The 288,358-nt window shown below is 38.0% G+C and overlaps 8 protein-coding genes and 1 long non-coding RNA gene across 25 annotated transcripts in view; 6 read left to right on the forward strand and 3 right to left on the reverse strand.

The window, feature by feature from the left end:
* The first annotated feature begins 27,731 nt into the window (after positions 1–27,731).
* c9orf72 (C9orf72-SMCR8 complex subunit) lies at positions 27,732–43,119 on the forward strand. Its single transcript, XM_078796197.1, has 10 exons — positions 27,732–27,888; positions 28,933–29,416; positions 30,691–30,786; positions 31,931–31,995; positions 33,810–33,882; positions 34,967–35,083; positions 38,950–39,185; positions 39,275–39,332; positions 40,961–41,070; positions 41,568–43,119. Exons 2-10 carry the CDS (start codon positions 28,970–28,972, stop codon positions 41,752–41,754), a joined length of 1,389 nt encoding a protein of 462 aa, XP_078652323.1. The 5' UTR covers positions 27,732–27,888; positions 28,933–28,969; the 3' UTR covers positions 41,755–43,119.
* Positions 43,120–43,552: 433 nt separating this feature from the next.
* kiaa1109 (KIAA1109 ortholog) lies at positions 43,553–152,325 on the forward strand. Of its 13 annotated transcripts, none has more exons than XM_078796276.1 (90): positions 43,553–43,706; positions 46,186–46,321; positions 46,405–46,521; positions 49,153–49,231; positions 49,316–49,380; positions 49,847–50,021; positions 53,783–53,864; positions 53,963–54,156; positions 56,278–56,357; positions 58,113–58,263; positions 58,430–58,586; positions 59,716–59,794; positions 60,197–60,288; positions 61,077–61,194; positions 61,628–61,783; positions 63,136–63,233; positions 63,416–63,600; positions 65,171–65,277; positions 65,351–65,580; positions 65,669–65,884; positions 67,004–67,141; positions 69,872–70,054; positions 70,212–70,340; positions 70,418–70,537; positions 71,999–72,348; positions 72,429–72,679; positions 74,245–74,485; positions 75,841–76,332; positions 80,129–80,402; positions 80,499–80,636; positions 80,706–80,776; positions 82,632–82,805; positions 83,494–83,614; positions 83,769–83,918; positions 85,284–85,411; positions 85,698–85,900; positions 87,212–87,412; positions 87,501–87,712; positions 89,089–89,240; positions 90,155–90,305; positions 90,384–90,536; positions 91,053–91,293; positions 91,471–91,619; positions 92,867–93,098; positions 94,404–94,553; positions 95,659–95,843; positions 95,928–96,103; positions 97,586–98,159; positions 99,329–99,527; positions 101,052–101,315; positions 101,390–101,483; positions 103,091–103,141; positions 104,915–105,121; positions 105,787–106,022; positions 107,534–107,778; positions 107,877–107,982; positions 109,627–109,724; positions 109,795–109,983; positions 112,846–113,014; positions 115,771–115,982; positions 120,535–120,733; positions 120,812–120,871; positions 120,963–121,189; positions 123,010–123,186; positions 123,620–123,750; positions 124,920–125,043; positions 125,159–125,271; positions 125,561–125,651; positions 127,879–127,926; positions 129,630–129,901; positions 131,709–131,924; positions 133,249–133,429; positions 133,534–133,630; positions 133,904–134,065; positions 134,152–134,291; positions 135,334–135,529; positions 136,852–137,052; positions 137,146–137,322; positions 138,902–139,039; positions 139,723–139,965; positions 140,045–140,198; positions 142,016–142,173; positions 143,633–143,822; positions 143,923–144,140; positions 145,103–145,354; positions 146,936–147,139; positions 147,440–147,634; positions 148,704–148,838; positions 148,985–149,150; positions 151,510–152,325. In XM_078796276.1, the coding sequence occupies exons 2-90, from the start codon at positions 46,216–46,218 to the stop codon at positions 151,730–151,732; spliced, it is 15,384 nt and encodes a 5,127-aa protein (XP_078652402.1). In that variant the 5' UTR covers positions 43,553–43,706; positions 46,186–46,215; the 3' UTR covers positions 151,733–152,325. The 13 variants fall into 13 exon arrangements, with proteins under 13 accessions (XP_078652402.1, XP_078652403.1, XP_078652405.1 ...); XM_078796277.1 differs by having other exon boundaries at positions 101,055–101,315; XM_078796279.1 differs by having other exon boundaries at positions 91,477–91,619.
* Positions 152,326–156,675: 4,350 nt separating this feature from the next.
* sntg2 (syntrophin, gamma 2) lies at positions 156,676–191,612 on the forward strand. The gene is made up of 17 exons (XM_078796316.1): positions 156,676–156,989; positions 168,959–169,096; positions 169,195–169,251; positions 169,359–169,416; positions 171,902–171,945; positions 172,845–172,886; positions 173,545–173,638; positions 174,039–174,118; positions 175,533–175,657; positions 177,912–178,041; positions 179,200–179,238; positions 179,530–179,646; positions 179,764–179,835; positions 181,201–181,410; positions 189,119–189,211; positions 190,993–191,103; positions 191,247–191,612. The coding sequence occupies exons 1-17, from the start codon at positions 156,921–156,923 to the stop codon at positions 191,361–191,363; spliced, it is 1,596 nt and encodes a 531-aa protein (XP_078652442.1). The 5' UTR covers positions 156,676–156,920; the 3' UTR covers positions 191,364–191,612.
* On the reverse strand, positions 174,289–194,667 carry LOC131140161 (uncharacterized). Of its 2 annotated transcripts, XR_013629786.1 has the most exons (5): positions 194,502–194,667; positions 187,630–187,799; positions 187,400–187,514; positions 187,252–187,305; positions 174,289–174,414 (listed from the first exon to the last, which is right to left on the reverse strand). It is a non-coding gene; the product is annotated as an uncharacterized LOC131140161 (long non-coding RNA). The 2 variants fall into 2 exon arrangements; XR_009132366.2 differs by lacking the exon at positions 174,289–174,414 and having other exon boundaries at positions 187,195–187,305.
* A 1,649-nt stretch (positions 194,668–196,316) lies between these two features.
* On the forward strand, positions 196,317–211,979 carry tpo (thyroid peroxidase). 4 transcript variants are annotated; one of them, XM_078796299.1, is made up of 13 exons: positions 196,323–197,105; positions 198,500–198,584; positions 198,665–198,825; positions 200,674–200,803; positions 201,223–201,352; positions 202,040–202,240; positions 204,889–205,380; positions 205,471–205,729; positions 206,447–206,617; positions 208,578–208,815; positions 210,102–210,310; positions 210,407–210,580; positions 211,388–211,979. In XM_078796299.1, exons 1-13 carry the CDS (start codon positions 197,021–197,023, stop codon positions 211,399–211,401), a joined length of 2,349 nt encoding a protein of 782 aa, XP_078652425.1. In that variant the 5' UTR covers positions 196,323–197,020; the 3' UTR covers positions 211,402–211,979. The 4 variants fall into 4 exon arrangements, with proteins under 4 accessions (XP_078652424.1, XP_078652425.1, XP_078652426.1 ...); XM_078796298.1 differs by having other exon boundaries at positions 196,317–197,105; positions 210,407–211,979; XM_078796300.1 differs by lacking the exons at positions 196,323–197,105; positions 198,500–198,584 and having other exon boundaries at positions 198,685–198,825; positions 200,674–200,844; positions 210,407–211,979.
* On the reverse strand, positions 211,516–270,800 carry LOC131140248 (calpain-1 catalytic subunit-like). Its single transcript, XM_078796302.1, has 24 exons — positions 270,777–270,800; positions 232,878–233,002; positions 228,536–228,595; positions 226,010–226,264; positions 224,916–224,985; positions 224,668–224,786; positions 224,305–224,438; positions 224,033–224,207; positions 222,574–222,648; positions 221,776–221,861; positions 221,343–221,417; positions 221,051–221,211; positions 219,331–219,497; positions 219,199–219,210; positions 218,889–219,097; positions 218,205–218,256; positions 218,082–218,132; positions 217,705–217,762; positions 217,564–217,625; positions 216,490–216,558; positions 216,194–216,272; positions 214,193–214,309; positions 213,945–213,997; positions 211,516–212,426 (listed from the first exon to the last, which is right to left on the reverse strand). Exons 4-24 carry the CDS (start codon positions 226,244–226,246, stop codon positions 212,400–212,402), a joined length of 2,088 nt encoding a protein of 695 aa, XP_078652428.1. The 5' UTR covers positions 226,247–226,264; positions 228,536–228,595; positions 232,878–233,002; positions 270,777–270,800; the 3' UTR covers positions 211,516–212,399.
* Positions 236,156–238,083, forward strand: cd93 (CD93 molecule). The gene has a single exon (XM_058090822.2). It carries the CDS (start codon positions 236,218–236,220, stop codon positions 237,799–237,801), a length of 1,584 nt encoding a protein of 527 aa, XP_057946805.2. The 5' UTR covers positions 236,156–236,217; the 3' UTR covers positions 237,802–238,083.
* Positions 246,199–257,370, forward strand: gnmt (glycine N-methyltransferase). The gene is made up of 6 exons (XM_058090844.2): positions 246,199–246,513; positions 249,660–249,787; positions 251,584–251,697; positions 251,966–252,108; positions 253,555–253,676; positions 254,598–257,370. The coding sequence occupies exons 1-6, from the start codon at positions 246,305–246,307 to the stop codon at positions 254,767–254,769; spliced, it is 888 nt and encodes a 295-aa protein (XP_057946827.1). The 5' UTR covers positions 246,199–246,304; the 3' UTR covers positions 254,770–257,370.
* The window catches only part of sertad4 (SERTA domain containing 4), a 25,609-nt gene continuing 3,918 nt past the window's right edge, over positions 266,668–288,358 (reverse strand). The window contains exons 2-4 of the mRNA XM_058090074.2: positions 277,230–277,401; positions 273,030–273,145; positions 266,668–271,723 (exon numbers count right to left, since the gene is read on the reverse strand). Coding sequence (XP_057946057.2) covers positions 270,905–271,723; positions 273,030–273,145; positions 277,230–277,383 — 1,089 coding nt within the window. The 5' untranslated portion in view covers positions 277,384–277,401 and the 3' untranslated portion in view covers positions 266,668–270,904. The remainder of the gene's footprint in view (positions 271,724–273,029; positions 273,146–277,229; positions 277,402–288,358) is intronic.

Raw genomic sequence — 288,358 nt, forward strand, 5'->3', positions numbered from 1 at the left:
AATCCTTATGTGAAACAAAAACACGTATTTATCTCCCTTTTCTGTGCATTCTAGCACAATAAAACAAGTTAATATGAGTTAGCTAACAACGGCTAGCTAATAATAACATTACTCACTAAATACGGCAAGATACTGCATCGATTACATCACTGTACGTGAATACTAAATATACTAAAGCTATAGTTTACATAGTTTTCATAATCGATATAGGTATGAAAACAAGTTAATATGAGTTAGCTAATAACTGACATCATGGGAAATACAAAACATGAAATTGGGGAATTGAACTTTTTTGGGGAAATTTTGCCCCATGATTCATAATCCTTATGTGAAACAAAAACACGTATTTATCTCCCTTTTCTGTGCATTCTAGCACAATAAAACAAGTTAATATGAGTTAGCTAACAACGGTTAGCTAATAATAATATTACTCACTAAATACGGCAAGATACTGCATCGATTACATCACTGTACGTGAATACTAAATATACTAAAGCTATAGTTTACATAGTTTTCATAATCGATATAGGTATGAAAACAAGTTAATATGAGTTAGCTAATAACTGACATCATGGGAAATACATATTTTGACGATACAGCACTCACAATGCTGCTGTTGACAGAACTAGCATAAGTATTTGTACTAATTACTCACTAAATACGGCCAGATACATATAAACACATAAATATACTAAACCATAGTTTTTATAGTCGATATAAGCGTATCCCAATGACGTCCATTGTTAGCTAGCTCATATTGACTAGTTTTCTTGTGTGAGAATGTACAAAAAAGCGAAACAATATGTTTATGTTTCACATAAGCATCACATAAGAATAAAATTTAAATTTAAACAAGCATTAACAAAATAGCACAACATAAATATTAATAATCATACAGTAATAATATAGTACAATTTCATTTTGAGCATTGAGCATTTTTCGGAAGTGCAACAGTAATTTCATAATTACTTGAATTATTATGAATCATTAATACTTCCAAATTCGATGTTTGACTTCCTCGTTGTACTAAAACCTATCCTTCATTGGTACGCCAAAAACAAACAAACAAAAAAAACATATTACTAACACATGTACCGTTACACTCCTAACAAGAAATGCTGCATATGTTTAAAAGCAGTCCAATATATAGGAATTGAACAGAAATCGGCGGAATAATACTCTATACTTCCATGTGAGGCGTGAGCTCTGTCTTCACCAAAAAGAGTTCACTTTGCAAAGCAGCACAAATAAAATAACCCGGTCAGTGAAGGTATCACGGGAGAAAAGCTTGCAGCAACAGCGATGGCGTGTTAAAGCTTTAATAACACGATAAATCACAGAAAAAAAAAAATCCTTTGACACTATAGTCGGAGATTTTACTGGATTGTGCCCTCTTTGGGACAAGACGTAGCTAAGCCTCACAGATTTATAGCTTAAATTTCCCAGCATTTTTTTGATTGATTTATTATCACACTTCCAATTTACCCCCCCTTGGGGTGCAACAGGGGGGGCGCTATGGATATTTAAATAGGTGTCAATTTCAGTGGAATCTTGTATTGTTTATTTGTTTGGAAATATTTTCAATGTCAAGGGTTGGGGTGGGTGATTTGTATGTGGGGGTTTATTTGCGTGATTCTGTTGTGATAAAAAAAAAAAATATTCAAGGTTGTATAATTGTTTTTCCTATTGACAAATTTATGGGTATATTTTCAAAAAGAAAAATAAATATCAAACATACCCTTCAAATAAATGGTGGGAAAGATGTTCTATTTGCAACACAGCGTTCATTTCAAGCTATTACTAAATAGCTACTATTAGCATTAATGCTATATTTACTAAGAGTGGTGGCAAGTAACGCAAAAGTTAATAAAAATCGATGTTACAAACTACAAAAGTACTCGCAGGGCATCGTAGTGCTCCCATATTTTGATTTACAATAATTTATTTACATATTTACATTGCTAATGCTAGCAATGCTAGAATATTAAGGTTAGCATGCTAACACCTAGCATGTCAGTCATGGAAAAAAAAAATATTAGACCACATTGTTTCTTCGGTTTCTTGTTTATTTTTACAATTGTTTGGACAAATTTGACAAATTTGGACAAAAAAAAAAAAATGGACAAAATAATGACGACAAAAATATCTCATAAGAGTTACAGCTTTTTTAACGTACAATTTTATTCATGTAAAAATATATGTGATTTTGGAAAAAAAATCAAGAAAACCATACAAGCTGCTAGATATCATTTTTTAAATTCAACTCTTATGACCGATTTATGTAATTATCGTAATATCGGACCAAACAAATGTTCCTTTGGTCGTAACAGGAGTTAAAGTAAACAAATAAAGTAGTCTAATTATTTTTTTCTATGACTGTATATGTCTACTTATGAAAATAGCTAAGAATGCTAACATTAGCATGCTAACTCCTAGCATGACAAGGCGATGCACCAGGAAGACTAAATGTTTTTAACTCTGAAACTGCGAACTTTGGAAGTAGAAACAAACACTTTAGATCAAAGGCATTTTGCATTCCGAAAAATGGGAATGTCAAAAAAAGTGGGAATTATTGGAATGTGAAAAATGACTTGAATGTCGTCTTATTATTAGTTGAATATTTTGATGTTGGAGTAGAATCGGTTCGGAAATGTCGCCAGAACAAATTAGATCAAAGGCATTTTGTGTTTCGGATTCCCAAAATTTAATCAGGTTAAAATAAAATAAAACAAATTTAAGCGGTACAAAATGATTGAATGAATGACTGAATGAATGAAAAATAAAATAAAATAAAATAAAATAAAATAAAATAAAATAAAATAAAATAAAATAAAATAAAATAAAATAAAATAAAATAAAATAAAATAAAATAAAATAAATGAAAAATAAAATAAAATAAATGTAACCGGTAAAAATTATTGAATGAATGAATGAATGAAAAATAAAATTAAATAAAATAGTAGAAAATGAATAAATGAATGAATGAAAAATAAAATAAAATTAAATAAATTTAAGCGGTAAAAAACGAGAATACAACATTCGAACGACATTTATTGGTCAGAACAGTGGAAAAAGTATAATAGATCCCCTTTAAAAGTTTTTACAAAAGATTTTTTCAATAAATATTTTACTTTTCTGTATTCAACCCTTGGTGGAAAGAGTTTGGACACCCCTGTTGTCGATGAATGATGAATAAAATGAAATAAAATAGTAAAAAATGAATGAATGAATGAAAAATTAAATAATTGTAAAATAAAATAAAATAAATTTTAGCGGTAATAAATGATTAAATGATTAAATGAATGAATGAAAGAAAAATAAAATAAAATAAAATAAAATAAAATAAAATAAAATAAAATAAAATAAAATAAAATAAAATAAAATAAAATAAAATAAAATAAAATAAAATAAATTTTAGTGGTAAAAATGATTTAATGAAAGAATGAAAGAATGAAAGAATGAAAGAATGAAAGAATGAAAGAATGAAAGAATGAAAGAATGAAAGAATGAAAGAATGAAAGAAAAATAAATAAATAAATAAAATAAAATAAAATAAAATAAATTAAATTAAATTAAATTAAATTAAATTAAAATAAAATAAAATAAAATAAAATAAAATAAAATAAAATAAAATAAAATAAAATAAAATAAAATAAAATAAAATAAAATAAAATAAAATAAAATAAAATAAAGCAGTAGAAAATGAATGAATGAATGAATGAATGCATGCATGAATGAATGAATGAATGAATGAAAATAAAATAAAATAGTAGAAAATTAATGAATGTAAAATAAAATAAAATAAAGTGGTAAAATATGATTGAATGAATGAATGAATGAAAAATAAAATAAAATAATAAAATAAAATAAATTTAAGCAGTAGAAAATGAATGAATGCATGCATGCATGCATGAATGAATGAATGGAAAATAAAATAAAATAGTAGAAAATGAATGAATGAATGAAAAATAAAATAAAATAAATTTAAGCAGTAGAAAATGAATGAATGAATGAATGAATGAATGAATGAATGAATGAATGAATGAATGAATGAATGAATGAATGAATGAATGAATGAATGAATGAATGAATGAAGTACCTACCCACCTACCTTAGTGGACATGGAGTGCTGCCTTTTATTTTCAGTAAGAGGCAGCACAGTATATTTCTTATTTGAATCGATCCGCCATCCCCCGAAAAGAAACCCAGCAAAGGATGGTTCAGTACAAGATTGCCAATAGATGAAAAATGACATTTGGGCTGGTGCCACCCGGTCACATGATACGGTCTGAAACCCATGAAGGTAACGACCAACATGTCAGCACGTTCTTGCACTTTGTGAGCGAGTGCTCCCGTGGAAGAGGAGAAAAAAAGGGGATCAACAGCTGCTTCTTCATCACCTGACACTGACAAGTCAGATGAAGCAAAATATATGGATTTGGCATCCTCCGCCGTTTTGATGTTATCATCCTGATGGCCAAACCAATATTAGTATTCAGGGCTTGCTGGGATATTAAAGCTGTTGATGTGACAAGCAGAAGACCAGATTGAAGTTCCTCAAATGAGCTTTTAGTCTTTTCTTTGTAGGTTCCCTTTTTACTGAGCTGCTGCTGTAGACAGGAAATGAAATGCAGTGAATGTGTTAAATTGTTTGTACGGCTTCCTTTCCAGCTTGGAATGATCCAAGCTCATGGAAATATAACGTATAATAACGTATATGTAACGTATAATTACTTTTTCAATACAAAACGTTTTTTCCCACCATGGGGACATCGGTTTTACTTTGTAAATGTGCTGTACAATAAAATCAATTTAAGCGGTACAAAATGATTGAATGAATGATTGAATGAATGAAACATAAAATAAAATAAAATAAAATAGTAGAAAATGAAGGATGAATGAATTAAAAATAAAATAAAATAAAATAAAATAAAATAAAATAAAATAAAATAAAATAAAATAAAATAAAATAAAATAAAATAAAATAAAATAAAATAAAATAAAATGAAGGAATGAATGAATTTAAAATAAAATAAAATAAAATAAAATAAAATAAAATAAAATAAAATAAAATAAAATAAAATAAAATAAAATAAAATAAAATAAAATAAAATAAAATAAAATAAAATAAAGCGGTAAAAAATTATTTAATTAAACTTTGCTTTGGTTCCGATTTTCTACAATAAAAGCTCAATAAAACATTCCACTGTTCTCAATATCTTAATTTTTATTTTTCTACACAAAATAAGATGAAAAATAAATAAACAAATCAAGACTAAAGAAAATCAATCATTAATAAATAAATATAATAATAATAATAAAATGGAAAATAATAAAAACTTAAGAAGTCACATTTATACTTTTTTTTATTTACAACATATTGCGCAACTGCAGGGTCTTGAGACACATGCTAACTCGCAAACTAGAGAGCTAGCGACCTAAACGGTAGCCTTCAAGTTATTTCCTTTAAACTTAAATAGCCAAAAACTTACCACTTCCACACGGATAGGGAGGATAACTATTAACAGTTATTTAACCTTTAACATGAACATGAATCAAACGTAATAATTTTTTTCTGGGTACATGATACCATACAGCATCCATATCAAACTAACATTAAACTTTCATATCAAGGCGGGGGTCTCAAACTAGCGTCCTGCGGGCCACATTTGGCCACATTTAGTGGCTACAATGGACCACTGCAAAATACTAATATGCATCCTAAAATACAGAAATGCATCACTTTCATAAAATACAAATTGAATTAACTGAAACAAAAGTCGAATGTTATCCTCCATAAAGCCCTGAATGCCTCACCTTGTGTTACGTTTAATGACTCCTGCTACATTTCACTGTCTGCTTGTTCCAGACGTGTTTGCTATTGGGACGCCATGCTTCACGGCGACACAAATCAATAAAAAGATATTGCAGTTACGTAGCTACAATGGCCACTCTCGGTATTCTGCGTCTCGCTGGTAATGAAAGGTCAGCTGCTAATCGAGCGTGCCTTGCGGAGACGGCAAGTTTGAGTCACATGACCCCTCAAAGCGGACCTCGATAAATGAAATACTCGCACATGATTGCTTTTGTATTGTAGTAATGGCAGCTACTGATATTGGAAATATTTTTTTTAATTATTATTTTCATGTACACAGTCATAGCGTTACTCTTCACAATGTTATATTATATTTTTTGGATAATCTGCGTGAAATAAATATTCCTCTCATTAATAATCATGTCATTGTTCAAAAGGATTCAAACTGAAAGAACAACAACCAGGCAGGTTATTCATTTTCTCAGACCTCGGCGGACATATTATTGACGGAAAATAAATTAGAGTGCAACCCACAACTCGTCTAGGTTGACCGACTCATTAAGTCCTGGTCCACCGGGTTCTTCTTATGACTAAAAAACATGAGCTGGAAACCTCATATTCCAAAAACATGCTAGGTTAATTAGCGACTCCAAATTGTCCATAGGTATGAATGTGAGTGTGAATGGTTGTTTGACTATATGTGCCCTGTGATTGGCTGGCCACCAGTCCAGGGTGTACCCCGCCGCTCGCCCCGAAGACAGCTGGGATAGGCTCCAGCACCCCCCGCGACCCTCATGAGGAAAAAGTGGTAGCAAATGAATGAATGAATGAATTAAATTAAATTAAATTAAATTAAATTAAATTAAATTAAATTAAATTAAATTAAATTAAATTAAATTAAATTAAATTAAATTAAATTAAATTAAATTAAATTAAATTAAATTAAATTAAATTAAATTCTGTGTAGATGAGTGGTTTCCTCCCACATTCCAAAAACATGCCAGGTTAATTAGCCACTCCAAATTGTCCATAGGTATGAATGTGAGTGTGAATGGTTGTTTGTCTATATGTGCCCTGTGATTGGCTGGCCACCAGTCCAGGGTGTAGCCCGCCTCTCGTCCCAAGAAGACAGCTGGGATAGGCTCCAGCACCCCCCGCGACCCTCATGAGGAAAAAGTGGTAGAAAATGATTAAATTAAATTAAATTAAATTAAATTAAATTAAATTAAATTAAATTAAATTAAATTAAATTAAATTAAATTAAATTAAATTAAATTAAATTAAATTAAATTAAATTAAATTAAATTAAATTAAATTAAATTAAATTAAATTAAATTAAGACAGCTGGGATAGGCTGCAGCCTTCCACCCTCGTGAGGATAAGCGGTAGAAAATGAATGAATGAATAAATCCGACTCGTTGTGGGACGCCTTTACATTATTAACCACAAATCCTTTATTATCGGCCATTTTCCTGATGTCTCTGGTTAAAAAGTCCAAAGTAAATGTCCAAGTCACCATGTAATGGCCATTTTTGGTTTCAGTTATGTCGACAACCACTTATGTTGATGTGAGTCAGCCATTCCCAGGGGCTTCGACATAAACGCCTTCCCCTTCCAAAGCGCCTAATAATGAAGTGTCCAATCACATTGCTCTAATGTCATCACTGTGTTGCTCACAGAACCCATGGGGCATATTTGTAGATTATGCACTTAGTCACTGAAACTCAGACTTTAATTTATATGTTCTGGTTTCCATGCAATTGTATTTGTTAGTTCTAAAAATACAACAATATTAAGTCAAGGCTGGTTGACGAGAAAAAATAAAGAAAACTCGATTTTTGATATGATGTTAGGAATTTGTTGTCTTCCGCTCATCCCAGACTTACCCGTTGGCCATTAGTGCTCCTTTTAAGCACTGGCCTGCAACATCAACTCATAAATCATAAACCTTGCTATTCATCAGGTACCTGTATGTACATTTTTAATATGGACAATGAGGAATAATCATACTTTCCCAGAGAGTAAACATCCCAGATAATAAATAAAGTTTTATTTTATTTTATTTTATTTTATTTTATTTTATTTTATTTTATTTTATTTTATTTTATTTTATTTTATTTTATTTTATTTTATTTTATTTTATTTTATTTTATTTTATTTTATTTTTATCATTTTCTACCGCTTATCCTCACGAGGGTTGCGGGGGGTGCTGGAGCCTATCCCAGCTGTCTTGGGGTACACCCTGGACTGGTGGCCAGCCAATCACAGGGCACATATCGACAAACAACCATTCACACTCACATTCATACCTATAGACAATTTGGAGTGGCTAATTAACCTAGCATGTTTTTGGAATGTGGGAGGAAACCGGAGTACCCGGAGAAAACCTACGCATGCACGGGGAGAGCATGCAAACTCCACATCGAGTTGTGTTTTATTTTATTTTATTTTATTTTATTTTATTTTATTTTATTTTATTTTATTTTATTTTATTTTATTTTATTTTATTTTATTTTATTTTATTTTATTTTATTTTATTTTATTTTATTTTATTTTATTTTTGACTTGGCTTGACTTGAATGGCTTTGACTTGAATGGACTTGACTTGAATTGACGTGACTTGAATGGACTTGAATTGAATTGACTTGACTTGAATTGAATTGAATTGAATTGAATTGACTTGACTTGACTTGACTTGAATTGACTTGACTTGACTTGAATTGAATTGAATTGACTTGACTTGACTTGACTTGACTTGACTTGACTTGACTTGACTTGACTTGAATTGACTTGGCTTGACTTGAATGGAATTGACTTGACTTGACTTGAATGGACTTGACTTGACTTGACTATACGTGACATGACTTGACTTGAATGGACTTGACTTGACTATACGTGACATGACTTGACTTGCCGTAATTTAATTTAATTTAATTTAATTTAATTTAATTTAATTTAATTTAATTTAATTTAATTTAATTTAATTTAATTTAATTTAATTTAATTTAATTTAATTTAATTTACAGCGTTGATTTGCTGAGACTGTTTGCCATTTTTCCTCCTCCATTTCATGGTAAGGTAGATATTCTGTTCTTATCTTTTGTGCATCCTCCGGCGTTCCCTCATTGTTCCTGTCCGTTTTTTTGTTCTTCGTCATGTCGTTATCTCTTCCAAGGTGCTTTGAGTTATCCTGTTTTGCACTGCTCGCCTATTCTTCACATACGCCCTCTGTTTCTTTGTACATAGCTTATAATGGACAAGCCCGCTCTGTGTGTGCTCTGAATAAAACACATTGGCTCCATCTCTGCATCTGGCGTCCAAGACGGACACAAATGTAAAAAAAAATCATTCATAATAAATGACGATAATAAATGATGGCCTATTATTAATTTAAAAATGCATATTTAAGCAAATACTACAAATCATTGAACTAAATTCATCATTTTCGAGTATAAAAATGTTGACATTGACAAAAATACAAATATAAGACTCATTCAAAGACACAATGTCATATTCTACACCGGCCACTAGGTGTCAGTAATATTACATTAATGAGACAATACCCATTGCAGATAGTATTATCCAGAAATAAACAAGGAACTTTCCCAGTCTGATGTCTTAATTATGTTAATATCTCATATTGTCTGTTACTATATCTACTATATTGGGCAATATCAATGTAAAGGTGACTGTAGGGGTGTTATTTCATGTAGAGAGATCTCTAATAATATTAAAACAACATACTTAGAAGGTTGTAAACAGATGCTCAGACTACAAAACTATTCAATTCATAAATAAGCAATACTCAATACTACTTTGCGGGAAGTCTGTCTTATTTTAATTAATATGATGGCTTTGATTATTTTCCCAGGTCAAGTCACATGTCTTGTTTTGATGTGTGAATGAAATGAATGATAAAGTCATACAAAGTATTTTTTCTGATGTCATTGATTGTCAGGATGAAAACGTTGTTGTTGGTTTTTCTTTAGAAAAGGCTACACCACAGTTTTCATTGTTTTAGCTCTTCTGTGTGGCTTCCTTTAATTGTAGACATCGCCGATACTCGACAATATGGCGGCAGGAGATCGACTTGCACATCACGGTCGAAGCATCAAGGACACAGCAAATGAGAGACACGAGATGCACCCAAACCTGGGGGGGGGCATTCAGGGACAGGATACAAAAAACACTCAGCCAATGCAAGTATGGGTATCATTGTCAGTATCGGCAATACTGACCACATATGTACCTGGTATCGAATCAATACCAAAATACCCAATACCCTGGTGGATGCAGATGCAAAGGTACCTGGTCAGTTCGCTTCCGGTTTTTCAAACCTTTCCTAAGTACTCATATTTTTCAGAATGACTATTGATTTTGGTATTTTGGGTGATATAGATCACGGTCAGTATCGCCAATAATGACCCCATATGTACCTGGTATCAAATCGATACCAAAATACCCAATACCCTGGTGGATGCAGGGGCAAAGATATCTGGTCAGTTCGCTTCCGGTTCTTCAAACTTCAACTAAGTACTCTTATTTTTCAGAATGACTATTGATTTTGGTATTTTGGGTGATATAGATCACTGACAGTATCGGCAATACTGACCACATATGTACCTGGTATCGAATCGATACCAAAATACCCAATACCCTGGTGGATGCAGAGGCAAAGGTACCTGGTCAGTTCGCTTCCGGTTCTTCAAACTTCAACTAAGTACTCATATTTTTCAGAATGACTATTGATTTTGGTATTTTGGGTGATATAGATCACTTTCAGTATCGCCAATACTGACCACATATGTACCTGGTATCGAATCGATACCAAAATACCCAATACCCTGGTGGATGCAGATGCAAAGGTACCTGGTCAGTTCATTTCCGGTTCTTCAAACTTCTTCTAAGTACTCATATTTTTCAGAATGACTATTGATTTTGGTATTTTGGGTGATATAGATCACCGTCAGTATCGCCAATAATGACCCCATATGTACCTGGTATCGAATCGATACCAAAATACCCAATACCCTGGTGGATGCAGATGCAAAGGTACCTGGTCAGTTCATTTCCGGTTCTTCAAACTTCTTCTAAGTACTCATATTTTTCAGAATGACTATTGATTTTGGTATTTTGGGTGATATAGATCACTGTCAGTATCGCCAATACTGATCCCATATGCACCTGGTATCGAATCGATACCAAAATACCCAATACCCTGGTGGATGCAGATGCAAAGGTACCTGGTCAGTTGACTTCCGGTTCTTCAAACTTCTCCTAAGTACTCATATTTTTCAAAATGATTATTGATTTTGGTATTTTGGGTGATATAGATCACTTTCAGTATCGCCAATACTGCCCACATATGTACCTGGTATCAAACAGATACCAAAATACCCAATACCCTGGTGGATGCAGATGCAAAGGTACCTGGTCAGTTCATTTCCGGTTCTTCAAACTTCTTCTAAGTACTCATATTTTTCAGAATGACTATTGATTTCGGTATTTTGGGTGATATAGATCACTTTCAGTATCGCCAATACTGACCACATATGTACCTGGTATCGAATCGATACCAAAATACCCAATACCCTGGTGGATGCAGAGGCAAAGGTACCTGGTCAGTTCGCTTCCATATTCTTCAAACTTCTCCTAAGTACTCATATTTTTCAGAATGACTATTGATTTCGGTATTTTGGGTGATATAGATCACTGTCAGTATCGCCAATACTGATCCCATATGCACCTGGTATCGAATCGATACCAAAATACCCAATACCCTGGTGGATGCAGATGCAAAGGTACCTGGTCAGTTGACTTCCGGTTCTTCAAACTTCTCCTAAGTACTCATATTTTTCAGAATTACTATTGATTTTGGTATTTTGGGTGATATAGATCACGGTCAGTATCGCCTGGTAACGAACCGATACCAAAATACCCAATACCCTGGTGGATGCAGATGCAAAGGTACCTGGTCAGTTCGCTTCCGGTTCTTCAAACTTCTCCTAAGTACTCATATTTTTCAGAATGAATATTGATTTTGGTATTTTGGGTGATATAGATCACTGTCAGTATCGTCAACACTGACCACATATGTACCTGGTATCGAATCGATACCAAAATACCCAATACCCTGGTGGATGCAGATGCAAAGGTACCTGGTCAGTTCGCTTCCGGTTCTTTAAACTTCTCCTAAGTACTCATATTTTTCAGAATGACTATTGATTTTGGTATTTTGGGTGATATAGATCACTGTTAGTATCGCCTGGTATCGAATCAATACTAAAATACCCAATACCCTGGTGGATGCAGATGCAAAGGTATCTGGTCAGTTCATTTCCGGTTCTTCAAACTTCTTCTAAGTACTCATATTTTTCAGAATGACTATTGATTTTGGTATTTTGGGTGATATAGATCACTGTCAGTATCGCCAATACTGATCCCATATGCACCTGGTATCGAACTGATACCAAAATACCCAATACCCTGGTGGATGCAGATGCAAAGGTACCTGGTCAGTTCGCTTCCGGTTCTTTAAACTTCAACTAAGTACTCATATTTTTCAGAATGACTATTGATGGTATTGCTATATGGTAATGATATATTGATTTTTGGTATTTTGGGTGATATAGCCTACAGCACGGTGTATGAGGTTATGGTAGCTTGAAGCAAAAATGTCAAATCAGTACTTTATTCCTTTTCCCAATGACATTTTCAATCGATCTTCTGTCTGGAATGATCCATACAATATATATTTATTTATATTTAATATTATATATATATATATATACAATATATTCCATGTATAATGATGTATATCCCATCCATGCCTCAAGTGGTCAGTGTAATCACAGTGTGGGTAATTACCCAGCTTGTTTGTGACATCACTGCAAGCCGCTTCCTTCTAAATGCAAATGTAATGATGCTACGTTTTTTTTATGACCACTCTTCAACGAGGATGAAACCGGCACTCGTGCATTAGCTCTACGCATACCGTAACCCCCCCTGCCCCCCTGCCGTGGTCAGCAGCACTTAGCTCATCCCAGTGGAACTGCTCCATTAAAACACGGCTTGTGGCAAGTGTCAGCGTGCGCAGGGGGTGTGAAAGATGAGCGCAATAACAGAAAAGGAGCGTATCGCGTGGTATCGCGCGGTATCGCAAGTGAGCCTCCAGGGTGGGAATGAGTTGATATCGCACGTCACACAAAACCCCCGGAGGGGTTGAGAAGGTTTCGAAATGACGTCACTGTGCTTGATATCAACATTTGGTTATATCGGCCTCAGGTAGAAGCTTATAAAGCTGTCCTACTGGCACTTGGATACGTGGAAAAAACAATGCAGGACGCCTGAAGGCACACATGTGAAGTTTGCTTGTAATATATTACAAAAGCCTTATGGGCTTTACAGTGCCAACATTTGTCCCGGTGGACACTTTGATTAAAAATTGCATACTGTTTAACTAACGTCAATATAAGCAGTTGTCAACAAAGTTACATTCAAAATCAAAAAAAAGCTTTTGGAGTCCATCCAAAGCACATGAAGAATAACAAGACATCAACAGAAACATTTAGGCTATATTAATTAAACACAGGTGGCACGGTGGTCGAGTGGTTAGCACGCAGACCTCACAGCAAGGAGACCAGGGTTCAATTCCACCCTTGGCCATCTTTCATGTTCTCCCCGTGCATGCGTGGGTTTTCTCCGGGTACTCCGGTTTCCACATTCCAAAAAAACATGCTAGGTTAATTCCCGACTCCAAATTGTCCATAGGTATGAATGTGAGTGTGAATGGTTGTTTGTCTATATGTGCCCTGTGATTGGCTGGCCACCAGTCCAGGGTGTACCCCGCCTCTCACCTGAAGAGAGCCGGTGACGACCCTCATGAGGATAAGCGGTAGAAAATGAATGAACATTATTCCAACAGTAAAATATGGTGGTGGTAGTGTGATGGTCTGGGACTGTTTTGCTGCATCAGGACCTGGAAGACTCACTGTGATAAATGGAACCATGAATTATTGTTAATATGCAAATATGGGCTGCACGGTGATCGAGTGGTTAACGCGCAGACCTCACAGCAAGGAAACCAGAGTTCAATTCCACCCTTGACTATCTCTGTGTGGAGTTGTATGTTCTCCCCCGTGCATGTGTGGATTTTTTTTTCCGGGTACTCCGGTTTCCTCCCACATTCCAAAAACATGCTAGGTTAATTAGCGACTCCAAATTGTCCATAGGTATGAATGTGAGTGTGAATGGTTGTTTGTCTATATGTGCCCTGTGATTGGCTGGCCACCAGTCCAGGGTGTACCTGGTGTAGCTGGGATAGGCTCCAGCACCCCCCACGACCCTCGTGAGGAAAAAGCGGTATAAAATGAATGAATGAATTAAACACAACCAGTCCAGGGTGTATCCGGCCTCTCTTCCAAAATCAGCTGGGATAGGCTCCAGCATACTTCCTGGAATCATTATTCAGTCATTCATTTTCTACCGCTTATCCTCACGAGGGTCGCAGGGGGGTGCTGGAGCCTATCCCAGCTGTCTTTGGACGAGAGGCGGGGTACACCCTGGACTGGTGGCCAGCCAATCACAGGGCACATATAGACAAACAACCATTCACACTCACATTCATACCTATGGACAATTTGGAGACGCTAATTAACCTAGCATGTTTTTGGAATGTGGGAGGAAACCGGAGTACCCGGAGAAAACCCACGCAAACTCCACACAGAGATAGCCGAGAGTGGGATTAGTAACGGAATATAATTTAGAATTTTAGTGCTGTTTATCATTCTAACAATCATCATAAAAAATCTAGTATCAGTCATTATATGGTTGATCGTCTTTATCTTCTCTACTTATACTTTTTATTCGCTTGGTAATTGCATTTTGTCCTTCAAGTCGCAGTCATTCATTCTGTCTAATTAGCTCTCTGAACCTCCAAGCCGACCTCTGACCTCTTCATCTGGGAAAAGCTTCTGCTTAGCACTTTCTGTTGGAAGACTTGAAACCGGCACTAAATAGAAGATGGATCCTTGCTGATCCAATATGTGCTATACAAGCATGTGCATGTGTGTGTGTGTGTGTGTGTGTGTGTGTTTACATTGCTGATCAACATTTTAAGACCAGATGGAAAAAGTGCAACAATTTCCATATTTCCATTCTGCAAGGACGTCATCGGTATAGCTTGAAAATGCAAAAAAAAAGAGACAAAAAGTAGTTTTGCATCAGCAATTTATTGCAAACAAGCATTACTTCAACTTAAACCTCCTTAGAATAGAATTTAAAGAACCAAAAAGTGATGCATGCTGGCTACCAGAGTTTACAGGAGATTTATGAATATGAATATGAATATGAAACTTGACCCAGGGCATCTAACCGCCTTCAAATCATGTCCATTTTTGTAAATGTCTGTCTGAAATGTCTGAAAGAAATATTCCAATCTCTGGTCTACATGCACCGCTATAATCAACCTGAATAGTCAATAGGGCATGCCCAGTAAAACGTAAACATCAACATCACGTGATATTGAGTATTGCGAGTTTTTTTTTTGTTCGTCCAGTTTTGAAATTTAGTTTGGATCAAAAACAAACTTTCCCTAGCAGTCCAGTGCTGATTGCTGGCCTCCATTTTTAAAACCGAAGAACGTCTGGATCTGCGTGTTACGTCATATCTGAGCATGCTCTGAAAGAATGCTTGATATAACATATGAAGAGCTTGCAACCAAAAGGCGCTAAATCCAATTTTCGAAATGAACGAAATGAACGAAATGAACGAAATGAACAAAATGAACAAAATGAACGAAATGAACGAAATGACCGAAATGAACAAAATGAACGAAATAACCGGAATGACCGAAGTGACCAAAATGACCGAAATGAACGAAATGACCGAAATGACCGAAATGAACAAAATGACCGAAATGAACAAAATGAACAAAATGAACAAAATGAACAAAATGAACAAAATGAACAAAATGAACAAAATGAACAAAATGAACAAAATGAACAAAATGAACAAAATGAACAAAATGAACAAAATGAACAAAATGAACAAAATGAACAAAATGAACAAAATTACCGAAATGACCAAATTGACCGAAATTGGCGAAATGAACTAAATGACTGAAATGAACTAAATACCTGAAATGAATGAAATGACCGAAATTACCAAAATGACCGAAATGACCGAAATGACCGAAATGACCGAAATGAACAAAATGAACGAAATAACCGGAATGACCGAAGTGACCAAAATGACCAAAATGAACGAAATGACCGAAATGACCGAAATGAACGAAATGACCGAAATGAACAAAATGAACAAAATCAACAAAATGAACAAAATGAACAAAATTACCGAAATGACCAAATTGACCGAAATTGACGAAATGAACTAAATGACTGAAATGAACTAAATACCTGAAATGACTGAAATGACCAAAATGAACAAAATGAACCAAATGAATGAAATGACCGAAATTACCAAAATGACCGAAATGACCGAAATGACCGAAATGACCGAAATAACCGGAATGACCGAAGTGACCAAAATGACCGAAATGAACGAAATGACCGAAATGAATGAAATGAACGAAATGAACAAAATGAATGAAATGAACGAAATGAACGAAATGACCGAAATGAACAAAATGAACGAAATAACCGGAATGACCGAAGTGACCAAAATGACCGAAATGAACGAAATGACCGAAATGACCGAAATGAACGAAATGACCGAAATGAACAAAATGAACAAAATGAACAAAATGAACAAAATGAACAAAATGAACAAAATGAACAAAATGAACAAAATGAACAAAATGAACAAAATTACCGAAATGACCAAATTGACCGAAATTGACGAAATGAACTAAATGACTGAAATGAACTAAATACCTGAAATGACTGAAATGACCAAAATGAACAAAATGAACCAAATGAATGAAATGACCGAAATTACCAAAATGACCGAAATGACCGAAATGACCGAAATGACCGAAATGACCGAAATGACCGAAATGAACAAAATGAACAAAATGAACAAAATGAACAAAATGAACAAAATGAACAAAATGAAGAAACCGAAGAACGTCTGGAGGTGCATGTTACGTCATATCTGAGCATGCTCTGAAAGAATGCTTTATATAACATATGAAGAGCTTGCAACCAAAAGGCGCTAAATCCAATTTTCACTAAGTTGCATGTTTTTCATGAGTTTAATAGACCTCTGTCATGTGTATCCAAATCACATATTTTGGTCTTGAAATCATTTTTAAAAATATGAAAAAAAGTGATATGAAATTTATGCTTTCAACCAAAAGGCGCTATTTCCATTTCAGATTTCAACCAAAAGGAGCTAAATCCCTTTCTTTATTCTTTATTCTGATTGGCCCAAGTTTCCCATCCTGTTTTGTTTGTGTACATTAAGTACACGTATGATAGTTACAGTATGTTATGCAATTCAGGAGAACACAAATTGTGTTTTTACAGTATTCTGTAACATGGAAGTTTTTTTTACGCCATAAAAGTCTCTACCTTGACACCTCCAACTTTCATGAGAAACATTATTTTACTTGTACTAAAAAACATACAATGTAAAAAGTTTGTAATGAGATGATTTTTGTCACTGTCACCTTCATGGTGCAGTCAAAATACTTTTAATAAAAAAAATGATTAATTTAATTAATAATAATGATTTTGTATTGTATGTTGAGAATGGCTTCTGTGTTGTAATTATTTTATTAGCATAGCACATTAAAGCACCTTACATTCTTTTACAACAATGCCATTGAAGAAGTTAAAGTCAAATTCATTTCAGCCGAAAGGTGCTAAATCCATCATTTCGGCCAAAAGGCGCTAAATCCGAAAAAAAATAATTTAAAAAAATATATAAAATACATGGTGTGTGCAGGATTTTTATAGCATGCATTTTTATGACCTATATATTGATAGCTCTTTCATTTGCAATATAGACTTGATGACCAAATAGATTGATATGTGCGTAATTAAAAATCATTGATTTTCTCAAAATCAGTCAAAATGGATTTAGCGCCTTTTGGTTGCAAGCTCTTCATATATATAATATATATATGACAAACATTATGTCATTGGATGGTCATATCACCTCGTACTTCGGTACGAGGTACATTATTAAAAAGAAAAAAAACAAAACCTTAAACTGTATTATGGAAAGCAGGAAGTGAACAAATGTAACAGTTAGTGATTGTAAAAGTACCAGATGGAGGGGTAGGATTTAATAAGCTTTGCTTCTTCCTACTCCTTTTGGACATGTGGAACTGTGAACTGATTATGGGATGCATTCAATTGTAATCTGATGCATGTTCAAATGAAATTAAACCATTACCATTACCATTACCATTACCATTACCATTACCATTACCATTACCATTACCATTACCATTACCATTACCATTACCATTACCATTACCATTACCATTACCACATAAATTTAAACAGGAAAAGATCAAATTCAATCTTGCTAATATTTTATAATTAAACTCGGGACAGCTGCACGCTGTCTAGTGGTTAGCGCACAGACCTCACAGCTAGGAGACCCGAGTTCAATTCCACCCTCATCCATCCCTGTGTGGAGTTTGCATGTTCTCCCCGTGCTTGCCTGGGTTTTCCCTGGGTACTCCGGTTTCCTCCCACATTCCAAAAACATGCTAGGTTAATTAGCCACTCCAAATTGTCCATAGGTATGAATGTGAGTGTGAATGGTTGTTTGTCTATATGTGCCCTGTGATTGGCTGGCCACCTCTCGCCCCAAAGACCCCTGCGACCCTGGTGAGGATAAGCGGTAGAAACCCAAGAAGACTAAAATACAACCAAAACAATCAAAGCTATTTTGCGTCGTGCTGGAAATGCGACTGAATGACAACAATTCAGCAAAGTTACTTGATACTTGATTGCAGTTGCTGCGGCTAAGGGCGACCCAACCAGTTCAAGATCTTCTGATGAGCCCACAGCGGGCAGCCGGTCTTGTTTGCCTGCCCGATCCAGGATGAAAGGTATGAAACATTCAGTATGCTTCTCCTGCTGCTTACCTCATTCTATGATATAACGTCACCGCCTAGAATTATTATTCACAGTAGTTCCCTCCACACTTCCTCAAAGAAACATTCTGCTGCCTGAGGGCTAAGTCCATCCCAGCGAGGACCTCCTGAGACCGGGATGTGCAAGAGCAGGCTATCCTTGCAAACGTCAGTAGGAGCAATACGATGAATGAAGTCAGCGGGCGTACGTTAACTTGGTTATGTCGTCCTTGATTGACATCTACAGCCTCGTGTGATGCAATCATTATTGTCAGATAATGTCATTCTATTTTGTGATGCCATCGCCGTTGTACTTTTTGTGTAGAGTGGGGGTGGGGTGGGCGCTTTGATACATTTTGTACATTAAATATATTAAAACCATTCCAATGTAGATTCATGTATGCTAAGTTATCTGAACAAAACAACCAAACAAAACATATTTACTTTGTGTTTAACAAACCACTCCTCGTCCGCCGTGCAGCCTAAAACAAATATATTTTTTAGTTTTTTTCTGTAAAATGTGAGATAATACATCGTTAGAAATCAATCTTTATCATTTATTTTATTTTATTTTATTTTATTTTATTTTATTTTATTTTATTTTATTTTATTTTATTTTATTTTATTTTATTTTATTTTATTTTATTTTTTTTTTTTTTTATTTATTTTTTTTTAAAGTTTTTAGGGGTGTTATTTCATGGCTATAGGGCTCTAATAATTATGAATGTGAGTGTGAATGGTTGTTTGTCTATATGTGCCCTGTGATTGGCTGGCCACCAGTCCAGGGTGTACCCCGCCTCTCGCCCCAAGACGGCTGGAATAGGCTCCAGCACCCCTTGTGAGGATAAGCGGTAGAAAACGAATGAATGAATTTTCTAATATACGGCTGCATGGTGGATGAGTGCTTAGAGTGCAGGCCTCACAGCTAGGAGACCCAAGTTCGATTCCACTGTGGAGTTTGCATGTTGCATGCGTGGGTTTTCTCCGGGTACTCCGGTTTCTTCCCACATTCCAAAAAAACATGCTAGGTTAATTAGCGACTCCAAATTGTCCATAGGTATGAATGTGAGTGTGAATGGTTGTTTGTCTATATGTGCCCTGTGATTGGCTTGCCACCAGTCCAGGGTGTACCGGGCCTCTCGCTCAAATAGAAGACAGCTGGGATAGACTCCAGCATTCCTGCGACCCTCGTGAGTATAAACAGTAGAAAATGAATGAATGAATATCATTCCTATTAACTTTTGCCAGTATGAATAATAATAAAAATATGAATAAAAATATTTAATGCAAAAAGCAACATGTGTAATTTTTCCTTAACAGTATGAACAAAATCTATGAAGTTGCATTCAGGTGGTGAAAGTAAAAAAAAAAAAAAAAAAAAACGATATTCCACTCCAGTCAAGTCCATATTTAGATGATTTTCTGAATGAATGAAAGCTGAGGGTTGGTCTTTTTATCATGCATTATCACACACTGTCAGACTAAGCAAACACACGTTAACCTCCAAGTCACCTTGGCATGCAACTGCATATTTAATTAGACTGCTGAGAGAATCACAATATCCATAAATGAGGGAAATGTTTAAAAAATCAAATCCATTCAAAGACATGGCGGCTGGGTCTGGACAGTGCATTGATCCTGTAGGCCGGATTTGCACCATCGGTCATCGGTACTATCAGTCTCATGTTAATAAAGAACACAGTAGCTTCATTTCTACTTGAAACGTCAAGCATAATAAGATCAAACATGGTTGATGCATTAACAATTAAGGAGGTTTAGTGTCGACATCCTTCGCTGCGCAGATGAAGGTGCGCTCACGGGGAACGTGTCGTAATTATCCTGACTATCAGTGCAAAAAAAAAAAGCTTTTTCTATTTTTTCAAACCGATCAAACCTGCCATGGCGGTTTGTGTTTACGCTAGAAATTATTCATTTTTTTCTACAAAACAAAGAAATTTTTAAGTTAGGACTTGAAATATTGATTGTGTCGCTACCATGGGAAGTATCAGCATTGGTATCGATATTCACTCATTCATTTTCTACTGCTTTTCTACCCACAGGGCACATATAGACAAACAACCATTCACACTCAACATTCATACCTATGGACAATTTGGAGTGGCTAATTAACCTGTGGGAGGAAACCGGAGTATCCGGAGAAAACCCACGCATGCACGGGGAGAACATGCAAACTCCACACAGAGATGGCCGAGGGTGGGATTGAACTCGGGTCTCCTAGCTGTGAGGCCTGCGCGCTAACCACTCGACCGCCGTGCAGCCTAAAACAAACATATTTTTTAGATATTTTTCTGTAAAATGTGAGATAATACACCGTTAGAAAGCCATCTTTATCATTCACTGATAATTTAATTTTATTTAATTTTATTTAATTTTATTTAATTTTATTTAATTTTATTTAATTTTATTTAATTTTATTTAATTTTATTTAATTTAATTTTTGAAAATTTAATTGAAAATGACCAAAATGACCGAAATGACCGAAATGACCGAAATGAACGAAATGACCGAAATGAACGAAATGAACGAAATGAACAAAATGAACAAAATGAACAAAATGAACAAAATTACCGAAATTACCGAATTGACCGAAATTAACGAAATGAACAAAATGACTGAAATGAACTAAATAACCGAAATGACTGAAATGACCGAAATGAACAAAATGAACCAAATGAATGAAATGACCGAAATTAGCAAAATGAACGAAATTAGCAAAATGAACGAAATTACCAAAATTACCGAAATGAACAAAATGAACAAAATGAACAAAATGAACAAAATGAACAAAATGAACAAAATGAACAAAATGAACAAAATGAACAAAATGAACAAAATGAACAAAATGAACAAAATGAACAAAATGAACAAAATTACCGAAATTACCGAATTGACCGAAATTAACGAAATGAACAAAATGACTGAAATGAACTAAATAACCGAAATGACTGAAATGACCGAAATGAACAAAATGAACCAAATGAATGAAATGACCGAAATTAGCAAAATGAACAAAATTAGCAAAATGAACGAAATTACCGAAATTACCGAAATTACCGAAATGAACAAAATGACCGAAATGAATGAAATGACCAAAATGAACTAAATGAACTAAACGACCGAAATGAACAAAATCAACGAAATGACCAAAATGACAAAAATTAACGAAATTAACGAAATGGAAAAAAATTACCAAACTTACCGAAATTTACCGAAATGAACGAAATAATTTAATTTAATTTAATTTAATTTAATTTAATTTAATTTAATTTAATTTAATTTAATTTAATTTAATTTAATTTAATTTAAAATGACCAAAATGACCAAAATGACCGAAATGACCGAAATGACCGAAATGACCGAAATGAACGAAATGAACGAAATGAACGAAATGAACGAAATGAACAAAATGAACAAAATGAACAAAATGAACAAAATTACCGAAATTACCGAATTGACCAAAATTAACGAAATGAACAAAATGACTGAAATGAACTAAATAACCGAAATGACTGAAATGACCGAAATGAACAAAATGAACCAAATGAATGAAATGACCGAAATTAGCAAAATGAACAAAATTAGCAAAATGAACGAAATTACCGAAATTACCGAAATTACCGAAATGAACAAAATGACCGAAATGAATGAAATGACCAAAATGAACTAAATGAACTAAACGACCGAAATGAACAAAATCAACGAAATGACCAAAATGACAAAAATTAACGAAATTAACGAAATGGAAAAAAATTACCAAACTTACCGAAATTTACCGAAATGAACGAAATGACTCAAATGAACAAAATGAACGGATCTTTTTACTGAATGATATAGTGCCCAATAGCCCAATAGTGGTGGGCAAAACTGAACGGTTTCGCCCACCACTATTCCTGCTATGTAAGCATCATGAAAATCTACTGTATTTTGAAACGGTTCCATTGTTTACAAACTGAGGGATTGAAGTCTCTAGATACAAGACCCAACATCCCAAATCCATTTGTGGTGTGATATGATTCATGATCTGAGTTTGGGTTGTGTTGCTTTCATTTCAAGTCTAGAATGCAATGTTGATTAGTTGGGTAGAAAGCAAAATCAGGTCAAGAAAAACAGAAAAGAGTGTTTGTGAATGTCAGACTGGAGGAAAACACGGGGAGTCTGCAGGCTGCTCTCTGGGCAGCTTTGCCCCAATTCTCATGGCCATGTAGGTTAGCGGGGATTGGACCGGTCTTAATGGACGGTGGCTGTGGGCATCAAGCTGTCGAGCACAAACGGAAGCCTGTCTGTCTCGTGTCAGATGAAAATAAATGCTTTGCGGTCACTTGATGCAATCGCGTTCCCACGGGCGCTAACTCTAATCAAGTGAAGCGTAGACTCTGAGCATTCTTGTTTCAGTCTTTAAAACGCCTCTGCTTGAATCATAAGGTTATGTTTTGGTCGTGTTTTCGCTAGTTCATTCTAGTGGCTCGGGCATCGAGTCCGAGTACTGAGGTGGTCCAGGCATGTGGACCTAGGACACAATAACTGGAAGAGGTGGCGTTTGGACCAGGAAACTGGGCTTCCCTACTGAGACTTCTGCCTCTGTGACCCAGACCTGAATAATAGGAAGAAAAGTGTTTATAAAAATGACAGTATAATGGAAGTTTAACAAGATCAAAAACGCTAAAATACGCTTAGATTCAAAGTAGAGCTTCTCATCTCATCATTAAGACCTAACCGGGTCTATACACAGGGGGAGATCATAGGCTCACGACCAATTGACCAAAATGACCAAAATGAACGAAATTACCAAAATGACCAAAATGACCAAAATGACCAAAATGACCAAAATGACCAAAATGACCAAAATGACCAAAATGACCAAAATGACCAAAATGAATGAAATGACCGAAATGAATGAAATGAATGAAATGACCGAAATGACCGAAATTACCAAAATTACCAAAATGACCACAATGACTGAAATTGCCAAAATGACCTAAATTACCTAACTGACCGAAATTACCAAAATGAATGAAATGAACGAAATGACCAAAATGACCAAAATGAGTGAAATTGCTGAAATGACCTAAATTACCTAACTGACCGAAATTACCAAAATGAATGAAATGACCGAAATGAACTAAATGAACTAAATGAACTAAATGAACTAAATGAACTAAATGAACTAAATGAACTAAATGAACTAAATGAACTAAATGAACTAAATGAACTAAATGAACTAAATTACTGAAATGACCGAAATGACCAAAATGACCAAAATGAGTGAAATTGCAGAAATGATCTAAATTATCTAACTGATCGAAATTACCTAAATGAACGAAATGAACGAAATGACCAAAACGACCAAAATGACCAAAACGACCGAAATGACCGAAATGAATGAAATGAATGAAATGAATGAAATGAATGAAATGAACTAAATGAACCAAATGAAATAAATGAACTACTGAAAATTACTGAATTACTGAAATACCGAAATGACCAAAATGACTGAAATTGCTGAAATGACCGAAATGACCGAAATGACCGAAATGACCGAAATGACCGAAATGACCGAAATTACCGAAATTACCGAAATTACCTAAATTACCTAAATGACCAAAATTACCAAAATGAATGAAATGATCAAAATGAACGCAATGACCGAAATGAAAATATACAAAATACAATATACAAATACAATATACAAATTACTGTTAGATTCAAAGTAGAGCTTCTGATCTCATCATTAAGACTAACCCTGAGCATGCACGCAGCACATCCATTTTTAAATGGGCATTGGCATTCACAGAGCCGACTTCGTTTGTTGTCTATCGCATACATAAAACGTTATTGCTTATTTCAATAGTAGTCAAGTTGAATCTTTCCAAACAATACCTTTGCACCGGTGAATTTGCAATTTGTAGAAAGGTAATGTGTCTAATTCGGAGTCTCCCGGGATTTATGCACGATGGTGCCTTTGTAGTCCTCATTACAGTTGTTGTCACTGTACAGGGAGTGTACTCACCGGGATGAATAATTAGCTGGGATAAAAGTGGATTCATGCAAATTTAAAATACAGCAAGAGTCGCAGGAACAGAGGTCCCGGAGACAGAAGGTGTATTATTGTGTCAATGCCTTTTCCAAATAGCACATTTCTCAGCTACTTCAAACCGTACCAAACTGCTATTTCCTCGGTAAAATAAGAATGAAAGTTCATTCCTTCATGTTGGGCTACTTTGACGTTTTTAGCTAAATGTATTGTACCTTTAATTGGACAAATATAATGATAACAGGGCTGCACGGTGGAGAGTGGTTAGCACACACGCCTCACAGCAAGGAGACCCAAGTTCAATTCATATTGTCTGTCAATCATTTGCAGCATTTCCTCAAAATAAGGGTGTCAATATTAATGTGTTAGTTCCAGCTTACTTAATATATTTACCTCAGGGCTGTCCAGCTATCTTTAGATATTATTATATATTGTTAACATAATTAAAAAACAAAACACTATGCATCTATTTAATTTTTTTCTATTTACATTATGCCTTTTTGTTGTATTTGCGGCTGCACGGCGAACGAGTGGTTAGCGCGCAGGCCTCACAGCTAGGAGACCCGAGTTCAGTTCATACTGTCTGTCAAACATTTGCAGCATTTCCTCAAAATAGGGGTGTCAATATTAATGTGTTAGTTCCAGCTTACTTAATATATTTACCTCAGGGCTGTCCAGCCATCTTTAGATTTTTAGATATTGTTAATATAATAAAAAAATAAAACACTATGCATCTATAATTTTTTTTGTATTTACATTATGCCTTTTTATTGTATTTGCAGCTGCACGGCGGTTGTGTGGTTAGCGTGCAGACCTCACAGCTAGGAGACCGAGTTCAGTTCATACTGTCTGTCAAACATTTGCAGCATTTCCTCAATTGATATTATGATTATCTCTGTCCAAACAAATCCTCACATCTATAGGAGACCTGAGTTCAGTTCATACTGTCTGTCAAACATTTGCAGCATTTCCACAATTGATATTATGATTATATCTGTCCAAACAAATCCTCACATCTAGGAGACCCGAGTTCAGTTCATACTGTCTGTCAAACATTTGCAGCATTTCCTCAATTGATATTATGATTATATCCGTCCAAACAAATCCTCACATCTATAGGAGACCCGAGTTCAGTTCATACTGTCTGTCAAACATTTGCAGCATTTCCTCAATTGATATTATGATTATATCTGTCCAAACAAATCCTCACATCTAGGAGACCCGAGTTCAGTTCATACTGTCTGTCAAACATTTGCAGCATTTCCACAATTGATATTATGATTATATCTGTCCAAACAAATCCTCACATCTAGGAGACCCGAGTTCAGTTCATACTGTCTGTCAAACATTTGCAGCATTTCCTCAATTGATATTATGACTATATCTGTCCAAACAAATCCTCACATCCAAGAGACCCGAGTTCAGTTCATACTGTCTGTCAAACATTTGCAGCATTTCCTCAATTGATATTATGAGTATATCTGTCCAAACAAATCCTCACATCTAGGAGACCCGAGTTCAGTTCATACTGTCTGTCAAACATTTGCAGCATTTCCTCAATTGATATTATGATTATATCTGTCCAAACAAATCCTCACATCTAGGAGACCCGAGTTCAGTTCATACTGTCTGTCAAACATTTGCAGCATTTCCTCAATTGATATTATGATTATATCTGTCCAAACAAATCCTCACATCTATAGGAGACCCGAGTTCAGTTCATACTGTCTGTCAAACATTTGCAGCATTTCCTCAATTGATATTATGATTATATCTGTCCAAACAAATGTCTAGTATTGTCTTTAACACATAAACAAAGCACAGCCACCTTCGTTTTTTCCTCCTTGAATGGAATGCTAATAAGAGCGATTCCACTCAGACGACTGTCACCGGGTGGCAGAGGTCTCACTCCACCGTGTCTTAACAGGTCTCATTTGGCATCACCCAATGGAATTGCAGACGAGTGTTTGTCCCATCGAGTCGGGATAGAATTGCCCAACCTTGTCAGTGAGCATGAATTGATTAAGCCTGCTCGGTTGAGAGGCGAAACATCATGAACAGTCCGGTTGCGATCGATTCAATGCCCGAGGATACAAAGATGTGAATGAATGACAACAATTTTGAGATGACAACATTTTGATGTGTGTTTTTTTTCCACCTTAATACTCATAATCTGAAAATGAATGTTTATGTACGACATAGGTAAGAATACCTAAAGATGATATGACAAGGATAATGCAAATAAAAAGTTTGTATTTTATTTTATTTATTAAATATTTTATTTTATTTATTAAATATTTTATTTTATATTTTATTATATATAAAAATATTTATTTTATTTTATTTTATTATTTATTTTAAATTTTATTGAGAATTTTATTTTCAGGATAGAAAAGACTAGGCTGCTTTACCGCAGTCGCTCTTGTAATGCTGCAGTGCTATTCACAGTGCAATTACAATCAGTAGGGGCAGCCAGCAAGTTCAAATTGGACTGGCTGTTGACTGTGACTTTGAAAACTTCCCAAAGAACAATTTTGCTTTGGTAAATACTGCATAGTATTATGTATTTACAAATTATTCTGACAGATTAAGTTTGCAATTATGCAACAAACTGACATTTAACTGAGGTTTATATGATAAAGTCACATTTGTATTAAAAATGACAAATTAAGAGAGCATGAGTGAGCTGTGTTGTCGAACTGAAAGATAGTTTTATATTATAAATCTATAAATCTGTAATACTGACAAAAAAATGTTCCCACGGTTCTTCACTAGAGGGCGCGCAGTGTCGCCCTTAATTGACGTCATAAAGACGTACCCGGAAGTACTACAGGTGGCAACTGAGCGGTGTAGTGACAGTGCAGTCTGATATATCCTGTTGGCAGCAAAAGATAAGCATATTATAAATGTCATGGAACATTTGAAAGTCTTCCAGTAGAAGCGGAGAGTCGGAATTAATCGACGAAACGAGTAAGTTATTTGTTGTTTGTTATTTGTTTCCAGGTTTGTGTGTTGTGTTGGTGACGCGGGTTAGCGAGTTAGCATGTATAGTGTATAGGTAAATTACACAATACCACAACACAAATATGCAAATATGTGTGTGTGTGTGGAATGTACAGTATTGGTATTTATAGTCAATTGTAATTGTAGTTCCTTGTCGAAACGAATCCGACATGCTGCCCAGCATCCACACTTCAATTTCTGTACCGCTATCACCAATAGGGACGCAGTTATGCTAAAGCTTATCCCATCTGACTTCTCGCGAGATGCGGGATACACTGTGGACTGGTAGCCCTACAGTCGGCTAAACACAGACTTAGACGCCGCATCTCGTGTTTATATCCGCTGTCGCCATACGTCAACGTCGCCGCCATATTGGATGGGTCAAATATAATGTAAATGTACAGTACTTACTTTCATAAAGCGCCTTTCTACAAATAATTTTAAGTTAATTCCTCTTGTTTACACATTCACACGCGCATTGAAATACTTGTAAATCAGTTAGTCACAAAAAAATACATTTAAGGATTACCTTTCTTTGTAGAAAGCGCAGCTTTGACTCATCCAGTATGGCGGCGATGTTGACGTACGGCTTAGTGCTCAATGCAGTCTATCTATGTCTATGGTTAAACAGCCTATATTAACCATCATAGGTGTTTTTGTTAATGTCCACCCATCGATTGGAAACAAGTACCTGCCCGGGATGCTTAAGTTAATATTTTTAGTATAGCAGCAATGCCTGACCACTCCAAAAACATACATAAATAAATGTTACAATCACACAAATTAAAGGTACCCTTCCAACATTCGTATAAACTGTCCCTCCCACCTTCTCCTGTTTTGAGTGTGCTCATGTAACAGAATGTACTTTTTGTAATCCCCCAATGATGCAATTTGATTATGTTGTTAACCACTCGTTGCCACAAATAGATCGCAGTACTGTGGTAACATTGTGATTTGTATATATTTCATTTTCTGCAAATGACATTTGTTTAATGTCGTTTTATATTTCAGATTGTCATCCGGTGTTTCATCCAACATTTCAACTCAAATGTCTTCTGAGGGTCCACCCCAGTCACCTGCTGTGGCAAAGTCCGAAGTAGCGATAGATGGAGAATGCCCACTGCTGGCTGCCACCTTTGCCTACTGGGACAATATCCTCGGGCCACGTGTGCATCATATCTGGGCACCAAAGTGCGATCAGGGAATGTTCCTCAGTGATGGAGATGTGACTTTTTTGGCCAATCACACACTAAATGGCGAGATTCTGCGGAGTGCGGAGTGCGGAGCCGTGGATGTGAAGTTTTTTGTCTTAGCGGAGAAAGGTGTCATCATTGTGTCGCTCATCTTCGATGGTGAACTAAAGGGGGACAAGAACACCTGCGCCTTGTCCATTATTTTACCTCAGACCGAGCTGGCCTTTTATCTACCTTTACACACCATCTGCGTGGAGAGGCTAAAACATGCGATTCGCAAGGGACGCATTTGGATGCAGAAGGTACCTCACACACTACAATTGCTTACTTGGCTTTTTCTTAATTCATAATGTATTGCTCTGGTGTGGTATTAAATTACTTTAAAGTGATCCGCACATCTGTGCACTTCATTAGAGATTGTAACATGAGTGCGTTATTAAAGTTGCTTTCTATGCTGCCTGTTGAGGAGTAATTATGCTAAGTTCAAAACTATACGGTGTGAACAGTTGGGCAAAATGACACGATTACATAGTGTGAAGGCTTTTATGCTCAAATTAATTAATTTGTTGTAAGGCAGTGCTGTGGGGGCAAATGTTAGAATTAGGGCCTGATTGGGGCTGAAAAAATAAAGAGCATTGATACAAACATAAACATAAATTTGTATAATTCCCAAATACCACCCAAATACCAATAAGACGGTCAACTGTCAACATAAGGGCATGCCTCTTTGTGATTTACTTACTTACTTACTACTTTGTTTTGCTGGTGCTGGAGCTCTGGCTAACTTGTAGCATCTAACATGTGTCGAGGCTCCACATTTTCTTGTGAAATGAAAATATATACACTTAGTGCAGGGGTCTCAAACACGCGGCCCGCGGGCCAAATGTGGCCCGCAGGACACCAGTTTGAGGCCCCCGCCTTGTTATGAAAGTTTAATGTTAGTTGCGGCCCGCGCAAGTTTGATATGGATGCTGTATGGTATCATGTACCCAGAAAAAAATATTACGTTTGATTAATGTTCATGTTAAAGGTTAAATAACTGTTTATAGTTATCCTCCCTATCTGTGTGGAAGTGGTAAGTTTTTGGCTATTTAAGTTTAAAGGAAATAACTTGAAGGCTACCGTTTAGGTCGCTAGCTCTCTAGTTTGCGAGTTAGCATGTGTCTCAAGACCCTGCAGTTGCGCAATATGTTGTAAATAAAAAGAGTATAAATGTGACTATAGTCGTGTTTTGTCATGTCTACAGGGCTCTAATAATGCTTTGTTCATTTTAATCTGAAAAAAAACAATTTGTCTACCTACCAACTATATGTGGTTTCTTAAGTTTTTATATTTTGCCGTTTTATTATTATTATTATTATATTTATTTATTACTGATTGATTGATTTTCTTTATTCTTGATTTGTTTATTTATTTTTCATCTTATTTTGTGTAGAAAAATAAAAATTAAGATATTTGAGAACAGTGGAATGTTTTATCAGAGCTTTTTCTTGTAGAAAATCAGAACCAAAGCAAAGTTTATTCATTTTTCTGTTTTTAATAAATGCGTTTATTTACCTTCTTTGCTTTGTTTCAGGGCTACAACATCAACGCGGTGCTGAGCTTGGAGATTGTCCCGATTATGGCGCTGCTCGCTTCCATGAAGACACACAGTGTGCCTGAAGACATAGACGTGAGTGACAATCATCTTTAACCCTTTAGATGCACGAGTGACTGGACCCTACACTCTTCCATAAGTGGCTCAAAAATCACCCATACTAGAATCAATGCCTTTTTATGACAATGTTGCCATTTTGGTTAGGAATAATCACTTGTGTGATATTTAGTGTTTTTTTAGGAATACCTGGAATATGAAATGATGAAAAAATTTTATTACAAAGATATTTCAAGAAAACAACCTGACCGGGTCATTTTTGACCCACTTATGGAAGGTTGGGGTAGTAACACAAAAACAAAAATTTCTTAAAATGTATAAAAGGTAAGTTAAAAATCTGAATGGCATGATATTAAAAACATGTTTTTTTAGGAATACCTGGAATATGAAATGATGAAAATTTTTCATTACGAAGATATTTCAAGAAAACAACCTGACCGGGTCATTTTTGACCCACTTATGGAAGGTTGGGGTAGTAACACAAAAACTAAAATTTCTTAAAATGTATAAAAGATAAGTTAAAAATGTGAATGGCATGATATTAAAAACATGTTTTTTAAGGAATACCTGGAATATGAAATGATGAAAAATATTCATTACAAAGATATTTCAAGAAAACAACCTGACCGGGTCATTTTTGACCCACTTATGGAAGGTTGGGGTAGTAACACAAAAACTAAAATTTCTTAAAATGTATAAAAGGTAAGTTAAAAATCTGAATGGCATGATATTAAAAACATGTTTTTTGAGGAATACCTGGAATATGAAATTATGCAAATTTTTCATTACAAAGATATTTCAAGAAAACAACCTGACCGGGTCATCTTCATAATAACACAAGGATTTTGTTAATGATTAATAACATTTGGACTCGAGGTTGATGTGAAATTCCCATTTTCTGCCAAATCATGCAGCCCTAATTAAAACCAAATGTGTTATGTAGCCTTTTGTGGTCAATATAGATCAACTCTAACCCTGCACTTCAAAGCATCAACACCAATTAGTGGAAATCTCACTGTCTGTTTCTCACACCGCTGTTACACAACGATGAGCTTGCGTCATATTTTCATTGCAAATCGCACAAATGTGCCAATCAACACATTAGTTTTGTTCTTGAGAACTCTTCCAAAATGATCCTATTTGTTTCCTTGTTTCTGACTAGATAAAAGACACAGTACTAAATGATGATGACATCGGAGACAGCTGCCATGAGGATTTCCTCCACAAGTAAGCACTCCGGTCTCGGCAAATGGTGACAGATGATAAGAAGTGCCGGCTCAACACCCATCATCCCTCCAATGAGTAAAAACTCTGCATGCGGCGGAAGTTTCCTCCAGACAAAAGGCCAAGGCCAAATTGCTATTCCTCAGAGTTGGCTAAGTTTATTGCCGTACGCTGCAGAGATGGCAAATAGTCTGTAAATTGAACTGATTTATGAGCAGTTAAAGGACATTTATAGCTGAAGAGAGTTGAAGAATACAAACAACCAGGCCTGTCATAATAACACATTTTGCTGGATGATAATTGTCCTACAAATTATACAGATTAACTATATTGGCGCAGCTGACTACTGTGGGACGCATATACAAAAGCAAATACAACATTCATTCATTTTCTACAGCTTATCCTCACGAGGGTCGCAGGGGTGCTGGAGCCTATCCCAGCGGGGTACACCCAGGACTGGTCACCAGCCAATCACAGGACACATATAGACAAACAACCATTCACACTCACATTCATACCTATGGACAATTTGGAGTCGCCAATTAACCTAGCATGTTTTTGGAGCGCCTAGCACGACAGCCTCAGGTCCCGAAAAGTTTGAGGCAGTCCCATAGTGTCCCCACATCATGCCATGTGTGTATTTGCCTTTAGACAGTAAATTAGCTAAAATGCTAACAGTCATCATGCTAGCACCTAGCAAGACAGCCTCAAGTCCCAAAAGTGTCCAGGCAGTCCGATAGTGTCCCCACATCATACCATGTGTGTATTTGCATTTAGACATGAGTAAATTAGCTAAAATGCTAACATGCTAACAGTCATCATGCTAGCACCTAGCAAGAGAGCCTCAAGTTTAGAAAGTGCCAAAGTTGTCCTATAACATCCCTACATCATGCCATGTGTGTATTTGCCTTTAGACATGAGTAAATTAGCTTAAATGCTAACATGCTAACGGCTACCATGCTCGCACGTAGCAAGACGGCCTCAAGTGTAGAAACTGCCAAGGTTGTCCTATAACCTCCCTGCATCATGCCATCTTTGTATTTGCCTTCAGACAATAGTAAATTAGCTTTAATGCTAACACGCTAACGGCTACCATGATAGCACCTAGCAAGATAGCTTTAAGTCCCAAAAGTCTTAAGGCAGTCCCACAGTGTCCCGACATCATGCCATGTGTGTATTTGCCTTCAGACACGAGTAAATTAGCTAAAATGCTAACATGCTAATGGCTACCATGCTAGCACGTAGCAAGAGGGCCTCAAGTTTAGAAACTGCCCAGGTTGTCCTATAACCTCCCTGCACCATGCCATCTTTGTATTTGCCTTCAGACAATAGTAAATTAGCTTAAATGCTAACATGCTAACGGCTACCATGATAGCACCTAGCAAGATAGCTTTAAGTCCCAAAAGTGTTAAGGCAGTCCCACAGTGTCCCGACATCATGCCATGTGTGTATTTGCATTTAGACATAGAGCTAAAATGCTAACATGCTAACAGTCATCATGCTCGCACCTAGCAAGAGAGCCTCAAGTTTAGAAAGTGCCAAGGTTGTCCTGTAACCTCCCTACAGTATGCCATGTGTGTACTATACTTTAGACATGAGTACATTTGCTTAAATGCTAACATGCTAACGGCTACCATGCTTTAGCAGTTAGCTGCTAAAGAGTGTAGACACCAATGTACTGTATTTCAGTTGACATTCATCTTTAGCCTGTTTTCCCTTCTATATAAATGTTTTCAGAAATCTCCCACAATATCATCATTAATTCAAGTAATTGTCATGCTAATTTGCTATAATTTGCACTTATCTGTGTGGTTCAGGTCCATCAGCTCTCATTTCCAGACTTGTGGCTGTTCGGTAGTGGTGGGAAGCAACCCGGAGAAAGTCAACAAGGTACATTTTATTATTTCCTGTACATAATTTAAAGTGTTGCAAAGCGAGTTTCAGATTCTAAACAGCGACTTAGTATGTTGAAATGTACCCATTATGTCATGATGTGCTTTATATATCACTATATTGACAGTTACTATGGTACCCATTATGGCATTGGATGCTCGTATTATTAAATTTATTAAATTTTTAAAAAAAAAACTTCAACTGTATTATAGAAAGCAGGAAGTTAACAAATGTAACAGTTACTGATTGTAAAAGTACCAGATGGAGGGGTAGGATTTAATAAGCTTTGCTTCTTCCTACTCCTTTTGAACATGTGGAACTGTGAACTGATTATGTGATGCATTCAATTGTAATCTGATGCATGTTCAAATGAAATAAAACCATAAAAAAATTACAATTAAATGAAAACTCAATTGTAATCTGATGCGTGTTCAAATGAAATTAAACCATAAAAATTACAACAATTAAATTAAAACATTTTTTTAAATTTAAAAATAATAATAAAAAACTCTAATTATACTAGGAAATGTTCAAATGAAATTAAACCATTAAAAAAAATTAATTAAAAACAAAACACTTTTTTTAATCAAAAACATTTTTTTAATTAAATCAAAAAAATAAAATAAGCTTAAATTATATTTAAAAAAAATTAAAATTAAAACAAAAAATACAATTAAATAAAATTAAATTATATTAGGAAAGCAGGAAGTGAACAAATGTAACAGTTACTGATTGTAAAAGTACCAGATGGAGGGGTAGGATTTAATAAGCTTTGCTTCTTCCTACTCCTTTTGGACATGTGGAACTGGGAACTGATTATGGGATGCATTCAATTGTAATCTGATGCATGTTGAAATGAAATTAAACCATTACCATTTACATTTAGACATTGGTTAACTAGGACGAAATGTGTCAATCTCATTTTATTACGTAACCATCTGAATTGATCCCCCACTGTTGGCAGTTTAAGTGCTACCCCTTTTTATTCAGGAAGTGACCCCGTTAAATTCAGTACATTCTTTTTAATGATTTTATGTGCGTTGGCTGTTTAATTTATTATATCCCAAAATATTTTTGGCAGATGGTGCGGACGCTCTGCCTTTTCCTTACCGCTGCTGAGAAGAAATGTTCTCGCCTTTGTAGAGCGGACTCATCCTTCAAATATGACACAGGCCTCTTTGTTCAGGGCCTGCTAAAGGTAACCGACTTCTGAAACAACTTCCTGATCGACACATTCGTTTGTTCATTTTCTACCGCTTATACTCACAAGGGTTGCAGGGGGTGCTGGAGCCTATCCCAGCTGTCTTAGGGCGAGAGGCAGGTGGTACACCCTGGACTGGTGGCCAGCCAATCACAGGGCACATATAGACAAACAACCATTCACACTCACATTCATACCTATGGACAATTTGGAGTGGCTAATTAACCTAGCATGTTTTTGGAATGTGGGAGGAAACCGGACTACCCGGAGAAAACCCACGCATGCACGGGGAGAACATGCAAACACCACACAGAGATGGCCGAGGGTGGAATTGAACTCGGTTCTCCTAGCTGTAAGGCTTGCGAGCTAACCACTCGTCCGCCGTGCAGCCCATATTTGCATATTAACAATAATTCATGGTTCCATTTATCACAGGGAGTCTTCCAGGTCCTGATGCAGCGAAACAGTCCCAGACCATCACACTACCACCACCATATTTTACTGTTGGAATAATGTTCATTCATTTTCTACCGCTTATCCTCACGAGGGTCGTTACCGGCTGTCTTCGGGCGAGAGGCGGGGTCCACCCTTGACTGGTGGCCAGTCAATCACAGGGCACATATAGACAAACAACCATTCACACTCACATTCATACCTATGGACAATTTGGAGTCGCTAATTAACCTAGCATGTTTTTGGAATGTGGGAGGAAACCGGAGTACCCGGACGGGTAGAACATGCAAACTCCACACAGAGATAGATGGCCGACGTTGGAATTGAACTCAGGTCTCCTAGCTGTGAGGTCTACACGCTAACCACTCGACCGCCGTGCAGCCCCTTATCGACACAACACATTTGTAGTCCGTTACTGTTAATATTTTTCCCAAATTGTGTATTAATAATGATCGACGTAAACGTGGCTGCTAGTTCGCCGCCATTGCTGCCTTGCGCCCTGAGTTATTTTCTGATGTGAAAGAGCCACAACAAGATTAAGTTGTTTTTCCCCATGACCACATTGCATAGAAGTATTTGATTCTACACTTGGATTTTAGTGTTTCCCTTAGGTTTACAGCTTTGGGGTGGCAGATGGGGGGCTTGGACACAAACACACACAAACACATGATTACACACAGTGCAGCCAACTCTAATGCAATTTCTCCTCTGCAGTTACATTTGGGGTGCACACATGCACAATGTGTGTGTGTGTTTGTGGGGGATTGGGCCGCTGAAGTCACACAAACACGCAAACATTAGCACAGATGCTGTGTTAAGTTGTGTTGCTGACTCCAATGCAATTGTTCCTAAACAGTTACATTTGTTGTGCACACATGCATAGTCATGTGGACAGGAAGTGTGTATCCGGGTTGCAGTGTGTGAGTTGCAGGGGATTTTTGTGAAAACCGAACTGACATGAACACACGCACACACGTACTGTCGACAACTCCGATGCGATCGCACCTCTACAGTTCCATATGGGGAACACATAGGTGTGTGTGTGTGTGTGTGTGTTAGGGCTGAATTAGACTGATGAAGCAACACAAACACATGCATGGATCCTGTGTTGATACTGTACACATGCATGTGGTTTTGGATTTATGATATACCATATTCTACTATAGTTACATTTGGTGATTGGTTGTGTGTGTGTGTGTGTGTGTGTGTGTGTGTGTGCCCCCTGGGTTGTGGGGAATTGGGCGGACCAAACAGACACAAACACATGCCAACACTTCCACAGTTACATATGACAAATCTTCATAATAATAAGGAAAGACGCTAAACCAGGGGTCCCCAACCACCGGTATCGGTCCGTGGCGCGTTCGCTACCCGGCAAATAATGAATTATAATAAACAATTTATTAACGGGGCTGCACAGTGGATGAGTGGTTAGCGCGCAGACCTCACAGCTAGGAGACAAGGGTTCAATTCCACCCTCGGCCATCTCTCTGTGTGGAGTTTGCATGTTCGCCCCGTGCATGCGTGGGTTTTCTCCGGGTACTCCCACATTCCAAAAACATGCTAGGTTAATTAGCGACTCCAAATTGTCCATAGGTATGAATGTGAGTGTGAATGGTTGTTTGTCTATATGTGCCCTGTGATTGGCTGGCCACCAGTCCAGGGTGTACCCCGCCTCTCGCCTGAAGACAGCTGGGATAGGCTCCAGCACCCCCCTGCGACCCTCGTGAGGATTGTGGTAGAAAATGGATGGATGGAAGGATGGATGGATTGATGGATGGATGCAGGTCTCACAACTAGAAGACCTGAGTTCAATTCCACCCTTGGTACTCCGGTTTCCTCCCACATTCCAAAAACATGCTAGGTTAATTAGCCACTCCAAATTGTCCATAGGTATGAATGTGAGTGTGAATGGTTGTTTGTCTATATGTGCCCTGTGATTGGCTGGCCACCAGTCCAGGGTGTACCCCGCCTCTCGCCCAGAGACAGCTGGGTTAGGCTCCAGCACCCCCACGACCCTTGTGAGGAAAAGCGGTCGTGAATGAATGAATGTATTAACGGGGCGGCATGGCGGTTGAGTGGTTAGCGCGCAGACCTCACAGCTAGGAGACAAGGGTTCAATTCCACCCTCGGCCATCTCTCTGTGTGGAGTTTGCATGTTCGCCCCGTGCATGCGTGGGTTTTCTCCGGGTACTCCGGTTTCCTCCCACATTCCAAAAAAAAAAAAAACATGCTAGGTTAATTAGCGACTCCAAATTTGCCATAGGTATGAATGTGAGTGTGAATGGTTGTTTGTCTATATGTGCCCTGTGATTGGCTGGCCACCAGTCCAGGGTGTACCCCGCCTCTCGCCCAAAAAGAAGACAGCCGGGATAGGCTCCAGCACCCCTGCGACCCTTGTGAGGAAAAAGCGGTAGAAAATGAATGAAAGGTGAAATACTTAGAAAGCAACTCTCGGGCTGGATTCAAACACTTGGTGGGCCGCATGTGGCCCCCGGGCCGCAGTTTGCCCGCCCCTGATCTATGATGTACAGCTATGCTATGTATGTTTGGTTGATGTGTCTTCTCTGTGCTTTTATTCCTGCATGGAATTTTTTCAAGAAATAAGAATAATACCTAATTACAGTAATCCCTCCTTTATCACGGTTGATTAGTTCCAGACCTGACAGTGATAAGTGAATTTCTGCAATGTAGGATTCTTTATTTATAAATGGAATATTTTTTTTGTTGGGAATTTGTAGAAAACATGTTTATAATTTACGGTAATCGAATACTACAACACTCGATTAATGAATGTGAGTGTGAATGGTTGTTTGCCTATATGTGCCCTGTGATTGAAATGCTGTATTTCTGCATTAAAGTGTTTTTAAAAGGAGTTTGAACCTGACAGTTTTACAATTAATATGACCTTAATTTGACCTTCTTGGGAAGTTGGGGAGTGCTGTCAGACGTTCGCTCCCTCAGGCGCCCCCCCCCCCCCCCCCCCCTAAATACCGATGGTAAGGGAAACGGTGCCTTTGTTCTTTGTCATTGCACTCTTCTATTCATCCTGAGTGTATCCGAACTTGAGGAGCACAAGCAGCAGATAAACTTTATGGAGGTTTTCCCTCGTTTATGCGGAGTCATTGTGGCCCAAACTGACTGTTATGCAGTTTCTCGTTTTGGCACCCCTTGCAGTTTTTCATGCAAAGCCACAACGGGGAACAAAGAGAAGAAGGTAGAAACCACAAGCAGACAAATGCATAAAAACCTGCTTACAAAAAGAACAAGTTTTTTGCCAAAAAAAAGTCAATTTTGCACATGTATTTATTTGTCGAACCGCTCGAATTTAAGTTGATTATGAGAGTTTAAATAAGAAGCCATATTTACAGATCATCAGTGTGATTTTTTTTTTTTTCGTTCTTTTTCAGGACTCAACTGGTAGCTTCGTACTGCCCTTCCGTCAAGTCCTCTACTCCCCTTACCCAACCACGCACATCGACGTCGACATCAACACGGTCAAGCAAATGCCACCCTGTCACGAGCATACGTACAACCAGCGCCGCTATATGCGGTCTGAGCTTAACACCCTATGGAAGACTGACAGTGAAGAGGACATACCTCCTGACACCGTCATTCCCACCGATGACACTTTCACCCCTGACTTGTAAGCTCGGAATCTAACCGTCTTGTTTTTCATGGAAAAATACACGTCTGGAATTTCAAAACAATACTCATGTTCTTCTTTGTTCTTAGGAATATATTTCAAGATGTCATGCATAAAGATACTTTGGTCAAGTCGTTTATAGATGAGGTAAGTTATTATTTGTGGGGTGTGTGGGGGGGGGGGGTGATGGTATATCGGGATCAGATTTTTTTTGTTTGATAATACCTGAAATATGGAATAATGGAATACCTGGAGAGAACCTATGTAACCTCCGGGTGAACATACTGTATATATACTGTATATATACTGTATCTATTTTGATTCCAACCCATGATTAGATTAGATCTGCAACAATTAAATGAAGATTAATCGGGTATACAATTAATCGAGTGTTGTAGTATTCGATCACCGTAAATTATAAACAGGTTTTCTACAAATTCCCAACTAAAAAAATATTCCATTTATAAATAAGGAATCCTACATTGCAGAAATTCACTTATCACTGTCAGGTCTGCAACTAATCAACCATGATAAAGGAGGGATTACTGTAATTATGTAGTATTCTTATTTCTTTAAAAAAATTACATGCAGGAATAAAAGCACAGAGAAGACACATCAACCAAACATACTTAGCATAGCTGTACATCATAGATCAGGGGTGGGCAAAGTACGACCCGGGGCCACATGCGGGCCACCAAGTGTTTGAATCCGTTCCGAGAGTTGCTTTCTAAATATTTCAACTTTCATTTGTTCTTTACCGCTTTTTCCTCACGAGGGTCGCGGTGGTGCTGGAGCCTATCCCAGCTGTCTTTGGCGAGAGGCAGGGTACACCCTGGACTGGTGGCCAGCCAATCACAGGGCACATATAGACAAACAACCATTCACACTCACATTCATACCTATGGACAATTTGGAGTCGCTAATTAACCTAGCATGTTTTTGGAATGTGGGAGGAAACCGGAGTACCCGGAGAAAACCCACGCATGCACGGGGAGAACATGCAAACTCCACACAGAGATGGCCGAGGGTGGAATTGAACCCTGGTCTCCTAGCTGTGAGGTCTGCGCGCTAACCACTCGTCCGCCGTGCCGCCCTGTTGTAGTATTCGATTACTGTAAATTATAAACAGGTTTTCTACGAATTCCCAACAAAAAAAAAAATTCCATTTATAAATAAGGAATCCTACATTGCAGAAATTCACTTATCACTGTCTGGTCTGCAACGAATCAACCATGATAAAGGAGGGATTACTGTAATTAGGTATTATTCTTATTTCTTTAAAAATATATACATCAACCAAACATACATAGCATAGCTGTACATCATAGATCAGCGGTGGGCAAACTGCGGCCCGGGGGCCACATGCGGGCCACCAAGTGTTTGAATCCGGCCCGAGAGTTTCTTTCCAAGTATTTCAACTTTTATCATACAAACTGGCAACATGACTTGCAAGTTGGATGTTTTATTTAGTAAAAAAAAAAAAAACAAAACATTATTAACTCAATGCGGCCTACGAGTCAAAATATTTGCACTGTTCCAGTCTTGGTTCCCGCCCAACTAGTCTAGTCTTTTGAGCCTATGCCACACAGCAGGATGACAACTTCCACTCAATTATGGTATTTCCGAGTTACAAAGATCACCCCCCCCTCGCCCCCCATGACTATTGCATGTGTTTCCTTCTCATTCTTTTTCATGGTTCCCACCACAAGTTATTTCATGATTAGCCCGCTGAGCTCTTTGATGGTGTAGGAATTGCCATTCTGTGTCTTACCCAGGTGTTCATGCTGAAGCCTGGGCTGTCCCTGCGGAGTGCCTACCTGGCTCAGTTCCTACTGCTGCTCCACAGGAAGGCGCTCACACTGCTGAAGTACATCGAGGACGAAACGTAAGAGTTGGCCGCGAATGCTAGCAAATATCAGAAAGGTTCTCCATATTTATGAAAATATCCAACTAAGCTGCGGCGTCAATACAAATTAATTTTGGGGGATTTTCATGCTTGTACACAATTCATTCCAGGACACTACAGGCAACCTTCAAATTGTTAAAATTTGGAAACCGTAGAAACATATGAATGGAAAAAAAATAAGCTGTTCATTTTTAAATTGAATTTAATTTATCATCTTATTCTGAAAACGGTTATTGTCGCGATACAGCGAGAGGGCACGAAGGTGGCTTGTTTATGTTACCGAGCAGCCTGTGACAGAAGCGAATGTCATTGTACTGCTAACAAGACGGTTTATGCAAACTTACATTGCGGAGCAGCATGCATAATTCATGGTGCCTCGGAATTCCCATGCACACCTGCAGCTCTAGATGCTTAATGCAAATCTCTTAAGTCTGACTCTTCACAGGTTGTTAGCTATTGCGTCTCTTCCCTTACAGGCAAAAGGGGAAGAAGCCTTTCCAGTCGTTGCGCAACTTAAAGAACGACCTGAATCTGACAGTGGAAGGAGACCTGAACATTGTCATGGCCTTCGCTGAGAAGCTGAGGGCAGGCTTGCACTCCTTTGTGTTTGGAAAGTCCTTCTATACCAGCATGCAGGAGCGAGACATCCTCATGAACTTCTGATTCTCTTCACCTGTATTTCACCTCCATCGGGGGTGTCCAAAAAAATATGGCTTGGAGCTTGTTTATTATTGGCATGTTGTAAAATGAATTCATTATTAGTGGAATATGGTATTAATGAGGGCGGCACGGGGGTCTAGTGGTTAGCTAGGAGACCAGGGTTCAATTCAACCCTCGGCCATCTCTGTGTGGAGCTTGCATGTTCGCCCCGTGCATGCGTGGGTTTCCCCCCACATTCCAAAAACATGCTAGGTTAATTAGCGACTCCAAATTGTCCATAGGTATGAATGTGAGTGTGAATGGTTGTTTGACTATATGTGCCCTGTGATTGGCTGGCCACCAGTCCAGGGTGTACCCCGCCTCTCGCCCAAAGACAGCCGATGACGACCCTCGTGAGGATAAGCGGTAGAAAATGAATGAACATTATTCCAACAGTAAAATATGGTGGTGGTAGTGTGATGGTCTGGGACTCTTTTGCTGCATCAGGACCTGGAAGACTCACTGTGATAAATGGAACCATGAATTGGCTGGCAACCAGTCCAGGGTGTACCCCGCCTCTCGCCCAAAGACAGCTGGGATAGGCTCCAGCACCTCCCGCGACCCTTGTGAGGATAAGCGGTAGAAAATAAATGAATGAAAAACTGATTGCCCTTAATCATTTATAAGATATGACACCAACTTGCTTTATCACTAATAACACAAAGCTAACATGTTGATGTTTTGGCCGACTTTGTATTGGTTTAATATCTTTATTGTACACATTTTTTTGTATGTGACCCTCTGTGGAAAACTTTTTATTGTTACAGGAATGCATCATTGTGTTCTTTTCCTGTTTTTGCCTTTTATGTATTCTGTTGTACAAGGAAACATTTCAGGTATTTCCTGCTTCCATGAGCCATAAACAATCAAACTTTTATTATATTTCACTAGTCTGCTGTTCTAATGTGATTTCTGTGTTTTGAGAAGTTATCTTTTGCGCCTGAATAATGTATTATGTTGTTAAAAATTGCATCTCAAATCACCAGGGTGTGCCCAGGTGATTTATTGTTCATAAGTAGTGGCTGTTTTAGTATTTGAATACCATTAGGTGGATTGTTGTTTTGCTAATTAGACGGTAACGCTGTCAATATATTTTATTTTATAGTTATCCTCACGTTCCCTTTCTATAAAAGCACTTTTCAGAGATCATTTGTGTATGTACTATATCTTGTTTCCATTTTTTTTATTATTTCATTACAAATTTGGCAACGGACAGCCAATCATTGCACCTCATTTACATTTATTATCAAGTGTAGGCTCACTATTCAGTTAGTGAAGTTAATCAATCAGAGTACTGACACACTTCCTGCTCTTCAAAATAAAACTTCTCTCCACCCACCAATGCGTTATGTTAAACGAAATTCAGAAACAATAAAAAATAAACCTTGTCGCACACCACACTTCGTACGTGCACCCACGTTGTGACGTCATTGCCCGCGACGCGAATATTCAGTTTCCATTTGCAAATAATTATGTGAGGATTATGATAAATATCTATAATTTGTGTGGAAAGAGTTGATAATATTATCGTAAATATGTGAAACAGTTTAAATGTTTTAACGTCTATACGTTTTATTCAGTATAACGCCACGGTCATGTTTTTTATTAAAATAATTATCTCGCTGCGGTTTTAGCTGAAGCATTACGACAATGTTGATTGGGACAAAAAAAAGATGTGTACGTCATTCAATTCGAAACGCCCATTGGTCAGTCTCTCAACCCAGAAATGTTTTTCCATTGGTCGATTTTGTGGAGGCTTTCGTCAGAACCGGAAGAGATGTCGACTGGCCGTAATCCGGGTAAATATTCAACACAGGATGCTAATTCGTCCCATGCCTGCCGACACCATTAAGTGACAACAACCGTTGGCTGACCGGAGCAAAGATGAAACCGCAAGGTTTACCCGTGGCATCGAGGTACTCTTATCATGTCAAGTGACTTGTTTTCATACATTATTGAAAGGGAAGTTGCAGGGTGCGGCCCGCTGTCATTAGCTTGCTAGCTAGCTCACTGCTAGCTAGCCCAGTGCTAACTTCATCATATTTAGCATTTCGCTTTATTACACTTGTATTGCTCAAATATCAATCGTTAGGTAGATTAAAACGCTCCCCGAATAATGTTCAGTGTCTTTACATGCTACTTTAAATGCTCGGAAATTCCATATAGGGTTAGATGGGCTAGTTCCAGTTTTGGGTTCAGATTGAGTTAGATTTAAAGTCAATACATTTGTATAATAGGACAGTTGCATAACATGTAACATAACATTCAGTGTGATTAGTATACAATTTGACGTTCTGACTCAGTTTAATAGTTCATAATGTAAAACAAAGTAGCTTAAAGTTGCTGTTCACCACCTCCATTCAGTAAATTACAAGTCATGATTTGTTTGGGATAAAAGGTCCCTCAGTTATCACGTCAATGTTTATTTCTGTCCAATCTGTGCATTGCATAAACTCGACTCTTAACGCAGAAGATGAATTTATTGTAAAATGTTGTTGAGTAATCATCATTTATGTTGGATTAGTTAGGGATTTGTGTTTGTGTCCAGCAGTTCTCAAGCATTTAGCGACTCCCACCGACAATATCCTGTCAGAAATGAAATAATCCTTCTGGTTGAAGCAAATTCCATGCCATAACCTGCTAATTACTTGCTAAGTAAAGGATGTGATCACGCGATCGGCCATGCATTTTCAAGTACACTCATTTGAAACCACAAAACAGTTGGTCACTTATAGCTATATTACACTAGACATACTTTGTTGTGGCACTATATGATAAATCATCAAAAAACAATGTTAACATGCTGCTGTCCTTTTAGACATTTGACATAATGGGTAAGGCCGTGCGGTCTTAGGAAGTCTGATTCCGGACAAAGTCACTACATTCACTTTTCAACTGGAAAAGCGTTAGGTTCTTTTTGAATTTTCTCAACTTGTTTCTATGTTAGTGTGTTATTGAACAGAATTATGGAATTGTGCGTTATTATTATTATTATTATTGGTGGTCCGTGGGAATGTGGGTTTATCAACTTTTCAAAACAATCAAGTTAATAAACTAACTAATTATCATGCCCAACCACTAGGGATGGACAAGATTCATTCATTCATTTTCTACCGCTTATCCTCACAAGGGTCGCAGGGGGTGCTGGAGCCTATCCCAGCTGTTTTCGGGCAAGAGGCGGGGTACACCCTGGACTGGTGGCCAGCCAATCACAGGGCACATATAGACAAACAACCATTCACACTCACATTCATACCTAAGGACAATTTGGAGTCAGTAATTAACCTAGCATGTTTTAGGAATGTGGGAGGAAACCGGAGTACCTGGAGAAAACCCACGCATGCACGGGGAGAACATGCAAACTCCACACAGAAATGACCGAGGGTTGGATTGAACTCGGGTCTCCTAGCTGTGTGGCCTGCACGCTAACCACTTAATCACCGTGCAGCGTACAGAACTCATTCATTCATTTTCTAATGCTTATCCTCACAAGGGTCTAGTGGGGTGCTGGAGCCTATCCCAGCTGACTTCGGGCGAGAGGTGGCGTACACCCTGGACTGGTGGCCAGCCAATCACAGGGCACATATAGACAAACAACCATTCACACTCACATTCATACCTATGGACAATTTAGAGTCACTAATTAACCTAGCATGTTTTGCTAGGTTTAGCATGAGTACCCAGAGAAAACCCACGCATGCACGGGGAGAACATGCAAACTCCACACAGAGATGGCCGAGTGTGGAATTGAACTCGGGTAATCTATATGTGAGGCCTCTGCGCTAACCACTCGACCACCGTGCAGCCTCACTCCTAGCATTCATTTTCTGCCGATTTTCCTCACGAAGGTCACGGGGGTGCTGGAGCCTATCCCAGCTGTCTTCTGGCGAGAGGCGGGGTACACCCTGGACTGGTGGCCAGCCAATCACAGGGCACATATAGACAAACAACCATTCACACTCACATTCATACCTATGGACAATTTGGAGTCGCTAATTAACCTAGCATGTTTTTGGAATGTGGGAGGAAACCGGAGTACCCGGAGAAAACCCACGCATGCACGGGTTGGATTGCACACTAACCACTCGGCCACCGTGCAGCCCGACAAGATGAGATTTTAACATTAATTTTAAGAAATGACTGCCAACATTTAATTGCTTATTTACAAAATACATATCCACTCATTGTGCTATTTGTTATTAAATACAGTCGTCATGTTTGAATAGAACAATTAGAACCGGAGCAAATATTCTTTGAATTACACTTGCTGGTGAGCTACTGCTAGCATGCGAGCCAGCTGTTGGATACTTTGTGATAGCATCACTCCAATCAGCCGGTGACATCCTGAAAGGGCGTGGCTGGGTACAATTTCATTCTATCATTTTCTCTTTTTAGTTTTCGACATCAAATTGAGAACCTGTAGCCATGGATGCGATTGGTTCCAAAAACAATGAAAGCACCTTCCCCAGCTTGGGGGATCTTGACGACTTTCTCAATAAGCACAACTCTAACTTCATTTGGCTGCTTGTGGGTAAGTGCTCTGCATCCCTTGATTCGAGTCATTTACATACAAAAATATTATTGTTTTAACTTTGTTTATGTTTTGCCCTGAAGCTACCATTCTGTCCTGTGGATGGATCATCTATTTAACTTATTACAACTCCCGCAACATCGGCCTCATCCTCACTCTCATCATCAACAGACTCTACAAGGATGGCTACATTCATATCGGTGAGTTGATCGACAGCCGTGTGGTGAATAGAGAGCAGGGTCGCCGCCAAGCTATGAGGTCAAGGCGTTTGGCCTGTTCAATCATTCATAACAAGGCGGGTTCTCTTATTGATGGCAAACTACAACCACATGATAGCATGGCTTTTGTAAAAGGGAGATCACGTTTTGGGGATTAGGTACTCGACAGACGGAATGCAATTTGTGGAGGCGAGAGAACCACCAGTACATCATAACGCTCAGATATAGATGGCATGATATCTTTTCTGTACGAATTAAGGCCACAGAAGCCTTAAAGTTTGGTAATGGTAATGGTTTAATTTCATTTGAACATGGATCAGATTACAATTGAATGCATCCCATAATCAGTTCACAGTTCCATATGTCTTTCTAATATAATTTAAGTTTATTTTATTTTTTTAATTTAATAAAAAAAATTGTTTTTGATTTTAAAAAAAATAATTAATAAATTTTTTTAATGGTTTAATTTCATTTGAACATTTTCTAGTATAATTAGAGTTTTTATTTATTTATTTATAATTAAAAAATGTTTTTAATTGTTTTAATTTTTTTTAATGGTTTTGTTTCATTTGAACATGCATCAGATTACAATTGAATGCATCCCATAATCAGTTCACAGTTCCACATGTCTTTCTAATATAATTTAAGTTTATTTTGTTTTTTAAATTTAATTAAAAAAAATTGTTTTTGATTAAAAAAAATTAATTAATTTTTTTTAATGGTTTAATTTAATTTGAACATTTCCTAGTATAATTAGAGTTTTTATTTATTTATTTATTTATAATTTAAAAATGTTTTTAATTGTTTTTAATTTTTTTAATGGTTTTGTTTCATTTGAACATGCATCAGATTACAATTGAATGCATCCCATAATCAGTTCACAGTTCCACATGTCCAAAAGGAGTAGGAAGAAGCAAAGCTTATTAAATCCTACCCCTCCATCTGGTACTTTTACAATCAGTAACTTACATTTGTTACATTTGTTCACTTCCTGCTTTCCATAAAGTTTGCATTTTTTGTGGAGGACTCCGCTGCCTATATAATGAAAACGATAATCGTTTTCATTCTTATTCATTATTTCATTATTTATTTTTTATTTTTTATAATAATATAATAATAATCATCATCATAAAAGCCCACTTTAACCACTCCAGAACACTATTTCTTAAAACGCAAATATGTAAATTTACCAATGTTTTGAGTCATGGCCAACTATTTTTTTCAACATATTTTCATCCTGCAGCTCTTTGAAGGCAGTCTGGCAAACTTTGCTTATCTTACTTTGTTTTTCAGCTGCCTTCATTTAAGTCATTGAAGGCCTTATGTTCACTGATGTATTCCTGTTGATTTCTTCTTTGCTATTCCGAGGATGTATCTTTTTATGGATCTTTATTTCGGCAATTCTCTCCTTTAGTGGCTCTGAATTTTCCTTTGGTTTCCTAAAAGGCTTTTATATGCTTGTCCCTTTGTAGTTCCTTCATCATTTGTTCCTGGAAGGTTGTCATTGAATTTGAATATCTTTGTTCCGTCGTGGTTCCTCTTTGTATTGGAGCTGTTCCTTCAGGCTTGGAGATTACCTTGCGTCTCTACCGCAAGGCATTCTGTTGCTAGGCAATCACTTTGATCAGTACCAGCTTGCCCTAACCGTACACAGTACGTGTATTATCAACAAACATGCTAGGTTAATTAGCGACTCCAAATCGTCCATAGGTATGAATGTGAGTGTGAATGGTTGTTTGTCTATATGTGCCCTGTGATTGGCTGGCCACCAGTCCAGGGTGTACCCCGCCTCTCACCGGAAGACAGCCGGTGATGACCCTCGTGAGGATAAGCAGTAGAAAATTAATGAACATTATTCCAACAGTAAAATATGGTGGTGGTAGTGTGATGGTCTGGGACTGTTTTGCTGCATCAGGACCCGGAAGACTCACTGTGATAAATGGAACCATGAATTATTGTTAATATGCAAATATGGGCTGCACGGTGATCGAGTGGTTAGCACGCAGACCTCACAGCTAGGAGACCCGAGTTCAATTCCACCCTCGGCCATCTCTGTGTGGAGTTTGCATGTTCTCCCCGTGCATGCGTGGGTTTTTCTCCCACATTCCAAAAACATGCTAGGTTAATTAGCCACTCTCTCTTGCTAGGTGCGAGCATGATGACTGTTAGCATGTTAGCATTTTAGCTCATTTACTCATGTCTAAATGCAAATACACACATGGTATGATGTGGGGACACTATCGGACTGCCTGGACACTTTTGGGACTTGAGGCTGTCTTGCTAGGTGCTAGCATGATGACTGTTAGCATGTTAGCATTTTAGCTAATTTACTCATGTCTAAAGGCAAATACACACATGGCATGATGTGGGGACTGCCTCAAACTTTTCGGGACCTGAGGCTGTCGTGCTAGGCGCTCCAAAAACATGCTAGGTTAATTGGCGACTCCAAATTGTCCATAGGTATGAATGTGAGTGTGAATGGTTGTTTGTCTATATGTGCCCTGTGATTGGCTGGCCACCAGTCCAGGGTGTACCCCGCCTCAATTGGTCTGTGTTTGTATTGTCATTAACCTGTTGTACTATAACAAAACTGGATCCTTACTTTGTCCACAGGATCCTTCTCCTTCTCCGTGCTGTCGGGAAAAGTCATGTTCCGAGATGTTTATTACATCAACCAGGACATGTCTATCAGGTAAATTGGACCCTTTGCTGCTTGTGTTTTGCCTCTAAAATACAGTTTTTTCACTTGTATTTTTTTTTTATTGTTTTTGGTTAGGATACAGGATGGCTTTCTCATTTTCCGCTGGTGGAAGATGTATAACCCAAAGCAGAAACAACATGGTAAGCAAACTGTAGCAGTCCATTATTGTTGCCTTTCCGATAACACGGTACAAATGAAGCCTGTCATTCCTGCGGCTAAATCCAACACAATGTCGCTCTTATTAATGTGGTCCTTACTGTCCTGATGTGTGCTGTATTACAAATGTCTACATTTTATGCTTATGTATTTACATTTATTACAGACCTTAGGTGAATGATAGTCCTGCAAAACAAAACGGCTTATATTCGGAGAGAAAAAGATTGAAGCAGGGATACACTCTATAATCATTTATAAGACAAATATACATTCATAAATATACAACAAATATTAATTCTTCACAATTTTGCACCTTGATCATAAACATACATGATGTGACAGTGAGGAAGCTGCCCCCCCCTTCAAACTCGACTCAAATAGTCCCAAGCACATATATCAAGGCCCGAATGAAGACCACTGAAGTTAACTTTCAATCTCTCGTATCATCAGACCCCAAGGCAGAGACCAGGCTTTACGTGACGGTCAACGGCTTCGAATTTCACGTCTACAATCGGACTGATCTCTATGCTCGCCTACAAGAGACTTTTGGCCTGGAGCCGACGCTTAGCACAACCAAGAAAGATGAAGACAGGGGGCAGGACGCTAGGAACAAGACCCTGGAGCGGTAAGACTACCCAACCAATGTTGTTTTTTTTTTTTTTTACATGCATTATTGATCATACATGTTGATGTTTAAACCTGTCTTTGATTGTTCGATATAACCCGCATCACCTAAGCCAGGGGTGCTCACGCTTTTTTTTTTAACCTGCGGCCTGCTTTTAACCTTCCTCTTGTGTTAGCTTTCTGGTATCATCTCTTATTTTAACGGGTGGGTTTTGACCCATGTATTAAATCAGATATAAAATACACTAAAAACAATAAGTTACCATCAAATTTGCTTCTCATGTCTTGGTTACCTTCTTAGGCTTCCTCATTAATACTTTTGGTGTGGGCATGTCACTATACCCCTCAATTTCCAAAAATGGTAAAATGAACCTCAAAAGTATCATATTCATAAATTGAAGGTTCTTTTGTTACTTGGCTATTACTGAGGGATATAGAACATATCTCTTAAATCAGGGGTCTCAAACTCAATTTACTTGGGGGGCCACTGGAGCTCGGGTCTGGGTGAGACTGGGCCGCATCAGGTTAAAAAAAAAACAACAAAAAAACGCATTTATTAGAAACAAAAACATTAAAAAAAACTGGTTCCAATTTTCTACCATAAAAGCTCTGATAAAACATTCCACTGTTCTCAAATATCTTAATTTTTATTTTTCTACACAGAATAAAGAAAATCAATCAATCCGTAATAAATAAATATAATAATAATAATAATAATAATAAAACGGCAAATAATAAAAATTTAAGAAACCACATATAGTTGGTGGGTAGACAAATGATTTTTTTCAGATTAAAATGAACAAAGCATTATTAGAGCCCTGTAGACATGACAAAACACGACTATAGTCACATTTATACTCTTTTTATTTACAACATATTGCGCAACTGCAGGGTCTTGAGACACATGCTAACTCGCAAACTAGAGAGCTAGCGACCTAAACGGTAGCCTTCAAGTTATTTCCTTTAAACTTAAATAGCCAAAAACTTACCACTTCCACACGGATCGGGAGGATAACTATTAACAGTTATTTAACCTTTAACATGAACATGAATCAAACGTAATAATTTTTTCTGGGTACATGATACCATACAGCATCCATATCAAACTTGCGCGGGCCGCACTAACATTAAACTTTCATATCAAGGCGGGGGGCCTCAAACTAGTGTCCTGCGGGCCACATTTGGCCCGCGGGCCACATGTTTGAGACCCCTGTCTTAAATCAATTAGTTGTATTTATTTTCTCATTTTAGTATTAATCACTAAAGAAACATGTATGGTGTTGGGGTGAATTTTGACCCATATATAGACCCATATATATTAATGTCAAGAAAAGGTATAAAAAGTTATTGTTTTTCAGCAACAGAACTTTAGTATAAAGTGAAATGAAAAAGCAGAACAGGTCCAGATCTTGGTTCACTGTACTTCTTGCCATTCTTTCCATGATCCAAATTGTAAATTATCATTATGGCGGTCTTTTCATTTTACATGGGGCAAGTTCGGGCAAGTAGTTCTCACCTTAATGATTCCCCATGGGCAAGTCATTTTTATTTTTAATGTAGAGCCCTGTTTATAGCCATATTATTATAACCGGGTTGAAACCGACCCAAACAATACAGTGGTCATAATTTCAACCAGACCATTTTTAAAATGTAGTAAAAATTATTTTTTTGATTTTATTTTGTTTAAATAGACTTTCCTGACAAAGTCAAAAAGCCTTGATGCAATAAACAAATGTTATGTGATTTTTTTTTTTTATGCATTAAAATGTAAAACGGGTCAGTGCCGACCCTAACACAAGAGGAGGGTTAAAATAAAGAATTGCAGCAAACACATTTCTATAGAGTTCATCTGTAATCAGAATCATAAAGACGACAGTTGCATACCCGTGTATCATCTGTTCACCACCTGTCCACCAGCAAATCCGGAGGGGAGCTTAATGTCTGTTGACTGACGTCATATGACATCTACTAAGGGACATTTAGGACATGAGTGACGCAGCAATCAACCCACACTACCTTCCCGATTGACGTAATAATCACCCTGAACTAATAATACCCTGAAAGGTATCCAAAGTGCGATCCGAGGTTGATTTTTTGACCTGCAGTTCATGTTTTGTTATTCTAAAAATGGTAATGGTTTTATTTCATTTGAACATGCATCAGATTACAATTGAATGCATCACATAATCAGTTCCCAGTTCCACATGTCCAAAAGGAGTAGGAAGAAGCAAAGCTTATTAAATCCTACCCCTCAATCTGGTACTTTTACAATCAGTAACTGTTACATTTGTTCACTTCCTGCTTTCCATAATACAGTTTAAGGTTTTTTTTTGTTTTTTTTAATAATGTACCTCGTACCGAAGTACTCGGTGATATGAGCATCCAATGCCATAATGTGTACCATAGTAAGTGTCAATATAGTGATATATATAGCACATCATGACTGGTTCAAGACTCTTCATCCTTGTATTTAGCAAACATCAACTGCTTGTATTGTTTCTTGAATTGGCTCATCGTTGTGCATTGTTTGAGGTCCTTACTCAATCCATTCCATCGTTTGATTCCACATACTGAAATGCTATGGCTAGCATAACGTAGTCCTAGCATAGAAGTGTTTCAAATGGAGTTCTTCCCTGAGATCATATTTCTCCTCTCTTGTAGAGAAGTATTGGATGACATTTTTAGCTAATTGGTTATTTTTAGCCTTATGCATTATTTTAGCTGTTTGAAGATGAACTATATGAGCAAGTTGAAGTATTTGTGATTTTAGAAATAAGGAGTTAATATGTTCTCTGTAGGCGGCATTATGAATTATCCTTACTGGCCTTCTTTGCAGTACATTTAGCGAGTGAAGATTGCTTTTATAGTTATTAGCCCATATTTCTACACAATAAGTAAGATATGGTAGAACCAGAGAGCAATAAAGAGTGTGGAGTGATTTCTGATTGAGAACAAATTTTTGCTTTGTTCAATATTGAAATATTTCTGTCCACCTTATGTTGTATATTTGTAATATGAGGTTTCCAGCTTATATTTTCATCTATTGTGATCCCCAGAAATGTATTTTCATTCACCTTTTCTATGTCTACAGCGTCTATTTGTATTTGCTGGTACGTGTCCTTTCTGCTGTTAGCAAACAGCATGATTTTAGTTTTATTTAGGTTCAAGGACAATCTATTATCGTCAAAGCATCTTTTTAGTGTGACCATTTCTTCTCTGACCTTTCTAATGATTTTGTCTGTACTCCCTCCAGAACAAAAAGCAGTGGTATCATCCGCAAATAATACCAGCTTTAAGTCTTTTACCAGCTTTAAGTCTTATAAAATAAAAAAATGAGCTATATTATGAGACATCACACCTTTTTGAGATGTCACTGTATTGTTCTAATAGCATATATTGACCTAAACTGGATTGGTTTTAATAGACACATGAACAAACACACACACTGCTCCGACCGTAGAGCAGTCGGTTAGCCAATAAAATAAAATAAAATAAAATAAAATAAACACTGTATGACCAGCGATGGTATCCAAAGTTATGGTTGTTTGGAGTGGAGACGGCGCCACTGAGGAAAAGACAGGAAGTAAAACTGAAAGTAGCAGAGATGAGGATGCTGGGCCTGTCATTGGGAGGGACCAGGATGGATAGGATCAGGTTTTATCAGGATGAGCAACTGTCAGTGATTCAATAACCAAAAAAACCTCAGAAATGTTTTTTTTTCTTCTGCTTTATCGAGTATATATTTTTTTGGTTCTTCTCCAGTGTGAACATTAAAACAGAGAATCCAGATCCGACATCATCTTGGCGCTCCCTCATTCCTGTCATCAAAGTGAACATCAGCACGGTGCGTTCCTCACCGATGACCACCTTTTGATGAGATGAAACCATACTTTGTCCGTGCTCTGCAACCTGTGTGTGTGTGTTTAATGTGTGCTTTCAAAGGGTCGCTTGGCATTTGGAAACCACCACCTCTCACAGACTTTGTGCTTGAACTTTGAGGACGCCTTCCTGACATACGCCACCAAGCCCCCATCCAGCCACCTGGATCAGTACATGCACATTGTAAAGGGCTCCCTGGAGAACGTGCGCGTCATGCTCGTTCCCAGTCCACGCTACGTCGGCATGCAGAATGATGAGTAAGTCCGTGTCTTACAAACACCACACTGTTTATGCACTTTGTGTGCTCATGTTTTTCTCTGCATACAACAAGGACGGAGTCTTATCTCAATATAAACAAAAATGTCCATGTCGTTATTATATAGTGACAATAGGCGCAATTCATTCATTCATTCATTTTCTACCGATTATTCTTCTGCCCTCACTGGGCGTTTCGCCACCACCTCTCGCCCCAAGACAGCTGGGATAGGCTCCAGCACCCCCGCGACCCTCATGAGGAAAAGCGGCAGAAAATGAATGAATATAATATAAACATCCCGACACCACCTCTCGCCCCAAGTCAGCTGGGATAGGCTCCAGCACTTCCGCGACCCTCGTGGGGAAAAGCGGCAGAAAATGAATGAATTATGAATGAAATATAATATAAACATCCCGACGCCGCCTCTCACCCCAAGTCAGCTGGGATAGGCTCCAGCACTTCCGCGACCCTCGTGGGGAAAAGCGGCAGAAAATGAATGAATTATGAATGAAATATAATATAAACATCCCGACGCCGCCTCTCGCCCCAAGACAGCTGGGATAGGCTCCAGCACCCCCGCGACTCTCGTGAGGAAAAGTGGCAGAAAATGAATGAATTATGAATGAACTATAATATAAACAGCCCTACACCACCTCTCGCCGTAAGTCAGCTGGGATAGGCTCCAGCACTTCCGCGACCCTCGTGGGGAAAAGCGGCAGAAAATGAATGAATTATGAATGAATATAATATAAACATCCCTACACCACCTCTCGCCCCAAGTCAGCTGGGATAGGCTCCAGCACTTCCGCGACCCTCGTGGGGAAAAGCGGCAGAAAATGAATGAATTATGAATGAAATATAATATAAACATCCCGACGCCGCCTCTCGCCCCAAGTCAGCTGGGATAGGCTCCAGCATAGCTCGCGACCCTCGTGAGGAAAAGCGGCAGAAAATGAATGAATATAATATAAACATCCCTACGCCGCCTCTCGCCCCAAGTCAGCTGGGATAGGCTCCAGCACTTCCGCGACCCTCGTGGGGAAAAGCGGCAGAAAATGAATGAATTATGAATGAAATATAATATAAACATCCCTACGCCTTCTCTCGCCCCAAGTTAGCTGGGATAGGCTCCAGCACCCCCGCGACTCTCGTGAGGAAAAGTGGCAGAAAATGAATGAATATAATATAAACATCCCTACACCACCTCTCGCCCCAAGTCAGCTGGGATAGGCTCCAGCACTTCCGCGACCCTCGTGGGGAAAAGCGGCAGAAAATGAATGAATTATGAATGAAATATAATATAAACATCCCGACGCCGCCTCTCACCCCAAGACAGCTGGGATAGGCTCCAGCACCCCCGCGACCCTCATGAGGAAAAGCGGCAGAAAATGAATGAATATAATATAAACATCCCTACACCACCTCTCGCCCCAAGTCAGCTGGGATAGGCTCCAGCATAGCTCGCGACCCTCGTGACGAAAAGCGGCAGAAAATGAAGGAAATATAATATAAACATCCCTACGCCGCCTCTCGCCCCAATTCAGCTGGGATAGGCTCCAGCACCCCCGCGGCCCTCGTGAGGAAAAGCGGCAGAAAATGAATGAATTATGAATGAAATATAATATAAACATCCCTACGCCTTCTCTCGCCCCAAGTTAGCTGGGATAGGCTCCAGCACCCCTGCGACCCTCGTGAGGAAAAGCGGCAGAAAATGAATGAATGAATGAATATAATACAAACATCCCTACGCCTTGTCTCGCCCCAAGTCAGCTGGGATAGGCTCCAGCACCCCCACGACCCTCGTGAGGAAAAGCGGCAGAAAATGAATGAATATAATATAAACATCCCTACGCCGCCTCTCGCCCCAAGTCAGCTGGGATAGGCTCCAGCATGGCCTGCGACCCTCGTGAGGACAAGTGACATTGAAAATGGATGAGATATAAATAAGAAAACATATATACTGTAAATTGTATAATAAAGTCAAAAGACTTGCATTTCTCAGAGGATCCAGTTTTTAGTATTTGATTTGGAATCTAAAGTGACGACCGAAATGTGTAAATTCTTGTGTCCATGACCTGTTATGAACACGATCATGTCTTTGTACTTTGTGCTTTCTTTGTAGACCCCCCAGACTGATGGGCGAAGGTTTTGTCGTCATGCAGTCCAATGACGTCGACATCTACTACTACCAAGATGAGCCAGGTAGAAACACTTCCATAGTATACTGAATAAAGATAAGCTGACCACTAGCTTGCCAGCTAACGAAGATTAAATACAGGGCCAGGGACACATTTGTAGGTTAAATAAAAGCCAAATAAATGAAATAAACAAAAAGTACATATAAAGTCATTATGTTTTATTATGTTTTAAAAATTAAATCAATTCTGGCGCTGCCAGGTCGGACGCTTGATTTTGGTTTCAATGCAGATCCAGTAGCTCTGAAGTTGGTAACCCATAACAAGATGGTGTTTGGAGCTGGTATGCGATCATGTCTACCAAGATTGACGTCTCAACGGAACGCTCATTGTGTTGCAGTTACGGATTCTTTTGTTTTGGTAAACATTTCCACAATGAAAGGGCCGTGCTCACCAGTCCAATTCATGGCAGCAACTGAAAAAGAATCCAAAAACAATGGCATTATAAAGAAACTAAGCTACACTTTTTAGTTTCTTTACATAACTAGGTAGAAAAAAACATACATAAGTCGCACTGGAGTATAAGTCGCACTGGAGTATAAGTCGCACTGGAGTATAAGTCGCACTGGAGTATAAGTTGCACAAGGCCAAAAATGCATAATTAGGTATAAAAAAACATACATAAGTCGCACTGGAGTATAAGTCGCACAAGGCCAAAAATGCATAATTAGGTAGAAAAAAAACATACATAAGTCGCACTGGAGTATAAGTCGCACAAGGCCAAAATTGCATAATTAGGTATGAAAAAAACATACATAAGTCGCACTGGAGTATAAGTCGCACTGGAGTATAAGTTGCACAAGGCCAAAAATGCATAATTAGGTATAAAAAAACATACATAAGTCGCACTGGAGTATAAGTCGCACAAGGCCAAAAATGCATAATTAGGTAGAAAAAAAACATACATAAATCGCACTGGAGTATAAGTCGCACAAGGCCAACAATGCATAATTAGGTAAAAAAAAAACATACATAAGTCGCACTGGAGTATAAGTCGCACAAGGCCAACAATGCATAATTAGGTAAAAAAAAAACCATACATAAGTCACACTGGAGTATAAGTCGCACAAGCCAAAAATGCATAATTAGGTAAAAAAAAACATACCTAAGTCGCACTGGAGTATAAGTCGCACAAGCCAAAAATGCATAATTGGGTATTAAAAAACATACATAAGTCGCACTGGAGTATAAGTCACACAAGGCCAAAAATGTATAATTAGGTAGAAAAAACATACATAAGTCGCACTGGAGTATAAGTTGCACAAGGCCAAAATGCATAATCAGGTAGAAAAAAAACATACATAAGTCGCACTGGAGTATAAGTCGCACAAGGCCAAAAATGCATAATTGGGTATTAAAAAACATACATAAGTCGCACTGGAGTATAAGTCACACAAGGCCAAAAATGTATAATTAGGTAGAAAAAACATACATAAGTCGCACTGGAGTATGTTGCATTTTTTTGCGGGCAATTTATTTTCCAAACTACTTGACCAAAACAGACATTACGTCATCTTGGAAGGCAAGTTCTAACATGAATAAAAGAATAGAGAACAGGCTGAATAGGTGTAAGATATGCTAACACAATGCTTATTCAGCTACACTAAAAATAAACATGAACAGAAAAGGTGTCCAGTGTTTATGGAACATAAACACTTTTTTCATTTATAAGTCGCTCTGGAGTATAAGTCGCAGGAACAGCCAACCTATGAAAAAAAGTGCGGCTTATAGTCAATCTGCGTTTTCCTATGGCTGTCTGCAGGTCTGGTGCCAGTGGAACAAGAAAGCGGGGAAGAAGCGGAAACATCCAGTGAGGAAGATAAGCTGCAAGACCTCCCACCATGTTGGGGTTTGGATATTGTGTGTGGAAAAGGAACTGACTTCAACTATGGCCCATGGGTGGATCGTCAAAGGTGCCCAAACAAGAGCATACATAGCTAAACTTCGTAACTTAACCCCAACATGTTTTTCATATTGGAGAAAATGTTTCATATTTTTGCCAAATTTAAGTAATGTTAGATTTAGGAATATAATTTTATTCATCAAAAGCCACTGAAGCACATCAAAACAATTTCACAGGGACTGTCTGTGGAAGTTCTTCCTGCCGGCAGACTACCAGGATATGAAGGTGACAGAAATGGCCCAGCCAGGAGAACCGAGGCAGATCCAGGCCTTCGAGCTGCGTATGAACATCATTGCCGACGCCACCATTGATTTGCTTTTTACCAAAAACCGGGTAGGTGAACGCTATTAATTCATCCCTTCATTATTCATCCGCCCATGGCACTGTTCTAAGCAGTAGTAGGGAAAAGTGGTGGTAGACTGTTGATTGGTTGACAGAGAATTGGCGTTAATATTTCACAGGCGGAGTACACCCTGGACTGGTGGCCAGCCAATCACAGGGCACATATAGACAAACAACCATTCACACTCACATTCATACCTATGGGCAATTTGGAGTCGCTAATTAACCTAGCATGTTTTTGGAATGTGGGAGGAAACCGGAGAAAACCCACACCTGCACGGGGAGAACATGCAAACTCCACACAGAGATGGCCGAGGGTGGAATTGAACTCGGCTCTCCTAGCTGTAAGGCTTGCAAGCTAACCACTTCACCGCCGTGCAGCCTATATTTGCATATTAATAATAATTCATGGTTCCATTTATCACAGTGAGTCTTCCAGGTCCTGATGCAGCAAAACAGTCCCAGACCATCACACTACCACCACCATATTTTACTGTTGGAATAATGTTCATTCATTTTCTACCGCTTATCCTCACAAGAGTCGTCACCAGCTGTCTTCGGGCGAGAGGCGGGGTACACCCTGGACTGGTGGCCAGCCAATCACAGGGCACATATAGACAAACAACCATTCACACTCACATTCATACCTATGGACAATTTGGAGTCGCTAATTAACTTAGCATGTTTTTGGAATGTGGGAGGAAACCGGAGTACCCGGAGAAAACCCACGCATGCACGGCGAGAACATGCAAACTCCACACAGAGATGGCCGAGGGTGGAATCGAACCCTGGTCTCCTAGCTGCAAGGTCAGTGCGCTAACCACTCGCCCACCGTGCCGCCCTGATTAAAAACTTTCTAGGTTAATTAGCGACTCCAAATTGTCCATAGGTATGAATGTGAGTGTGAATGGTTGTTTGTCTATATGTGCCTTGTGATTGGCCGGCCACCAGTCCAGGGTGTTACCCCGCCTCTCGCCCTGAAGACAGCTGGGATAGGCTCCAGCACCCCTCGCGACCCTCGTGATGATAAGCGGTAGAAAATGAATGAATGAATGAATGAATGAACTTCTCCATTAACCATTCCATTTTTCTCTTGCTTTGTTTTCGTTCCTGTTCCTAGGAAACCAACGCCATCCACGTGAATGTAGGTGCGGGTTCTTACCTGGAAGTCAACATCCCCATGACTGTTGGAGAGATTGGTACGGCTTTTGATAACCAATTATGTGTTTATACTGCCTCATTATCACTACACCATTACGGTAGACTCGATATCGTCTTGTTCTGCTTCATGAAACTTCGTCGGAGATCCGGTATCGACAGATGCTGTGGTGACACAGGCTTGTTGGGGGATGGGGAGATTATTAGCAATCATGCTGTCTCTGTTATTGAGTGAAATAGCAGTGTTTGGGATGCAGCTCGTTAAGTCAAATAAAATGAATAGTCACTTAGAAATAACATAGCATGATATGATTTTCCTACATGCTTAGTTCTATATTTGTAGATACAGTATCATTCATCCAGTTGGGCTACTTTTAATTAGATTATGCAAATATTTGGCTGACACATCTTTTTTTGCTGCCTTTTGCCCCCCCCGCCCTCAGGCTACTCGCCCACCATCAAAGGGCAGCTCCTTCATGTTGACACCACTAGCAGCATGCAGTACAGGACTCTCCTTGAGGCGGAGATGTTAGCTGTAAGTAGACCCTAATTACTCTGCAGCAAGACTTTGAAAGAAACATTTGAGAAAGACGCCGGTGATTTTTTTTTTTTTGTATGTGAAATTCTATGGAGGACCAAAACTGCCAAAATAATAAATACATAAATAAATAAATAAAAGTGGAAATAAAAACAAAAATGAAAAAAAAATTACATACAAAAAATAAATATAAATGGAAATAAAAACAAAAATAACATTTTTTTGATTTTTGAATCTTGTTTTTTATTTTTGTATTTATTTTTGCTTTTATTTATTTATTTTTTTATGTATATATATTTTTTTGTTTTTATTTCCAATTATATTTATTTTTTGTATTTAATTTTTTTTGTTTTTATTTTCACTTTTATTTATTTATTTATTTAGTTATTTATTATTTTGGCAGTTTTGGTCCTCATAGAAATGCAGAAGGAAAAACTATTCAAATGAGGGGGCGGTCCCAAGTGTGTCTTGACATGTGAGTGCGAAAATAAAAACAAAAATGAAAAAAAATTCAAAAAATTAAATTTAAAAAAATATATATAAATGGAAATAAATACAAAAATAAAAAATATATACATAAATAAATAAATAAATAAAAGCAAAAATAAATACAAAAATAAAAAACAAGATTCAAAAATTAAAAAAAAAAAATTTTTGTTTTTATTTTATTTTATTTTATTTTGTTTTTATTTTTTTGTTTTTATTTTTGTTTTATTTATTTATTATTTTGGCAGTTTTGGTCCTCCATAAAATTCTGTCCTCTTCTGACTCCCCATATATTTCAGTTCCACGTGATTGCCAGCTACCCTCAGGTGTGGAACATGCCTCAGTCGTGGCAGTGTGAGATTGAGGTGTACAAGGCCACCTATCACTTCATCTACGCCCAGAAGAACTTCTTCACTGGTGAGAGGAGCAAACAATACAACAGCATGAGAATAATTCATTTTTAGACAAAGTTGTTGTGACGTAGGCTTAAGCTCAGAAAATGAGCCTTAATCCTTAAGAACACAAACTCATTTGTTTCATAATTAGTTGCCGTTTTTGGGAGGGGCGGGGCGTATCCTGAGATAGTCACATGATAATCCTGTCATCATTTCCATACTTACAAGTTCAGGTCAAACACAACACGTTTAGGATATTCGTCACCATGGTGTCTTTGGAGGTTAATATTGTGACAAATCTTTGTGTTGCCCTGTGATTGGCTGGCCACCAGTCCAGGGTGTACAACCGCCTGTCGCCCCAAGACAGCTGGGATAGGCTCCAGCAACCCCCGCGACCCTCGTGAGGAAAAAGCGGTAGAGAATGAATGAATGAATGTTTGTGTCTGCCTTGACAGATTTGATTCAGGACTGGGCAAGTGACAGCGCCCCAGACATCTACTCCTTTGTTCCCTATTCGTGGACGTTCAAGATGCTTTTTCACCAGTTTGAAATGATCTGGGCGGCAAACCAGCACAACTGGATCGACTGTTCCACCAAACAGCAGGAGAACGGTGAGGAAAATTTGATCCATGCAAATGAAATTGAACTAAAAAAAATGTGTTTGAGGAATATATATATAGGTAAGTCTAGTCTTTAAGGAGATATTTTGACTGTAAGACTTGATCATTTTTTTGCACATGTTGCAAAATAGGCTGCACGGTGAGGGAGTGGTTGGCATGCAGGCCACACAGCTAGGAGACCAGAGTTCAATTCCACCCTCACGTTTGCATGTTCTCCCCGTGCATGCGTGGGTTTTCTCCGGGTACTCTGGTTTCCTCCCACATTCCAAAAACATGCTAGGTTAATTGATGAAAAAACTTTAAAAAAAAATGTAATTAAAGAATAAAAATAAATAATTAAATAATATAAATAAATATATAAATAAATAAATAAAATTAAATTAAATAATTATCAGTGAATGATAAAGATGGCTTTCTAAATCCTACCCCTCCATCTGTTACATTTGTTCACTTCCTGCTTTCCTAATATAATTAAAAAAAATTTTTTTGTTTTTTATGTGTTTTTTTTATTTTTATTATTTTTGTTTTGTAATGATTACAATTGAGTGCATCCCATAATCAGTTCCCAGTTCCACATGTCCAAAAGGAGTAGGAAGAAGCAAAGCTTATTAAATCCTACCCCTCCATCTGGTACTTTTACAATCACTAACTGTTACATTTGTTCACTTCCTGCTTTCCTAATATAATTTGAGGTTTTTTTTGTTTTGTTTTTTTATTAAAAAAAAATGTTTTTAATTGTTTTAATTTTTTTTATGGTTGTATTTCATTTGAACATGCATCAGATTACAATTGAATGCATCCCATAATCAGTTCACAGTTCCACAGTTCACTAACTGTTACATTTGTTCACTTCCTGCTTTCCTAATATAATTTAAGTAGACTTATTTTAAATTAATTTAATTTTTTTAAATAAATTTTTATTATTATTATTATTTTTTTGTCATGCATGTGCTGTAGCGCTCGGTGGCAGAACTCAAACCCAAGTGTGTCCATTCGGTCGTCATAATACTCACATCGACGGTCACCAAATGCGGTTCTGAACGAGAAAGGAGCCGACAATAAGTACAAACCGTCAACTCTCCACTGAACAACAAGCAAGAATCCCTTAGCAACAGTTACTAACAACAATCACATGACCCGGAAACTCAAGTTAAACAGGAACCAGTTCATCAAAACACAACAAATATAAATAAAATGAACTTGAACTCTTAGTGGGGGGGGGAAGACTGCTTTTTTTTTGTATTAACACCAATGGAACGGGGAACATGGCGGGGTGCTTTTGGCCGCGAGGCAACACTGTGGCGATGAGTCCACTCATCTTGAGTCATTTTGATTTTCCGCAGTGTACCTGGCAGCATGTGGCGAGACGCTCAATATAGACTTCACTTTGCCTTTCAATGAGTTTGTTCCGACGACCTGCCATACCCGCTTCAGCTTGAAGGTTAGTCTTATTTCATGTTAAAATTATATATATTTTTTATGTGTGTGTGCGCAAATGAGTGCTATGATTTCCTGCGGCAGTATTAATGCACCCCGTAGATTATGCATAAGTTATTTTTAGATTGAGATGCATTTTTATGTCCTGGAGATAGAAATCGACTGTGTGTTTTTTGACCTTTTCAGGCGGAGGATACAGACATGCGACTGTCTCTGCCCGAGTGCCACCCCAGCCGCTACCCTCTCCTCACCCTTGCCAAAGATTACCAGAATGTCAAGCTACCCCCAGACATGTTCATGCCAGGGGAGAATCAAAGTGCCCATCCTCCGAAAACAACCAAGTCTCGATGGAGGAATATCACCCACGCAGAGTAAGTTGGAGGAATGAAGTAGCGAGAGAGAGAGAGGGCGCTTGCAGAGAACACACTTGATGAGTCACCCGATAAGGAATTGCAAAGGAGAAAAAAACAAAATGTCAGGATAACAGGAATTTCCTTTAAAGCAGGGGTCTTAAACTCAATTTACTTGGGGGTCACTGGAAAAAAAACAACCAAAAAACGCATTAATTAAAAACAAAAAAATTTAAAAAACTTCGCTTTGGTTCCGATTTTCTACAAGAAAAGCTCTGATAAAACATTCCACTGTTCTCAAATATCTTACTTTTTTATTTTTCTACACAAAATAAGATGAAAAATAAATAAACAAATCAAGAATAAAGAAAATTATGGATAGACAAATGATTTTTTCCAGATTAAAATGAACAAAGCATTATTAGAGCCCTGTAGACATGACAAAACACGACTATAGTCACATTTATACTCTTTTTATTTACAACATATTGCGCAACTACAGGGTCTTGAGACACATGCTAACTCGCAAACTAGAGCGCTAGCGACCTAAACGGTAGCCTTCAAGTTATTTCCTTTAAACTTAAATAGCCAAAAACTTACCACTTCCACACGGATAGGGAGGATAACTAATAACAGTTATTTAACCTTTAACATGAACATTAATCAAACGTAATAATTTTTTCTGGGTACATGATACCATACAGCATCCATATCAAACTAACATTAAACTTTCATATCAAGGCGGGGGCCTCAAACTAGTGTCCTGCGGGCCACATTTTGGAATGTTTTTAATTTAATAAAAAAATTAAAAAATTTTTTTTATTAGTGATAATAAAAAATAATAATTATTTTTTAATGAAATTATTTTTAATGCATTACATGCATTTAATTTTTTATAATTAATCATTTGATCAATAATCATTTAATATTTTTTTATGTAATTAAAATTAATTTTAATTTTAAAAAAATGTAATAAAAAAAATAATTTAAAAAAATGCATCACATAATCAGTTCCCAGTTCCACATGTCCAAAAGGAGTAGGAAGAAGCAAAGCTTATTAAATCCTACCCCTCCATCTGGTACTTTTACAATCAGTAACTGTTACATTTGTTCACTTCCTGCTTTCCTAATATAGTTTAATTTTTTTTATTTAATTTTTTTATTTAATTTAAATTTTACATTTTTTAAATAAAAAAATAATGTTTTAAATTAAACATTTAAAAATGTATTTGTTTTTTAATTTACATTTTTTTTTAATGTTTTAATTTCATTTGAACATGCATCAGATTACAATTGAGTGCATCCCATAATCAGTTCCCAGTTCCACATGTCCAAAAGGAGTAGGAAGAAGCAAAGCTTATTAAATCCTACCCCTCCATCTGGTGCTTTTACAATCACTAACTGTTACATTTGTTCACTTCCTGCTTTCCTAATATAGTTTACATACACTAATGAATGTATTTTTGTTTGATTGAGAGTACTTTGTAGGTAGTGGAACCTTTTGTTGGCAAACAATGATGTTTTTGTTGAGTGTATTTCTAATGTTCAATGCTAAACTATAACTATACTAAATGTTTTTGCCCTACTTTAGAGCCGGCTGGGTGGACTGCTGGAGCGTACCAAACTTCCTGCTCATCATTGACTACACCTGGCATCCCATTTATCCCCAAAAAGCAGATGAGCAACTTAAGCAGTCATGTAAGCGTTCCATCGCCGTACCACAACCTTTTAAAGCCAATTAGACGTCTGAATGTATCTTGGCTAATTTCAGTCTCTGAGATGGAAGAATCCATGTTGTCGGCTTTGCGGCCTCCGGAACACACTTCAGCACATCACAGCCACCCTCACTACACGTCTGCCTCTGCTTCAGCCGGCTACAGCCGGATACCCACTGACCCCTCGGAGCTTCCCCCTGACAGACTTCATGTGGAGATGGAAATGTCCCCGGATTCTCAAATTATCCTTTATGGGCCTTTACTCCGAGCTTTAATTGCCATCAAAGTAGGAATTTTGTTCAATTGCTTTGGAAAAGATAAGCCACAATCGATAACGTGCCCTTCTAATCTACTTTCCGTGACTTGTTTCTTAGGAAAACTATTTTGGTGAAGATGACATGTACACAGACTTTGAAGCGACGGTGTCCACTCCCGTTTTGTCCACTTCCTCATCCGGCCTCGGGTGGTCCCCTCTGGGAATGGAAGACAGTGGGCACAAGGAGACGTCCGACATTCACCCTTTGGACCTGCGGCCTTGGGACATAACTGTGCTCATCAATCTCTACAAAGTCCATGGTCGACTACCTATGGTAAAACTTGGGATTTATTCATCTCGTGATTTATGATTGTTTTATTTCTTCTTTTAAAAGTTATAGTTGCTTTAAAGTTAGTGGGGAAACACAAAAGTCTTTATCCTGCCTCTTGTTTTACAGAGCCTCTTGAATTTCATTTCTTTTTACATCCATCTTGTTTGTTTCTCTGCATGCCTTAATTAAAAAAAATGTAATAAAAAAAAAATAAAATAAATTATATCATGTTAGAAAGGCAGGAAGTGAACAAATGTAACAGTTACTGATTGTAAAAGTACCAGATGGAGGGGTAGGATTTAATAAGCTTTGCTTCTTCCTACTCCTTTTGGACATGTGGAACTGTGAACTGATTATGGGATGCATTCAATTGTAATCTGATGCATGTTCAAATGAAATAAAACTATTAAAAAAATTTTTAAACAATATTTTAAATAAAAAAAAACAAAAAAACTGATGCATGTTCAAATGAAATAAAACCATTAAAAACATTTTTTTAAAAATTAAAAAAAAAATTAATTAAAAAATAATTTAAAAAAACTTAAATTATATTAGAAAAGCAGGAAGTGAACAAATGTAACAGTTACTGATTGTAAAAGTACCAGATAAACTTTGCTTCTTCCTACTCCTTTTGGACATGTGGAACTGGGAACTGATTATGGGATGCATTCAATTGTAATCTGATGCATGTTCAAATGAAATAAAACCATAAAAAAAATTTAAAGCAATTTTTTAAATAAAAAAAACAAAAAAACTGATGCATGTTCAAAAGAAATAAAACCATAAAAAAATTTAAAGCAATTTTTTAAATAAAAAAAACAAAAAAACTGATGCATGTTCAAAAGAAATAAAACCATTAAAAACATTTTTTAAAAAATTAAAAAAAAACTTTAATAAAAAAAATAATTAAAAAAAACTTAAATTATATTAGAAAAGCAGGAAGTGAACAAATGTAACAGTTACTGATTGTAAAAGTACCAGATAAACTTTGCTTCTTCCTACTCCTTTTGGACATGTGGAACTGTGAACTGATTATGTGATGCATTCAATTGAAATCTGATGCATGTTCAAATGAAATTAAACCATTACCATTACTTATTCATTTTTTTTGTGTACCTCCAGCACTGCAGCAGTGAGGGTCCAGAAGGTCCATCTGGATTCCTGGAGCGGTTATGTTTTGAAATGAAAAAAGGTTACAAGGAAACGATGCTTCAGCTACTACTGTCACCTATTCACATTTTCATCAGTGACAACTATCAGGTAAGGATACAATACTCCTTGTGGCTTTTCGTGGACGTTGTCCAATCACCCAGTTTGTGAGGCTCGGCTCATTGGGAATGCACAAATTCAACCATTTTTACTGAAGTAAATGTTAAAAAAAACGATGAAAATCAAAACCTGCCATGAATCAATTGGTTCCTTGGTTCTTTGTTTCGCTTTGGATGTCACTACAGAAGTTCTAGTGACATGTCTGTCAGTGATAGACCACGCCCCTCCTATAGCACAGCGGACCTTTCATTCATTCATTTTCTACCGCTTTTTCCTCACGAGGGTCGCGGGGGGTGCTGGAGCCTATCCCAGCTGTCTTTGGGCGAGAGGCGGGGTACACCCTGGACTGGTGGTCAGCCAATCACAGGGCACATATAGACAAAACAACCATTCACACTCATATTCATACCTATGGACAATTTGGAGTCGCTAATTAACCTAGCATGTTTTTGGAATGTGGGAGGAAACCGGAGTACCCGGAGAAAACCCACGCATGCACGGGGAGATCACTCGTCCACCGTGCAGCCCATATTTGTGAACAGTTTAACAATAATTCATGGTTCCATTTATCACAGTGAGTCTTCCAGGTCCTGATGCAGCAAAACAGTCCTAGACCATCACACTACCACCACCATATTTTACTGTTGGAATAATGTTCATTCATTTTCTACCGCTTATCCTCACCGGCAGGGTCGTCACCGGCTGTTTTGGAATGAGAGGCGGGGTACACCCTGGACTGGTGGCCAGCCAATCACAGGGCACATATAGACAAACAACCATTCACACTCACATTCATACCTATGGACAATTTGGAGTGGCTAATTAACCTAGCATGTTTTTGGAATGTGGGAGGAAACCGGAGTACCCGGACGGGGAGAACATGCACACTCCACACAGAGATGGCCGAGGGTGGAATTGAACCCTGGTCTCCTAGCTGTGAGGTCTGCGCGCTAACCACTTGTCCACCGTGCCGCCCACAGCTCCAAATCTGCAAGACTCCTCACTCTAGGAGTTAGTTCTTCCTGTAACTTCGCTACGTGTTTCACGACGAGACATATGGCAGTTTCCTGGATTGCAGCAGAGAAGCTAAGCACCTCACGGTCCAATTTGTGAAACTCACACATATTGGAAAAACACCTCGGTATCTAACACTACGTGTGTCACGGAAGGCTCACACACTTCAGGACTATAAAACTTCACACACATGCAAAGGGCAATGCCGTCTTCAAGGAGACTAATTTCATCCCCACAGCCTCAAGTAACTCGAATGAATAGAATAATGAAATGGCATCCAGTACCATGGACAGATCCCGGGGGAATCGGGGGCCTGGAAACTGGAAGTTTAGGATATGACTCCTTTAGAAAAGGTGCCGCCCAAATGGTTAACTCCTTTATCCCCACATGACAAGCAGAGATGGCCACCAAATAGATCTTAATAGACGACAAAGCTGTTCTTCTTCTTTCTACTAAATCCTGTAGAAAACACAGCAGGTCCATCACAGAGCGTTTAAAAGAGATGAACTACACCATTCCTCAAAAACACACCACTTGCTGTAATAAAGGGAGCGTCCATGAAGTACCATCTCTCATGGGCCAGGCCCAAGATCTACCTGATCTGGGAGTGGGTAGTAAATCTTCTGTGGTCTGTGGTTGGCTGTCTTATAGGAGGGGGCGTGGTGTCCACCCAAGGCAATATCCCAGTGTGAATAAGAACATTGTAATGGTTTAATTTCATGTAAATGTTTTAATTTTTTTTATGTTTTTTTATTCAAAAATTTGTTTTTAATTTTTAAATATTTAATTTTTTTCATGTTTTTATTTCAAGTTTTATTTTATTTTTTTATTTAAAAAATGTTTTTAATTGTTTTTAATTTTTTTCTTTTTTTTTATGGTTTTATTTCATTTGAACATGCATCAGATTACAATTGAATGCATCCCATAATCAGTTCCTATTTCCACATGTCCAAAGGGAGTAGGAAGAAGCAAAGCTTATTAAATCCTATGTGGTGCTTTTACAATCAGTAACTGTTAAATTAGATTAAAAAGGCAGGAAATGAACAAATGTAAGTTTATTTTATTTTATTTTTTAATTTAATAAAAAAATTGTTTTTAATTTTTTTTAAATGTTTTTATTTCATTTGAACATGCATCAGATTACAATTGAGTGCATCCCATAATCAGTTCCCAGTTCCACATGTCCAAAAGGAGTAGGAAGAAGCAAAGCTTATCTGGTACTTTTACAATCAGTAAATAACATTTGTTCACTTCCTGCTTTTCTAATGTAATTTAACAGTTAGTGATTGTCCAAAAGGAGTAGGAAGAAGCAAAGCTTATTAAATCCTACCCTTCCATCTGGTACTTTTACAATCAGTAACTGTTACATTTGTTCACTTCCTGCTTTCCAAATATAATTTAAGTTTTTTTATTTTATTTTTTTAATAAAAAAAATATTTTTTATTTTTTTTTTTTTTTAATGTTTAATCATATTTTTAGCCTTATGCATTATTTTAGCTGTTTGAAGGTGAACTATATCAGCAAGTTGAAGTATTAGTGATTTTAGAAATAAGGAGTTAGTATGTTCTCTGTAGTCGGCATTATGAATTATCCTTACTGACCTTTTTTGCAGTACATTTAGCCAGTGAAGATTGCTTTTATAGTTACATTAGCCATCTGAGTCATTCATGCAAACTGCTCTATGTGAGTTTTATTTTTTATTTTGAGTCACAGCGTCCAACAGCCGACGCGGTGTTGAGGGATGGACACCTAAGCCTGTCAGGCCTGCAGATGAGAGCACACGCCATGTTCTCCGCCCAGGGGCTGCCACTAGGAAGCGACACGCTGGAGTACGCCTGGCTTATTGACATGCAGGCAGGGGGTCTCACTGGCAGGGTGACTGTTCCACAGGTGCGTACGTGTGCTTAGATGCTGTCCAACCAATTGAATACTGTATCAATTACCAATATTTTATCCATATTATGTATAGTTTAAATATTAAAATGCAGTAGCTTTTTACACGTCCATGTATTGTAATATTAAAAGTTTTTGTGTGTTGGCTGATTAGGTGGCCTGCTTGTTAGAATGGGGGGAGACGTTCCTTTTCCACGTGGTGTCCCGCGAGTTTCAGCTGGAGCAACCAAAGCCCTCGGTCATCTGCCAGCATGGCACTGACCGTCGCATCTGTGATGCTAAGGTAAAAAACAATCCAGGAATCAAACCTGGCCTCTGCAGCAAACGTTGTTTACACCATTGTGTATATTGTTGTTTCAGTTGACATGCTTACCCGGTCACTGTCGAACGTCAGAGGAGCTCAAGTACACCATGACGCGACTGGCCATGGATGGAGTGGACCTTTTTATTGTTGAACATGGCTGTGCTGCCAACATCAGAGTAATGGCCCCCTTGTTTTTTTGCATTTTACTATTAATAATTTACTATTAATAATTATAATTTTATTATAATAATTATTATATAATAATATTAATAATTATTATCATATGTATAATATTAGTATTTAATTATTGTTATTATAAACATATTATAAGATATTATAAAATTATAATTATTATTATCATAATAATTATTATTATAATATTATTACAATTATTGTTGTATTATTTATATGTATATATTTTATTAAATATATTTTATATTTATATTATTAATTATAATTATGATAAAATTACTAATAATAACACAATTACTAATAATTTTACTATTAATAATCTATTAAGCTCCGAACCTGGGGAGACAGAGCCGTCTCCATCACTGCCCCCACCCTCTGGAACTCTTTGCCCCATTCACTCCGTGCTTGCCCCTTACTATTAATAATTAACTATTAATAATTATAGTATAATAATTATTATATATTAATATATAATTATAATTATTACAACATAATATTGTTATTATTATTATATAATCACAGTAATAATTATTCTAATATTATTATAGTTATTTTTTATATTATTTATATGTATATATTTTATTAAATATATGTTATATTTATATTATTAATTATAATTATATAATCATAATAAAATTATAATTAATAATTGCCCCATTCACTCCGTGCTTACCCCTTACTATTAATAATTATAATATAATAATTATTATATATTAATTATTACAACATAATAATGATTATTATTATAATAATACAATAATAATAGTTATTATTATTATATAATCACAGTAATAATTATTATAATTATTATAATATTATTATAGTTATTTTTTATTTATATGTATATATTTTATTAAATATATTTTATATTTATATTATTAATTATAATTATATAATCATAATAAAATTATAATTCGGATAAAATTACTAATAATAACACAATTACAATTAATTTTACTATTAATAATCTATTAAGCTCCGAACCTGGGGAGACAGACCCGTCTCCATCGCTGCCCCCACCCTCTGGAACTCTTTGCCCCATTCACTCCGTGCTTGCCCCGACCTTCCCACTTTCAAAAAACAACTCAAAACCCTAAAAAAAACTCAAACTCAAAAATATTATTATTATTATTAATTATATATTATTATTAATTATAATATATATATATATTTATTTATTTTATTTTTTTTGAGTATATACTACTGTCTAGTTACACCACATTAAAACGTTTCTGTTCAGTGTGAAGTAAACGTCAAACTAAAATCATGGCAGTATAAACCCGAATTCTACCAAAGCAACCGCCATGCATAATGATTTATTATTTTTAATTATTAGCCACGGGAAGAAAGATTTGCAGCATTATTATTATAGTCAAGACCCAATCAAATCATAGAGTTGGATCCTTTTTGTCCTATGAGGCTTTTGTTTCTGCTCTTTCCTCCAGATGGGCGTTGTTCGTGTCGCCAACTGTAACCTACACAACCAAGCGGTGGGAGAGGGCATCAGCGCTGTGGTGCAGGACGTAAACATCCGACAGTACATCGAACAGCAGCAGCAGCAGCACAGTGAGGCAAACAGGCCGCCGCCATCTGGTCCGGGTCCAGGTCCAGGTCCAGGTCCAGGTCAGCCTCCTAGTCTTTGCCAACCCCCAGTGCTGCGACGCTCTGTCTGGCTGGAGGCAGGCTCGGTCAACTTGAACCTCATCACAGCGGACATCGCCTTGGCTGCTGACCACTCGGCTAAATGTGAAGTCCAGCGGAATTTTCTGGAACTCCATGACGCACAGACCAAAAGGTAGAAAACCACAATCCTGCCAAGTGAAGCCTAGCTTCTTTAATCCATGTTTACTTCCTTAATTACCTCCTTCTCGAAAGACTTTGGTTCCTGTGGCCAGAAGAGGCTGGCATTCGAAACAAGCGTGGCAGGAATCGATGTGGATGCCTTGGAGGATGTCGGTTTTTTGGCGGAACCAACATGGGCCTGGACTTCTTCAAACTTGAAGAGATGACTCCATCCTCCTCTTCGGCATTCTCTTCCTCCAGCACTGAGTCCGACATGTGTTATGGTCAGTCTTTGCTTCACCCTGGGGAGTGGATTATGACCAAGGAAACGCCCAAAGTGGATGGTAGGAATTCAATGAGTGTACTACAGTATGCAGACCTGCCAACGTGTACACATTTTTTTTTTTTTTTGCTGCTTTTTAACACTTTTAGTTTTGTTTATGCCACATCGGTTTACTCCTCCCTCTACAAACCCTCTTGCTTTGTGTGTGTGACTTGCACTGCCAACATTTTGGATCAACATTTGGAATAAACGACTGTTTTAACACATAGATTACTTCCAGCTACAATAACACACACCCCTTCTCTCTTTTAATTACCATTAAGAGTTGTGGGGCTGTGGTTAGCGCACAGACCTCACAGCTAGGAGACCCAGGTTCAATTCCACCCTCAGCAATCTCTGTGTGGAGTTTGCATGTACTCCGGTTTCCTCCCACATTCCAAAAACATGCTAGGTTAATTTGCGACTCCAAATTGTCCATAGGTATGAATGTGAGTGTGAATGGTTGTTTGTCTATATGTGCCCTGTGATTGGCTGGCCACCAGTCCAGGGTGGACCTCGCCTCTTGCCCCAAGACAGCTGGGATAGGCTCCAGCACCCCCCGGCGACCCTCGTGAGGATAAGTGTTAGAAAACGAAGGAATGAATGAGTTCTGTGTGCTGCACGGTGGTTAAGTGGTTAGCGTGCAGGCCACACAGTGAGGAGACCTGGGTTCAATTCCAACCTCGGCCATCTCTGTGTGGAGTTTGCATGTTCGGGGACTCCGGTTTCCTCCCACATTCCAAAAACATGCTAGGCTAATTAGCGACTCCAAATTGTCCATAGGTATGAATGTGAGTGTGAATGGTTGTTTGTCTATATGTGCCCTGTGATTGGCTGGCCACCAGTCCAGGGTGGACCTCGCCTCTTGCCCCAAGACAGCTGGGATAGGCTCCAGCACCCCTGCAACCCTCGTGAGGATAAGCGTTAGAAAATGAATGAATAAAATACGACCAAGCGGCTGCATGGTGGATGAGTGGTTAGCACAGCTAGGAGACCCGAGTTCAATTCCACCCTCGGCCATCTCTGTGTGGAGTTTGTATGTTCTCCCCGTGCATGCGTGGGTTTTCTCCGGGTACTCCGGTTTCCTCCCACATTCCAAAAACATGCTAGGTTAGGACATGCTAGGTATGAATGTGAGTGTGAATGGTTGTTTGTCTATATGTGCCCTGTGATTGGCTGGCCACCAGTCCAGGCCTCTTGCCCGACAGCTGGGATAGGCTCCAGCATCCCCACGACCCTCGTGAGGAAAAAGAAAATGAATGAATGAGTTGTGGTTGCTGACAGAGTTGACATCATATCACATGCTCAATCCTGATGAAACAGACAGTGGTGCCCAAAGTGTGGCCCGGGAGCCATATGTTACCCATGGCTTGTTTTTTTTTTTATTTTTTATTATTTTTTTTTTTTATTGGCCTGAATCACATCATAGGTTAACATCATGGAGGGGACAGAAGCATAGGTTAGTTGTAGTACTCGTAAAATGTGTTCAAGGTTGGCAGGTCTTGAGTATGTGACATTTTTTTTTTTGTTGCCGGATCGTGTAGCTTAGGCTTCATTCATCTTGTGTGTTTTTTATTTGTTTTTCAGGGAGGGTTGTTGGACTGAAAACCGATACCCACTCACCATGCTTGCCTCCTGAGGTACCTGAGAGGCGTGGTCAACAGCACCTGAGTCTCCAGGTACCCCAACGCTGTCATAGCTCCGCCTCCTCCTCTGAAGAAAATAGTTCCTCTAGTGCGGCTTTGCCCTTACTGGCTGGAGAAAGGGACACCCCGTCGCCAAGTGTTGAGCAACGCATGTTTCCCGTCAATGGCAAAAGTCCTGTTGAGTGAGTAATATAGAGAATTTATATTAATATTATATTAATGAATTTATTAAGCCTGGAGTATGGTCCCGCTAGGAGGTGCTAACATACACTATACTTGCTCCTCTCTTCCAAAAAATAATATTTTGCTTTGCGTTGAAGCAGACCATAAAGGCAGTGACTTGGTCCCAGTGCCGCATGTTGGCCAAGTGTTTAAGGAGATCGGGAAGACCTCCGCTCGGGCATCTCTGTATGGAGGTCACATGTTCTCCATGTGCTTACGTGGGTTCTCTCCGAGTACTCCCGTTTCCTCCCACATTCCAAAAACATGCTAGGTTAATTAGCCACTCCAAATTGTCCATAGGTATGAATGTGAGTGTGAATGGTTGTTTGTCTATATGTGCCCTGTGATTGGCTGGCCACCAGTCCAGGGTGTAGCCCGATGATTTTCTTGCCCGAAGACAGCTGGGATAGGCTCCAGCACCCCCCGCGACCCTTGTGAGGATAAGCGGTAGAAAATGAATGAATTAATATATTTCATAGAATATTTTGTTCTGCTGCACGGCGGTCGAGTGGTTAGCACGCTTGCCTCACAGCTAGGAGACCAGGGTTCAAATCCACCCTCGGCCATCTCTGTGTGGAGTTTGTATGTTCTCCGGGTTTCTCCCACATTCCAAAAACATGCTAGGTTAATTAGCGACTCCAAATTGTCCATAGGTATGAATGTGAGTGTGAATGGTTGTTTGTCTATATGTGCCCTGTGATTGGCTGGCCACCAGTCCAGGGTGTACCCCGCCTCTCGCCTCGAAGACGGCTGGGATAGGCTCCAGCAACCCCGCGACCCTCGTGAGGATAAGTGGTCGAAAATTAATGAATGAATGCTAATTTTTAGGCTGCATGGTGGAAGAGTGGTTAGCACAGAGGCCTCGCAGCTAGGAAACCTGAGTTCAATTCCACCGTCGGCCATCTCTGTGTGGAGTTTGCATGTTTTTCTCCGGGTACTCCGGTTTTCCTCCCACATTCCAAAAACATGCTAGGTTAATTAGCGACTCCAAATTGTCCATAGGTATGAATGTGAGTGTGAATGGTTGTTTGTCTATATGTGCCCTGTGATTGGCTGGCCACCAGTCCAGGGTGTACCCCGCCTCTCGCCCCAAGACAGCTGGGATAGGCTCCAGCAACCCCGCGACCCTCGTGAGGATAAGTGGTCGAAAATGAATGAATGAATGCTAATTTCTAGGCTGCACGGTGAGAGAGTGGTTAGCACGTACCGACTCTTCGGGCACATAATCCAGGCTTTAACGTGTTGAAAACACGGAAAATAAATCACACAGAATTCACTGATCTTCTTATAATGTTGTATTTGTACTTTTTTACAGCACATTCCGGGATATTCCCGAGGTTTCTCCTATTTCACCCAACAACTCTCAGGACCGCTCTTCGGTGCGGTCGCCTCTCTGCTCCCCCCTCAAGCGTCAGTCCTCTGTCCACTCGGGCCGATTAGGCAGCACCAAAAGCCTGTCAGCTGCCGTCTTCAATGAGAAGCCTCCGCCGGTCTTGTCCGGAGGCGTCCAGTTCAGCTGCGATGTTTCCCGCAGTGACGAGAACGTCCTGGATTCACCACGGCAGCGTCGGAGCTACGGTTCCTTCCCCTTCACACCTTCTGCAGACTCCAACACCTTCCATCAGTACCGCTCCGCCGACTCCAGCATGTCGGTTGCTGATAGTGAAGCCTACTTCTCGGCTGCGGAAGACTTTGAGCCAATCAGCAGCGCCGATGAGGGTCCGGGGACTTACCCGGGCCGCAAAAAGAGGAGGAGGCAGCAGATGCAGCAACCACAGCAGCCTCCGTATTACATGGAGAACTACAGGTCAGTTTGAGCCCCTGGTTCATAATAAGGACGTTACACTTCAATGTTAAATATTACATCATAGTGCTGGTACAATAGACAAATAGGCTTCATTCACACTGCAAGTATGATGCACAATTATTTTTTGTTTTGTTTATATAATATTTCATGTGGTCGTTGACATTACCACACAAATGCTATCATAGTTTGGAGACCACGTCTGTCCCGAGCTGCGTGTGGGTGGCAGGAGTGGTAAAAAACGACGAGAGCTGCTTCACTAACAACTTCTTAAAATAAAATCATAATTTTTGGGGCAGCACGTTGGTCGAGTGGTTAGCACGCAGGCCTCACAGATAGATTACTCAAGTTCAATTCCACCCTCGGCTATGTCTGTGTGGAGTTTGCATGTTCTCCTTGTGCATGCGTGGGTTTCCTGGTTTCCTCCCACGTTCCAAAAACATGCTAGGTTAATTAGCGACTCCAAATTGTCCATAGGTATGAATGTGAGTGTGAATGGTTGTTTGTCTATATGTGCCCTGTGATTGGCTGGCCACCAATCCAGGGTGTACCTCGCTTCTTGCCCAAAGACAGCTGGGATCGGCTCCAGCATACCCGAAACCTTAGTGAGGATAAGTGGTAGAAAATGAATACAACCGGGCTGAGTGATTAGCATGCAGGCCTCACAGCTACAACACCAAAGTTCAATTCCACCCTCTGTGTGGAGTTTGCATGTTCTCCCTGTGCATGTGTGGGTTTTCTCCGGGTACTCCGGTTTCCTCCCACATTCCAAAAACATGCTAGGTTAATTAGCGACTCCAAATTGTCCATAGGTATGAATGTGAGTGTGAATGGTTGTTTGTCTATATGTGCCCTGTGATTGGCTGGCCACCAGTCCAGGGTGTACCCCGCCTCTCACCCGAAGACAGCCGGTGACGACTCTCGTGAGGATAAGCGGTAGAAAATGAATGAACATTATTCCAACAGTAAAATATGGTGGTGGTAGTGTGATGGTCTGGGACTGTTTTGCTGCATCAGAACCTGGAAGACTCACTGTGATAAATGGAACCATGAATTATTGTTAATATGCAAATATGGGCTGCACGGTGAACGAGTGGTTAGCGCGCAGACCTCACAGCTAGGAGACCAGGGTTCAAGTCCACCCTGTGCCATCTCTGTGTGGAGTTTGCATGTTCTCCCCGTGCATGCGTGGGTTTTCTCCGGGTACTCCGGTTTCCTCCCACATTCCAAAAACATGCTAGGTTAATTAGTGACTCCAAATTGTCCATAGGTATGAATGTGAGTGTGAATGGTTGTTTGTCTATATGTGCCCTGTGATTGGCTGGCCACCAGTCCAGGGTGTACCCCGCCTCTCGCCCAAAGACAGCTGGGATATTGTAATTTCAATGTAAGGAAAAACATTCTCATATTTACATTTTGTTTATAACTCATATATACCCTTCCATATATTGATTCATTATGCATTTTCCATAGTTTGATTACCTTCTACGTATGAAGAAAACATTGCAAAACAAGCAACCTTTATGACGACTTGCATGACAGAAACAATAATTGTAAAATATCTTGCATCTCCAAAGGCATTGTTACGTTTAATACCAGTTTAGTGCTGAATTTAAATATTTAAAGCCTCGCTGAGCTTAACGGCTTTAATTTATTGGTTGGAGTCGATGCAGCAGGATGGAAACGCTGTTGGAGCATTGTAGTGGATGAGATGTATGATCCATTAGCTCCCACATCATTTGCCGCTGGTTGGCTGGGAAAATCCGGTATCATTTTTCTTTTCTTTCCAAGCACGCTGTCGTTTTTCTGTTTTCTCAAGTGTAAACACGGTGATTTATTTTTCAATCAGCGTAATTGCCTTACAAGCACGAATAACCGATGCAGCGCCACACACCATGTCTGGTGTTGAACTAGTCTGTGCATGTCGAGCAGCACGTCCATGCATATGATTACTAGGGATGCTCCAATCAGGTATTTAAGATACCGATTCTGTTACCGATAATCAATGACGGAAATCAGCCGATATCATCAATGTTTTTAATTCATTCATCATGAGTGATATTGGCCAGGCCTTATAAGTTAGGACAATTCCAAAGTTCCTTGACTACCGCACAATAGCTATTTTTTTTCATTCATTCATTTTCTACTGCTTATCCTCACTAAGGTTTCAGGTATGCTGGAGCCTATCCCAGCTGTCTTTGGGCGAGATGAGGGGGGAACACCCTGGACTGGTGGCCAGCCAATCACAGAGCACATATAGACAAACAACCATTCACACTCACATTCATACCTATGGACAATTTGGAGTGGCTAATTAACCTAGCATGTTTTTGGAATGTGGTAGGAAACCGGAGTACCCGGAGAAAACCCACGCATGCACGGGGAGAACATGCAAACTCCACACAGAGATGGCCGAGGGTGGAATCGAACTTGGGTGTCCTTGCTGCGACGCCTTTGCGTTGACCACTCGATGCAACTGCAAATGCAACCAAAAGGCATAATGTTTTGAGGAAATGCTGCAAATGTTTGACAGACAGTATGAATTGAACTCAGGTCTCCTAGCTGTGAGGCCTGCGCGCTAACCACTTGTTCGCTGTGCAGCCGCAAATGCAACAAAAAGGCATAATGTAAATAGAATTTTTGTAAATTATATTAACAATTTCTAAAAATCTAAAGATGGCTGGACAGCCCTGAGGTAAATATATTAAGTAAGCTGGAACTAACACATTAATATTGACACCCCTATTTTGAGGAAATGCTGCAAATGTTTGACAGACAGTATGAATTGAACTCGGGTCTCCTTGCTGTGAGGCCTGCGCGCTAACCACTTGTCTACCGTGCAGCCGCAAATGAAACAAAAAGGCATAATGTACATTTTTTTAAATTATATTAACAATATCTAAAAATCTAAAGATGGCTGGACAGCCCTGAGGTAAATATATTAAGTAAGCTGGAACTAACACATTAATATTGATACCCCTATTTCGAGGAAATGCTGCAAATATTTGGCAGACAGTATGAATTGAACTCGGGTCTCCTTGCTGTGAAGCCTGTGCGCTAACCACTCGTTCGCTGTGCAGCCGCAAATGCAACAAAAAGGCATAATGTAAATGAAATTTTTTTATAGATGCTTAGTGTTGTTTTTTAAATTATATTAACAATATCTAAAAATCTAAAGATGGCTGGACAGCCCTGAGGTAAATATATTAAGTAAGCTGGAACTAACACATTAATATTGACACCCCTATTTTTGAGGAAATGCTGCAAATGTTTGACAGACAGTATGAATTGAACTCGGGTTTCCTAGCTGTGAGGCCTGCGTGCTAACCACTTGTCCACAGTGCAGCCGCAAATGCAACAAAAAAGCCTTATTGTAAATAGATTTTTTTTTTTTAATTATATTAACAATTTCTAAAAATCTAAAGATGGCTGGACAGCCCTGAGGTAAATATATTAAGTAAGCTGGAACTAACACATTAATATTGACACCCCTATTTTTGAGGAAATGCTGCAAATGTTTGACAGACAGTATGAATTGAACTCGGGTCTCCTTGCTGTGAGGCCTGTGCGCCAACCACTCGTCCACCGTGCAGCCCCAAATATTATTTTTTTTATAAATAAAAGAAGGAAAGCACACTTACACAGTTCTAACCAAATCGTTATAAACACAAAACTTTGCAGGAAATAAATCGATGTATCGATTGATTATTTTGCATCTGTATGAGCTGTAAGTATTGACATTCATGTCTAACAATGAAATGAATAAATCTTGTGTGTTTTTCTGTTTTATCTCATTTAGTCGCACCTCCATCTACCACAGCGTTGAGGGTCCTCTTGCTTACGTTCTCAACGGGGAGCTTATCACCGAGTCCCGTCCGCTGCCTCTGCCGCCCATGTTGCCCCCACTGCCTTCCCAGCCCCTCCCGAGCCACATATCCCAGGCTTCCTTTGTATCTGCCCTGGCCATGGAGGAAGAGAGCTCGGTGGAAGCGGAGAAAACAGCCGAGCCTGGTCCAGTAACCCGACAGCCTCACGTGATGGCATGCTACCAAAACTACCTGGCTCACTACCAGGTAAGCGTAGTCTCTCAAAAATCACCTTTTAGTGGACTCCGCTGCCCCCATGGGGTCCTTCCCACGACAAAGTGCTCTTTTCTTTATTCCTCTCAGGTTTCCAATTGGTCTGTCAAGCAGCCCACCAACAAGAGGACCTCCAAGTCTTCTCTACACCGCCCCTTAGATCTTGACACACCCACAAGCGAAGAAAGCTCCGCCTCCTTTGACCAACTCTCTGTTCCAAGCTTTAAGGTTTTTGTGAATTTAATAAAATGAGTTATGATTGATGTTGCCAGTACATTAATATTGCTAATATTTCAGGTGACCAAACAGGGCCTCTCAGCCAGTTCTCTGTTAGATAGAGGACTTCAGTTGATGGGAGACAACAGCAGGTATTTAAAACACTCAAAAACAAGGAAATATGTGTTAATAAGTGTTTTTCAACCTTTTTTGAGCCACGGCACGTTTTTTTTTTTACATTGGAAAAAATCTTGTGGCACAACACTAACCAAAAATGTTCCAAAATGTGACCACGACCTCACACGTGCATCAATAAGTCTATGGGAGGAACAAGGCAGGTGTTGCCACACGGACCAATATTACATTGCTATGCTAGTCTTTACACCACAGACACTCCACAGTAGCCATGTTTTTACATCACCACTTTTTCTCTTTCCCAATCACCTTTCCGGGAAACAATGGTATCCGTAGAAAGGAATATTCCAATCTCTTGTCTACATGCGTTTGTGAAAATCAACCAGAATAGTCAATAGGGCATGCCCAGTAAAACGTAAACATCAACATCACGTGATAGCGGCTTCCCCGAGTTTTTCTTTCACTTGTCGGAATAACTCCGTATTGCCAGTTTTTCGTTCATCCAATCTTGAAATTTAGTTTGAATCCAAAACAAACTTTGCTTAGTCCAGTGCCGATTGCTGGCCTCCATTTTTAAAAGTGAAGAACGTCTGGATCTGCGTGTTACGTCATATCTGAGCATGCGCTGAAAGAACGCACCCGGGATCAATTTAAACAGGAAAAAGATCAAATTCAATCTTGATAATATTTTATAATTAAACTCAGGACATGTTTTATATAGATATATATTTTCTTTTTAATAATAAAGTATAGAAGGGTTTAGATTCTGTTCCACAGATGGCGCTAATGCACACGAAAGCTGCTTGCCAACCGCCAATAAACAACAGAAGAAGAAAAACACCACGAAGAAGAACGCAGTCTGACAACTTTCCGTTTGAGCGGGTACAAGATACCTCAATCGGATTGGTTAAAGCAGGGGCCTCAAACACGCGGCCCACGGGCCAAATGTGGCCCGCAGGACACTAGTTTGAGGCCCCCGCCTTGATATGAAAGTTTAATGTTAGTTTGATATGGATGCTGTATGGTATCATGTACCCAGAAAAAAATATTACGTTTGATTAATGTTCATGTTAAAGGTTAAATAACTGTTAATAGTTATCCTCCCTATCCGTGTGGAAGTGGTAAGTTTTTGGCTATTTAAGTTGAAAGGAAATAACTTGAAGGCTACCGTTTAGGTCGCTAGCTCTCTAGTTTGCGAGTTAGCATGTGTCTCAAGACCCTGCAGTTGCGCAATATGTTGTAAATAAAAAGAGTATAAATGTGACTATAGTCGTGTTTTGTCATGTCTACAGGGCTCTAATAATGCTTTGTTCATTTTAATATGAAAAAAATCATTTGTCTACCCACCAACTATATGTGGTTTCTTAAGTTTTTATTATTTGCTGTTTTATTATTATTATTATTATATTTATTTATTACCGATTGATTGATTTTCTTTATTCTTTATTTTTCATCTTATTTTGTGCAGAAAAATAAAAATTAAGATATTTGAGAACAGTGGAATGTTTTATCAGAGCTTTTATTGTAGAAAATCAGAACCAAAGCCCAGACCCTAGCTCCAGTGGCCCCCAAGTAAATTGAGTTTGAGACCCCTGTGTTAAAGGAATATTCCATCCCTGTTCAATTCTTTCCGTTTTTTAGCAAATAAAGCAAAGTGAATTGGAATATTTGGGTCCATGTATACTATTGACATAATGGCTATTTACATAATATTTCCAAATGATGATTAATAAATGTTAATTATAAAAAGTGATATTGGATAATTCCTCACGGCACACCTGACGGTTTCTCAAGGTACACTAGTGTGAACACTTTTTTTTTTTTTTTTAAATTTTCACTGACATAGAATAATATGTCTTGTCTTCTCCGTAGTACTCCTTATACTCCCCTGGATAAGAGAGCTATGGAGAATGCTGATGAGGATACCACGACAGATGACTGGACTTTGGAACAGCCTTTAGCTCAGACCCGGACCACGGCAATCGTGGAGGTCAAAGGACCCATTAATGTGGTTCTTACACCCTTAGTGGCTGAGTCCCTTGACAGGTAACTTTACTGCTTTTTTTCACCTCTCTTAAAATCAATTGGGGGGAAAAAATGAATCTGACCTATTTTGAGCAAATGCTGCAAATGTTTGTCAGACAGTATTAATTTTTTTTCATAATGTTTTGCCAGTTTTATTAATTTTTTACACACTATTCCATTCCTTTGTATTTTATTACATAGCGCCAAAGGAACTTCACACATTAATATATGAGCACAGTATATGAGAAATTGCACATTTTCCGAAATTTTACAAAAGTTTATGTGTGAGGTGGCACCCCCTAAATCTCAATGGATTTCCTCAAAACTTTGCAAAAAACATTTTTATGTTCATTAGGGGAAAAAAATTGGAATGCCAACCAGATTGATATTATGAATTTCAAATTTCCCATTCAAATTTGATGCACCCGAATGCATATTGAAGGGTCAAATTGCAAAAGCATGTTTGCAGGTCCGCACCAATATTGAAAGTTCTCCCTGCCTCCCACGCCTACTCTGTGATTGGCTGGCCACCAGTCCAGGGTGGGAAGACAACTGGGATAGGCTCCAGCATGCCCCATGAGGAAAAACAGTAGAAAATGAATGAATGAAATTTTTTTTTAATAAAAATCTGTGACTTTCGCTTTCATTCTTTTATTGCAGCCCACCTTTTTGTATTGCAGCCCACCTTTTTGTATTTGCTTGATTTCAGGTACATCGAGTCCATGGTCCACTTTGCCAGCATCCGCCATCCTGCAGCTATTTTAGACGACCTGCACGGGAAGGTTCTGAATGAGGCTTATCAGATCAGCAAGTCCACAGTGACTGAATCTGTAAGTACGACTAAGACACAAAGAAAGATTATAATTTATATGAATCACGGCTCTGTCATCCCGTGAATTAAAAAAAAAAAAAATAATAATAATCAAGATGGCATATATTCCAGTGAGGATGCTGTGTCATTGTTTTGAATGTGGATCCACACAGAGCCAAGCAGGCAAACAAGAGCACAAGCTTTCCAAGACAGAGGCCACGACCCACGGCTCTCTCAATATCTCCCACGGCCAGACCGACCTGTCCGTCAAACCGGATAACGTGAAAATCAAGGGCCTGCAAGCCAACGTCTCCATCCCAAAGGTAAGCTTCATGACCCCAAATAATGAGAGGTCCGCTGTTTTGGAAAATAACTGGCCGAGGGCAACCACAGAACATTTTTTTTTTTTTTTACATCGACTGTACAATGGGTCTATTCACTCATTTTTTCATAATGTTTTGCCAGTTTTATTAATTTTTTACACACTATTCCATTTCATTGTATTTTATTATATAGCGCCGAATCACAAGAAAAGCTATCTCGAGGAACTTCACACATGAATATATAAGGACTCTGGTTCTGATATGCCAATATGAATGACAGTCTTAATTAATTAATGTAAATAGAATTTTTTTTATAGATGCATAGTGTTGTTTTTTTAATTATATTAACAATTTCTAAAAATCTAATGATGGCTGGACAGCCCTGAGGTAAATATATTAAGTAAGCTGGAACTAACACATTAATATTGATACCCCTATTTTGAGGAAATGCTGCAAATGTTTGACAGACAGTATGAATTGAACTCGGGTCTTCTTGCTGTGAGGCCTGCGCTCTAACCACTCGTTTGCCGTGCAGCCGCAAATGCAACAAAAAGGCATAATGTAAATAGAATTTTTTTTTTAATTAACAATATCTAAAAATCTAAAGATGGCTGGACAGCCCTGAGGTAAATATATTAAGTAAGCTGGAACTAACACATAAATATTGATACCCCTATTTTGAGGAAATGCTGCAAATGTTTGACAGACAGTATGAATTGAACTCGGGTCTTCTTGCTGTGAGGCCTGCGCTCTAACCACTCGTTCGCCGTGCAGCTGCAAATGCAACAGAAACGGCATAATGTAAATAGAATTTTTTTTATAGATGCATAGTGTTGTTTTTTAATTATATTAACAATATCTAAAAATCTAAAGATGGCTGGACAGCCCTGAGGTAAATATATTAAGTAAGCTGGAACTAACACATTAATATTGACGCCCCTATTTTGAGGAAATGCTGCAAATGTTTGACAGACAGTTTGAATTGAACTCGGCTCTCCTAGCTGTGAGGCCTGCGCGCTAACCACTCGTTCGCCGTGTAGCCGCAAATACAATTTTTTTTAATAGATGCATAGTGTTGTTTTTTTAAATTATATTAACAATATCTAAAAATGGTAAATATATTAAGTAAGCTGGAACTAACACATTATTTTGAGGAAATGCTGCAAATGTTTGACAGGCAGTATTGTTTTTTTTTTTCATAATGTTTTGCCAGTTTTATTAATTTTTTACACACTATTTTATTACATAGCGCCAAAGGAACTTCACACATGAATATATGAGCCGATGCTAAGGACTCTCGTTCTGAGTGTATAAATTGATAAACTGTATGTTGCTGTGTCCGTTTTTTTTTTCCTCCCCTTGCAGGTGAACCTTTGTCTCCTTCAGGCCTCCGTAGAGGAGGGCTCTCCATCCTGCTCCACTAAATGTGTCACCCACGTGTCTCTTGTGGCCCTGTGCTTTGACAGGATTGCCACCCAGTTCAGGATGAACAGGTAAACACCCTAAACAGGTCTGTTTGTGTTGCTATGGTAACCACTATCCACCGCTGGTAGCAACATACACTTACAATACACTGCATGCGTGGGTTTTCTCCGGGTACTCCGGTTTCCTCCCACATTCCAAAAACATGCTAGGCTAATTAGCGACTCCAAATTGTCCATAGGTATGAATGTGAGTGTGAATGGTTGTTTGTCTATATGTGCCCTGTGATTGGCTGGCCACCAGCTCCGGTTTCCTCCCACAAGCAAGGACAAAATCAACGGGTTTCTGTCATTCCAGGGGCATAGTAGAAGAAACCCCCAACACAAGCGACCATGGCAGACCCTCCGTTATGTTGGAAAAGTACGCCTCTGCCACTAAGATGCAGCCTCAGTCATCCGGCTCGTTGCGTTCGAATGCTGGCATTGAGAAAGGCAAAGAAATAGCAGCCAGGCTCAACATCCACCGCATCCACAGCCAGTTGAGAGGCCTTGACTCCACAGGTTGGTTCTGGTTCCCTTTGTATTCAATGCTCTATTCCATAGTATTTGGTATCATAGTTGACAGTTTAAATATGTTTTTTTTATAGTAAGAGGTAGGGGTGTGTATTGCCAAGAATCTGGCGATACGATACGTATCACGATACTAGGCTCACGATACGATATAACACGATACTGTAAACAAGGCGATATTTTTTTTTGTTTTTCTTGTAGTTAAAGATTATTTCCTGGAAAAACTGAATTACACCAGCAATATGCACTTACTAAACACATTTGTATTTGATTAGAACAGTATGTTATGCTATATCACAAGTCTAGCATTTGGATGAATAAAGTTTTAACATCCAGCTTTAAATTTACAAAAAACCCCATAAAAAATAAAGTAAAATTAAAGTAAAGTAAAGTGAATTAAAGTAAGTGAATTAAAGTAAAGTGAATTAAATTAAAGTAAAATAAAGTAAAGTAAAATAAATCAAACTAAATTAAAATAAATCAAACTAAATTAAAATAAATCAAACTAAATTAAAATAAATCAAACTAAATTAAAATAAATCAAACTAAATTAAAATAAATCAAACTAAATTAAAATAAATCAAACTAAATTAAAATAAATCAAACTAAATTAAAATAAATCAAACTAATTAAAATAAATTAAAATAATTAAAATAAATTAAAATAAATTAAAATAAATTAAAATAGATTAAAATAGATTAAAATAGATTAAAATAGATTAAAAATAGATTAAAATAGATTAAAAATAAATTAAAATAAATTAAAAATAAATTAAAATAAATTAAAAATAAATTAAAATAAATTAAATAAAAATAAAATAAATCAAATTTAAATAAAATAAATCAAATTTAAATAAATAAATATATGAAAAATATGTCTCAAAATCCTGCTCAAATGTTCACATTCTATTAGCTGTGAAAGAGTATACAGTCCCTGACTTATCCACCGTCAGAACAGTATTTTTGTGGAACAAAGTAACTTACATCAATAAAAAGTCCTTTTAGGATGCTTGAAATAACCATAATTTAACAAAATAGTGATAGCAATTTGAAAAACAAAATACCTGCAATATCACAGTACTACTTTTGTAGTACACAAAAGGACCTTCTCATTGCTTGCTAGCGGCAGATCCTCATGGTGTCTCGCTAAGTGGACTCGCTAAGATTTGTCGTGTTTCCCGAATACTTTATTCGAGCACGGCGCACATTTTACAAACGGCATGGATTTTGTCAATTTGGCATTTTTTTTTAATTTTCTTTGTCTATGTCATGCTTATATTATATTCTTCTTTTCTTCCCATAGACATTGGAACTTGTGCCATCACAGCGATCCCAACGGAGAAGTCCAAAGTGTTATTTGGTCTGGAAGAAATGGAGGATTTTTCACTCGTAGATGAGACGGACATCCATGCCAGCTCAGGTGACCTTGGCCGTTCCGCCATGTCTCTTGAGAAATGGGGCTGGATCATGTTTGAATGCGGCATTGAGAATCTTACAGTCAAAGGTAAACAGACCCCCCCCCCAGAACTGAACCCCTTTGTATTATTGTCGTGTGTATGTGAAACTTATTTATATTCAACACCGTTCTGTAGGGGGCCGACAGTCAGGAGCCATTCTGTACAATGCATTTGGCGTCATGGGCCACTCGGACACCGGGGGCAAAACTGGAGTACCCAACTCTAATGGCTCAACAGGCTCTCAGACCGGGAGCGGTTACAGTACTGATGCATCTGATGACAACTTACCTCGTGATGCTATTAGCCCTCCATCTGATGTCAACGAACACTCGGACTCAGATGACCAGGTAAGATGCTGTCAATCAAATACCATGTGGTATCTTTACTGGAGTTAACTTGGCTGCTGTGAGGTCTCAAGATTTTGAATATATGGTGTGTAAAATGTCTTTGAACGCTCCACACATCCAGGCTAAGTGTGAAATCTCTATGCTGGATGAAAAACATTAGCAGTGAAGCATAAAGACTTGTGGGCTTTTCTAACAGTGGTACATGTTGTACCTGTATTACCACATACTGTATTTATGGTAATGGTAATGGTTTAATTTCATTTGAACATGCATCAGATTACAATTGAATGCATCCCATAATCAGTTCCCAGTTCCACATGTCCAAAAGGAGTAGGAAGAAGCAAAGCTTATTAAATCCTACCCCTCCATCTGGTACTTTTACAATCACTAACTGTTACATTTGTTCACTTCCTGCTTTCCTAATATAATTATATTATATTTTTTTATTTAATTTAAAATAAATGTTGTTTTTTTAATTTAAAATGTTTTTTTTAATGTTTTTTAATGTCACTTCCTGCTTTCCTAATATAATTATATTATATTTTTTTATTTAATTTAAAATAAATGTTGTTTTTTTAATTTAAAATGTTTTTTTTAATGTTTTTATTTCATTTGAACATGCATCAGATTACAATTGAATGCATCCCATAATCAGTTCCCAGTTCCACATGTCCAAAAGGAGTAGGAAGAAGCAAAGCTTATTAAATCCTACCCCTCCATCTGGTACTTTTACAATCAATAACTGTTAAATTACATTAGAAAAGCAGGAAGTGAACAAATGTTAGTTACTGATTGTAAAAGTACTAGAAAAACTTTGCTTCTTCCTACTCCTTTTGGACATGTGGAACTGTGAACTGATTTTGTGATGCCTTCAATTGTAATCTGATGCATGTTCAAAAAAATAATTAAAAAAACTTATTTACATTAGAAAAGCAGGAAGTAAACAAAGTTTTTTTTTTTAATTATTTTTTAATGTTGTTTAATGTTTAAAATTTTTCAGTAAATGTTACATTTGTTCACTTCCTGCTTTCATAATATAATTTAATTTTTTTAATTTTTTTATTTAATTAAAAAAATTGTTGTTTAATTTTTTTTTTAATTGAAAATGTTTATTTATTGGTTTAATTTCATTTGAACATGCATCAGATTACAATTGAATGCATCCCATAATCAGTTCCCAGTTCCACATGTCCAAAAAGAGTAGGAAGAAGCAAAGCTTATTAAATCCTACCCCTCCATCTGGTACTTTTACAATCAGTAACTGTTACATTTGTTCACTTCCTGCTTTCCTAATATAGTTTAAGTTGGGTTTTTTTTGTTTATCAATTATCAATTTTGGACTAAGGCTTGATCTTACTTTTTTTTTTTTTTTACAGGATGAAGGTGTTGAATCCGATGACCTAAAGAAGGACCTCCCGCTGATGCCACCGCCACCTGACTCCAGCAGCATGAAGCTGACCATCCGGGAGATCTGGTTTAGTTTTGCTGCCCCCACAAATGTCAGATCCCCTTCAGAGGCCATCTCCAGGTAATCACTTTCACAATAGATTATATGCAGTCGGGAGTTTTTAACAGTCAAGTAGAAAGCTTGGCGGTCGAGTGGTTATCGCGCAGGCCTCACAGCTAGCAGACCCAGGTTCAATTCCACCCTCGGCCATCTCTGTGTGGAGTTTGCATGTTCTCCCCGTGCATGCGTGGGTTTTCTCCGGGTACTCCGGTTTCCTCCCACATTCCAAAAACATGCTAGGTTAATTAGCCACTCCAAATTGTCCATAGGTATGAATGTGAGTGTGAATGGTTGTTTGTCTATATGTGCCCTGTGATTGGCTGGCCACCAGTCCAGGGTGTACCCCGCCTCTCGCCTGAAGACAGCTGGGATAGGCTCCAGCATACCCGAAACCGTAGTGAGGATAAGCGGTAGAAAATGAATGAATGTTTACAACCGGGCAGAGTGGTTAGCGTGCAGGCCTCACAGCTAGAACACCCGAGTTCAATTCCACCCTCTGTGTGGAGTTTGCATGTTCTCCACGTCCTCCATGTCCCGCCTCTCACCCGAAGACAGCCGGTGACGACCCTCGTGAGGATAAGCGGTAGAAAATGAATGAACATTATTCCAACAGTAAAATATGGTGGTGGTAGTGTGATGGTCTGGGACTGTTTTGCTGCATCAGGACCTGGAAGACTCACTGTGATAAATGGAACCATGAATTATTGTTAATATGCAAATATGGGCTGCACAGCGGTCAAGTGGTTCGCTCGCAAGCCTTACAGCTAGGAGAGCCGAGTTCAATCCCACCCTCGGCTTGTGTGCGTTTTCAGTATTGAGCTAATAAAGCAGAAATGAATATTAACAGATTAGTATCCATATCATCCAATGTATTGATATTACAATATCCATGTTGGACGTGAATAATGGAATAAACTTTTCTTTTTTATTTCCAGGCAATTAAATCTTCTCAGCACTGCCACTCCCGCCATCGGAGCCTGGCTGGTTCCGATTGACCAGCTCAAATCATCTCTCCACAAACTGGACATGGAGGGTACACTGCGTGTGTGTGCAGTCATGGGCTGCATCATGACGGAGGCTTTAGAGGTGACTAATTTCTCCGGCGTTACTCATCGCCTGATCGGGTCACCGCTTTTTAAAACGTAATGTTTTGTTATGTTGCAGAAAAAGAGCATCCACATCCCGTTCCGAAGCAAGTACAATCGCGTGACCAAGCGAGCTCGCTACTTGCACGAGAATCCTTCTTGTATGCTTTGCAATATTCTTCACCGCTACCTGCAACAGGCAGATTATTCCGTCATAGAAGAGGCCACAATGGTTAGTACTATGGATTTTAAAATACATATTGCACCATATGCTGTGTTCAATCTACAGTAAAGTCTCGTTATATCGATATTCTCGGGAGTCGGAAAAAATACTGATATAACCGGACTATCCATATATCCGATCCTGCGCCGAACTGCATTAAAAGTGGGCAATAATGCACTCAACATTGTTCTATAGTATAGAACAATGTCGAGCAGCTTAAATCAATCTTTGCTTAAAGATTTCAATGCCAAAAAAGAACACGGCGAACGGCTGCTTCCAGTCAACTTTATTTTTAAGTTTCTGCTTTTGTATCGATATAAGCAGACCAAATTGGCTGGCGGGAGATGAAAAGGGCATCGTAGTAACCGGATTATCATAATAACCATGTATCGTACTAACGGAGCTAATTATATCATAAAAGACTAGAAATTTGCCGGGAAATGAAAATAGTATCGTAATAAGTAGTAATTCGTTATAACCGATATCGATATAACAAGACTTTACTGTATTTCCTTTTTATTGCAGAATGATGGCGTCCCAGCTTTAGTGACTCTCAAAAAGGGTCTCGTGGCGTTGGCTCGCCAATGGATGAAATTCATTGTGGTCACCCAGGGCTTCAAGGCTATTGGTCTGATGAGACCCAATCAGCTCGCGAAACCCAAGGAACCTCAGCAGGTTCTCGCCGAAACGATCTTCGGCTTGGACAACGGCGCCGCGCTGCAAAGTGACACCAGCGGCGACGGAGCTGAATTTGAATACGATGCAGGTGGGGGGCAGAGAAGCTTACATTTGGACGGATAGATCAACTATCTTAACATAAATATAGATTTAAAAAAAAACAAAAAACAGGCTGTTATCTGGTACAAAGTTGCAAGATGCCGCTGCCTTTCCTTTTTGATGGCCGTCATTTGAGGGAGTTTTATTCGATGTCGTTCTTGTGAAGCCGCAGTGAGTGAACACACCATGTTACTGGAGGGAGCGTGCAGTCGTCCGCCACCAAAAGAGGGAAACTCTGGTCCTGTAAGCGGCGTGGAGATCATGAGAAAACTCTCCAAGTCTCACACACACAGCGAGTCTGCGCTACGAATAAAGGTAAATGTAAATATGAAGTCCAGATATTAAAAAAAAAAAAAGTGAATACTGTATTTATTAGCTGTAATTAGCTGTTTTAGATCTGAATGAGGGCGGCACGGTGGACAAGTGGTTAGCGCGCAGACCTCACAGCTAGGAAACCAGGGTTCAATTCCACCCTCGGCCATCTCTGTGTGGAGTTTGCATTCCAAAAACATGCTAGGTTAATTAGCGACTCCAAATTGATATATTGATATAATAGATATCAAGGCTGCACGGTGGTCGAGTGGTTAGCAAGCAGGCCTCACAGCGAGGAGACCTGAGTTCAATTCCACCCTCTGCCAACTCGGTGTGGAGTTTGCCTTCCAAAAACATGCTAGGTTAATTGGCGACTCCAAATTGATATAATAGATAACAAGGCTGCATGGTGGTCGCGTGGTTAGCATGCAGGCCTCAAATAGGCCTTAAATATCTTTAACACCGTGTGACAGTACACCATAATCAGGATACCTTGGTTTAAGATCGTGGTTCAGTTAAGGGAATAAAATGTAAAACATAAAGTTGCATACCTTTTTTTATAACATTTTTATAAATTTACATTTTACATACATTTTGAACATTTTATAAATAAAACATTTGTAAATATAAAATCTTTTATAAATAAAACATTTTAAAAAAATATAATAAAACATTTTTTAATATAACATTTTTGATAAATAAAATATTTTAAAAAATTAAAAATGTTATGAATAAAACATTTTTTAATATTTTTTATAAATACAACTTTTTTTTATAAATAAAGCATTTTTAAAAATTTAAAAAAATTATAAATAAAACACTTTTAAATATTATTTTTTATAAATAAAACATTTTTAAATATAAAATCTTTTATAAATAAAACATTTTTAAAAATTATAATAAAACATTTTTAAATATTAAATTTGTAATTAATAAAATATTTTTAAAAATTAAAAATGTTATGAATAAAACATTTTTTAATATTTTTATAAATACAACTTTTTTTATAAATAAAGCATTTTTAAAAATTAAAAAAAACTATAAATAAAACTTTTAAATATTATTTTCTTTATAAGTAAAACATTTTTAAAATGCTGACAAAGGTATCCAATAAATAAAATTCTCAACCAAAAAAAATGGCATGCAGGAAAATGGTAGGGACCACCACATGGTAAGCCATCTTGTTCCATCCATCCACCCATCATGGGAAATAACAGTGTGAATCTGACATGCACATGTATCACGCCCAGGGCTCTCACCCCTACCAATCTTTGAGCTACACCAGCGGTGACACAGCAGTTGACTCCCCAGCCCACGTCAGCCGCATCGGCCTGCCGGTCAAGGACAGTCCCAGAAAGGAGAGTCTCCTGAGCAATTTAACAGGAAGCTTCCGCAGTCTTCACAACCTGCTGGAGGGGACGCCCCAGAGGAACGAATCATCTGTTGCCGCGGCGGCCAAGACCAGCTCGCTCACTCGTACAGGTGGATGAATGAAAGCTTTGACATGATGCTCTTTGTGGAAGGAGAAGATGGATGACGCTCACATACCTTTTCTTGACATTAATATATATAAATCCAACAGTCAATACCTTGAAAAAAAAAAAAAAAAAATTGAAGATGAATAAAAGTGGGGGTCTAATGTATGTTGGAGATCAGGGTTTCAAGAACTTTACCAACTCTGGGCCCACTTGCAGATCTAAAAAATGTCTGAGGCCCACCTTTGTCCTATAAACAGTATATAGACAAAATGCTGCGTTCTTTTAATAATAATTATTATTTTAATTATAATTTTAATTAAAATTATAATTTTAATTAAAACTATTTTTATTATAATTATTATTTTAATTAAAATTATTATTGTAATTATAATTATTATTTTAATTATAATTATTATTTTAATTAAAATTATTATTTTAATTATAACTATTGTTTTACTATTGATAATTAATTAATGTATTTATTATTAATCATATTTATTATTAGTATTATTATTGTTATTATAATTAATAATAATTATATTATAATAATATAATAAGTATTATTAATAACAGTAATTATAGTTTTACTATTGATAATGTATTTATTATTAATCATATTTATTATTAGTATTATTATTGTTATTATAATTAATAATAATTATATTATAATAATATAAGTATTATTAATAACAGTAATTATATTGTTATATTATTTTAATAATTATTCAAATAATATAATAATTATTATTATATTATTTTAATAATTATGCAAATGTAATAATTATTATATTATTTTAATAATATAATTGTTACTCATGATGATGATGATAATAATTATTATTTAATTATTATAAGAATTAAATGTCAAAAAAAGGCCTACATGTCCACACCAAAAGTATTAAAAGCAACATTTTCATGGATGAGGTTAAAGCCATACAGAATATTTATTACATTATTATTATTTATTTATTATTATTATTATTAACACAAGAGGAAGGTTAAGCAGTGTTTAGTCTCAACATCTTATGGGGATTCTCTGGTCCTCCGCTACCTGTTATAAATCAATAATCAATAAAAAGGATGGACCAAATTGTACGTGATAATATTACTACAAAGAGCCGACCCTTTTTGTCATCATTGCTTTTAGTGACCACTTCAAATGATCCGAGGTGTCCCAAAGTCCTAATTTCATAGTGATCCACCCATTCCTATATTTTCATTCCCATTCCCTTTTTTACGGTAATTGTTGTTCCTTGCGGAATAATGAACTGCAGTGTCGCTGAAACTGTCTTCTCTTCTTGCACTTCAGGGACGGAAATGCTGACTGAACACCCACTGCTGTCTGAGCCGTCCTCTGTTAGCTTTTACAACTGGATGTCTAATGCTGTCGGGAACAGGACTGGGGCTACAGTCCAGGAATCCCCGGTCAACCACTCCCATCACAATAGCCTACAGACGGGTAAGATGCCATGCAAAGATTGTCTCCGATTTGTCTTTAGGTAGCATTTTTTGGAATGAAAACTACATTAAAAAAAAAATTATTTTACCCAAATAATTATACTATTATAATAACATTTTTATTATTTTCATGAATAACAATTATATTATTGAAATACTAATAATAATGATAATAATAATTATTAAAATAATTATAAATATAATAATTATATAATTATATAATTATATTTTAAATAATAATAATTGTAGAAATAAAATAATAATATTGTAATAATATAATAATAACAATTAGTATTATTAGTATATTATTAAAAATAATAATAATCATTATATTTTATTATTTTAGTAATTAATAATAATTTTATTATTATTATTGTTTTAATAATATAATTGTTATTCATGCTAATAAAAAATATAATATAATTATTATTAATGATAATAGTAATTATTATTATTAATTATATATTATTATTATTATTATTATTATTATTGTTATTAGTAATAATTATATTATAATGACAATAATAATTATTAATAATTATCATCATTATATTATTATATTATTTTATTGTTTTAATAATAATAATAATTATTATTATTTTAATAATATAATTTTTATTCATTATAATAATAAAAATATTATTATATTATATTATTATTATAATAATTCAATAATAATATAATGATTTAATATAATAATTATTATTAATAATAATTATAATAATAATAATAATAATAATTATTATTATTATTATTATTATTATTATTCAGTGTTGAAATGAAAGCAGGGGGCTAAAGGAAGCCCAAACTTTTAGTCTGTGGTGTAAACACAAGACAGAATTAATTCTCATACTTTTCATAACTGTATTAACTGCTTTTTCTGGCATGATGACCAGAAAGCTACGTTCATATCAATCATGAACTGTATAAGGTTCCTAAAATATTGTGACAATAACACTCAATAGGTTATTACTTAGGCCTATGAATATATATATTTTTAATTGTGCAATAAATATTTTACGATAAAAAAAAAAAAAAATAGCAAAATGATTCATATTTTTTAAGTCCTAACCCTAACCCTTCCTAACCCTTCCTAACATCCTCAGGTGGGACCTGTAACCTACCAACAATCCCGTCCGCTTCCGACTTCAACACGGTATTGTCCAGCGACCAGAACACATTAGATGGGACCCATTCCCAGCATTCCCAGCATAGCACCAGCCAGGATGACCTAGATGACATCGAGGAGGGCAACACGTGTCCTGCTGCTGTTCAACTGGCTGATGCTCAGGTGATGAGAAGTTTCCAACTTGTATGATCTCCATTCCATCTTGGTTCATAATGATTGCTCCTCGCTATCTCTTTCACCTCCCAGGTTGTTTTCAAGCCTTTGCTGAACTACACAGGCATCCAAGCCCAGGACGCCACTCCTCTTAGCTACAAGATGTATTTTGGAGAACATCTGTCTTTTTCAGGCAACTTGGAGTGTCTGAGAGCAGATATTGTGGACTCCGACACCTCCAAAGAGCGCAAAAACAAAAAATCCAGAAGGTAACACACAACTTATTTATTACTGTGGAAAAATGGGAATGTAGTAATTCAATTGACACCCCCCCCCCCCCCCCCCCCCCGCAGCCAGCCAATCACAGGGCACATATAGACAAACAACCATTCACACTCACATTCATACCTATGGACAATTTGGAGTGGCTAATTAACCTAGCATGTTTTTGGAATGTGGGAGGAAACCGGAGTACCCGGAGAAAACTCACACAAAACTCCACACAGAGATGGCCGAGGGTGGGATTGAACTTGGGTCTCCTAGCTGTGAGGTCTGCGCGCTAGTGCGCTAACCACTTGCCCACCGTGCAGCCTAAAACAAATACATTTTTTTGTTTTTTTTCTGTAAAATGTGAGATAATACACTGTTAGAAAGCCATCTTTATCATTCACTAATAATTTTAATTTTTAATTTTTAATTTTTAATTTTTAATTTTTAATTTTTAAATTTTAATTTTAATTTTAATTTTAATTTTAATTTTAATTTTAATTTAATTAAAAAAAATTTTTTAAGTTTTTCCATCAATTAACCCAGCATGTTTTTGGAATGTGGGAGGAAACCGGAGTACCCGGAAAACATGAAAACTCCACACAGAGATTACCGAGGGTGGAATTGAACCCAGGTCTCCTAACTGTGAGGCCTGCGTGCTAACCACTTGTCCGCCATGCAGCAAAGTAACTTGCATTAATATTTTTATTTTTTTTTTTAACTGTGAGCCTCACCAGCTTTGAACCGCACCGCACGTAACAGTTTAAGACCAACTAAGTGCTACTGCTAGACATGTAAGTTCGATTCCCATGATGGACAAAATGGTATCAAATACACATAGTAGTTGTAAAACACAACACACGCATGCACGGTGGAGAACATGCAAACTCCACACAGAGATGGCCGAGGGTGGGATTGAACTCGGGTCTCCTAGCTGTGAGGTCTGCGCGCTAACCACTTGGTCACCGTGCAGCCTAAAACAATCATTTTTTTCTCTAAAATTTATTATTTTTATTTTTATTTTTATTTTTATTTTTATTTTTATTTTTATTTTTATTTTTATTTTTATTTTTATTTTTATTTTTATTTTTATTTTTTTTTTAAGTTTTTTCCATCAATTAACCTAGCATGTTTTTGGAATGTGGGAGGAAACCGGAGTACCCGGAGAACATGCAAACTCCACACAGAGTATGGAGCTTGTGTGATTAATTTATTATAATTAATTAATCATCCCCAGCCCACTGGCTTAGTTTTTCTGAACGATAAATCTTGTCATCTTTAAATCTTGAGACACTTTTAATAAATAATATGACACATTACAGAAGTTTTTTCTGCAATTAAACATCATTTTTCAATGAGCGCTAACAAAAATATTTTAATAATGTAATGTGCAATGAAAATTGCATTGGGATTCGAACAGGTCTTTTTCCGACCTGATCCCAGCACACTTCATCCATGCTAAAGTCAGTTTTTCCTACTTCCAGGCAAGGGATGGTGAACCTGCCGCCACTTGATTTCAAGCCGGCCCTTCTCATTGAGACGTTCAGCGTAAACGCCGTGGTGATGGAGAAGTCCACCAGCGCTCCACAGGGCCCGTCTGCGGTCCCACTCTCCTTCCACGACCTCAACCGCCGCCACTACAACACATTCCACTGTGATTTCACCACAGCCTGCCAGTCCATCAGCCAACGCGTCGACATGGCGCTGGTGCGCCTCATTCACCAGTTCAGCACCATGATCGACGACATCAAAGCCACTCAGACGGACATCAAGCTCAACCGTTACACGGCCGGTTCAGCCTCGCCCACGCCGACGTTCAAGGCGCGACCGTATCGACATTTCAGGTCGTCCGACTTCAGCCGCAGCTCACGCGGTAGCCTCAACGGGACCAGGAGTGGCACGCAAACCCTGAAGAGCAAAAGAGGTTTCGGTGGTGGAGGGGCAGGGGTGGTTGGGGGTTTGCCACCCAACGGACCACCATCAGCCATGGACACGCTGGGGAGACGGGAGCACCGGGGACGCGGATCGCTTGGACGTTCGGAACGTCGGACCTCTAAGGTAACCGGTTTGTTGGTACTCTATATTTTCCTCATGACAGCGTAAACACGTACATTTGGGCGAGTGGTTAGCACGCAGACCTCACAGCTAGGAGACCAGGGTTCAATTCCACCCTCGGCCATCTCTGTGTGGAGTTTGCATGTTCTCCCCGTGCATGCGTGGGTTTTCTCCGGGTACTCCAGTTTCCTCCCACATTCCAAAAACATGCTAGGTTAATTGATGGAAAAACTTAAAACAAAAAATTTAATTTAATTTAATTTAATTTAATTTAATTTAATTTAATTTAATTTAATTTAATTTAATTTAATTTAATTTAATTTTGAATTATAATTTTTTTTTTATTATTTATAAATTATAAATTGAATTGAATTGAATTGAATTGAATTGAATTGAAATAAATTGAAATAAATTAAATTAAATTAAATTAAATTTAAATAAATTGAAATAAATTGAAATAAATTAAATTTAAATAAATTAAATTGAAATAAATTAAATTGAAATAAAATAAATTGAAATAAAATAAATTAAAATAAATTAAATTAAATTTAAATAAATTAAATTAAAATAAAATCAAATATCAGTGAATGATAAAGATGGCTTTCTAACAGTGTATTATCTCACATTTTACAGAAAAAAAAAAACTAAAAAATATATTTGTTCTAGGCTGCACGGCGGTCAAGTGGTTACCGCGCAGATCTCACAGCTAGGAGACCCGAGTTCAATCCCAACCTCGGCCATCTCTGTGTGGAGTTTGCATGTTCTCCCCGTGCATGCGTGGGTTTTCTCCGGGTACTCCGGTTTCCTCCCACATTCCAAAAACACGCTAGGTTAATTGATGGAAAAACTTTAAAAAGAAAAAAATTAAATTCAATTATCAGTGAATGTATTATCTCACATTTTACAGAAAAAAAACTAAAAAATATATTTGTTTTAGGCTGCACGGCAAAGTGTAATGCATGCTTACAAACACAAGAGGGAGACAGTAGTCAAGCATTATGGAAAAACTTGAACTCAAAATAACAAACAGTATGTAACTGTAACTGTGTTTAGCTTTACACCAATAACAGTCCTTCCAAAAGCTTTTGTTCACAACAAGGCCCCAAGATGCAATTTAAGGACCCTTCTACAGTAATTGTAAAATATTGCGGAATCTCTGTGTCATTTTCCAGGTGTCCAGAAAGGGCTCCCGTGACGTGGCCGATCACACGGCGATCCAGATGGACGACTCGGACTCCATCACAGTGTCGGAGCAGAGCGAGCCGTCAGCAGAATGTTGGCAGAACATGTACAAGCTGCTCAACTTCTACTCGCTCATCTCAGATCCCACAGGCATCCTGGAGAGAAGCTCTGCCGAGAATTGTCTTCCAGGTGGGAATCATTCGCCAACGCTTTTTGACCTTTTTGCCACGACCAACCAAATGATTTCACAAGGTCGGATTCAGTAATTGTCCTCATAAACGGCCTTTGTTAAGACACTTAAATGCTCTCCAGTGGTGGTGTTCTTGGTAATGGTAATGGTTTAATTTCATTTGAACATGCATCAGATTACAATTGAATGCATCACATAATCAGTTCACAGTTCCACATGTCCAAAAGGAGTAGGAAGAAGCAAAGCTTATTAAATCCTACCCCTCCATCTGGTACTTTTACAATCACTAACTGTTACATTTGTTCACTTCCTGCTTTCCTAAGATAATTTAAGGTTTTTTTTGTGTGTGTTTTTTAATTTTTTTATTAAATTTTTGAATGGTTTAATTTTATTTCAACATATAATGATACATATAATTTAATTTTTTATTTTATTTTTTATTATTATTTTTTTATGTGGTTTTTAATTTTTTTATTAACATTTTTTTAATGGTTTAATTTCATTTGAACATGCATCAGATTACAATTGAATGCATCCCATAATCAGTTCCCAGTTCCACATGTCCAAAAGGAGTAGGAAGAAGCAAAGCTTATTAAATCCTACCCCTCCATCTGGTACTTTTACAATCACTAACTGTTACATTTGTTCACTTCCTGCTTTCCTCATATAATTTAATTTTTTGTTAATATTTTTTTGTATTTAATTAAAAAATATTTTTGGTTTTTAATTTTTTATATATATATATTTTTAAAAATTTAATGGTTTTTATTTTTTATATGTTTATTTAAAAAAAATGTTTATGGTTGTATTTTATTTGAACATGCATCAGGTTACAGTTGAATGCATCCCATAATCAGTTCCCAGTTCCACATGGCCAAAAGGAGTAGGAAGAAGCAAAGCTTATTAAATCCTACCCCTCCATCTGGTACTTTTACAATTTGTTCACTTCCTGCTTTCATAATATATTTTTTTTGTTTGTTTTTTAATAATTTTTTGATATTTTATATTATTATTTTATATTATTTAAAATTATTATTATTTTTTTATATTTTATTATTTATATATTATTATTATAACATTTTTTTGTTCATTCGTTTGTTTTTGTATTTTTTTTTTTGTCAAGTACCGAAGTACGTGAATTTTTTTTTTGTGAGGGGGATAAAATGAATCAATTTTGGACTAAGGCTGAGAAAATGATTTAAAGATTATTTTACTAATTTAATTTTTATTTTTGTCACGTACCGAAGAGACGCACATCCTCCGGGTACTCCGGTTTCCTCCCACATTCCAAAAACATGCTAGGTTAATTAGCGACTCCAAATTGTCCATAGGTATGAATGTGAGTGTGAATGGTTGTTTGTCTATATGTGCCCTGTGATTGGCTGGCCACCAGTCCAGGGTGTACCCCGCCTCTCGTCCAAAGACAGCTGGGATAGGCTCCAGCATTCCTGCGACCCTCGTTAGGATAATCGTTAGAAAATGAATATCCAGTGGCCATAATGTGGTTCTTCTATTTTCCACAGAAGGTGTTCACCGGCCCTCAGAGCCGCTCTGTAACGTCATCTTTGAGAACGAACAACAAGAACCCACCACACCCACAAGGCCCCCGGTTACGGGTGGAAGGCGGCGAAGCCTGGTGAGCTCCGAGCCCCAGCACGTCACCCTCATCGTGTTTGGCATCGGCATGGTGAACCGCACCCATTTGGAAGCGGACATCGGAGGACTCACCATGGAGGCCGAACTGAAGAAGATCCATGGCAGTTTTACCCTCAAGGAGAAGATGAAAGGTCATTCTCAGTAGAAGATTGCATTTTTTTTTCTTTTTTTTTGTTTGATTGCATCTTTTTGTTGCCCCTTGCAGATATCCTCCATCAGAAAATGACTGAGACGTGTGCATCAGCTCACATTGGAGGAGTGAACATCGTACTGCTAGAGGGCATAACACCAGACATTCAGTACGTACAAAGCCTCTCGTCTCACAGAAAATATGATTTTTTCATATTGTCGTCGTCTTGTTTAGCGTTTTGTACTCTAAAACAAGGGTTACAAACTGACGTACGTAGTACTACACACATGGGCTCTGCAATTTTTAAAAAAAATGTGGCCAGCATATACAGGAAGTGGAATAGCTTTTTGATGGAAGCTTTTAGATTTTTTTTTTAACTGTATACATTTTTTATTATTATTTTGATATTTTATATTATTATTTATATTATTATTCAAATTTTTACATTATTTTTTTATATTATTATTATTATTTATATATCATTATTATAAAATGTTTTGTTTGTTTTTGTATTTTTTTTTTTGTCACGTACCGAAGTACGAGGTGATATGACCATCCAATGGCCAGCCAATGTACTTTCAAACATGCGACACACGTACTCCTTTTCTGCCTCACCCTTGTGCAAGGTTTTCCTGCGTGAATGCAGAAAATAATTTGGTAATGGTTTAATTTCATTCGAACTGGTTCACTTCCTGTCTTTCTAATATAATTTAAGTTTTTTTTAATTTTTTACATTTTTTTTAAAGTGTTTTTTAAGTTTTTTTAATTAATTTTTTTTAATGGTTTAATTTCATTTGAACATGCATCAGATTACAATTGAACGCATCACATAATCAGTTCACAGTTCCACATGTCCAAAAGGAGTAGGAAGAAGCAAAGCTTATTAAATCCTACCCCTCCATCTGGTACTTTTACAATCAGTAACTGTTACATTTGTTCACTTCCTGCTTTCCTAATATAATTTAATTTTATTTACTTGTATTTTTTAATAAAAAAAAAAATATTTTTTTTAAAAAAAATTTTAAAAATGGTTTAATTTCATTTGAACATGCATCAGATTACAATTGAATGCATCCCATAATCAGTTCACAGTTCCACATGTCCAAAAGGAGTAGGAAGAAGCAAAGCTTATTAAATCCTACCCCTTCATCTGGTACTTTTATAATCAGTTACATTTGTTCACTTCCTGCTTTCCTAATATAGTTTAAAAAAAGTTTTTTTTTATAAATGTATACATTTTATTATTTTGATATTTTATATTATTATTTTATATTATTTTAAAATTATTATAAAAAATTATTATTATTTGTTAATGTAATTTTAATTTTTTTTTAATTTTTTATTTTATTTTTGTCACGTTCCGAAGTACTCGGTGATATGAGCATCCAATGCCATAATGGGTGCCATAGTAAGTGTCAATATAGTGATATATATATATATTTACGTCATTAAATATTATATTATATTTACTTCATTATGAAGTAATTTAGTCATTCTATAGACGCTACGTCCACATGCAGTAGATCCCCACTTAATTGCGGTTCAGCACTCAGAGTGCTTCCTTGCCGGTTTGGTTTAAATAAAAGACCACGGGCATGTTTTGATAGATATCATAGAATCCTTTTCTTTCAGGCAGGGGTTTTCGAAGTCTGATATCATGACTGACTATGCTGACCATAGAATTATTATGCTGCTATGTGCGATACAGTCTTTTACCTTTTTCTCTGCTCTTCCTGTGTTTTGTTCTGTTGCTTCCTCTGAAAACTCCATGCATAGACTGGAGGATTTCCCAACATCTCCTACCAGCACAGCAAAACAAGAGTTTCTGTATGTTATGGCTGCCTTTCCAGGCTCGCATACTCTATATCTGTGTTTGGAAAATCAAAATGCTTTTCAGTGTTTATGCCTCATTTGTCTCTTATCATCTATTCCACATGCGTGTCTGTGTGCATGAAGTCATTTTCATATCAAGGAGGGGTAACAAAGTTGGCCTACTGCCGCGTCTTTGTACTTCCTGATGATGACACATGTGGATTCCTTACCTTTTCCCAATCATCGTTAAACATGATCCTTGATTTCCCCGTTTTGTCCATCATGGGAATCGAACTTACATTAGCACTCTTTAGTTGGCCTTAAACTGTGACGTGCGGTGCGGTTCAAAGCTGGTGAGGCTCACGGTTTTTAAAAAATATTAATGTAAGTTACTTTGCTGCACGGTGATCGAGTGGTTAGCGCGCAGACCTCACAGCTCGGAGACCCGAGTTCAATCCCACACTCTGTTATCTCTGTGTGGAGTTTGCATGTTCTCCTCGTTCTCTCCGGGTACTCCGGTTTCCTCCCACATTCCAAAAACATGCTAGGTTAATTAGCCACTCCAAATTGTCCATAGGTATGAATGTGAGTGTGAATGGTTGTTTGAGGATGAAGGAAAAAAAAGTTCAATTGTTTTCAAATACTTCAGTCCCATGACTTGACTTGACTTTACTTAAAGGAGGAGAAGAAAGGAAATGTTAATCCACTAAAATAATCTACAAATTTAAATTACAATTTTTAATTAGAATTTTAAATTAAAATTTTTAATTTTTAATTTCTTTTTTTCTGGAGAAGGAGAAGAAAGCAAATGTTTATCCACTAAAATAAATTAAAAATTAAAAATTTTAATTTAAAATTATAATTTAAAATTTTAATTTTTAGCAAATGTTTATCCACTAAAATAAATTACAAATTAAAATTAAAATTTTTAATTAAATTTTTGAATAAAAAATTTAAATTAATTTTTAAGTATAAATGTTTATCCACTAAAATAAATTAAAAATAAAAATTTTTAATTTAAAATTCTAATTTAAAATTTTAATTTTTAGCAAATGTTTATCCACTAAAATAAATTACAAATTAAAATTAAAATTTTTAATTAAATTTTTGAATAAAAAAATTCAATTAATTTTTAAGTATAAATGTTTATCCACTAAAATAAATTACAAATTAAAATTACAATTATAATTAAAATTTTTTATTAAAATTACAATTTTAAATTAAAATTTTTTATTAAAATTACAATTTTAAATTAAATTTTTTAATTAAAATTACAATTTGAAATTAAAATTTTTTATTTTTAATTTATTTTAGTGGATAAACATTTGCTTTCTTCTCCTTCTCCATAAAAAGTCTGATCACCACCTGGTGAGCTTGGATGTGTGTGTGTCTATATATATATATATATATATATATCCATCTTGGCAGTCAATGACTTTGACTGCCAAGATGGAAGGATTCCATGGAAGGATGGCAGTGACAAGCACCATCCTGTCCACACATGCCCCCCCCCCCCCCCAACCCCTTTTCAGGATGAAACCAGTACTGCAAGCTCCTCCCGTAGGACATTTCTTAGTATTTTATTGTCTGTAGTACAAGTATTTTAAACATATAGAAATGTAATAGAAACCGATGCACCATGCTCGATGATGCAATACATGCTGTCAACTTCAGTGTCACAGTCACTCATTCGTCTCACATCTGCATGACTTTTCCGTAATCCCGTTGACGTTTCCGCCCTTTTTTCCGTCCTCGTCCGCCCTCGTCACTCTGCTTTCTGTGTTGCAGAACCGTGGTGAAATGCAACATTGCCAAGTCTCAGGCCTTGTACAGCGCCCAGCGCGGACTCAAAACCAACAACGCCGCCGTCTTCAAAGTGGGAGCCATCATCATCAACATCCCCCAGCACCCGGCCACTCTGCACAGCATGATGGTCCGCAGCTCCCATCAGCTCTCCAAGCAGATCTCAGACCTCATCCGCCAGCCATCAAACGTGTACGTCTGCTTTGCTCAAGCCTTCTTCCGATTTTTATTATAGACCGGTAGCCATGTTGAAAATGTCTGAAATTAATACTAAAATTAAAATATGACAGCGTTTTCCCTGAGGTTTACTTTATTGGGGGAAAAATACGATTAACATGGGGTACATGGGGTGTTTAATAATAATAATAATAATAATAATAATAATAATAATAATAATACATTTCATTTGTATAGCGCTTTTCAAAATACTCAAAGACACTTTAGGGAAGCGCTACCATGGAAACGTGTGGTTGAGGGCACCTTTTTAGAACTTTTTTTTTATTATTTGAGGATTTGTTTACTACTTTTTAATTTATTATTTTTTTTAATTTTCAGTACAGTCATGTCTCTCGCTGTCCTGTTACTGGAAATAGTTTTTTTGGACGTATTATACTTTAATTCTCGTGGAATTGTTGGTATATAATGATGGTGCTGATTAAAAAGGAAACTGTCAGTGGGCCGTAAAAAAAAAAAAAAAAAACACTTTACAGAAGAAGAAGTTGAATAAAAGCAAGTAAACAGAATAAAATATACATTAAAATACAACATTCAACATACAACATTTACCAGTAATAGCTGACTATTTAATGCAAAAAAACCTGTCCTGATGAATTAAGTATTTTTTTCTATCTCCTCAGTCAACCTCCTAATAGAGAGGACACGCCCACCCCGCAGCCCTCTGACAAAGGATCAAGCATCAATCAAACGCCTGTCGAGGCCAACGAGTTTCCCCAGCTTCCGGAGGGACTGGAAAAGAAGCCCATCGTCCTCAAGTTCAGTGCCATGATGGACGGCATCACCATTGGTGCCGCCCTGCTGCCGTCGTTGAAAGCCGAGTACAAAATGGGTCGAATGAAAAGCCACGGCATGACAGGTTGGTGGGGAAATCATCGTAGGCTCCAGGGGTGTTATCTGAAAACAGAAAGACCTCATTTATCACAGTTAACTCATTCAATCACTCTCCGTAGCGGCCATTTTGGTAATGGGAATGGTTTTATTTCATTTGAACATGCATCAGATTACAATTGAATGCATCACATAATCAGTTCCCAGTTCCACATGTCCAAAAGGAGTAGGAAGAAGCAAAGCTTATTAAATCCTACCCCTCCATCTGGTACTTTTACAATCACTAACTGTTACATTTGTTCACTTCCTGCCTTTCTAATATAATTTTATTTTATTTTTTTAATATAAAAAAAAATAAATTTTAATAAAAAAAAAATGTAAATTTTTTTTTTACTTTTTAAAAATTTTTGTTTATGGTTTTATTTCATTTGAACATGCATCAGATTACAATTGAATGCATCACATAATCAGTTCACAGTTCCACATGTCCAAAAGGAGTAGGAAGAAGCAAAGCTTATTAAATCCTACCCCTCCATCTGGTACTTTTACAATCAGTAACTGTTATATTTGTTCACTTCCTGCTTTCCATAATATAATTTGAGTTTGTTTTTTTTTATTATTGTTTAATTTCATTTGAACATGCATCAGATTACAATTGAATGCATCACATAATCAGTTCCCAGTTCCACATGTCCAAAAGGAGTAGGAAGAAGCAAAGCTTATTAAATCCTACCCCTCCATCTGGTACTTTTACAATCAGTAACTGTTACATTTGTTCACTTCCTGCCTTTCTAATATAATTTTATTTTATTTTTTTAATATAAAAAAAATTAATAAATTTTTTTATTTTTTTTTTAAACTTTTTTTTAATTTTTGTTTATGGTTTTATTTCATTTGAACATGCATCAGATTACAATTGAATGCATCCCATAATCAGTTCACAGTTCCACATGTCCAAAAGGAGTAGGAAGAAGCAAAGCTTATTAAATCCTACCCCCCAATCTACCCCTTTTACAATCACTAACTGTTACATTTGTTCACTTCCTGCTTTCCTAATATAATTTAATTTTATTTACTTGTATTTTTTAATAAAAAAATATATTTTTTACATTTTTGTATTTTTTTAATGGTTTAATTTCATTTGAACATGCATCAGATTACAATTGAATGCATCCCATAATCAGTTCCCAGTTCCACATGTCCAAAAGGAGTAGGAAGAAGCAAAGCTTATTAAATCCTACCCTGGTACTAAATCCTATCTGGTACTTTTACAATCAGTAACTGTTACATTTGTTCACTTCCTGCTTTCCTAATATAATTTTATTTTATTTTATTGTATTTTTTTAATTATTATTATTATTTTTTTTAATAATCTTCAATAAAAATGAGTGTAACTTCGATCCAGCTGCAGTACCACTCCCATTTTTTCTTCTTTTCGTTTCTTTTTCTTTTCACCTATTTTTCCAAGTCCCAGACAACAAGTTTGGATAACTCATACTAAACTGTGACGTGTTCATCTCTTGTGCCTCTCTTTTCCAGGAGCCCAAACCAGCTTCACCTTTGAGTTGCCCAATCACAAGCTTTGCTTCCAGTCCAAAGTCTCACCAGTGGACATGTCCGCCATGCCGCCATCAGCTAGCCTCACCCTACCTCCGGTCACCATGTCTGGCGAATACATCATGGAGGACCACGAGAGTCATTCAGACCAGGGCTGGGGTGCTGATGACTTCCCGGCCAAGCAAGGGAATTATCTCCAAGGGAACTACCTGCGCTGCGTGGCCGAGGTAGGGCAGGACTCGGAATGTGGATGTGATGAACATGATGTGCATTTGGGATTCATGGATGATGGATTCTCAATTTTTTTTTTTTTTTTTTTTTTAAGATCGGCTCTTTTGAACACAACCTGACCACTGATCTGCTAAACCACCTCGTTTTCCTGCAGAAGGTTTTCATGAAGGAGGTCAATGAGGTCATCCAAAAGGTGTCAGGTAAGTCAAATAATAATAATAATAATAATAATAATACGTTTCATTTGTATAATGGAGAAAAATAGAAGTTTGTAGTTGTTTTTTGAAGGTGGGAAGGTCAGGGCAAGCACAGAGTGAATGGGGCAAAGAGTTCCAAAGGGTGGGGGCCACGATGGAGAAGGCTCTGGTTCCCCAGGTTGGGAGCTTGGTCTTAAAGGGGAGTGCCAGGAGGTTGGAGTCTGAGGAGCGAAGGGGACGCGGGGGATTGAGTGGGTGAAGGAGGTCTGTGAGATATGGAGAGCTTTGTAGGCGATGAGAAGGACTTTGAAATGGATACGTTGGGGGACGGGAAGCCTGTGGAGGATGCCGTCTTTAATTTTAAAAAATTGTTTTAAATTTAAAATTTAAAAGTTTTATTTGTTTTTTTTTTATTAAAAAAATGTTAATGGTTTTAATTTCATTTGAGCATGCATCAGATTACAATTGAGTTTTTTTAAATAAAAAAATTGTCAAAATTATTTAAAAACATTTATTTTAATTAATTTAATTAATTAATTTATTTATTTTTATGGTTTTATTTCATTTGAACATGCATAAGATTACAATTGAGTGCATCCCATAATCAGTTCCCAGTTCCACATAATTTAAGTTTATTTTTTTTAAATTTTTTAAATAAAAAAAAAATTCAAAATTATTTTAAAAATTAATTTTAATTAATTTAATTTATTTATTTATTTATTTTTATGGTTTTATTTCATTTGAACATGCATCAGATTACAATTGAGTGCATCCCATAATCAGTTCCCAGTTCCACATAATTTAAGTTTATTTTTTTTTAATTTTTTAAATAAAAAAAAATCAAAATTATTTAAAAAATTAATTTTAATTAATTTAATTTATTTATTTATTTATTTTTCTGGTTTTATTTCATTTGAACATGCATCAGATTACAATTGAGTGCATCACATAATTGGTTCTTAAATTGTTAAAATTATATTAGGAAAGCAGGAAGTGAACAAATGTAACAGTTACTGATTGTAAAAGTACCAGATGGAGGGGTAGGATTTAATAAGCTTTGCTTCTGCCTACTCCTTTTGGACATGTGGAACTGTGAACTGATTATGGGATGCATTCAATTGTAATCTGATGAATGTTCAAATGAAATAAAAAAAAAAATTAAAAAAATTAAAAAATATAAAAAATATAAAAAATAAAAAAAACTAAATAAAAAAAATACAATTAAATAAAATTTAATTATATTAGGAAAGCAGGAAGTGAGCAAATGTAACAATGTAACAGTTAGTGATTGTAAAAGTACCAGATGGAGGGGTAGGATTTAATAAGCTTTGCTTCTTCCTACTCCTTTTGGACATGTGGAACTGGGAACTGATTATGGGATGCATTCAATTGTAATCTGATGCATGTTCAAATGAAATAAAACCATTACCATTACCACAAAACAAATTCAATTGTAATCATTACTGTTTCCTCCCTGATCAATACAGTAATTCTGATATTTGACACGAAATATTAACCTCCCAAAAGTATCCTGTAGCTGCTACACCACACACTGCAGTAAGAATTGGCAAATAACTGTTAGAAATACAAATGTATTCTAATTCTAATCTTGTAGGATTGACATGCATGTGTTTTTTTTTTCTTCAGGGGTAGAGCAGCCCATCCCGCTTTGGAACGAGCACGACACCTCAACAGATGCAGACAAGCCCAAAATACTTCTCTATTCTCTTAGCCTCATGTTCAAGGTACCTAATATTCAATGATATTCTGTATGAATGTGGACTGGGGTCTCAAATAAGCGGCTCCTTTTCACAGGGGATTCAGATGACTGCCACCACCCCGTCGATGCGAGCCGTGCGCTTTGAGACGGGCCTGATTGAGCTGGAGCTATCCAACCGGATCCAGTGCAAAGCTCAGCCCGGTGGGAGCAGCAGTTACCTGAAGCTCTTTGGAAAATGTCAAGTCGATCTCAACCTCGCCCTCGGACAGATTGTCAAGCACCAGGTACAAACGGGTTCTACCTTTGCCCGGTTTAGTTTTTCCCCCCCTGTCTCTTTATGACTGACCCCACTTTTTTTTGTTTTTTTTATACTTTATTTTTCAATTTTTTTTTTTTTTTTAAACAAAACGTAAACATTAATACAAACAAATTCAAAACAAAAACGGGGCACTGGACATACACAGTATACAATTTGGCTATTACACATTCCCTGTCATGGTGCAATTTGAGTCATTTCCTTGAAACAAACGCTGTGTGTTCACGCTCGTGCGCTGTTCTCTGATTGGTTGTTTCACGGGCACGATACCAGAGCATATGGTGATTAAACGTTCCATTTCTATTTCTATTTTATTTTCCCTATTTGTCTTTCGCCGGGAGTGTCAACCGCTGACATGTTGACAGAGCACAGACGGCAGCGAAACAAACGCTTGTGCGCTGTTCTCTGATTGGTTGTTTCACGGGCACGATACCAGAGCATATGGTGATTAAACGTTCCATTTCTATTTCTATTTTATTTTCCCTATTTGTCTTTCGCCGGGAGTGTCAACCGCTGACATGTTGACAGAGCACAGACGGCAGCGAAACAAACGCTTGTGCGCTGTTCTCTGATTGGTTGTTTCACGGGCACGATACCAGAGCATATGGTGATTAAACGTTCCATTTCTATTTCTATTTTATTTTCCCTATTTGTCTTTCGCCGGGAGTGTCAACCGCTGACATGTTGACAGAGCACAGACGGCAGCGAAACAAACGCTTGTGCGCTGTTCTCTGATTGGTTGTTTCACGGGCACGATACCAGAGCATATGGTGATTAAACGTTCCATTTCTATTTCTATTTTATTTTCCCTATTTGTCTGTTTCGCCGGGAGTGGCAACCGCTGACATGTTGACAGAGCACAGACGGCAGCGAAACAAACGCTTGTGCGCTGTTCTCTGATTGGTTGTTTCACGGGCACGATACCAGAGCATATGGTGATTAAACGTTCCATTTCTATTTTATTTTCCCTATTTGTCTTTCGCCGGGAGTGTCAACCGCTGACATGTTGACAGAGCACAGACGGCAGCGAAACAAACGCTTGTGCGCTGTTCTCTGATTGGTTGTTTCACGGGCACGATACCAGAGCATATGGTGATTAAACGTTCCATTTCTATTTCTATTTTATTTTCCCTATTTGTCTTTCGCCGGGAGTGTCAACCACTGACATGTTGACAGAGCACAGACGGCAGCGAAACAAACGCTTGTGCGCTGTTCTCTGATTGGTTGTTTCACGGGCACGATACCAGAGCATATGGTGATTAAACGTTCCATTTCTATTTCTATTTTATTTTCCCTATTTGTCTGTTTCGCCGGGAGTGGCAACCGCTGACATGTTGACAGAGCACAGACGGCAGCGAAACAAACGCTTGTGCGCTGTTCTCTGATTGGTTGTTTCACGGGCACGATACCAGAGCATATGGTGATTAAACGTTCCATTTCTATTTCTATTTTATTTTCCCTATTTGTCTTTCGCCGGGAGTGTCAACCGCTGACATGTTGACAGAGCACAGACGGCAGCGAAACAAACGCTTGTGCGCTGTTCTCTGATTGGTTGTTTCACGGGCACGATACCAGAGCAGCGCGCTCCGAGTGGACAGCTACGGGGTCTGATACCGGACATGGTTAAACTCTATATTTTATCAGTATCACTGAACCCTGGGCTTTGACACAGTATCATTCATGGGCGGTTTCTAGGGTACAGAGCCAATTAATACTGTAGTATTAAAATAAGTTGAATATCATCGGCGTAGCTGTGGAAATTGAGGCCATGTCGACGAATGATATTGCCAAGTGGAAGGATGTAGAGCAGGGGTGGGCAAACTTTTTGACTCGCGGGCCGCATTGATATGACAAAATTTACAGGGGGGGGGGGGCAGACTATATATTTTACACGTAACAGTCCACCTGGTATTATTGTATCTGTAAAATTGTCATGCAATCTGCTATTATTATTTATTATTTTATATTTATATTTAAATATTTTAAAAATAATAAAATATTATAATAATTACAAAAAAATTAAAATAATAATTATATTATTATTATGTAAAATATGCAAATATAACAATAATATTATATATAATTAATATTATAATTAGCATTAATATAATAATTCTAATAATCATAATAGTTCTAATAATAATTCTAATAATAATAATAGTTCTAATAATAATTATAATAATCTAATAATAATAATAATAATAATAATAATAATAATAATAATAATAATAATAATAATAATAATAATAATAATAATAATAATAATAATTATTATTATGTGCTTGTGTCCCTTTTTTCAGGAGCATTTTGTAAACAACAGACAATGTCAAAAAACGAAATTGATGGCTCAGGCCATGATGCCAGGTTGTATGTTGACTTTAAATGAAATACTTTGGAAAGATTGGGCGGGCCGGATGTGGCCCCCGGGCCGTAGTTTGCACATTGTAGAGGACGAAGAGAAGAGGACCAAGCACCGAACCCTGGGGTACACCTTGAGGTAAAGGAACTATGGAGGAGGAGCAGCTATTTATGTGCACAAACTGTTGACGATTGGTGAGGTATGACCGGAGCCAGGACAGAGCAGAATCGGTGATATTGAGGCGGGGACAGGAGGATGGGAGTGGCTTAATGGTGTCAAAGGTTGCGGTGAGGTCTAGGAGGATGAGGATGGTAAGATGGCCGGAGTCGGAGGAGAGAAGAAGATCATTGGTGACAAAGTTCTTATCATAACAGACAGAGATCATCCTCTAGTTTAAGTTTCCGTATTAGACTGAACCGTAGTTCTAGTGTCAAACTGACTGACCCCACTTTTTTTTTTTTTTTATGACAGGTTTACGAAGAAGCCGGCTCCGATTTCCACCAAGTGGCGTACTTTCGAACCCGGATCGGTCTGCGAAATGCTCTGCAGGAGGAGATCAGTGGCTCGTCTGACAAGGAGGCTGTTCTCATCACACTCAACAGGCCAATCGTTTTTGCCCAGCCGGTGGCGTTTGATAGAGGTGCGCTTTCTTTTTTCCGTTTTGTCACATCCAATACCAAAAAGTGTATCACATTCTCAATCGATTGTGTACGATTACAGTAGATTTTCCTGCACTGGAACATGCAGATGCTGTATATTGTATGCTGGTAATTGTTCCTTAAAGTGTAAAACGCAATTGTAAATATTTTTATAAGACAGTAAAGTCTCGTTATATCGATATTCTCGGGAGTCGGAAAAAATATCGATATAACCGGAATATCCATATATCCGATCCTGCGCCGAACTGCATTAAAAGTGGGCGGATCTTTGATATGGCATGTAATTTTCTCCTTGAGTTCATGGATTGCGTATCTAGCATGCTTTTGTACTGCAATAAATTTTGTACTACAGTAAATAAAAATAAACTTACGCTGTAGTGATTACCGGTTACCGGGACATAATTCACCCTGGAACTATCGATAGGGAAGGTGTTGCCACCCGGAGGGGTAGGCGCGAGGGACGGGTGTTTTCCGCTGTGTGTGCTGCACTCTGGTGGTGGAAGTGTGAAAAATAAAGTTGACCGGAAGCAGCGGTCGCCGTGTTCTTTTTTGGTATTGAAATCCTTAAGCAAAGATTGATTTAAGCTGCTTTTGTATCGATATAAGCAGACCAAATTGGCTGGCGGGAGATGAAAAGGGCATCGTAGTAACCGGATTATCATAATAACCGTGTATCGTACTAACGGAACTAATTATATCATAAAAGACTAGAAATTTGCCGGGAAATGAAAATAGTATCGTAATAAGTAGTAATTCGTTTTAACCGATATTGATATAACGAGACTTTACTGTAGTAGCCACGTATACATGGACCCAAATATTCCAATTCTATTTGTGTTATTTGCTCAAACGGAAAGAATGTAACCTTTGTATACGCCTCATTCCGAAAAAGAAAAGTGCCAATCCGAATGAATATATAATGGGATTCACATGGGTGGAATATTCCTTTCCCCAATCCGATTGAGGTATCTTGTACCCGCTCAAACGGAAAGTTGTCAGGGTGCGTTCTTTCAGCGCATGCTTAGGTGTGACATAACACGCAGACGTCTCTCAGGTTTTGAAAATGGCGGCGAGCAGTCATCACTGGACTACAGCGGAAAGTTCATTTTTGATACAAACTTTTAAAAAAATGAATGTAATTGCAAGACTGGACGGCCGGAAAATTATTTATTATTTTTAATTTATTGTTATTTAATTTATTTATTAAAAATATGTATATTTTTATATATATATATATTTTTTTTTTATTTATATATATTTATTAAAAATTTATCCCATCCCCTTCTTCGGTTTTAAAAATGGCGGCGAGCAGTCATCACTGGACTACAGCGGAAAGTTCATTTTTGATACAAACTTTTAAAAAAAAAATGAACGTAATAGCAAGACTGGACGGCCGGAAAATTATTCATTATTTTTAATTTATTATTATTTAATTTATTTATTAAAAATATTTATATTTATATATATATATATATATATATATATTTTTTATTATTATTTATATATACTTATAAATATTTATATTTATTAAAAATTTATCCCATCCCCTTCTTCGGTTTTAAAAATGGAGGCGATCAATCGGCACTGGACTGCTGCGGAAAAATTTTTTTTGGATTCAAATAAAATTTCAAGACTGGACGAACGGGAAAAACTGACAATACGGAGTTATTCCGACAAGTGAAAGAAAAACTAGAGGAAGTCGGTATCACGTGATGTTGATGTTTACGTTTCACCGCGCATGCCCTATTGACTATTCTGGTTGATTATAGCGGCGCATGTAGACAAGAGATTGGAATATTCCTTTTCATGTATACCAGGGGTCTCAAACACGCGGCGACACTACTTTGAGGCCCCCACCTTGATATGAAAGTTTAATGTTAGTGCGGCCCGCGCAAGTTTGATATGGATGCTGTATGGTATCATGTACCCAGAAAAAATTATTACGTTTGATTAATGTTCATGTTAAAGGTTAAATAACTGTTAATAGTTATCCTCCCTATGCGTGTGGAAGTGGTAAGTTTTTGGCTATTTAAGTTTAAAGGAAATAACTTGGAGGCTACCGTTTAGGTCGCTAGCTCTCTAGTTTGCGAGTTAGCATGTGTCTCAAGACCCTGCAGTTGCGCAATATGTTGTAAATAAAAAGAGTATAAATGTGACTATAGTCGTGTTTTGTCATGTCTACAGGGCTCTAATAATGCTTTGTTCATTTTAATATGAAAAAAATCATTTGTCTACCCACCAACTATATGTGGTTTCTTAAGTTTTTATTATTATTATATTTATTTATTATTGATTGATTGATTTTTTTTATTCTTGATTTATTTATTTTTCATCTTATTTTGTGTAGAAAAATTAAAATTAAGATATTTGAGAACAGTGGAATGTTTTATCAGAGCTTTTATGGTAGAAAATCGAAACCAAAGCAAAGTTGATTCATTTTTCTGTTTTTAATAAATGCGTTTTTTGGTTGTTGTTTTTTTTGGAAAACCTGATGCGGCCCAGTCTCACCCAGACCCTAGCTCCAGTGGCCCCCAAGTAAATTGAGTTTGAGACCCCTGATGTATACCATTGCTTTCGGAAAGGTCATTCGGAAAGAGAGAAGCATATTGTATAAATGGTTCTACTGTGTTTGAATGTTTAACTTCTCTTTCTTTACAGCGCATGTTGCTTTTTTCTCTGTTTATTTCCAACCATGACTTTGTAACGCTCTTCTTATCTACCCGGGTATCCTCTGCAGCTGTGCTCTTCTGGCTGAATTACAAGGCAGCATATGACAACTGGAATGAACAGCGTCTGGCCCTTAACAAGGACATCCATGTGGCCACTAAAGAGGTGGTGGACAAGCTGCCAGGAATCCAGCAGACCTCGGCCCAAGCCTTCAGTACCCTCTTCCTTCAACTGACCGTCAATGACCTGGGCATCTGCCTCCCGATCACCAACGCGTCCCAGGTAATCGGCTTTACTTAATATTTAAGGACTTAGTATATAATGTTTTTTTTACATTTGGTAAATGATATGTAATGCATTAATAATGAATTGGGCCACATCCTTGCATTTACATACTAATCATATTCATTAGAAATGATGTAAGAGCTGATGATGTTTGGCAGATCTGGGAAGCTCCTTGTCAGTTCCAACATCAAGTGCAAATTTTCTTCCCGTTTTCCAGGATGTGTCATTGCATGAAAGTTATTGATTTTAAAAGATGCTTGAAGTATCTGGGGGAGAATATTCATATCAGTATAGCAATAATTGCCTTCAATAATTGCCAATTTGGAGTCGCTAATTAACCTAGCATGTTTTTGGAATGTGGGAGGAAACCGGAGTACCCGGAGAAAACCCACGCATGCACGGGGAGAACATGCAAACTCCACACAGAGATGGCCGAGGGTGGAATTGAACTCGGGTCTCCTAGCTGTGAGGCCTGCACGCTAATCACTCAGCCCGGTTGTAAACATTCATTCATTCATGTTGTACCGCTTGTCCTCACAAGGGTTGCAGGGGTGCTGGAGCCTATCCCAGTTGTCTTCTTGGAGCGAGAGGCGGGGTACACCCTGGACTGGTGGCCAGCCAATCACAGGGCACATATAGACAAACAACCATTCACACTCACATTCATACCTATGGACAATTTGGAGTGGCTAATTAACCTAGCATGTTTTTGGAATGTGGGAGGAAACCGGAATACCTGGAGAAAACCCACGCATGCACGGGGAGAACATGCAAACTCCACACAGAGATGGCGGAGGGTGGGGAAAGACAAATAAGAAGCCAAAAAGTTACCACTTCCACACAAAATAGGAGAAGAACTCATTCATTCATTCATTCATTTTCTACCGCTTATCCTCACGAGGGTCGCGGAGGGTGCTGGAGCCTATCCCAGCTGTCTTTGGGCGAGAGGCGGGGTACACCCTGCACTGGTGGCCAGCCAATCACAGGGCACATATAGACAAACAACCATTCACACTCACATTCATACCTATGGATAATTTGGAGTCGCTAATTAACCTAGCATGTTTTTGGAATGTGGGAGGAAACCGGAGTACCCGGATAAAACCCACGCATGCACGGGGAGAACATGCAAACTCCACGTAGAGATGACCGAGGGTGGAATTGAACTTGTGTCTCCTAGCTGTGAGGCCTGCGTGCAAACCACTCGTCCGCCGTGCCGCCCCATTTGTCTCTTTACTCCAGAATTTTTTTCTACCCCAAAATGTCATTTTTTAGCAACCATTTTTAACGACTTATAGTTTTGTATTTTGTATATTTCTATCCGGAAATCCTCAGCAGGACTTGGTCTTGGTAAAACCAGGACTTGGTAAAAAATTAAACAGACCCTTTTGGGTCAGAAGCAGGAAGTCCATGAAAACACTGCAGAAAGAGATGCAGAATCTGGAAGATCTGGAAAGCTTTCTGTGGGAGTTTCTTGTGGATTCACAACTCACGACACGAATTTGGTGACTTTGTCGAAACACGTTGAGGACCTTGACGATAAAAAAGGGAGATACAAGTGAAATTATTGTTTATTTTCATTGTTTATTTTCTCTCCATCGAACGTTGATATACAGTAAAGTCTCGTTATATCGATATTGTCGGGAGTCGGAAAAAATATCGATATAACCGGACTGTCGATATAGCCGATTCTGCGCCGAACTGCATTAAAAGTGAGCAATAATGCACTCGACATTGTTCTATAGTATAGAACATGCCTGCAACAGAAGAACCGCCAGCATGTACATATGAAAAACAGTGATTATTGCAAGCGATAAAAAGATATCTGAATACAACACAATTAAATACATGTATTTGTACGCTTGTGTCTTCGTTGGAATAGGTGTGTATGCTATGTCAGTTGCTTCTTCTGTTGCAGGCATGTGTTTGGCCAGCTATGTGGGGCGGGTTGAGCATGACCTGTGAACCAGGAAGTGCGGGAATCGGTGTGTGTGCTGCGCTCTGGTGGTGGAAGTGTGAAAAATAAAGTTGACTGGAAGCAGCCGTTCGCCGTGTTCTTTTTTGGTATTGAAATCCTTAAGCAAAGATTGATTTAAGCTGCTTTTGTATCGATATAAGCAGACCAAATTGGCTGGCGGGAGATGAAAAGGGCATTGTAGTAACCGGATTATCATAATAACCGGGTATCGTACTAACGGAACTAATTATATCATAAAAAACTAGAAATTTGCCGGGAAATGAAAATAGTATCGTAATAAGCAGTAATTCGTTATAACCGATATCGATATAACGAGACTTTACTGTAACAGCTTTAACAACAAGAGGGGAGCACAGTTTGTTGACGTTCCTCATTCAAATGTCAGTTGATGTTAGACTTCTACTACGACTTTGATGTAAAGCATATTTGGGTATATTATTACCATGCCATGACTTATTTCCATAGAAAGGACAAGCACCTGGTACAGAGGGCGTCGACTCTGAATCGGGTCCCCGCCAATCAAAAGCCCAGCATAAAAATGCCCAAAAAGTAACCTGCTATTTATTTACCTTGTAATGGCTTGCTGAGGGGACAATCAATGGCTGACTGTCAACATCAATCTTCAAAGGAATCTGTTGCAATTTGCATTGTCTAAAACGGCGGTGACTTCAAAGTTCAATTCCCAACTTTTGTCTTTACTAACAGAGGTGGTGGTGTCTGAATCGTTTCCGGCGTGGGCCTTCTTAACTTTGGATTAAAACCACATTCTTTTTCAGGACAATCACTTTTTTTTTAATACCAAATGATTACATTCACTAAGTCACATGACACGCTTGTGGGGGAAGCAAGCATGTTGAACTTAAATTACCTGAATTCCTGTGATTGATTGTCCAAATTTGTTTAAACACATTGATATTATGATTTGATCCATGTTGTGTATTCAGAAATTCAGGTAATAATAATAATAAATGCAACAATCTGACATAAAGTTTGGTAACATTCCACTGTAGCTTTTAGTCGTTCGATTGTATTGATTGTAAGATATCCCTTTATTCGTCCCTCAGTGGGGAAATTTGCATTGCAGAGCAGCAAAGAGAGCAGCAAAATACACAATATAAAAAATAAACAATATAAACAACCCAACTATTAACAAATTATCAATTTTACCAGAGTTATGCAAAAAAGGTCAGTAAGGATAACTCATAATGCCGCCTACAGAGAACATATTAACTCCTTATTTCTAAAATGACAAATACTTCAACTTGCTGATATAGTTCATCTTCAAACAGCTAAAATAATGCATAAGGCTAAAAATAACCAATTAGCTAAAAATGTCATCCAATACTTCTCTACAAGAGAGGAGAAATTTGATCTCAGGGAAGAACTCCATTTGAAACACTTCTATGCTAGGACTACGTTATGCTAGCCATAGCATTTCAGTATGTGGAATCAAACTATGGAATGGATTGAGTAAGGACCTCAAACAATGCACATATTAAAAAAATAAAATGAAAAAAAACTTAAATTATATTAGGAAAGCAGGAAGTGAACAAATGTAACAGTTAGTGATTGTAAAAGTACCAGATGGAGGCTTTGCTTTGCTTCTGCCTACTCCTTTTGGACATGTGGAACTGTGAGCTGATTATGTGATGCATTCAATTGTAATATGATGCATGTTCAAATGAAATAAAACCATTTAAAAAAATGTAAAACAATTAAAAAGAAAATTTTTATTAAAAAAATAAAATAAAAAACTCAAATTGTATTATGGAAAGCAGGAAGTGAACAAATGTAACAGTTGCCGATTGTAAAAGTACCAGATGGAGGGGTAGGATTTAATAAGCTTTGCTTCTTCCTACTCCTTTTGGACATGTGGAACTGGGAACTGATTATGTGATGCATTCAATTGTAATATGATGCATGTTCAAATGAAATAAAACCATTAACATTTTTTAAAACAATTAAAAAGAAATTTTTAATTAAAAAAATAAAATAAAAAACTCAAATTATATTATGGAAAGCAGGAAGTGAACAAATGTAACAGTTACCGATTGTAAAAGTACCAGATGGAGGGGTAGGATTTAATAAGCTTTGCTTCTTCCTACTCCTTTTGGACATGTGGAACTGGGAACTGATTATGTGATGCATTCAATTGTAATATGATGCATGTTCAAATGAAATAAAACCATTAAAAAAATTTTAAAACAATTAAAAAGAAAATTTTTATTAAAAAAATAAAATAAAAAAACTCAAATTGTATTATGGAAAGCAGGAAGTGAACAAATGTAACAGTTACCGATTGTAAAAGTACCAGATGGAGGGGTAGGACTTAATAAGCTTTGCTTCTTCCTACTCCTTTTGGACATGTGGAACTGGGAACTGATTATGTGATGCATTAAAAAAAAACTCAAATTATATTAGGAAAGCAGGAAGTGAACAAAGACACCCATAATCATAATATTAGTATAGTATCTAAAAGTGATAAAAAGCAAAGTGAAGTGTTACCATTCAAGTACTTATGTTTACCTGTACTACTAAGTAACTCACCCCACTTTCCCGCTTCACCACCAGGCAAACCACAGCATAGATTTCGACACCGGCTCAGCTCTGGTTTTAACCATTGAGAGCACATTGATCACCGCCTGCTCATCCGAGTCCTTGGTGAGCAAAGGCCACTTCAAGAATTTCTGCATCCGCTTCGCGGAAGGCTTTGAGACCTCTTGGGACGACTGGAAACCCGAAATCCGAGGCGATCTGGTCATGAATGCTTGTAAGTGAAAACACTTTACAGTTTCCTGTGACTGAATTTCATTCATCATTGAAGTATTTTTGTCATGTTCATACTCAGGTATAGTACCCGATGGTACATACGAAGTGTGTTCCAGGACCACGGGGCAGCCCTCTGCTGGTAAGTTTGAGTCGATAAAATATATCCGACACTTCACTTTGTATCTGAATTTTCCATTTTCATTCCTTGTTCCTGCATCTTGGTCTTCCAGAGAGCAGTAGTGCTGGAACGTGGACCCTGAACGTGCTTTGGAAAATGTGCGGCATCGATGTTCACATGGACCCCAACATCGGAAAACGCCTCAACGCTCTGGGAAATACGCTGACGTCACTGACGGGAGAGGACGACGTGGAAGACATCGGCGACCTCAACTCGGTCAACATGGCAGACCTTTCAGATGAAGATGACTGTGACACCATGTCCCCCACCATACACTTGGTCAGTCCATATTTATTTTACATTTGTTGCAAGACAGTAATAGTAGTCCATAACAAAAATAAAGATTAGTTTACAAAATGTCATAAAACAATAACACAAAAGACCAAAGATGTATAGTATATCGCCAGTAGGTCCTTCTTGTCTGACGTCACGGCATCGACTCTTTTTTGGTGGTGCCGTTTAGCAAAATGAATGAATGGATGTTTTGCGGCATAACAAGTTGTATTTTGCGGCCCGGGACTTCAATTCTTCCATGGGCAAGATCAGTGTTACTTCCATAGGCAAGCCCCACACACACACACACATTCACATACGTACGTTTTCTTCTTTTCCATCCCCTCCTGCTCCGGTCGCTCCAAATTTGCAACAAACCACCAAAATAAAGCCAAATAATACTCCGTATAACTGGGAGATGTAGCTTACTATTTTCCCTGGCAGAGCAAATCTAAAGGGCATTTAGATAATAATAATACTGTAATAATACATAATGATAATAATAATGATAATGACAATGATGATGATAATAATAATAATAATGTCTGCCCCAATGGCTGGACAGGATGATAATGATGATGATAATAATAATAATAATGGCTGGACAGGATGATTATGATAATAATGATAATAATAATGATAATAATAATAATAATAATGACGATGATGATAATAATGTCTGCCCCAATGGCTGGACAGGATGATAATGATGATGATAATAATAATAATAATAATAATGGCTGGACAGGACGATTATGATAATAATGGTAATAATAATGATAATAATAATGATGATAATGATAATAATAATAATGATAATAATAATAATAATGACGATGATGATAATAATAATGTCTGCCCCAATGGCTGGACAGGATGATGATGATGATGATGATGATAATAATAATAATAATAATAATAATAATAATAATAATAATAATAATAATAATAATATTTAATAATAATGATGAATAATTAATAATTAATAATAATAATAATGTCTGGACAGGATGATAATAATGATAATAATAATGTCTACCCCAATGGCTGGACAGGATGATGATGATGATGATGATGATAATAATAATAATAATAATAATAATAATAATAATAATAATAATAATAATAATAATAATAATAATAATAATATTTAATAATAATGATGAATAATTAATAATTAATAATAATAATAATGTCTGGACAGGATGATAATAATGATAATAATAATGTCTACCCCAATGGCTGGACAGGATGATGATGATGATAATAATGATATATAATAATAATATATAATAATAATAATAATGTCTGCCCCAATGGCTGGACAGGATGATGATGATGATGATGATAAAGATAATGATAATAATAATCATAATGATAATAATGGCTGGACCGGATGATGATAATGATAATGATAATGATAATGTCTGCCCCAATGGCTGGACAGGATGATGATAATAATCATAATAATAATAATATATAATAATAATATATAATATAATAATGTCTGGGAATAATTATTATAAATAACAATGTTATTATGTAAACACATCATTTCAGCTCTTTTTTTTTTCTTTTACAATTCCAATTCAAATTTCATCAACATAAGCAGGATTTTTTTGGTCGTTTTAATGAAGTATGCTGATATTTTGAGTATGTTTATGTAAAAAGTTGTTGACATGTTTGTGTGGAAAAACCTTGAAGAACTCAAACAGTCGAATTTAGCGGCTTCTGGAAATAAGCTCATATGGAAAAATACAGGAAACCAACCACACTTCATTTCCAAAATATGACATCATTGATTTGTCCCTAACGTGTTCCTGCAGAGTCCTGAGAGCCAGTTCAGCCCACGGCTGACATTAAAGAAACGTCTGGTAAACCACATCCTGGGCCTCAGTCCCAGACCTCAGAGTGTATCTGTCCCGGCCGACTACTTAAACTGTCCCACTCCCCGCCTTTCCGCGGGCAGTACCCGGGAACAAAGACCACTCTCCTGGGCCTGTGTATGTAGCCAGCCTGGTGTCAAATTCTTTTTCCGAGATGTCCGACCTTTCTGTAAACAAATGGTTGCAAAATTCTAAGCAATACTACACCTAAATAATAAAACCGGTTTCAAAATAGTATTGCTTAGAATTTGGACTCACTGGCCTCCTCATTAAGATGTGCAGTAATTTTTGGTGAGATGACATAAATCGGTGTTGCACAATCGTCGGAAAGATCTCAAATTGTCTTTCCTTCCTTCACTTTGTTGGTGACGGTGGTGTTGGTGTCCCTGGTTTTCGTGACTTTCGCCTCATATTACCACAAATTTGATTGAATTCTAATAAGACTAATAACACATTAATCACCCACTCGGAGCCGTGTCTGGACGTGTTTTCAAGGTGGGGATTTGGTGGGTTTGAATTATTATCAACATTGTACCCGTTGTCCCAACAGGAGACGGTTGATCCCAGGAGGCAGATGCTGATGGGGAACCAGGTGGTTGACCCCCGTGGCAGGAAGTTTACCAAGAGGGTAGTGGATATCCGTGAGCTAAACGAACAGGCCAAGGTCATCGATGACCTCAAGTAAGAGTCTGGCGTCAACACTGACACTTGCACGTTTAATTATGCAAAGGGAAAGACATTAGGATAGGCGTACTAACAATCAATTAGATGTTTTAATTGCAATTCATTTGCAATAAATTTTAATGATAGTTTGGTTTTTAATTATTTTTCTTTTTTTGAAATGTTGACTTTATTTTTAGGACCTATGTTACCTTAGTTTTTTTTTTTGTAAGTTTCTTGTTTTTTATTTTTTATTCTTTAATTTAATTTATTTTTAAATATTGTCGATTTAATTTATTTTTACATATTGTCAATTTAATTTATTTTTAAATATTGCCGATTTAATTTATTTTTACATAATGTCAATTTAATTTATTTTTTAAATATTGCTGATTTAATTTATTTTTACATATTGTCAATTTAATTTATTTTTAAATATTGTTAATTTAATTTATTTTTAAATATTGTTGATTTAATTTATTTATACATATTGTCGATTTAATTTATTTTTAAATATTGTCGATTTAATTTATTTTTACATATTGTCAATTTTAATTTATTTTTAAATATTGTTAATTTAATTTATTTTTAAATATTTTTTAAATTTAATTCGTTTTAAAATATTTTTAATTTATTTTTAAATATTTTTAATTTATTTTTAAATATTTTTAATTTATTTTTAAATATTTTTAATTTAATTTATTTTTTTAATATTTTTAATTTTATTTAATTCAATGATAATTATTTTTTAGTTTTTATGAACAGAATAAAGAAACTGTGTGCATGTGTAACGGATGTCAACTGGTGGCGTATAGAGAATGATGGTTAAACCATGGAGCCTATCCCAGCTGTCTTTTGGGCGAGAGGCGGGGTACACCCTGGACTGGTGGCCAGCCAATCACAGGGCACATATAGACAAACAACCATTCACACTCACATTCATACCTATGGACAATTTGGAGTCGCCAATTAGGAAACCGGAGTACCCGGAGAAAACCCACGCATGCACGGGGAGAACATGCAAACCCCACACAGAGATGGCCGAGGGTGGAATTGAACTTCGGTCTCCTAGCTGCGAACCACACAAGCAAAATCACTAAGCTAAATTCCAAGTTTGCAGTCTGCATGCCCTGCAGATTTATGGTTAACCGTGCTCTTAAAGTGCTCTCTATTTTGTGAAAACTCCTTAGGAAATTGGGTGCAAGTGAAGGCACCATCAACCAAGAGATTCAGCGTTACCAACAGCTGGAGTCTGTGGCCGTCAATGACATCAGACGAGATGTCAGAAAGAAGCTGCGTCGTTCCAGCATGAGGGTAAGCTCTCCTCTCAATGGTACTAGCCGCGACTCAAGAACGACACCGTTTCCTTCGTAACTTCAAATATTCATAACTTTAAATATTTGTGACTTTGTTTTTGTCCCTCTGCTAGGCGGCCTCCCTAAAGGATAAGTGGGGTCTTGGCTACAAACCAAGCTACAACCGCTCCAAAAGCATCTCAACAGCAGCAGGTCGACCACCTTTAAAAAGGATGGACAGACAGAGGTAACGACGGCAAGATAATTCATTCAAGTCAAATTATAAAAACGGCTAAAAATGGGCATAATTAATTCATGCGTCGATTTTTTTCTCCGAGGCAATTTTCTTGAAGCGAAGGATGCGTACTATATACTGCTGCCAGCCCTCAGTATAATATGCAGTTAAATGAGGACCAAATAGTATGAATGAAAGATTGACTGCAAATATCATTTTCTTTTAATAAAGCTTGAATTTTAATATTAATACTGCATAATACTTCATGATCAAGATTTTGTATGCCACTTGCTGTTTGCAGTTCCAGAATAGGAGATGTGGATGACTTCCCTGACGTGCGCGTGGATGCATCTTCTCCTGGACCCAGAGTCACTTTCAACATTCAGGATACGGTAACATGAACATTGTCCTTCATGCAGTACTTTCCGTATTTTCTGGACTATAAGTCGCTCTGGAGTATAAGTCGCACAAGGCCAAAAATGCATAATTAGGTAGAAAAAAACATACATAAGTTGCACTGGAGTATAAGTCGCACAAGGCCAAAAATGCATAATTAGGTCGGAAAAAAACATACATAAGTCGCACTGGAGTACAAGTCGCACAAGGCCAAAAATGCATAATTAGGTAGAAAAAAACATACATAAGTTGCACTGGAGTATAAGTCGCACAAGGCCAAAAATGCATAATTAGGTCGGAAAAAAACATACATAAGTCGCACTGGAGTACAAGTCGCACAAGGCCAAAAATGCATAATTAGGTAGAAAAAAACATACATAAGTCGCACTGGAGTATAAGTCGCACAAGGCCAAAAGTGCATAATTAGGTAGAAAAAACATACGTAAGTCGCACTGGAGTATAAGTCACACAAGTCCAAAAATGCATAATTAGGTAGAAAAAACATACGTAAGTCGCACTGGAGTATAAGTCGCACAAGGCCAAAAATGCATAATTAGGTAGAAAAAAAACATACATAAGTCGCACTGGAGTATAAGTCACACAAGTCCCAAAATGCACAATAAGGTAGGAAAAAAAACATACATAAGTCGCACTGGAGTATAAGTCACACAAGTCCAAAAATGCATAATTAGGTAGAAAAAACATACGTAAGTCGCACTGCAGTACAAGTCGCACATGGCCAAAAATGCATAATTAGGTAGAAAAAAACATACATAAGTGGCACTGGAGTATAAGTCGCACAAGGCCAAAAATGCATAATTAGGTAGAAAAAAAACATACGTAAGTCGCACTGCAGTACAAGTCTCACAAGGCCAAAAATGCATAATTAGGTAGGAAAAAACATACATAAGTCGCATTGGAGTATAAGTCCCACAAAGCCAAAAATACATCCTTAGGTAGAAAAAAACATACATAAGTCGCACTGGAGTATGTCGCATTTTTTTGCGGGTAATTTATTTTCCAAACTACTTGACCAAAACAGACATTACGTCATCTTGGAAGGCAAGTTCTAACATGAATAAAAGAATAGAGAACAGGCTGAATAGGTGTAAGATATGCTAACACAATGCTAATTCAGCTACACAAAACATAAACATGAACACAAAAGGTGTCCAGTGTTTATGGAACATAAACACTTTTTTCATTTATAAGTCGCTCTGGAGTATAAGTCGCAGGAACAGCCAACCTATGAAAAAAAGTGTGACTTATAGTCCGGAAAATACGGTAAATAACAAAGCTACATCCTTGATATATGTGTGTTATTATCTACTTATGTCATGTTTTATGATTTGAACATCATAGATGGGTTTAGCCATTTTATTCAACAAATTTTGGCCGGGTGCTCTTCACTATTTTGGTATACGTCTTTAGCGTGTATACACACACACACACACACACACACACACCAAAGCAGTTTCGGAGAAGCAAGCAACAATTCATCAAAGGGTGGGCAAACTGCGGCCCGGTGGCCACATGTGGTCCACCAAGCATTTGAATCCGGCCCTCCAGTTGCTTTCTAAGTCTAACTTTTAACATACAAATTGGCAACATGACTTGCAAGTTTGATGTCTTATTTTGTTTAAAAAAAAAGATAAAATTAGACAAATAATTGAAGGAAATTTATTATAAAAATTATAAGCATAAAATAGTGTGTGTTAAATATTTGTTTTAGCCCCCCGGACAATTTTGTTAACTCAATGCGACCCACGAGTCAAAATATTTGCCCACCCCTGAGTTCCAGTATGCATTCAATGATGGCTAACATTAGTAGCTAGCCTCAGGCACATCATCATCACATCATCATCACATCATCATCACATCATGACTCCCATGACACTTTTCATCTTTCATATCCATGAGGCATTCCCACACACAATTACTGATGTAAATATAATAGTAATAATATAACAGGGCCTTAGCCAACCATCTAAAATATACAATTATTCATTTCTGGATGTAATTTACTCAATAAATAATCTTACATGGCCTTACCCACAACTTATATGCCCTATTAGTACTATAAAGTCTTTCTACAATAAACCCAGGGCAAATATTATTTTACTATATATTTTATATTTTCAGTTTTCATTTATTTTTTTTTTCATTTATGAAAGTTCCATTTTATTTTGATTCCTCTTTTGTTGGTTCAACATTGATAATCAGGCACTGGAGTCTGCAATTGCACCTGTCAGTCCAGGAGATGTGTTCAAGGTATTTGTTAAAAAGTACACTTCTACTACTACTACCAAATAATACAATACTTTCTCTTCTTCTCTGTGATGATCGCATTGCTAGGAGGTTGAAAAGCCAGACAGGATGATCAAATATTGGCTTCGGCTTTCAGGATGCTGGCTTTTTAGGGTCGTGGGGGGGGGGGGGTGCTGGAGGCCAGCCAATCACAGGGCACATATAGACAAACAACCATTGACACTCACATTCATACCTATGGACAATTTGGAGTCGCTAATTAACCTAGCATGTTTTTTGGAATGTGGGAGGAAACCGGAGTACCCGGAGAAAACCCATGCATGCACGGGGAGAACATGCAAACTCCACACAGAGATGGCCGAGGGTGGAATTGAACTCTGCTCTCCTAGCTGTGAGGCTTGAGAGCTAACCACTCATCCGCCGTGCAGCCCATATTCGCATATTAACAATAATTCATGGTTCCATTTATCACAGTGAGTCTTCCAGGTCCTGATGCAGCAAAACAGTCCCAGACCATCACACTACCACCACCATATTTTACTGTTGGAATAATGTTCATTCATTTTCTATTGCTTATCCTCACGACGGTCGTCACCGGCTGTCTTCAGGTGAGAGGCGGGGTACACCCTGGACTGGTGGCCAGCCAATCACAGGGCACATATAGACAAACAACCATTCACACTCACATTCATACCTATGGACAATTTGGAGTCGCTAATTAACCTAGCATGTTTTTGGAATGTGGGAGGAAACCGGAAGAAAACCCACGCATGCACAGCGGAGAACATACATAGGAACATACGAGGCCTGCTTGCTAACCACTCGACCACCATGCAGCTTAAAAATAACAATATATTTTATTATAATTCCACAGTTTTTTCCCTGTTGCTATGTGGGTTCGGGCTATTCTGGTCAAATAAACGAGGAAAACCGAAATGTACATTTTGAAGTCCACATATTCTCATCCTGTCTGGGAACTCTTTTTAAACCTCCTAATTGGCTTTTCAAAAACTAATAAATTGCTGATTTCTAACAATAATCATGCATGGGCATCGCTTGAACTGCAGTGGTTCCCTTTTGCCACTCCAAAACGGGTATCGCCCATTCTAGAGATGACCTGTTCTAAAATGTCAACTGGCAGATCCGATATGTTGTTGACATTCTTGACTTAACTTCCTGTTTTTTTTTCTGTAAGCTATTTATTTATTTGCATGTTATTTAAAATAATATATGTTCCGACATGTTTTAAAAAAGAGAAACCATATACATTGCTAGTTGATCCAGCCTTCAAAGTGAGTAGTATTTGTAGTACTGTTACTTGTGTTTTCCATTTTGTGTACTTGCATAACTCATTGCAATCACCTTTTTGCATATTCTTCTTTATTTATTTGTGTTTTTCATTTTCTCCTGGTCGTGTTGTCATGCCAACCTCATCTCCTTCACCATCTATGTGGTTTTATTCTAAGTGCCTGATGTCTGAGAAAAATAACACGGTGGTGGTGTAATGTCTTCAGATGATACTTGTAATGATAATTATATTGTTATTACTTCATAACAGAACCTTCTCCTTCATTGGTTCTCATCTCTAGGCGGGTTGGGTATCATTTGGATTGCTTTAAAATTCCTGATATCGTAAATCCATAAATAGCTTCCTATTTATGTTCCGACATCAACTGCCCTCCATTGACTTTGATGTTTTTGTGAAGTTCCCCGAAGAGTCAGAGATGGACCTTTTATCAGTCACCATCGACGATCCATCCCATCCTCATCAACCTCACCACCACCTCCATTCTTCATCTCCGACTGGAGACCGGTGCTCGGTGTTCAGCGCTCCTTGCACTCCTGCTGTCCTCTCACCCACGATTCCCTTCCAGCACGACGACATGCGGCGAGACGACCTGTCCTCGTCTTCGTCTGAGGATTCAGAAAAGGACGATGAGTTTGAACGTGAGAGACCGCTCAGCTATCGAAGACCCTTGTAGGTTTTTGTTTCCTTCTACATTATTTGGATTAATGTTCACTATGTTGACAATATGATGCTTTGACAGAACTGCTGTATTGACCCGAATATAAGACGACTCTGATTATATATAAACTAGTATAGATTACCTTTTTTTTTCAAGGTTAGTTTTTGGAAATGTTCTACAATAACTGATAGATTAATAATACCGTATTTTACGGACAATAAGTCGCAGTTTTTTTTCATAGGTTGGCTGTTCCTGCGACTTGAAATCAAGTGGCGGCAGGTTCACCATCCCTTGCCTGGAAGTATTAAAGCATTAGCATCGCATAGCATTAGCACTTCATAGCATTAATGACGTGTGCTGGAGTTAGGTCGGAAAAAGACCCGTTCAAATCGCAACGCAATTTTCATTGCACATTACATTATTCAAATATTTTTGTTAGCGCTCCAGTGCGACTTATGTATGTTTTTTTCCCTTATTATGCATTTTTGGCCTTGTGTGACTTATACTCCGGAGCGACTTATGTATGTTTTTTCCTACCTAATTATGCATTTTTGTCCTTGTGCGACTTATACTTCAGTGCGACTTATGTATGTTTTTTCCTAACTAATTATGCATTTTTGGCCTTTTGCGACTTATACTCCAGTGCTACTTATGTATGTTTTTTCTACCTAATTATGCATTTTTAGCCTTGTGCGACTTATACTCCAGTGCGACTTATGTATGTTTTTTTCTACCTTATTATGCATTTTGGGCCTTGTGCGACTTATACTTCAGTGCGACTTATGTATGTTTTTTCCTACCTAATTATGCATTTTTGGCCTTTTGCGACTTATACTCCAGTGTGACTTATGTATGTTTTTTTCTACCTAATTATGCATTTTTAGCATTGTGCGACTTATACTCCAGTGCGACTTATGTATGTTTTTTCTACCTAATTATGCATTTTTGGCCTTGTGCGACTTATACTCCAGTGCGACTTATGTATGTTTTTTTTCCCTTATTATGCATTTTTGGTCTTGTGTGATTTATACTTCGGAGCGACTTATGTATGTTTTTTCCTACCTAATTATGCATTTTTTGCCTTGTGGGACTTATACTCCAGTGCGACTTATGTATGTTTTTTTCTACCTAATTATGCATTTTTGGCCTTGTGCGACTTATACTCCAGTGCGACTTATGTATGTTTTTTCCCCTTATTATGCATTTTTGGTCTTGTGCGATTTATACCTCGGAGCGACTTATGTATGTTTTTTCCTCCAATTATGCATTTTTGGCCTTGTGCGACTTATACTCCAGTGCGACTTATGTATGTTGTTTTCTACCTAATTATGCTTTTTTGGACTTATGCGACTTATATATACTCCGGAGAGACTTATAGTATAGAAAATACGGTAATTTAAATATTAGTCAATGACAACACAACTGAGCACAAAATACAGTTTATAAATATATTTTGTATTCCGATAGTCGAAAATCTGTATGACGCTGCGACTTATACTCCAGTGCAACTTATGTATGTTTTTTTTTTCAACCTCATTATGCTTTTTTGGACTTATGTGACTTATCCTCCGGAGCGACTTATAGTCCAGAAAATACGGTACTACTAATAATAATAATATAAAAGAAGAGAAATTAAATCAATGAAAAAAATAAAAAATATATTTTTCTTATATATAATGGCGTTTGCGCAGAACAAAGAGAGACTTTTTATAGTAGAAAAAAACAACCCCTCTTGCATTCAGGTCAATACTGTAATTATTTCTGTTTTGATGTAATATTTATATTTCCATTGAACACTTTTGCTCCTTTTCTTTTTAGCCAAGCGCCTCACAGGAAACCATCGGGCTTTTCTGCAGTCAGTCAGTTGTTCAGCGAGCGTTGGCCAAGTACGCCTGGCAGTCGGGGTTTCAGTGGCCCAACCACTGAAAGAAACATCGACTTTGAGCTCGACGTTCGTGTGGAAATCGACAGCGGGAAATGTGTTCTTCATCCCAGCACTCAGCAACCTGAGCACGAGGACATTTCCTTCAAGAGGTGCAGTAAACGTCATCTCCTTTACAGTCTTGTCTCAATCTCTGGAGGTCAGGAATAAAAAAATTGCATATATATATATCACTATATTGACACTTACTATGGTACCCATTATGGCATTGGATGCTCATATCACCGAGTACTTCGGTACGTGACAAAAATAAAATTAAAAAAAAATGACAAAAATGAAAAAAACATTTTTTCAATTAAAAAAAAAAACGTTTGAACAAGCTACAAAATCTAGCGGTTCCATTTCTCTGTGTATTTTTCTCACCTTTGCTTCACAAATTATCACAAATCTTCACTCGCTAAAAATGTACTGCAAAAAAGGCCAGTAAGGATAATTCATAATGGCGCCTACAGAGAACATACTAACTCCTTATTTCTAAAATCACAAATACTTCAACTTGCTGATATAGTTCATCTTCAAACAGCTAAAATAATGCATGAGGCTAAAAATAACCAATTAGCTAAAAGTGTTGACACTTACTATGGTACCCATTATGTCATTGGATGGTCCATATCACCTCATACTTTGGTACGAGGTACATTATTAAAAAGAAAACAACAACAAAAAAAAAACTTAAACTGTATTATGGAAAGCAGGAAGTGAACAAATGTTACAGTTACTGATTGTAAAAGTACCAGATGGAGGGGTAGGATTTAATAAGCTTTGCTTCTTCCTACTCCTTTTGGACATGTGGAACTGTGAACTGATTATGGGATGCACTCAATTGTAATCTGATGCATGTTCAAATGAAATAAAACCATTAAAAAAAAATTTTTAATTGAAAAAAACAAATGAAATTTTTAAATTTAAATGTTAAAATTTTTCTATTTAAAACAAAATTTTAAAATTAAAATTAAAAAATTAAATAATAAAAAAAATTATATTAGGAAAGCAGGAAGTGAACAAATGTAACAGTTACTGATTGTAAAAGTACCAGATGGAGGGGTAGGATTTAATAAGCTTTGCTTCTTCCTACTCCTTTTGGACATGTGGAACTGTGAACTGATTATGGGATGCATTCAATTGTAATCTGATGCATGTTCAAATTAAGTAAAATCATTACCATTAAAAAAATGATAATAAAAACAAATAATTTTGTTAAAAATTTTGGTTGTGTTAATCAATTCAAAATCGATTGTTAAATTCGACCCCACTCCACCTCAAAATCACAGTTGGACTCATGAGGTTTACTAATAAGACAACAAGAGATGTTCCATATTTCAAAATTTTACCCAAAATTTTGAACATTAGCCAAAAAAAAACCACACTAACCAGATGCTAACTTCCTTTTTTCATGACTTTTTGCCCGTTTTCTAGGAGCTGTGATCGCAGCCTTCGGAGTCTCGACCAGGAATCACCCCCCAAGAAGAAAAAAATGCAGCCCACTTATATCTCCACCACTCATCTGCTCGCCGGCAAGAAATGTCCCTCTTCCCTGCAGACCAAATCCAACGACCTCGAGACCACCGTTTTCTATATTCCAGGAGTGGATGTAAAGGTCAGTTTCTCCATCAGCGATCCAAAATGGCCACTGTTTGTAATAGAACGTATCGCTTTGAATTATTAATTATTAATTATTAATCTCCCCCCCTCAAATTCCAGTTGCACTATAACTCCAAGACCCTTAAGACCGAGTCGCCGAATGCCTCACGTGGATCCTCGCTCTCGCGCACTCTCTCCAAAGAGTCCAAGCTGTATGGTATGAAAGATCATGGTCCTCCAAATGCTGTCCAAAGCAAGACTAACTCACTCCTACCTCCCCCGCCCCCATCTGTGTCATCAGGTATTGATTGTTCACGTCATTTTCGATTGCATGTCCTAGCGCCATCTGTAGCCAATAACACTCTGCGCTCTCCATGTCCTTCCATTGCATCCTTGTGCATATTAAAAAAAAAACTAAATTCATTTAGCGGATTTTTCTTCGCCCAAAGACATGAACTTCAAGTTTTTTAACGTCAACGTGTGTTTCTAGCCAAAACTAAAGGAAGCGGAGGAGTGAAAACAGCCAAGCTGTACGCCTGGGTGGCTCTTCAGACTCTACCAGAAGAAATGGTCATCAGTCCTTGTCTGCTCGACTTCTTGGAAAAAGCACTCGAAACCATTCCCATCACCCCAGTGGAACGAAGCTACGCAGGTTTGTTTGCTGAAACGTGATTACGCAATCCGTCACATCCGTCACCGTTTTTTTTTTTTTTATACTCAACTCTTTTTTTATTTCAGTCGTGGCGTCCCAGGAAGAGGACATGGGACAGTTTGATACAGTAGAACCACTGGAGGAGTCCACCACCTCGCTGGTTTCTTCCTCCACATCGGCATATTCTTCTTTCCCTGTGGATGTGGTTGTCTATGTCAGAGTTCAGGTACAACACGTTTCCTGGAATTATATGACCAAATATGGTAATGGTAATGGTTTTATTCCATTTGAACATGCATCAGATTACAATTGAATGCATCACATAATTAGTTCCCAGTTCCACATGTCCAAAAGGAGTAGGAAGAAGCAAAGCTTATTAAATCCTACCCCTCCATCTGGTACTTTTACAATCAGTAACTGTTATATTTGTTCACTTCCTGCTTTCCATAATATAATTTGAGTTTTTTTTTTAATTATTGTTTAATTTCATTTGAACATGCATCAGATTACAATTGAATGCATCCCATAATCAGTTCACAGTTCCACATGTCCAAAAGGAGTAGGAAGAAGCAAAGCTTATTAAATCCTACCCCTCCATCTGTTACTTTTACAATCAGTAACTGTTACATTTGTTCACTTCCTGCTTTCTAATATAATTTAAGTTTATTTTAATTTTATAATTTAATTAAAAAAAAAAAAGTTTTAAATTAAAAAAAATATTTTTAATTAAAAAAAAATTAATGGTTTAATTTCATTTGAACATTTCCTAATATAATTTGAGTTTTTTTTTTATTTTATTTTTTTAATTAAAAATTTGTTTTTAATTGTTTTAATTATTTTTTTAATGGTTTAATTCCATTTGAACATGCATCCCATAATCAGTTCCCAGTTCCACATGTCCAAAAGGAGTAGGAAGAAGCAAAGCTTATTAAATCCTACCCCTCCATCTGGTACTTTTACAATCAGTAACTGTTACATTTGTTCACTTCCTGCTTTCCTGCTAGTTTAAGATCATATTTCTCCTCTCTTGTAGAGAAGTATTGGAAGACATTTTTAGCTAATTGGTTATTTTTAGCCCTATGCATTATTTTAGCTGTTTGAAGATGAACTATATCAGCAAGTTTTAGAAATAAGGAAATAAAAATAAAATAAAATATTAAATAAAAAAATAATAATAAATATATAAAATATACTGGTGTGTTTTTTTTTTTTTAAATCTATAAATCTAAGAATATTCAGTGTTCATGTCCTCGTATGTGTCTTTTCAGCCCTCTCAGATTCGCTTCAGCTGCCTTCCCATGTCCAGAGTTGAATGTATGCTCAAGCTGCCCTCCTTGGATCTGGTCTTCTCCTCTAACCGTGGTGAATTGGAGACCACGACTGGAGCTCATCCAAATGACGGGTCGCACCCACCCTCCTCCACTCCACCAGCGCAGCATATCCCTAAACTACCTCCTAGCAAAGGTCTGTGGCTTTTTGGTTGATGTAGATGGATGGATATATGGATATATGGATATATGGATATATGGATATATGGATATATGGATATATGGATAGATAGATAGATAGATAGATAGATAGATAGATAGATAGATAGATAGATAGATAGATAGATAGATAGATAGATAGATAGATAGATGGGTAGACTTTCTTTATTGTCATTGCACAATATCACAGCAGTGAAATTGCCACCGAAAAGTCATTGTCCCTCGTTTATCACTGTTCACCGACCGTTATAAGTGAATTTCTGCAAAGTACTCCCATGTACATACTACTGTATGTCTCATCAATGTAAGATTACAGTACTACATACTGTACATATGACTTTTGGACTAATAAATAGATCATAGTCCAGTACAGTGGAACCCTCTTATCTTAACACTCCTCCGACTGACTAACCCAGGGGTGGGCAAACTACGGCCCGGGGGCCACATCCGGCCCGCCAAGTGTTTGAATACGGCCCGCCCAATCTTTCCAAAGTATTTCATTTAAAGTCAACATACAACCTGGCATCATGGCCTGAGCCAACCTTTTGATGGTTTTATCAATTTCGTTTTTTGACATGGTCTGTTGTTTACAAAGTTGTTCCTGAAAAAAGGGACACACACACATAATAATAATAATTATTATTATTATTATTAGATTATTATAATTATTATTAGAACTATTATGATTATTATAATTATTATATTAACGCTAATTATTATATTAATTATATATAATATTATTGTTATATTTGCATATTTTACATAATAATAATAATATAATTATTTTTATTTTATTGTAATTGTTATATTTAAATATAAATATAAAATAATTAATAATAGCAGATTGCAATTATTACAATTTTACAGATACAATAATACCAGGTGGACTGTTACTGTAATATACAATATTTTACACGTACTATACAATACTATAAATATATAGTCAAAAGGAGTAGGAAGAAGCAAAGCTTATTAAATTAGGTACATTTGTTTTATGTATTGATCACAATGATAATCAAGCTTTTGTACATGAGCCAATCTTTCTATTGTTGGCTAACGATACTGACGTTTTGGAAAATACTGCCATGCTTTTAATTAGGAGCTTATTTTGCACTTAAACAGGACATGATTAATTGTTGACATGGACTCAAGCGACTTAAGTGGCTTCCACTGTAGTAATCATTCCCCATTCAGTCTATCCCTGCTTTATGTCGATGTATGTTATTCCCAGTACTGCCGATTACAATCAAATAAAAGTCAAATATCAACGTATTTATTTTGCTCTCTTCCCATCCCCAGCCTCTCCATTACTGGGTAGCCCTCTGGGCAGAAGCCGCCACAACAGCAGCCAGTCAGACCTGACTGGACCCCCAAGTAACTCCTCAGGTCTGAGCTTCACTGCCTGCATGTCTGATTTCTCCCTCTACGTCTTCCACCCCTACGGTGCCGGGAAGCAGAAATCTGCTGTCACTGGCCTGCCGCCGGGTCCAAGCCCATTAGGTACGCTAATTCTATTCTAATTCTATCTTTTTTTTTCATACAATAAATGATATTGTGGTCTGTTTTCCGTAAACGTCTATGTTGTTCTTAAAGGGACGGTAGATGAGGAGCCGTCGTCCGTGACGGGAAGGAAGGACTCTCTGAGTATCAACCTGGAGTTTGTTAAAGTCAGCTTATCCAGGATGAGGCGGACTGGAGGCCCCACGTTTATAGAAAGCTTCATTCCTGGTAAAGGAGGCAAAATGGACACCACACTCATCAACATCTCAGGTTTGTTGGCACACTTGACAAATATCACGTTATTCCTGTTTAGTCCACAGTTGGAACTCGGGAATTTTGGACGTTATTAATTAAATTGCATGAGTGGCGAGCACGCAGGCCTCACAGCCAGGAGACCCGGGTTCAATTCCACCCTCGGTCATTTCGGAGCATGCGTGGGTTTTCTCCGGGTACTCCGGTTTCCTCCCACATTCCAAAAACATGCTAGGTTAATTAGCCACTCCAAATTGTCCATAGGTATGAATGTGAGTGTGAATGGTTGTTTGTCTATATGTGTCCTGTGATTGGCTGGCCACCAGTCCAGTGTGTACCCCGCCTCTTGCCTGATGCCAGCTGGGATAGGCTCCAGCATACCTTCGACACTCGGGAGGATAAGCGGTAGAAAATGAATGAATGAATTAATGATTGATTCATGGATGCATGGTGTGAAAAGTGGTTAGCGCGCAGGCCTCACAGCTAAGAGACCCGAGTTCAATTCCACGCTCGGCCATCTCTGTGTGGAGTTTGCATGTTCTCCGGGTAGTCCAGTTTTCTCCCACATTCCAAAAACATGCTAGGTTAATTGGCTAATTGTCCAAATTGTCCATAGGTATGAATGTGAGTGTGAATGGTTGTTTGTCTATATGTGCCCTGTGATTGGCTGGCCACCAGTCCAGGGTGTACCCCGCCTCTTGCCTGAAGACAGCTGGGATAGGCTCCAGCATCCCTGCAACACTTTGGAGGATTAGCGGTAGAAAATGAATGAATGAATAATAATGGATATCAAGGCTGCACGGTGTGTGAGTGGTTAGCGCACAGGCCTCACAGCTAGGAGACCCGAGTTCAATTCCACCCTCGGCTATCTCTGTGTGGAGTTTGCATGTTCTCGCCGTGCATGCGTGGGTTTTCTCCGCATACTCCGACATTCCTCCCACATTCCAAAAACATGCTAGGTTAATTAGCGACTCCAAATTGTCCATAGGTATGAATGTGAGTGTGAATGGTTGTTTGTCTATATGTGCCCTGTGATTGGCTGGCCACCATTTCAGGGTGTACCCCGCCTCTCGCACCACCAAGACAACTGGGATAGGCTCCAGCACCCCCTCGTGAGGATAAGCGGTAGAAAATGAATAAATGAATAATTAAATTATGTTAGGGTTGAAGTATAACTGTTTGAATCCTGATTGATCCGGCACTAATGAATGATAATGTATGTTACAGTTTTGCGTTTCACGGCAACTGTGGCGTTGAAGGGCCATCGAACACGGTGTGAAATCTCATCCCTTGATGACAAAACATTACGTTATCCGTGATGCATCAAGACAAACGTTTTAAAGCAGTGGCACATATATGCTTTAAGTTTATTCCCGAATTAGATTTGTTTTCTGTGAAAAAAACAGACAATTTTCGGAGAAAGACATTTTTTTTGACCAAAATCTGCAAAGTCGCTGGGCTGTGAAGGCTGAATCTTGAATGTGTACTTAAACCAAAATATCCTATCAAAGATGCATATTAAGTATACGCTTCTTCAAGCACTAATCCAAACACAACTGTTTATAATTATGAAAGAAATGTCATCTTTTCCTTGTAGCTGTCTGCGATATTGGCTCCGCTTCCTTCAAGTATGACATGAGACGACTGAGTGAGATCCTGGCCTTCCCAAGAGCCTGGTACCGCCGAAGTATTGCCAGGCGCCTCTTCCTTGGAGACCAGACCATCAATCTACCAGGTGACTTGGTTTTCCTTTTTACCAGCATTGTTGGAGGCTCACTTTAGATGAGTTGGAGTTTTGATACTCTTGTTAGAGGGGCTGCATGGCGGTCGAGTGGTTAGCACGCAGACCTTACAGCTAGGAGACCGGGGGTTCAATTCCACCCTCGGCCATCTCTGTGTGGAGTTTGCATGTTCGGGTACTCCGGTTCCCTCCCACATTCCAAAAACATGCTAGGTTAATTAGCGTCTCCAAATTGTCCATAGGTATGAATGTGAGTGTGAATGTGAGTGTGAATGGTTGTTTGTCCTGTGATTGGCTGGCCACCAGTCCAGGGTGTACCCCCGTCTCTCGCCCGAAGACAGCCGATGACGACCGTCGGTAGAAAATGAATGAACATTATTCCAACAGTAAAATATGGTGGTGGTAGTGTGATGGTCTGGGACTGTTTTGCTGCATCAGGACCTGGAAGACTCACTGTGATAAATGGAACCATGAATTATTGTTAATATGCAAATATGGGCTGCACAGCGGATGGGTGGTTAGCTCGCAAGCCTTACAGCTAGAAGAGCCGAGTTCAATTCCACCCTCGGACATCTCTGTGTGGAGTTTGAATGTTCTCCCCGTTTATGGGTGGGTTTTCTTCCGGGTACTTTTCCAAGGGTATTCCTTGACACATATTGTCTCTTACCTTTCTTCAGCCTCTGGCCCCACCACCCCTGACTCGGCCGAAAACATGACTCAGCATCTGTCCCCCGAGTCCAGCCGCAAAGCGTACTGGAGAACATGGGACGGGAGTACTGGGACTCACATGCCCCAGTCCCCCAATGTTTTCTCTGAGCACTCCACAGGAAGCAACATGTCCCCAGGTGGCCTGGGTCACCTCAAGTCCCCCGCACCCGGTCGCAGCAGGAGCGTGTCCGATTCGTCTGCACCGAGAAGAGGTGAATTTCTACATGGTAAAATGTACGCATGAATTGTTCTTTTCTCCGCTGACTCTTTCCTTCGCTTCTTCTCGTCCAGATTCAGTGACAAAAACATCCACGCCCTCATTCGGTAAAAATGGTAAAGCAGCAGGCCAGCAGGGGGCGCCGTGGGAGACGCTGGTGGTGTTCGCCATCAACCTGAAACAGCTCACTGTCCAGATGAATATGAGCAACGTCATGGGAAACAACACGTATGTTATTAACGTTTATGTACTTTTTAACATGGACATGACAATACCACCATCACACCATGATGATAACGAGTCATAAGTCCAATTGTTATCGTTTATGTATATATATGTGTGTGTGTGTATACATGTGTGTATATATGTGTGTATAAAAGACAAAAACGGGAAAAATGAGAAAAAGAGAAAAAATGAAAAACAAGAAAAATTGAAAAAATCACAAAAAATTACAAAAAAGTAATCGGATTACTTTTGTAATTTTTTTGTATTTTTTTTGTAATTTTTTTGTATTTTTTTTGTAATTTTTTTGTAATTTTTTAATTTTTTCTTGTTTTTCATTTTTTCTCTTTTTCTCATTTTTCCCGTTTTTGTCTGATTTTTGTGAAATTTGAAAAATGACATGACTGAAAAAAATGAGAAAAGACAAAAACGGGAAAAATGAGAAAAAGAGAACAAATGAAAAACAAGAAAAATTGAAAAAATCACAAAAAATTACAAAAAAAATTACAAAAGTAATCTGATTACAAAAGTAATCCAATTACTGTTGTAATCGCACACACGTGTGTGTGTATATACACATGTGTGTGCATATACACATGTGTGTGCATATACACATGTGTGTGCATATACACATGTGTGTGCATATACACGTGTGTGCATATACATGTGTGTGCATATACACGTGTGTGCATATACACATGTGTGTGCATATACACGTGTGTGTGCATATACACGTGTGTGTGCATATACACGTGTGTGTGCATATACACGTGTGTGTGCATATACACGTGTGTGTGCATATACACGTGTGTGTGCATATACACGTGTGTGTGCATATACACGTGTGTGTGCATATACACGTGTGTGTGCATATACACGTGTGTGTGCATATACACGTGTGTGTGCATATACACGTGTGTGTGCATATACACGTGTGTGTGCATATACACGTGTGTGTGCATATACACGTGTGTGTGCATATATGTGTATATATACAAATGTGCGTATATGTGTGTATGTATATATACATGTGTGTATATGTGTGTATGTATATATACATATGTGTATATGAGTTTGCATGTTCTCCCCGTGCATGCGTGGGTTTTCTCCGGGTACTCCGGTTTCCTCCCACATTCCAAAAACATGCTAGGTTAATTAGCCACTCCAAATTGTCCATAGGTATGAATGTGAGTGTGAATGGTTGTTTGTCTATATGTGCCCTGTGATTGGCTGGCCACCAGTCCAGGGTGTACCCCGCCTCTCACCCCAAGAAGACAGCTGGGATAGGCTCCAGCACTCCAGACCCCCGTGAGGATAAGCGGTAGAGAATGAATGAATGAAAAAGTTAAGTTAAGATGAATTTAAGTCAGAATTACTGAAATGTCTCCTGTCACGAATACAGCGACCTCATATCTGTGGCAGCACTGATGAGCTCAGCAATTTTTACAAAGTTCTATTTCAGCTTATCCCTCACCTGGGAGGCCGGAATAGTCAACTCTCCTCTTCCATGTGAATTATTTAGGTGTTAAGAATTATTAACATCTATAATCCGCTGGTTCAGCAGTTTTGGTTGTAGCTATTTATTTCTTGGACAGGACAGGAATTTACTGCACGTAAAAATGAATTCAAATGTATAACTAAGCTAAGCTAATCCACACGTGTACAAATGGATATCTTGTCGAGGTATCGGTGTCACCAACGGTTGCTTGACCTTTTGTTGATTCTTTCCTGTTCTTATTTTCGGACGTTCCTCGCTCTTGACAGTCATTTATGTTTCATAGAGAGCACTGGTGCATTATTCATCAGCCTTATTCCCCCTGCAGCTGGACAACCAGCGGTCTGAAGAGCCAAGGCCGTCTATCTGTGGGCAGCAACCGCGACAGAGAGATCAGCATGTCTGTCGGCCTGGGACGCTCCAAGCTGGACTCCAAGGGTGGTGTGGTGGGTGGAAATATAGATGTCAACACCCTGGAGATGGTCTGTAAGTAAACAAAGCACATACGGTCTAAGCAGCTGGGCTTTGTTTTTGTTGTTTTTGCTCTGCGGCTTGTTAGGGAGCTCTTATTCCATTCCTCGTATTTCATTTTGTTTTCATCTGCATGTATACAATTGAGAAATGACATCAGAATTGGTCAGAGTCGGCTGGGATAGGCTCCAGCTTACACCCGTGACCCTAGTGAGGACAAGCAGCATAGAAAATGTATGAATGCATGAATGAACTTACTCAAATTGAGTCACTATAATACAGAAGTTGTGTCTCAGTTGCCGCTTTGGGGGGGGGGGTGTAATGGTTTAATTTCATTTGAACATGCATCAGATTACAATTGAATGCATCACATAATCAGTTCACAGTTCCACATGTCCAAAAGGAGTAGGAAGAAGCAAAGCTTATTAAATCCTACCCCTCCATCTGGTACTTTTACACTCAGTAACTGTTACATTTGTTCACTTCCTGCTTTCCTAATATAATTAAAGTTTTTTTTTTGCTTTTTTTAATGTGTTTTTTATTTTTTTTTTATTAAATTTTTTTTTCATGGTTTAATTTTATTTCAACATGCATCAGATTACAATTGAATGCATCCCATAATCAGTTCCCAGTTCCACATGTCCAAAAGGAGTAGGAAGAAGCAAAGCTTATTTAATCCTACCCCTCCATCTGGTACTTTTACAATCAGTAACTGTTACATTTGTTCACTTCCTGCTTTCTGAATATAATGTAAGTTTTTTTTAATGTGTATTTTAATTTTTTTTTTAATTTTTTTGTTTTGTTCATTTGTTCACTTCCTGCTTTCCTAATATAATTTAAGTTTTTTTTATGTGTATTTTAATTTATTTTTTTAATTTTTTGTTTTGTTCATTTGTTCACTTCCTGCTTACCTAATACAATTTGGGTCTTTTTATTTTATTTTTTGATAAAAACAAGTATATATAATTTTAATGGTTTTATTTAATTTGCACATGCATCATATTACAATTGAGTGCATCCCATAATCAGTTCACAGTAACTGTTACATTTGTTCACTTCCTGCTTTCCTAATATAATTTAATTTTTTTTATTTTATTTTTTTATTAATTTTTTTTTATGTGGTTTTTAATTTTTTTTTATTTAAAATATTTTTTTAATGGTTTAATTTCATTTGAACATGCATCAGATTACAATTGAATGCATCCCATAATCAGTTCACAGTTCCACATGTCCAAAAGGAGTAGGAAGAAGCAAAGCTTATTAAATCCTACCCCTCCATCTGGTACTTTTACAATCACTAACTGTTACATTTGATCACTTCCTGCTTTCCCAATATATATTTTTTTCTTTTTTGTCACGTACCGAAGTACTCGGTGATATGAGCATCCAATGCCATAATGTGTACCATAGTAAGTGTCAATATAGTGATATATAGTATGTATATATATATATATAGTTCCTTTTTGTTTCCTAGCGCACATCTCTGAGCACCCGAACCAGCAACCCAGCCATAAAATCCAAATCACCATGGGCTCCACTGAGGCCCGAGTGGACTACATGGGCTCCAGCATCCTAATGGGCGTGTTCAGTAATGCTGACCTGCAACTGCAAGACGAGTGGAAAGTCAACCTGTGTACCGTCGATTCCAGCATATCGGAGAAAAGGTATTATATTACATCAGCGCTTGATTGCACTTGATACCATTGATACCATTGTTCCACGTATAACCCTCCTACCCCCCCACCCCCCACCGCTTCCTTCCAGCGAGATCTTTGTCCACGGGGACTTGCAGTGGGACATTTTCCAGGTGATCATTTCACGCTCCACTACGCCAGACCTCATCAAGATCGGCATGAAGCTGCAGGAGTTTTTCACGCAGCAGTTTGACACCAGCAAGCGGGCGCTCTCCACGTGGGGCCCCGGCCCCTACCTGCCTCCTAAAACCCCCGTCATCAACACCGATAAAGGAGCGGCAGAGCTTTGTAAGCGTACTCTTTTTTTTTTTTTTTTTCAGAATATGAGAAAATACAATCAATACAATTTCACGACATTAGAGAGTGAAAGATGGAAATATTGTATTATTATGATATTAATTAGTACTATATATTATCATAACAATGGTTTATTTGGTCACAAAAAATCAGTTCATTTTCTACCGCTTTTCCTCACGGGGGTGCTGGAGCCTATCCCAGCTGTCTTGGGGTGAGAGGCGGGGTACACCCTGGACTGGTGGCCAGCCAATCACAGGGCACATATAGACAAACAACCATTCACACTCACATTCATACCTATGGACAATTTGGAGTGGCTAATTAACCTAGCATGTTTTTGGAATGTGGGAGGAAAGACCCGGACGGGAAGAACATGCAAACTCCACACAGAGATGGCCGACAGTGGAATCGAACTCTGGTCTCCTTTCTGTGTGGCCTGTGCACTAACCACTCCCACACCGTTTCAATCGCCAATTAACCTAGCATGTTTTTGGAATGTGGGAGGAAACCGGAGTACCCGGAGAAAACCCACGCATGCACGGGGAAAACGAGGGTGGAATTGAACCCTGGTCTCCTAGCTGTGTGGCCTGCACGCTAACCACTTAATCACCGTACAAAACTCATTCATTCATTCGTTTTCTACCGCTTTTCCTCAAGAGTATCGCGGAGGTGCTGGAGCCTATCCCAGCTGTCTTGGGGCGAGAGGCGGGGTACACCCTGGACTGGTGGCCAGCCAATCACAGGGCACATATAGACAAACAACCATTCACACTCACATTCATACCTATGGACAATTTGGAGTCGCTAATTAACCTAGCATTATTTGCATTTTCATCGAGGTAAGGACTTGATGACGTCGTTGAACTAATAAACACAAGTAAAAAGATGCTAATAATCGTTAGCAGCCGCCATGGTGAGAATCTATTTACCCTCATTTTGTGTCTCGCATGCAGACATGGATGCAGCTCATCACCGCCATTGGCCCGGCGTGCTGAAGGTCATCGCCGGCTGCCACATATCCCTCTTCCAGATGCCTCTACCCGAGGACACGGTGCAGCTGGGGGGTTCAATGAGCCTGCACGGCAATCACATGACCCTGGCTTGCTTCCACGGACCCAACTTCCGCTCCAAGTCGTGGGCCCTTTTCCACCTGGAAGAGCCCAACATCGCCTTCTGGACCGAGGCGCAGAAAATACTGGAGGATGGTGAGAGAACGCTTTCATTTTAAGGTCCTCTGTTGTGTCCGTCCGGTACGCTAATGCAGTGGTTTTCAAGCACTGTCCCGCGGCACACTAGTGTACCTTGAATATTCCTTTAACCAATCCGATTGAGGTATCTTGTACCCGCTCAAACGGAAAGTTGTCAGACTGCGTTCTTCTTCGTGGTGTTTTTCTTCTTCTGTTGTTTATTGGCGGTTGGCAAGCAGCTTTCGTGTGCATTAGCGCCATCTGTGGAACAGAATCTAAACCCTTCTATACTTTATTCACAAGTCCAGTTTTATTAAAAAAGAAAATATATACAGTAAAGTCTCGTTATATCGATATTCTCGGGAGTCGGAAAAAATACCGATATAACCGGACTATCCATATATCCGATCCTGCGCCGAACTGCATTAAAAGTGGGCGGATCTTTGATATGGCATGTAATTTTCTCCTTGAGTTCATGGATTGCGTATCTAGCATGCTTTTGTACTGCAATAAATTTTGTACTACAGTAAATAAAAATAAACTTACACTGTAGTGATTACCGGTTACCGGGACATAATTCACCATGGAACTATCGATAGGGAAGGTGTTGCCACCCGGAGGGGTAGGCGCGAGGGACGGGTGTTTTCCGCTGTGTGTGCTGCACTCTGGTGGTGGAAGTGTGAAAAATAAAGTTGACTGGAAGCAGCCGTTCGCCGTGTTCTTTTTTGGTATTGAAATCCTTAAGCAAAGATTGATTTAAGCTGCTTTTGTATCGATATAAGCAGACCAAATTGGCTGGCGGGAGATGAAAAGGGCATCGTAGTAACCGGATTATCATAATAACCGGGTATCGTACTAACGGAGCTAATTATATCATAAAAGACTAGAAATTTGCCGGGAAATGAAAATAGTATCGTAATAAGCAGTACTTCGATATAACCGATATCGATATAACAAGACTTTACTGTATGTATATAAAACATGTCCCGAGTTTAATGATAAAATATTAGCAAGATTGAATTTGATCTTTTTCCTGTTTAAATTGATCCCGGGTGCGTTCTTTCAGCGCATGCTCAGATATGACGTAACACGCAGATCCAGACGTTCTTCACTTTTAAAAATGGAGGCCAGCAATCGGCACTGGACTAAGCTAAGTTTGTTTTGGATTTGAACTAAATTCCAAGATTGGATGAACGAAAAACTGACAATACGGAGTTATTCCGACAAGTGGGAAAAAAAAAACTCTGTATCGGAAGTCGGTAATCACGTGATGTTGATGTTTACGTTTTACTGGGCATGCCCTATTGACTATTCTGGTTGATTTTCACAAACGCATGTAGACAAGAGATTGGAATATTCCTTTCCATGGATACCATTGTTTCCCGGAAAGGTGATTGTAATATTGGTCCGTGTGGCAACACCTGCCTTGTTCCTCCCATAGACTTATTGATGCACGTGTGAGGTCGTGGTGACATTTTGGAACATTTTTGGTTAGTGTTGTGCCACAAGATTTTTCCAATGTAAAAAAAAAAAAAAAAAAAACGTACCGTGGCTCAAAATAGGTTGAAAAACACTGCGCTAATGTATTTTCTTCAACAGGATCCAAGGATGATTCCACTTACATCGTGCAGACGTTGGACTTCCATCTCGGTCACAACACAATGGTGACCAAACCGTGTGGTGCACTGGAAAGCCCCATGGCCACCATAACCAAGATAACCCGACGCCGTCATGAAAACCCTCCACACGGCGTCGCCACCGTTAAAGAATGGTTTAACTATGTCACTGCCATGAGAAATGAAGGTAAAAAAATTTTTTTGTTATTTTGTGAAATAATCCAGCATTTTTTTTCATATTTTTAATAATTCAAGTTAAATTCAAACTGGCAACTAAGCGCAGAGTCGTTAAGAACTTTGAAAATTCTCCACTTGAAACAGTGCTGAGACAAACGGGTCCCCAAACCATAAACCAGCCACTCGCGATCTTGCCTTGAAGCGGCGGCTTGTTATCTTTAATGCAAAATAGCCGAGATGGAGTTCAAGGAAGAAAAAAAGCTCAAAGGACTTCTCCAACTTCTCTTTTCTTTCAATCTCTTCCTCCCAGAGTTAAACTTGCTCAGGAACGTGGAGGCTAACAACCAAGACGGCGGAGCCGCCGCCAAGAGCTCCAGCCTGCTGAGCAGCTTCCGCAGCAACTCCAGCTACAATCACGAGACGGAGACCATCTTTGCTCTTCCCAGAATGCAGCTGGACTTCAAGTCCATCCACGTGCAAGATCCCGACGAACCTTCGTTGTTAGGTGTGGTGCCTTGCCAAAATTACTAGTTTGAACACTGCAGAGGTCAGATTTGGGGTTGAGTTTTTACCCACTATCTTGTTAGATATGGTCCTGAATTATGAGAGCTTTGAGGCGGTTACTTGGCAATGCAAACATTGCCGTTCCCTTCAGACTTTTTAAAATTAGAAATTAAATTAGAAATTAAATTTAGAAATTTAATTTAATTTAAAATTTAATCTATAATTTTTTTTATTATTATTTTTTTTAATTTAATTAAAAAAAAAATGTAAACATTTAAATTAAAAAAATATATTTCTTTTTTTAATTATTTTTTTTTTATGCTTTGATTTCATTTGAACATGCATCAGATTACAATTGAATGCATCCCATAATCAGTTCCCAGTTCCACATGTCCAAAAGGAGTAGGAAGAAGCAAAGCTTATTAAATCCTACCCCTCCATCTGGTACTTTTACAATCACTAACTGTTACATTTGTTCACTTCCTGCCTTTCTCATATAATGTATTTTTTTAATGTAATTTTTTTATTTAATTAAAAAAAAATTTTAAATAAAAAATTTAAATTTAAAAATTTTATTTATTTATTTTTTTTATGGTTTGATTTCATTTGAACATGCATCAGATTACAATTGAATGCATCCCATAATCAGTTCACAGTTCCACATGTCCAAAAGGAGTAGGAAGAAGCAAAGCTTATTAAATCCTACCCCTCCATCTGGTACTTTTACAATCAGTAACTGTTACATTTGTTCACTTCCTGCTTTCCTTATAAGTTTTTTTATTTTTTTTTTCTACACTACACACTCTGATATTTGTCTTCTTGCACAGTTGTGCATCGTTTTTGCGTCCTCGTTAGACCCAGTTTGTGCTGCTCTCTGAAGGGAGTAGTTAACAGCATAAGAGTAAGAGATTTTAGTTTTAGTTTCGTTTTTTTTTTTTATGTTTAAATGGAAAAAAAATTGTGAAATGCATGAAAATGAGTTTTTCTTTAGAAAACAAAGAAATTTGCAAGTGATCCCAAACTTTTCGTCGGCAGTGTTCAATGTCCTGTTGGATTGGTGTGTTTCCCAGATTCCACCAGCAAACCAAAAGTGGAGTGCAGCGTGGTGACGGAATTCACAGACCACATCTGCGTGACGATGGACGCGGAGCTCATCATGTTCCTGCACGACATGGTGTCCGCCTACTTAAAGGAGAAAGAGAAAGGTTTGTGTTCCTTCTGTTTTGCCAGTCGTGGGTTTGAATCGGTGAGACGTCGATGAATAAATCGATCCCGTTAGCGGTGCAAATAACGGTTGCGCTCACACGGCGTATTAATGCAACAATGCAACCGTCATTGTTTTTGTTTCCAGCGCTTTTTGCCCCAAGGATGTTTGTGGCTCGGCCAGGCCAGAGGAGCCCCACGGCCCAGCACGACGATGGCGCCGCGGACAAGGACAACGACGACGGCATCAACTACACTACGGTGGACTGGAGGGAGTTCATGTGCAACACTTGGCACTTGGAGCCCACTCTCAGGTCAGTCAACTTGAATCGGGTCTATCCTTTAGCCAGCTCACACCGTGGACCGCGACAATGGAGGATGGTGAATGATCGGGTGGTAACCCTTCCTAGCTGCGCACAGCTGTGGTGCGTTCAAGGACTGAAAAAAAGTGTGAAATGAGTAGTTAGTGAAGAATTAAGACACATATGTTTAGAGTAGTTACTGAGGATCCAATGGGTAGTTGGTGAGGAACTATGACACGTACATTTAGAGTAGTTACTGGGGAACCAATGAGTAGTTGGTGAGGAACTAAGACGCATCTATGACACATGCATTTAGAGTAGTGACTGAGGAACCAATGGGTAGTTGTGAGGAACTATGACACATACATTTAGAGTAGTTACTGGGGAACCAATGAGTAGTTAGTGAAGAATTAAGACACATACATTTAGAGTAGTTACTGAGGAACCAATGAGTCGTTGGTGAGGAACTAAGACGCATACATCTATGTCATATGCATTTAGAGTAGTGACTGAGGAACCAATGAGTAGTTAGTGAGGATTTATATATACATTTAGAGTGCTTACTGGTGAACCAATGAGTAGTTGGTAAGGAATTAAGACACATACATTTGGAGTAGTTACTGAGGAACCAATGAGTAGTTAGTGAGAAACTAAGGTATACATTTAGCGTAGTTACCGATGAACCAATGAGTAGTCAGTAAGGAATTAAGGCACATACATTTAGAGTAGTTACTGAGGAACCAATGAGTAGTTAGTGAGGAACTAAGATAGATACATTTAGAGTTGTTACTGAGGAACCAATGAGTAGTTAGTGAGGAACTAAGGTAGATACATTTAGAGTAGTTACTGATGAACCAATGAGTAGCTAGTGAGGAACTAAGGTAGATACATTTAGAGTAGTTACTGATGAACCAATGAGTAGTCGGTAAGGAATTAAGACACATACATTTAGAGTAGTTACCGAGGAACCAATGAGTAGTTAGTGAGGAATTAAGACATTTAGAGTAGTTACAGAGGAATCAATGAGTAGTTAGTGAGGATTTATATATACATTTTGAGTGCTTACTGGCGAACCAATGACTAGTCGGTAAGGAATTAAGACGCATACATTTAGAGTAGTTACCGAGGAACCAATGAGTAGCCGGTAAGGAATTAAGACGCATACATTTAGAGTAGTTACTGTGGAACCAATGAGTAGTTCGTGAGGAACTATGACACATACATTTAGAGTAGTTACTGTGGAACCAATGAGTAGTTAGTGAGGAACTATGACACATACATTTAGAGTAGTTACTGTGGAACCAATGAGTAGTTAGGGAGGAACTAAGGTAGATACATTTAGAGTAGTTACTGTGGAACCAATGAGTAGTTAGTGAGGAACTATGACACATACATTTAGAGTAGTTACTGTGGAACCAATGAGTAGTTAGTGAGGAACTATGACACATACATTTAGAGTAGTTACTGTGGAACCAATGAGTAGTTAGTGAGGAACTATGACACATACATTTAGAGTAGTTACTGTGGAACCAATGAGTAGTTAGTGAGGAACTATGACACATACATTTAGAGTAGTTACTGTGGAACCAATGAGTAGTTAGGGAGGAACTAAGGTAGATACATTTAGAGTAGTTACTGTGGAACCAATGAGTAGTTAGTGAGGAACTATGACACATACATTTAGAGTAGTTACTGTGGAACCAATGAGTAGTTAGTGAGGAACTATGACACATACATTTAGAGTAGTTACTGTGGAACCAATGAGTAGTTAGTGAGGAACTATGACACATACATTTAGAGTAGTTACTGTGGAACCAATGAGTAGTTAGTGAGGAACTATGACACATACATTTAGAGTAGTTACTGTGGAACCAATGAGTAGTTAGTGAGGAACTATGACACATACATTTAGAGTAGTTACTGTGGAACCAATGAGTAGTTAGTGAGGAACTATGACACATACATTTAGAGTAGTTACTGGGGAACCAATGACTAGTTGGTGAGGAAGTATGGCACATACATTTAGAGTAGTTACTGTGGAACCAATGACTAGTTGGTGAGGAAGTATGGAACATACATTTAGAGTAGTTACCGAGGAACCAATGAGTAGTTAGTGAGGAACTATGACACATACATTTAGAGTAGTTACTGTGGAACCACTGGCTAGTTAGTGAGGAATTAAGACATTTATGTTTACATTTAGTAGTAGTAGTGAGTAGTGGTTTGGTAGGTTTGTACCTCATTAAGTACTGTACTTGTGTGTACTTTATTGTGAAGGGTTACCACAAACAAACACCCACGGGTGAGCCTTGGATGCTGGATTACTTGAACACTTTCTTCCCAAACGTCTAAACGTTGGCGTCACCTGCAGGCTCATCTCCTGGACCGGCCGTAAGATAGACCCGGTGGGCGTGGACTACATCTTACAGAAACTGGGCTTCCACCACGCCAGGACTACCATTCCCAAGTGGCTGCAGAGGGGCGTGATGGACCCGCTGGACAAGGTCCTGTCTGTGCTCATCAAGAAGCTGGGCACGGCCCTGCAGGACGAGAAGGACAAGAAAGGCCGCGACAAGGAGGAGCACTTGCACTGATGGCTGATACGGGCTCACACAGACCTGGGTCTGGTCTGGTACGTCCTCGGGGTCGAACCCCCCCGCTGGATCACTTCCTGAACTGGCCAAATTGAACTTCTTGCCATGGCTGTTTACTGCGGTGACACCCCCCCCCCCTTGTGTATATTTTGGAAATAATAGCAATGATGCCATCACTTGATTGCTTTCATGATTTCAACCCTGCTTCTTCTTCTAAATGACGGCATTGAACATTTTTTTTTTCTTTTAATGCTTTCCGATATTTCATGAGAAATGATTTCTTCAAACATTGCCTTTTATTTGTTTCCCATGGAACACATGGTAAATGACACTTTATGTATTTTAGTTTTATTTAATGCATTTTTTTTCCCTAATGTGAACAAATGAACACTGGGATTTGATCTGTGACTTAATGAATCTGTAATTACTGTTTGAATCAACTTTATTTATGGCCATGTCACGTGGAAATTCTTTATTATGGCTTATTTTTGTCTTTTTTTAAAATCCATGTTGTAGGCAGTGTATATAATACGGTTTCATAAATGTGTTGGTTTCCTAACTTAATAAAATAATGACACTGAATTTTAAATAAATGCTTTTTAGAGTTGGCTTTGAAAGGAAATACAAGTACTAGTTAGTAGTACTAACAAGGTTTGCACTTTTACTTTTTTACTTTGCTGGAATTCTGCCCCATTCCTTCTGACGGAACTGTCGTAGCGAAGTCGGGGGATTTGTGACGGACTGAATTTCGAGGTTCCCGCACCCTGCACGCCACTAGCCGTGTTCTACTTTTGGTTCCATGCCATGCTCTTTGCATTTTTGATGCCAGTTGCAGGAGAGCCAAGGCAGAAGATTGCGGAGACGGAACCACCCAGGTCCCCTTGGCAACGTCTGAACTCATCAAACACGACGAGTCCCTCTGCTCGACTGTGAAAGAATAAGAAACGTTAAACGGGACTTCCTTACTATTTCGTTTTAGAACTTGCCTGAATTCAAATATTGATTCTTTCATTTATTTCATGAAATATTAGGTTTTTCCAGTCGAAGGTGAACTCCGCTTCCCGACTAAAGACAACTGGGATAGGCTCTGGATCATCGCTAATATGTGAGTATTAAAACCCCAAACTATGTTAGGAACTTTTTTTTAAGGACGAGTTGTTAGAAGATGATAAAACATTCATTCATTTTCTACCGCTTATCCAGCCAATCACAGGGCACATATAGACAAACAACCATTCACACTCACATTCATACCTATGGACAATTTGGAGTCGCTAATTAACCTAGCATGTTTTTTGGAATGTGGGAGGAAACCGGAGTACCCGGATTGGGAGAACATGCAAACTCCACACAGAGATGGCCGAGGATGGAATTGAACTCGTGTCTCCTAGCTGTGAGGCCTGCGCGCTAACCACTTGTCTACCATGCAGCCATTAATCAATAATTCATTCATTCATTTTCTACCGCTTATCCTCCGAAGCGTCACAGGGGGTGCTGGAGCCTATCCCAGGCGAGGTACACCCTGGACTGGTGGCCAGCCAATCACAGGGCACATATAGACAAACAACCATTCACACTCACATTCATACCTATGGACAATTTGGACTTGCTAATTAACCTAGCATGGTTTTGGAATGTGGGGGGCACAATCAAACTCCACACAGAGATAACCGAGGTTGGAATTGAACTTGGGTTTCCTAGCTGTGAGGCCTCTGGGCGAACCGCTTCCCCGCCGTGCGGTCATGATGATAAACATGAATATTTCAAATAGTTTTTGTCAATGTAAACAAATCCATCCGTCCATTTTTGTATGACACAGGAATGCTGGAGCCTATCCCAGCTGTCTTCGGGTGAGAGGCGGGGTACACCCTGGACTGGTGGCCAGCCAATCACAGGGCACATATAGACAAACAACCATTCACACTCACATTCATACCTATGGACAATTTGGAGAGGCTAATTAACCTAGCATGTTTTTGGAATGTGGGAGGAACATGCAAACTCCACACAGAGATCACCGAGAGTGGAATTGAACTCTGGTTTTCTAGCTGTGAGGCCTCTGCGCTAACCACTTGCCCACCGTGCAGCCACGATGATAAACATGAATATTTCAAATAGTTTTTGTCGATGTAAACGAATCAATCCGTCCATCTTTCTATGTCACATATATGCTGGAGCCTATCCCAGCTGTCTTTGGACGAGAGACGGTGTACTAGTCGGCAGCCAGTCACACCCAGAATTGAACCCACATCTTCCTGATCTCCTGACTGTGTGGCCTGCTAACATGCTAACCACTTTGTATATGAACATTATTGTTATGTAAAATGCAACATAAGCTGACAGATTAAAAACAGAATTAAAAAGCAGAGGAAAAATATCTGAAATTAGTAATTAAGAATAATTGTGTGGACCTCCTACATACTTAAGAACATATTAAGATATGATGATGATTATGATATGATTCTTTCATCTGCACTTAAAATGTAAAAGTGAGTTTGAAAGCATCACACGCTACTGCTGGCGTGCTTAGTTTTGGGATAAATCCATCCAGACTCGTGTTTGAGTCCGGTGTCTCTTAAGGCAAAAAGTGAACTTTATTATGACATGGAATTTCAAATGAATTTCCCCCGGAGCTTTTCAATAAAGCAGGAAGGAGCACAGGAACTCCGGAGTCCTGCACGGAAAACAAGACCTCACAAGTTAGATTGCCGTGATATCGCTTTGTCACTTCCTGTTTTAATTCCTTCAGACAAGAACGCGGGACACGCTTTTCTCTTGAAACTTTAAACAGTGGAGGTGAGTAATGGTCTTTGGTCTTTCTTTCTTCAGGGCAGGAATCCCGAAGGTGAAGTCCACGCCGTTCCCGCTTACTGTGACAAATGTCTTTATCCCGATAGAGGCGCTACCCCGCCCATCGTGGCATTGAACCTGAACTGCCAGATTAATGAATATGCAAAAACATCTCAATGTTGTCAGGAAACATCTTGATGTGAGTCTTAATGTTCTTTTTTTTTGCCTTGGAACATTTTGCCCCGTGTCTTTCTTATGAGGTAAGTGAGGCCTGCACTTCTTTGACTGTTGTTGCGGGGTCTTTTGTGACTTCTGTGCTATTAGGGTCCTTTTTATTGGTTTCACCACTGTTTAATTTTTTTGCCATTTCTGGATAGTGGCTCTCGCTGTAGTTCACTAGAGTCCTAAAGCTTTAGAAAAGGATGGGCTATCACTTTTTCCATACAAGGTCATGTAGGTTTGGTTTTTTTTCATAGCGAATGAGTTCATTATGCAGTTTTTTTTAGTACCAGACCGCTCAATCCCAAAGACGTATTTATGGTTTTTTTTTTGTTTTTTTGTTACCCGAGGTTCACAAAGAGGTGATGATACAACTCCACAAAAACAAGACAAAAAAAACAAAAAAAAGATCATGTTTGATGCCGTTTTAAGCCGGGAAAAAAAAACCCCACACATAGTTCAGTTGCAACTGTAAAAATTGTAAATAATTAATGTTATGAAATACAATTTCATACAAAAATTGTGTTATTTTTGTAAAAAAAAAATTTAAAAATTCATGTCATACAACCATTTTTTGTGGTGTTTATGTTGTGGCTTATGTCCAACTGATATTTTGATGAAACTTAATTATGTCTACTACTGATTATTATGGTGATGGTTTAATTTCATTTGAACATGCATCAGATTACAATTGAATGCATCACATAATCAGTTCACAGTTCCACATGTCCAAAAGGAGTAGGAAGAAGCACAGCTTATTAAATCCTACCCCTCCATCTGGTACTTTTACAATCAGTAACTGTTACATTTGTTCACTTCCTGCTTTCCTAATATAATTTCATTTTATTTAATTGTATTTTTTTATTTAAAAAATTGTTTTTAATTTTTTTAAAAAATAATCAGAAATTTAAAAAAAAAATCTTTTAATGGTTTTATTTCATTTGAAAATGCATCAGATTACAATTGAGTGCATCCCATAATCAGTTCCCAGTTCCACATGTCCAAAAGGAGTAGGAAGAAGCAAAGCTTATTAAATCCTACCCCTCCATCTGGTACTTTTACAATCACTAACTGTTACATTTGTTCACTTCCTGCTTTCCTAATATAGTATAATTTTTTTTTGTTTTTTTTATAAATTAAATTCAATTTTATACATAATTTTGATAATTTATATTATTTTATATTATAAAATTATTATTATAAAATCTATAAAAAGTTATATTATTTTTTTATTATTTTTTTTATTTTCATTTTTTTATGTTTAATTTTATTTTATTTTTGTCACGTTCCGAAGTACTCGGTGATATGAGCATCCAATGCCATAATGGGTACCATAGTAAGTGTCAATATAGTGATATATATAGCACATCATGACTGGTTCAAGACTCTTCATCCTTGTATTTAGCAAACATCAACTGCTTGTATTGTTTCTTGAATTGGCTCATCGTTGTGCATTGTTTGATTTCCTTACTCAATCCATTCCATAGTTTGATTCCACATACTGAAATGCTATGGCTAGCATAACGTAGTCCTAGCATAGAAGTGTTTCAAATTTAATTCTTCCCAAATTGAGTTCTTCTATTAAAGGCTGGAAAGAGGACAAAATATTTTTTTTCTGATTTAAATATGAGTCTAGTCTTCATGTTGGTATATACCATGTATATATGTAGCTAGCCTTAAGAGACTATATTATGTAGGCTTTGAAAATCAATCAAAATAATAAAAAATGGCCGCCACAGAGAGGGAAGGCTTTTGAAAAATGGCTGACATGGACTGAGTTAAAAGTTATCATTGAGTATTTAACTTTGTTTATTAAAGGGTACAAGTAGTAGTTAATACTTGCTAATTCCAAGTATCACACCGAATACTTGTCATTTGTATGGGGTCGATACCAACATTAGCAACTAGCAACAATTAGCAAGCAGAGAACGTCAGAGAAGGGGTTAATGTGACGTACAGTTGGGAGGATGTTGGTACAGTCGGCGGGCAGGTGGAGCCGACACCAGTGGAGCCGACACCAGTGGCGTCTCCGCGGCGGATGCGACACCCCGACACGGACGTCTTCGGAGAAGCGAGCCGGAGCTCCGGTGTGACTCTCGGAGAAGGACGCTGGTCGGGGACGTGACTTGCCAAAAGTCCGGCGGAGAAGCGGCACAAGCGGCATAAGCGGCACCGGGAGATGAACGTTACCGGGAAACAACACCCCCAGTTTATTGAGCGACCTGCCAGTCTTTTCCCACCCACATCGGTAAGTGAGCCCGCATTTCACGACGTGCTGTTGGAACTCCATTTTAGCCTCCTGTCATCACATTACTGTACATAGACGCCTTGGGGCTTATTAAAAGGATTATTTATATGTCACATTCAATAACAAAGACACTTCGGCTGATCTTAGATCTGCTCCGCTTGGAGGTTAACAACATTTATGTTCATAATGGAGCATAAGACATATTGTATATAGTAGAAACTTAAGGAAAACTTGAACACTTGAATGGTTATGGTAATGGAAGAAGCAAAGCTTTTACAATCAGTAACTGTTACATTTGTTCACTTCCTGCCTTTCTAATATGATTTAAGTTTTTTTTTATTTAATTAAAAAAATATTTTTTGTTTTTAATTATTTTTTTTGTTTTTAATTAAAAAAATATTTTTTGTTTTTAATTATTTTTTTTGTTTTTAATTAAAAAAATATTTTTTGTTTTTCATTAAAAAAATTTATGGTTTAATTTCATTTGAACATGCATCAGATTACAATTGAATGCATCCCATAATCAGTTCCCAGTTCCACATTGTCCAAAAGGAGTAGGAAGAAGCAAAGCTTATTAAATCCTACCCCTCCATCTGGTACTTTTACAATCAGTAACTGTTACATTTGTTCACTTCCTGCCTTTCTAATATAATTTAAGTTTATTTTATATTTTTAATTTAATTTAAATAAATTGTTTTTAATTAAAAAAATATTTTTGTTTTTAATTGAAAATAATTAATGGTTTAATTTCATTTGAACATGCATCAGATTACAATTGAATGCATCCCATAATCAGTTCACAGTTCCACATGTCCAAAAGGAGTAGGAAGAAGCAAAGCTTATTAAATCCTACCCCTCCATCTGGTACTCACTAACTGATACATTTGTTCACTTCCTGCTTTCCATAATGCAATTCTTATTTTTTTTGCATGTTTGTCACATGTCAACATCTGTGTGAAAAAGCTAATAACTGTTTGGGCCGCCGTTAGCAGCAACAATTGCAATCAAGCGTTTACGATAACTTGAAATGCCGTATTTTCTGGACTATAAGTCACACATGGCCAAAAATGCATAATTCGGTAGGAAAAAAAAATACATAAGTCACATTGGAGTACAAGTCACATTTTTTGCGGGTAATTTATTTTCCAAACTACTTGACCAAAACAGACATTACGTCATCTTGGAAGGCAAGTTCTAACATGAATAAAAGAATAGAGAACAGGCTGAATAGGTGTAAGATATGCTAACACAATGCTTATTCAGCTACACAAAAAATAAACATGAACAGAAAAGGTGTCCAGTGTTTATGGAACATAAACACTTTTTTCATTTATAAGTCGCTCTGGAGTATAAGTCGCAGGAACAGCCAACCTATGGAAAAAAGTGTGACTTATAGTCCGGAAAATATGGTATATGAAATTTATCAGAGATTTTTTTTTTTGCAAAATCTTTTTTACAATTAAAAAAAAATTACAATTTTTTTAAAAAATATTTTTTTTGTAAAAAAAAAAAAAAATTTTTGTAAAAAAAAAAAAAATAATAATCTGAAGCCCCCCTAAAATAGGCCTAGTAACACCACTGACGTCTACATTTCTATTTATTGACGTTCTCTTCTTAGTTAGCAGGTACAATAATCCCTCGTTTATCTCGGTTAATTGGTTCCAGACCCAACTGCGTTAAATCAATTCCCAGGGTACACAGTGGTGTGAAATAGTGTTTGTCCCCCTTGTCCTCAGAACCGAGTGACGCCCCCGGTAGACATCATTGAAATGTAATCATGCAATTTAAGACAATAAGAACGTTTACATTAAAATAGTCAAAGGAACCCATAATTTTTTTTCTATGCCTCCAAAAACCAAAAAAAACCAAAGCATATAATAAACATTATTATCATGAAATCTATCCTGGCTGGGTATGTTGTGTCAGCATATGAATGCACACGGAGGTCAGTGTTAAATAAGTCCCAAGGTCTTGTGTTTTTGCCAATTTAGTAATACCCCATGCGGAGACGCAACATTGTCAGCCTAATCAGTGGCGGCCGTTTGTGAGCATCCCAGCCTTTTTCCAGAGTGAATACGATAACAAGGACACCTCAGAGATCCCATCATTACAAATGGGATTAAGTATGGAACAATGCCATACAATACAATCACCAGGCAGTCACACTCTGCTGTATCCTTTTCTAAACCAACAAGGATAAGCGATATGCATGTCGATTCAACTTACAGAACCCCCCGCGGTCACACGCCTGAGGTTGTCTCTCGGTGGGGGTTGCTGAGAAATAATTACGCTGTATCCTAGTGGAGTGTGACTGGCAATGCTTTTGGAATTTGAACACATAGTATACCAGTGTGTATTTTCTTGGACCGACATGGGTAATTGGAAAGGAGGCAAAAAAAACCACACTTGATATTCCGAAAGTGAATATCCAGAAGAAAATGTTACATTACAATGATTTATTTTATTGGTGGCCAGCCAATCACAGGGCACATATAGACAAACAACCATTCACACTCACATTCATACCTATGGACAATTTGGAGTCGTTAATTAACCTAGCATGTTTTTGGAATGTGGGAGGAACATGCAAACTCCACACAGAGATGACCGAGAGTGGAATTGAACTCGGGTTTCCTAGCTGTGAGGCCTCTGCGCTAACCGCTCGACCGCCGTGCAGCCCAGATGATAAACATGAATGTTTCAAATTGTTTTTGTCGATGTAAACAAATCCATCCGTCCATTTTTTTATGTCACGGGAATGCTGGAGCCTATCCCAGCTGTCTTGGGGCAAGAGGCGGGGTACACCCTGGACTGGTGGCCAGCCAATCACAGGGCACATATAGACAAACAACCATTCACACTCACATTCATACCTATGGACAATTTGGAGTCGCTAATTAACCTAGCATGTTTTTGGAATGTGGGAGGAAACCGGAGTACCCGGAGAAAACCCACGCATGCACGGGGAGAACATGCAAACCCCACACAGATGACGGTGGAATTGAACTCGGGTTTCCTAGCTCCGAGGCCTGTTCTCCAACCACTCGACCATCGAAACAAACGGTGGTCCTGATTCCCGATTCGGTTTTCCTGAACTTGTTAAGCCAGAACTGAAGCCTGAAACTTTCTTTCAGTACTTTCCAGTACAAACACCATCTTCTGGTTTTGAAGTAAATAAGATCAATTCCACCCTCTGGTGTTGGTCTCCAAAATGTCTGGTTAGGGTCCCGGAGTTTGTACCATTACCACCTTGTTTTGACTATGAATTATGCACCTTCTTCAGGTCTTATTCCTTTACCCGATACCCTGTTCATAGTGATGTTGCCAAGGTAGAATACCCCTCCCTCCTACAGACCCAAACCCAGAAGAACCTTACCAACCAGCGTCATCCAGTGCGTCTATGGCCTTACATTAAAGGACGGCATGCTGGTTTTAGCATACAGTTCACAGCGGTGGCTACAGCCACGGACAAACATCAGAGCACAGCGGTAGACCGGAGTCAAGGAACGTAGGCAGCTGGTTGAAGCAAACATATACACAACATCACCATAGAAAGAAATATCTTGTTTCTATTGTGGAAACCAGGATTCACTTTATCGGGAGATCAGATTTTTTGGAATAAAAGTTCCCCATCGATAATTACTCCCAGTTACTAAACTGAAGTTTTACCGGGTACTCCGGTTTCCTCCCACATTCCAAAAAAAACATGCTAGGTTAATTAGCGACTCCAAATTATCCATAGGTATGAATGTGAGTGTGAATGGTTGTTTGTCCATATGTGCCCTGTGATTGGCTGGCCACCAGTCCAGGGTGTACCCCGCCTCTCGCCCGAAGACAAGCTGGGATAGGCTCCAGCACCCCCCACCCCGTGACCCTCGTGAGGATAAACGGTACAAAATGAATAAATGATTGTCAAGTTAGGATTACGGTTACGATTACGGACTGATAATAATTTGCCCGGTGGACGAGTGGTTAACCTGTTCGCCACACAGTTGGGAAATCGGGAAGACCTGGGTTTTGGGAATCTTCATGTGGAGTTTGCGTGGGTTTTCTCCGGGTACTCCGGTTTCCTCCCACATTCCAAAAAAACATGCTAGGTTAATTGGCGACTCCAAATTGTCCATAGGTATGAATGTGAGTGTGAATGGTTGTTTGTCTATATGTGCCCTGTGATTGGCTGGCCACCAGTCCAGGGTGTACCCCGCCTCTCGATTTAGCGGTAAAAATTAATGAATATTTTATTAGCTTCTAACAAAAACTTCCTAACATACCGCCTCTCGTCCGAAGACAGCTGGGATAGGCTCCAGCAACCCCCGCAACCCTCGTGAGGATAAGCGGTAGAAAATGAATGAATGAATTAATAAATTAGAGAGTACATTTAGGATGTATGCACACAGACCAATCATGTAAATTGTGAACAGAATGGGACCTAAGACTGAGCCTTGAGGTACACCTTTTGTGACCTCATAAAAAGTAGAAATGACTCCAGCCATCTGAATACATTGAGTGCTATTTTCCAAATCATATGCAAAGCAACAGCCGGCTTGTTTGTAACCAGGAAACTAGTTAGACCTTGGACAGGTCAAAAACCGGAGCAAGACGAAGCCTTTTAGAGTCAAATACCTCAAACACATCATTACAGATCTTTAGGGCAACCTCAAACCCAACTTGAATGGAAATGGGATTTGATTTCAGCAAACCCCTCCGTTGATCACAGACCAATTTTTCAAACACTTTTAAAATTTATTTATTATACTTTTATCATTTAGAGATGGCCTGTAATTATTTACGATTTTAGCGGTAGAAGGATACAAGCGGTAGCCTAGCATCTGCCGACTTTGTACCTGCTTATCAAAGTTGATACTCATTTTCTGCACTTTTTCCAATCAACAAACATGCAAAAATTGCACTAATTATAAGTTGCTTCAACTGACTAAGTATCATTTTAGAAAATCTCACCAAAACTGCAAAATGGGAGATTCTCATTGACACAGCCAGGTTGGGGTTAGGAGGACTCGGACATTTTGGATTGCCTCGTAATTGTCTTTGGAATTAGTAAAGTTTTTATCTATCTATCAAATCAAACATCCGGGGGGACTGAAGGCAAGTTTTTACCATATTGTGATGGAATAGGTCTCGGAAATATATGTATGGAAATTGATACCCAAGGCTTTACAGGCTTCATCATTCTCTTGGATGAAATATTCCGTGTCATTGTAAAATTGTATGTACAGATACAGCAGGGTGCTGTCGTTAGTTCAATCGCTGGCGCATGAACATGGTAGGGACGAACCTTGGGGGGGGGTGAGAACCGGACCATTGGGAATACCCCAGTTTTAATATTCTAATTAATCCCTGTAGGACAGAGCGATAGGGGACATACGGTATATAAGATTATATCATGCACATGTCATCATCAACTCAGCTACAAAACCAGCGGCGAGTTAAAACCTTTTTAGATGCTGTTTTAATTATTTAAATGCCATGAGATAGCGAGTGTCATGAATCTGGATGGATCAAAAAAAGTTGCAATGTCGGAACAGACTGACTTGAAATGTTTCCACAGCAAATAAAACAGCTACTCTGCATTATTCATACGTAGTGTTTCCTTGGCATTTTTATTAAGAGCCAAGGCAGGAAACTGACGTCGTTCATTTTCCATTAAAGGGGACCTATTATGCTTTTTCCATTATTCTAACCTATAAATGTTGTTAGAATGTTGTATTCTTGTGTTAAACCATGCCAAAGTTTCAGATAATGAAGTTTAAGCATATGGAATTGAGCCCTGAAAAAGTTTGGGATGGCTCAAAAGGCTCGGTTTCAGAAGGCGTTGTAAAACTGGTCCTTTGTGATGTCACAAAGGGTCAGAGTTCCTTATATGGGCGTGTCTATAAGCGACAAAAGCATAGGCAGAAGTTATCTAGTTGTTGATTCCCAGCAAGAGAAAAAGATTTTCATCTGTCAACGTGACGTGTGGACGTGAACTATCAGGTGAACTGCACTCTCGCCATTAAACGGTCTTCCTGCAAAAAAACGTTCTATGACTACATTTCCACTACCGACATTGTGCCAAGATTGTCTACAGTTAGTAAACACGATGCCGTCATGTCTGGCTGCTGAGCTCCACGGCACCAGCGGTGTCTCTGACAAAGTGTGTCCGACAATGAGTGCTCCTACTCAGGCAGCGACATGGATGTAGTGCTTCGGGCGAGAGGCGGGGTACACTCTGGACTGGTGGCCAGCCAATCACAGGGCACATATAGACAAACAACCATTCACACTCACATTCATACCTATGGACAATTTGGAGTCGCTAATTAACCTAGCATGTTTTTGGAATGTGGGAGGAAACCGGAGTACCCGGAGAAAACCAGGGGGAGAACATGCAAACTCCACACAGAGATGGCCGAGGGTGGAATCGAACTCGGGTCTCCTATCTGTGTGGCCTGTGCATTAACCACTCGTACACTGTTTCAATCGCTAATTAACCTAGCATGTTTTGGGAATGTGTGAGGAAACCGGAGTACCCGGAGAAAACCCACGCATGCACGGGGAGAACATGCAAACTCCACAAAAAGATGGCTGAGGGTGGAATTGAACCCTGGTCTCCTAGCTGTGTGGCCTGCACGCTAACCACTTATCCACTGTGCAGCTTACAGAACTCATTCATTCATTCGTTTTCTACTGTTTTCCTCACGAGGGTCCTAAGCTAGCATGATTTTGGAATGCGGGAGGAAACCGGAGTACCTGGAGAAAACCCACGCATTCACGGGGAGAACAAGCAAACTCCGCACAGATGACGGTGGAATTGAACTCGGGTTTCCTATCTGCGAGGCCTGTTCGCCAACCACTCGTCCATCGTGCAGACACAATATCGCTATATTGTAGTATATAATAGATGAATTGGTAGTATTTAAGAAAATGTAGTATACCCCGAGTCTGTGTTCTTAAGGTTAAAAGTAATTTAGTGTAATACAATCTTAATACAACTGTAATGTAAAGTCAATGAAAACTAAGCACGTATGTGTCTTACTGTGATGAGGTCAGTCTGTAATGGACTTCCCGTGATGACTTTAAGAAATGATGTGATTGATGTGGACGTGAGCTTTGCGAGCAGGCTTTGCGAGTCTTGTCTCCAGGCTACGTTTGTGTACGTGTGTCGGCGAGATAGCCGTGCAGCTCCTCAAGGTTATCAGTGCCTGGAAAGTTGTCAGTTAGCAAGGTGAAGGTGAAAGCGTTTGGAAGAAAAACACAATGTGGGACTGTGAAAGTGTATTTCTTTTGGGTAATGTTGAGATATAATGTCAGTTCCATAACTTTTCCCCTGCATCCTCTGAGGTGTGTTGTCAGCATTATTCTGGTTGCAGCTCAATCTTTTGTATTTTTTTTTTTTCGCCAATACAAACATACTGTGTGTACTGTACTGTATGCGATAGCGATACGGCATCGTGATGTGGTATGTCCTCTACAGCAAATATTTGTCATTTTGCCTGTAGAAAAACAAAACATTGGAGCTTTATAGTTGACCAAAGGATATTCTGTATTAATTAACCAGGGCTCGACAATAACGATGTACCGATGGCCCGGGGCAAGTTAAAACAAAATTATGAGAAAAAAAAACGAAAAAACAAGACTTAAGACCAGGGGAGACCGAGCCTTTTCTGTGGTGGGCTCCAAGCTATGGAACTCTCTCAAGTTAAAAAAAAAAAAAAGGCCCCCCAACATTGAAAGCTTTAAGTCTCGTCTTAAAACCCACTTTTAACTCGAAATGAGTCGTATGGTCCTGTGTCTTTTAGTTTTTTCTTTTATTTTTTTATACTTTTATTGCTTTGCTTTTTGTTTTAAATATTTTAATATCTATTTTACAATTTTATTTCTTATTTGATCTTTTAGTTTTGGATTAAATTCAATTTGTACCTTTTATTTATTGTATTTTATTTTTACTTTTTATTTTACTAGTCCATGCAGCACTTTGGAAACTCTGTTTATAAAATGTGCTATATAAATAAAGTGGATTGGATTGGATTAAAAGGTGTAAGTTTTTTTATTGTATTTTTTTAATTTAAAAAAATGTTACAAAAACAATTGTATGGTTTAATTTCATTTGAACATGCATCAGATTACAATTGAATGCATCACATAATCAGTTCACAGTTCCACATGTCCAAAAAACAACATAATTTGTTCACTTCCTGCTTTCCTAATATAATTTAGGTTTTTTATTTTATTTTTTAAATGTAATTTTTAAAAATTGTTGTTTTAATTTTTTTTTGTAATTTTAAATGTTTTTTTTTTACGGTTTTATTTCATTTGAACATGCATCAGGTTACAATTGAATGCATCCCATAATCAGTTCCCAGTTCCACATGTCCAAAAGGAGTAGGAAGAAGCAAAGCTTATTAAATCCTACCCCTCCATCTGGTACTTTTACAATCAGTAACTGTTACATTTGTTCACTTCCTGCTTTCCTAATATAATTTACGTATTTTTTTAATTAAAATTTCTTTTTAATTTTTTTATTTTTTGTATGGTTTAATTTCATTTGAACATGCATCAGATTACAATTGAATGCATCCCATAATCAGTTCACAGTTCCACATGTCCAAAAGGAGTAGGAAGAAGCAAAGCATATTAAATCCTACCCCTCCATCTGGTACTTTTACAATCACTAACTGTTACATTTGTTCACTTCCTGCTTTCCTAATATAGTTTAAGTTTTTTTTTTGTTTTTTTTGTCACATACCGAAGTAGGAGGTGATCCTGTGTATCGTTTCGTGTCGCGTCGTATCGTGACACCTCTCATCATTCCTGCTGCATTCCACAAACATTATTAATCTCTGTATGATTTTATTTATTACCGCGAGGGGAATCCAAACCAAAGTAGACGCTTACTCTGTGTAGCATTAATGAAGTGAAGAAACCTGACAAATCACCGAGACTATTCTTGGATTAAAGCATTTGGAAGAAACAAAATTCAAAGAGCAAAGCATTGTGGGGGAAATGCTCGTTATCGGCTTGTGAAAGTGAAAGTAACAAAAATGTCAAACAAAAGAGGGGGTGGGCTCACTAAAATATTGAGTTAACTCATATCCTAGGGTGGGAATCATCTTTTGTTATGAAACATGCAGATTTAACTCTGTACTAACTTAAAGGCATAGATTGGATTTTTTTTTTTTTAATGTGTTTCCATGCTTTGCTAAGGCATGCAAGGATACTTTTCTTATCTTCTCTCCCTGATGTCCCTGTGCATGCAAACATCTTTGTACTTGCATGCATTGTCCTACAATTTCCCTTGGCAACGCCTGTCATTTATTTATTTATAGTACGCCTGAAAAGCCTGAAGACTACTTTGTGCTGAAGACTGTTTAGATTGTGATTATGCATAAACGACATACTTGGCACGCAATTCATCAATGACCCCCCCCCTGCCAACTTATTTGTTGCCCCCTTGTCAAGTACTCTTTACGTCGTTCCCGCTTGGGTATGCACTGTCACTAGCGCTTCCCTCACACATGAAGCAGTCCTGGCATATGTGTTTCCAAATCGGGGGACATTGAAAAAAATTCTATCCCCCTGGGGGGGGTCGTAATAGAAAATAATTGAGAACCACTATAGTAGGCAATGTTCTTCCCTGTGCGTGCATGGGTTTTCTCCGGGTACTCCGGTTTCCTCCCACATTCCAAAAACATGCTAGGTATATTAGCGACTCCAAATTGTCCATAGGTATGAATGTGAGTGTGAATGGTTGTTTGTCTATATGTGCCCTGTGATTGGCTGGCCACCAATCCAGGGTGAAGACAGCTGGAATAGGCTCCAGCAACCCCCGCGACCCTCGTGACGATAAGCAGTAGAAAATTAATTAATGTTTTCCTAGAGGGGCTGTACGGTGGTTAAGTGGTTAGCGCGCAAGCCTCACTGCTAAAAAACAAAAAAGTTCAATTCCACCCTCGGCCATCTCTGTGTGGAGTTAGAATGTTTTCCTCGTCATTCCCCGGTTCCTCCCACATTCCAAAAACACGCTAGGTTAATTAGCGACTCCAAATTGTCCATAGGTATGAATGTGAGTGTGAATGGTTGTTTGTCTATATGTGCCCTGTGATTGGCTGGCCACCAGTCCAGGGTGTACCCCGCCTCTAGCCCCAAGACAGCTGGGATAGGCTCCAGCACCCCCTGTGACGTTCGTGAGGATAAGCGGTAAAAATGAATGAATGATTGATTCGTGGCTGCACGGTGAAAAGTGGTTAGCGCGCAGGCCTCACAGCTAAGAGACCTGAGTTCAATTCCACCCTCGGCTATCTCTATGTGGAGCTTGCGTGTTCCTCCCACATTCCAAAAACATGCTAGGTTAATTAGCGACTCCAAATTGTCCATAGGTATGAATGTGAGTGTGAATGGTTGTTTGTCTATATGTGCCCTGTGATTGGCTGGCCACCAGTCCAGGGTGTACCCCGCCTCTTTCCTGAATTTCACCTCTTGTGACCGTTGTGAAGATAAGTCTCATAGAAAATGGATGACTGTGTATATTTGTGAATATAATGAAAAAAACAGCAAAAAAAAATACCGGCTGCACGGCGGTCTAGTGGTTAGCACGCAGGCCTCACAGCTACGAGACTCGAGTTCAATTACACCCCCAGTTTGCATGTTCTCCCCGTGCATGCGTGGGTTTTCTCCGGGTACTCCGGTTTCCTCCCACATTCCAAAAACACGCTAGGTTAATTAGCGACTCCAAATTGTCCATAGGTATGAATGTGAGTGTGAATGGTTGTTTGTCTATATGTGCCCTGTGATTGGCTGGCCACCAGTCCAGGGTGTACCCCGCCTCTCGCCCAAAGACAGCTGGGATAGGCTCCAGCACCCTCGCAACCCTCGTGAGGATAAGCGGTAGAAAATGAATGAACCTTATTCCAACAGTAAAATATGGTGGTGGTAGTGTGATGGTCTGGGACTGTTTTGCTGCATCAGGGCCTGGAAGACTCACTGTGATAAATGGAACTATGAATTATTGTTAATATGCAAATATGGGCTGCACGGTGGACGAGTGGTTAGCGCGCAGAACTCACAGCTAGGAGACCAGGGTTCAATTCCACCCTTGGCCATCTCTGTGTGGAGTTTGCATGTTCTCCCCGTGCATGTGTGGGTTTTCTCCGGGTACTCCGGTTTCCTCCCACATTCCAAAAACATGCTAGGTTAATTAGCGACTCCAAATTGTCCATAGGTATGAATGTGAGTGTGAATGGTTGTTTGTCTATATGTGCCCTGTGATTGGCTGGCCATCAGTCCAGGGTGTAGGATAGAAAATGAATGAATAAATGAATGATCAGTTTCGCTAGCGAAAAAATTCTGTCCCTCATCAGATCATCAGTCATGTGACTGATGATAGGTTCAAGGTGTTTCTGCGTCTGTGAGACTCTGAACAGGATAAGCACCGTCCAAAACTGATTGAGGGATGACGTTTTAAAAGAAGGTTCTTGAACTTGTCTTTCACGCAGTAGATTTTTGGAGCTTTGCCAGACTGGAGAGGTGAAGAACCGGCGGTTCCATTGGCGTACATGCGACTTTAATCAGTATAAAACTTGAAAGAAATCCATCCGGGCCATCACTACTCGCTGATAAATCTGGCAGACAAAAACGTTTTGGAAAATCCAATTAATCGGAAAAGCTCAGGGGTGCAGTTGTTGGAATTTTGATAGTTTCATTCCGGTTTGTGCTGAAAGGGAACCGGCGAGGGATCACAGAGCATAAGATGCATTTCATTTCGACTTGAGGAAAATGAGCTCTCTTGTCTTTTCACCTGCTGTTGTGCCGTCACGGTTCAGAAGCCAATCACTTCCATCACAAGCACTCGTGTTCACACATTCGTTACGTTAAACAAAGCAATTAACCCCGAGCTGCGCTGATTGACAAAAGGGGATTGTGTACGGAATCGGTTTCCTCTGCAAAACACCAACGTTTCTTCTCAATTCCAACAGTTGAAATCCGGAATTGCTTTGCTGTACAATGAAGAGACCACCAATTCCTATGACGTCTGCCTGAAGCTGACCCATGAGGTGTTAACCATCCAGAAACTGGACGTGGTTTGCACCGGGGGGAGTCGATCTCAAGTAAATGTAAGTGCCTTTTTAGGGGTTTCATATTTGTATTCTAATTAGCTGCATAATTCCTTACCTCGCACGCCCTTTTGCCAATAAAATCTAATTTTTTAAAGCACAGAACTGTAGTTCTCCGAAGACAGGAGACTGGCTGTCTGGGCTTAAGCATCAAAGTAAGCACATCCGAATTGCTTTAGAAGACATCAAAGTGGAAATGAAAAAGGGCTTTGTATGGAAAAATGTGTTTGTCAATTTCATCTGTTTCTCTCCTGCCTTCCAGGGGGGTGCTGAGCATAACGTGCCCGTGGTTATTTCCAAGATATTCAAAGCTCAAGTAGGTAAGAATGGACTTTATATCACTTTTTTAAATAATTCATATCGTAAATTAGTGCAGTCTCTGATGGGACTTTTGATCTTAACCTTCCTCTTGTGTTAGCTTTCTGGTATTATCTCTTATGTTAACACAGGCGTCTCAAACACACGGCCCGCGGGCCAAATGTGGCCTAGTTTGAGGCCCCCGCCTTGATATGAAAGTTTAATGTTAGTTTGATATGGATGCTGTATGGTATCATGTACCCAGAAAAAATTATTACGTTTGATTCATGTTCATGTTAAAGGTTAAATAACTGTTAATAGTTATCCTCCCTATCCGTGTGGAAGTGGTAAGTTTTTGGCTATTTAAGTTGAAAGGAAATAACTTGAAGGCTACCGTTTAGGTGGCTAGCTCGCTAGTTTGCGAGTTAGCATGTGTCTCAAGACCCTGCAGTTGCGCAATATGTTGTAAATAAAAAGAGTATAAATGTGACTATAGTCGTGTTTTGTCATGTCTACAGGGCTCTAATAATGCTTTGTTCATTTTAATATGAAAAAAATAATTTGTCTACCCACCAACTATATGTGGTTTCTTAAGTTTTTATTATTATTATTATTATATTTATTTATTACTGATTGATTGATTTTCTTTATTCTTGATTTGTTTATTTATTTTTCATATTATTTTGTGTGGAAAAATAAAAAGTTATTTGAGAACAGTGGAATGTTTTATCAGAGCTTTTATTGTAGAAAATTGGAACCAAAGCGAAGTTTTTTAAATTTTTTTGTTTTTAATAAATGCGTTTTTTGGTTGTTTTTTTTTTGGAAAACCTGATGCGGCCCAGTCTCACCTAGACCCGAGCTCCAGTGGCCCCCAAGTAAATTGAGTTTAAGACCCCTGATCAAAGGGCTTTTGTATGTCGAGATGCGGTCCTTTTTCCGATATTGCAACCTTGAATATTGGCCCAAAACAGTACCAATCCGATATAAAAACGACTTTTTTCATAGAGTGGCTTGAGCAAGTGATTTAACCCAGAGAACAATAGCAAGCAACAGTAGAAACCAGAAAATCAATGTACTTCTTGAGGCTCGTAGGAGCTCAATAAAGCTTTTAACCCGACATTATTGAGCTGGCTCTTTACTCTTCAAACCAATGACTTTTTGTCGTCCCGTGGGAGTTTCACGCATTTTATAAATGTGTCAAACAGAGGATGTTTGCGTTTTACTTCCCTGCTTCTGCGCCATGACAGTAAACTGGTGCATGACAAGGTTTGCACTCATCCGGGTGAGTCTGGGACACATCAGGTTTTCAAAAAATAAACCAAAAAAACGCATTGATTAAAAACAGAAAAATATACAAACTTTTTCAGTGCTTTGGTTCCGATTTTCTACAATAAAAGCTCTGATAAAACATTCCACTGTTCTCAAATATCTTAATTTTTATTTTTCTGCACAAAATAAGATGAAAAATAAACAAATCAAGAATAAAGGAAATCAATCAGTAATGAATAAATATAATAATAATAATAAAAACTTAAGAAACCACATATAGTTGGTGGGTACACAATTGATTTTTTTCAGATTAAAATGAACAAAGCATTATTAGAGCCCTGTAGACATGACAAAACACGACTATAGTCACATTTATACTCTTTTTATTTACAACATATTGCGCAACTGCAGGGTCTTGAGACACATGCTAACTCGCAAACTAGAGCGCTAGCCACCTAAACGGTAGCCTTCCTTTAAACTTAAAAAAGCCAAAAACTTACCACTTCCACATGGATAGGGAGGATAACTATTAACAGTTATTTAACCTTTAACATGAACATGAATCAAAGGTAATAATTTTTTCTGGGTACATGATACCATACAGCATCCATATCAAACTTGCGCGGGCCGCACTAACATTTTCATATCAAGGCGGGGGCCTCAAACTACACATTTGGCCCACGGGCCGCGTGTTTGAGACCGCTGTGATCAAGGTGACTGATTGAAGATCTGATATGACTTCAAATAAGCAAATCGGTCGAAGATAGAAAGTGCCTGGTAACAAGAACATCAGCTTTGTGTTTTTGTTTTTTTGTGTGGAAAATAAGCACTTTTCGACCTTGACATTTAAATTGCTGAGATGAAGAAAATGTTACGACATTTGGATTATCTTCTCAGCATCATTCAAGTCTACCGCAAACACAAGTCTACGGTATAAATAGCCTGTCCGACACGTGCAACTGTGACCCGTAAATACACAAATAAAAAAGGAAGGCTGGTTTGCTTTGGGAACAGACTGTTCCTGTTCAATTTTGAAGAAACAGTCAAGCCATTATTTCTTCACTTTGGACCCGCACCAAAGACCAGGGTCTCAGTTTTAAGGGGATTCCTACGGAAACAATGTATATGAAAAATGTGTGTATGCACACAATTTTCCCTTTACGTTCAACGATAAAGTATCAATGCAAAGAACCTTGTGCATGAAAAAAAAATCAGTGTAATGTCTCTGGATGTTCACAGTGGAACAGGAGGGGAAGCTGTTTGTTGGTGATGCTGTCCTGCAGGTCGGTACTGTTTTCTATCCTCGACATTTCGGCTTCAATCCAATCAATCCAAAACTAGTTTTTGGATTGATTGTTGAAAGTTCATTCATGCCATTCACACTCACATTCATACCTATGGACAATTTGGAGTGGCTAATTAACCTAGCATGTTTTTGGAATGTGGGAGGAAACCGGAGTACCCGGAGAAAACCCACGCATGCACGGCGAGATCACTCGTCCACCGTGCAGCCCATATTTGTGAACAGTTTAACAATAATTCATGGTTCCATTTATCAAAGTGAGTCTTCCAGGTCCTGATGCAGCAAAACAGTCCCAGACCATCACACTACCAACACCATATTTTACTGTTGGAATAATGTTCATTCATTTTCTACCGCTTATCCTCACGAGGGTCGTCACCGGCTGTCTTCGGGCAGCCTGGACTGGTGGCCAGCCAATCACAGAGCACATATAGACAAACAACCATTCACACTCACATTCATACCTATGGACAATTTGGAGTTGCTAATTAACCTAGCATGTTTTTGGAATGTGGGAGGAAACCGGAGTACCCGGAGAAAACCCACGCATGCACGGGGGAGAACATGCAAACTCCACACAGAGATGGCCGAGGGTGGAATTGAACCCGGGTCTGCTAGCTCTGAGGCCTGCACGCTAACCACTCGTCCGCCGTGCAGCCCTTGTTGAATGTTAGAACAGAAAATTCAAAAGGACTGTAATTATTGGAATAAATGCTCACACATTATTTACGTCAACTGATGGCTTGCTAAGGTTTTATAAAATGTGGTTGGCAAAGGATAGAAGAGTCAATATTTGTACATCAATACCTTAGAGCCGCTGTATCAGTTTTTCTGAACATGGCAGTGAAGTTCATCTCTATCCTGTTTTGGTTTCTGCAGGTCAACGGCATAAACGTGGAGCATTGTACTCATGAGCAAGTCGTGAGTATATTTTGTTCAATTCCATCTGTTTACCCAGGGGCGTCCTATCGCGTTGCTTACTCAGATTGGGTAGAATTAGGGATTATTCGATTACGATTTTATGATGCCGATACCGATCCCGATAATCCATGAGTGAACTCGTCCATCAAATACATGCAGTGTAAATATCGTAACATTTATTTTCAAGCTAATAGGCTTGTTTTACCGAAACATAAACAACATGCTGGTATCCACAACTCACGTTTAGTGTTTCACAATGCATTCATTTCTAGTCTTCTCACTGAAAACCTGAATGAAAGTTTTGGCAGGTTTGCCAGCCTCTGCTGGGTCCCTCCAGCCGCATCCGCTGCCTTCTGAAGCGCAGATGCAGGCGATTCTGTCTTCAGTGCCAGTTTCATCCCGAGTCCGACGCAGCCCCGCACACAACGAAAGTTCCTCCTGCGCTAAAAGTGCTACATGCTCAAATTTTGCTTTGACATGCGCCATATTGTATGCTAACGGGAGAATGCATCCAAATTGTGGTGTATAAAAACAGAAAACACGCTATCCGAGGTTCCACTGTACATAGCCTACAGAGGTTAGCTTGGTTTTGTATGCATCGCTGCTAATTTATCGCACTACATTTCCTCATCTGTGTCCCCCTTTGTCATCCTGTCAGGTTCACCTCTTGCGCACGGCCGGCGATGAGGTCGTTATCACTGTTCGTTATCTACGGGAAGTTCCGTCTTTTCTGAAATTGCCTCTTGGTAAGCGTCCTGCGTTCGATACATTTTTTAAAATGTTATAATAAAGTAACCTTGGAGTTTGTTTTGATATATATAGAGCTTCTTTGAGGGTGAAGATTTACAATCACGACTTTGCCACTTGTCTACTTTGACTGTACCGTCTATGGCCCATCGCCATCCATATTTCAGGGAACGCTATAAGCTGCACAAACAAAGCTTTATTAAAAAACACTGCAGAAATAATAACAGTAGATCTGCAATACGGACTGTGTGCAATTCGAAGGTCACCTATCACGCGGAATTATCACAGGAACGGAACATGTTTTTGGAATGTTAGACGAAACCGTAGAACCGAGATCTCCTGACTGTGTGGCCAACCACTAGTCCACCGTGTAATTTTAGCATCGTTCCTGTTTTCTCCTCACAGGTTCTCCATCTGCTGATAACAGCGGTGAATCCTCGTCACTCTTCGACTGCGGCTCACATTTCAATGGCAGCGAAAGCACAGTAAGATATATTTTAGTCCTGTTCTGTAGACCAGGGATTCTGCTTTTGGACTCCACAAAGACAAAGAAAGCCAATAGCAAAGCATTAAGAGTCCTTAATAAAAGCTCGCATAGAGAATTTCCCATAGGTAAAGTACAAAAACTAGCATAAAACACAACTAGCCGAAAGGCAAAACAACAAAAAGCACCTTGGTTAAAGCTTGGTTAATGAAAAGCAGGTTTGCCAGCCTCTGCTGGGTCCCCTCCAGCCGCATCCGCTGCCTTCTGAAGTGCAGATCCCAGCCATTTAACGGCGTTCTGTGGAACATGGAAGCACAGGAACAATCTGGCGTCTGAAAGAACCACTAACTAAAAGACTGGACGTGTGCTTATGGCACCCATATTGAAAAGGACAACACAAGAATGGAGCCACCTCAAAAATCAGACACAATACAAAAGATAAAGTAAATAATATTCCGAACACTTGCTCAAAATATTCCGCCATTTTGTTGGAGATTTACATTTTTAAAGCCACATCAATCAATCAATCAAACTTTATTTGTAGAGCAATTCTCATACAGTTCAGGAATGCACGCAGCCCGGGGGCCAAATGTGGCCCGCAGGACACTAGTTTGAGGCCCCCGCCTTGATATGAAAGTTTAATGTTAGTTTGATATGGATGCTGTATGGTATCATGTACCCAGAAAAAATTATTACGTTTGATTAATGTTCATGTTAAAGGTTAAATAACTGTTAATAGTTATCCTCCCTATCCGTGTGGAAGTGGTAAGTTTTTGGCTATTTAAGTTGAACGGAAATAACTTGAAGGCTACCGTTTAAGTCGCTAGCTGTCTAGTTTGCGAGTTAGCATGTGTCTCAAGACCCTGCAGTTGCGCAATATGTTGTAAATAAAAAAAATTGACTATAGTTGTGTTTTGTCATGTCTACAGGGCTCTAATAATGCTTTGTTAATTTTAATCTGAAAAAAATCATTTGTCTACCCACCAACTATATGTGGTTTCTTAAGTTTTTATTATTGGCCGTTTTATTATTATTATTATTATATTTATTTATTTATTACTGATTGATTGATTTTCTTTATTCTTGATTTTTTTATTTATTTTTCATCTTATTTTGTGTAGAAAAATAAAAAGTAAGATATTTGAGAACAGTGGAATGTTTTATCAGAGCTTTTATTGTAGAAAATTGGAACCAAAACGATGTTTTTATAATTTTTTTTGTTTTTAATAAATTTTTTTTTGTTTTTTTTCTTTGAAAACCTGATGCGGCCCAGTCTCGCCCAGACCCTAGCTCCAGTGGCCCCCAAGTAAATTGAGTTTGAGACCCCTGCGCTATACAAATTAAATGTATTATTATATTATTATTATTATATAATCCAATCGCCGAGACTTGAGAAGATCATTTATTTCTTCTAGGCTTCATCGCCTCCTTCCCCCTCAGCTAATGAACCAAAGTATGAGAAACGCTGGATGGACGCCGTCTCGCTGCCCTTGTTGATGGCCAGAGTCTCCAGATATAAAACCGGCACGGATGAATTAAGGTAAGCGTTATCCGGAATGATAGAATCCACCTTTTAACGTGCAGTCAGCACTGTTGTTGGCTTAGCAAGCGCTGTTCCTTTAGACAAGACGTTGTTAACGCCGATATGTATGCACAGGCATAAACGGCTTAAAAGGTCAGTGTCGCTTTAAGGGTGGAATATGTATCAGAATATGTATATCGATTTCGCTTTGTAGACTTCTTTTAATCCGATTTAACTCGACTAAATATATTTTTTAATGCAATCTTAACAGTAATTCACTTATAAGTTATTGAATGCGTCGCCACTTTACCGAGGTCTGAAGAAGAAGGTGAAAGGAAACCACCAAGGCTGCTGACAAAGACAAATCTTTATGATTATGAATTATTAATATCAACATTTCACATTTTTTTTCCTTGACATTTTATACATTCCAGAAGTAATGTTGTTTTGTTTATACTATTTCGACGGTGTGTTTGTGTTGGGAGGGAGAAGGATCGATAACATGCAGTGTGAATCCATGCGGCACACGATAAAAAAATAAACACGCATGTGATGCACTCATGAAACGGCATCGAACGCTGCTAGCAAAGCAATTTTGAGAAAGAGTAGCCTCTCTCTGCTTCTTGTGACGGAGGATTGTAGTACGGCTGTCTGAGTGTGGACTGGCTTAAGCCGCCTTCTGACAGGGATACAGTTTTCTGACATTGATGTCGGTCCATGTTATTAATTTCTTACTTTGGAATTTTTATTTTTTATACATGGCACTTTATTCCTTACTTGGCACAAATACTTAAAATGTGCAATTTCTGGACAAATTGTATGTGAATGCTGGCAGAACTGATGCCAGAACTGCAATGCTGCACTTGCTGTTAAATCCATGTTAACTGTTAGCATGCTAACATATTGTGTCCATGTAAGTTTTTACCTATGAAAGTAATTCACTTATTCAATCGCAGCCATTTTTCAAGACATCCCTCTCAGACTTTTTTTTAATGGTCTTGACTGGTCAAAAAAAAAAAAAAATTATTAGGAAAGCAGGAAGTGAACAAATGTAACAGTTACAGATTGTAAAAGTACCAGATGGAGGGGTAGGATTTAATAAGCTTTGCTTCTTCCTACTCCTTTTGGACATGTGGAACTGGGAACTGATTGTGATGCATTCAATTGTAATCTGATGCATGTTCAAATGAAACTAAACCATAAAAAAAATTAAAAACATTTTTTTAATAAAAAAAAAATAAAAAAAAACTTAAATTATATTAGGAAAGCAGGAAGTGAACAAATGTAACAGTTACTGATTGTAAAAGTACCAGATGGAGGGGTAGGATTTAATAAGCTTTGCTTCTTCCTACTCCTTTTGGACATGTGGAACTGGGAACTGATTGTGATGCATTCAATTGTAATCTGATGCATGTTCAAATGAAACTAAACCATAAAAAAAATTACAAAAAAATTAAAAACATTTTTTTAATTAAAAAAAAACTTAAATTATATTAGGAAAGCAGGAAGTGAACAAATGTAACAGTTACTGATTGTAAAAGTACCAGATGGAGGGGTAGGATTTAATAAGCTTTGCTTCTTCCTACTCCTTTTGGACATGTGGAACTGGGAACTGATTGTGATGCATTCAATTGTAATCTGATGCATGTTCAAATGAAACTAAACCATAAAAAAAATTACAAAAAAATTAAAAACATTTTTTTAATTAAAAAAAAACTTAAATTATATTAGGAAAGCAGGAAGTGAACAAATGTAACAGTTACTGATTGTAAAAGTACCAGATGGAGGGGTAGGATTTAATAAGCTAAGTTTTAATAAGTTTTAAAAATTACATTTAAAAAATAAAATAAAAAACCCAAATTATATTAGGAAAGCAGGAAGTGAACAAATTATGTTGTTTTGAACGTCTATCATTTGACACCTCGAAAGAGCAAAAGTGGATATGACGATAAAATACTAAGTCAGCTAGGCCTGTCTTAGCTAGTCAGACTAGTGTTTGATTTGACCAGTGATGATTTCTACTTAAATGAGAGAGGAAACGTCTTCTGGATCAATGACCTGGACCAATGAGAATATTCATAGGAATATCAGTTTTTGCCACAATAGAATTGTCAAAAATGGATTTTCACGGACTCTCTGACAACTAAATCTGCTAAGATTAAAAAAAAAACCATACTTGTATATACTGAGCTAAATAAGTCCAGTCAATGCGATAAAGCTGTCAATCCTTTCCATCGCTCTCGCCTCTTTTCTGACCTCTGCACTTTTGCAGGTCCAATACATTTGAAGTGCTTGCCTTGAATGGATCCACGCCCAATATTCTTCAATTCTGCAATGCAGCTGAAACCACGGATTGGCTCCAAGCAATATCAACAAGGATCAGTGACTTGACCCTGGAGAATGTAAGTCTTTTCATGCATTTTACCATGAAAGGTTGTAGAAAGTGATTGGAAACCAAGAGAAATTGTAGTCATTATGATCAGGGGGATATTGATGACTCTGAAAATACAGTATTTGTTTTTAGTTCTACTATACAGTAAAGTCTCGTTATATCGATATCGGTTAAAACGAATTACTACTTATTACGATACTATTTTCATTTCCCGGCAAATTTCTAGTCTTTTATGATATAATTAGCTCCGTTAGTACGATACACGGTTATTATGATAATCCGGTTACTAGGATGCCCTTTTCATCCCCCGCCAGCCAATTTGGTCTGCTTATATCGATACAAAAGCAGCTTAAATCAATCTTTGCTTAAGGATTTCAATACCAAAAAAGAACACGGCGAACGGCTGCTTCCAGTCAACTTTATTTGTCACACTTCCACCACCAGAGTGCAGCACACACAGCGGAAAACACCCGTCCCTCGCGCCTACCCCTCCGGGTGGCAACACCTTCCCTATCGGTAACCGGTAATCACTACAGCGTAAGTTTATTTTTATTTACTGTAGTACAAAATTTATTGTAGTACAAAAGCATGCTAGATACGCAATCCATGAACTCAATCCGCCCACTTTTAATGCAGTTCGGCGCAGGATCGGATATATGGATAGTCCCGAGAATATCGATATAACGAGACTTTACTGTATTTGAATGGCGGATGATGTTACAGCAATCCAGTCTGTAGGTTATATTAGCTTCTGGAACTTGTAACGTTACTGACGTGGATGGAGGAAGGACGTTTGAGGGAACTATCAGATCTGGGGCTTGAAGGACAGAGTGAGATTCAGGATGATTTTCTGACTGTGTATGCTGAGTAAACGTTCTTATCTTAGCTTTGCTCGCTGTTTCGCGACGGGATATTGCCTTGGGCGTGCATCACTACGGAAAACCCAAAAATATGTCTCTTCTGAGACAGGTCAATCCGTGCATCAACCTCCCGGAATCCGTTCCCCGGATTGTGGTGTCCACTGCCACTCAAAAGGTTGGACTTACTTTCTCATTGAATAGAATGAGGGAAGTGTGTCCAAACAAACGCCCCAGTCCAGGAACAAGGACGGAATAAGTAACCCAGCGGTCTTTGGCGATAATGGTTGTTCTTCTTTTTTTTGTCACAGATCAACTTGGTCAACAAATACAGCGCCTCGCATGATCAGGTGTGTAAATATTAGCCTACGTGAAATTGGACAGGAGAAATGTTTCTTTCTTTCCCACAACACAACCATGCTAACGTCGCGCAAATGATACACATGCGTGCTCTGACTTAGTAACGGTGGATAATCACGGCAATCTAACCAGTTGAAACAGTCTAACCAGAGGTACCATGGCTCCCCCACCCCCTTAGCTAAGAACCGTCACCCCCTCCCAGCATACACACACAGCTCACAAATTGTTATTGAGTTTTAAGTTGCAAAAAAAATAAATATTGTCTTCAACTTCTTCCGCAGATTGTTCACATGGGCTGGGCTTGTGAAAGATCAGACAGGAGGGGTGCTTCTCCAGGACAATCGTTTAAGTTCCTGGCAATGAGAGGACCATATTTTCATATCTTCAGAACTCCCCCGGTAATCAATGGAAAAATACACGGTTGGGTCCTCCGTTAGATCTGCACTTTGCTTCAATTCGGCGTCATCGTTTCTGTGACGTGTGCGGTTAAAGGATCTTTCTTTCTTTGTTTTCAGCTCAGTGCTGCTGACTGGGGACAAGCGGAAACATCATATAACCTCTATGAGGTCCTATTCAAGGTTCACAAGGTAAGGTGCTGGACAAGGCTGGAAATGAACCCGTTGGTTAAATGTTGTTTATTGGGATACTTGGTGAATGTATGGTCGTTTTCCTCCACTTCCTGGGACAGAAAGTGTAGTTTCAGCAACTTGAAAAATTCACTCATTCATTCATTTTCTATCGCTTATCCTCACGAGGGTTGCGGGCGTGCTGGAGCCTATCCCAGCTGTCTTCGGGCGAGATGCGGTATGTTAGGAACTTTTTTAAAGACTAGTTGTTAGAAGATGATAAAACATTCATTCATTTTCTACCGCCAAATCGAGAGGCGGGGTACACCCTGGACTGGTGGCCAGCCAATCACAGGGCACATATAGACAAACAACCATTCACACTCACATTCATACCTATGGACAATTTGGAGTCGCTAATTAACCTAGCATGTTTTTGGAACGTGGGAGGAAACCGGAGTACCCGGAGAAAAACCCCACGCATGCACGGGGAGATCACTCATCCACCGTGCAGCCCATATTTGTGAACAGTTTAACAATAATTCATGGTTCCATTTATCACAGGGAGTCTTCCAGGTCCTGATGCAGCAAAACAGTCCCAGACCATCACACTACCACCACCATATTTTACTGTTGGAATAATGTTCATTCATTCATTCATTTTCTACGGGAGAAAACCCCCACGCATGCACGGCGGGGAGAACATGCAAACTCCACACAGATATGGCTGAGGGTGGAATTGAACTCGGGTCTCCTTGCTGTGAAGCCTGCACGCTAATCACTGAGCCCGGTTGTAAACATTCATTCATTCATTTTGTACCGCTTATCCTCACAAGGGTTAAGGGCGTGCTGGAGCCTATCCCAGCTGTCTTCAGGCGAGAGGCGGGGTACACCCTGGACTGGTGGCCAGCCAATCACAGGGCACATATAGACAAACAACCATTCACACTCACATTTATACCTATGGACAATTTGGAGTGGCTAATTAACCTAGCATGTTTTTGGAATGTGGGAGGAAACCGGAGTACCCGGAGAAAACCCACGCATGCACGGGGAGAACATGCAAACTCCACACAGAGATGGCTGAGGGTGGAATTGAACTCGAGTCTCCTAGCTGTGAGGCCTGAGTGCTAACCACTCGACCACCATGCAGCCGAACTGGAAAAATGTGAATTTGAAAAAAAAGCTGGTTTAGAAATGTGACAAAAGTCATGAAAAAAGTCATTCCCTGCATCATGGTCGTTATCATGAATCTCCACCCAGCCACCCTTGAAGCTTCTCTTTAAAAATGTTAGTCCAATTAGTAATTATTCAACCATCTCATGGTCGGTGTTTCCTTTTCCTGCCGGTTATCAACCCTGAATGATTGACATTTTGTGCTTTCAGCTGTGGTTGACAGAGGACTGCTGGCTTCAGGCAAGGTTGTACTTGGGCTTGGAGCATCCACCCGACCAGCAGGACACCGACTCTCTGAGCTTCAGCATTCTCATCAGCCACGGACGGAGCCACACCTTCAGAGTGGAGCTGTCCTCCGACTTGTCTGTGTGGGAGAAGTCCTTCCAAAGAGCTGTCTTCTTGGAAGTACAGCGAATGAGGGTGAGGGTTTTAACTCCTGTCTCAAATCGGTATTGTCGGTGCTAAAACGGTACCCGGGAGTGGTGTGTCGGTCATGAACGAACGGGTTAAGAGAACTGGTTCTTTTTTGTGAAAGGAATGAACGAGGTCACCGACCCTAAAATACCCGTTCAGTTGCAAATGTTTTTTTTTGATTGGCTGGAAAGTCAGTTCGCCGTTCTTTTTACGGGGCGGGACTATCTTGCCTGTCTTATCCTATCGGCGCACGACCCGGTCAATCTCTGTCCGAAGTCTCGGTCCTTTTCGGTCTTTCCAGTCAGAAAGAGATATTGACCCGGTCGGTCCTTCTGACTGTAAGACCGAGACCGAGAGATTGACCCGGTATTTCAGTAAGCTAACCCCACCCACCCACAGAGCGAGGCGCGACGGTAGGATAAGACAGGCAATATCGGTTTGTCGGTCGATTTGACAGACACTCGTCAGCCGTTCATTCATGACTGACACAGCACTATTTTTATTATTGTTTTTGATACACCTCAAGATCGTAAAAATCATTAAAAACCTTATATTTTTTGTTATTTCTACTATAATTTTATATTACAAGGACTGCAGCGTGATCACAGGCTAACGACTGATTGACCGAAATGACCGAAATTCACAAAACAAACGGATCTTTTTACTGAATGTTCCGATTCACTGAAATAAGCGGTTTTGCCCACCACTAGTACCCGGTATCAAGGTTTCACTTTAAGAAACAGTACCAGTATAAGGTATTCACAAAGTACAAAGAAGTTCTACATGTGATAGTTTTAGTCTCTTTAGGCCAGGGGTCACCAACGCTGTGCCCGCGGGCGCGTGGACCACTTAAGGCGCCCGTGAGGCATCTTCTAAAAAATAGCACTGGTCACAAATTATCATTGTTATTTTGTGCTTTAAATTTTGAATCAGGGCGGCACGGTGGTCGAGTGGTTAGTGCGCAGACCTCACAGCTAGGAGACCAGGGTTCAATTCCACCCTCTGCCATCTCTGTGTGGAGTTTGCATGTTCTCCCCGTGCATGCGTGGGTTTTCTCCGGGTACTCCGGTTTCCTCCCACATTCCAAAAACATGCTAGGTTAATTAGCGACTCCAAATTGTCCATAGGTATGAATGTGAGTGTGAATGGTTGTTTGTCTATATGTGCCCTGTGATTGGCTGGCCACCAGTCCAGGGTGTACCCCGCCTCTCGCCCGAAGACAGCTGGTGACGACCGTCGTGAGGATAAGCAGTAGAAAATGAATGAACATGATTCCAACAGTAAAATATGGTGGTGGTAGTGTGATGGTCTGGGACTGTTTTGCTGCATCAGGGCCTGGAAGACTCACTGTGATAAATAGAACCATGAATTATTGTTAATATGCAAATATGGGCTGCATGGCGGTCGAGTGGTTAGTGCGCAGACCTCACAGCTAGGAGACCAGGGTTCAATTCCACCCTCGGCTATCTCTGTGTGGAGTTTGCATGTTCTCCCCGTGCATGCGTGGGTTTTCTCCGGGTACTCCGGTTTCCTCCCACATTCCAAAAACATGCTAGGTTAATTAGCCACTCCAAATTGTCCATAGGTATGAATGTGAGTGTGAATGGTTGTTTGTCTATATGTGCCCTGTGATTGGCTGGCCACCAGTCCAGGGTGTACCCCGCCTCTCGCCCGAAGACAGCTGGTGACGACCGTCGTGAGGATAAGCAGTAGAAAATGAATGAACATTATTCCAACAGTAAAATATGGTGGTGGTAGTGTGATGGTCTGGGACTGTTTTGCTGCATCAGGGCCTGGAAGACTCACTGTGATAAATGGAACCATGAATTATTGTTAATATGCAAATATGGGCTGCATGGCGGTCGAGTGGTTAGTGCGCAGACCTCACAGCTAGGAGACCAGGGTTCAATTCCACCCTCAGCTATCTCTGTGTGGAGTTTGCATGTTCTCCCCGTGCATGTGTGGGTTTTTCTCCGGGTACTCCGGTTTCCTCCCACATTCCAAAAACATGCTAGGTTAATTAGCTTAGACTCCAAATTGTCCATAGGTATGAATGTGAGTGTGAATGGTTGTTTGTCTATATGAATATCCCTCTGACTTTCAAAAAATATGTTTTTGTTACTATTATTGTGGAAAATAATCGCTTCACATAGTGACCCCTGCTTTAGGCTTACTGTGAAATTTATCACAAGCCAATTGTCGAGTATTATTGCATGGACTGCATATAATAAGTTATCACAAATCGTGATAAATGACCTTGGAAGGAATATCAGCGTGATTAGCTTCCATGTGCTGCTTGCTGGAGATTGCAGCCACTTTTAGCGCCGTCTCTCTGTACAATGAATTCTGATTTTCTTTCACATGGATCATATTTCAAGTGTATCCACAAATCAGTGCTCGGAGTGTTGTTTCCCACCAAAAGTGCCCCCCCCCCTTCCCCCCTCACCGTTTCCCACGTCATCGCGTGTTGAGCAAGGAACTTACTTTATATGAAAACTGCACCTTTGTGGATTCTGCTGACAAAAAAAAAAAGCCAATATCAGAGGTCCCTAATTAATGACCGATATATGGCTAGCATTGACATGTTGAATTGTTACGTTGTAAACACAGGATGTACACAAATGTCACATTGAATGCATGTTTGAAATCAATCAAACCATTTACTATTATTGTAGCTTTTAGAGCCAGGCAGTAGATTAAGTGACATTAACACAAAAAGCCTTTTTTTTATTATATGCGCAACATTGAAATAGATGCCTGCGGATTTATAATGCAATAACTTAAGCATGGATGCTGCATACACACAAACTAAAGGAAACTAAAAACAAACTAAAGCCATTAAAGATGCTAAAATGTCGGTCAAAACATTGACATTTTATCTTTGGTAAGTTAAGCGACTATGCTGCATGAATTAAGTTTGTGGAGGGGGGGGTGGCACGGTGGTCGAGTGGTTAGCGCGCAGACCTCACAGCTAGGAGACCAGGGTTCAATTCCACCCTCGGTCATCTCAGTGTGGAGTTTGCATGTTCTCCCCGTGCATGAAAAACATGCTAGGTTAATTGGCGACTCCAAATTGTCCATAGGTATGAATGTGAGTGTGAATGGTTGTTTGTCTATATGTGCCCTGTGATTGGCTGGCCACCAGTCCAGGGTGTACCCCGCCTCTCGCCCGAAGACAGCTGGGATAGACTCCAGCATAGCCTTGTGACCCTAGTGAAGATAGGTGTCATCGAAAATGGATGACTGTGTATATTTGTGAATATAATGTAAAAAATACCAGCGGTCGAGTGGTTAGCAAGCCTCACAGCTAGGAGACCCGCGTTCAATTCCACCCTCGGCCATCTCTGTGTGGAGTTTGCATGTTCTCCCCGTGCATGCGTGAGTTTTCTCCGAGTACTCCGGTTTCCTCCCACATTCCAAAAACATGCTAGGTTAATTAGCGACTCCAAATTGTCCATAGGTATGAATGTGAGTGTGAATGGTTGTTTGTCTATATGTGCCCTGTGATTGGCTGGCCACCAGTCCAGGTTTTACAGCGCCAGTCTATTTTTCTTTAGTGATCGAGGGGGTAAAATGGCTCTTTTGATAGTAAAGGTTGCCGACCCCTGGCTAAGAAAATAAAATGCAACAGAATGAATCTGACCTTCGGGGGCCAAGTGTGGCGGGGGTGGTGTCGTTGAGGGGGGCGGAGCTCTAACGCTCAGGTTGTGTCAATCTGACACGGTCATGATAGCGGTAATGGTGCGTTCAGGCCTATTAGGTAACTCTTTAGCAGCTTCACTTAACTCACTTGCACACAAACACACATCGTTTTACAACATGGCTGTACTCGCGTCAAGAACCCTTAGACCGCCATGTCTTGTCGCGTCCAATGTCATTTTCACCGCACACAAAAATGACTCGGGAACTGTTGAAAAACACTCTTTGAGTATTTTCCCAGTATTCCGAATAAGTGTGTGATATTAACACTGGAATGAACTTATATGGAACAGAAAGACTCTGCTGGGATAAAGCCTTCAGTGTTATGTGCTGTGAAGAAAAACAGAATACTTAAAACTTCTAAAAAGGGATTTCATCTTCTATTCTTCATCGTATTATATTATTCCGACTCGTTTTATCCCACTCCAAGAAACTTGAAAACTGTTCTAAAAGTTTGCATATATTTATGAGTGTACTGCATGTCATTTGGGATTTGCTGTGAAGCTGATAATGAATTTGTGAGGAATAAGACTGGGAGGGTTTCAGTATTAGTGTCTTTGTTCATGCTTGAGTAATACACAAGCCTCCAGCTAGGTGGCAGCAATGCTCCTAATAATCAATAGGCTACTGTTCAACCGAGTAGAAGTACACAGGAACGCTACATAGATATACACTCCTGATGTACATTTTAAAAAAATTTACATTTTGCACTGTTTGGTCACAAGGAGGTTCAGAAATGGGAATGAGACAAGATTGTCTGCCATATTTGATGTGGCAGATCTGCACCGTAAACTAATGTAAGGAATTGGACCAAAGAGTCAACATCAACAGTATTATGTGGGTATTATGTGAGTTCATAATATTAGCCAGTTTCATTGGTAAAATAATATTTGAATGGCTAAACACAATCAAAAGTCACACTAGGTAATCTCCCTACCATCTCTTTATGCCAGGGGTGGGGAAAATGCGGCCCGGGGGCCACATCTGGCCCGCCAAGTGTTTGATTACGGCCCGCCTGTTGTTTTCCAAAGTATTTCATTGAAATTTATCATACAACCTGGCATCATGGGTTGAGCCAACCTTTTGATGGTTTAAGTAGCTGTTTTATCAATTTGGTTATTCGGTATATGGTCTGCTGTTTACAAAGTGCTCTTGAAAAAAGGGACACAAGCACTTTTACAGATAGAATCATTCTAGGTGGACTGTTTGGTGTCTAGCCCCTTGTCAATTTTGTTAAATCAATGCAGCCCGCGTCAAACCTTTTGAAAAAAATTTTTACTCGAAAATCTGAAATTTTGAAATTTGAAAAAAAGGGACACAAGCACTTTTACAGATAATAATTCTAGGTGGACTATTAGGTGTAAAATATGTAGTCTAGCCCCTTGTCAATTTTGTTAAATCAATGCAGCCCGCGAGTCAAACCTTTTGAAAAAAATTTTGACTGAAAAATTGTGAAAAAATTTGAAAAGAAATTTGACTGAAAAATTTTGAAAAAAATGTGAAAAGAAATTTGACTGGAAAAATTTGAAAAGAAATTTGACTGAAAAATTTTTGACTGACAAAATGTTTCAATTTTTGACTGAAAAATTTTTGACTGAAAAATTTTTGACTGAAAAATTTTGAAAAAAAAATTGAAAAAAATGTGAAAAGAAATTTGACTGGAAAATTTTGAAAAGAAATTTGACTGAAAAATTTTTGACTGAAAAATTTTTGACTGAAAAATTTTTGACTGAAAGCTTTTTGACTGAAAAATTTTGAAAAAAAATTTTGACTCAAAAATTTGAAATTTTTAAATTTGAAAAAAGGGACACAAGCACCATTACAGATACAATAATTCTAGGTGGACTGTTAGGTGTAAAATATATGGTCTTAGCCCCCTGTCAATTTTGTTAAATCAAAACATTTTGAAAAAGGTTTTGACTGAAAAATTTTGAAAATTGAAAATTTTTTTCACTCGGAAATTTGAAATTTTGCGAATCAAAAGCAGTTTTGCTTCACAAATGGACGAGGCCACTGACAGCAATAGGGACGGTTAATTACATACTATGTCCGCATACTATATATATATACTATATGTCCGTTTTACCATGTCGGGGTCAATGTTGAAGAACAACAGCTTGATGACCTGTCAAGCTTCGGGATTCTTACCTGAATGGGGCACATGGCGGAGACAAGGAACCAAATGTGAAGTGGATGGACCCACTGTGTCAAATACACGGGGAAGCTCTTGCATCAGTTACAGATTGGAAGTGAATTGATTGCTGAAACAGATAACAGATTGCTGAAAGTGGCCTACCTCAGTGGTGTATTTGGAAAGCTCAATGAGCAAGATCCATATCTTCAATCCCGAATCGGTCACCTTCCGGACCTCACAGACGGAATCAGCACTTGTAAATGCGGAGTCAAGCGACCTGATCGGAGAAATACATCAGTGAGTTTGCTGGACTTAATGACCGTGATGTGGCAACGGCGGTTCCAAGCCTGAAGCAGCACTTCTCATCACTAAATGGATTCTTCATATCTTACTTTTGTGGTGACAGCTCCCGGTATGACTGGCTGAGGGATCCATACAGGGTGACAGCTCCGGGAAGAACAGGACCATCTGATTGACATGTCTTCTGAGGTTTACGTCGCAGTCACTTAGTGAGGGAGTGTCCAATCATTTGGAACATCCTGCCTCTGTGAGATGACCTTTCCTACCGTGGCAAACAAAGCACATATCTCAGATTAACATTTAGTAAGAGTTCATTCATTCATTCATTCAGTCTTTGGGTGAATCACAGGGCACATATAGACAAACAACCATTCACACTCACATTCATACCTATGGACAATTTGGAGTCGCCAATTAACCTAGCATGTTTTTGGAATGTGGGAGGAAACCGGAGTACCTGGAGAAAACCCACACATGCACGAGGACAACATGCAAACTCCACACAGAGAATCGAACACAGGTCTTCCTGATCTCCTCATCAAAGGACCCACCTAAACATTTGAGAATCGTTATTTTCATTTCGACACGGAAGATAAGCTCTCAGTGCTGTTTGATGGCCTTATTTCATGTCTTCGTGCCGCACACCATGCACACTCACACAATTGGAGAAGATCATTTCAATGGCACCCATTCATCTATCCATCTGTTTTCTATGCTGTCCACCGTCACTTGGGTCATGGGTATGATGGAGCCTATCCCAGCTGTCTTTTGTCGCCAGCCAATTGCAGTCATTCATTCATTCATTTTCTACCGCATATCCTCACGAAGGTTGTGGGGGTGCTGGAGCCTATCCCAGCAGCCAATCACAGGGCACATATACACAAACAACCATTCACACTCACATTCCTACCTATGGACAATTTGGAGTCGCCAATTAACCTAGCAAATGTTTGGGGAATGTGGGGGGAAACCGGAGTCGAGTCGGAATTGAACTAGGGTCTCCTCGCTGTGAGGCCAACAGACTCATCTCCCTCACAAATATTTGCACAATGTCTCTTTTTTTCATTCTTGGAGATTTACTGTGCAGAGTGTTGGAAAATTGTATTTAAGCCGCGAAACCCACCTGGGAACTCTTTCACCAGGTTGGTTGCACGGCGGGTGAGTGGTTAGCGTGCAGGCCTCACAGCTAGGAGACTAAAAGTTTTTGCCTCACTCCCATTTCTTTGTTTTGCATTTTGAAGCTCTAATTAGAACCTACTTAAGTATCAACTTAAGTGTTAACATACTGTAGAAAAGGTTTTAAATCTTGGAATTCTGCTCATGGAATATGTATTTACCCCTTTTAGTTGGTGTTTGTTTGTGTTATTATGTAAAAAGTACCCCACCACTTCCGTAAGACTTTCTGGGTTTTCCAAATGTTTTTCCAGTTGTTAACATTTAGGCTATTTTGAACTCTTTTTTTTTTTTTTGGTCCTATTCAGATGTCGAGTCTAACCATTGCAACGGAACTGTTTATTTTATTTCCCTGACTGGCTTATATTATTTTTTTATCATTTTAATGTATTTTCTCTATCCCATCAGACTAAAAGCTACATGTGCAGCAACCATGGGACGACACTGTGCTTCACCATCGACTTTGATTCAGGCTTTACTTGCTCGGATGGATCCTCAAATGTAAGTATGGATTTATTCCGGCTTCCGTTTCCTGTTGTCATTTGGAAAAGCGTCTGCCACCTTCCTGTTTCACTTAAAGCTAATATCAGATCATCAAAACAATTTAAATATCAGTCAATGGCATCACTACTTAACACAAAATGCAGTTTTTCAATGAAACTTGTTATTGAGGGAGAAAAAAATTCCAAACCAACATGACACTATGTAAAAAAATATATATATATTGTAGGCCATTAATAAACATTTAAGTGTACAAAATAATAAATCAGGAACGAGGCCAACACCTTTTCACACCACTGTATAATCCCACCCTGACATTTATATTTCTGCATTTATATTGCTAAAATACAGAAAAAATTATTTCAGACATAGCTGCAAATGGCGACTGATCGGGTTAATCAGATTAATCACCATTTATAAATGGTGATTAATCTGATAAAAATGTTTAATCAGTAGACAGACCCAGTATGTATTATTCTATATACATACAATAATTAGTACATAGAATAATACATAGAATATTTCGGTTTTGGCTTTTGTGCCGAAAACAGATTGCCGGTATCTCAATTTCTGATCCTGATATCAGCCGATACCGATACCAATATGTGTAACATGATATATCTCCTTTGGTGGAATGAACACATATGTTTTATATACAGGATTTTTTAAATATCAGTTTTCATGATCGATGGGAAAAAATCTGATACCGATATCAACTGATACTGATACCAATATGTGCAACATGATATCTTCTGTGGTGGAATGAACATATATGTGTTGTATACAGGAATTTTTTTAATATGGATTTGCATGATTGGGGGAAAAAATCATCTGATATTGATATCAACCGATACCGATACCAATATGTGTAACATGACATACTATCTCCTGTGGCGGAATGAACACATATGTGTTGTACACAGCATTTTTTTTAATATCGGTCCATGATCGGGAAAAAATCTGATACCGATATCAATCGATACCGATACCAATATGTGTAACATGATATATCTCTTGTGATGGAATGAACACATATGTGTTGTATACAGCATTTTAGTATCGGTTTTCATGATCGAGAAAAAATCTCATACCGATATCGATCGATACCAATACCAATATGTGTAACATGATATATCTCCCGTGATGGAATGAACACATATGTGTTGTATACAGCATTTTTTTAAATATGGATTTTCATGATTGGGGGGGGATCTGATACCGATATCAACCGATATCGCATTTTTATGTTGATATCGGGCAGATAATTATCAGACATCTCTAATAATTAGGGATGAAAGGTTAATTGTTAACATAGAAACATAGTTTGTTGTCGAGTGAGTACAGACTGTGTAATACTTGAAGTAGTCCTAAGCAATAAGTAGTAAGTAGTATACACACAGATATCATTGTATGTATTGTTCATATGTTTCAGGACTCTTGTTCCTTCTACTTTGTAAACATCATCTCCTTGTTTTGTTTTTGAAATGGCTCGTTTTAGTTCATTATTTGAGTTCTTTTCTCAATCCATTCCATAATTTGATTCCAGATACTGAAGTTTTTTTTTTTAGTGTTTGGTGAAGTTAAATTTCCCCAAGGTCATACTGCTTCTTCCCTTGTTTAGAGGAATTATATAACTTTTTTGGGTAGCACGTTATTGTTTTCTTTATGCATCATTTCACCTGTTTGAATGTTGACCAGATACACAAATGTGAATAATTGTGATTTTAAGAAGAAAGAGTTGGTGTGTTCCGTGTTTTCGTTATTGTGTGGTTCTCTCGTAGATGCTACTGTGGCGATATAAGTTCTCTCAACTTAAAGGCTCCTCTGATGATGGCAAAACCAGGGTAAAACTTCTTTTCAAGAATGCAGAAAGCAAGCAAATAGACATGAAGGTATCAACATGATTTCTGTACGTGTGCATGGATTCTAACCTTTAGTCGCTCTGAAACATCTGCGTCTATTCCAGCTTAAATTCGGAGGTCAAATCAATTTTGTGTAGCAACTGATGTCGCTTTTGTCCTTGACTTGTTTACAGGAACTAGAGTTTGTTCATCTAACCGCAGTCCTCCACTGTATACATGCTTTCATTGCTTCAAAAGTGGCCTCCATGGACCCTCTCTTTCTGTGCTCTCACCGCTTGTGTGGGAATTAGACCAACACATACGTACGGACGTGGACGTTTGCAGGAAATAAGCTGGATTTTATTAACCAATTTCTAATGGCAGGAAAGTATTTTTGTCATGTAAAATATTTAGGTTTTTTTTTTGTTATTGTGGTTTTATCTTCTAAAGACTCCTAATTAATCTTTTAATTAATTTGAATTAATCTTATCAATTGAACTTATTTGTAACAAGCCTATTCCAATGCAGTTTCAAACCTTTTTTTTAATGTTATGTGTCTTTTATTGTGTTTGCAATAAATTCCTCATGAAATAGACTGTTGTTTTGGTCCATTGAATTTAATTTTTTTATTTAATTTTTCTTAAGTAAATATTGAATTTGTACATTTCCTGAGGCTGTCACGGGCGTTTCCTATTTGCCAAAAAGGGACCTATTATGCTTTTTCCACTTTTCTGACCTTCGAATGTTGTGTTATCGTGTTAAATGATGCCAACGTTTCAGATAATGAGGTTTCTATATTTGGAAGTGAGCCCTGAAAAAAGTTTGGGATGGCTCAAAACGCTCGGTTTCAGAAGGCGTGGTAAAACTGCCCCTTTGTGATGTCACAGAGGGGCGGACTTCCTTATATGGTATAGTTAGGAAGCACTTTGGGCATGCCCCCCCGGGAAGACGGGTCGTGGGTGGAATAAATTAAAACAGACTATTTTGTCAGGAAGCGCAAATCAAAGAAAAATACAGCTGAATAGGTGCAGATTCTGGAAAATCTAAAACGTTATTGTATGTAGCTACTCTATAGGAGTCCACAACTCAATACAAAGAGTTGAAAATGAGCATAATAGGTCCCTTTTAATGAGCAAGCCCTGCCAATTCCCTTAAATTTCAGTATAAAAAAATTTTTTTTCCCAATGTTGTCATTTTTACCATCTTTTTTTCTTTAAGGCGATTTCTACATCACATCAAACACAATCACATGATACAGCCGATGAACCGTGAACGTTTAGTAACGTAAAACGTGAGGTGAGGACCAAGATGACGCCGTCATGGCGTCACAAGTCAAGTGTGAATGTCAAGTACACTGAGTGGGCTGTGACGGTTTCGAGTGACTTCACTGGAGCCTGAGTGTCCAGGGAAACTTCAAGAGTTTGTTTTACGCACACGGAAAATGGCTCCATGAGGCGTGGCCTGGTACGGTTCTCATTCATGTTCCTTCTTGGCGACCCAGACCCGGATAAGCGGAGGAAAATGGAATGGAATGTCCCGAGTTTAATTAGAAAATATTAGCAAGATTGATTTTTATCTTGGGCTGCACGGCGGTCGAGTGGCTAGCGCGCAGACCTCACAGCTAGGAGACCAGGGTTCAATTCCACCCTCGGACATCTCTGTGTGGAGTTTGTATATTTTCTCCGGTTTTCTCCGGGTACTCCGGTTTCCTCCCACATTCCAAAAACATGCTAAGTTATTTAGCGACTCCAAATTGTCCATAGGTATGAATGTGAGTGTGAATGGTTGTTTGTCTATATGTGCCCTGTGATTGGCTGGCCACCAGTCCAGGTTGTACCCCGCCTCTCGCCCCAAGAAGACAGCTGGGATAGGCTCCAGCACCCCCCTGCGACCCTTGTGAGGAAAAGCGGTAAAAAATGAATGAATTGATGAGTTTGTAAAATAAATTACCCGCAAAAAATGTGACTTATGTATGTTTTTTTCTACCTAATTATGCATTTTTGTGCGACTTATAGTCCAGAAAATACGGTATATAAGACCCCACTCTCGGCCATCTCTGTGTGGAGTTTGCGTGGGTTTTCTCCGGGTACTCCGGTTTCCTCCCACATTCCAAAAACATGCTAGGTTAATTAGCCACTCCAAATTGTCCATAGGTATGAATGTGAGTGTGAATGGTTGTTTGTCTATATGTGCCCTGTGATTGGCTGGCCACCAGTCCAGGGTGTCCCCCGCCTCTCGCCCAAGGACAGCTGGGATAGGCTCTGGCGACCCTCGTGAGGATAAGCGGTAGAAAATGGATGAATGATTTCATTTCAATGAGTGATGTTGATGTTTACATTTTACTGGGCATGCCCCATTGATTATTCTGGTTGATTATAGTGGCGCATGTAGACAAGAGATTAGAATATTCCTTTCCATGTATACCATTGTTTTCGGAAAGATTCCATTCAGAAAGAGGAAAAACTCATGTAAACGTGGCTATTGACACATGAAACACTCCAAGGCAGACAACAATTTAAGATTTAATCCAAAAATGCAATTTGGATTGTCAAAATAGGTCAGCCATTTACAGTTCTTAAAAATCCGGCATCAAAAGTAGGCTAGAAAAGAATAGAGGCACAGGAAAATAAATATAAGAAAATTGCTTATTACGGCGCTGCATTTTTTTTTTCCTGTCTGGGTCCTTGAAGTCAAAAGCCTACAACATGAATGTTCAAACATGACTTGAAGGCATCTGACAATACTTTAACAGGAATTTATGCACCATTTACCTTGAAGTCATTACTACAGAATGATACAGTAGGTATAATAATGGCTCTAACATCCATCCATCATCTTCGGCTGATCCGAGGTCAGGTAAGGGAAGCCCAGACTACCTCAATCCACCTCAAATGGCTCCTGTATTTCTCTTTCTGTTTGTGATTTACTATGTTGATAGTATTTTTTTTTTTTTCATTTTTTCATGCGGGATTAACACACAAGTTTGACCCTCGGCCGCCACCGTAGTTTGGTTGAGGCACAGTAACTCTGTAGCTACAAGTTAGAACAAATATTGATGGGAAATAGATAAAGAAAAGAGTATTTAGATTGGTAAAGTTATCTTCAAAGCCCTGGCAGATGGCTCTTGTAGTGATAACCAAAGTTAATTATTTGTATCTACTGTCGCTGTGTTTGACTTATTACGGATTACCTGGCCTGCCAGAGACCGGAGCAGCGCAGGTATTGTTTTTATTGTCATATAAGTGCTACCTTGGCATAAAATTGGCCCAACTAACGAGTATTTTTCACATTTTTACATCTCTTTGATGATTTTTGTATTGAACTGCTAGCTAAACTGCACTTCCAGCTGCTATTGACGGTGGCTAACTCCAGTGTTTTGCTAGCGTTAGCGATGTAGCATCGAACTACCACAATGATGAACATTAGCACTAAAAGTCATCAAATCTTACCTTTATGTATTCCCACATAGTATCAGCATTCGGGAGCAAGTATAAAGTGAGAGAAAAAGGAGCGAAATACATCCAAAAACATCCTAAAATACACCCATACAGCCCTCTTTGCGTCGGAGAACGGTACGTCGGTGCGTTCAGTGACCGTCAAAAAAGTAGGACAAATCGGAAATCGTATTAAACATTAAAAAACATATGGAAATCGTTAGTAGTGTAATTAAATAATATTTACTGTAATATAATGATTAATTTCTATGTATTTCAATATGTTTTAAAAGTGAAATGAAATAACATTAGGTTTGCCTGTGTTACTATGATGATTATTATTATGGTGTGACTGGCAAGAGATAAATTAAACCTGCAATAAAAGCCTGTTGTTCCGGCGTTCAAGTCTGGTGCTTGTCTCACCATGACGGACATGACTTACATTTGTGTGGGACTACTGTACTGTTTTCCCATAACATGTTTTGATGCTAATATTAATCACATTCTCCCACTGATTCCCGATGCTGTCTGCCTTTCTCATTGCTCCTCTTATAAGTAAATATCAATCTGTAAGTTTCGGTGAGTTTTTTTTCACTGTGTCTCATTAATTCCCAGCAGCTTTTATTGTTCCAATCTACTGTAATTACCTGATTTGTTGTGTGTTTGCCTCCAGGCTGGATTCTGCATGAGCTGTGAGTTCAAGACTGTTGCTGCCAATTCCGCCTCTCTTTCCGCTTCCCTGGGTCCAATTTTAGACTGTACTCAACGTTACACCGGCATCATTAATACAATTATTCTTCGGTCGGTCCTCGAAAACATGGCACTGGTAGCAATTAAGAGTGGAGCGCAAGTCAATACAAAAGTACACCTCCAGATGTTACAATAACACAGACAGGAAAGTGGTCACAGTAAACGGTCCATGCATCCTTCACTGGTATTTTCAAAATATTTCATAAAGTCATTTGGTGTCCTCATTTTTTTTAACTTTGAAGGACATGAACATTTATTTAGTCTTTCCAAAGGAGAGACACCTTAAAATACCTGCAAAAATGGCACTTATACTCCAGTGCGACTTATGTATGTTTTTTTCTACCTAATTATGCATTTTTGGCCTTGTGCGACTTATACTCCAGTGCGACTTATGCATGTTTTTTTTTCCTACCTAATTATGCATTTTTGCCCTTGTACGACTTATACTCCAGTGCGACTTATGTATGTTTTTTTCTACCTAATTATGCATTTTTGTCCTTTTGCAACTTATACTCCAGTGCGACTTATGTATGTTTTTTTCTACCTAAGTAGGCATTTTTGGCTTTGTGCGACTTATACTCCAGTGCAACTTATGTATGTTTTTTTCTACCTAATTATGCATTTTTGGCCTTTTGCAACTTATATGTACTCCAGTGCGACTTATGTATGTTTTTTTCTACCTAAGTAGGCATTTTTGGCTTTGTGCGACTTATACTCCAGTGCAACTTATGTATGTTTTTTTCTACCTAATTATGCATTTTTGGCAGTGTGCGACTTATGTACGTATGTTTTTTTCTACCTAATTACGCATTTTTGGCCTTGTGCGACTTATACTCCAGTGCGACTTATGTATGTTTTTTTTTTCTACCTAATTATGCATTTTTGGCCTTGTGCAACTTATACTCCAGTGCGACTTATGTATGTTTTTTTTTTCTACCTAATTATGCATTTTTGGCCTTGTGCAACTTATACTCCAGTGCGACTTATTTATGTTTTTTCTACCTAATTACGCATTTTTGACCTTGTGCAACTTATACTCCAGTGCGACTTATGTATGTTTTTTTCTACCTAATTATGCATTTTTGGCCTCATGCGACTTATACTCCAGTGCAACTTATGTATGTTTTTTTCTACCTAATTACGCATTTTTGGCCTTGTGCGACTTATACTCCAGTGCGACTTATGTATGTTTTTTTTCTACCTAATTATGCATTTTTGGCCTTGTGCGACTTATACTCCAGTGCGACTTATGTATGTTTTTTTTCTACCTAATTATGCATTTTTGGCCTTGTGCGACTTATACTCCAGTGCGACTTATGTATGTTTTTTTTCTACCTAATTATGCATTTTTGGCCTTGTGCGACTTATACTCCGGAGCGACTTATAGTCCAGAAAATACGGTATATCCTGTGGTAGAATGAACACATACATATCTGATACCAATATCAACCAATAAAGCATTTTTATACTGGTATCAGACATCCCTAAAAATAACATCGTAGATCTGAATGAATGGAATATTCTTATTATAATCACCCAAAAATGATCCATGTTCTTAAAGCAAGTGAAAATGAGGCTCTGTAGTGTCGTTTAAGTGTTCCCTTTATTTTGGGGTGAGTCAAGCAAGGACAAGACTGAATCTGAGTCAGTCTTGTGTGGGATTGTTGACTTTAAGTCAGACTAGTGCTTTCGTCACACATTTATGCAGAGCAAGAAGACTCCACAGCACATTTAAGATGGTATAGTCCAAGCGTACTCGTAGTCACTGACAACTTCGGCATACAATGGCTTCTTATGGGACGTTTAGGCTGCTTTTCTTCTGCGTGATTTCTACAAGTACCTCAACTGATGAAGCCAGCCACCTCAACAGTAAGTCGTTAAGGAACGATTATTATTTATGAACTGAAATTGAAGAAAGTGCCTTATTTGATCAGTCAATCACAACATTAATGACTAATTAATTTTTGTCATAATTACTGTATTTTCTGGACTGTAAGTCGCTCCAGAGTATAAGTCGCACAAGGCCAAAAATGCATAATTAGGTAGAAAAAAACATACATAAGTCGCACTGGAGTATAAGTCGCACAAGGCCAAAAATGCCTAATTAGGTAGAAAAAAACATACATAAGTCGCACTGGAGTATAAGTCGCACAAGGCCAAAAATGCCTAATTAGGTAGAAAAAAACATACATAAGTCGCACTGGAGTATAAGTCGCACAAGGCCAAAAATGCCTAATTAGGTAGAAAAAAACATACATAAGTCGCACTGGAGTACAAGTCGCACAAGTCCAAAAATGCCTAATTAGGTAGAAAAAAACATACATAAGTCGCACTGGAGTATAAGTCGCACAAGGCCAAAAATGCCTAATTAGGTAGAAAAAAACATACATAAGTCGCACTGGAGTATAAGTCGCACAAGGCCAAAAATGCCTAATTAGGTAGAAAAAAACATACATAAGTCGCACTGGAGTATAAGTCGCACAAGGCCAAAAATGCATAATTAGGTAGAAAAAAACATACATAAGTCGCACTGGAGTATAAGTCCCATTTTTTGCGGGTAATTTATTTTCCAAACTACTTGACCAAAACAGACATTACGTCATCTTGGAAGGCAAGTTCTAACATGAATAAAAGAATAGAGAACAGGCTGAATAGGTGTAAGATATGCTAACACAATGCTTATTCAGATACACAAAAAATAAACATCAACAGAAAAGGTGTCCAGTGTTTATGGAACATAAACACTTTTTTTTCCATTTATAAGTCGCTCCGGAGTATAAGTCGCAGGAACGGCCAACCTATGAAAAAAAGTGCGACTTATAGTCCGGAAAATACGGTATGTAGATTTTTAATTTTTGTTACAGTTGCATGGGCATCATTTTTCATTTTGGTTGATCTTATTATGATTGGTTAGCGCTCAGACCTCACAGCTAGGAGACCAGTGTTCAATTCCACCGTCGGCCATCTCTATGTGTGGAGTTTGCATGTTCTCCCCGTGGATGCGTGGGTTTTCTCCGGGTAGTCCGGTTTCCTCCCACATTCCAAAAACATGCTAGGTTAATTAGCGACTCCAAATTGTCCATAGGTATGAATGTGAGTGTGAATGGTTGTTTGTCCATATGTGCCCTGTGATTGAAAATGAATGAATGAATTATTATGCCTATTTAGCCTATGTCCAAACACAAGCCCCCCAATTGCAGTACCCAACAGCAAAGGTTGTCGGTTGTCAAAATGCACAAATAGCGTTGTCCTGTTACCTACAGCCACATCCATCGGAAAACTGATTATCACATCCTATCAGGAAAGTCTTCAAATGCTGGATGAAAGTGTCTTCCTGAAGAGACAAAGGTAATCACGTTAAATGTCATGTCTGTCACTCTTCCTACATTGGAAGACAGAAACAAGCACCATTTGCCTTCTATTCATAGACGAAGTTCACCTTTGACCTCCGCTCACGGCTTTACATTCCGACGACAAACTGAGACGGAGACCCTGGAGATGGGACACGCTGCTGAGGTTTTTCAATCAACTCTGCAGGTCTTGAAGGAAAAAGTGAAGCAGAGGTATAAAAGGGATATTACCGCTGCAGGTAGGATGTTTAATTTCACTTTTTGGATGACAAATTTTTAAGACTAATTAATTTTTTATATTTTGATACTTGAAATGTTCTGCTGTATTAAATGGGACCTGTTATGATTTTCCCACTTTTTTTACCTATAAATGTCACATAATGAGGTTTGCACATTTGGATGGATCTCCATGCTGGATTTGATCAAGTTCTACTGATGTCAATGCGATCTTCTAGGACGTCCTTATTTGGGCTGAAGGTTGCCTGCAGAGTGGGCCAAAAGCAAGGACGGCCGGGGGTGCAGTAAATTAAACAAACCGTTTGGGTGGGAAGCAGGGAGTCCATGAAAACTCTGCAGAAAGAGGTGCAGAACCTGGAAGATCTAGAAAGCTTTCCGTGCAGGTTATTGTGTGTAGCGCCTCTATAGGAGTCCACAACTCAATACATAATAGAGCCCCTTTAAACATTTCTATTGAAGGTTTGCTTTCGTGGGAGCATGTGGAACTTATTATCTTATTGTGTGTTATGTTATGTTATGCTATTGTGGTTATTGTGTGTAGCGCCTCTATAGGAGTCCACAACTCAATACAATAACAACTCAATACATAATAGATCCCCTTTAAACATTTCTATTGTCATCTTTTCCCAACCGAAGGTTTGCTTTTGTGGGAGCATGTGGAACTTATTATGTTATTGTGTGTTATGTTATGTTATGCTATTGTGATTATTGTGTGTAGCGCCTCTATCGGAGTCCACAACTAAATACATAATAGGCCCCCTTTAAACATTGCTATTGTCATGGGTTATGTTGTTTTATGTTGTGTTATATTGTGTTATTGTGTGTCATTGTGTGTTCTTGTGGTTATTGTGTGTAGCGCCTCTATAGGAGTCCACAACTCAATACATAATAGGTCCCCTTTAAACATTTCAATTGTCATCTTTTCCCAACCAAAGGTTTGCTTTTGTGGGAGCATGTGGAACTTATTATGTTATTGTGTGTTATGGTATATGTTATGTTATTGTTATTATTTTGTGTAGCGCCTCTATAGGAGTCCACAACTCAATACATAATAGGTCCCCTTTAAACATTGCTATTGTCATGTGTTATGTTATGTTATGTTGTGTTATTGCGTGTTATTGCGTGTTATTGTGTGTTATTGTGGTTATTGTGTGTAGCGCCTCTATAGGAGTCCACAACTCAATACATAATAGAGCCCCTTTAAACATTTCTATTGAAGGTTTGCTTTTGTGGGAGCATGTGGAACTTATTATCTTATTGTGTGTTATGTTATGCTATTGTGGTTATTGTGTGTAGCGCCTCTATAGGAGTCCACAACTCAATACATAATAGGTCCCCTTTAAACATTGCTATTGTCATGTGTTATGTTATGTTATGTTGTGTTATTGCGTGTTATTGTGTGTTATTGTGGTTATTGTGTGTAGCGCCTCTATAGGAGTCCTCAACTCAATACAATAACAAGTCAATACACAATAGGTCCCCTTTAAACATTTCTGTTGTCATCTTTTCCCAACTGAAGGTTTGCTTTTGTGGGAGCATGTGGAACTTATTATGTTATTATGTGTTATTGTTATTGTTATTGTGTGTAGCGCCTCTATAGGAGTCCACAACTCAATACAATAACAACCCAATACATAATAGATCCCCTTTAAACATTTCTATTGTCATCTTTTCCCAACTGAAGGTTTGCTTTCGTGGGAGCATGTGGAACTTATTATCTTATTGTGTGTTATTGTTATTGTTATTGTGTGTAGCGCCTCTATAGGAGTCCACAACTCAATACAATAACAACCCAATACATAATAGATCCCCTTTAAACATTTCTATTGTCATCTTTTTCCCAACCGAAGGTTTGCTTTCGTGGGAGCATGTGGAACTTATTGCAGAGCTATCAAGATGTCCGCCTCCAACACATCCAGGCATCTGCCAACAGAGTCACACCAGCAAGTACCGCTCCATATCTGGCATCTGCAACAACAGGTAGCCGCCCTAAGAACGAAGCCAGGAACTGGACCCTTCCCGTAGGTCGTTCGCCGAGTTGCATTTTATAGAAAAACAACTTGTTAGTGGCGGCTCTGCCAGTGGAATGAGGCCATCTTTGAGGACGTTGTTGGTGATAACTTAGATCTCCTCCTGTGTCTCTGTCAGGGATGGGTACCAAAACTTGGTTCCATTTTGGTTTCCATCTGTATTTCTGCTATTTCTGCTATTTTTGCAGTGATAATTATGACAATTTCTTATAGATTTTATTCCACGTTGGTGATTTAAATTAGTATTCAGTTCAAGTTCCATGTCACAACATTGCTAAAATTCAAAAGACATTGTTTTGACGGTCTTTTCGTCACTCCTTGTGATCAATCGCTGTGAATTGATTGAGCATCATGCTCGTCTTTTGCCAGGTTCAATCCACTTTGGGGAGCGGCCAACATCGCTTTGCTCAGATGGCTTCCAGCGCAGTACGAAGATCAAGTACGACAACCCAAAGGCTGGAACGGAGGTCGTCTCTATAATGAATTCCAGCTTCCCACGGTAATCGAGGTTGGAATTGAACCCTTGTCTCCTAGCTGTGAGGTCTGCGCACTAACCACTCGACCGCCATGCAGCCCATATTTGCATATTAACAATAATTCATGGTTCCATTTATCACAGTGAGTCTTCCAGGCCCTGATGCAGCAAAACAGTCCCAGACCATCACACTACCACCACCATATTTTACTGTTGGAATAATGTTCATTCATTTTCTACCGCTTATCCTCACGACGGTCGTCACCAGCTGTCTTCGGGCGAGAGGCGGGGTACACCCTGGACTGGTGGCCAGCCAATCACAGGGCACATATAGACAAACAACCATTCACACTCACATTCATACCTATGGACAATTTGGAGTCGCTAATTAACCTAGCATGTTTTTGGAATGTGGGAGGAAACCGGAGTACCCGGAGAAAACCCACGCAAACTCCACACAGGGTGGAATTGAACTCGGGTCTCTTAGCTGTGAGGCCTGCGCGCTAACCACTTTGAATCAATCATTCATTCATTTGTTCATTTTCTACCGCTTATCCTCCCGAGTGTCGCAGGGATGCCGGAGCATCCCGAAGACAGCTGGGATAGGCTCCAGCGGAAAAGCGGTAGAAAATGAATGAATAACTTTGTGTCGCATGTCTTTGCAGGTAAAAGTGCTCTACAAATAAAGTTGATTTGATTTGTTTTGAACAGTCATGGGAGGTCAGCAAGAAGATAATAAAGAGCACGTTGACGGCGAAAGACGACGCCTACTCTCACATGCTGGTGGAGTGGGGCCAGTATATTGACCATGACGTAACGTTCACCCCTCAGAGCCCCGGGAAAGTAACGTTTTCACCTCAAGATGACTGCCTGAGCACCTGTGCGAATGTGCATCCTTGCTTTCCCATCCAGGTAAGTCTTAATGTCTTCATTTTTATTTTTCTGCACAAAATAAGATGAAAAATAAATAAACAAATCAAGAATAAAGAAAATCAATCAGTAATAAATAAATATAATAATAATAATAATAAAACGGCAAATAATAAAAACTTAAGAAACCACATATAGTTGGTGGGTAGACAATTTTTTTTTTCAGATTAAAATGAACAAAGCATTATTAGAGCCCTGTAGACATGACAAAACACGACTATAGTCACATTTATACTCTTTTTATTTACAACATATTGCGCAACTGCAGGGTCTCGAGACACATGCTAACTCGCAAACTAGAGAGCTAGCGACCTAAACGGTAGCCTTCAAGTTATTTCCTTTCAACTTAAATAGCCAACAACTTACCACTTCCACACGAATAGGGAGGATAACTATTAACAGTTATTTAACCTTTAACATGAACATTAATCAAACACAAGAGACTGGGCTCAAACACAAAAGTTTAGGACAGTGGTCTCAAACACGCGGCCCGCGGGCCAAATGAGGCCCGCAGGACACTAGTTTGAGGCCCCCGCCTTGATGTCTCGAGACACATGCTAACTCGCAAACTAGAGAGCTAGCGACTTAAACAGTAGCCTTCAAGTTATTTCCTTTAAACTTAAATAGCCAAAAACTTACCACTTCCACACGGATAGGGAGGATAACTATTAACAGTTATTTAACCTTTAACATGAACATGAATCAAACGTAATAATTTTTTCTGGGTACATGATACCATACAGCATCCATATCAACTTTAAACTTTCATATCAAGGCGGGGGCCTCAAACTAGTGGCCGCGTGTTTGAGACCCCTGCTGTACGGTAGTACGACTCCTGTAGTCTGTACAGTTTCAGTCAAAACATTACGTCTTCAATGCAATTAATATAAAATGGATATGTGGTAATTATTTTCTGAAGCATTCTTGCAATTGAATGAAATTTCTCTAATTAACAAGACGACTTATTATTTATTAACGACTTATTATTATTAAGACCTCCAACAAGCTTATGCAATATTCTGGCTGGATATTTAACATAGGGAATAACCAGTTCAATGATTCCTGTGTCATTATTAGTCAGGCTTATAAATTATGCAAAATAGCTGCGAGCTAAAAAAATCACATTAACTTTATATTTCACCTTAAAAACCTTACATGTATGACTGCTAAATATTTTTTTCATTTTAATACGTTAGACCAAAAATCACACTCAATGTAAGTCTGCCTTAGGTGTTTTTTTTTCCTGTAAAAAAAATTGCAAAATGCATCAATACATCCATTTTTGATGCTGCTTATCCTCACTAGATTGGCGGGGGTATGCTGGGGCTGACTTTGGGAGAGAGGCGGGGTACACCCTGGACTGGTGGCCAGCCAATCACAGGGCACATATAGACAAACAACCATTCACACTCACATTCATACCTATGGACAATTTGGAGTCGCTAATTAACCTAGCATGTTTTTGGAATGTGGGAGGAACCAGGGAATGATGAGGAAAACATTAAAACTCCACACAGAGATGGCCGAGGGTGGAATTGAACTTGGGTCTTTTAGCAGTGAGGCTTGCGCGCTAACCACTCGACCACCGTACAGCCCCACTAGGAAAACATTAATTAATTTTCTACTGCTTATCGTCACGAGGGTCGCGGGGGTTGCTGGAGCCTATTCCAGCTGTCTTCACCCTGGACTGGTGGCCGGCCAATCACAGGGCACATATAGACAAACAACCATTCACACTCACATTCATACCTATGGACAATTTGGAGTCTAAGCTAATTAACCTAGCATGTTTTTGGAATGTGTGAGGAAACCGGAGTACCCGGAGAAAACCCACGCATGCACGGGGAGAACATGCAAACTCCACACAGAGATAGCCGAGGGTGGAATTGAACCCTGGTCTCCTAGCTGTGAGGTCCGTGCGCTAACCACTCGACCGCCATGCAGCCCATATTTGCATATTAACAATAATTCATGGTTCCATTTATCACAGTGAGTCTTCCAGGCCCTGATGCAGCAAAACAGTCCCAGACCATCACACTACCACCACCATATTTTACTGTTGGAATAATGTTCATTCATTTTCTACCGCTTATCCTCACGACGGTCGTCACCAGCTGTCTTCGGGCGAGAGGCGGGGTACACCCTGGACTGGTGGCCAGCCAATCACAGGGCACATATAGACAAACAACCATTCACACTCACATTCATACCTATGGACAATTTGGAGTCGCTAATTAACCTAGCATGTTTTTGGAATGTGGGAGGAAACCGGAGTACCCGGAGAAAACCCACGCATGCACGGGGAGAACATGCAAACTCCACACAGAGATGGCCGAGGGTGGAATTGAACCCTTGTCTCCTAGCTGTAAGGTCCGTGCGCTAACCACTCGACCGCCGTACAGCCCGAAATATACAATACCAAAAAAGTATGTTGTCCCATAAAGCAAAGCATCTGCTCGGTGCTGCAATGATATCAGCCTCCCTGTGGTGGAAACATGCTGCATTTTCTATGTCCTTTATCCTCCAATGAAATGCTTTGCTTAGACACAATGGAGAGCAGTAGGGAGATACAAAAGTCTACTACAGACCTTCTAACAAGAACGTTTCCTAATTCGATTTATCTCCTCCAGACAGATGATAAGCTCCCAAGTCCCAGAAGCTGCTTGCCTTTCAATCGCTCCTTACCAGCCTGCCTCACCGGCGTCGGGTCCGACGTCAGTCAAGCTCTGCAACAGCAACAGATGAACGCCATCACGTCCTTCATCGACGCTTCATCCGTGTATGGCTCCAGTCCGAGAGTCAACAACTTCCTAAGAGATCTCAGCGGACGTGAGGGGAAACTAAGTGTTAATGAGTACTTCAAGGACATCAGGGGAAGACCGTACCTTCCTTTCGAAGAATCAAAGTCATCACCCTGCATCCACGCCGATGGTGAAGCAAAAGCGGCGTGTTTCCGTGCCGGAGACGGTCGAGTCAACGAGGGGCTGCCTTTGACTTGTTTGCATACGCTTTGGTTAAGGCAACACAATCAAATAGCGGAGACGCTTAAACGCCTCAACGGTCACTGGAGCCCGGAGATGATATATCAAGAAACGCGCAAGATTATCGCAGCCCTGCATCAGGTATCTTATTACTCGTTAAAAATCAATCAGTCAATCACGACTGTCTTGCTTCGATTGGGAGCAACTAATATTGTTTTATGTTTTTTTTAGATCATAACCATGAAAGATTATCTTCCGAAGATAATTGGTAAAGAATTTTTTGACAACTACATCGGGCCCTACAGAGGATATGACCCAACTGTGAACCCGTCGGTTTCGAACGTCTTTGCTACCGCTGCATTCCGGTTCGGCCACGGGACCGTCCCTTCCGTGATCAGGAGACTCGATGAGCGCTACCAGGAAAATCAACATTTTCCAAACCTGATGCTGCACGATAGTTTGTTCACTCCATGGAGAATATTCCGTGAAGGTGAGGTATGGAGGACCAAAACTGCCAAAATAATAAATAAATAAAAGTGGAAATAAAAACAAAAATGAAAAAAAATGAAAAAATTAAATACAAAAAAATAAATATAAATGGAAATAAAAATTGTTACATTTGTTCACTTCCTGCTTTCCTAATATAATTAAAGTTGTTTTTTTTTTTAATTTCAATGACAAATTTTTTTTTGAAATTTTTACAATTTTTTTTAATGGTTTAATTTCATTTGAACATGCATCAGATTACAATTGAATGCATCCCATAATCAGTTCCCAGTTCCACATGTCCAAAAGGAGCAGGAAGAAGCAAAGCTTATTAAATCCTACCCCTCCATCTGGTACTTTTACAATTAGTAACTGTTACATTTGTTCACTTCCTGCTTTCCTAATATAATTTAAGTTTTTTTTTTTTACTTTAATTTTTTAAAAATTGTTGTTTTAATTTTTTTTGTAATTTAAAATGTTTTTTTACGATTTAATTTCATTTGAAAATGCATCAGATTACAATTGAATGCATCCCATAATCAGTTCCCAGTTCCACATGTCCAAAAGGAGTAGGAATGATCGACCCTTTCTGATCCACTAAAAATAAATGGGGATCTTCTGAAAGAATCCATCCATCCATTCATATTTCAGAAGCAATTAAAGACATCTGTGTGTCACATCTTGGGTTTGAGAACAAATTGAAACATTCTTTCCTTCCCAGGCGGAATCGAACCAATCCTGAGAGGTACAACTGGAACGGAAGCAGCAGCCAGCAATGCAAACACTCTGGTGCAGGAGGAGGCGACGGAGAGGCTGGTTGTTATAAATATTCAACAACCTATGGACCTGGCTTCACTCAACCTGCAGAGAGGACGAGATCATGGTCTCCCAGGTACTACATCTTCTTCCTCCGGGCAGATCTAATGTTTTTTTATTTTTTGTAATAATTTTTTTTGAAATATTTTTTAATGGTTTAATCAACATGCATCAGATTACAATTGAATGCATCACATAATCAGTTCACAGTTCCACATGTCCAAAAGGAGCAGGAAGAAGCAAAGCTTATTAAATCCTACCCCTCCATCTGGTACTTTTACAATCAGTAACTCTTACATTTGTTCACTTCCTGCTTTCCTAGTATAGTTAAATTTTATTTTTTTTATTTAAAATTTTAATAATAATCCATAACACGGGCTACTGTTGCGGCACTTCCTGTGCTCTCCCACTCACTTCCTCTTGCACTGGAACAAATTTATAGCAACACACATGTACACAAAGTCTAATTGAACGACTTATTTTATGGTTTTATCTCGACTATATGAGGTAATATGAGTGTAAAGGTGACTATAGGGGTGTTATTTCATGTTTAGAGGGCTCTAATCATGTAAAGGTTTAAAATATACACCCGACACTTATTGATTCGATATTTCTCCAGGGAGGGGAGGAGATGATTTTTAAAAACAAGAATATTATTATGATAATATTTTATATAGCACCCCCAGAAATGGGGGGGGGGGGGCTAGTTAAGGAAGAATTTTCATGTTTTTTTTCCATACCCTGACACACTCTCATAAAGCCGTTCCAGTATTAACCGTGTTTGTCCACTAGGTGTCTCTCTTTCTCAACGTGAAGAATTAAATACTTAATATTTAATACAATATTAAATACTGTATGTAAGCCTACATTCTACAATTCATTTCTATTAGATTTTCCTTTTACTAAAAACAAAAAAAAACACTAAACAACCAAAGTAAACCAAACAATCGATCATATCAAAATCCAATAATACATCAAAATAAATTGACAAAAAGTAATCCAAATATTGATATTATTGATACCAGGGTGGGATCAGTTTTGGATACTAGTGTACATATTACATATATCGTGATGAGATATATTTTTCTGTTCTCAGTCTTTATTTTGCATAAATATCTGTGCATTTTTTTGTCATAGTTGTTCACATATATTGTACAAATTAGTTATTCAAGTTATTTTCTAACCAATTTGCATATTCAAATAAGGGAGCTCATGTTTTGTTTCAGTTTTCACCAAAGATGTATAATCACTCCATAATCCTACAGAAAGCAAAAAGAATTATTCATTCATTCATTCATTTTCTACCGCTTAGGACTCACGTTGTCATTTTACAAATAACGCTCATCACACAGCAACTTAACACTGGGAAATATACAATATTCTTTATTCATTTTCTACCGTTTATCCTCACGAGGGTCGCGGGGCTTGCTGGAGCCTATCCCTGCTGTCTTCTTGGGGCGAGAGGCGAGGTACACCCTGGACTGGTGGCCAGCCAATCACAGGGCACATATAGACAAACAACCATTCACACTCACATTCATACCTATGGACAATTTGGAGTGGCTAATTAACCTAGCATGTTTTTGGAATGTGGTGAGGAATGATGAGGAAAACATCCAAACTCCACACAAAGATGGTTGAGGGTGGAATTGAACTTGGGTCTTTTAGCAGTGAGGCCTACGCGCTAACCACTTATCCACCCTCTAGGAAAACACTCTACACTCTATTAATTTTCTACTACTTATCGTCACAAGGGTCGTGGGGGTTGCTGGAGCCTATCCCAGCTGTCTTCACCCTGGACTGGTGGCCAGCCAATCACAGGGCACATATAGACAAACAACCATTCACACTCACATTCATACCTATGGACAATTTGGAGTCGCTAATTAACCTAGCATGTTTTTGGAATGTGGGAGAAACATGCAAACTCCACACAGAGATGACCGAGGGTGGAATTGAACCCGGGTCTCCTAGCTGTGAGGTCTGCGCGCTAAACACTCGACCACCGAGTCAACTTCATTCAATGTGCTTTTCAGGTTACAATGACTGGAGAGAGTTTTGTGGACTAAAGCGGATTCGAACACTCGAGGACTTGACACGCGTCGTTAAAGATGTTAATGTTGCCGAGAGAATCCTTCAACTCTACAAACACCCTGACAACGTTGACGTGTGGCTGGGAGGACTTGTTGAGGCCTTCCTACCGGGGGCAAGAGTTGGTCCTGTCTTTGCCTGCCTGATTGGAAAGCAGATGAAAGCCCTTCGTGATGGTGACAGGTGAGATCCACACTGGAAATACCTCAAACCTAGTATTTGGGAGAAATACTACATACCAAGTGCAACATTTCTGATGTTTTTTTTTCTTCCTAAAATTCTACTAACTGTGGATTCTGAAAAGCTGAAGCAAAACTGAAACACTTTAAATTTAGAATAAACACAGGATCCGTTTGGAACCTGAAGCTGGACTGAAATGCTGTGGAAATATGATAACATGTATAATGAAAGTATGGTCATATCACCTCGTACTTTGGTACGTGACAAAAAAATAAGAAAAACAAACAAAAAAAAACTTAAACCTATATTAGGAAAGCAGGAAGTGAACAAATGTAACAGTTAGTGATTGTAAAAGTACCAGATGGAGGGGTAGGATTTAATAAGCTTTGCTTCTTCCTACTGCTTTTGGACATGTGGAACTGTGAACTGATTATGTGATGCATTCAATTGTAATCTGATGCATGTTCAAATGAAATTAAACCATTAAAAAAATAATTTGAAAAAAATTTTATTAATTTTTTTAAATTTTAATTAAAAAAATAAAATAAAAACAACTTACATTAGTTCACTTCCTGCCTTTCTAATATAATTTAAGTTTTTATTTTATTAATTTAAATTTTTTTAAAATGGTTTTTAATTTTTTTTAATAATTTTAATTTTTTTATGGTTTCATTTCATTTGAACATGCATCAAATTACAATTAAGTGCATCACATAATCAGTTCACAGTTCCACAAATTAAAAAATTATATTAAAAAAATTAAATAAAAATAACTTACATTTGTTCACTTCCTGCCTTTCTAATATAATTTAAGTTATTTTTATTTTATTTTTTAAATTTAATTTTTTTATTGTTTTTAATTTTTTTGTAATAAATTTCTTTATTATTATTTTAATGGTTTAATTTCATTTGAACATGCATCAGATTACAATTGAATGCATCCCATAATCAGTTCCCAGTTCCACATGTCCAAAAGGAGTAGGAAGAAGCAAAGCTTATTAAATCCTACCCCTCCATCTGGTACTTTTACAATCACTAACTGTTACATTTGTTCACTTCCTGCTTTCCATCATTCAGTTTAAGTTTTTTTTTGTATTCAATTGTAATCTGATGCATGTTCAAATGAAATTAAAACATTACCATTACCATTTTTATGATGATTATTAACGATAAAACATTACAACGGTACATTTAGATATCCAATCCAAGATGTTCTAAGCAGTGATGGTGAAAGTCCAAATTGACCAGGACTATTTTTATTGTTTACTTGTGAATTTGTGTTTCTGAAGGTTCTGGTGGGAAACAGATGCTACGTTCAACCAACAGCAGAGGGATGAACTGTTGAAGGTTTCTCTGTCGAAGATCATCTGTGACAATAGCGACATCACGGAAGTCCATCCTGATGCATTCATATTTGAGAAGTACCCTTCGGGTTACGTCTCTTGTCAACATTTACCAGCAATCAACTTGGAGGCGTGGAAAGAGGAAAAAAGCCAAGGTGGTTTTTTTGTTGTTTTTTTGTAATTCCATCACTATTCCATCATTTGTGTGTGTGTGTTAATATATTTAATTATTTAATATGACCCCCTCCCAGATTTGAAAAGCTGTGGCTCTCCAGGACAGATCAAGAATGGTGATTACGTGCTGTCCTCCATGCCTGGCAAATTGGAGGCTCTTTACTCCTGTTATTATGGCTTTAAATTAACCGGCGCTGCTGTGATTTCTTGTGAGGGACATGAGTGGAATGACAAACCTCCACAGTGTCATGGTATGTACCATTGTTAATTATATTAGGAAAGCAGGAAGTGAACAAATGTAACAGTTACTGATTGTAAAAGTACCAGATGGAGGGGTAGGATTTAATAAGCTTTGCTTCTTCCTACTCCTTTTGGACATGTGGAACTGGGAACTGATTATGGGATGCATTCAATTGTAATCTGATGCATGTTCAAATGAAATTAAACCATTAAAAAAATGTTAATAAAAAAATTAAAAAACACATAAAAAAATAATAATAATAAATAAAATAAAAAAATAAATTATATGTATCATTATATGTTGAAATAAAATTAAACCATTAAAAAAATGTAATAAAAAAAATAAAAAACACATAAAAAAAATGTAAATTATATTAGGAAAGCAGGAAGTGAACAAATGTAACAGTTAGTGATTGTAAAAGTACCAGATGGAGGGGTAGGATTTAATAAGCTTTGCTTCTTCCTACTCCTTTTGGACATGTGGAACTGGGAACTGATTATGGGATGCATTCAATTGTAATCTGATGCATGTTCAAATGAAATTAAACCATTAAAAAAATGATTGTAAAAAAATTATTACAAAAAAATTAAAAAACATTTTTAAAAAATTCAATTAAAAAAATAAAATAAAAATAACTTACATTTGTTCACTTCCTGCCTTTCTTATTTAACTTTAACTTTGACATCCCTAATTTCAATAAATTAACTTGATAGTTATAACTGTAGTTTAGCCATATTTGTCAACACATATTACAAGAAATATAGAATTAAAAATTAAAAATTAAAAGATTGAATGCAAATGTGATTCCTGCCCCCAGGCAACCCTCAGTGAAGTGGATCCAGAGAACCTGACCCATGGAGATGCCGCACACTTTAGTTTTCATGAATGTTGTGTATTCCCAGTCATGAAATATGAGACTTTTAAAAAAAAAAAATGGAATTGGGTTTGAAGGGTTTTATTTCATATTAGCTGGTACAAAACATTATCATTCCAGTCATATTCACAAGGCTGGATTTTAAAAGCTCACTATTCTATTTCTATGTTCCACTTAGTACAGAATACGTATCGACCACATCTACCATATCTATCATATCTACCATATCTACCATATCTACCATATCTTCCATATCTTCCATATCTACCATATCTACCATAGCTACCATATCTTCCATATCTACCATAGCTACCATAGCTACCATATCTTCCATATCTTCCATATCTACCATATCTACCATAGCTACCATATCTTCCATATCTACCATAGCTACCATAGCTACCATATCTTCCATATCTTCCATATCTACCATATCTTCCATATCTTCCATATCTACCATATCTTCCATAGCTACCATATCTACCATATCTTCCATAGCTACCATATCTACCATATCTTCCATAGCTACCATATCTTCCATATCTTCCATATCGACCATATCTTCCATATCTACCATATCTTCCATATCTACCATATCTACCATATCTACCATAGCTACCATATCTACCATATCTACCATATCTACCATATCTTCCATATCTTCCATATCTACCATATCTACCATATCTTCCATAGCTACCATATCTACCATATCTTCCATAGCTACCATATCTACCATATCTTCCATAGCTACCATATCTACCATATCTTCCATAGCTACCATATCTTCCATAGCTACCATATCTACCATATCTACCATATCTACCATATCTACCATATCTACCATATCTACCATATCTTCCATATCTACCATATCTACCATATCTTCCATATCTTCCATACCATATAAGTCACACTTTGTCTTGACTTTCTTCTCACATCCCGGGACTTCCTTTTAGTTGCACATGGAAATGTACATCCACTGGAAAATACAAACCAATTATCAAGCTGTGTTAATAGAGAGATAGAGATAGAGATATAGATAGAGAGAGATTTATAGACACAGAGATATATAGAGAGAGATAGATAGAGATGGAGAGATAGAGATATAGAGATAGATAGATAGATAGATATAGATAAATAGAGGTAGATAGAGATAAATAGAGATAGATTGAGATATAGAGAGATAGAGAGAGAGAGAGAGAGAGAGAGAGATGGATAGAGATATAGATAGAGAGAGATTTATAGAGACAGAGATATATAGAGAGAGATAGATAGAGATGGAGAGATAGAGATATAGATAGAGATGGATATAGAGATAGATGGAGATAAATAGAGATATAGAGATAGATATAGCGGGATAGATAGAGATGGATAGAGATAGAGATATAGATATAGAGATAGATAGAGATATAGAGATAGATATAGACAGAGATAGATAGAGATAAATAGAGCTAGATAGAGATATAGATATAGAGAGATGGATAGAGATATAGATAGAGATAGATAGAGATAGATAGAGATAAATAGAGATAGAGAGATAGATATAGAGATATAGAGCTAGATAGAGATATAGATATAGAGAGATAGATAGATAGATAGATAGATAGATAGATAGATAGATAGATAGATAGATAGATAGATAGATAGATAGATAGATAGATAGATAGATTGAAATAATTGAAATAATTGAAATAATTGAAATAGAATTGAAATAATTTGGAATAAATAATAATAATTTCAATTTTTACGTCTAGAGGGTCTTATTTGGCACTGAGCAGCGTGATGGCCAGGAGGAAGTAGCCGTCTCTAAACCTGCTTGTTCTACAGAGGAGGTTTAAACATTCAAACGTCATCCACTGATGCTTGCATACCCATCCAGTTGGGTGCCGATATACTGGATGCTAGCTGACATTTAGCATTAGCTGCATTAGCTACACTGATGTAATGCTACGTGGTTAAGAATCCAGTTGTGTACCAATATACTGGATGCTAGCTGACATTTAGCATTAGCTGCATTAGCTACACTGATGTAACGCTACGTGGTTGTCAAGGTCTGGATGCTAGCTGACATCTAGCATTAGCTGCATTAGCTACACTGATGTAACGCTACGTGGTTGTCAACGTCTGGATGCTAGCTGACATCTAGCATTAGCTGCATTAGCTACACTGATGTAACGCTACGTGGTTGTCAACGTCTGGATGCTAGCTGACATTTAGCATTAGCTGCATTAGCTACACTGATGTAACGCTACGTGGTTGTCAAGGTCTGTATGCTAGCTGACATTTAGCATTAGCTGCATTAGCTACACTGATGTAACGCTACGTGGTTGTCAAGGTCTGTATGCTAGCTGACATTTAGCATTAGCTGCATTAGCTACACTGATGTAACGCTACGTGGTTAAGAATCCAGTTGTGTACCAATATACTGTATGCTAGCTGACATTTAGCATTAGCTGCATTAGCTACACTGATGTAACGCTACGTGTTTTTTTTTTACCTCGGATTCACGGAGCGTCACGGTCATTCCATCGGAAAAGCGGTTGAAGATTTCTGATGAGCAGATTGAGAATAAGAAGGTTGAGAGTCTGACACACAAATCCAAACTTAGCAGCCCCTCCCAGGTGTAAAAAAAAAAAAATATATATATACAAATATAGCCCTACATGTTTGTCATTGGGAGGATGGAATATGGAACATATTTTTCATGGGCTGCACCAGGAGTATTTACTATCCGTATGGACCTACTTTTCATGAAGCCAAGGCGAAGAGCCAGACTGATGAAGTTCTCCAGCGTTACATGTCCAGAAGGAGTCCCGTAGCGTAAAACCAGCATATTTAACATGTCCTCACTGACCCTTGTTCCTGGAGAGACACGGGGATAGGAGCAGAAATATGGCCTGGGTTGTATTAATTACATATTTCAAAAATATGGACAACCTTTAGCAACTGATGACTCAATTGTTTTGAACCAGACCAAGATTTTTTTTTGGGGGGGGGGGCAAATATATAAAACATTACAGTGCATTTCTTGCATCAATCAAAATATAACTTTCCATTATTTACATTTATATATTATAGTATATTATTATATTGTATAGTATAGTATATTTACATTTACATCAAGTCTTGTTTTCCCCTGTTATTATTATATATTATATTATTATTATTATATTGTCATTATTATCATTATTGTTATAATCGTTATCATTATTACCATTATTATTGTTATTATCATTATCATTGTAATATTATTATTGTTATTATATTGTCATTATTATCATTATTGTTATATTCATTATCATTACTACCATTATTATTGTTATTATCATTATCATTGTAATATTATTATTATTATATTGTCATTATCATTATTGTTATATTCATTATCATTATTACCATTATTATTGTTATTATCATTATCATTGTAATATTATTATTATTATATTGTCATTATTATCATTATTGTTATATTCATTATCATTATTACCATTATTATTGTTATTATCATCATTGTAATATTATTATTGTTATTATGTTGTCATTATTATCATTATTGTTATATTCATTATCATTACTACCATTATTATTGTTATTATCATTATCATTGTAATATTATTATTATTATATTGTCATTATTATCATTATTGTTATATTCATTATCATTATTACCATTATTATTGTTATTATCATTATCATTGTAATATTATTGTTATTATATTGTCATTATTATCATTATTGTTATATTCATTATCATTATTACCATTATTATTGTTATTATCATTATCATTGTAATATTATTGTTATTATATTGTCATTATTATCATTATTGTTATATTCATTATCATTATTACCATTATTATTGTTATTATCATTATCATTGTAATATTATTATTGTTATTATATTGTCATTATTATCATTATTGTTATATTCATTATCATTATTACCATTATTATTGTTATTATCATTATCATTGTAATATTATTATATTGTCATTATTATCATTATTGTTATATTCATTATCATTATTACCATTATTATTGTTATTATCATTATCATTGTAATATTATTATTGTTATTATATTGTCATTATTATTATTGTTATCATCGTTATCATTATTACCATTATTATTGTTATTACTATCACCGTTATTATAATCATCATTAATATTACCATTTTCATCATTATAGTTGTAACAATTTTTGGATTTTTTTTGTTTTTATTTTTTTTGTTTTTAAAGAAGCAAAAGCCCTTTTTGCAAGATATAATCATGTTCATGCCACTGTCTTGTTTTCCCCTGTTATTATAATTGTAATATTATTATTGTTATTATATTGACATTATTATCATTATTGTTATAATCTGTATCATTATTACCATTATTATTGTTATTATTATCACAATTATTATAATCATCATTAATATTACCATTTTCATCATTGTAGTTGTAACAATGTTTTGATTTTTTTAAATAAAAAAAATGTAATTATTTAATTTTAGAGACTACATTGCTTCTTGTAGAGTGCTGCATCATTCCATTTGTTGTTTTCTGAAATCCGCAGTATTTATGCTTTTATTGTTTTATTTATTAGCCCACTTTTCCCCCCCTAAGTGTAACATTTAGATATCATTTTCTGGATTGCATGTGTCTAATCTTGTGCTTGTAAAAAAAAAAAAGCGTGAATGTACTCAAATAGTAAAAGAACTGTCCATTCCGTCGTACACATAATAAATAAGATGGCTTTACCTAAAGCGTACATGGAATTCTTCAGCTCTCTCAGTGACAGGCCTCCATTTTGTGACACGTCAGTGCGCAAGAAAACATCCTTGAGATTAAAACAAAAAACGTTATGCTCAAATCACAATAAATCAACAACTGGATTTTCTAGTTGTTTCAAAATAGACTAATGTTTAATTACTGTTATTACCCCCCTCTACTGGAGACTATACGCAACTACACACAATTCCCATTGTATACAAGCAATAGCATCAGTACTTAGCAAAAAGCTATTGTTTATTGATTTTTTTAATATATGCCTTTACCTTGTACATGACAATCTTGGTCCACAGATCAAACAGTTGCTCAGCGTTCAGTTTTCCAGTGCCAGGTGTCTTTTCAGATTAACATCAAGGTGTAAGACCTGGACATACTTCACACATGCTAATACCCACACAAATGGAAAGATGTAACAACACACAGAGCGCGGTGTCGCCGTTGCGCAGTGCTTCGGTGCACACGCCGCCATCTTGTGTAGCACAACTCGGCAGCTCTGCGTGCGCAGTGTATAGGTATATATAAGTAGTTTACAGCCGCGCAGTAGGGCGTTTTAATGCCTTATCGCGTTAAGAATTTCAGAAACAATCAGTAAAAACGTTGAAAGTCGAAAACGAACAAACTAGTGCTACACAAGATGGCGGACTCGCGGCGACAAATACGTACTTTTACGTAATGTAGTTCTGTGGGTAATACCGCTATTAGTTTGTGCCTACTGTTGCTTTAAGAGCAAGGCAGCGCTGAATGGAGGGGGAAATCTTGCGAGAGTACGATAGTGGGGCTACCGCGAGATCAGGAAGTAAAGCCGACAAGGTGGCTAGCGCTAGATCTTGGGGCTGTCTGAAATCGCTGTAAACACTAATGTAAATTGAAAATGACTCAAAAAATTAATATAATACATTGAAATTTAATGGATGGGGTAACATATATCAGTGGATGACGTTGTACGTTGACGATGTTCACACTTAATAGGTTGTGTGCTAACCGCGCTAATGCTAATGCTAGCTGTTAGTGTAGCTAAAGTTGGCGTGTTTTGTAATTGTGTGTGTTATGTGACTCTACAATTAACATTTATTTGATGATTTCATTTATGTCTATTGTGTTTAATAATCTTTTCTATGTTTTCTGGAAGTGCAGATTTTAGATGTTGGTGCAAGTCAGGATACCCAGCACCTAGTAGGACCAATATTCAGTGCTAGGGACAGTCTTATTATTGTTAATGCTGAACATTCCATGTCCAGTCGGGAATAAAGACCCACATAAAATTTTGTGATTGGTCCAGTCCTTCCATTGACCCGACCACATAATGAAAATATTTTCTGTATCACTTAAATAAAGGATACGCTCATCAAAGCAACCATGCTGCGGCACGCATCGATGCTGAAGTCCCCATTTTTCAAGTCCTCTATCAAAACAAACACATCAGAACCACACAATGAGTCCTCCTTTGATTGTTCCATTGGTGGAACATTTCCAAACGATACCTTTCAAGACGTTATCATTGAGAAGCTTCTGAAGCAACACGGCGTCCACTTCATCATACTGTAATGAAACAGGATTTTGTGATTAACTGGCATTAGCTTGGCGTGACAGCGCATACCTGTATGTCAAGAGGCGTGCTGAAGGAAGCAAAACAAGACCGATGAAGTTATGATCCCTGCTTCATTCAGGCATAAAACAAATGGGTGTGCCAAAACGGAAAGTACCAGTTTAAATTGTCAACTCCAACTTTCACATTGAAAAGTTGAGTGTTGCGCTACTATTGGTGACGGAGCATTGCAGAGATGCTAGTTTGATTTAATCAGGTATATTTTAAGGTATTCAATTGGAGGAAAAAGGGTGGATGCACATATAGTATTACCTTGTCAAACAATTGCTGGAACAAGATTTTCATGTCCTTATTCTCCTTGGACTGCAAAACAATTAGAAGGAAAAAAATATATAATGAAAAAACAAAGTGCTTGTAACATGTTTGAATCCCAACCTCTTCCACGTCCGTATGTCCATGGTCATGGTCATGGCCACCAGAATTCTCACTACGGAAGGAGAACGTACAAAGGATTTACTTGACAAAAAAAAATCAACACAATCGTAACAATTTGTACTAAAAGTTTTTTAAAACAAATGTTACTGCTTCAGTATCACCTAAAATTCACTCACTAATTTCAATTATAAGATAATTAACACTACACATGAAATTTGATGTAATTATCATTGTAGTTGCATATCGAATTGTTCACCACAAAGAGATTTTCCCTACTTATTATAGATAAAAACGTATTTCCATCTGCGATTAAATGCGATTAATTGCGAGTTAACTATGCACAAAAAATGCAATTAATCAAGATCAAATAATTTAATCAATTGACAGCCCTAGTATTATTTAGTTAATTCCCGCGATGTTATAGGTTACATTGTCATGAAGTTATTTAGTAAAATCAATATACTTTTTGCAGGAATAAATAATATACAAACATGTACCAATACAAGTTAAAAATAATATAATAATATATATAATAATGCATTTCGTTTGAGCACAGCAGTGCTGCCTCTGTCCATCAAAGGGAACCAGAGGAACCCAAAGGGTGGCTGATGTCATTGCAGCACTCCAATGAATGCGTTGCTTTATTAATGCATTATTGGAAAAATTGAAACGTTAATATCTTACTGAATGTGGGTCTCTGACTTGGAGAGGATGGTCAGGATGAAGGAGGCAGTCTCGTTAGCGTTAAAGGTGGATGGTACAATCAGGTATTCGCCAGGTTTCAACGCGATGAGTTCCATCACTTCACGGGCGTTTAAGTATTTTTTGGACTGAGCAACAGGTCGGTTTCTGCTGAAGAAAGCGGCGGGAAACTTCCCCTTCTGTGGCTTCAACTGGAATCACATTTGATGCACAGGATAATTTACTGTGAAGTACCCATTTTTAGAAAAACATAATCACGAGGTTGTACTGGTAAGGATGGAAATACACTCACTTCTTCTGGAACCTGAGTGACGAAACGTGGTTCGTGTTAGGGACAGAAAAAAAAAGTTTGTTGATTCCTATGACTTCATTAAAATAAATAATACAACTCGATTTTTAAATCATCTGCAATGGAAATATTCACCTCAAAGACGGAGAATCCAATGTGGAGATTCTTGACCAGGGCTCTGTTTCTTTTGTCCGGCTTTTGCATGAGCGACACCAGCATGTTGATGTCCCCTTGTTTGGCAGCACATGCACTTTCTAGCTTGTCAATCGTTACTCGGTACTGCGGATTAGTCCAGAAGCTATCTGTACAGTAAACAAACAATTTCACCATTTAAGCTTTGCTTCTTCCTACTCCTTTTGGACATGTGGAACTGTGTACTGATTATGTGATGCGTTCAATTGTAATCTGATGCATGTTCAAATTAAATAAAACCATTAAAAAGTAAAAAAAAAGTAAAATAATTTAAAAAAATTAAAAAATATATTAAAAATAAATAAATAATAAAAAAACGTATTAAAAAACATTATAAAAAAAACAAAAACCTTAAACTGTATTATGGAAAGCAGGAAGTGAACAAATGTAACAGTTACTGATTGTAAAAGTACCAGATGGAGGGGTAGGATTTAATAAGCTTTGCTTCTTCCTACTCCTTTTGGACATGTGGAACTGGGAACTGATTATGTGATGCATTCAATTGTAATCTGATGCATGTTCAAATGAAATAAAACCATTAAAAAGTAAAAAAGAAAAATAAAATAATTTTAAAAAATTTAAAAAATATTAAAATAAAAAAAATTAATAAAAAAACTTATTAAAAAACATTATTAAAAAAACAAAAACCTTAAACTGTATTATGGAAAGCAGGAAGTGAACAAATGTAACAGTTAGTGATTGTAAAAGTACCAGATGGAGGGGTAGGATTTAATAAGCTTTGCTTCTTCCTACTCCTTTTGGACATGTGGAACTGTGTACTGATTATGTGATGCATTCAATTGTAATCTGATGCATGTTCAAATTAAACAAAAACCATTAAAAAGTAAAAAAAAGTAAAATAATTTTAAAAAATTAAAAAAATATAAAAAAAATGAATAAATAAAAAAACTTATTAAAAAACATTATAAAAAAACCCAAAAACCTTAAACTGTATTATGGAAAGCAGGAAGTGAACAAATGTAACAGTTACTGATTGTAAAAGTACCAGATGGAGGGGTAGGATTTAATAAGCTTTGCTTCTTCCTACTCCTTTTGGACATGTGGAACTGGGAACTGATTATGTGATGCATTCAATTGTAATCTGATGCATGTTCAAATGAAATAAAACCATTAAAGTAAAAAAGAAAAGTAAAATAATTTTAAAAAATTTAAAAAATATTAAAATAAAAAAATTAATAAAAAAACTTATTAAAAAACAAAAACCTTAAACTGTATTATGGAAAGCAGGAAGTGAACAAATGTAACAGTTACTGATTGTAAAAGTACCAGATGGAGGGGTAGGATTTAATAAGCTTTGCTTCTTCCTACTCCTTTTGGACATGTGGAACTGGGAACTGATTATGGGATGCATTCAATTGTAATCTGATGCATGTTCAAATGAAATGAAACCATTACCATTTAATAATTTACCAACAGTTTCTTGATAATTTAATGTGATGCGAAAATCAATGGAACCTCCATTTTTGTTATTGTTTGTGTATGGCAACTAGCTAAAATGCTCGGGCTGAAACTTTCAAAAGTTGGTCGTACCTAATCTCAAAAGACATGTGATTGAATGTGATATTGTGTTCTGTTTTTGCTCAAATTTTGCTAAATTCATACACATATTCTTGCATTTTGGATTTTGTTATGCCAAATGTACCTGGGAAGTTCATGCATCCTCCGGCTGTTTTTCCAGCCAGCCATCTGCCCTCGTAGAAGGACGTCTTCCAATGGCAGGATGATTCTCCGTCAAGGAATTCGGGGCATAGACAGCAAATGTCAAGGTCATCATAGAATCTACAGAAATCTTCCAGGCACATCCTGTTGGAATGGTCACATAGAATAACATACAGCTTGAATACAATGCTTTTAAAATGACGTAAAACTGGAGCCATTGGAACGTGAATATTGTACTATTATGCATATTTGGGAACCAATGTGAGCGTGCTTACCAAAACTCTCCATTGTCAAAAACAGCAAGACACATATCTCGATCCTGTTGGCTCACTGTTTTCCACAGAGGTGACCTTGAAATGCATTTTGGAGAAATGTTTTTATTGTCTTCAACTGCAATTTATTGTCTTCATACATGCAATAAATACCGTTAATAATAACAACGTGACTGTTATATAACAGGGGTTGGCAGATTCTGGCTCCAGAGTTTCAGTTTTTTTTTTTGTACAAGCAATGACCAGACCTTGACCCACCGGTGAAGACTCATAGAGCATTTTAAATTCATTTTCTAAAGGTTCTTGGCACTTGGTTTTATTAAGAAAGTGAAAGCAGATAGCAAGGTTTTTTGACACCGTTTTTCACTATGCGAGTCTCAACGTGACATCGCTAATGTCAGTGAATTGTTGGGTTTTGATAGATATTGGTCCTTACCCATCACTCCAGTCTCCGTTCCATTCCACTTTGCCCCAGGGGTTCAACAAACGCACCATTTTTACGACTTGCCCGCGGCTCATCATCTGCTCCATAAACACAACAAGAACACCCGGTTGGAATCGAACCTAACCTTCTTATACAAGTTTTATTTTCATTAAAGGGGACCTATTATGCTCATTCTGCCCACTCCGTTGTGATTGGTCACACGTCCAAAGTGCTTCCTGACTATGAACCATATAAGGAGATCCGCCCGTCTGTGACATCACAAAGAGGCAGTTTGACCACGCCTTTTGAAACCGAGCGTTTTGAACCATCCCAAACGTCTTTCAGGGCTCACTTCCAAATGCACAAAGCTTTTTTCCATCTGCGATTAAATGTGATTAATTGAGTTAACTAGACCAAAATGCAATTAATCACGATCAAATATTTTAATTGATTGACAGCCCTAGTATTATTTAGTTAATTCCCATGATGTTATAGATTACATTTTCATGAACTTATTTAGTAAAATCAACATTTTTTATTATTAATAATAAATATATAAATAATAAATATAATTAATATACAAACATGTACCAATACAAGTTAAAAATAATATAATACATTTTGTTTGAGCACAGCAGTGCTGCCTCTGTCCATCAAAGGGAGCCAGAGGAACCCAGAGGGTGGCTGATGTCATCGCAGCACCCCAATGAATGCGTTGCTCAGGCACAATGCATTATTGGAAAAATGTAAATGTTAATATCTTACTGATAACAGGTCCCCTTTAACAGAAAAGGCAGAACAGCAGTTCACCTGTCTGACTCCTGTGATAGTGTAGGCGTGGCCTTCGACCAATCCATTGGGCAAAACGGTGTTGGCAGATGTCTTCTACAAGTCAAAGCAAGCATGTATTAGATAAGCACAGGGTGACGGAACAGGAAGGTGGCATGCAATTTGAATGCTCCATGTTTATTTAGACATTAGAAGTACCTTCACCCCATTATGATATATTTCTTTCTGACTGGAAGCTTTTCTTTCAAGTGAAAAGCTTGCTCAATGGCTCTGAATGAACATGGCGTCTACTGTAACTACCATGACCTGAGATCTGTTTTCAGTACAAAGATGAATTGTGAAGAGCGTCAGCTCGAGCGTTCCAGTATGTTGTCATGTCACCAGTTGAATTAATCCACAGGAATTATGCGCAATATCACTTTTTATAATTAACATTTATTAATCATCATTTGCAAATATTATGTCAATAGCCATGAATATATGGACCCAAATATTCCAGTTGCATTTGCTTTATTTGCTCAAACGGAAAGAATTGAACAGGGATGGAATATTCCTTTAACCAATCCGATTGAGGTATCTTGTACCCGCTCAAACGGAAAGTTGTCAGACTGCGTTCTTCTTCGTAGTGTTTTTCTTCTTCTGTTGTTTATTGGCGGTTGGCAAGCAGCTTTCGTATGCATTAGCGCCATCTGTGGAACAGAATCTAAACCCTTCTATACTTTATTATTAAAAAGAAAATATATATCTATATAAAACATGTCCTGAGTTTAATTATAAAATATTAGCAAGAATTTGATCTTTTCCTGTTTAAATTGATCCCGGGTGCGTTCTTTCAGCGCATGCTCAGATATGACGTAACACGCAGATCCAGACGTTCTTCACTTTTAAAAATGGAGGCCAGCAATCGGCACTGGACTAAGTAAAGTTTGTTTTGGATTCAAACTAAATTTCAAGACTGGACAGACGAAAAACTGACAATACGGAGTTATTCCGACAAGTGAAAGAAAAACTCAGGGAAGTCGCTATCACGTGATGTTGATGTTTACGTTTTACTGGGCATGCCCTATTGACTATTCTGGTTGATTTTCACAAACGCATGTAGACAAGAGATTGGAATATTCCTTTCTATGGATACCATTGTTTCCAGAAAGGTGATTGGGAAAGAGAAAAAGTGGTGATGTAAAAACATGGCTACTGTGGAGTGTCTGTGGTGTAAAGACTGGCAGAGCAATGTAATATTGGTCCGTGTGGCAACACCTGCCTTGTTCCTCCCATAGACTTATTGATGCACGTGTGAGGTCGTGGTCACATTTTGGAACATTTTTGGTTAGTGGTGTGCCACAAGATTTTTCCAATGTAAAAAAAACGTGCCGTGGCTCCAAAAAGGTTGAAAAACACTGATGTAGCATATACTCCAAAGAGCTTGTGTGGTCATTTGTGTTTTGAACCAAAATAAAATTTGTGGTCATTTTACGCTTACCCCCTGAGGAGTGCCACATCCCATCAGTGACTTGAATTGTCCGGCTCTGAACATAATCTCCCAAAGGTTTGAGGGTGGTTCTGACAGCTGGATACAAATATGGACACCGCCCGTGAAGTCCACCAACGCCTCATTGGGTGTTCCAGCATTCATGTCTGAGTAGGATCCACACACTCTGATACAAATATTGGAATTAAAAAACACACAAAATCAAGACATATCATTTGGAAAACATTTTAAAGAGAAAAATAACTGCAAATATGTTTCCGTACTTAGCATAAGCTTTCTCCAACAAAGCAGGCCAAAACTCTGTTGGGTCTTTGGAGTGTACAAAAATGAGTGTGCCATTGAGTGTTGGGAGTTTGTCGTCAATGGTGACATCCACCCATCTGCCAAATCTCCAGAACTGGAAAGTTGTGAAACATCCAAAATCAACCCAGGAAGTGCTTTGCCGTACGGTTCATTAATTAGTTAAATACTAAATATGTTACACATTACATTGTATTGATTGTATTTTCTACTTATTTGTTACCAACATTTTTCCTTCATGGGAACGGAGCATGAATAAAACATAACAATTGAAAATCAGTTCAAAAAATGTTTCAGAACATTTGTTTGTCATGCTATATATTTACCCGAAAATGGAACAGCCCACAGTAGTCCTGAACAAAGTTTTGGTCAAGAGGAACAACTTGCTCGAAGATGCCTCTCTGAAATGTCAGTGCACCCATGGATGCAAGAAACCAGCAGTTTCCTAAGAGAACACGTTAGAACAACAGTCCGCTAATTCGCACCCTGGCAGTCAAGTACAAGAGGATGTCATGACACAGCCGAAAACACAGGAAAATACTGTGTACGCATACTGGATCGGTCATTTTCTTACCAAGGAGACCTTGACCAAAATCAAACCTGGAGACGCCATCAGTAACAAAAGATGGATTGGGAACAAGTTTCTGTAACAGAAGGGTTGTAGACTCATTGCGTTAATACACCAATACTGTAAATACTTACATTACCGTTATGTCATTGTATGGTCATATCACCTCGTACTTCGGTACGAGGTACATTATTTAAAAAAAACTACAAAAAAACACCTTAAATGATATTAGGAAAGCAGGAAGTGAACAAATGTAACAGTTGCTGATTGTAAAAGTACCAGATGGAGGGGTAGGATTTAATAAGCTTTGCTTCTTCCTACTCCTTTTGGACATGTGGAACTGGGAACTGATTATGGGATGCATTCAATTGTAATCTGATGCATGTTCAAATGGAATTAAACCGTTAAAAAAATATTACAAAAAAAATTAAAAACCATAAAAAAAATATAAAAAAAGTAAAATAAAAATAACTTACATTCGTTCACTTCCTTCCTGAAATAAAACCATTAAAAAAATGTAAGTAATTAAAAAAATGTAAAACAATTTTTAAAAATAAAAAAATGAAGTAAAAAAAACTTAAACTGTATTATGGAAAGCAGGAAGTGAACAAATGTAACAGTTACTGATTGTAAAAGTACCAGATAGAGGGGTAGGATTTAATAAGCTTTGCTTCTTCCTACTCCTTTTGGACATGTGGAACTGTGAACTGATTATGGGATGCATTCAATTGTAATCTGATGCATGTTCAAATGAAATAAAACCATAAAAAAATTAAAATAATTTTTAAAAATTAAAAACATTTTTATTAATAAAACATTTAAAAAAATAAAAACTTAAACTGTATTCTGGAAAGCAGGAAGTGAACAAATGTAACAGTTACTGATTGTAAAAGTACCAGATGGAGGGGTAGGATTTAATAAGCTTTGCTTCTTCCTACTCCTTTTGGACATGTGGAACTGGGAACTGATTATGTGATGCATTCAATTGTAATCTGATGCATGTTCAAATGAAATTAAACCATTACCATTACTAATAAATGCAAATTATGATGACTGCAAACCTTTTTTTTTTAAAGTGAATTGTCGTACGTATTCCTTACCGCTGGTCTGAGCCACTGCACTCTTTTCAGGTCATCGGGGCTCAGTAAGTTGTTGCCAATGCTTCTCCTGTCAGGGGGGAACATATCATCGATGTACCGTACTTGGCGGCTCAGGCACATCTCTTTCAACATCTGGTAGTCTTGCTTTAAGAAGTTGTCAGGGTTGTCGATGGTTCCATAGCCGTCTTTGCTGTGGCGTGCATTAACGATGCTCATGCAAACACCCGGTGGAGGCATTTCTGTTGGGATTGAGTTCTGTTTAGGAATAAGAGTTATATTATTAAGATTTACTGGTTTGTTTTTGTTACTGCGTGTCCTAGAATGATAACAGCAACAACTTGGAGGATTGCTCCAACATCAGAGGATTGCTATAGCCAGCCATCGACAGTGGAACCGGTTTAAGTCAATATCGTTTATGTCAACAACCCATCTAAGTCAACCAACCCATCAAGTCCTGATCCAACGTCAATAAAAAGCAATCTCCTGTTAAGCAGGCTCAAACCCACACACACACACACACACACGGTGATTCAAAGTCGAGTGCATTAACCACTGACAATGATAAACAATCCTTATGCGAGACATGAACATGTATTTTTTTTTTTGTAGCTCGGAATGCATGTAACAGGATGTATGTGTTCTGCCTATAAGGCCTTCTGAAAAGGCCGCCAACGCAAATTGTTTATTTATTATTGTTATTAACGTTGTTACTCCGAAGAAGCGCATTACTGACATAGTGACACCTTGCCACACCACACCGTGCGACTAGCGGCTAGCGGCTAGCGACTAGTGGCTAGCGACTAGCGGCTAGCAGCTAGCGACTAGCGGCTAGCGACTAGCGGCTAGCGGCTAGCAACTAGTGACTAGCGACTAGCGACTAGCGACTAGCGACTAGCGGCTAGCGACTAGCGGCTAGCGACTAGCGGCTACCGTGCGACTAGCGGCTAGCGTGCGACTAGCGGCTACCATGCGACTAGCGGCTACCGTGCGACTAGCGGCTAGCGACTAGCGGCTAACGGCTACCGTGCGACTAGCACTACCGTGCGACTAGCACTACCGTGCGACTAGCTAGCAGGCTAGCAGGCCCCTGCTAAAAGGTAACGCTACATATTAAAGTTGCCACCAGTGCTGCTTTTTGAGTTTATAAAGTTAAAGTGACAGCTATGTACTTCATCAACTGTGACTTACCCCCACTTGGTCCTGTGATACCGGTTTTTGGTCCGATTTTGGTGATGAGAAGCATAGTTCCGGTTAGTTATTGCGGTTACTTGCATTAACGATGCTAAAAATGTTCATGGGATTAATTCAATCAATTAGTTACTATGTTTATGATATTTTGACAAGTATCAATATTTCTGGTTCTTCTCTTTGAATTATGTGTTTTTGCTCTTTTTCCCCCATTTTTGCTGTTTTTATGTTAAATTTTATGTGGCAAGTATCAGGTGATGTGATTTATTTTAGTGTTCCTCCAGCATACAAGAATATGGCAGCGGGTGTGATCAATAAAGTCTTGTAAGAACGGTGAATGCCATGCAGCAAAACATCCATCCATGCATTTTCTATGCCGCTTATCCTCACGAGGGTCACGGGCATGCTGGAGCCTATCCCAGCTGTCTTCGGGCGAGAGGCGGTGGCCAGCCAATCACAGGGCACATATAGACAAACAACCATTCACACTCACATTCATACCTATGGACAATTTGGAGTCAATGCAGCAAAACATGAAATAGAAAATACAAAGTAATCGATGTAAGTATAAACTAACATAAGATGTTTAAGGGGGGAAGTAATGAAAAGGTAAAACTAACATAAACAAAAAGGAAGGGAATCTCCCACACGGAGGTGAAGTCATAACAGACACGACTAACCTGTGCAGTGGAATGCGTGTAAGGTTGTCTAAGGATAGCAGTAGCTCCTAGTGAGGTCTGGGTGAGGAGGCTCAAAGATACTCACAGGGAACCAAAGAATATCAAAGACGACATGGATCTTATATAAAACCCTTGTTCCATTTGGTTTGTTCCATCAAACCAAAATAAAGAGTCAGCATTGATGGCCAAATGAAATATAAACACAAAACAGGAACTACAGGAAGTGGCGGAAATTATTAAAATAAAGAAAAAAAGCTGATTCATTTTTTTTTTTTAAGCAGTCATGGGGTGCACTTTGGACACTATCGTTTAGAGACCATTACAGGGGTTTTGAACTGTAACCAATGAGCAAGACCTCCCTTTAACCCCTTGCCTTTTAGGGTGCATGCAGAATTTTGCACAAAAAAAAAAATGCAAAAATCCCATAGCTACAAAAATATATCAAAATATGTTATGAGTAGCATAAAATATGTGGTCTGTGCTCACAGTTTCGGAATTCCTTTCTACTTTTAATAACTGAAACGGCCCAACCACAGCAGATATAATTGCACATGTGTATGATTTGCAACAACAACAATAGCAATTAATAATTGTGCATTTCATAATCAAATATCAAAAGTATTTCCGAATATATTTATAAAAGTCAATGTTAACTCACCAGGGAGGGTGTGTCTCTTGTCGTGTTGTGTTGTGTTGCGTTGAGTCCAGGTAGATCAGCCTGTGTGAGAAGGAGAGGCTGAGGTTGTTATATAATGGCAGATCGTACCTCAGGCTACAGTAGTAAGCATGAAAATCATCACCTCTGAAAGTCCACCTGTGTCACGATGAATCGTACACCGCAACATTTTTTTAATGGTTGTTGAATGTTAAAACTGTCCTGACTTGTTTGAGGTTTGTCAATCGTGTTTTGTTTTGTTTCGACAGTATGCACACACACACACACATACACACACACACACATACATACACAGCCACGACTTTCACTGTTCTGTTTATGTACAAGTTATACACCTGGCACGCCATTCATGACTAAAAATTTATTTACACCTTGTCAAGAACCGACTTGCCCCCATAAGGTGGTGGGAAAAGTTAACCCATTCATGTGACTATGGTAGACTATGTTCTATTATTAGTATCCATCAGTATCGGACGATTTAAGTGAAAAATCGTGTTATGCCTTTCTACACTCATCACCTATGGCTAGTACCGTATTTTCTGGACTATACGTCGCTCCGGAGTATAAGTCGCACAAGGCCAAAAATGCATCATTAGGTAGAAAAAAACATACATAAGTCGCACAATGCCAAACATGCATAATTAGGTAGAAAAAACATACATAAGTCGAACTGGAATATAAGTCGCACAAGGCCAAAAATGCATCATTAGGTCTAAAAAAACATACATAAGTCGCACTGAAGTATAAGTCGCACATTGCCAAAAATGCATAATTAGATAGAAAAAAACATACATAAGTCGCACTGGAGTTTAAGTCACACAAGGCCAAAAATGCATAATTAGGTAGAAAAAAACATACATGAGTCAAACTGGAATATAAGTCGCACAAGGCCAAAAATGCATAATTAGGTAGAAAAAAACATACATAAGTCGCACTGGAGTGTAAGTCACACAAGGCCAAAAATGCATAATTAGGTAGAAAAAAACATACATAAGTCAAACTGGAATATAAGTCGCACAAGGCCAAAAATGCATAATTAGGTAGAAAAAAACATACATAAGTCGCACTGGAGTATAAGTCGCACAATGCCAAAAATGCATAATTAGGTAGAAAAAAACATACATAAGTCAAACTGGAATATAAGTCGCACAAGGCCAAAAATGCATAATTAGGTAGAAAAAAACATACATAAGTCAAACTGGAATATAAGTCGCACAAGGCCAAAAATGCATAATTAGGTAGAAAAAAACATACATAAGTCGCACTGGAGTATAAGTCGCACAAGGCCAAAAATGCATAATTAGGTAGAAAAAAACATACATAAGTCGCACTGGAGTATAAGTCGCACAAGGCCAAAAATGCATAATTAGGTATAAAAAAACATACATAAGTCGCACTGGACTATAAGTCGCACAAGGCCAAAAATGCATAATTAGGTATAAAAAATCATACATAAGTCGCACTGGAGTATAAGTCGCACAAGGCCAAAAATGCATAATTGGGTAGAAAAAAACATACATAGTAAGTCGCACTGGAGTATAAGTCGCACAATGCCAAAAATTCATAATTAGGTGAAAAAAACATACATAAGTCGCACTGGAGTATAAGTCGCACAAGGCCAAAAATGCATAATTAGGTAGAAAAAAAACGTACATAAGTCGCACTGGAGCCTATTCCAGCTGTCTTCGGGTGAGAGGCGGGGTACACCCTGAACTGGTGGCCAGCCAATCACAGGGCACATATAGACAAACAACCATTCACACTCACATTCATACCTATGGACAATTTGGAGTCGCTAATTAACCTAGCATGTTTTTGGAATGTGGGAGGAAACCGGAGTACCCGGAGAAAACCCACGCATGCACGGGGAGAACATGCAAACTCCACACAGAAATGGCCGAGGGTGGAATTGAACCTTGGTCTCCTAGCTCTGAGGTCTCCCGTGCAGCCCTGACGGCCAACATATGCCACAAAAACAATGTTGCAGGGGTAGCAAGATATGCCATTTGAATAGCAAACACTTAACAGCCTATGGTGAGTTTCCAAGGCAAACAGCCGCTAAGTAAACAATGTGAAGAACACTCGACCGTGTGTGCATGACAGGTCAGAAGGCCAAGGGAATAGCATGAATTAATTAATTACTAATTTTATTAGTAATGCCCCCCTTTATCCTGGCTAATCATTAGGAATACATTGAATTACTCCCGGATTGGAGCATCCCTTGTCAAAACATATTGAAATACATGTGATATGTACTATTCTGATCCCAGCACACCTTGGAGAGACTGTCTGTCAAATAGCCTGGGAATGCCTCAGGATTTCTCCATGACCTGACCCTGGATAAGCGGAAGAAGATAGTTGGATTGCTTTCTACAGTGGATGCATTGTGATGTAGTACTTTAGTGCCCTCTTGTGGCAGTAATTATTATTATTATTTTTTTACCTCATGGTGTGTGGGTATTTTAGTACAGTAGAAGTACAGTATTAAGATTGTTTTTTGAATGCAATCATCACATGGCCAAATGTAATTACATTTATTTTATTTATTCCTTACTAAAAACAGATCATTACAAAATCTTCTGTGCTGAAAAATCCTTGGCAAACAAACATGGCCGTGCCATTGTTTGTGTGTGTATGTGTTCATATACTTCATTTGTTCAGCAGTTTTTTGTGCACATGGTGATTACTAAGCACATTGTGGTGTTTTGTTTGAGTCATTGTGCGTTTCTATGGACCGGATTGTTTTGCCATCCCAAAAGCGACAGACAGTTATTGTCTTTGTTTAGCATCCAGTTGTTACGTTGTCATCATAAACGGCTTTTGGTAATGGTAATGGTTTAATTTCATTTGAACATGCATCAGATTACAATTGAATGCATCCCATAATCAGTTCACAGTTCCACATGTCCAAAAGGAGTAGGAAGAAGCAAAGCTTATTAAATCCTACCCCTCCATCTGGTACTTTTACAATCAGTAACTGTTACATTTGTTCACTTCCTGCTTTCCTAATATAATTGAAGTTATTTTTTCCCTTTAATTTAATTTAATTTAATTTAATTTAATTTAATTTAATTTAATTTAATTTAATTTAATTTAATTTAATTTAATTTAATTTAATTTAATTTAATTTATTGGGTACCATAGTAAGTGTCAATACAGTGATATTATATATATATATAGCACATCATGACTGGTTCAAGACTCTTCATCCTTGTATTTAGCAAACATCAACTTAGAAATAAAAATTTAGAAATAAGTAGTTAGTATGTTCTCTGTAGGCGGCATTATGAATTATCCTTACTGGCCTTTTTTGCAGTACATTTAGCGAGTGAAGATTGCTTTCATGCTGTTTATTGAAGGCATTTAGTGAAACCACTGTTATAGTAGTGACTGCCCAAACTTTATGTAACAGTGCAGGTACATTTTGAAATGTTTTATAACTTTGCGTGTATGACCTTAGCATGTTGAACTTCTTTCCAGAAATTGAAACAAGACTGAACTAACATTATTATATATAAGTCAAAATGATAGTATTAGTTGTAGCAACTCTACTAATCATTTATGTTGATATGTTGCATTTCATGATGTCAAGACAAATGTAATACAAATTGTAGTGGATTAGTTTTGTGTTTATGCTCTTTTTGTTTGTTTATGCTAAAACAACTACAGTTACCTTAAAGGTAAAAGCCATGAAGTGTTTAAACCCCTTACATCATATACACAGCGTAATATGCTGACGTTCCTCTGCGTGGTCATATTTTATCCTTCTTTCGATATTAACATCATTTCAAAGAAACAGTATATTGCCTGCGGTTATGTATTTTTTTGCAAGATCGGCAATGATATAATGACTAAGTGCAAACAAAAGGAGTCCAAATTCCACAGTAGGGCACACTCGGGAGGTTACGCAACCTCCAAAACAACTGACGAGGGTTCAAAGTAAGTAGAACATGCTGCTGCTGAAAAGGGGGACATTGCGTTTATCAATGGTTCCCTCAATATGGGTGGACTGCTTCCTGTCTTTTGTCGGACTCTTTCTTATTATGTATATTGTGAATATACAGTCACGGTAAAAAAAAAAATATTAGAGCCTCCTTGTGTCTTTGGTTTATTCATCCAATGTAATACCTGGTACAACGAAAGGTAGTACATTTGTTTTGGCTTAGTGTTAGTACACAATTGCTATCTTTATCCTATTTACTGATAAATCCTCCCTGGTGCATACATACGGCTCCTTCACCTTCGTCATCAGAGGACACCATTTCTATTTTTTCCCCCAGCTGAGATAACAGCAATGTATGACGTTCATGGTCACATTGTGTACCTTAGTGGTGCCGTTAGGATTCTAACCTGCTGCTCTTCCTCTCCGGAGCTGTTGATCCCAAGAGAGATCCAACCAATCATCTCCTTGCGCTTGTTGTTGACATTTGATAGCTGGAAAAGGGCTACCTGGAAGACAAAGGTTTCTTCATATAGGTCAGGCAGATAAATATTTTACACTTGGACGTCACATGACCTGTGGAATTCAGTAAGGTTAGCTTAACATACGCGTCTGAGTAAGGAAGAAAGGAATACACAATTAGAATACACACACACTTTAACAAAGTAATTAGTTATAGTTACTTCTCAAAAAAAAGTAACTGAGTTACTGAGTTACCTCACTACAAAAGTAACTAGTTACACACACACACATAGCAAAGACGGTTACCATTACAGAGGTTTGTATTTTGTGCAGTCGACAGGTGTTTCTGTGAGTTTGAGATGCTCACACAAGACGTGGACAAAGTTTTTTTTCGGGGACATAATGTACATTTTACCTTTTGACATCAAGGAGGTTAAAGTAGTGTACTTCTATTTGGCAAACGCTGTTTGGATATGCTCTAAACACCCGCCCACCCAAGTTCTCTGATTGGCTGAAGACGCAATCTTACTAAATCTTAGCCAATCCTCATTGCTTATGTGCTCTGAACACCCGCCCATTTAAGTTCTCTGATTGGCTGAAGACGCAATCTTACTAAATCTTAACCAATCCTGATTGCTTATGTGCTTTAAACACCCGCCCATCTAAGTTCTCTGATTGGCTGAAGACGCAATTTTACTAAAACCTGAGCCAATCCTCATTGCTTATGTGCTCTAAACACCCGCCCATCTAAGTTCTCTGATTGGCTGAAGACGCAATTTACTAAATCTTAGCCAATCCTCATTACTTATTTGCTCCAAACACCCGCCCATCTAAGTTCTCTGATTGGCTGAAGACGCAATCTTACTAAATCTTAGCCAATCCTCATTGCTTATGTGCTGTAAACACCCGCCCACTCAAGTTTTTTGATTTCCATTCAAGTTTTCTAATTTGCGACGCAATTTTACAAAAACCTGAGCCATATGAAGCCGGTGATACACTTTTAGGCGGCTTCAGTAACTGCTGTAACGGGGTCTCCAAAAGGGTAATGGCGTTTTATTAGTAATTAGTAATTAGTTAGATTACCCGTTACTGAAAAAAGTAACGGCATTTAGTAACATTGTTTTAAACGCCGTTATTCCCATCACTGGACGCCATACTACAAATCTGTGATTGTCAATGTTATCCATTGCTTTAGTTTGGTTACTTCCATGTTTCATGTTCTGGTAAACAATATGTGAACAATATTTTCATGAGTTATTGATGTGGAAAAACATGAAAACAAATATGCTACTGACAAAAGATGAGCTCATATACAATGTTTCTCTTCCCTACTGACTTAGCACTAGCGGTGGGCGTGTCTCATTGGACTTCCTGTCATTGTTCTCGGTCCATTTTTATGAGTTCAAGCAAACACAGGAACTGTCTTGATTCGGACCACCTAGGCCAGGAGTGTCAAACTTGTTTTCATTGAGTTATGGCTGCAGTGACCGTATTGTACAGTATCGTCTTGTGATATTAGTACACAATCGACCATATATGTAAGAATACTTGGAATATCTTGTTGCTTAATTACATTTATTATTGATTATTTCTTATAGTATAGAGGAACTGTGATTGGATGCAGGGCAATTTTCCATCCAAACAGAAATTGATTGATGAACTTACGTACAAGACAAGTCATTGTGTGTAGTTTTGCTTTATTTTAGTTTTATTGTGCTGTTTTTAAACTTGTTTTTGTGCTTGTGTGACAGTAGAATGCAAAAATTATATGTAGTATTATTTAGATCCATGCATCCATTTTCTATGCTGCTTATCCTCTCGACGGTTGTGGTTATGCTGGAGCCTATCCCAGCTGTCTTTGGATGGTAGGCAGGGGATACACACAATCTCCAGCCGATCACAGGTTACATATAGACAGAAGATAAGCTCTCAGTGCTGTTTAATGGCCTTATTTCATGTCTTCATGCCGCACACCATGCACACTCACACAATTGGAGAAGATCATTTCAATGGCACCCATTCATCTATCCATCTGTTTTCTATGCTGTCCACCGTCACTTTGGTCATGGGTATGCTGGAGCCTATCCCAGCTGTCTTTGGTCGCCAGCCAATCGCAGTCATTCATTCATTCTCTACCGCTTATCCTCTCGAGGGTTGTGGGGGTGCTGGAGCCTATCTCGGCTGTCTTCGGGCGAGAGGCGGGGTACACCCTGGACTGGTGGCCAGCCAATCACAGGGCACATATAGACAAACAACCATTCACACTCACATTCATACCTATGGACAATTTGGAGTGGCTAATTAACCTAGCATGTTTTTGGAATGTGGGAGGAAACCGGAGTACCCGGAGAAAACCCACGCATACACGGCGAGAACATGCAAACTCCACACAGAGATGGCCGAGGGTGGAATTGAACTCGGGTTTCCTAGCTGCGAGGCCTGCATGTGAACCCCTCGTCCACTTTATTATATGTAATATTATTTAGATCCATGCATCCATTTTATATGCTGCTTATCCTCTCTAAGGTTGCGGTTATGCTGGAGCCTATCCCAGCTGTCTTTGGATGGTAGGCGGGGGATACACCAAATCTCCAGCCAATCACAGTGCACATATAGACAAACAACCATTCACACTCACATTCATACCTATGGACAATTTGGAGTGGCTAATTAACCTAGCATGTTTTTGGAATGTGGGAGGAAACCGGAGTACCCGGAGAAAACCATGCAGTACAATAATACAATTAAATGAAATATCAAAACAATAATAGCAAAACGTATGGAAGTATTATATCGGTGGCAGGATGGCAAAGGTCAGTGATCCATCTTCACTTTCCTATTGTGATGTCACCACATAGCTGAGGTCATATGACCCCCCCGCTGTGTATTGTACCTCACTACAATTAAGGGAGTCAGCTTAAAAGTCTGAAGTCTGCCCAGACCGGAGACATCTGGAGAAGCAGTCAAAACACATTGAAGTCCACCATTGTTTTGTCCCAGCTCGGAACGGAACTGGTCAGCGAAGGCCAAAGAAAGGAACCATAACCGCCGCTCAACATGGTTTCCGCCTTTAGTTTATGTCCCAAACAGGATGCAGCAACATGAACGCGGTACTTTCAGGAGCCGCGGCGCCACAAAGAACAAGCCAATGTTCTTCACATTCCATATGGAAAACTCTTGTTGTTAAGTTGCGACGATGTTGTTCTTACTACTTCTGCTCAATACCCGTTTTGGAGGATTTAACGGCATCGAATATGAAACAATGTGCACTTCGAATGCCTGTTTTACTCTACACATGGACAAAGTGAGCTTTGAGAAGGCCGGTCAGAGCTGTTTCCACAATGGAGGGTACCTGATGACGGTCAGGAACAAAGAAGAAGACCATCATCTCCGTTCTTTGATCTCCTTGATCCAGAAGGAGAAGAACCTCAAGTTTTGGATCGGATTAAAACTACACAAAGGCGACTGCGTTTTAGCTGACAAACCCCTCAGAGGCTTCAAGTGGACATCTGGTGAGGAAGATTCCCGCTTCTCCAACTGGGATAAAGAACCTGTGGACACATGTACTGAACGATGTGTGCATGTTAGCTACAATCCGAGAAATCGGAATGTTCTGAAATGGACTGCCGGAGCTTGCAAGATTCCTACTTTTTACATGTGTAAGTTTTACTTCCAAGGAATGTGCGGCTCTCTGCTTCTGTTGGGATCTGGAGATATATCATACACGGCTCCTTTCTCCGAGGAACCTTTGCAAAATGAGATCAAATCCTTACCACTCGGAACGTACGCGAAAGTCACATGTGGGGATCGGGAATCTCACTTTTCTGTTTGTATGCTGAGTGATGATAAATACCAGTGGACCGTCCGAGGTCCGTTCTGTAAGGCAGATTACGGAAAATGTGCTTCCGATAACGGTGGATGTGAACATCTGTGCCAGGAGGACTCGGATCAAGTTCGATGCCTCTGTAACCAAGGTTACACGATCGAGGAAAACGGGTTTTCTTGTAAGTTACAAGACGTGTGCAACGTGGATTTTTGTGAACACGACTGCATCCTGGGAGAATCCGGACATTCCTGCAATTGTCCCGTCGGATTCAAATTGGAATCAAACCAGCGGAACTGTTCGGATATCGATGAGTGCCAACTCCCACATGTTTGCGCTAATCATTTGTGTGTTAACACACACGGAAGCTACACGTGTGCGTGTCGGGAAGGTTTCCGAATGTTCCGAGGTGATTGTCTCGATTCGGATGAGTGTGTGAATTCCCGATGTGAACACGGTTGCTTGAACACGATGGGATCGTTTTCCTGCTACTGCGAGAATGGCTTTACTTTATCCGAGGATGGCTACTCTTGCATGGACGTCAACGAATGCGCCACGGAACGCTGTCAATTCCGATGTGTCAACACCGAAGGAAGTTTCAAGTGCGTATGCCCGGCGGGGTTCCATTCGGATGCGACTGGAATTGATTGCGTTCCAGATATGACTGACGCACCGTTAAATGACGCAACGCAAGAAAACATCGCCGAAACGGAACCCACGGTGACACAGGAACGCCGGCGAGGGTCCACGCCACTTCCACGTGTGGTGACCGTCACGCCGATTAATGCATCCTTAGCTTCCAGCGCTAAAGTCGTCAACTCCAGAGTCCTTATCTGTGTCCTGGGATCGGTGATTCCGTTGCTGATGTTGGTCGCCGCGACGTTAGGTATCGCCGTTGTTCGATGTCATCGAGCGAGAAAAGAAGCAAGGAAAACGACAACGGACAGTTATTGTTGGGTGGCCTCGGGTTTGGATCCACGCTTGGAGAAATTTTACGAATCCATCTTGACTGATGATTTATGACCCGATGGACGGAATTGCTTTTGTGTATAATTTATCTTCAAGCATATTTATGTAATTTATATTTAAGGTTCTTATAACTGTAAATACTCCATGCACGCACCCCATTGTGGCTCTTCTTTCTGATTGGTTGCACATACAAACTTTATAATCAATATATCTTTTATAGTGAATGGAAATGCCTGAAATGTTGTGTCGCTTTTGTGTCACGATTGTGGTTATGAAGTTTAAGTAGTTTTTTTTTGAGTAGTAGTAGTTTTTGAGAACCAAAGGGATCGCTAACGTAAAAAAAGTCAGTTTATGTCCGGGTGTAAAAACGTTTTTCAGCAAGGGCCACATCCTGAAAAATACTACTAATAAAAATACTACTTTTGATATTTGGTCCACCAACACATGTACTGTAGTTTTACTGTAGTAGTAAAAACAACATTTCAACTCTTTACTACCAAAACGACATTATTGTTCCTCATAATAAGTTTATTCTCATAAAATTACAGTGTTTTTTTCATTTTTCTATTACATATTTTTTTCATAATATTTTGACTTTATTCATTTGAAATTATAGCTGTTTTTTCCAATTCTGTGTTTTTTTTCATATTCCATATTTTATTTAAATTTCATAATAATTCATAATAATTTTGATAATAATTCTCATATTTTGGACATTATTTTTGTAAAATTATAATTTTTACTGCAACCTAATTCTCCAAAAATTACGACTTTATTTTTTTGTTCCTGATCATAATATTTTTACATGTTTTTTTCTTCACTGTTTCAAATGTACACTAAATGTGCCATTTTTCTATTATATATTTTTTTCATAATATTTTGACTTTATTCAATTGAAATTATAGCTGTTTTTTCCAATTTTGTTCTTCTTTTTTTCCATATGACTTCTTTTATTTAATTTTCATAATAATTCATAATATTTTTGTAATAATTCATAATAATTTTCATAATAATTCCTAATAATTTTCATAATAATTCCCATATTTTGGACTTTTAGTTTTGTAAAATTATAATTTTTACTGCAACCTAATTCTCCAAAAATGACGACTTGATTTCAAATTTACGATACTAAAATTACTGTTACTGAAAAATTACTGAAAAATACTACTAAATACTACTAATACTAATAAAAATACTACTACTACTACTACTTTTGATATTTGGTCCACCAATACATACTGTAGTCGTAAAAACAACATTTTTTCGACTCTTTGCTACTAAAACAACATTATTGTTCTTCATAATATTACAAGTTTATTCTCGTAAAATTAGTGTTTTTTTCATTTTTCTATTATATTATTTTTTTATAACATTTGGACTTTGTTCATTTGAAATTATAGCTGTTTTTTCCAATTTTGTTGTTCTTTTTTTCCATATGACTTCTTTTATTTAATTTTCATAATAATTCATAATAATTTTCATAATAAGTTTCATAATAATTTTCATAATAATTCATAATAATTAACTATAAATAACTATAACTAATTATAACTAAGTAAAGTCAGTTTAGTCTAAATACTACTAATACTAATAAAAATACTACTACTACTACTTTTGATATTTGGTCCCCCAACACATGTACTGTAGTTTTATTGTAGTCATAAAAACAATATTTTTTCGACTGTTTGCTACTAAAACGACATTATTGTTCCTCATGATATTACAAGTTTATTCTTGTAAAATTAGTGTTTTTTTTCATTTTTCTATTATATATTTTTTCATTATATTTTGACTTTATTCATTTGAAATTATAGCTGTTTTTTCCAATTTTTTTCCATATTCCATATTTTATTTAAATTTCATAATAATTCATAATAATTTTCATAATAATTCCCATATTTTGGACTTTTAATTTTAATTAATTTTTACTGCAACCTAATTCTCCAAAAATTACGTCTTTATTTTCTTGTTCCTGATCATAATATTTAAACATCTTTTATCTATTTTAAATGTACACTAAATGTGCCATTTTTCTATTATATATTTTTTTCATAATATTTTTCCAATTTTGTTGTTTTTTTCCATATTCCATATTTTATTTAAATTTCATAATAATTCATAATAATTTTCATAATAATTCCCATATTTTGGACTTTTAATTTTAATTAATTTTTACTGCAACCTAATTCTCCAAAAATTACGTCTTTATTTTCTTGTTCCTGATCATAATATTTAAACATCTTTTATCTATTTTAAATGTACACTAAATGTGCCATTTTTCTATTATATATTTTTTTCATAATATTTTTCCAATTTTGTTGTTCTTTTTTCCATATGACTTATTTTATTTAATTTTCATAATAATTCATAATAATTTTCATAATAATTCATATTAATTCATAATAATTCCCATATTTTGGACTTTATTTTTGGTAAAATTATCATTTTTACTGCAACCTAATTCTCCAAAAATTACGACTTTATTTTTTTGTTCATGATCATAATATTTCTACATGTTTTTTCTTTACTATTTCAAATGTACGCTACTAATAAAATTACTGTTATTATGAATATTATTACTTGCTATTATGTGCTTTGATTTTCCACTGGTTTCTGAGCGCATACACAGGATACATAACCATAAGTCAAAAGTAAAAGTCTTTGTTCTGGAAAAGTGTCACGGTCCCTGAGCTTCACATTGGAAAAAACACAGTAGTTAAGTCTTTATCTCATTTCCTTCCCGCCTTTAACTTTCCTTCCGCCGTAGCCTGCAGGGCTCGGAGTTTTGCCGTGAAAAAAGCCAAACATTTGAGAATGAACGACATCCCAGCGACATGGCTTGCTGGAATCTCCAAATTCTTGTCGCTATTCTACCGCTTGTGTTCTCCGTCCGAACATGCTTTTCCACGGATCCGACTTCCGCTTGTCGACCGTTCTGCGTCGGGAACAACTGCTTAGTCATCAACCGAGACAAAGTGGATTTTTCAACTGCAGAGCAACGATGCCGAGCCAGGAAAGGACAACTAATGACGTTTCAATCTCCCGGAGATGACAGATTACATGAAATTATACGGAAAGAGCTGAACGGGAATTTTTGGATGGGGCTTTTTTTACCGGCAAATACGTGCAGCAGCTTCTCGGCTAAAATGCGAGGCTACGAGTGGACGTCTGGTCGCAGGCGCAGCGATCACATCCCTTCTTTTATCACCTGGAAAAACAACACAAGAGTCTGTTCTCCGTATTGTGTATCACTTTCCGATGATCGAACCTTCACAGAAAAACCATGCACAGAAAAAACCGACGGCTTCCTCTGCAGAACCTACCACAAAGACGCATGCATGGTAGAAAAATCATCATTTTTCCGCAGTTCCAAAGGCTGCTCGGATGGTCCGTGTGAACAAAACTGCACTGTAGTAAAAAACGGATTCAAATGCTCCTGTTTCCGAGGATACGCACCACACAACGAGGATCCCAGGAGGTGCAGAATCCACTGCGCTCAGGAAAGATGTCCTGCCATCTGTGAGAGAAACACTAACAGCGCTTGCTTCTGCCCTGAAGGCTTCATCATCAATGATCAACTCTGTGAAGATATTGACGAATGCACCATGGGGGAATGCGACCAAGAATGTAAAAACACATTCGGAAGTTTTATCTGCTCCTGTAAACAAGGCTACGTCCTAACGGAACAAGTGAAATGCGTCCAAGCAGTCGACGGACATTTTGATATCACCACTCCATCCGCCAAAGGTTACGTTAAACCCAACAACGATACCATTAAAGGTTCCTCCGTGTCTGCAGCCACTTTTATTTGGCTGTGGGTTTTACTTGCTTTGTGCGTGGTTGGGTTAATATGTATCGGGAGAGTCTATGTGATTAAACGGCACAAGCGAAGAGAGCAAAATTCCAACCAAATTCCGAGTGCCGCAGTGGGAAATACTTAGGTGCTGATTTTAACTTGTTTGCATGCGTTTACTTCCTGTTATGATATGTTATTATCGAGCAGGGATACTTTAAATAAACATGAACTGGAAAATGTTTCCACAGCATAATAGTTGTTCAACATGAAAGAATTACAAACCATTTCTGGATATTTCATGAAAAGCTCATTATTTATTTTTATGATCAGTCCCTTTTTGTTTAGCAAATATATTAATATTGATGATTTAACTCAAAAATATTACAAATACAAATACATTCATTCATTGCTGGAGCCTATCCCAGCTGTCTTCAGGCGAGAGGTGGCCAGCCAATCACAGGGCACATATAGACAAACAACCATTCACACTCACATTCATACCTATGGACAATTTGGAGTCGCTAATTAACCTAGCATGTTTTTTGGAATGTGGGAGGAAACCAGAGTACCCGGAGAACATGCAAACTCCACACAGAGATAGCCGAGAGTGGAATCGAACTCGGGTCTCTTAGCTGTGAGCCCTGTGCGCTAACCACTTTTTCTACACCGTGCATCCATGAATCAATCATTCATTCATTTTCTACCGCTTATCCTCACGAGGGTCGCAGGGGGTGCTGGAGCCTATCCCAGCTGTCTTCTCTTTGGGTGAGAGGCGGGGTACACCCTGGACTGGTGGCCAGCCAATCACAGGGCACATATAGACAAACAACCATTCACACTCACATTCATACCTATGGACAATTTGGAGTCGCTAATTAACCTAGCATGTTTTTGGAATATGGGAGGAAACCGGAGTACCCGGAGAACATGCAAACTTCACACAGAGATAGCCAAGAGTGGAATCGAACTTGGGTCTCTTAGCTGTGAGGCCTGCCCGCTAACCACTTTTTTTTATGAATCAATCATTCATTCATTCATTCATTTTCTACCGTTTATCCTCCAAGTGTCACAGAGATGCTGGAGCCTATCCCAGCTGTCTTAGGACAAGACAGCCGGACAGCTACACCCTGGACTGGTGGCCAGCCAATCACAGGGCACATATAGACAAACAACCATTCACACTCACATTCATACCTATGGACAATTTGGAGTCGCTAATTAACCTAGCATGTTTTTTTGGAATGTGGGAGGAAACCGGAGTACCCGGAGAAAACCCACGCCTGCACGGGGAGAACATGCAAACTCCACACAGTGATGTAATTGAACTCGGGTCTCCTAGCTGTGAGGCCTAACCACTTATCCACCGTGCAGCCCCATACAAAAAAAGTGTTTGCCCCCTTCCTGATGTTTCATTCATTCATTCATTCATTTTCTACTGCTTATCCTCACGAGGGTCGTGGGCCAGCCAATCACTGGGCACATATAGACAAACAACCATTCACACTCACATTCATACCTATGGACAATTTGGAGTCGCTAATTAACCTAGCATGTTTTTTTGGAATGTGGGAGGAAACCGGAGTACCCGGAGAAAACCCACGCATGCACGGGGAGAACGTGCAAACTCCACACAGACATGGAATTGAACTTGGGTCTCCTAGCTGTGAGGCCTAACCACTTATCCACCGTGCAGCCCCATACAAAAAAAGTGTTTTCCCCCTTTCCTGATGTTTGTTACACTTCAATGTTTCAGATCATGAAACAAATGTAAATATATGTAAATATATGTAAATATATGTAAATAGTATGTAGTTGAGTCCAGCACTTACTACAATCATCTTTATTGTCTGTCTAACAGCGCCATCTACTGTTATTTCCATCAAATTTCACATCTTGCTAAAAAGAATCCTTTAGAGGTTCTTTAAACTTGTTTTTGTTTCATTTCCAGACAGGACAGTAATCCTTGTGTATTTTATTTGCTATTGTAGTAAATAAAAGTCACACACATATGTACTATACCAAGAAGATGTACCAAGAAGACACACATGGGGTTTGGTGGCTATTTTCTCCAGCTCTTCCTGAGGGCTTCCTGTCCTGGGTCTTCCCTGAGGTCTCCTATACCAGTCGGATTTGCGTGGAGAGCGTGGAGGAGTGTATCAAGCAAAAGGTTACAACCCCTTTTTGTGTTTTTTTTAATCTTGATATATAGTTGTTGAGATATTTGAGCTCTTATGAGTGCAACTTGGCTCGCGCCAGTGGATTCCAATAGGGGGATTGTTTGTGACATTTGGTTCCACTTGGTGGACACTGCAAAGATTTTGAAATTTTCTTGGCCAAACTAAATTTTTGTCAAAGTTACGGGCCACCACGAGCCAGTTGGGAGGCAGTTTGAGCCACTGCACGCCACTAGGCACCTTATTGGCGACACCAGTAGCGTCATTAGGTCTATTTTAGGGGGGCTTCAGTCCGCCTAAAATAATTTGATATTTTTTAATATATATTTTTTTTAATTTCATTTATTTAATTTTATTATTATTATTATTATTTTTAATTTATTTGTTTTTTTATATATTTAAAAAAATTATATTTATTTAATTTTATTGATTTATTTATTTTATTTTACATTTATTTGGTTTTTAATTTTTTTTTATGTCTACTACATTCATTCATATCCTGTGCATCTCCAGGGGGCTAAGCCCAGGCGACACGAGGCGCCACAGCAAATTGCATTGGCACCAACTGGAACCAACTGGAACCAACTGGAACCAACTGGAACCAACTGGCGCCGACTGGCACAGTGGACTCTTAGCATTACAAATGCAAAACATATTTGTGTGAAAGTGAAACATTTTTTTCACAAAATGCTGTTTTTCTCGACTTCTAGTCCGGAATTGATATTTTCCTGAAACTTACCTCGTCTAATCCTTCTTTTGGTATGTAGCCATATACCACAATAATCTGTGTGCCTTGAAAGATCAGTCAAAATCATCACAAATGGCATATTTAATGCACAAAATGTATCAATATGGCCGCCTACATCCTTCAGTTTTTCTCTATTGTGAAGGTTTGGTCCACCCCCTGCTTTAAGTTAATATGTGACATTTTAGCAATTAAGAACAAAGAAGTCGTCTCATGGACACGAGCCAGATATTCTTATGGATCTAAACTGTGTCCTCACGCTAATAAAATGTAAAGGAAACTTTGAACGCCGTCCACGACTGCCTAGATCCAGTTATCGGAGCTGATAAGAATATATTTAGACACAAACTCCAACTTGTAATCAGTGAAAAACTTCACTCGTGGAAAAGAGCAAACATAAGGGGAAACCCATGACCTTTATATCAGTGATGACTGGAATCATGACCTTGGGAAACTGGAATAAAATAAAATAAAATAAAATAAAATAAAATAAAATAAAATAAAATAAAATAAAATAAAATAAAATAAAATAAAATAAAAAGTATAATATATAACAATAAGATGGTCTTCCTTTTTTAATGTATTTTATTTCTCCTGATGAATTTAAATATATTTCTATAAATTGTGGCGCACAAACATTAGCCTAAATTTATAGTTTGGAATGTCCTGCAAGTTAGCAACAAGGATTTAACAAACATTGCGTGGGTTTTCTCCGGGTATTCCGGTTTCTTCCCACATTCCAAAAACATGCTAGGTTAATTGGTGACTCCAAATTGTCCATAGGTATGAATGTGAGTGTGAATGGTTGTTTGTCTATATGTGCCCTGTGATTGGCTGGCCACCAGTCCAGGGTGTACCCCGCCTCTCGCCCGAAGGCAGCTGGGATAGGCTCCAGCACCCCCGCGACCCTCGTGAGGAAAAAGCAGTAGAAAATAAAATAAAATAAAATAAAATAAAATAAAATAAAATAAAATAAAATAAAATAAAATAAAATAAAATAAAATAAAATAAAATAAAATAAAATAAAATAAAATAAAATAAAATAAAATAAAATTTTGATTTAACAAACAGTGCGTGGGTTTTCTCCGGGTATTTCGGTTTCTTCCCACATTCCAAAAACATGCTAGGTGAATTAGCGACTCCAAATTATCCATAAGTACAAACGTGAGTGTGAATGTTTGTTTATATGTGCGCTGGGATTGGCTGGAGATTTGGTGTATCCCCGCCTCTTGTCCAAAGTCTGGGACTGGGATAGGCTCCAGCATATATCGTCACCCCTAGTGTGGTGAGTGGTATCAAAGATGGAGGAATGGATGGATTTTGAAGAGCGTTGATTGGGTCGTTTGTAGTTGTGAATCAGAATGATACGAATAAGGATTTTTTTTAGTTTTTGAGTTTAGTTTTTGATATTGATATTTTTATATATTATTTTTTTATTTATTACGAAATTATTTAAATTCTTACCGATGGTAGTTTTTGTTTTTATTGACTTATTTTGCTTCATTATGATTATAATTATGAGTAAAAAAGTATCGGTATCAGTATTAGTACTGACAAAACTGGCCTTGTATCGTATTTACTTTGGTATCAGATCGGTGCCAAAATTTGCAACACAGCCCACCCTTATCAGGAAGTGATTACGGAAGTGACGCATCTCTTACATCAACCAATCAGAAAAGTAGGCGGCTCCTCATAGAAGAACGTCATTGGGTTAAAGTTTTTTCGCCGCATATAAATAATAACAGCCATGACGTGAGTTTAGCATGTGCGGATAGACGCTCACTGTCGAATATTTAAAAAGAAAAAACAAAACAAAAAACACCGACACGAAGCGGAACCAGCATGTCGGTCGACAGCGTGTTCAGGACCCGCTCGCTCGGTGTGGCCGCCGAGGGTCTTCCTGATCAGTACGCCGATGGTAAAGCAGCGAAAGTGTGGCAGCTATACATCGGAAACACGCAGAGTAGGACGCAGGAGTACAAAAGCTGGGTGGTGTCGCTGCTGAGGGAGCAAGGTGCCCGGAGAGTGCTGGATGTAGCCTGCGGAACAGGGTAAAGTCGGGCACACTCCACTAAAATGTAGGCCGGTATCATTTCTCCACTAAAGACATGACTTCCGGCTACCTAGCATAACATGTCACGCACTATTTTGTATATTTATTAAGTCTAATATGTGTTAAGTCTAATACCCTGAGGAGCCAGATATTTTTATTACCCCTCTGAATATTGTAAAAATATAATTAATTCATTATTAATGAGATAAGTGTTGGATATTACACTGAATCATGGATTAGCTTAGCATACTGATTGACATTGTATTATCATTAGCATCTTCAGTATACATGTATTAATATTTAGCATTCTTCAGTGTTCCTCTGTAATTCAATCCCTTCTACATGGTTACATTTGATATGCACCACCTTTCATAACAAATAATCCACAAAGTGAAAATAATATTATGTGATACAGAGAGAAGATGATAAATTGTTAGCACGTGATCATGCTTAAATGGCATTTCATGATATAATATGTTGATTGACACTTTGGCAGGTTGGTGTGTGATGACCAACTTTCACATTTGTCAATGGAGGGCTGAGACACCGCCGGCCGTTCATCAAACTGAAGATGGTGATTATTAAAATCACCATATGGAAAAAAAAAATATCCTATTTGTAATCCCTAAAATGTAAACACTGCAAACTATAAGTAAAATATATGATATAATAGTTAGTCAGTGTGCTGACTTTGACCCCATTCTGCAACACAAGCGTGTCAGGCGACGTAAACATGATCAGAGCGGAATGTGGTTTACAAATGGCCTCACTATTTTTAGCCCCCCCCCTAAAATGTGCCCGTCGCATATGATGGGGAATTTATGAAATAACAAATTCACACATGCCAAACGGTGGCTGATGAGTTTCCTTATCCGTGCTACATAAACACCTCCAGATCGATAGTGAACTTATGTTCTCCTGAATGGGATTACATAATTTGTTTTCTACAGTCCATACCCCCCCCCCCCATACCCCCTTTGTGCTTTATAAGTTTGTTGCTGTTAATCATTGAAGTGCAGTAACTTTTTCAGGTCATTGTTCAATCTGACTCGTCGTAAAAAAGGAGCGTGTGAGGTCATGTGCAGGTTGCGTCAACATCGCCTCCCAACGAGTTTTTTCAAGGAAGTCGCGGACAGGAATCAACAGCCTCAATCCAGAATGGAATTTGTGTAGGCGGGGGGGAACTGCACATTCGACATAGAAGTCGTTAAGCCTTCTTGCACGATATCATGTAATTGAGGTCGTTAGAGAGATTATTCATCTCAACGGTGTTTGTTTTCGAGCTGAAAACTCAAAACCGAAATATTCAAATGCATCATATCCGTGCTTGTTGTTAAAGAGGATATAGTTACAGATGCAATGCTAATAGCTTTATGAATGTAAGCAATTTTTTTTATTATGCTATTCAACAAGATGTGTGACACTCTTATTAGGAAGGCTGGAATTGTGATGTGTTTTGACAACAGAAAATAATTAAGAATAATTTATACTCTAAAAACAAAAACACTTCTATGCTGGGACTACGTTACGCTAGCCATAGCATTTCAGTATGTGGAATCAAACTATGGAATGGATTGAGTAAGGACCTCAAACGGTGCACAACGATGAGCCAATTCAAGAAACAATACAAGCAGTTGATGTTTGCTAAATACTTCAGTACGTGACAAAAAAAACATAAAAAAAAAACTTAAATTATATTAGGAAAGCAGGAAGTGAACAAATGTAACAGTTACTGATTGTAAAAGTACCAGATGGAGGGGTAGGATTTAATAAGCTTTGCTTCTTCCTGCTCTGGGTTCATTAAAGACTCTAAATTGTCAACAACCAATAGCCAAGGTCAGCTGGGATAGGCTCCAGCATAACCCCACGACTGTAGAGAGGAGATAATTAATGAATAATAAAACAGCCGGGCTGCACGGCGGTCGAGTGGTAAACAAGCATGCCTCACAGCTAGGAGACCCGAGTTCAATTCCATCCTCGGCTATTTCTCCGGTTTCCTCCCACATTCCAAAAACATGCTAGGTTAATTAGCGACTCCAAATTGTCCATAGGTATGAATGTGAGTGTGAATGGTTGTTTGTCTCTATGTGCACTGTGATTGGCTGGCCCGCCTCTCACTTGAAGACAGCTGGGATAGGCTCCAGCACCCAGTGAGTTTCCAGTGAGGATAAGCGGTAGAAAATGAATGAATGAATGAATGAAACAGCCGCGTGCTGCAAATGGCACCCAGGCCGCACTTTGGACACCACTGCCCTAGACAGACCATTCATTGATAATTGACTGATTTAATTGTAAAGCTTTATTCACTATAAGAAATGGATACTGGGATTAATAAACAATCTTTGTAAAGAAGTTCAAATACAGCCATTGTAGCTGATATTAATTTGTAAAAGAAAAGTTATTATTGTGCCTTATGCTTTGTGTATATATATATATATATATATATATATATATATATATATATATATACAGTGCACTATGTCTCAAAAAGAAACTGAAACAAGGTGTTTCATAAGAAGAAAGTGAAAGTTAGCACTAAGAAAGTCCAGTTAGTTTTGTCTATAGTGTAGCACCAGATCCTGATAGAAGTATTCATTCATTCATTTTCTACCGCTGGAGCCTATCCCAGCTGTCTTGGGGCGAGAGGCGGGCTACACCCTGGACTGGTGGCCAGCCAATCACAGGGCACATATAGACAAACAACCATTCACACTCACATTCATACCTATGGACAATTTTGGAGTGGCTAATTAACCTAGCATGTTTTTTGGAATGTGGGAGGAAAACCGGAGTACCCGGAAAAAACCCACGCATGCACGGGAAGAACATGAACATGTGTGTGTGTGTGTACATGTTTGTACTTGTTTGTACTGGTGTATCGATTTAATTGGTGAACTTCTTAAAAAAAAAAATCTGTCTCTTCCAGGGTGTGGTGGCAAATTCACATGCAAATCATAAACAAGTCATAACCGTTGTTTTAATCTTGTTGTCATCTGCATTCAAAGCTGAATGAAACCAATATATTTGGTTGGAAAAAAAAAACAACAACTTTCAACTGTGTCATTTTAGCAAACACACAAAGGATTACCAGAATCCCATTGAACCCACATTTTGCTGACACGGCCTTTTTTTTCTATTCTGTAGCGTGGACTCCATTATGTTAGTGGAGGAGGGGTTCAACGTGGTGAGCGTGGATGCCAGCGACAAAATGCTCAAGTACGCACTGAAGGCGAGATGGGAGCGAAGAAAAGAACAAGCCTTTGACCAATGGGGTAAGAGATTTTAAACTCAACTAAACTCATTGATGAATGTTCTAGTACAGTGATTCCCAAAGTGTGGGCCGTTGTGGTACTGCAGGTGGGCCATTAAAAATATAAATATATATATATAAAATATAAAATAATAATAATAAAAAATATAATATAAAATTAAAATATTATTCATTTTTGGAAATATTATTGTAAAAATTATTTTTATTGTAAAATATTTATTGCATGATTAAAAAAAAAAATAGGCCTAAGTAATAACCTATTGAGTGTTATTGACCTGTCACAATATTTTAGGAACCTTATACAGTTCATGATTGATATGAACGTAGCTCTCTGGTTATCATGCCAGCCTTGAATACAATTATGAAAAGTATGATAAATAATTCTGTCCTGTGTGTACACCACAGACTAAAAGTTTTGGCTTCCTTTATTCCCCTGCTTTCATTTCAATGAATGTGAGTGTGAATGGTTGTTTGTCTATATGTGCCCTGTGATTGGCTGGCCACCAGTCCAGGGTGTACCCCGCTTCTTGCTCGAAGACAGCTGGGATAGGCTCCAGCAACCCCCAAAAGCGGTAGAAAATGAATGAATGAATTATAATAATTGTATTAATTATATTTTATAAATAAAATAAAAAAAATATATTAATAATACATTATGATTATATTATTAGAAAATAATAATAATAATTATTATTATTATTATTATTAATAACTATTATTATTAATAATAACAATTTATTATTGTTATTATTATTATTATTATTATTATTATTATAGTTATAGTTATCTGAGAATGTGAATGGTTGTTTGTCTATATGTGCCCTGTGATTGGCTGGCCACCAGTCCAGGGTGTACCCCGCCTCTTGCTCGAAGACAGCTGGGATAGGCTCCAGCAACCCCCAAAAGCGGTAGAAAATGAATGAATGAATGAATAATAATAAATTATAATTATTAATTGTATTAATTATATTTTATAAATAAAATAAAAAATATATATTAATAATACATTATGATGATTATATTATTAGAAAATAATAATAATTATTATTATTACTAATAACTATTATTATTAATAATAACAATTTATTATTATTATTATTGTTGTTATTATTGTTGTTGTTATTATTATTATTATTATTATTATTATTATTAAGTTATCTGAGAACGCAGCATTTCGTCTATGTACTGTTTATAGGACAAAGGTGGGCTGCAGACATTTTTTAGATTTGTTGGCCCTGAGTTGGTAAAGTTTGGGAACCCCTGTTGACTTTTTTTGAAGCTGTGGTTGTGGGCTGCATGGGAGGGTATTTGCATTTCAAGAAAAATGACAAATAACACTTTTTTTACTGGCTTATTTATGTATTAACTAATTGATTTAATTTTTAGTAACTAGCAGAAAATGTTGCTGAGAGAGCGCTGCCGACATTTAAATTGGATGCGGGATACCTAGCCTGCAGACATGTAAACAAAAATACCACAAAGGGCAATGAGATTGAAACGTGAACGATCACACACACACACACACACACACACACTTGCATACATAGGCGACAAGCTGTCGTCAATTGACTCCACATTTCAGGAATATTGTTCATTCTCCTGATAATAAGAAACAAAGTGAAAGTCACAAGACGTGTCACGTATCTGGTCACATAAACCAAGTGCCCCAGCGAAAAGTAGGGCTCTACTATACCGATATATCCATCTAAAAACTCGACTTAAAAATAGTTGGTTCTACTATCAGTGTGTTTATGTGATACATTTGACATTTGTTTATTTTATTTTTTTTTCCCCAAGTCATTGAAGAAGCCAACTGGCTGACACTACCAGAGGACATCCAGAAACCAGGAGACGGTTTTGATGCCGTTATTTGCCTCGGCAACTCCTTCGCTCACTTACCAGACTTTAAAGGTACAGTACTTCGGATTGCTTATAGTACATCAAGTAGTTCTGGATTGGAATCTTGACTCTGACTTCTCTGGAGCATTTTCTCTGGGTTCTTTCTTCTCTAAAAACAAGCATGCTAGCTTAATTGGAGACTGAATGGCTGTTTGTCCAGCATCAGTTGAGCGACAATCCACCTTGCTTATGACCTTGAACTAGACAATCGGTAGTAAATAGATGACTCATTTTCCCTGAATTTTTTTTTTTCCTAAATTGGCTATTTTGGTACTTTTAGGGGATCAGAGTGACCAAAGGTTGGCTCTCCAGAACATCGCTAGTATGGTCAAACCAGGCGGGACCCTCATCATCGACCACCGCAACTATGACTACATCTTGGAGACCGGGCGGGCGCCACAAGGCAAAAATATTTACTATCAGGTACGAAGGGGAATGGGATTTGGTATAGTATAGTATATTGCATTTTTTTCAAAATGTCATTAATTAATATAATTCTCGCTCTTTCATGGTTGATTATGGCGCATTATTAGTAACCAAAATCATATGTAGCATTCTGGTCACTACTAGGCATCAGTAATCATACATTGATGAGATATTACCTGCATTAAGTCAGCAATGGTTGAAGAGTCTGACATGACGTGACCTCCCAGTCCGTGTGGAAGTGGTACATTTATGGCATCATACTTTCATTCATTCATTCATTTTCTATCGCTTATCCTCACGAGGGTCGCGTGGGTGCTGGAGCCTGTCCTTCCAAACTCGGTATGGAATGTAGAAGTTTAGAATTAATAAATCGGAAGCTAACTAGTTAGCTCGTTAGATTGAAACAGTATTGTTAAAGCGATATGTCACTTAAGGGATCTCGTAGCCTGCGCTCGCGGTATGGTCGGAGTGTTAGGCTGACTGTTTTGGAAATTAATTGATTGATTTTTTTGCCATAATACGGTCGAGATACTACAACAAGGAACTTTCCCGATATTAACGATGAGTTGCTATGTCTTATTATTGCCTTTTATGTCTACTATATTAAGTAATACAAGTGTAAAGATAACTATAGGGGTGTTATTTAATGTCTACAGGACTCTAATAACGTTAAAAACTGTGTTTAGGTTATAAACAGGGTTTCTATGCTGTAACTATGAAAATATTCAATTTATTAATATTATATTCTACTTTGTAGAAATTCTGGAACCAATTAACTACGATACACGAGGGACGACTGTACAGGGGAACCCCTCAGACCAATCGCAGTCTCGTACGGAGCGGCGGTTGGCTTTGAGTTAGTTTGAATAGCAAAAGAAACCCAATTTCCCACATGAGAAAAGTTAGCATTTATTTCATTCAATTGTGTAGATATGATACGTACATAATGGACAGAAACCAAATGTCATACATAGCAGGTCCTTCAACACTCCTTAGGTTATGACCTTTACTTCCCCTGACGTCTTTGTCATTAAATATACATTTAGAATTTAATTTGAACAGCATGTGGCGGTCGTGAATAAATGCCGGGTAAGCGCAGTGATTACTGTCACAAGGATGTATGGCCCACTAACAATACACATAAATGCACCAAATATACTCAAAATCAAAAACACTTCTATGCTAGGACTACGTTATGCTAGCCATAGCATTTCAGTATGTGGAATCAAACTATGGAATGGATTGAGTAAGGACCTCAAACAATGCGAGAGATGAGCCAATTCAAGAAACAATACAAGCAGTTGATGTTTGCTAAATACAAGGATGAAGAGTCTTGAACCAGTCATGATGTGCTATATATATCACTATATTGACACTTACTATGGTACCCATTATGGCATTGGATGCTCATATCACCGAGTACTTCGGTACTGTGTGTTGCAGAGTGATCTAACTCAGGACATATCCACCTCTGTGCTGTGGGTCAACAGTCAGCCCCACATGATCACTCTGGACTATACCCTCCAAGTGCCCCAAACGAGCCCCCAGAGCCAACCTGAAGTCAGGTAGGTGGTCAATATGAAAGCATGGTAATGACTGTACTACAAAGATGGTTCCTTCCTTCCTTCCTTCCTTCTCTACCGCTTATATCACAAGGGTCGCGGGGGAGCCTATCCCAGCTATCTTCGGGCGAGAGGCGTGGTACACCCTGGACTGGTGGCCAGCCAATCACAGGGCACATATAGACAAACAACCATTCACACTCAAATTCATACCTATGGACAATTTGGAGTGGCTAATTAACCTAGCATGTTTTTGGAATGTGGGAGGAAACCGGAGTACCCGGAGAAAATCCACATATAACATATTGCATATTAACAATAGCATATTAACAATAATTCAGAGATGGCCGAGGGTGGAATTGAACTCGGGTCTCCTTGCTGTGAGGTCTGTGCGCTAACCACTCGACCACCATGCAGCCCATATTCGCATATTAACAATAATTCATGGTTCCATTTATTACAGTGAGTCTTCCAGGTCCTGATGCAGCAAAACAGTCCCAGACCATCACACTACCACCACCATATTTTACTGTTGGAATAATGTTCATTCATTTTCTACCGCTTATCCTCACGAGGGTCGTCACCGGCTGTCTTTGGGCAAGAGGCGGGGTACACCCTGGACTGGTGGCCAGCCAATCACAGGGCACATATAGACAAACAACCATTCACACTCACATTCATACCTATGGACAATTTGGAGTCGCTAATTAACCTAGCATGTTTTTGGAATGTGGGAGGAAACCGGAGGGTGCCCGAGGGTGGAATCAAACTCGGTTCTCGTAGCTGTGTGGCCTGCGCGCCAACCACTCATCCACCGTGCGGCCCATGTGAAGTGGAAAAGCCAAAGACGTCGGTCTCCTTTAGCCGGACAACTGATCAGGTCGAGAGAAGCATCCAACCGTGTTCTTCCGTTTGCATTTGCAGCAAATTCCGCCTGTCCTACTACCCCCACCGCCTGAACAGCTTCAAAGCGCTGCTGAACCAAGCCTTCCACGGGAAAGTGGAGCACAACGTCTACGGAGACTTCATGACGTACGTCCCTGACCAAAGCCGAGCCCCGTGCTACTTTGTCCATGTCTGTAAGAAGAAGGCCTAGCTAGCATGAACGCCTTTGAATCAAATTATGTTCGATTTGATCTGAAATTCTAAAAATTGTATAAAAAAAAATTTAATTTAATGATCGCCTTTTTAAAATTAGTCACAACTGGTGGCGCACAGAGTAATATATAATAGGACACAGTTATGTTGACTATAGCAAAGATGTGGTGGATCACTTTTATTTACCATGTAAAAACGCAGATTAGTGTCTGTTTTAAGTCCATATGGTGGCCTTTTGTTGTAATTTTGATTGATGAAAAGAATGATTTTTTTATTATGTAAGCAGCAGAATCACATTTTGCCTTATTCTGCGCTATGCTTCTGTAGTGTTTTTTTTTTTTTTTTGCTGTAATCTTGCAAAGTTGTTGATGTCAAGGCCAACAAGAACGGACTGCCACCATAAAAGGGATATCTGACAGTTCTTGTCAGTCTAACCTACTTGCAGTGTTACACAGGGTCAGACCCTCTAAAGTCCACACGGGTTTTTCATTGGTGAAACCGTTGAGGAGTTTAACGCTGCTTGAAGTCCAAATGCTCAAACCTTTGTCATGGTTTACCACCTCCAAGTCATCTGGCTTGCCTCTACATGGACATGGCTGATTCAGTGTCTACAATAGGGGTGCGCAAAGTATGGCTCGGGGGCCACATGCGGCCCACCAAGCATTTGAATCCGGCCCTCCAGTTGTAAAAAATCAAAGAGCAAAACTGTAAAATGAAATGACACTAGCACAAATAACACTTTTACAGATAAAATTAGACAAATAATTCAAGGAAAATTATAAGCATAAAATATATGTTCTGCCCCCCCCCCCCACCACACACACACACACACAATTTTGTTAACTCAATGCGGCCCACGAGTCAAAATATTTGCCCACCCCTGGTATACGGCAAGGGTGTCCAACAAAAATTTTCCAGGGGGAGGGGGTACTTTCATACATTTTGTGCATTAAAGGTGCGAAAACCAATTGAATATATAGCAAGCTACCTGAACAAACTAGCCATGCATCCCTGATGTATGTGTTATTTGAACTTATTTAATTTAATTTAATTTTATTTTAATTTAAGTAATTTAATTAGATTTTATTAAAATTGGAAAATATTACCTTTTGTTTATGATATAAAAACACTGTATGGGGAAATCCAAATTAGCTGCAGCAGTATGCACCAGGGGTGTCCAAAATACCCGCTACCCATAACACATGGATTTTATTCAGGTAGCTTGCATCTTTAATGCACAAAATGCATGAAAGTACCCCCCTCCCAATTTTGTTAACTCAATGCGGCCCACGAGTCAAAATATTTGCCCACCCCTGGTATACGGCAAGGGTGTCCAACCAAAATTTTCCAGGGGGAGGGGGTACTTTCATACATTTTGTGTATTAAAGGTGCAAAAACCAATTGAATATATAGCAAGCTACCTGAACAAACTAGCCATGCATCCCTGATGTATGTGTTATTTGAACTTATTTAATTTAATTAGATTTTAATTTAAGTAATTTAATTAGATTTTATTAAAATTGGAAAATATTACCTTTTGTTTATGATGTAAAAACACTGTATGGGGAAATCCAAATTAGCTGCAGCAGTATGCACCAGTGGTGTCCAAAATACCCGCTACCCATAACACATGGATTTTATTCGGGTAGCTTGCATCTTTAATGCACAAAATGCATGAAAGTACCCCCCACACACAATTTTGTTAACTCAATGCGGCCCACGAGTCAAAATATTTGCCCACCCCTGGTATACGGCAAGGGTGTCCAACCAAAATTTTCCAGGGGGAGGGGGTACTTTCATACATTTTGTGTATTAAAGGTGCGAAAACCAATTTAATATATAGCAAGCTACCCGAACAAAATAGCCATGTATCCCTGATGTATGTATTATTTGAACTCATTTAATTTGATTTGAATTTAAGTCATTTAATTCGATTTTAATATTTAAATTGGAAAATATTACCTTTTGTTTATGATGTAAAAACACTGTATGAGGAATTCCAAATTAGCTGCAGCAGTATGCACCAGTGGTGTCCAAAATACCAGCTACCTATCCTTTGCTACCTATAACACATGGATATTTTATTCGGGTAGCTTGCATCTTTAATGCACAAAATGCATGACAGTACCCCCCCTTAGAAAATGTTTGGACACCCTTGCTATACACACTGAATCAGCCCTCGCTATGTTTAGGGAGCAGTTGCATCAGAGTCACAACCTGGGACACAATCCTGCTGTCAACCAAAGATTTTTGCATCTTCTTCTTGGATTTAATCAGTCATTTATTTGTACGTTGCACTTTGATTGAAAGCTACTGAAAACAATCATTTTATGTTACTCTGTTACCCGCGCCGTAAAACATCAAAGTTACCAAATAACTCACCGCAAACAATTTGAATGTTATCAAGTTCAGTGGCCTCCTGCTGTTTGGCTGCAGATCGCATGGTGCATTCAAATGTCTCGTCAGCGCCACCGTGGTTTCACTTCTTTTACAGGAGTGAATGCCAATGCACATTTTTATTCGACATTTCACAAGAGTCTTACGTTGCTGGTTATTAAAACTTGAAAATCATTCAAAGAATAAATATGTTTTTATTGTGTGTGGTGTGTACATTTATATTAGCTGTGAAAAAAAGCAGATGACACTCAATATTTATAATATTTATTAATGCCAAAAAGATAATAGTATAGTAGTAAAAGGCTTTAACACCAAACATTGATCCCCAAACACTTGTTATTGAGGACCGGAAAGTCCTAGCTTAATGTTTCTCATTGAAGCGACACAAGGAGAAAATATTATGGGGAAAAAATACAAATCTGAAACAGTTTAATGTAATCAATATGGCAACTTATTTCTCTGCTTGTTATTTCTCTATTTGTTACTTTTATTTCATGAATACAATCTGAAAAGCTACCTATTATGCTAATTGTTGGCCCTTTGTATTGATATGCGGACTCTAATACAGCAGCCACACATAACCCACACAGAAAGCTTTCCAGATCTTCCAGAATTTGTTCCTATTCCTAGTATTTCAACTTTTACCGTACAAACTGGCAACATGAAAAAATAAACAACAAAACTGTAAAATTGTCTGTTGAATATATGTTCTGGACCCTCCCCCCGGACAAATTTGTTAACTCAATGCGGCCAAAAATATGATGTGAGTCAAAAATATTTGCCCACCCCTGGTATACGGCAAGGGTGTCCAAAAATTTTCCAGGGGGAGGGGGTACTTTCATGCATTTTGTGTTTTAAAGGTGCGAATTGAACCAATTGAATATATAGCTAGCTACCCGAACAAAATAGCCATGCATCCCTGATCTATATGTATTATTTGAACTTATTTAATTTAATTTGATTTGAACTTAAGTAATTTAATTAGAATTTATTTAAACTGGAAAATATTACCTTTTTGTTTATGATGTAAAAACACTGTATGGGGAATTCCAAATTAGCTGCAGCAGTTTGCACCAGTGGTGTCCAAAATACCCGCTACCTATAACACATGGATATTTTATACGGGTAGCTTGCATCTTTAATGCACAAAATGCATGAAAGTACCCCCGCCTAGATTTTTTTTTTTTTCAAATTAGCTGCTGATATACCCACTACCTATCCTTTGCTACCTATAACACATGGATATTTTATTCTGGTAGCTTGCATCTTTAATGCACAAAATGCATGAAAGTACCCCCCCTAGAAAATGTTATTTTTTCAAATTAGCTGCAGATATACCCGCTACCTATCCTTTGCTACCTATAACACATGGATATTTTATTCGGGGAGCTTGCAACTTAAATGCACAAAATGCATGAAAGTACCCCCCGCTAGAAAATTTTTTTTTTTCAAATTAGCTGCAGATATAGTCACTACCTATCCTTTGCTACCTATAACACATGGATATTTTATTCTGGTAGCTTGCATCTTTAATGCACAAAATGCATGAAAGTACCCCCCTAGATTTTTTTTCAAATCAGCTGCAGATATAGTCACTACCTATGCTTTGCTACCTATAACACATGGATATTTTAATTGGGTAGCTTGCAACGTTAATGCACAAAATGCATGAAAGTACCCCCCACGCTACCTATGCTTTGCTACCTATAACACATGGATATTTTATTTTATTATTATATTTATTTATATTTAACCATAATAAATTACACCCACCCTGTCACAGCTACACATTCCAAGCTGTGTATAACGTATCAAGGCATCGAACACAACGCCCTGCATCGACGGCCATGCAAGGAGCTTATACACGAAACAGATGTGACAAATATTTGCCAGATGTGGCTGCCTTGAATTTGTTTTGCTCGTGAATCAAAGGCCACGTTTCACATTTGCAGGGTTTGATGCCCGATTCTGATTTTTTTGTTGGGTGAGAAGTATCCAAAAATGGTTAGCCGCTTCACTGACACAGATTTATAAAATGATTACAAACATTATACTAACAAATATAACAACTTCATCACCTCATATTGCAGCACGATGATGCGAGGCCCCATGTTGCAACAATCTGTACACAATCCCCAGAAGCTGAAAACATGCCAGTTCTTACATACTCACTCGACATGCCCATGTGTTAACATTTTTAGGTGTCTGGAACAGATTAACTGGATTTACATTATTTTCTATGGGAAAATCTGCTTTGGTTAGAGTCCGTTTTGGTTTGAGCTAAACTGTCCATCACAAACATATAAACTATGTGTGCTACAATAAGCATCAAACAATTTGCTGATTGTCTAAGTGGGAATGTTGTCCTTAAATTACTCCAGTACAGGGGTCTCAAACTCAATTTACCTGGGGGCCATTGGAGCTAGGGTCTGGGCGAGGCTGGGCCGCATCAGGTTTTCCAAAAAAAAACAAAAAAAAACGCATTTATTAAAAACAGAAAAATGAATAAACTTTGTTTTGGTTCCGATTTTCTACAATAAAAGCTCTGATAAAACATTCCACTGTTTTTTTTCACATTAAAATGAACAAAGCATTATTAGAGCCCTGTAGACATGACAAAACACGACTATAGTCACATTTATACTCTTTTTATTTACAACATATTGCGCAACTGCAGGGTCTTGAGACGCATGCTAACTCGCAAACTAGCGACCTAAACGGTAGCCTTCAAGTTATTTCCTTTCAACTTAAATAGCCAAAAACTTACCACTTCCACATGGATAGGGAGGATAACTATTAACAGTTATTTAACCTTTAACATGAACATTAATCAAACGTAATAATTTTTTCTGGGTACATGATACCATATGGCATCCATATCAAACTTTACACTTTCATATCAAGGCGGGGGCCTGGGTGTATGCGTAATGTCATAAGGCTAGCCCATTTAATCCATTAAACACCGCTAACCCTGCTGGGACAAAAGAGGCACAGTCAGACAATGATGAGCTTGTTCCTGAACTTCCCGACTGATTTTCCTTTCAAATGATTCCAATAACATTGGTCTACAGGCAAAACGCTTCTGTAACGAAAGTGGTTTAGTGTAGGTCGTTAATAAAGAAATAGTAAATCAGAATAGGAAGTAGGACAATTGTACACAAGCAACCTGTCTGTACGTTCCAATACACTCATTTTAATTTTAATACGTCTGTACAGTTTTGACGTAAAATGTTTTGGAACATCTTTCTCTTAGAAGTGCACAAAATACGAGTAGCAGAAATTGACTTTTTCATCTCCAAGGCAGATATTTATAAGCAGCTGGTGACAAACCTCCTGAAGTCCTTCAAAGCAACACTAAAGTTATTTAACTGATGATCTTGGAGTCTGCAGTGTTTTAGAAATGGCTCCAAAAGAACGAAAGAATTTCGAAATTCCGCTTGCCTTACAAATGCAATCTCAATGGATGGCGTTTTTCACGAATAACTCCCGAACAGAAGGTTGTATCGATGATTCGATCAACATGATTCTGGGAGTCACTTCCGATTGTGGAAGTCTGTCCTTCGCCCTTATATGCTCACCCTAACCCTCTAACCTTAACCCGAACCCTCATCTTGATAGGACTTACCGTTCTTGAGTTTTGTCCAGTTGTTCCAGTTGACTCAGAATGATCTGAAACACCCAACATGATTCTCGCGCCTACCCCTCCGGGTGGCAACACCTAGTTCCCGGGTGAATTATGTTCCGGGGTGAATTATGTCCCGGTAACCGGTAATCACTACAGCGTAAGTTTATTTTTATTTACTGTAGTACAAAATGTATTGTAGTACAAAAGCATGCTAGATACGCAATCCATGAACTCAAGGAGAAAATTACATGCCATATCAAAGATCCGCCCACTTTTAATGCGGTTCGGCGCAGGATCGGATATATGGATAGTCCGGTTATATCAGTATTTTTTCCGACTCCCGAGAATATCGATATAATGAGACTTTACTGTAGTTTATTTGCTTTTATTTATGTTCTTGGTTCTTTAAGAGCGTCCTCATCCAAGCAATGCGCATACAGTAGACGCTTACACTGTGTTTTGGAAACCATTGGAAATCTGTCCCTTGTATGGGCCAAGTTTAGGGTCTGGTCCCATTTATAGAGTCATTATAATAAAAGTCTGGGTCACATCGAAGACTCGACTGGGATTTTCCACTCCTCAACACATGTTGAGGCACTATTTTGACACAGAGGTTTCAGATTTCAGATGCATGTACACAGAAAGTAGTACAGTAAGACATGAAGAAAAAAACTCTGAAGAAAGAATAAATGTGGAAAACACAAAAGCATTTAACAACGTCTGGAATTGTGCGGCATTGTTTGATGCGACTCGGTTCTCAGATTGCTGTAGGAATGTTATTCTGGATTTGTCTCATGCTACTTCAGCCAGGTAACTTTGAAATGGCGTTACTCGTGTAGTAATTCAAGCCCATTCCAAAGATAAAAAGCATTCTAGTTTCAATACTGACTTATGGAATGTTGGGTAAATTAGAAAAAAACATAAGTGTATGGATGCATATGGCCAGACTCATTTTTATGTTGTGAGTGTAAATGCATTAACACATTTGTGTGTGTGTATATATATATATATATATATAACATCATGACAGTACCCCCTCCCCAAAGGGCGTATCCCAGATGTCCCAAAGTTGACCTTCATCCACAGTGGGACAGCTGAACCAAACAAATCCAAATGGAGGATGTTTCATTAATCTATATAAACATATATATATATATATATATATATATATATGAATAGACTGACTGAATAGAAAGTACTCAAATTAAGACCAGGTGTGCATAAACACAAAAATAAAGGCGGCTGAAAATGATGCAAAACAGAACAAAACAGTATGGCATGAACACCAGAACCGAAAAAGAAACAAACCGTCAAGCGGATCATGACAGTACCCCCCTCCCCCAAAAGCGAATCCCAGATATCCCAAAGTTCCCTTTCATCCACAGTGGGTGGAAGCAAGTCCGGCGGATGAAAGCAGCCTGACTTCAAACTACTGACATATAACAGGTAAGTACAACAGATCTCATTGGTTAACATAGAAACGGGGCGGGGCAAATAAAACTGAAAAGTGAGGACAGATGAACCAAACAAATCAAAATGGAGGATGTTTTATTAATCTGAAAATGATGCAGAACCAAACAGTAAGTGGAACAAACAAAGGCATGAACCACCAGAACTGAAAAAAAAACAACCCCAAACCGGATCATACCAGTACCCCCCTTCCAAAAGATCCCAGATGTCCCAAAGTTCACCTTCATCCACAGTGGGACCAAACAAATCAAAATGGAGGATGTTTCATTAATCTGAAAATGATGCGGAATGAAACAGTAAGTGGAACAAATAAATTCATGGATCATGGATCATGGATAAATTAGCGGATCATGACAGTACCCCCCTCTGTCATGATTCTAGTACCTCCCGAAATTGTTTTGCTTTTGCTTCGTGTTTGACCTTTTTTTTAATAGTACATTAGTATTCATTTTGTTCCAATATCTTATCTTTTTCAAGTATAAATGACCAGTATCAGACTTGGTATCGGTAATATTGGTCCTGCTTGATATCATTTTTCCATACTAACATGTTGAGCCCCCGCCCCCACGTGTTATATAAGCTGAATCAAAGCGATCCCATCGGGATCGTCTTATTGGTCTTGGCGTGCCGTGGCAAGGAGGAAAATGTGAGCGCTCACAGAGGGCATATGATCGCCGTCGTGATTATCAAACGAATGACAACAACATCGTTACAATCTGCCGGAATATCTTCAGAACGGAGCGTTCATAAACAGGAAGGGAATTCTCTTCTTGTGGGAAGGAGCCAAAAAAAGACAAAACGGTCCTGACAATATGTTGGAATGAGACTGAGGTGAAAGGCTGGGAGGAGTGAGACCTCCGAGCCTTTAGAGCCAATTTGAGAACCTTGTGATGCAAAACCAGTCCTCGGCAACGGACAGTTCCCATGGCAACAGCGATCTGCTAAAGTTCCTTGTTGACAAATGACAGCTCTCCTTTCCTCAGCACTCACTTGGCGATGCATGTGCCTTTGTGTGTCTTTTATTTGGCAGGACCCCATATGGGGTTCATTTTCTTACACACACACACACACACAGGGGCGGCTTCCTACTTTTCCCTAATGACCTCAGTCGCAGTTATTTGTTCCTGTATGCAGTATACTTTACATATATATGTATTTGCAGTCTTAGTAGAATAATGAACAGCATGTTCCTATATTGACAATCGTTTCAGTCTGTTCCATTATTGACTAGAACCGTAGTCAAGCCTCTAGAGTCAAAGAGTCAAAGATTGCTGTCGTCATCCTAACCAGAACCCTCATCTCACTTACCGTTCTTGAGCTACAGGGTTTTGTCCACCCTGGATAAGACCTCATTAACCCTTATGCTTAACCCTAACCCTAACCCTGACCAAAAACCACAACAGAGATCCAAAAATGTTACATTAAAAGTAGGGTCCAGTTGACTCAGAATGGTCTGAAACGCGCTCCCAACATGATTCTGGGAGTCACTTCCGATTGTGGAAGTCCCTCCTTCACCCCTTTATGCTAACCCTAACCCCTAACTCTCGAACCCTAACCAGAATCCACAACTGAGATCCAAAAATTTTACATTAAAAGTAGGGTCCAGTTGACTCAGAATGGTCTGAAACGCGCTCCCAACATGATTCTGGGAGTCACTTCCGATTGTGGAAGTCCCTCCTCCACCCCTATATGCTAACCCTAACCCCTAACTCTCGAACCCTAACCAGAATCCACAACTGAGATCCAAAAATGTTACATTAAAAGTAGGGTCCAGTTGACTCAGAATGGTCTGAAACGCGCTCCCAACATTATTCTGGGAGTCACTTCCGATTGTGTAAGTCCCTCCTCCACCCCTATATGCTAACCCTAACCCCTAACTCTCGAACCCTAACCAGAATCCACAACTGAGATCCAAAAATTTTACATTAAAAGTAGGGTCCAGTTCACTCAGAATGGTCTGAAACGCGCTCCCAACATTATTCTGGGAGTCACTTCCGATTGTGGAAGTCCCTCCTCCACCCCTATATGCTAACCCTAACCCCTAACTCTCGAACCCTAACCAGAATCCACAACTGAGATCCAAAAATGTTACATTAAAAGTAGGGTCCAGTTGACTCAGAATGATCTGAAACGCGCTCCCAACATGATTCTGGGAGTCACTTCCGATTGTGGAAGTCCCTCCTCCACTCCCATATGCTAACCCTAACCCCTAACTCTCGAACCCTAACCAGAATCCACAACTGAGATCCAAAAATGTTACATTAAAAGTAGGGTCCAGTTGACTCAGAATGGTCTGAAACGCGCTCCCAACATTATTCTGGGAGTCACTTCCGATTGTGGAAGTCCCTCCTCCACCCCTATATGCTAACCCTAACCCCTAACTCTCGAACCCTAACCAGAATCCACAACTGAGATCCAAAAATGTTACATTAAAAGTAGGGTCCAGTTGACTCGGAATGATCTGAAACGCGCTCCCAACATGATTCTGGGAGTCACTTCCGATTGTGGATGTCGAGTGGTTAGCGCGTAGACCTCACAGCTAGGAGACCAGGGTTCAATTCCACCCTCCATGTGATGATAAGCGGCAGAAAATGAATGAATGAATCAATCAAGGCGGGGGGCCTCAAACTAGCATCCCACGGACCACATTTGGCCCGCGTGCCACAAGTTTGAGACCCCTGTTGTAGAATATTCTTGTACATGGGTACAACCTTCCTGTATGTCTTTAGTGGGATTTTGGACCATTCTCAGTACTCTTGACTCGGCCATTCTAGGATGTTGACATCAAATATAGCAGTAGTATACATAGTATAGTAAGTACTTTCACAGTACCATATACTGCACCTGAGAGAGAGAAAGATGCGAGGTAGTATCAGACAAAGATGGAGTCTTTGCCTGAGAGACAGGATGCCAGCATGCCCTGCGGCACAAAGTGTCATGAATAGATGATCTCTCATCCTCACCTAACGTCACATGTTCACACCAGATGTGTGATTTCACACACACACACACACACACACACACACAATATGCATCACAATGGCTTAGCGGCTTTCAAGCAATCTGAATTAATGTCATCCAAGACGTGCACAATTCCAGCAGAAATCCAGTAATTAGGGCAGTCATGCTGAGCGCTATTACTGCATCAAAGGAACATTTCACTGTCCAATGTCGGCGAGGCCCCATTGCACCAGCAGATAAGAGTATTTTTAACAGCCCATAATAACAAAGTGAGCGGCTTTCAAAAATTGCCGCCCCGTCTTGGACCCTTCATTTGCATGCTCGTGAGGAACGGCGCAGGTCGGAACGCAGAAAAACGCACACACACGCTGAATGAATGCCAACGCTTTCAGGATGAAGAGTTTTAATAGAGAAGAGAAAAGAAAGCACTTTGTTTTTTTTACTTGACACATCACAGAACATCACCTTTATGTTGTTTTTCATTACACATTTCATAACACTTTATTTTTTATTTATTTATTTTTTTGCTTCAGTACGTAGCTTTGTGTAATTCTTTCTGTGAAACAAAATAATACCACTGATATACACAGGATTTTTTTTAATCCTTTCCTTATTTGCTGGAATATTTGAGTCACAGTTGCTAAAATGAACATTAGTGATGTTTTAGTGTCGCTTTCAACATGAGATGAAACGCAAGGAAGACAAGCTTAATATAAACGATTCCATACCTGGCAAAATAACAGGGGGGTTCGCTTGTTCCAGAAACCTACCAGAGGGCATGTGATTTATTATTTATAGCTGTTCTTTTGACGAGTGGTTAGCACGAGTTCGATTCCTCGCACACTCGCTGTGTGGAGTTTGCATGTTCTCCGGTTTCCTCCCACATTCCAAAAACATTCATTCATTTTCTATCCTCCAGAAAGTCGCAGGGGGTGCTGGAGCCTATCCCAGTTGTCTTCGGATGAGAGGCGGGGTGGCCAGCCAATCACAGGGCACATATAGACAAACAACCATTCACACTCACATTCATAGCTATGGACAATTTGGAGTGGCTAATTAACCTAGCATGTTTTTGGAATGTGGGAGGAAACCGGAGTACCCGGAGAAAACCCACGCATGCACGGGGAGAACATGCAAACTCCACACAGAGGGTGGAATTGAACTCGGGTGTTCTAGCTGTGAGGCCTGCACGCTAATCACTGAGCCCGGTTGTAAAGATTCATTCATTTTCTACCGCTTATCCTTACTAAGGTTTCGGGTATGCTGGAGCCTATCCCAGCTTTCTTCAGGCAAGAGGCGGGGTACACCCTGGACTGGTGGCCAGCCAATCACAGGGCACATATAGACAAACAACCATTCACACTCACATTCATACCTATGGACAATTTGGAGTGGCTAATTAACCTAGCATGTTTTTGGAATGTGGAAGGAAACCGGAACCCACAAACATGCAAACTCCACACAGAGATGGCCGAGGGTGGGATTGAACTCGGGTCTCCTAGCTGTGAGGTCCGCACGCTAGCCACTCGACCGCCGTTAATTGGCTGTCTGTGAAATTATATTTATATATATTTTCATTTATAAGTCGCAGGAACAGCCAACCTATAAAAAAAAGTGTGACTTATAGTCCGGAAAATACGGTAATTGGTTCCAGACTCATACGAGAATGATTGGCGGGAGGACAGGAAGTGCCGTTGGATGGGTTTCAGAGTTGAGTTTTAGCTTGTTGTGTGTTACTACAAATTATAAGAACTGACTTGAATGATTTTATCGACTTATATGACAGGTCGGTTGCCTTCGGGTTGTGACCGAAAGAACGAAACTACGAATACAAGCGGTTGAAACGAGTTTCCTCCATTGGGCGACCTAAACTAAGACACAGCTTGGTCATCAAGTCCGGACTTCCTGAAGAAAATGGAATGGAACGATGGCTCGTCGGCATAATCGGGAAGGACTTATGCGAGCTCTACTGTACCGTAGAAGGTCACTCGGCCAATTAAAAACCAAAAAACTGAATGACAATACCGGTTCTATGAAGATTAAATTTTCTGCTAAGATAACAAATATTATCCGTCCATGTTGAGATTGAATTATTGTAAGGCAAAACAAGAGAAAGTACAGCTAAAATATCCATAAGAAAATAAAAAGTACACTTTATCAAGTAGTAACCAATGTTTCCTTCAAGGTCGGCTCAAGTTGGTCTAAGAAACTCGATCACATGCACTCCGAGTACAAAAAAAACGAATACATTTTTCATGTGTGTAGCTAGTCTTCTTCCAAAAAAATTGTAACCACATCTGAAAACATCACTGCGTTTATCAAAATGTCATTTTAGGAGATCGCTACTAAAGAAGAAGTATATGAACACACAAAATACGTGTTTCTGTAAAAACGCTAAGGCACTTCCACTCGTGTTTTGCCAATGTTTGCGATTGCTGATTCAGGAAAAACGGTCTTAGAGACAAGACAGTGCAACATGATGGCTTCATATTTAACGTCACAGTACCATGTATGAAGAAATGTTGAGGCCGGTTTTTCGTTCACCGACAATTAAATTTGACATCCTTGCAGAATAGAAAGCAAAAAAAAAATCCAAAATCCAAATCGGGGAATTAAAGACATGTTTTTTTCGATCAATGACACAAAGCTGGCGTTGGAGGTAAAGTTCAACCAAAGAAGTTGCTGTCATTTATGTATTTTTACTCTACAAGAACGAGGCTGTACTCACACCAGGTCGATTGTACCGTGCTCAAACCCGCGTCACACATCAACCCCCCCCCCCCCCCCCACCACCACGAGTCACAGAATAATTCGCTCAGGTTCTTCATAATAAGACACAATTCATCATCAAAATAAAATACAGTGTCAGGCAAAATGATCTGACGCATTTGTAGGTTAAATAAAACGCAAATAAAGTAAAACTAAAAAGTTTCCTAATAATGCCATTGTTTTTGGTTTTGTTTTCAGTTGCTGCCATGAATTGGACCGGTGAGCATGACGCTTTTATTGTGGAAACGTTTATCAAAACAAACAAACCCTAACCTAGGTTCAGGCAAAATGATCTGACACATTTGTAGGTTAAATAAAAGGCAAATAAAGTAAAACTAAAAAGTTTCTAAATAATGCCATTGTTTTTGGTTTCGTTTTCAGTTGCTGCCATGAATTGGACCGGTGAGCATGGCGCTTTTATTGTGGAAACGTTTATCAAAACAAACAAACAAACCCTAACCTAGGGTCAGGCAAAATGATCTGACACATTTGTAGGTTAAATAAAACACAAATAAAGTAAAGAAACTAAAAAGTTTCTAAATAATGCCATTGTTTTTGGTTTCGTTTTCAGTTGCTGCCATGAATTTGGACCGGTGAGCATGGCGCTTTTATTGTGGAAACATTTATCAAAACAAACAAACCCTAACCTAGGGTCAGGCAAAATGATCTGACACATTTGTAGGTTAAATAAAACACAAATAAAGTAAAGAAACTAAAAAGTTTCTAAATAATGCCATTGTTTTTGGTTTCGTTTTCAGTTGCTGCCATGAATTTGGACCGGTGAGCATGGCGCTTTTATTGTGGAAACATTTATCAAAACAAACAAACCCTAACCTAGGGTCAGGCAAAATGATCTGACACATTTGTAGGTTAAATAAAACACAAATAAAGTAAAGAAACTAAAAAGTTTCTAAATAATGCCATTGTTTTTGGTTTCGTTTTCAGTTGCTGCCATGAATTGGACCGGTGAGCATGGCGCTTTTATTGTGGAAACGTTTATCAAAACAAACAAACAAACCCTAACCCTAACCTAGGTTCAGGCAAAATGATCTGACACGTTTGTAGGTTAAATAAAAGGCAAATAAAGTAAAACAAAAAAGTGTTTTTGTTTTGGAAAAGTACATATAATGCAATTTTGCAAATTTGCAAATTTTCTGCATTGAAACCAAAATCAAGCGGGCGACCTCGCAGCGCCAGAACTGATTTAATTTTTAAAACATAATGAAACAGAATGGCTTTATATGTACTTTTAGTTTCTTTACTTTATTTGACTTTTATTTAACCTACAAATGTGTCAGATTATTTTGCCTGACCCTTACAAAGGGCAACTGATCCTCTGACAATTAACTCTGGCAATTAACTCCCAAAGACGAATTATATTTATAAGGATTTTTAAGCCGGAAAATTGACCACAACGTAGCAGAAGTGCATTTTATAAGAACTCTGTAAACAAATTTTAGAAGTGATTTTGCAGAAAACTTTCCTATGTTGTACAGCTGATTACTAAAGAACGGAAAAAGGTAGAAACAAACTTTTTTTTCCTGATGAAAGATGAGAGTCTACCCTTTCATTTGGTATATATGATGTCGATATCGCCCGAGAACGCAATATTCTGTATGTCATATTTGTAAACAAATTTTAGAAGTGATTCTGCAGAAAACTTTCCTATGTTGTACAGCTGATTACTAAAGAACGGAAAAAGGTAGAAACAAACTTTATTTTTCTGATGAAAGATGAGAGTCTAACCTTTCTTTTGGTATATATTATGTCTATATAGCCCGAGAACACAATATTCTGTATGTTGTATTTGTAAACAAATTTTAGAAGTGATTTTGCAGAAAATTTACCTATGTTGTACAGCTGATTACTAAAGAACGAAAAAACGTAAAAACAAACTTTTTTTTTCTGATGAAAGATGAGAGTCTAACCTTTCTTTTGGTATATATTATGTCTGTATCGCCCGAGAACGCAATATTCTGTATGTTATATTTGTAAACAAATTTTAGAAGTGATTCTGCAGAAAACTTTCCCATGTTGTAGTACAGCTGATTACTAAAGAACGGAAAAAGGTAGAAACAAACTTTTTTTTCTGATGAAAGATGAGAGTCTAACCTTTTATTTGGTATATTTTATGTCTATATAACCCGAGAACGCAATATTCTGTATGTCATATTTGTAAACAAATTTTAGAAGTGATTTTGCAGAAAACTTTCCTATGTTGTACAACAGATTACTAAAGAACGGAAAAAGGTAGAAACAAACTTTTTTTTCTGATGAAAGATGAGAGTCTAACCTTTTATTAGGTATATATTATGTCTATATCGCCCGAGAACGCAATATTCTGTATGTCATATTTGTAAACAAATTTTAGAAGTGATTTTGCTGAAAACTTTCCTATGTTGTACAACTGATTACTAAAGAACGGAAAAAGGTAGAAACAAACTTTTTTTTCCTGATGAAAGATGAGAGTCTAACCTTTCATTTGGTATATATGATGTCGATATCGCCCGGGAACGCAATATTCTGTATGTCATATTTGTAAACAAATTTTAGAAGTGATTCTGCAGAAAACTTTCCTATGTTTTACAGCTGATTACTAAAGAACGGAAAAAGGTAGAAACAAACTTTATTTTTCTGATGAAAGATGAGTGTCTGACCTTTCTTTTGGTATATATTATGTCTATATCGCCCGAGAACGCAATATTCTGTGTGCCTTTAAAAATCAGTCAAAATCATCAAAAATGGCCGATAGTAAGAGTAGTATGACAGCGATGTCTACGTACCAAGCACGAATGCTCCCGTGTGATGTGGTTCAGAGAAGAAGGGGGGTGGGGTGGGGGGTGGGGGGGCATGGCAGCCAAGTGCAGCACGGTACGAATGGACTCGTGTGAGCATGAACGCAAGCCAAGTCTTACTGTCTGTGACCCCTTTGGTACCAATAGTGAACACTGAGAAGGTCTCGCTCTGAAGCCGAGTCCCATTCACGATGCGTGATGCCGCCATCTTCCTCGTCCTCCTCCTCCACTTCACCGTCCTCCTCCTCCTCCTCCTCTTCGATGCTACCCGTCACGCGGCTGTCCGACTCTGTCCTCGTATGACCCAGCAGGCTCCTAGTCCTACTTTTCTGTTTGGACTTGCCCTGAACCCAACCGGAAGAAGGTCCGCTAACTATTTCGTCGTCCTCGTCCTCGTCATCAGGTTCCTCCTCATCGTCGTCCTCCTCCTCCTCCTCATGGCCCTCTATAACGGTCAGTCCTATCTTATGGTGACCGGCTATCTGAAAGACGGAGGACGAGTGCGGAGACGACAGTTCTGCATCGTACATGGAGAAGGGAAGTGGAAGGTAGTGTCCGGCAGCCGCTGCTGCGGCGTAGAAGCAACAACACGTCTGGGCACAGTCACTGCGAAGGTCCCCCTGTCCCGCACGGACCATTCGGAACCTCTTACGAAAGGGTGGTCCGGCTTGGGGTGCTAAGCAGATCGGGGTGGGTACAGCCCTGCTTAGTGCCTGATTTGTGGGGTTTGATCCCGGTGGCAAGATGGTGCTGAGAACTGGGTTGGGGGGGAAGCACCAGTCACTGCTCTGGAGAAGGATCTCGGTTCGTAGACGTCGAAGGAGGTTGTTAACGAGGACTGAGCGGCGCAGGAACGCCTCGGGGTCATCGATGAATCGCATCTTCTCCAGGGAAAGACGCAGAACATGGGCCCGTTCCTCCAAAACTGGGGCCACCTGAGGTACAATGGGCCGTTAGATCCATCAAACCAAGGAAAGATATTTTGTCAAAACAATAACATTATTAAAAAAAACAAAAAAATAACTTAAACTGTATTATGGAAACTGTATTATTTTTTTAAATAATAATTAATAATTTAAAATTTTAAATGAAAATGATTTTAAATTTTAAATAAAAAAATATAATCAAAAATAAAAAAAACTATATTAGGAAAGCAGGAAGTGAACAAATGTAACAGTTACTGATTGTAAAAGTACCAGATGGAGGGGTAGGATTTAATAAGCTTTGCTTCTTCCTACTCTTTTTGGACATGTGGAACTGGGAACTGATTATGGGATGCATTCAATTGTAATCTGATGCATGTTCAAATGAAATTAAACCATAAAAAACATTTTTAATTAAAAAAACAAATACATTTTTTTAATTTAACATTTTATTTTTTTAATTTAAAATTTTATTTTTTAAATTAAATTAAAAAAATTAAATTAAAAAAATTAAATAAACTTAAATTATATTAGAAAGGCAGGAAGTGAACAAATGTAACAGTTAGTGATTGTAAAAGTACCAGATGGAGGGGTAGGATTTAATAAGCTTTGCTTCTTCCTACTCCTTTTGGACATGTGGAACTGGGAACTGATTATGGGATGCATTCAATTGTAATCTGATGCATGTTCAAATGAAATTAAACCATAAAAAACATTTTTAATTAAAAAAACAAATACATTTTTTTAATTTAACATTTTATTTTTTTAATTTAAAATTTTATTTTTTAAATTAAATTAAAAAAATTAAATTAAAAAAATTAAATAAACTTAAATTATATTAGAAAGGCAGGAAGTGAACAAATGTAACAGTTAGTGATTGTAAAAGTACCAGATGGAGGGGTAGGATTTAATAAGCTTTGCTTCTTCCTACTCCTTTTGGACATGTGGAACTGGGAACTGATTATGGGATGCACTCAATTGTAATCTGATGCATGTTCAAATGAAATCAAACAATTATTTTTTAATCAAAAAAACTAATCAAATTGAAATTAAACGATTAAAAAAAATTTAATTAAAAAAATATTAAATTTTTAAATTTTGAATTTATTTTTTTTATTTTTATTTTTTTATCTGATTCATTTTAATTGTTTGTGAAATGGATAAAAATGTTTGTGAAATGCATGAAAAAACATTTCTTTGGAAAACAAAGACATTTGCAAGTGATCCCAAAGCAAATGGATGGATGGATGTGTCAACAGTGGTCTGCTGAATTTCAGTTTCACATGAAATAACAGGAAGTTCAAGAATCAATACTAACAGTTTGGCAGTACGTCCTGAAACTGAACGAAGCCTCGTCATCGTCGACAAACTTCCTCTTGAAGAATGAGAGTCTTGACATCGACACGTGGTCAGGAAGTCGCCGAAAGGGAGTTTCTATACAAAGGCCAAAAATGCATAATTAGGTAGAAAAAAAACATACATAAGTCGCTCTGGAGTATAAGTCGCACAAGGCCAAAAATGCATCATTAGGTAGAAAAAAAACATACATAAGTCGCACTGGAGTATAAGTCGCACAAGGCCAAAAATGCATCATTAGGTAGAAAAAAAACATACATAAGTCGCACCGGAGTATAAGTCACACATGGCCAAAAATGCATAATTAGGTAGAAAAAAAACATACATAAGTTGCTCTGGAGTATAAGCCGCACAAGGCCAAAAATGAATAATTAGGTAGAAAAAAAACATACATAAGTCGCTCTGGAGTATAAGTCGCACAAGGCCAAAAATGCATAATTAGGTAGAAAAAAAACATACATAAGTCGCTCTGGAGTATAAGTCGCACATGGCCAAAAATGCATAATTAGGTAGAAAAAAAACATACATAAGTCGCTCTGGAGTATAAGTCGCACAAGGCCAAAAATGCATAATTAGGTAGAAAAAAAACATACATAAGTCGCTCTGGAGTATAAGTCGCACAAGGCCAAAAATGCATAATTAGGTAGAAAAAAAACATACATAAGTCGCACTGGAGTATAAGTCGCACAAGGCCAAAAATGCATCATTAGGTAGAAAAAAAACATACATAAGTCGCACCGGAGTATAAGTCACACATGGCCAAAAATGCATAATTAGGTAGAAAAAAAACATACATAAGTTGCTCTGGAGTATAAGCCGCACAAGGCCAAAAATGAATAATTAGGTAGAAAAAAAACATACATAAGTCGCTCTGGAGTATAAGTCGCACAAGGCCAAAAATGCATAATTAGGTAGAAAAAAAACATACATAAGTCGCTCTGGAGTATAAGTCGCACATGGCCAAAAATGCATAATTAGGTAGAAAAAAAACATACATAAGTCGCTCTGGAGTATAAGTCGCACAAGGCCAAAAATGCATAATTAGGTAGAAAAAAAACATACATAAGTCGCTCTGGAGTATAAGTCGCACAAGGCCAAAAATGCATAATTAGGTAGAAAAAAAACATACATAAGTCGCACTGGAGTATAAGTCGCAGGAACAGCCAACCTATGAAAAAAAGTGCCACTTATAGTCCGGAAAATACGGTAATCGATGTGGTTCTCGGTTGTCTTTGTAAGCTAACGTTTACTGTTTGGAAAACTGATGAGTAGGAGATATCGCTGCAAAAGTGTTAGGACTTATAAGGAAAGAACTTATAGTCTGGAAAATACAGTAATAAGAACAAAAATCACTCTTTTAGCAAATGTTGATCTGAAACCAAAGGAAACCATGAAGCTAGCAGGAGGGTTTGGAGGGACAGTTGGAGTGACTAATGTATCCGACTGATATTTTTTATGGTTCTATCAATTCCAGGCAGATTTTTTTCATCCTTCCGGGATAGTAACACTTGCAAAAAGCGGGCATCTAATGTAATTCCGTTTCTGAAAGTTTGAGTCTCTGTGCTTTCCAGTGATATACTGTTCAATACGGTAATCCGTATTGTGTGTCATAACGGCTCAGAGAAGACTGACACAAAGCCTTGTTTACAAAGGAGACGGCGGCAGTACGACAACGACTGACAAAGAAGTCAGCTTTTTTTTTTTGACAAAGTTCTGAAGAAATTTGAATTTGCTATGTTTTTGCTTGAAAGCGGCCATGTCAAGGAGGTGGTCGAAGACGTAAACAAAGTACAGCTAAGTCAACGAGGGAGGACATCAATTAAATCCAAGTAACAAAAAAACAAAATATACTAGCCAAAGTTCATACGCTTCTCTAATAAGAAGTACTGTAGTCCGGAAATATGAAAATATATAAAAATATAGTCCTATTAAATAATAATATTGTACCAGTGAAGTACATTGTAAACCTGAATGTTCAAAGTACTTAAATAAATGAAGTTATACATACTCAAAGTTCTTAAAAAAGTTCTAATAACTTACTTATGTCGAGTTTATTTAACATGTTGTTCCATTTTGAGTACTTTTAACTAATATGTTTTGATTAAATTGAACTATGGCTATATTAAGTAAGATTAACTTAAAAATATAGTTTACATACAACTTAAGGCACTGTAAATCTGATTGCTCAAAATAATGAATTGAAATTAATTAATTAAAATTATTACATTTTTATTATTTATTTTTATTTTTATTTATTTTTATTCATTTTTATTTATTTTTATTTTTATTTATTTATTTTTAATTTTTATTATTATTTTTTTATTACATATATTATTATTAATTAAGCATAGTTAACTTAAAATTTTCTTAAAAGTTCTACTTATAAATGTTGATTGCCACTTGCATTATCTGTCTTTTTTATTTATTTAACTTGTAATTTTTGATTAATATTAATTTTTCGTAACCTACTTAAAAGAATTTGTGGTTACTTATAAAAAAATATCTATTAAGCCTGAACGAATCAAAGCAAGAATCAATTAAGAATAAATCCATTGCATCAGATAGTATATCTAATATCTAATATAATATAAAGTATATCTAATATCAACTCCAAATATTAAAGCACTGATATACTCAAATGTTTGAGTTTATGAACTAAAAAAAAAAATGTGGCAATCAGACTTTTTTCGAGTTCTGCTAACTTATTCGGGTTTACGGTGTAATTACAGATGTTACTATCGGCAATTAGGCATGCTGCGATTAATTGGTCACAGATTAATAGCGTCTGATTCCCGTGGAAAAGCATGTGATGGTCATATGCCTTGGATATGCGTCTCGAATAGGCGTGCCCCGCCCGCTTTCCTTCACGCTACGCAGGCAAGGGTGAAACGAAAAGGTGAAAAGGTGAACAAAAATACATTTCTGGGGATCACAATAGATGAAAATATAAGCTGGAAACCTCATATTACAAATATACAACATAAGGTGGACAGAAATATTTCAATATTGAACAAAGCTAAATTTGTTCTCAATCAGAAATCACTCCACACTCTTTATTGCTCTCTGGTTCTACCATATCTTACTTATTGTGTGGAAATATGGGCTAATAACTATAAAAGCAATCTTCACTGGCTAAATGTACTGCAAAGAAGGCCAGTAAGGATAATTCATAATGCCGCCTACAGAGAACATACTAACTCCTTATTTCTAAAATCACAAATACTTCAACTTGCTGATATAGTTCATCTTCAAACAGCTAAAATAATGCATAAGGCTAAAAATAACCAATTAGCTAAAAACGTGGTACCCATTATGTCATTGGATATTGAAATTAAATAAAATCAAATAACATTAAATAAAATTAAATAAAATTAAATACAATTAAATAAAATTAAATAAAATTAAATACAATTAAATAAAATAATTGAAGTTATTTTTTTCCTTTAATTTAATTTTATTTAATTTTACATGTCCAATAGAAGTAGGAAGAAGCAAAGCTTATTAAATCCTACCCCTCAATCTGGTTCTTTTACAATGAGTAACTGTTACATTTGTTCACTTCCTGCTTTCCTAATATAATAAGTTATTTTTTTCCTTGAATAAAATTAAATAAAATTAAATAAAATTAAATAAAATTAAATAAAATTAAATAAAATTAAATAAAATTAAATAAAATTACATAAAATAATTGAAGCTATTTTTTCCTTTAATTTACTTTAATTTTATTTAATTTTATTTAATTAAAGGACAAAAATACTTTCAATTATATTAGGAAAGCAGGAAGTGAACAAATGGAACAGTTACTGATTGTAAAAGTACCAGATGGAGGGGTAGGATTTAATAAGCTTTGCTTCTTCCTACTTCTTTTGGACATGTGGAACTGTGAACTGATTATGGGATGCATTCAATTGTAATCTGATGCATGTTCAAATGAAATTAAACCATTACCATTTGACGTGTGTGTGACAGTCAGAAGGCTATAGGTTGGATTTGAATCGGCAGCATAAAAATCTGATTGCATTGCAACACTATTCAAATCATAATTGAAAAAAAAAGATGGAGATGGACCAGTCGCCGGACGACAGACTACGCTCGATAATCAACATGTATTGAACACCAACCACATAAAGTAGTAAACAAACATCACTGTTGGCATCTTTACCCTGTTTTGATTTCTCTTCGGTGTAGCTCGGTGACGTGGCGTTTGATAGGCAGGTCTTACTGCAGCGCTGCGTCTTCCATACTGGTTGGTATGTTGAGAGGGGGGGTTCTCTCTCTGGCTCCAGGAAAGGATTCATGGACAAGACGAGGGTCATCTCTTTATTGATTAGGTTCTAGACAAGCAGAGAGAAATAAATCACCAAATTGATTAGTTGTATTATTTTGGATTATTTATGCATAGTATTTCACTTTTTCAAAATGTCACCGTTTTGTTACCCGGAAAATGCATACATTTTGGATGGCTCGGTTTCATGCCCAGCATGAGTCATATTAAGTAGGCGACAGGCTCAGTGAGCTGCGTGGGACGGTAACAAGTGGGCCAACAGATTGAGAAGTGACCCCACTCACGCCACCGATTCCCTGGTGATTAGTCGTAGGAGTTAGCAAGATGCTTGGCACCAATTTGTACAGTGAACGGGATCCCACACTTGGGATTGCACCGGGAAACCTTGTCAACCACATTGCATGATTAGACGGAGTGTAAAGACGGTGTGGCAGTAGAAGCAATGAATGAAGTACACCAATGGTAAACTTTTTGAAGTACTCTATTTCAGTCTTGCGGTGACGCAGTTTCGCCTTTCATTTTCCCGCATCGACTGTCAACAAAGGCATGACTAAGCAGCATAGAAGGAAGCGTTGCTTCTGTCCTATTGAATGTTTTGCTTTATATAACAAGTACGCCCATCGGCCCCCAGCGGTGTTGGTAGATTCAGGTATGTTTTCCTTATAGATATACATGGTCAGGCAAAATGGTTCTAGGTTAAATAAAAGGCAAATAAAGTAAAGTAACAAAAAGTGTTTTTATTTTGGAAAAGTACATATAATGCCATTTTTTTTTCATATAATGCCATTTTACGTGAGTTCACTGACACCCCCCCCCCCCACTACCACCACCACGAGTCACAGTCACAGAATCAAACGCTCCTCGCAGGTTCTTCATAATAAGACACAATTAATCATCAAAATAAAATCCAGGGTCAGATAAAATGATCTGACACATTTGTAGGTTAAATAAAAGGCAAATAAAGTAAAGTAACAAAAAAGTGTTTTTATTTTGGAAAAGTACATATAATCCAATTTTTTTCATATAATGCCATTTTGCGTGAATTCACTCCCCCCCACCACGAGTCACAGAATCAATCGCTCCTCGCAGGTTCTTCATAATAAGACACAATTCATCATCAAAAATAAAATCTAGGGTCAGATAAAATGATCTGACACATGTGTAGGTTAAATAAAAGGCAAAAAAAGTAAAACAAAAAAGTGTTTTTATTTTGGAAAAGTACATATAATGCAATTTTTTTCATATAATGCCATTTTGCGTGACTTCACTCACCCCCCCCACGAGTCACAGAATCAATCGCTCCTCGCAGGTTCTTCATAATAAGACACAATTCATCATCAAAAATAAAATCCAGGGTTAGATAAAATGATCTGACACATTTGTAGGTTAAATAAAACGCAAATAAAGTAAAGTAACAAAAAAGTGTTTATTTTGGAAAAGTACATATAATGCAATTTTTTTCATATTTGCGTGAGTTCACTGACCCCCCTACCACCACCACAAGTCACAGAATCACTCGCTACTCGCAGGTTCTTCATAATAAGACACAATTCATCATCAAAATAAAATCCAGGATCAAATAAAATGATCTGACACATTTGTAGGTTAAATAAAAGGCAAATAAAGTAAAGTAACAAAAAAGTGTTTATTTTGGAAAAGTACATATAATGCAATTTTCTCATATTTGCGTGAGTTCACTGACCCCCCCCACCCCACCCCCACCCACCCCCCTACCACCACCACGAGTCACAGAATCAATCGCTCCTCGCAGGTTCTTCATAATAAGACACAATTCATCATCAAAATAAAATCCAGGGTCAGATAAAATGATCTGACACATTTGTAGGTTAAATAAAACGCAAATAAAGTAAAGTAACAAAAAAAGTGTTTATTTTGGAAAAGAACCAGTCATTTTTGTTTTCTTTGATTTTTGATATAGAACCACATGACAACAAAAATAAGGGCTTGTTTTGATTCCTTTTGTGTTGGGAATCGTCTTTGTGCAGTCATGGAAAAAATATGACACCACTGTTTTTCTTCCGTTTCTTGTTCACTTTATTGCATGGTACAACTAAAGGTACAAATAACGATAATAAACAAAATAGCTCATCAGAGTGACAGCAGTATTATTCTTGTAAGAATTAGTGATTTTGGTAAATATGGAGAAAATATCTTCAATATCTTTGCTATCATCATTATACCTATCCTTATATCTATCCAAATAAATGTACCTTTAGTTGTACCAGACATTAGAATGGATGGATAAACTTAAGAAACTAGGGTGATCAAATCATTTTCCCGGCTTATTGAATGCGACATTAGAGACAGTCGGTCCTTTTGATGGCTGGTAACGTCTGTCATTTGATTTAAAGATGAGCCCTCCCCTTCATGCACAATGCAAAGCCAGCTGTTCCAAACATCAGCAGCTGCACCTCCTTGTCACTACCTTTTTTCCCTTCAAAGCTCCGTCACTTTGATTCCCTCTCCGGATAGCCCCCAACAACGGTAAAGCCCTCGGTGACAAACCCAAACTGAGGTGACACGATCCTCGCCCCCACTGAGGTAGCAGATTAAAGTGTCCCTTTCAATAAGACCCCCCCCCCTGTATCTGTATATTCCTCACGTATGCTTACTAGGTGCCAAGAGCCAGTGAAGCAGCACTGAGGACTACTTGCAATACGTTTGTATGCACGGCTAATCTTCCTGCTTTAAAGTGTTAGGGTAACCTAAAAGGATATTTCAGATTGTTGGACGTGAAATTGCATGACATCCTCAGTAGTGCATCAATAGCGACTTACCCCCTCCCCAGTGATTTGGCTTTTGGAGTATGGCTTCTCAAAACAATATGCGTTCAAAAGAGTAATACATTTCCGTGACAAAATGACTTCCCAATCGCTCAGCGTTGTAATGGTAATGGTTTAATTTCATTTGAACATGCATCAGATTACAATTGAATGCATCCCATAATCAGTTCCCAGTTCCACATGTCCAAAAGGAGTAGGAAGAAGCAAAGCTTATTAAATCCTACCCCTCCATCTGGTACTTTTACAATCAGTAACTGTTACATTTCTTCACTTCCTGCTTTCCTAATATAGTTTAAGTTTTTTTTAATAAATGCATACATTTTTTATTATTATTTTGATATTTTATATTATTATTTTATATTATAAAATTATTGTTATAAATTTTTTATTATATTATTTTTTAATTATTTTTACATTTTATTTTATTTTTGTCACGTCAAAGGAGTAAAAAATGTTTTTTATTTTTATTTTTTTATAAATGTCCAAAAGAAGTAGGAAGAAGCAAAGCTTATTAAATCCTACCCCTCCATCTGGTACTTTTACAATCAGTAACTGTTACATTTGTTCACTTCCTGCTTTCCTAATATAGTTTAAGTTTGTTTTAATAAATGCATACATTTTTTATTATTATTTTGATATTTTATATTATTATTATTTTATATTATAAAATTATTGTTATAAATTTTTCATTATATTATTTTTAATTATTTTTACATTTTATTTTATTTTTGTCACGTCAAAGGAGTAAAAAATGTTTTTTATTATTTTATTTTTTTTATAAATGTCCAAAAGGAGTAGGAAGAAGCAAAGCTTATTAAATCCTACCCCTCCATCTGGTACTTTTACAATCAGTAACTGTTACATTTGTTCACTTCCTGCTTTCCATAATACAGTTTAAGGTTTTTTTTGTTTGTTTTTTTTGTTTTTTTTAAATAATGTACCTCGTACCGAAGTATGAGGTGATATGATCATCCAATGCCATAATGGGTACCATAGTAATCAGTAACTGTTACATTTGTTCACTTCCTGCTTTCCTAATATAATTGAAGTTTTTTTTAATTTTATTTTTTTAATGTAATTAAAAAATATGTATTGTTTTTAATTTTTTATATATTTTTAAATTTTTTTAATGGTTTTATTTCATTTGAACATGCATCAGATTACAATTGAATGCATCCCATAATCAGTTCCCAGTTCCACATGTGCAAAAGGAGTAGGAAGAAGCAAAGCTTATTAAATTTGTTCACTTCCTGCCTTCCTAATATAATTAATATATAATAAAAAAAATATTTATAATATATAATAATGATAAAAAAATTTGATTTTTTTTTAAATTAAATTAATTTAATTAAATGTAATTAAAGTATTTTTTTTGTCACATACCAAAGTACAAGTAGTATTTGTGACATTATGAATGAATTCCCTCCCATTGTATCCACAGTGCTTACACGCCCGGATGAAGACGTTATGACCGCAGCGGTCATACACAACAACGAACAGGAAGATCAGAGCTAATCACCTCTTTCAGTGAACCCAGCGCCAACCAGCCTGGATGCAAAGTGTCATTATCCGAGCATCTGACAATCACCAAATCTGCTGAACTGAGTCTGATACAGTCTACAAAGCACAGACGACAACGACCGCAGAAGACTCCCCCCCACCAAGGACCTCCAACTAGGGCCAATTATGTCACTACCATTGAGTGCGGCTGCCATGGTTAATTAGCATCTTTTGCCATGTGTCCCCCCCCCCCCCCCGCCCCAGAGCTGCTTTTTTACCCGCAGCTATTTTCTTCTCCATCACCTCCCCTCACGTCTGCTGTTGCTATGTTTGCTCGGGCACAAAGAAACAAGCATGCCATCACTCCCTCTGCCCTCCGTAAGGACCTCCATCTTGACATCCCCCCTCCCACCGTTATCATTTCTTTCATCCCCTCGTCTCTTTTTTTCACTACGTGTGTCTGACATCCTTTCAACAGCGGTCACAGTTGACAGCTTACTGAAAAAAACTAACAAAGGGAATCCAGACTTCCTTACACATTCAGCGATATCTGTTGTTTAAGGCAGTGATTTTCAACCTTTTTGGAGCCACGGCACGTTTTTTTTTTACATTGGAAAAATCTTGTGGCACAACACTAACCAAAAATGTTCCAAAATGTCACCACGACCTCACACGTGCATCAATAAGTCTATGGGAGGAACAAGGCAGGTGTTGCCACACGGACCAATATTACATTGCTATGCCAGTCTTTACACCACAGACACTCCACAGTAGCCATGTTTTTACATCACCACTTTTTCTCTTTCCCAATCACCTTTCCGGGAAACAATGGTATCCATAGAAAGGAATATTCCAATCTCTTGTCTACATGCGTTTGTGAAAATCAACCAGAATAGTCAATAGGGCATGCCCAGTAAAACGTAAACATCAACATCACGTGATACCGACTTCCGATACAGAGTTTTTCTTTCACTTGTCGGAATAACTCCGTATTGCCAGTTTTTCGTTCATCCAATCTTGGAATTTAGTTCAAATCCAAAACAAATTTTACTTAGTCCAGTGCCGATTGCTGGCCTCCATTTTTAAAAGTGAAGAACGTCTGGATCTGCGTGTTACGTCATATCTGAGCATGCGCTGAAAGAACGCACCCGGGATCAATTTAAACAGGAAAAGATCAAATTCAATCTTGATAATATTTTATCATTAAACTCAGGACATGTTTTATATAGATATATATTTTCTTTTTTTTAATAATAAAGTATAGAAGGGTTTAGATTCTGTTCCACAGATGGTGCTAATGCACACGAAAGCTGCTTGCCAACCGCCAATAAACAACAGAAGAAGAAAAACACCACGAAGAAGAACGCAGTCTGACAACTTTCCGTTTGAGCGGGTACAAGATACCTCAATCGGATTGGTTAAAGGAATATTCCATCCCTGTTCAATTCTTTCCGTTTTTTTAGCAAATAAACCAAATGCAATTGGAATATTTGGGTCCATATATTCATGGCTATTGACATCATATTTACAAATGATGATTATTCATTCATTCATTTTCTACCGCTTTTCCTCACAAGGGTCGCGGGGGTGCTGGAGCCTATCCCAGCTGTCTACGGGCGAGAGGCGGGGTACACCCTGGACTGGTGGCCAGCCAATCACAGGGCACATATAGACAAACAACCATTCACACTCACATTCATACCTATGGACAATTTGGAGTCGCTAATTAACCTAGCATGTTTTTGGAAACCGGAGTACCCGGAGAAAACCCACACAAGCACAGGGAGAACATGCAGAGAGTGGAATTGAACCCTGGTCTTCTAGCTGTGAGGTCTGCGTGCTAACCACTAGTCCACCGTGCCGCCCCAAAATGATGATTAATAAATGTTAATTATAAAAAGTGATATTGGATAATTCCCCACGGCACACCTGACGGTTTCTCAAGGTACACTAGTGTGCCGCGGGACAGTGCTTGAAAATCACTGGTTTAAGGAACACACGTAGGGGTAGCTGCAGCGCGTTTTTTCATGTTTGTGTGCCAGAAAAAAAAATCGAAACGTTTGAGGAGGAAAAAGCTAAAAAAAAAGGAGAGAAGAGTTTCTGAGACAGCGAGCTCTCGTCTCTTTTTGTCAGCGTCTGGAAGGAATGCGAGATGATTGAGAGTGCATGGATGTGTGGGCTTGTGGTTTGGTGGTGTGTATCTATCTGGGGGGGTTGGGGGGGGGGGGGGGGGTTATGAGGGTGAAAGCCTATGCAACGTGTAAGCGGAAGAGACACTGCTTCACCTGTGTTCAGTCAGAGCTCCTCCCGGGCTTCATCCCCTCTTATCTCTCCTCTCACAGCTTCTCTACCTCTGTCAGGCTCCATATTGCATTCTTTCATGACACTCTTTGATGATGAGAGTTTAATTGCGGTGCCAGGGCACGAGACAAACTGCAAGAGGGAGACTGATGGAGAACGATAGAGAATAGAGGAGAATAAGGCAAGATAGAATGAGGGCTGAGGCACGAATGAATGGATGGATGTGAGTGAGTCAGGAAGGGAAAGATAAGTGCCCCCGGGGGAACCTTGTCATGAGTGGAGACGAGTCACCGCAGCCATGATTTTGGAGGCAGAGAGCACACACTCAGACATGCACGGCTTGTCGTGTAGCGGAACATTTTGATGGGGAGTCAACCAAGGTCAGCTTCGCCAGCCGCACGCAAAATATGATTCTCGTTTTTAAGTCTCTGTGACGTTATTAACATTCATTTTATAACGCTTTCTAACGCTGGAGCCTATCCCAGCTGTCTTGCGGCGAGAGGCGGGGAACACCCTGGACATATAGACAAACAACCATTCACACTCACATTCATACCTATGGACAATTTGGAGTGGCTAATTAACCTAGCATGTTTTTGGAATGTGGGAGGAAATCGGAGTACCCGGAGAAAACCCACGCATGCACGGGGAGAACATGCAAACTCCACACAGAGATGGCAGAGGGTGGAATTGAACCCTGGTCTCCTAGCTGTGAGGCCTGCACGCTAATCACTCAGCAAAGCTTATTAAATCCTACCCCTCCATCTGGTACTTTTACAATCAGTAACCGTTACATTTGTTCACTTCCTGCTTTCCTAATATAGTTTAAGTTTTTTGATTTTTTTATTTCACTTTTTATTGAATTTAAAATTTAAAATTTAAAATTTAAAATTTAAAATTTAAAATTTGAAATTTAAAATTTAAAATTTAAAATTTAAAATTTAAAATTTAAAATTTAAAATTTAAAATTTCATTAATTTTCTACAGGTTTTGCCTCAGGAGGGTCGTGGGGGCGCTGGAGCCTATCCCAGCTGTCTTCTTGGGATGAGAGGCGGGGTACACCCTGGACTGGTGGCCAGCCAATCACAGGGCACATATAGACAAACAACCATTCACACTCACATTCATACCTATGGACAATTTGGAGTGGCTAATTAACCTAGCATGTTTTTGGAATGTGGGAGGAAACCGGAGTACCCGGAGAAAACCCACGCATGCACAGGGAGAACATGCAAACTCCACACAGAGAGTGGAATTGAACTCAGGTGTTCTAGCTGTGAGCCCTGCACGCTAATCACTCATCCCGATTGTAAACATTCATTCATTAATTTTGTACTGCTTATCCTCACAAGGGTCGCGGTGCGTGCTGGAGCCTATCCCAGCTGTCTTCTTGGGGCGAGAGGCAGGGTACACCCTGGACTGGTGGCCAGCCAATCACAGGGCACATATAGACAAACAACCATTCACACTCACATTCATACCTATGGACAATTTGGAGTCGCTAATTAACCTAGCATGTTTTTGGAATGTGGGAGGAAACCGGAGTACCCGGAATCTGGCATCCGTATTAAGAATGGTTATTCATTTGGTGCCATACAGAATCCAGTTGGGTCCAGTCTCTGGGTCCAGTGTTTCCATTATGTTATGGCGTTCTTGCATACATTCCCCTTCAAGAACGTCTTTGTAAGTAAGCGTCAGTGCAATTAGCGGCAATATTCTGAACATTAAATATAAAAATAGCGATAATACAGTATCAAGTCTGGGTGTACTGATGAACACTTTTTAACTATCTTAGCAGCTTGTTTTGGTCATTAATCGGTTATAGCTTCATACATGTGTTTTTCTTTCTACAAATTGGCCTACATTTGATAGAAAACATCCAAAGAAAAACTGACACATAAACCAGATGTTGGGGATTTCATTTGTTCGCAAGATTTAACAGAGTAAAAAAAAAATACCTCTAATAAACCGAGACAGTTTTCCTCCGCAACCTCAAATATGATAATGGTTTCAGCGTGTGTGTAAGATGTATGAGGAGCCAGTCAGTGTATGTGTCGTTAGTGTTTACTCCCCGTTCTCTTGGCCAGGTTTGGACTGATTCCGAGCCTTAGGGGAACAGATTGCAATGAAAAAGAGTTCATGTCTGTGGTTTTCACATCAAAATACATCCAAATCCGCCCAAGAGAGTCAAAGCGTCACACACATCATACAATGTGGCATCACTTATTAGGTCTTTCCATAATGGAGAGGACATACGTGTGATAGTCATGTCTTCATGTACATTTCAAAATGTCAGACAAAAAGCAAAACGTACAAAAACTGAATCCGTATACTTGCTTACTTGGATTTTATAGTACATTTCCGCAGTAGATACAATCATCAGTACGCAAACTGTCAGCTGTTTCCTCTGCAAATTCTATTTAAGATTCTTACCTTCACATTACAATCATATCCTAAACCAGAATCTGTCTATAGTGTCCTAACTGTAAAAGAACCACTAACCATTCTTATTATGACTCATGACGTGTGATAGTCTTCATGACAAAAAGCAAAAACTGAATCCGTATATACTTGCTTACTTGAATTTTATAGTGTCCTATCTGTCCGTGGTGTCCTAACTGTAAAAAAAACACTAGCCATTCTTATTATGACAATCATATCCTAAACCAGAATCTGTCTATCATGTCTAACTAAAAAAAAAACCACTAGCCGTTCTTATTATGACAATCATATCCTAAACCAGAATCTGTCTATAGTGTCCTAACTGTAAAAAAAACACTAGCCATTCTTATTATGACAATCATATCCTAAACCAGAATCTGTCTATAGTGTCCTAACTGTAAAAAAAAACACTAGCCATTCTTCTTATGACAATCATATCCTAAACCAGAATCTGTCTATCGTGTCCTAACTGTAAAAAAAACAGTAGCCATTCTTATTATGACAATCATATCCTAAATCAGAATCTGTCTATAGTGTCCTAACTGTAAAAAAAACACTAGCCATTCTTATTATGACAATCATATCCTAAATCAGAATCTGTCTATAGTGTCCTAACTGTAAAAAAAACACTAGCCGTTCTTATTATGACAATCATATCCTAAACCAGAATCTGTCTATAGTGTCCTAACTGTAAAAAAAAACACTAGCCATTCTTATTATGACAATCATATCCTAAACCAGAATCTGTCTATAGTGTCCTAACTGTAAAAAAAACACTAGCCATTCTTATTATGACAATCATATCCTAAACCAGAATCTGTCTATAGTGTCCTAACTGTAAAAAAAACACTAGCCGTTCTTATTATGACAATCATATCCTAAACCAGAATCTGTCTAGTGTCCTAACTGTAAAAAAAAAACACTAGCCATTCTTATTATGACAATCATATCCTAAACCAGAATCTGTCCATGGTGTCCTAACTGTAAAAAAACACTAGCCATTCTTATTATGACAATCATATCCTAAACCAGAATCTGTCTATCATGTCTAACTAAAAAAAAAAACACTAGCCGTTCTTATTATGACAATCATATCCTAAACCAGAATCTGTCTATAGTGTCCTAACTGTAAAAAAAACACTAGCCATTCTTCTTATGACAATCATATCCTAAACCAGAATCTGTCTATAGTGTCCTAACTGTAAAAGAACCACTAGCCATTCTTATTATGACACATGACGTGTGATAGTCTTCATGACAAAAAGCAAAACGTACAAAAACTGAACAGTGGTTCTTTGCTGATCCGCTGATTGTGGTGTCTGCCATTTTTCTTTTCTGAACATTTAAACAAAGATTTGCCCATCCCTTGATCCCAACCTTGGGGGGGGGGGGGCTTCAACTTAAGATTGTGTATGTGCCAGATTGCAGCCTGTCAAGCAGCATCAGAACAGCTGCTGCAGTTAGCTAAGTTCAGGACCCTCGGGGTTTCACCCAGTGCTCTTGCTGAGCGCTGACACATGTTGTGACAGAGAAGCACGACAAGTCGTCTTCATGGCTGGCTTATCGTGACTGTTGGGAGAAGGGTCTGGCTATGGCCTGGAGATCACGCCGCATGATGTAAAGGTTCTCGGGACATTGAATCCATCACCCCCCCCCCCGACTGTTCATTGTCTCCAAAGACATTTGTAATGGTAATGGTAATGGTTTAATTTCATTTGAACATGCATCAGATTACAATTGAATGCATCCCATAATCAGTTCCCAGTTCCACATGTCCAAAAGGAGTAGGAAGAAGCAAAGCTTATTAAATCCTACCCCTCCATCTCCATTTGTTCACTTCCTGCCTTCCTAATATAACTAATATATAATAAAAAATATATAATATAATATACTTTTACAATCAGTAACTGTTAGATTTGTTCACTTCCTGCTTTCCTTAATTTAGTTTAAGTTTTTTTA

Source organism: Doryrhamphus excisus, linkage group LG14, assembly GCF_037039965.1.
Source record: "Doryrhamphus excisus strain RoL-2023G ecotype Guam linkage group LG14, RoL_Dexc_Guam_v1.1, whole genome shotgun sequence".
NCBI lineage: Eukaryota > Metazoa > Chordata > Actinopteri > Syngnathiformes > Syngnathidae > Doryrhamphus > Doryrhamphus excisus.

Excerpts from the sequence above, each read along its gene's own strand:
- c9orf72 (XM_078796197.1), top strand. The coding sequence starts at position 28,970 with ATGTCTTCTGAGGGTCCACCCCAGTCACCTGCTGTGGCAAAGTCCGAA. Across the intron at positions 35,084-38,949 it reads TTGTTCAGGGCCTGCTAAAG|GACTCAACTGGTAGCTTCGT; the intron begins GTAACCGACTTC and ends GTTCTTTTTCAG. Across the intron at positions 39,333-40,960 it reads TCAAGTCGTTTATAGATGAG|GTGTTCATGCTGAAGCCTGG; the intron begins GTAAGTTATTAT and ends TGTCTTACCCAG.
- kiaa1109 (XM_078796276.1), top strand. The coding sequence starts at position 46,216 with ATGGATGCGATTGGTTCCAAAAACAATGAAAGCACCTTCCCCAGCTTG. Across the intron at positions 65,278-65,350 it reads TGAGCAACTTAAGCAGTCAT|TCTCTGAGATGGAAGAATCC; the intron begins GTAAGCGTTCCA and ends GGCTAATTTCAG. Across the intron at positions 125,652-127,878 it reads CTTTCAACATTCAGGATACG|GCACTGGAGTCTGCAATTGC; the intron begins GTAACATGAACA and ends ATTGATAATCAG.
- sntg2 (XM_078796316.1), top strand. The coding sequence starts at position 156,921 with ATGAACGTTACCGGGAAACAACACCCCCAGTTTATTGAGCGACCTGCC. Across the intron at positions 169,417-171,901 it reads GATATTCAAAGCTCAAGTAG|TGGAACAGGAGGGGAAGCTG; the intron begins GTAAGAATGGAC and ends GGATGTTCACAG. Across the intron at positions 191,104-191,246 it reads GCAAGCAAATAGACATGAAG|GAACTAGAGTTTGTTCATCT; the intron begins GTATCAACATGA and ends ACTTGTTTACAG.
- tpo (XM_078796298.1), top strand. The coding sequence starts at position 197,021 with ATGGCTTCTTATGGGACGTTTAGGCTGCTTTTCTTCTGCGTGATTTCT. Across the intron at positions 198,826-200,673 it reads AAGGGATATTACCGCTGCAG|GTTTGCTTTCGTGGGAGCAT; the intron begins GTAGGATGTTTA and ends TCCCAACCGAAG. Across the intron at positions 200,804-201,222 it reads TCTGGCATCTGCAACAACAG|GTTCAATCCACTTTGGGGAG; the intron begins GTAGCCGCCCTA and ends GTCTTTTGCCAG.
- LOC131140248 (XM_078796302.1), bottom strand. The coding sequence starts at position 226,246 with ATGCCTCCACCGGGTGTTTGCATGAGCATCGTTAATGCACGCCACAGC. Across the intron at positions 224,787-224,915 it reads TTTTGGTCAAGGTCTCCTTG|GAAACTGCTGGTTTCTTGCA; the intron begins GTAAGAAAATGA and ends GTGTTCTCTTAG. Across the intron at positions 218,257-218,888 it reads AAGTCAGAGACCCACATTCA|TGAGAATTCTGGTGGCCATG; the intron begins GTAAGATATTAA and ends CTCCTTCCGTAG.
- cd93 (XM_058090822.2), top strand. The coding sequence starts at position 236,218 with ATGTGCACTTCGAATGCCTGTTTTACTCTACACATGGACAAAGTGAGC.
- gnmt (XM_058090844.2), top strand. The coding sequence starts at position 246,305 with ATGTCGGTCGACAGCGTGTTCAGGACCCGCTCGCTCGGTGTGGCCGCC. Across the intron at positions 246,514-249,659 it reads GATGTAGCCTGCGGAACAGG|CGTGGACTCCATTATGTTAG; the intron begins GTAAAGTCGGGC and ends TCTATTCTGTAG. Across the intron at positions 252,109-253,554 it reads GCAAAAATATTTACTATCAG|AGTGATCTAACTCAGGACAT; the intron begins GTACGAAGGGGA and ends TGTGTGTTGCAG.